The sequence below is a fragment of the Trichosurus vulpecula genome, chromosome 7, assembly GCF_011100635.1.
Source record: "Trichosurus vulpecula isolate mTriVul1 chromosome 7, mTriVul1.pri, whole genome shotgun sequence".
Taxonomy (NCBI): Eukaryota; Metazoa; Chordata; class Mammalia; order Diprotodontia; family Phalangeridae; genus Trichosurus; species Trichosurus vulpecula.
Window position 1 is genome coordinate 71,416,567 of NC_050579.1, and position 288,358 is coordinate 71,704,924.

The 288,358-nt window shown below is 38.6% G+C and overlaps 3 protein-coding genes across 6 annotated transcripts; 2 read left to right on the forward strand and 1 right to left on the reverse strand.

The window, feature by feature from the left end:
* Positions 1 to 12,129: 12,129 nt before the first annotated feature.
* DPH5 (diphthamide biosynthesis 5) lies at positions 12,130 to 51,631 on the forward strand. Of its 2 annotated transcripts, none has more exons than XM_036766946.1 (8): positions 12,130 to 12,343; positions 12,953 to 13,161; positions 20,792 to 20,916; positions 27,844 to 27,952; positions 38,365 to 38,485; positions 45,169 to 45,208; positions 45,887 to 45,990; positions 49,058 to 51,631. In XM_036766946.1, exons 2-8 carry the CDS (start codon positions 13,027 to 13,029, stop codon positions 49,282 to 49,284), a joined length of 861 nt encoding a protein of 286 aa, XP_036622841.1. In that variant the 5' UTR covers positions 12,130 to 12,343; positions 12,953 to 13,026; the 3' UTR covers positions 49,285 to 51,631. The 2 variants fall into 2 exon arrangements, with proteins under 2 accessions (XP_036622841.1, XP_036622842.1); XM_036766947.1 differs by lacking the exon at positions 12,130 to 12,343 and adding an exon at positions 12,390 to 12,843.
* Positions 51,632 to 62,047: 10,416 nt separating this feature from the next.
* Positions 62,048 to 151,940, reverse strand: SLC30A7 (solute carrier family 30 member 7). The gene is made up of 11 exons (XM_036766180.1): positions 151,715 to 151,940; positions 151,452 to 151,553; positions 132,238 to 132,351; positions 127,767 to 127,854; positions 126,470 to 126,596; positions 120,884 to 121,039; positions 118,590 to 118,640; positions 110,203 to 110,338; positions 78,106 to 78,196; positions 75,008 to 75,157; positions 62,048 to 63,742 (listed from the first exon to the last, which is right to left on the reverse strand). The coding sequence occupies exons 1-11, from the start codon at positions 151,792 to 151,794 to the stop codon at positions 63,695 to 63,697; spliced, it is 1,143 nt and encodes a 380-aa protein (XP_036622075.1). The 5' UTR covers positions 151,795 to 151,940; the 3' UTR covers positions 62,048 to 63,694.
* Positions 151,941 to 154,723: 2,783 nt separating this feature from the next.
* Positions 154,724 to 186,362, forward strand: EXTL2 (exostosin like glycosyltransferase 2). 3 transcript variants are annotated; one of them, XM_036766181.1, is made up of 5 exons: positions 154,724 to 154,993; positions 158,451 to 158,524; positions 173,877 to 174,304; positions 174,941 to 175,011; positions 180,500 to 182,743. In XM_036766181.1, the coding sequence occupies exons 2-5, from the start codon at positions 158,517 to 158,519 to the stop codon at positions 180,989 to 180,991; spliced, it is 999 nt and encodes a 332-aa protein (XP_036622076.1). In that variant the 5' UTR covers positions 154,724 to 154,993; positions 158,451 to 158,516; the 3' UTR covers positions 180,992 to 182,743. The 3 variants fall into 3 exon arrangements, with proteins under 3 accessions (XP_036622076.1, XP_036622077.1, XP_036622078.1); XM_036766182.1 differs by lacking the exon at positions 180,500 to 182,743 and adding an exon at positions 185,409 to 186,362 and having other exon boundaries at positions 154,789 to 154,993; XM_036766183.1 differs by having other exon boundaries at positions 154,789 to 154,993; positions 182,145 to 182,743.
* Positions 186,363 to 288,358: the final 101,996 nt, after the last annotated feature.

The window sequence follows — 288,358 nt, forward strand, 5'->3', positions numbered from 1 at the left end:
CACAGTGTTGCTGCCGCTGTGTATAATGTTCTCCTGGTTCTGTTCACTTCACTCAGGATAGTTCATGTAAGTTTTTCCAGGTTTTTCTGAAATCCACCTGCTCATCATTTCTTATAGCACAATAGTATTCCATCACTTTTGTATGCTACAACTTACTCAGTCATTCCTCAATTGATGGGCGTCTCCTCAATTTTCTGGATCATATTCTCATCAAATCTGATTTTTCTCGAGTCCTATCTGTCTATCATTACATAATCCATCAGACTGAAATCCAAGCAGGCTCAATGGGTCAGGTGAAGACTGGGCATCTAAACATGGAAGCAAAAGCAAGGCCCAATTACGATAAAGCACACAACTATCTAAATTTAGGCAGGTAAGAGTGAAGAGTTTCATGGTTTACAAAGCATTGTCTCATTTGATCCTCATACTAATCATGTCAAATAAGGAATACAGGTATTATTATATCCTTTTTACAGATCAGGAAACTGTAGCTATTAAGAGCATTTCCCACAGTCACATACTTATTAAGCATCAAAGATGGAGGGAAGGGAAGAGAATAAGCCTTTCTATGGCAGCCACCTTGTGCCGGGCACCATGCACTTTTACAAATATCATCTCATTTGGTCCTCACAACAACTCTACCCTACAGGACTATTTTTATTTCCATTTTCCAATTGAGGAAATTCGGGCAGACAGAGGTTAAATTGCTTACCCTGGGTCACCCAGCTATGAAGTATCTGAAAATGGATTTGAATTCCAGTCATCCTAACTCCAGCCCCAGCACCCTGGCCATTGAGCCACCTTCCTGCCCTCCAAAGACAGAATCTAAGCCCAAGGCTCTCTTTTCTCTGAGTCTAATTTTTTTTAACTATAATATATTATCTCCCAGAAACCAGAGAGATGAGTCACTGGAGGAGAAAGAATAAAGAGGTCTTGAGTCCTGTTTGCAAAAGACCCAAAATGATTCGAAAATCCATGATATCTATTCAAGCAGCTGGACAGACAGTTGGTAGAGTTACTATCATCATCATACATCAATGACCTTGACAGCAATGCATTTCAAGGACTCAGTTTTCAGGAAAAGGGGTGGGAGACCACCAAGGGCAATATAGACTTTTTAAAAAAATAGCATGGTAATTAGGCGCAAATAGCATACAGTTTGTGGAAATGCCTAAATTTCTCAAAGGCAATCCAGCTGTTTCTTTGAATCCTACTCAGTTCTGGGCCCAGCTTAGTAGTGTCTTTTCAAGATACAAGTACTGAAGGACAACTGGATGGGTTGTCCATCCAAATGTATAGCACAGTCCAAACCAATGGTCTGCAGGATAATCCACTGGATTAAGAAGAAAATACTAGAACTTCCATTTATATTCTTTTAAATTAAAAAGGACATTAAACTTTACTAATATTTAATATAACTCTGGCACCCTCACTGGGTCACATACATACATATGTATATATAGACATAGATATAGATACACACATACATATGTGCATGTGTATACACACATATACATATAGTATCAGGTTTATTGAGGGAAGAAGAGCAGGAGTTCCATAACACAGAACAGTTGACAATGGTGCCTTCTCCACCTTGTTCTCCTTCAGCATACTGCAATATATTTATATTTTCCCGTGTCCTGTTAAGTGGATTTAAAGACTAGGATAGAGAATTTAATAATCTGTTTTTGAAATTACCAAATAAAATGGCCAAATTACAGTAGATTTTGAACCGGTTGTTAAAAAATATAGAAAAAAGAGCAACATTTCCCAATTAGTTTGCAAGAAGAACTGATTAACATCAGGGAAGATGGAAATTTACTACCTTTATTTTCACCAAAAAAATTACATAATTGGGGGATGAGACTGAAAAAATGCAACTAGATGCACTTCTTATATTTGGATGATTTGTATTGGGTATGTTGAGCTTAGATGCCAATAGAACATATAATAGAAATGTCCAGAATATAGCTGAAGAGGTAGAAATGAAATTCAAGAGAGAATTTAAGGCTGGATATATAGATTTGGAAGTCATCTGCCCAGAGATAATTACTGAACCCATAGGAGCTGATGGGCTCACCAGGGGATAGTGAAAAAGCCAAAGACAGAACCTTGGATCACACCTTTCCTTAGAGAGTTGGATATAATCCAACAAAGGAAACTGAAGAAATGTCGGACAGGCAGGAGAAAACCCAGGAAAGACACAGAGGTCAAAGAGAGTATCCAAGAGGTGACAGTGAACAGATGGGATGACAGCCAGGATACAAAAAAAAAATCTTAACCTGCTAGCAGAGTGGGATGAATCTAATAAAATGAAATTCAGTAGGGATAAAGTCTGATACTTTGGCTAAAAATAAAATCAAGTGCACATGGGAAACTTTAGCACTGGCTGCTCTTTAGGCCTGAAATGCTCATCCTCCCCCCTAATCTCTGTCTCTGGGAATCCCTGGTTTCCTTCAAGATTCAGCTCAAATACCGTCTTCTGGATAAGGGCATTCCTGGTTCCCACTTCTCTCCAGTTTCTAGTGACCCTCTCCTCCCAAGGTTATCATGTATTTGCTTAGTATGGGCTTTCTATACATATATGTGTATGTTGTCACCCTTTTTAGAATGTAAACTCCTTGATAAATGAGGCTGTTTCATTTTAAGCTTTGGATCTCCAGAACCTAGCATAGTGCCTGGTCCATAGTAGGTGCTTAATAAATGTTTGCTGTTTGATTGTTAGACATTGGTTTGTCTGGAAAAAGTTACTAGAGTATTAGTGGATTGTAAGTTCCATATTAGTCGGCAGCATGGCAGCCAGTAGCATAGCTTCCAGTCATTAAGACACGGTAGGTTTAATTTGTCTTGTTCATAGATGGAATTGAATAGTTTCAGCAGGATGTCAGTAAGACAGAGGGTATACAGAGGGAGTCAACCAGGGTGGTGAAAGGCCTTGAGTTCATGTCATACATGGAATAATAGAAGAAAATGGAAAGTTTAGTTTGAAGAAGAAAAGACTCAGGGGTTATATGGTAGATTTGTTCAAGGGTTTGAAGGACTTTCATATGGAACAGGCATTATATTTGCTCTGTTTGATCTCAGAGGGCAAGTCAAGTCAAAGGGCATTTATTAAGCATCTGTATCTATGTGCCAGGCACTGTGCTAAGCACTGGGGATACAAGAAAAAAAGAAAGAGTCACTCCTAAAATTTCAAGGGCCTTACATTCTAATAAAGGAAAGCAACACATAAAAGGGAGCTGAAAAATAAAGGGGCAAAAGAGGAGGTCTCCACTTGGTGGTGAAGGCCAGAGAATGAAAGATGGCTGGTCTGAAAGAAACTCATCAATAGGAGAAAGGGGCTGCTGAGACAGAGGAAGAAGAGAACTGAGTAAAGGTGATAAAATCCAGAAAATGAGGACGGAAGTAACGGGTAAAAGTTGCAAAGCAATAAATTTAGGCTTGATGTCGGGAAAAATTTCTAACAATCAGAACTGTGTCACGGGATGCTTTAGGAAGTAGTAGTTTCCCCTCATTGGAGATCTTCAAGGAGAGACGGCATTACCACCTGTTGGGAATAGCATTGTGTATACCATAGTGCCATTTCATTTGGGTTCTGCAGAGGTGTGCCGGAGCCAACTCAAACTGCTTGTGAGAGCTGACTATGTGAGCACTTACACTTTAGAAACTGGCAAATGCTACAAATTAGGGCTTGATTTACTTTTTTATTGATTGTCTAAATTTAAGAAAATTGTGGAGAAAATGTTAATAATGCATATTAAACTTAAAAGTATATTGTGGATACATTTGTTTCCCTGCAGAACCATTTATTAAACATTTACCAGTACACCACTGAGAGTATGGGTTGGATTAGTTGTCCACTGATCTCCCTTCCCAAGTCTAAAATTCTGTGAGATCAACTGTGGAAAAATCTGTAGAAGTCAATAAAGAACTGAGAAAAGGCCATGAGGTCTATCAGTTAAGAAATGATTGGTAACCTTTGAGAAAGTTCTTTTTGAAGGTTGGCGGATTCATGATCCAGAGAGCAAGGGTTATAAGCAGTGAGTAAATAATGAAAAAAAATTAAGGAAACAAAACTCTTACTACTAGTTTGGCAGTAAATGAGAAGAAGGATGTATGTAGGATGGCTGTTGATGAGTTGGAAGTGTTAAGTGAAGGGTTTTTTTTTTTAAGGAAGGAAGGAAGACCATAACATGTTTGTACTCTGTAGATGGGGAGAAAATAATAATGAATAAGAGAGAGGGACTGATTAATTAGGTGAGCTTCCAAATCAAACAAGAAAGAATGGAATCAAGATTCCAAGAGAAGGTTTAGTCTTTGCAAGGAAAAGATGAGTGAAGATAGAAGTTTTGAGGTATAGAGAGCAGAGAATACGGGAGAGCACAAGAAAGATGTCCTCAATTTTCTCACTTAAGTGGAAAAAACCATTCGCTATGGGACAGATCATAATATATATTTTTAAATTACAGGTAACTAGATGGCACAGAGGATAAAAATGCTGGGCCTGGAAGTCCTCAGACACTTATCCAGCTGTATGACCCTGGACAAATCATTTCACCTTTGTCTACCTCAGTTTCCTCAACTGTAAAATAAGGATAATAACCACCTTTACCTCCCAGGATTATTGTAAGGATCAGATGAGTAACTACTGATTTTCAGCTATTCCTTCAAATGATACATGCTCTATTTTTTTCTAGCTAAAACTACCTGCTTCAAGATTTGTTTGTATTTGCAATTTCTGCAGTTACAAAGGGAGAAAGTTTTTCTTTTTTTTGCAGCAGCACATAGGTGTAGGAACAACAGTTATGAATTTTGAGAGTGATCCAAGGCTGAGACTTGGCAGGGCACAATTGGCATCTCTTGTATGTATGCGTAAATTTACTGGCACACCTCTATTCAGACTATCTGTTCTTAGTGAATATGTGTGTGCGTGTGCGTGTGTGTGTGTGTGTGTGTGTGTAGATATATGTATGTGTGTATACACACACATATAAATACAGGCAGATGGAACCTATAAAGTGAAGAGAAAAACTTGTCTTAAGGCTTAAATAATACTTAAGTGTAGCAGACAAAAAAAATATTTTTACTGAGTTCAAAAAGGAGCAACTTCACTTTTTAAAAAAATTAATGACATAGAAACTGATTCAAAATTCTTTCAACTGAATAAAAAGTGATATAACATTACCATAACTCTTCCTATGTTTAATAAGAATTTATCATTAAATTTTTAAGTCTCGAACATTTTCTCTATGGTCAATCTGGATTGCCAAACTATGGATAGGCAAAACTCATTTGCAAATAGGCCAGTTTTTGTATTTGGATCTTAACATCTGCCAGCCAGTCAACATTTCCTCATTGTCCACTATGTAAAGAATATTACACTATATAACACAGGAAGATATAAAGGAATTAGAAAACACAGTCCTTGTCTCTAAATTTAGCGAAAGGAATAATAATGTTCAGAACTTCATACCACTCTGTAATTCTGTGATCATGTTAATGTTAATGTAGTGATTGTGTTAATTAATCACGTTAATAATTTCATCCTTTAAGGTAGACAGATCTTTTATTCTTGATGGCAAATCACCATACTATTCCTTATTTTGTCTGTATGCATTTTGCATCTTTATATGATTAATATGTTGATGAGATGAGAACACTAGCTTTTAATGTAAATTAAGTTTTCTTTAACCAATGTATGGTATGACAATTTCAACATTCCTCTAAATTCTTGAAAAATGAGCGGTTTTTCCTAAAGCAATACCATACTTTAATTATGACTTCTTGATGAAATTGTGCTGAATATCAAAGTGAGAACTCTAACCTCTAAGAATATTAATCAAGATTTCTCGTAACAAAAGCATTCACAGTGAATATGAAGGTTAAGGGGCCAGCTGCATAGGAAAATGATATTCTCTATTCACATACAGGTCAGAGAGAGTTTAGACAATCACACTGAAATCTTCTTTTTAAAGGACCAACAATAATCTCAGATAGAGGTATTGAAGGATGACTTTCTCTAGAATGGAAGGTAATTACAACTGTCTGATAATTTAATAAAGCATCTCATCTGTGCTATTGCTTTTTATAATACATTATGACATTTTTGTGTGGCTGAAATGGAAGAAAAGCCATCAAACTCACTTCAATCAACATTAACATCTCACAATTATCTGCATATCTTCTTGCATATGATTATAAGGGCTCAGACCAAAGGAAGAAATTTTTAATAATGTAGATATAAAACATTAAAATGAGCTACTGACAAAATTTATAAAAATAGCTTCAAAAAGAGTTCTTTTAAAAAAGCATCAATACTTCCAAGTCTAGAGTGATTTGATATATCGATGCTTGTAGTCTCTCCCTTACAATGTAAGTAAGCTCTTTTCCAGTAGATTGTTTCATTCTTTGTGCTTTCCCAGCATGAAGCACAGTACCTGGCACACAACAGGTGCTTAATAAATGCTTTATTATTGACTGACCTGAAATCAAAAAGCACAGTAGATAACTCTTGAGGTTCATTCTTTTCGTCATTCTCTTGGTTAATGGCTTTTTCTGTTAAACTAAGCTAAGCCAGGTAACATATTTTATTGATGCCACCATTTCTATAGTTCTTCTTTGTACAACATTTCAATTTTTCCATATTGTAACCATTGTGGCAAATAAATTATATGATCATTATTATTGTATGTGTTTAAAATTCCCTTTTGAATCATCTAAAAACACAATTTTCAAAACCCAATCTAAATTAGATGATAATATCCTATACAGGGCTAGAAGGTATCTTAAAGTTCATCTAGCACAATCTCCTCATTTTATAGATTAGGAAATCGAGGTCCAGGGAGGCACTGTGGCATGGAGGATAAAATACTGGCCTTGGGGTCAAGAAGACCTGGGCTTGGATCCCACCTCAAAAACTTGCTAGCTGCATCTCAGTTGACAAGTTACCTATTCTCCCTCAGCTTTACCTATAAAATTGGGATGATACTGGCACCTACTTCACAGAGTGGCTGTGATAATCAGATTAAATAACCTATGCAGTTCTTTGAACACCTTAAAGCCCAAGTTAGCTTTGTGATTGCCCAAGGTCATGCAGCAGAGGAACCAATATTTGAACTTAAGTCCTATGGCTACAAGTTCATTCTCTTTTCGTTGTACCATGCTGCCTCCAACAATACATCAAGGCTCTGCAATATCATTATATAAGTGGGTATATAAGTGTGGGTCTAATGTGTTATCCCAAGAACTGGAAGGAATTAACCTCAGTGGTCATCTAACCCGCCTGCAGCTAAAAAGGGTTTCCTCCACAGCATGCCTGACAAGTGCTCCTCCAACCTTTGCTTGAAGACTTCCTGTGAAGAGGGACCCATGAGCTCTCATGGCATCCTATTCCATTTTGGTAAAAAAAACTTGTTGGGGAGGTTTTCTGATATAAATTCTAAAATATCCTCTTTGCACCTTCTACCCACTGTGCCTACTTCTATCTTCTGAGGCCAATCAGAGCAAACCCAATCTCTCTTCCATGTGGTAGACACTCAGACATTTGAAGCTGTCTATGCCCCTTCCCTAACAAATCTTTTGTTCCTAGGGTTTTTACATCCCCAGTTCCTAAAGCAAGTCTCCAAATCTTATGAAGTTAAGGGCCTCCATCATTCTTGTTGCTCTTCTTTGGACACCTTTTAGATTATGTGCTTCCTAATAACTGTAGTGACCAAAACTGAACACTTCAGTCTGCCTACGGCAGATTCTGGCAGGACTATCAGCTCTATATTCTTATATATTGCATTTCTTTTAATGTGACAACATTAGCTGAACTCATACTGAACTTCCTTTGGACATCCTTTCTAGTAATGACTACATATTTTCTCATACTCTCTTCTACCACCATGATTGCCCCTACCCCCACCTCCCAACTGGGCTTGGTAAGGGAATTGGAATACTTCCATTACCTATTGCCACTTCCAAGATCTTCCTCTTCCGCCTTGACTGAGGAAATGCTCCTCCTTTGAGGTTCACACTATACAAATTTATCACCTTTAAAAGTTCAAATCTGGCCTCGGACACTTACTAGCTGTGCTACCCTGGGCAAGTACTTAACCCTGTTTGCTTCAGTTTTCCTCATCTGTAAAATGAGCTGGAGAAGGAAATGGCAAATCACTCTAGTATCTTTGCCAAGAAAACCTCAAATGAAGAGTCAGATATGACTGAATAACAATGAACAAAAGTCTGTCTCCTGATCTATAACGTCTTTCATCATCAACTGCCTTTTGGACATCTCACCCTGGATGTACATAGACATCTCAAACTCAACAACTCCAAAAGAGAACTCATTATATTTTCCTCCAAATTCTCTCTTCTTAACTTCCCTATTACTGTAGCATGACTACGAAAAGGCAACAGCATCCTCCCCGTTCCTCAGGCTTGAAACATCACTGTACTTGATCAACTCCTCCCTGTCAGCCCACATATCCAATCTGTTGCCAAATCTTGTTCCCTTCACATCATCTCTCTTACATATTGCCTTCTCTACACCTCACTAGTTCAGGCCTTCTTCACTTCTTGTCTGGACTACTGTAATAGCCTTCTAATTGGTTTCATGTCTCAAATCTCTCCCCATTCCAATCCATTTTCCATTAAGCTGCAAGGTGATATTTCTAAAGTTTAAGTTTGACCACTTCACTGCCCAGGTCAATGAGCTGCAATGACTCCCTAAAACCTCTAGGATCATATATGAATGCCTTTGTTTGGCATTTCAAGCTCTTCATAATCTAGCTCCTTCCTACCTTTCCAGCCTTTTATTTTACTCTCCGCCATGCACACTACAATCCAGCTGTGTTGGCTGGCTCACTTGCTGCTCCTCAAACACGACACTTCATTTCTGGTCCGTGTTATGGGGACCTTCCCCCATGCCTTGAATGCTCTGCCTTCTCACCTCTGCCTTTCTGTTTCCCTGGCTTCCTTTAAGACTCAACTTAAATTTCACCTTCTGCAAGAAGCCTTTCCTAGTCTCCTGAGGCTGCTATTGCCTTCCTCTCTGAGACTGCCTTCCATATATTTTGTATGTATCTTGTATATACCTAGTTATTCACATGTTCTCCCTGCAAGTTCCCCAAAAGCAGGAGCTCTTTTTGCCTTTCTTTGTATCCCTAGTAATTACAGGGCCTGGAACACAGTAAATATTCAAATACCTGCTGAATGACTGAATAAATGACTCAAATTGTTTTCAGGCAAACTGGAAACAAATTTTTCTTATCAATCTACTGATTTGTCTTTTTGTCTGTCTTTCCACATCTCCCTAATGGGGTACATATGAAATTAATTTTTAACCCAAGTTTAAGACTTTGCATGCCAATAGTTTCACTTTATTCCATTTGCTCCAAAGTTCTGTCAACATCTTTTTGAATTATGTCAATCATTGTACGGTCTATCCTAGCTAGATGTCATCTATAAATCATATGAGGATGCCATTATAGCTTTATCCAAATTAAGATAAAAAAAATTAGCTCAGGTACAGATCCTATTATCGTCTAACCAATACTCTCTATCTTGTCTACAAGAGTAGCAAAAGATAGCATATTAAAGGCTTTGCTAACGCTACATAAGTTACAGCATTGCCTTGATCTACCAGTCTACTAACTTTGTATAAAAAGAAAAGAGGGTTAGATGGAACTTTGTTCTTAAAGACATCATCCTTGGTCTTTATGATTACTGTTTCATTTTCTAGCTGTTTAAAGAACGGTTTCCTTTTAATCGCATCTAGAATATTACCAGGAAAGATGTCAAGTTAACTGGTCTATATTTTGGAGATTCTTCTTTCTTTTTTGAGTCAGGATATTTGTCTTCCTCCAATACAGCAATATCCATCCCACTTCCAACAATTTTTCAAAGATCACTGACTGATCAGGCATCACATTTGAAGGGGTTTTTTCCTAGGTGATGAGATCACCAAGGGCAGCTAGGTTCTCTTATAATCACCTTACTTAAGTATTTTTAAAATTGTGTTTAGATTAAGTATTTATTAGATTGTAAGCTCCTTGAGGGCAGGAACAGTCTTTTGTCTCTAAATATTGATTAATTGATAGATTGAACTCCTTAGCAGCTATTTTTCTTCTGTTCTTTCCAGACTAATGACCATCTCCTTGGCAGAAAGACAGAAGAAAAATTTGAATTGGGCAGTTCTCCCTTCACTCTTTAGCATTCCACTTATGTAATCTTAGAGAACCCAGGATATAGTTACCTTCATGGAAGAAGCTTGTAAGACCTTAGTGTAGGCAAGTGATTATTTTATTTAATCATCTAGATATACATAAAGTTGCGAGGAGTGACATAACTACAAAACGCAATTGTCAAAGGATAATAGGATTAAAGATTTAGAACTGGAATGAAACTTAAAGGTCAATAGTCTAACAGCCTCATTTTATGGACAGGGAAACTGACATCCAGAGTTTGAAATAACTTTTAAAGTATTAAGCAAAAAAAATGTCCACAACCAATAGCATAGATCTGCAAATAAATACAGGAAAAAATATTTGCCAGTCTATTATTATAAGTTTTGTTAAAATTGGGGGCGGAAATCAAAGAAATCTATAGGCTCTCCCAGACCCTTTCTTTCATCTAACTTCTTTCCCCACTGCATCTGAAGGAAAATGAAGGAAGGTAGAAATCTTTTATTTTTAAATAGGATGTGAGTTGGAGGTTAAGTGGGAGCAGCTAGGTGTCAAAGTAGATAGAGTGGCTGGCCTGCAGTCAGAAAGACTCCTGAGTTCTGGTCTCAGACACTTACTATATGCGTGACCCTGAGCAAGTGCTTTAATGCTGTTTGCCTTAGTTTCCTCATCTGTTAAATGAACTAGAGAAGGAAATGCCAAACCACTCCAGTATCTTTGCCAAGAAAACCCCAAATGGGGTCACAAAGTCTGAAACAACTAAACTACAAATAAATTTGCATGACTCTCTCTAAATAAACAAAATTATAAAGGACATTGGGGGAAAGTACTCACTTTGAAAAGAGTGAAAAAACAATTTTCCTTCTCTAAACAAAGACAGAAAATGTGTATATTTAAAAATTAATTCCTTCGTCTATACAAAATAGCCTTTAAACCAGCTTCTGTACTTTCTCTGGAACAAAATACAGCATATCCATCTGTAGGGTGGTTGTGCATTACTTTTATTTTTTTAATAAATTTTTCTTACCCAGAGATTCTCCAGCAAGTTAGCCAAACCAGGAAAAAAGAAAAAGCAAAAAGCTGAAACCATCCATATAAAGTGAACAGTTAAGTTTGTGCGGCGGCATACCTCTTATCTACAATGCTATTTTATAAAATATGTTCTCTTGAAACAGAAGCTGCTTAATGAACGACCAGTTCCCCGATCCCTGTGTCTAATGGGGGACACCACAACCTATGACCTTATGAAATGCAGAAGAGTCAGAACTGCAAGAAAGGATATAAATACTCAATTGCCTAGTTGCCGGTGCGGGACAGTTTGAATAAAGGGTTTTTTTAAACTAAAAGCAAATCTTTTTGACATTAGAGAACATCTACTCACTTTAGAAAGGATTTTCCACCTAAGTGGGGAATCCCTGGGTGGGTGAGAGTGGAGGGAAAACGCTCGGAGAGGAAAAACAGGAGATGGTGGGCACGTCCTGAAATAGAGGGATGACTGGTGCGGGACTCCCCTTTCTGCCCCGGTGAACGAAACCCAGTCATTGAAGTCCTGGGGGATAAGAGGGGAGGGAGACGGTGAGTCACACCACCGCCTCCGGAATCCGAAAAGAGGGCTCTGACACCTCAAAGACCGAGAGAAAGGGGAGCCCCGGGGCAGACCCTCGTGCGCTGGGAAGAAGGCACAGAGAAGACTGCCCGCCCACGTGGGAGAGAGGCTTGCGGAGGTTCTGAGCCACGCCTCCATGAGCCACGCCCCCCGGGGGGCCACGCGGGCTTCCCCGGCTTCTGGCCCCGGCTCATGGCTCCAGCTCTCGGCTCGGTACGGCGTCGACTTCGTTCATCCAGGCCCAGGATGGGGACTTTTAAACCGTTAGCCAACGGGACTGATGGAGGACGTGGCTGGAGGAGTGGGGGAGCCCCTCAGAAATAACACACAGCACGACCCTCTGCCCTCCCCTTTCCCGCCCAGTTCCGCCTCCATCCATGATTCTCCCCCCCCCCCGCTCCCCGTCCTCTCCTCCCCGTCCGTTAGAGCCGTAAAAGCGCCGCAAAATGCCGGTCGCTTTGCGGCGCCGTAAATCAAAACCGGGTGGTGTTAGGGGTGGGGTTGTATCCGAAGCCTTTTGCTAGAACAAGTAGTCGCGGTTCCCGAGGCCTGGTCCTTGCGCATTCAACGGGTAACCCACTCCCCTCTCCGGGCGAAATGGGGAGGGAGAGAGGGCCAGAGAAGCTGGGGGCGGGGCGGGGCAGGAGAGAGATCCAGAGTCGGAAGCCCGGGGTTCGAGCCCCGGCTTCGCTCCTGCGCGCCCCACCCCCCGCTGGGCGCCTCGAAATTCTGCGTCTCTGTTTACTTCTCCGACACGTGAAGGGCGAGGGTCCAGAGGTCCAGCTCCTAAGATTGGGGGGAAGAGGGTTGGAGAATAAATAGGGATCAATTTAATTGATGACGCGCCCGTTTATTAAAATCCGGGCCGTGCGGCGGAGGCCGAGATCCGAGGGTTTGGGCCTGGGCGCCGCCTGAGCGCGTCTCGTTCAAGGATCGTAGCGTCAGAGAGAAAGAGATGCTCGGGCATTATCGAGTCCCGCTCCCGTCATTTTACAGACTAGGGGACCGAGCCTCCTGTTCGTTAATCGAGGCCCGAGGAGCTCGTGTAAGCCTTTGTTCACTGTCACACAGGTAACCAGCCGCGATGTCAGATTGCAAACCCCGGGCCTCTCACTCTGAATCCGGCGTTGGGAGCCGTTCATCTCGTTCACATTAGCAACTCTTGTGGTTTCGTTCACAGACACGTTGTGGAGATCGAGGAGAGACGCTCCATCATCGTCTTCATAGCCTCATCTTCCCCCTTTGCTGTTGAAAATGCTTTACCTGATTGGTCTGGGCCTGGGAGATGCTGAGGACATCACTGTGAAGGGACTGGAAATTGTCAAGAAATGTAGCCGAGTGTACCTGGAATCGTACACCTCAATCCTGTCTGTAGAGAAGGAAAGGCTGGTAGGTTCCTAAAATTTTCTCCTCCACCCCCCCCCCCCCCCCCAGTGGGAAGAAGGCTGTAATCCATCTGCTTTTCACTGTGTTAAATTGAACAGAATTTTAATCTTTGCCACATAGGCTCTGTAAACACATCCTGCATTCATATTAAAGACTTGGGTAGGATGAGAATAGAAGTCGTGTAGGGGTTTGGATTTCAGTCCCAAGTTACACAACACTGTGACCCACAAAATGAAAAGGTGCTTTGTCCTGCTATACAAACCCAATTCTGAGGGCCTTCAGTTTAAAAAAAAAAAAGGAAAGTTATTCTGTGTTCTGGGACTGTCTTTTGTTTTAAGATACTGGCTTAAGGATCTGAGCTGTGTGCTAATGAGGAGCTAACACAGGCTTAATCAGGGGGTTACATATTCAAATAGCAAACAATAAGGTTTACCCCTTTGAAGTAATCCTTGGGGTATACTAATCTCTTTTTCTGTCTGTATCATATCCAGACAGATCTTACCTATTTAAGCTCATATACTCCACTGGGGTTTAGACCCAAGCCACATTTGTGCAGTTAGTAGACACAGGAATAAATTTCCATAGATTATGTTGTAGTATACTTTGCAAGCTATTAAATCTTCAGCTACTTTGGAAATATGGTTGGTTCACTGTCAAAACTCTTAACTAGAGAAGGCCAGAAACAGTATTTGAGTAAGAGAGGTAATGGTCATGTTGGGGGCATCAGGCTGGACTTGGAGTCAAGAAGACCTGGGATTATATTCCACCTCAGACACTTAGTAGCTGTGAAACCACAGATGTGATCCTGAGTTTCCCATCTTGTCCATTCCTAGGCCAGCAGCCGTCCCATACTGGAGGTGGCCCTGCCTTGAGGCCCACTCTTTGGTATATTGAATCCTTAGCTCACAAGACTATTTCATGAGGACCTCGAATAATGTTCTCTTCATTCCTGTCTCCCCTCTCTAGATAGCTTCACATCCTTCCAGCAGCTTTGACCCTTATATCCTACCCCTTCACCCCTCCACCCCCAGCTCCCTTTTAGCTATTGTCTTTGAGTAGTAGAGACCATCTTGGGTGCCATTATTTGCATCCAGAACACTTAGTGTAAGAAGTGGCACGTAATATGTGCTTACTGTAAATGCTTTCTCTAAAATGGAAGTAATAACTGAGGTACCAGCCTTTCACAAGCTTATTATAAGATTCAAATGCAAACTTTAAAGCTATAAATAACAATTTGTATTAACAATCACTATAGTCATGGTGGGGGGGAGCTATCAAGAGAGTTGGTCTTCTACTTCATACCCACTTTGATATTGGTGTCTTTCAAATTCTGTGAGGTCTAGATGTGCGGAAAGTTGAGAAAACTCCAGAATTACTTCAGGACCAGAGTAGAAACTAAGGGCTACTCCTGGAATTGAGTCAGAGGATGTTTCATGCTTTTTCTTTTTTTTTGTTTTGTTTTTTTCAGATCAGAAATGGACTCTCTTGCTTTGCTTGTCATTTCTTTTATGCTTTTTCTTGCTTCACTAAGACCAAGTCTTAGAGAAAAATGGGTGATGACAAAATGTCAAAACAGTAGGGGAAAATACTGTAAGGAATATCTGTCACTTAATAGTGACCAAGGAGAGCTAGTAAACCACCAGTGATTGAAAAAGCTGGCTAAGAGAACTAAGCTAAAAATTAGTAAATCAACAGTTTCTTAGACTTATTGGTTGAATTGCTGATTATTCACAGACTGGTAAGTATAGAATAAAAAATTAAGAGAGGTATGTTTAAAGATAGTAAGAGATAGATAGCACTTAGGTCCAGATCTACACAAACTATACACCAGGATACTGAAATGGCATATGTGATTGCTGACATCTTTGTGGGGTGGGGCGGGTGGGCCAGGATCTTGAGGAGCTGGTGAAGGACTGAAGATAGGTCAGTGTTGTTTCATTTTTTTTTTCCAGAGGAAGGAGGACTTCTTGAACAAGAGATCTGCCAGAACAGCCTAATGTAGTGTAAAGAGAAATGTATATGGAGATAGAGTTAGGTTCAAGTACTGGTTCTGTTATTTAATACTTTTGTGGCTTGTCATTTCACTGCTAGCTTCTGGGGTTGGTGACGTGGATTTTCTTATGAAGCTTGACTTTGTGTAGTAACTCAGTCAATAATAAGGTACTTTAAGCTATAGATACAACCCCGGTATTTAGGGATATAAAAGATATATATACTACAGATATATACTGTGTATATACTGTGTATTATAGTGTATACGCATATATGTATATATACACTATATATTTACTAATTGACCTATATTGTTTTCTGTTATTTTTCATGTTTATATTACATGTATAAATGTATCATAATACATTTATACATGTAACATATATATAACATAATATATGATAGTTGCTAAATTAATAGTATCAATAAATGTTATAGGTCAGAAAAGGTGAGTGAAAATTATTGCTCAGGCCTATGTAAGCTTTTAAGATTTACAAAGTACTTTCTTCACAAACAGCCCTGTGAGAGAGAGATAATACTGTCACTGTTTTATGGACCCATAATATACTGCAGTTAAGTGTTAGAACCTGGGTTTTGATCTTAGGCCTCTTTCAAGTTCAACCTTCTTTTCTTATATCACAAGAGAAGCTGTCTTAGAGATGATCTCATCTAGTTCTGCCCTCTTTCCAGAGCAAGATACGGTTTGGGGGGAGAGGCAGTGTTCGCTCAAGCTTAAATAGGGACATAACCAGAACATCTAGATCTCAAGGCTCTTTATTCACAGAATATGTTCTTTCTTCCATACCATACTTCCTCAGCTTGGTCATGAGAGATTTTATGAAAAAGGTGAAAGAGATCTAGAAAGGACAGTCATGGCTTTGAATGAGGCAACTTAGCTTTATTTATGTTTTACGGCAAATGCCATTGACTTCCAAATATGTCTTGTCACCAGTGGAAAGCACTGAACAGATTTTTAAAAGTACTGCCACTATACTATACTGGGTGTGAGGATAGATGCAAAGAAAATTTATAATCCAGAAGAGATAAGCCATTTGCATAAATTTAATAAAAGCTTCTATTTAATAAAATGCAGTAAGTACATAAAGAAGTATGGCATAGTGGACAAATCACAAATCAAAGAGATCTCATTAAACTGAAAACATAAGGGAAGGCTTTATGAATTTATTTATATTGTGTCTTAAAAAATGGATAGGATGTTAGCTAATGGAGATGATCTGCTAGTTTATTTCACTAGCCAGTACCTTAGATTTCCTTGACTCCTTGATCTTTGCTTTTCTCAAATTGTGAATCCGATTTTCTTATAGATGTAGAAAGTCACAATATTGAGCTGATTTCATCTACTATAATTTAGTAGTATCCAGCTTCATCTGGGCCTTGCTGCTAAAACTTTGCATCTCTTGCTCCCAACTGCACCAATACCCTTCACTTGCAGACTAGTAGCTATGCCAGGAAAATTGATTTGAGTTCCCTTAATTCCCTCCTTTCCCATACTTTTCATTGTCTCCTTTTGCTCCCATCTAATTATAAAAGAAGTATCCTAATCTTCAATAAAGCCAATCCTTATACCTAGGCCTTGGATCTTATTAAACCTACCTCTATGATCTTGCTCTTAGCATTCATCCTCTTTCCTGTTCCTTATACCTCTTTACCAGTGGGTATTCTTTTTCTCCCTCAAACATCTCCCAGATCTTCCCAATCCTAAAAAAGGCTTACTCTTTACCATTTTATCTCATCCACCTAGCTTCACAGCTCTCCTCTTTCTGTGCTAAACTGTTTTCAAAAAGTTCTAGACCACATGCTTTTAGTTTTTTATTGCCACTTTTCCTATCACCACCATTTTATAAAATCTGGTCTTTGTGGTTACCAATACCATATAATTGCCAAATCCAATGGCTTTTATTTTCTCAGTGCTCATCCTTAATGTCCATAGCTTTTCATATTGATCACTCTCCCAGCTGGTTTCCTGTGGTTTTTTTTGGTGACTTATCTTATTCCATTCTTAGAATGTAAACTCCTTAAAGATGCAGACTGCTTTATTTGCTTGTATTTGTATTCCTAGTGCTTAGCATAATGTATGATATATAGTGAGTGCTTAATAAAATGGTCTCTTCTACTGGATACTATCTCTTTTTTTTAACGTTATGTATACTACATCCTCCTGGTTCTCATATATCCCTGTTTCTTTGGTTTTTGTTTTAATGGCTCCTTTGCTCAGGCCTATAATGGGAGTGTTCCCCAAGGATCTATTCTTAGTTTTCTTTTCACCTCTCTGTCTTTTCTTCCCTGGCAGTCAGTCATTCCCATGGCTTCAGGTGCTCACCTCTGTGAAGATGACTCTCAAATCTTTAGTTTTCACTGCTTTTCTTGAGTTCTAAATCCATATTTAGTATCTATAACAGGGGTGGGGAACCTACAGCCACATGTGGCCTCAAGGTCTCAGATTTCCCACCCCTGATATGTAATATCTCCCCACCTGGATTCCCTACCAGCAGCTCAGTCAAAAATCTGAACTTATCTTTCAGCTTAATATTTTTAATGTACCTACAATGTATTAAACATTGTCTATACAAGGCTTCCTTTAAGGCAATCTCTATCCTTTTGAAGCTTATGTTCCATTTAGAAAAGGGAGGTGGGAGGAAGGGATAGGACATATACTTATTTAAGTCAATATGAAGAATACAAAGATAGGAGCAAAGAGGAGATTTTAAAAAAATGTTCCAGGCAAAAAACTCTTGATTTCGCTGTTTCTTTCTGTGGTACCACCATCATGTGGCTTGCTGTATTTTTACCTTTAGAGTTATCTTTGACTCTTCCCATTTCTTTAGCTGTCATAGCCAATCATTTGCCAAGTACTGTTAATTCTACCTTTGTAACATCTTTCCCCTGTGTCAGTCAAGAAGCGTTTATTAAACAATTAGCTTGTTCTTAGTCTGGGGCTACAAGAAATGGTCTGCTCTAAAGGAACATATATAGTAATGGAAGGGACAATTTCTAATAGGTAGGTACATGATAGGTTACTGAGTACAAAAGAGGTAACTTTAGAGAGGATGGCTTGAGTGAATGGAGGGACCAGGCTTCTCTTCTTACTCACATTACCCTAGCCCAGGCTCTTACTTTCAACTGTCGGGACTATTGTGTATTCCTTTCAGATCTTCCCAGTTTCACTACAGTAGAAAGAACATTTTATTAAGCATCTACTACATACCAGACATTGTACTAAGCACTAGGAATACAAATGCAAAAGAAGAGACTGTCGCTATTCATCCTTTATACTACTGCCAGAATATTATATTCATAGATCTAATCACGTCATTCTACTCCTCAAAATCTTTAGGGCTCTCTGTTTTGTAACGTTTAGATTTAGAGGTAGAAGGGACTATCTAACCTCATTTTACAGATGTGAAAACTCAGGCTCAATAAGGTTAGACGACTTGTCCCAGGTAACGCAGGTAGTAGCAGGTACCAAAAGAAGGGGCCTTTGAAGTTGGTGTCTTTGACTCCAGGGTGCTAAATGCACTTCCCACCGTGCCACACAATCCAAACTTTTCTAGATAGCAATGATCTGACATCCCTCTTATCTTTTCAGCCTTATTTTACTTCCATTCACTTTATAGTCTAACCAGACTCTGCTCTCTGAACTCTCATGCCTCCATTCCTCTGACTGTACTAATTCTCATACCTGGAATATCCTCCTTCTCCCCTTTACTATCAAGTTAATAATTATAATTATCTGATAAAGTCCAATTCAAATGCTACCTCCTGGGATCATATATTTAGATCTGGAAGGTCAGCTAGTCTAAACTCTTCGTCTTACAGAAGAGACTGAAGTTCTAGACAGTTAGCTAGCAGAAGCCAGAGTCTTTGAATTTAAATCCATATTACCTCCCCCACTTAGTAATAATTTTTCCCTTTAGGCTTTAGCACTTTATTTTGTGACTATTTATTACACTTTTTATATAATAATTTTTTTTGTGTTATATACTAGACTATAATCCCCATGAGGACAGCAACCAACCTTATTTTCTCTAAACTCTGGATCTCCTCTAGTGCTTAACACAGAGCTTTGCACATAAGCCCTTAATATTTATTTGGTGAATGAAATAAAGAGATGAGGTGAAGATAGTGTTCTAGTTTCAGGGAATAGAGTGAGGAATGTTAGGTGGTAAGCACAGGATATGTTAGATGAATATTTCACTTTGGCTAGAACATAGAGTTAGGAGGGAAGTAGCTTAAGAAAAAACTGAAAAGAAAGGGAGACTGGAGTCAGATTGTAGAGTGCTCTTAATGCCAGGCTAATGAGTATGAATTTTTATTTGTTAGGCAGTACAGAATCAATAAAGGGGAATGATCATACTGGAGGATTAGAAGTATTAATCTGGGGATATCTAAGATGAATTGAAACCTCATACACACACAAACACACACACACATACACACACACACACACACACGTATATTCAGCTAATTGAGGGCAGTCTTTTTTCATTTTGTCTTTGTATCACCTAGGGCCTGGTATAGTGCATAGCACTTAATAGGTCCTCAATAAATTCTTGTTTATTGATTGATGGCAATTAGTTGAACTAGCTACGCCTCAATTTCATTATCTATAAAATCCAGAAATTGTGAAAGTAGAACTGGACCTAGAATGAGGAGACCTGGGTTTGTATCCAAGCTTAAACACTGTAGTCAGTGTCTCTTTGACTTGCAGCTTGAACAGTGGATGTTGTAAGGATAAACTGGGTAATGTAGTTAAAATCCCTTAAGCTCAGGAAAGATTTTGTTATTAGATTAGGATTACCAATTATCTCACATCGAAAGAACAGGAAGTAAACCATAAAATTCATGATCTCATAGAATAAGAACATGGATACTGTTGCGCTTTAGTGTGAATATCAAGAGCATATTAAGCTCCTCCATTTTGATACTTAGCTAGGCACTACTTGTATTAGTCCCTATATTTGAATTTCACCTTTTTTTTTCAATTCTGATGTATTATAGCTTTGTGGTCCTTAGAGACAAAACTACAGAACATTGTTTTAAATTACACTTTTCTGGAATGGCCGACAAATGTATACTACAAAGGCTTGGACAAGTATGGGTTTTATGTCGCTTGTTGATAACTTTGGTCTTTCTAAACTCCTAGAGATGATGTTGATGGATGGGGCAGATAAAACCAAAATGCTAAAAATATGTTTGTACCAACCCTTGAATAGTACTAATATTCTTCAGTAGCTTGTTACAAGATACAACTCACATGTTAAGATTATTTCTACTAGCCTTTTCTTGTTCTGCTTCATCTAGGTGGAGCACATTCAGAGGTAAATTTAAAATTCAAAGAAAGCGTCAGATGTTAAAAGGTCTGCTTCCCCTTGGGATATTAAGATAGGCCTAAAGACAGAGTTTAATTGCAACATAATATAGAGCACCAGCTCATTGTGTAGTTTTATTCACGGATCTATGTTGGATGATTGCCAAGATTTCCACCAGCAGAAGACAAAGATCAGTGTCTGTAGATGTGTTTATTTTTTGGTGGGGGAGGGATGATGGGAGGGGGGTGGTTTTCATTGTTTCAAATGGTAACTAACTCTGTCTCATGGTGGTGTTTTGCTTAAATTTCTAGGAGCAGTTTTATGGAAGACCATTGATTACTGCTGACAGACAGGTAGTGGAACAAGAAGCAGAACAAATTTTAAAGGATGCTAATGCCACTGATATTGCCTTCCTTGTCGTGGGCGATCCGTTTGGGTAAGATGAGGCAAATGTGTGTATTTCCATGTAAAAGAACTATGAACCTAGTTTGTTATACCTCCCTACTAATCAGAACTTTCATTTGCCAATACTAATACCTACTTTTTAATATTCGGTATCACTTTTAAAAAATCAGGATACGTTCAGAGTAGATCTTTAAAAAATTCTCTGTTTCATCAAGTTAAGTATATATAGAATTTGCTTTGCAGTTATGCTTTAAGTTTCACTTTACATTTCTCTTATCCGTACTTAAAAAAAATTATAGATGTGCAATAAAACACATACATCAGGACATATATTCATCCCATAGCTTTTAGGTATTAGGCTTTAAAATCTATATTCTTGATGATTGTGGTTTTCCTCTTAAAAGGTCAACTTCCTATCCTAAGGGGCATTAAATGAGTTATCTTTTTCATGAAGACATTAGAGATTATTACATAATCAAGAGTCATGCTATCATTTGCAAAGATTTTGGATTCATTACATCTTATTTTTCTAAAAAATAAGACATGTTTCTCTTTCCTTTTTCCAGACTGGTTGCATCATATACTGAATATTATTTAGTTGTTTTCTTCTATTTTTAATTGTGCACATTTGGAAGCTGCCATGGTTCTTCAATCATTTTGTTTAGTAAGCTGCTAATTTCAGTTTCTTATATCCATTGGGAGCTATGGCATTCCCTATTACCAGAGGGATGCACTTCTGCCTGTCCAGTCAAGCATCATCAATCTCCTATTTCAAAGCATACAGAAGCATTCTTTGTCTCCAGCTGGCGATCCACGATTTATGTCACAGCTTTAAGGAGCATAAGGACAATTAAATCACTGTGAGCCTACCACCAAGGATGTTTTTCAGAAGGAGAGGAGTTACATGATGTGTCTGTCAGAAAGAGAGTAATTTACATTAATACAAGTCACAAGGGAAGGTCTATCATTATACTTGAACTTGGTTGTAAATAATTATGGGCAGGCTTAGAGTTTTGATTGGCCTTTGACATTTATGGCCTGTAAAATTAAAGTTTTACCTAAATATACGGTATCTTCTCTTGAAGTTAGTCATAAACTAGATAGACAAGGGAAAAAGCAAAAGGAGTACATACATATAAAAAAAAACTTGAGTTAAAATATTAACAGCATTTATATAGAGCTTCAAGATTCACAAAGCACATTACAAATATTACCTCATTTGATTCTCTCAATAGCTCTGAGAGGAAAGTGTTCATTCCCATTTTACTGATAAGGAAACCAAAACAGAGCCCAAGTGACTTACCCAGGGTCCCATAGCTAGTAAGTTTCTGGGGTCACTTTTGAACTCAAAGTCTTTCTGACTCCAAGTCTAGATACAGATTATGGTCTTCTGATTTATAAATTGTCCTTTTCATTCAACTAACACTGAGCAATTCCTTTTTGAAAAATGCTATACTAGGCACCAACATAATGCCTTATGCTATAGATTATGACATCAACCCTGTTCTCAGAGCCTAGACATGTATTACAACTGTAGTATAGGAGCAGTGCATTGGGAGTTACAAAGTCCTATATTCACAAAAATGATAGATCTTTCCAGCTGGGAATCCAGGGAAGAATTTATTAAGGAGATGGTATTTGAGTGGGACCTTAAAGCTCTGTAGAAAGAAATTGGACAGCCAGAAGGCTGGAGAATATCTTTCCCCTCTTTGATCTTCAGAATCCTATCCCTTTTTCTCCTTGGACCCCATACTTCCCTCATATACCTGTTTGATTTTCATATTTAAATGTTTCCCTTAGTTCCATACCTCTCCATGACCAGAGGCAAACAGGCAAGATAACATGGGGCATGTTGAGGAAACAGTACATAGTTTGTAGTTTGTCTAGTGTTTAGAGTGGTGAGGTGCCATGCAAAGGAATAGTGATGAGGCTGTACAAGCAACTTAGAGAAAAATCATCAAGGGCCTTTAGATATTATGATCGTTCCTTGAAGTTTTGGTATTCTTTGAGACAGCTGAAAAAAGTTTATGATTTACCTCCTAGGTAATAAGGAGCCATTGAAGACTTTTGAGGTAAAGGGTATATGTTTAGATTAGTGTTCCAGGAAGGATCGTAGAAAGGATTAGAGTGGGAAAAACAAAAGGAAAGAGAGGGAAATGAATTAGTATTCTATCGAAGTAGTCCAGGTGAGCAATAATGAGGGACTCTGTTATTTATCTACTGATTAGATTGTGAGATAAGGGAATAGAGATACTCAGCCTGGGATTTAAGTGATGCAGGGGAACTCTCATGAGGAAACTGTCGATGCATATCAGCCTCTTCTCAGCAACTTTAAGTCAGAAAGAGTGTCCCAGATCAGTGATCTTAACTTACTCAGGATCACACAGCCAGGGTACACTGACAGCAATACTGGGAGCTCAGCTTTGCAGTCTTTAAGGCTCTTTCTACTCTGACATACTGCCTGCAAGACTTCCAAGTTTGAGTGACTGGAAGAATTTATTTGCCGTAGAATAAATGAGGCAAGAAGGAAGAAGAGGTTTGAGAGGAAAATAATAAAATATCTAATGCTATTACTGTGACAATTAAAAATGAGATAACCTGTATAGTGTTGGTAAATTACAACATTGTAAATGCTGCTACTTCTACCTCTAGTTTAATTATGGGAGTCAGGAAAGATAATGGGTAGTAACTGAAGCCTGAGCATAGTAAACATGGCTCATTGAAGAGACTTAATGGTTAAAGTACTAAGTCTTAACCAAAATTAAGAGAAGGAAGATCAAAGAAAAGAAATATTCAGAACGGCAAGGGGAGTAGGAAAGTATAATTCACAGAATCTAAAGATAATTTCAGTGCAGCTGAAAAGGAGATTAAGAATTAGGAAGAAACTGTTTCTTAGTCCAGGTAATATGATGTTAAAGGATAATTTCGCTGGAGACAGGGTGTGGGGAGAGAGATGAGGATCTGGATTTGCAGAAAGTCAGAAGTAATGATTCTTTGCTTCTGACTAGGTTATTATTAGCTCTAGGCTTGACAGAAATTTCTCCCTACCTATATATATGCTACATGTAGATTCATACCACTTGTGCTGGAAGAGATCTTGGGTATTGCCTTGCTCAGTTGCTTCAGTTTATAGGTGAGGAAATTAGAGCATAGAATGCTGAAGTGCATCAATCTGATTTTTTTTTTCCTGGTTGATAACTTTAAAGCTCAAAGCTGAAATTACAGAATTTGAGAGTTGGAAGGAAATTCAGTGCTCCATCAACCCATATCCAAAAGGAATCTCCCCACTTCCCTTATAACATACCCAACAAGTAATCATCCAGTCTTTGCTTGAAGACACCAAATTGGAGAAGCCACCACTGCCTAAAGCATCCCACTAAACTTTTGGGCAGCTCTAACTGTTGTATGAAACATTTTGTTATTGTCTTTTGTTAAATCACCATTTCCCAATCTGTTTCTCCCCCCTCCCCCCCTTCACTATCCAGCTTTACTCTAACAAAGAATTAAAAGTGAAGGAAAAAAAAACAGTTCAATACAGCTGATCACTCCATCAGCAGTCATCAGTGCAATGTTTCACACCCATGGTCCCCCATCTGTAAAGACAAGAGTGAAGTGCATTTCCTGTCTCTTCTCCAGGTCCATCCTTGGTCATTATAGTTAAGCATTGATTTTGGGTTTTGTGTGCCTGGTATTTTCTTTGTTGTGGTCATTGTGTGATGTTTTTCTGGTTCTGCTTACTTCATTCTGCATCATTTTCTATGTATCTCCATACTTCTTTATAGTCTTCTTATTCAGCATTTCTAATAACATAGTAAAATTGCATTGTGTTCATGTGCTGCAATTTTTTTAGATATAATTGCTGGGCATCTGTTTTATTTCCTTTTCTTTGCTACAACAAAAAGGGCTGTTTTGAATATTTTGGAGTACGTGAGAGCTTTCTATCTCTGGGATCTCTGGGTCAGAATATGGACATTTTAGTCGCTTGCTTTGCATATTTCTAAATTGATTTCCAGAATGGTTGTGGACCAGTTCACAACTTCTTTGGCAGTGTATCAGTATACCCAAATGTCCATAACCCCTTCATCATTAACTTTTTTCATCTTTGTAAATTTTGGTAGTTTTCTGGACCCAAAGTGAAATCTCAACTGTTTGGATTTGAATTTTTAACTTACTGATCTAGAGCAGTCTTTCATATGGTTGTTGACAGTTTCATAGCTTTAATTGTTAGTAGTTTTTCCTGGTATTATCAAATCAAAATTTGCCTTTTTGCAACTTCCATTGCTCATGGCTCTTCCCTTAGGGGCCAAACAGACCAAGTCTAATACATGCTCTTCCGCATGATATCCTTTTAAGTAATTGAAGATAGCTCTCAGCTTCCCCCTCATTCTGCTCTTCTCTAGACTTAAATATCCCTAGTTACTTCAGCTAGCCGCTTAGATTTCTTGGAGTCAAAGCCTTTCACCTTCCTAGTAGTTGTAGTATCCATTCTCTGGATACTTTGCAGCTCAATAATCTCCTGAGCTGTAGCACCTAGAAAACCATGCATGGTGCGCTGCAAGTGGTTTGATCAGAGCAAGGGACAGAGGAGCTGTTTCCTGCATATTCCTGGGAACTCCAGCTTTTGAAGCAGAACTTCAGAACCCCGGAATCTCAGTTGTAAAAGAACTCAGGATATGTAGTTGAATTCATCCACAACTGAACTAAAAATCCCAGAAAAGCAATCACCTAGACTCTTCTTGAAGACCTGACTCCCAGGCCAGCCCTTTCAACTTTTGGGTATCTCTAACTGTTAGTACATGTGTTCTTCCCTTAATTTGCCTTTCTGCAACTTCTACCTTCTGGACCAGTAAGTCTTATCCCTCTTCCACAAAGTCAGCCTACCAGGTAGCTAAGTAGAAGTTATAGAAGTGAAATAAGAGCTGAATGTCTCTACTTTTTTCTCTCTTAGTCATCCCGAGTAGTGGGCCTATTTCTTCTTTGTTTTTGCTCCTTTTAAAAAGTTTTTTTTTTAATTGTCCCTAGTGTTTTGTCCAAACTCACCATATCTTTAGGCTTTGGGGCAGTATTCTTAGCAGATCTGTAAGTACTCTTTTGTATCAACTTTATTATATATTATCTATTTGTATAATTTTATCATATATATGTATATATGCATGCGTGCATGTGTGTGTGTGTATATGTGTATGTGTGTGTGAACAAACTTCCATTTTTAGTATGGCCCTTTTAAATTTGAACTCCTAAGTGAACTCCCTTTGCTGGCACATCAGAATAATAATATCCCTACATAGCTATCAGTCTCTTTTGATACTTCCCCATTTTTTCCTTAATGGGATCATTTTAATTATGTTGTCAGAATGTCGTATTTGGTGACCATTTTTGACCCATCTTCCCATTCAGTATTACAACTTTGTAATTTCTCTGAACTTTTAAAAACATCTACTTTTCTGATGTCTTGGAGTACATCTGACTTTGCCATGGAGTCCCTTATTTCTCCATCACAGACAATAGGCAGATTCTGCATTCTCCTTACCTCCCGTACTGAAGCAGTCTCCTTAGTCCTATGAAGTAGTAGACAGCTAACAATCAAATGACTTACACCCATCTATTTACATCTTTTTTTTTTTCATAGAGCATCTTAACCTAATTATCCCTCAGCTTAAAAACTAATAAATTCAATGTCATTCTCAGTTTTCAATAGCAGGAAATTTTCAATTTTTCCCTCACATTTTTAATAGTTTTTTTAGATAATAACTTAATGTATTAGCAAGCCATTATTAAATCTTTGTTGTTTAGTGCCCAGCCACTTTTGCTGCATTTTTATTTTCTTTATCAGCTGGCTGCTTTAAAAATCTACATTATGAGCTATTCGTTCTGCTTCACACTATGAGATAATGAGGTTCTGCTGAAGTTCATGCTGAAATAATTCCTTACAAGTATCTTGTGTGTCATTTCAAAACTTAGCAAGTTGCTTTTTCAGATTAATTTTTGTTTTATGTATGTGATTAAACAGGCTTCCCTAGTGAGTATCTGTTCATCTGTCTCCACCTGCCTCATGGGGTGAAAGCCCTTGATCTTGCTAATTAGTATGCATTGACCAGTTGACAGATTCTGCTTATTTGTATGTGGTTGCTTATACATGCTAATGTTGCTTTCCTAGAGTTAGGTCCAAGAGTTCTCATCTGTTGAAAAATAAAAAAGCTTGCTCCATAAATGCAGTTTTAAATTGATGTTTTTCATTTCACAATTCCAGTAGTTGTAGCACATATATATCACTTTCATTTGTTTTCTTTGATTGTAAGTCTGGGTGTAGTTAAAAAAAGAAGTAGGAAGGAGAGGTGACAGGCAGGACATACAATGAGGAATATTATATATCACAGCATTTTTTGAAATGTTACAGTGAAGATGAGTTACAGTTAAACAATGACTAGAAGATTTTCAAATATCAGATTTAATTTTATAAATCTTAAATCTCGTGAAGACTACAATCTATAAGAATGTTCTCTGTATATTTCTTTCTTGTATTTTGGGAGATTGCCCCAGAAGTGAAGGAAGAATCCTCATCACTGAATTGAGAACATTGAAGTTATGCTGCTGTGTTTAGAAGCTAGTTTTTGCTATTTAACTGATGTCTTGAGGACTAATGGAACTTTCCTCTTTTAAATAGCCTCCAAATGTGCTTTAAGCAGCAGTAAACACACTGCTATTTTAGTTTCAACTTTGTTGTTGAATCAGTTGGGTTAGTGAAGTGCATGTGTCTGCTTGTATTTTCAGCCCTTGTAGAGCAACAATAAAACTCTTCTACTGTCTATTTAACAGATTGGAGAAGGTTGCTGCTGAGCTGACCTATTTGATAGCATTTCTCATGGTGTAGTGTAATTTTACTTTCTAAACATATCATAGTCTTTGCTGCTCTGTCTTGGCTATTGCTTCAGTCTAATCCATTCCTTTCTTCCCACAGGGCCACGACACACAGTGATCTTGTTCTAAGAGCAGTAAAGATGGGGATCCCATACCGAATTGTTCATAATGCTTCCATCTTGAGTGCTGTCGGCTGCTGTGGTTTGCAGGTAATGCTATAGAAGCTGTTTTAAACTAGTGATATTTCTTACCATTCTTATTTTCTGATGGCAGTTTAATTTTCTTCGAATAGGCCATGGATAGATAGAGTTCTGTGTGAATTTTTTTTTTCTCCCAAGTCATTTAACAAAATCTGAAATAAAACTTTAGGTTGGTTTGAGGTGTTTTGTTTTTGGTCCAGATGTAATTTCGTTGACTTAGGGATTTCCTAAGGAAACTAATTCAGTTAGTGATCATTAACAACTCTTCTCTAGTTCAGTCTTCATTGCCTAGGAGCACTGAGATCTTAAGTGAATTGCCCATGGTCATATTGCCTATCTATCAGCTGGGACTTAAACCCAGGTGTCCTTGACCCTAAGGCCAGCTATCTCTCCATTATATCACACTGCCAAGTACAAAGAAGTTTTAGATACATGATTATTTGTTGTGCATTTAATGAATTGTTTATTCTATGTGCAGTTTACCTCAGTTCAGATGTTGGCCATTTAACTATGCACAGAGAATATCTCTGAATGTAGGTTGAACCCCATCCAAGCCTACTATTCCATAAATATTTGATTTTATATTTACCCCTTACCCTACAAATAAATATGTACAAAACAGCCAGCACAGATCCTTGTAACACTAAAAAGCCCTTTCTCGTTCAGGAGCAAATTTTACACACATTTATCATGTTACTGATCAGTGTTCTGTGCCAAGTATTCTGTCTAAGTCCAGCACACTGTGTGCATGGTGGAGGTTTAATAAGTCTTGAATTGCTGAACTCAGGCTCCAGTCAGAGTATAGTTATGTGTTACTGTGTGTGAAGTTAGAGGAGTTGTGTGGTCAACTCAACAAAAAAAACATGAAGCATCCACCTGTTAGGCAGATGGGATACAAGAATAACCAAGACTCTGCCTTTCACTGCAATGTTCAATAACATTTCTCTGACAATAAACTATTGATGTTGCTGTACATTTCAGGGAGTACAAAACTGTTTCATTCTGTCTGTGGGGCTTTCCAGAATCTAAGCCATACTTAAGGGCTTGCTGTTTTAATATCTTTAGATCAAATGTCCGAATCATTGTATAGTCATTACCATGTGGCACAGTGAAAAGGGCTTGTGATTTGGCGTCTGAGGCCCTGGGTTTGAATGCCAGTCTGCCAGTTACTGCCTCTTGACTTTAGGAAGTCACTTACACTCTCTGGGCATTAGTTTCCTCTTCTATAAAACCGAGGCTGAACTGGATGCCCTTTTAAAGGGTCAGTGCAGCTGCAAATAAATAATCTCCCTGGATTATCAGCCTGAATTGGCTAGTCACTTTCTTCATTCTTTGAGCTAACATGTATGAGTTATAAATCCTTCAATTTCTTAAGTCTCAAGAAAAATGTGTTTATTCTATAGACTACTGAGGTTTTGTTTTAACATGATAAAAACACACATGCATTAGGTTTTAGTTGCCACGATTAGGTTTGCCTAATAGTCTGTTGAATAACATTTGCCTTGGTATGACCTCTTGTTCAATTTTTTTTAAAAAGGGAACTGGGCACTAGATAATTTTTTAAAAGTCATTCTTACCCCTGCCACCACCATGGGAAAGGTCTTTTAACATTACCACTGTTCCTGGAAGGTTGGTTTCTTTTAATGTCTCTTAAAATTAAGCAGTAATCAACTTCCTTCCCTTCAGCAATTATCTTCTGTCCACAAAGCACTTCAGGTGGCTCTTCCAGGAGAAGCCAAAAGTGGGTGTAAACTTAGTGACTTTTCAGGGTGAGCAAGTAACAGAATTCTGCTGTTAGAGAATTTACAATATGGAAATGAAAAGGTTTGTATTACTTTGGAAAGAGTACTACATCCAGAGTCAGAGGGCCTGGATTCAAATTCTAGCTCTGCCACTTAGTATCAGTGAAGTGAGTCCTTGGGCAAGTAACGTAACTTCTCTGGGCTTCCCAGTAGTTTCCTTATCTATAAAATGAGGGGTTTAGACTAAATTTCAGAGGTCCTTTCTGGCTCTAAATCTGTGACCCTTATGGGTGTCTGGTAGCAGTCTTTCTTGCTGGCTTTGAACAAGGACAACTCTTAGAGAGGCCTTCAATTCAGCAAAAATTTATTGAGCGTCTACTCTGTGTAGATGATCACTATTTTGGCCACATCAAGTCTATGGTATAATGAATTTTAAACATTTCTAGTTGTTGAAAAGTTTTTCCTTCAGTCAATCCTAAATCTGCCTGTTTGCAACTTCCAGAAATCGCTTCTAGTTCTTCCCTGTGGGACCAAGCGGAAAAGTCTACTTGTTCTAGACTTTCAGATACTTGAGGATCATGGTCTTCTTTCCCTAGTTGTCTCCAGACTAAATATCCTGTTTTAAAAATGAATTATATCTAGAATCTTCATTGTACTAGTTAACCTTATCAATGCCCTTGTAAAGTGTGATGTCTTTAATAGAATACAGTGTTCCCTGTCTGATCTGACCAAGGCACCGTCACCTTCTTAGTTGTGACCAGCTTTTAAAATTGTTTTGTCACATTGTTGATCCCCAGGTCTTCTTAAAATGAGCTATCATGCAACCATGCCTCCCCCGTCTTATTATTTCTGAAGCTGATTTTTTTAACCCAAGTTCATTATTATGTTTCTGTTAGCTTTCATCTTCCTCAGTTTGGCGCCGTATCTACCTGATCTAGATCTTTTTGGATCATGACTGTTGTTAAATACAGTGTACATGCCCTCCAGCTGTGTGTTACTTGCAAATTTGGCAAAGCTACCTTCCTTGCCTTTAATCGAGGCATATATAAATGCCCAACAGCAGAGCACATGGCTAGGTACAAAGAAAAATTATTCTGTGCAATTACACAGTGAGATAATTATATACAATTATGTTGCAGTATAGACAAACATAGGTGCCATAAAAGATGAGTTAAACAATATATAGAGAGGAGAAATTTCTGGCTGGGCAGATCAAAAGTCTTCTGAAGCAAGTGACATTGGAGATAGAGAATGGATAGGCTCTTCTCTAGTGGAAATGCAGGGACTGGTCATGCTTTTTCGTTCCTTCCTTTATTCGTTCCAGGAAGAGGGAATGAATGAGCAGAAGAAAGTTTTAGGAAATGATAATTAGACCAGTTTAAGTGTAGCATAAGGGAGTAAAGATGAAAATTTTGTAAGGGTAGGTTTAGCTAAATCGTGGCGAACGCTGGAAGCCATTTTGTGAATTTAAGACTTTATTCTATGGGCTGTGGAGATTTGTTAGAAGTTTTTGAGCAGGGGGAATAACATTCTGAAAGCTGTTTAGGAAGACATCGCTGCCATCTGTTTGTAGGATCAATTAGACCAATAACAAACAATTTGAAGAGTCACAAAAATTAGAGTCTTTCTAACAAAAGCAGTTTGTTAGGATGCACATAATATATTAGAAAGAGCACTTGAACTAGAGAATTCAGTAAACCTGACTAATCTAAACCTGTCTTCAGTAAAACTCATGTTCATAACCTTTGGAACCTCAAATCTTAACTTGCCCTCACTTTCTGCAAAATTAATTGCTAAATCTTTCTGAGTTTACTACCACAACTTTTTCTCACATCTGACCCCCTTTTCTCTACTCAGAACAACCATGACCCTGGTTCAGGCACTCTTCACCTTTCCCCTGGACTACTGCAATAAGCTTCTGATTGAGCTTCCTGCCTCCAAGCTTCCTTGCTTCCTTCAAGGCTATATCTTAGAAAATGCCTTCCCCGATTCTTTCCCCTCCTTCCCTCCAAATACTAGTGCTCTTCATTTAACTCCACTCTACTCACTTTGCACATATTTGCTTACCTGTTTGTGTTATTTTACCCTAGTAAATGCTCATCATTTCTCATAGCACAATAGTATTCCATTGCATTCATATACCACAACCTATTCTGCCATTCCCCAATTGATGGGCACCCCCTCAATTTCCACTTCTTTGCCACCACTAAAAGAGCTGCTATAAATATTTTTGTACATGTAGGTCCTTTCCCTTTTTTGTGTTCTCTTTGGGAGACCTGGTAGTGGTATTGCTGGATCAAAGGGTATGCATAGTTTGGTTGCCCTTGAGCATTGTCCCAAAATTCTCTCCAGAATGGTTGCATAACTCCACCAACAGAGTACATTGAGTTTAAATGAGTAACATACATACAGTCACCTGGCCAATTAACAGGCAGAGCCATGACTGGAATTTAGGCCTCCTAACTCCCAGTCTAGCACTGAAGAGGTTGAGCCTCTGAATTCTTCCAGGCTTAAAACTTCTACAATATTATGTAGCAGGACATTGTCATATAGAATCAAATTGCTTTTCATCGGTAGCAATATGATTTTGCTTCATCCGTCTGATTCTGGGTGTATAATGTGGAAGTAACACCGAAGAGTGTTTATAATAGTTTTGTACTTTCCCCTGTGTGGAGGAGGCTCTAAGATGTTTTTTAAACATCTGAAATGACTAAATCAACCAAACAGTTCATGAATTCAGGTAGCAGTTTGTTTTTGGCTAAACTGCATTATCACCATTGTGGCTAACTGTAGCAATATTTCAGGGAAAAGACTGCAATTTCTCAATATTGAGAAGTGCTTCCACTTTCCATTTTTGCTGCTGCTGTTGCATGACTGACTGAATATTGCCGTATGTTGCACTGTTTAATGTGTTTCCACGTTGAAGAAATGTATGCGTGTATATATGAGAAACATCTGGCACCCAATAATAATCAACATTACCGTTCCTGAATTCTTATATTAGTGTTTTTGTTCTAGGAAGCATCTAGCTTTTCCTTTGCTTGTATTGTTCTCAGGGCCCTTCATTACCTAGTACAGAAAAATAGAAAACCTGGTCCCATATATACAGAGAATGCCAGAGACCATGAGTAACCTTGAAGAAAGGTAACCTAATCTCTCTATACACACATAAATGAATAAATGAGCGAGCATTTATTAAGCACCTACTATTTGCAAAACACTAAGGATACAGATGGGAAGGTAAGACAGTCCCTGCTCTTAGAAGCAGCTAGGTGGCTCATTGAATAGAGTGCTAGACTTGGAATCAGGAAGACCTGAGTTCAGATCCAGCCTAGCTTCCTCTGTGACTCTGGGTAGATCACTTAACCTCTCTCTGCCTCTGTTTCCTCAATTGTAAAATGAGAATAATACCATCTGTCTTACTTGTTGTGAGGTCCGATTGAGTTAGTTGTAAAATCATTTAGTACAGTACCTGGCAGGTAGCAGGCATTGATCTTATTTCCTTCCTTCCTGCTCTTAATGATCTCACATTCTCATGGGAGGAAACAACACATAAAAGGTTGCAGCTGCTAGTCACATGGAAAAGGCCCGTGATCCTTAATGTTTAATAGTTATGCACATAGTAATATATCTTCTTTAGAGTGATTTCCATTGATAAAATAGTATCAGATGCTGATGTTAAACCATTTGACGGTACCGAAGACTTCTGGGCAGGAATATTATTTTCTAGGTCTTCACTGCACCACCACAGTACCAGGCTATATCCATGGGGGTTGCTTCCCAAGATGATGGCTGTGATGAATGGGAGGACAGATGGGCTGGAGCCTGTTGCTGCTCCCACAGTCCTTGGATTTACCTGCCCATCAGTAGCAGTTGGTCAACATTTGTTTCACAGATGAGTGCTTCCTTGAATGATGATATTAGGCCTAGGATCTAATCAGTACCAGTGGTCTGAGGGGCACTACTCTTTCCAAGACTTGGGTCCAAGGTCCTGGGAAGTCGTCCTTAGGGTCCAAGGGGAGGTGATCATTGAGGTGGTAGTGGCTGGAACCTCTTGTCTCTTGGAGAGCTTTGTCACTTCACATCTAGGAATTACTGTCACTTATCGCTACCAGTGCATCTGTCTCTCAGATATACTAAGTATTATATTTTATTTTGATCTCGAATAAAAAAATGAAATTTAAATATCTATTCATTGAACACCTTTTATGTGGAAAACACTGGGGATATTAAGAGGAATCAAGCATAGACCCTTCTTACAAGGGATTTGTAATGTAGGAGAGTTCAGATATGCGTATCAATAACTCATACAATGTAGGTTATGATATATGTCACAAGGGAGTATAGAATGTTTTATCTGTTAAGTTGGAAGGCAGCAGTTATTGATGGATGAAGGCATCAAAGAATTTGAAATAATTGGAGTTTCTAAAGGAAAAAACATTATTATCAAACATTTCAGAGTCTGTTCTGTTAGTAAAAGTTAATGCATTGTATTTTTCAGTTGATTAACTTATAGATTAACCCATTAACTTATGAGAAAACAGTCTTTTTGCTCCTTTATCTCTGTTCATAAGAACTTGAGTGATCAGTATAATTGTGTATTTTTAGCACATAGTTATATTCATAACTTGTTCAGCACAAATTAGTGCTACAGTAGGTAAAACACATGTTGCTGATTTTAAAACAACCCCAAGAATAGGCACAGAAATAGAAAATTAGTAATACTTGATTATGTGGTTTTGTGGTGACTTTCTTGGCAAGCTGCCTGTCTAGCATATGACATTTAACTAATCTGATCTAAGATTTATATTGGTATTGGACATGTGTGACTTAATGACTAAAGCCCATAATAGCAACTTAAATCTCACAGCTTCTATTCATATACAGATCTCTTTAGCATGGATACTTTCATAAAACTATGCTAAGTACTTTTCTTGGAATGCTAAGATACAAAAGCTTGGAAGCCTGTTTTTAAAATTTGATTGCTACCAAAATTCCCTTTCTTCTAAAAGCCTTCAAAATGGCAACTTTATTAACCATCATCTTTTCAGCATTCATACATGTCAAGTCAACAAATATCTATCATGTCTAATGCTGAGCTATTTACCCCTCATGGTGTAGCATACAGAGTTCCTGACCTCAAAGATAATAATTTTGTTGGTGATGGAAGATATATAACCAACAAGAGAACAAATGACTGTATATTCAAATGTTGGAGTGAGTGGTAATTACTTTTAGTGTTACAAGTATTTAGAAAAAGGAGACTGGTAATGGTAGGATTTAAGTTAGTACTTGAAGAAAGACATATGGGATTTAGATTGGAGAGAAAGGCAAGACATTCTAAATGAAAGGTGAGAGGATAAACCACATGAGGAAAATAAATATACACGTGTGCATGTGTGTGTGTGTGTGAGAGAGAGAGAGAGAGAGATCTTCCATACTAGGCTGTGTTCACTGAACCCCCAAAAAACCAAACCACATGGGACTTTGGAATCAAAGTCTGAGAAGACATTTATAGATTTACGATATGGATAGGAGCCTTAAAATATATTGTCACTATAATATGGAGGGTTTTTCTTTTACCTTATCGATATTTTCATGGCTAATGCTTCCATCTTTCAGGTCTTAGATTTCACAAAGGAATCTATCTCCTCAATGTACAATCTTATTTGGTTCATTTTAATTTGATTAAGTATACCTTTCTAGTCATAGTTCATATTCCATTCCATTTCAGTGATGCCTGTGAGGTCATATTTAATTCCCTTGCATTAACTTCCTTCCCTTTACAGAGTGCATTTATTTCTACATAGACATCTAAGGTCATGAATATTATTACTGCCTTTCTTCTTAAACAGTACTTCTATATAAAGTTTCAGTTGAATATCATAATATTAACTCAGAGTATACTTTTTTTAAAAGCAGTGTAGCTTTTTATGGAGAAATGGATTATCAACTTTGCTTTACTCTTAAAGGTGTGATGCCTATATAAAGTGCTTCATTTAAGGCATTTTGTTTAATAGAAATCTTGTATATTTGGGTGCTTCCACTAGCTTTGTCTGGAATAGTTCTTAACTTGGGGTCCATGAATTTGGGTTTTTTTTTATTTTGATAAACATTGCAATATACTTTATTTGCAATCCTTACTCAATTTTATACATTTAAAATTATTATTCTGAGAAGGGGTCTTCACTAGACTACCAAAGATCCCAAAGAAAGGGATCTGTGACGAAAAAAGGTTAAGAACCCTCTCTTCTAGAAAATGTAATATATTACACCTGATCACTACATAGCTATTTCCCTCACTAGAAGTTGTTTAGATAATGCCATATTAAATTTAGACAGAGAAAAATATTAACATTTTAAAATATGATTAGAGATGCAAAAAAAAAAACCCAGCTGTATTTCATATAGGAACATATCAGGCAGAGGAGCTTCAAATAATCCCATTTTGCAGTGGTTTTTGAGTTCATTCCTAGAGGAAAGCAGTTAGTTTATAGCTGTGACACATTATTAGTCCATCTGTGTCATAGAAGAAGTTCCAATATACTAGAAAAGATATATCTTGGTTGCTAAGAGAGAATTAGATTTTGACATTTTAAGTGGCCAAGTCTAAGAATAATGCCCAGCATTTCTCGTATTCTCAAAGGTCTTCCTGAACTGAAGTACTCTGAATTCTAAAGTCCCTGAAGAATACCTAAGCAAGCATTAGAGATAATTTCAAACAATCTGGGGATCCTTTAGAAGTTTTGGCCACCTTATTTTTGCACTATACCTTCGCATATATAACTCACTATTATTATGCAGTACTGTGGATAATTATCCCTTCTTGTTCATATTTACTTCCCTAAGATTTCCTCTAGATTCCTTCTCTTAAGATGCACCTTTTGTTTTACAATAAAACAAATGCTCTTATTAAAATGGACAGTAATATAGTGCTTCACTTGACATGATTGTTTTTTGTTATGTATGTCATTAGAGAGTGAGAATCTTTTTTAAATGGCCTGAAACATTGAAATATTAACCCAGTATCTTCTTTATTGAGCATGTTTCAGATATATAATGCAGTCATTAGAGAGAATAGGTTTTGTATTATCTAAAGATAGGTAAAGTCAAGTGACTTTGCCGGGCCTGTACAAATCTGCCAGTAAAACTAACGTTAGCATCTGTTGATTACCAGTTGAATACTCGTAGACTTCAGTATTCGTATTGTATCACGGTCTGTTAAGGTCATCTTGGCAACAGTAACCAGAATGTTACAGATAAGGCTGCAGTTTATAATTTCGCCTCCTCATTAAGAAAATAACAGGAAAATAAACTGCCCCAAATAAAACCGAGCAATTGCTAGTCCTTTTTAAGCTGTCATTTTATGCATGTGTTCAGTCTCATTCCCACTTGGGATAATGCAGGCCACTGAATTTATAACCTTCCAAAAGACTTGGGAAGACATGGATCAACAAGTAATAAATCAAAACATTTATTTTAAACATGAGACCAGGAAGAAGCAAGGATTTATTAGAAGTACTCTGGAATTGCCCAGGAATAAGAAGAGGTTCACACACAAAAAAAAATTATTAAAAAATTGAAAAAAAGAAGGAATTAACAGTCCTCTTCCTCCTACCCCCAGTCTCTAAGGTAACAGAGATTTCCTAACTGGAAGCGTTAATAAATAAAAGTTTCTTTAGTTGTTATCCATGAATAATCTAAAATCAAACAGTAAAAGTTTACTAAGCTCCTACTCTGTGCCAGGCATTTGCTAGGTGTTGGGAATGTAAAGGCAAAAGTGGAACAGCCCTGGCCCTCAAGAAACTTGTATTGTATGAAAGGTATGACAGACAGGAAATAGATATGAGGTGATGTGTGAATGCGTGCATGCGTCTATGTGCAGGCATGCATGTGTGTGTGCAGGGCACCAGCAGTTGGATGATACTTGATCTAAGCCTTAAAGGAAATAAGCAGTTTTAAGAATAGAGGTGAGTGCTTTCCAAATATAAATAGTTGCTACTAATGCATGGTGGTGGGAAGTGGAGGAAGGGTGACTCTGAGATATGTGAAACAACTTGAATTCTCTTTGCAAGGTGAGAGCCATTGTTCCGCCCTGGGCCTATAGATTTGCTGATGTTTAGGCATGAGAGAAGATTGGTAGGAGACTTGGGGGATAGGGGTGCTTTGCTAAAATGTTTGAAAATCCAGAAACAGCACATTTGAAGTAAAAACAGCTATAAACTTTTGACAAGGATGTCTACAGGCATTTTCTAGCTCACCTTTTTATTCCAAGAGTCAGTGTTCTTGGATTTCCTTTGCTTATTATGTAAGGAAACAAGTTTCCCTTATGTCTTCCTCTAACCTTCTCTCACACATAAACATTAGAAGACCTGTAGACTAGGAATGGAACAATGGCCTGGTGGGTCATCACTTGCACAGATGGTTCAGTATGGCTTATTCTTTATTCACTCATGTGTAGGCAGGCAATTTAGGACATTCTCTGAAAGGTTTTTTAAAAAAAAAAAAACAACAACACTTTTGTAACATTTATTGGAAAAGTTTCTTCCATCAAAAGTGAACTCCACCAGTTCCAACTTGGAATCTCATAGCTTGTTATACTTTCAAAGGGTTCTTTTCTGTCCTCATCAGCAAAGAGGGTATTGCATGCCATTCCATCTCTGCTTCTTTCTTTTGCAGTTGTATAATTTTGGAGAAGTAGCTTCCATTGTTTTCTGGACAAGGACTTGGAAACCAGAAAGCTTCTTTGACAGAGTGAAGACAAACAGACAAAATGGCTTGCACACACTGTGCTTGCTGGGTAAGAATTTTGATCTTTTCTTTTAAGTCAGGCTTTTGTCCGTACTTAATTAAGGGATAGGAGGAGCACAGTGAACCAGCCAGTTCAACAAAGCAGTGGTCAGATAGGAAGAATGAGAATTAAAAGATAGTATCCCAGAAGCCCATGGAGAAGAGTTTTCAGGAATTAGAGGGTGATCAGCAGTGTCAGATGTGGCAGAGAGATTGTGAATTTGGACTGAACGATTATTTAGCAATTGAACAGTCAAAAACCAAATTGCAAGGCTTTGGGATAGGAAGACAAAAGACAGTAACTTGAGGGAAGTGGCAAGGTGAAGGGTTTTTTTTTTTAATCTTGTTTTTAACAGATGTAGAGGAGACCTGAATTTTCTTTTGGTATTTAGATAATAATCAAAAGCTAGGATATCAAGTGGAATACAGATAGATGGAATCGTGAATAAGTAGGATGAGTTCCTGAAAATAACTCATATCCCCATGATGTCTTCTAAAGGCCAAACATTCTCATTTCTTTAATTGGTCCTCATATCCTCACAATTCTCAGTACTTGTCAATTTTTTCCTAAAATAGGATACCCAGACCTGAACACTACTCCTGTGTAGCCTGCCCAGAGCAGAACACTACAGTATTGTTACCTCCTTCATTCTAGACACTTCTGTTAATGCAGTCTAAGATAAAAGTTTTTTGGTAGAATTATCACATTGTTGACTTAGTAACTCTTTTTAGAAAAGCAAAACATATATACATAAAATCAAGAGGACAGTTAAGTCTGCAAGCACTGAAGATACAAAGAAAGGCAAAGGTCCCTGCTTTCAAGGAGCTCAAAACCTAATGGAGATAATGAGCAAACGAATAAATAGAAACAAGCTTTATATAGGAAAAATGGGAAATAATTAAGAAGGAAAATACTAGATTTAAGAGAAGTTGAGAAAGGCTTCTTGTAGAAGATGAGATTTTAATTGGGACTTGAAGGAAGCTAGGGAAGTTGGAAGGCATCTAGGCGTGAGGGACAGCTAGAGAAAATGCCCATAGCTGAGAGATGGAATGTCTTGTTTGTGGAACAGCCAGGAGGCCAGTGTCATTGGAAGGAAGCGTATGTGCCAGGGTTGGGGAGTATAGTGCAAGAAGACTGGAAATGTAGGAGGGGGCTAGGTTATAGAGGGAATGCCAAACAGAAATTTGTGTTTGCTCATGGAACTTTTAGGAAGCCACTGGAGTTTATTGATTAGAGGGAGGGTATGATCAGACCTGTGCTTTAAAAAAATCATTTTGGTGGCTGAATGGAAGGTGGTTTGGAATGGGGAGACACTTGAGGCAGGCAGACCCACCAGCAGGCTGTTACAGTAATCAAAGTATGAGGTGATGAGGCTGTACAGTAAAATGGTGGCAGTTTCAGAGGAGAGAAGGAAGAGTATTGAAGAGGTGTTTAAAAGGTGAAATCAACAAATCTGGACAACAGATTGGATATGAGAAGTGAAAGAGAGTAAGGTGTTGGGGATGATTTGTAGATTGAAAACTTGAGGGTCTGAGGGGATGGTGTTGCCCTCTACAGTAATTGAGAAGTTGGGAGGGCGGAGGGTTTAGGGCAGGAACCTTCAGCCACACGTGGCCTTCTAGGTCCTTGGGTGCAGCCTTTTGACTGAGTCCAAGTTTTGCAGAACAAATGATTTATTAAAGGGATTTGTTCTGTGAAGTTTGCATTCAGCCAAAAGGCAACACTAGAGGGGAAGCCACAAGTTCCCCACCCCTGGTTTAGGGGAAAGATGATGGCTTCTGTTTTGGACTTGTTGAATTTAAGATGTTTAGTGAGCATACAGTTTGAGATACCGGAAAAGGAGTGGAAGATTTAAGATTGGAGATCATCAGAGATTAGGACAGGATGGGTAGATTTGAGAATATAAGTGAAAAAGTAGGAATACCAGAGGTATAACATATAATTGTAGTGGGCCCAGTCAAAACAGTTGGGGGATTTTCTCCACCTTTTTTCAGAAGCATATATGAGCAACTGTGAGGATTGGTGGGAGTGGTCCAATGCTGAGGCTTGGCAGGGTGCATTTGGTAATAAGGCAGTAAAGTCAGGGACTTGAAAAGAAGAGAGTTTAATTCATGCTCCAAGGGGTCAAAAAAGGGAAAAGAGGAGAGTGGCTAGTGCAGGGGTCATGGCCTGGGAGAAAACTGAGAGGTTAAGATGTTGAAAGGTAAGAATGTGGACAAAAGGCTAAACGTAAAACTTTATGGTGAGGTAAGAAAGGCGAAGTGGAATAACCCTCATTTTTCCTGATTTGAGAATTCTTTTTGAAAGAGCTGCCTGTTTTCTCTTACTCTTTTAAGACGGAGAAAACAAAACGACTGAGACCCTGTTTAAACTGTTGGTCCTTTTTGTGATAAAAGCAAATACATGGGAAGCTGCTGGGTCATCTGTTTTTAAATTAATCATAAAATATGATTCTCCTTTAATTCTCTGGATATGTCAGTACTGTGGAGCTGAAGGAGCAAAAACTGTGTTCCATCATATTACAGATTAATTTGGGAGATGAGCTTAAGACATGAAACAATTAGAGAATGGTAAGTATGATTAGGAGTAATCCCCATTTTTATCAAGAATTCATTTTTTCAATCTAATTCTGAGGTTATTTTCCCATTACAGTGATATTCTTGGGACAGCTAGGTGGTGCAGTGAATAGAGCATCAGCCCTGGGGTCAGGAGGACCTGATTTCAAATTTGGCCTCAGATACTTGACACACATACTAGCTGTGTGACCTTGGGCAAGTCACTTAACCCCAATTGCCTGGCCCTCCTCCCGCCAAAAAAAAGTGATACTCTTCATGTCTAGCCAGTCTAGCCCCCCAAAATCTACATAACAGTACTTTACCTTAAGTACAGTGTCATGCTGATATTACTGTAGAATTTTAATCACCATGTGTGATAGATGTTCCAGTAGAAAAATGTGTTCAGAGAATTGGTGCCTCAGCAATACAACACATGCACTTTTCTCCCTGTAAACTCCTTCCCTTTACCTCCTACCCCTCCTTGTTGAGAGTCACTTATACTTTGAGAGAAAAGCATAGACAGTCATGGGAACTTGGAATATGGCTTGGGGCCCAAGAAGGGAGGATAAAGAGATAGGATAGAACCGGGAGTTATATCAACAAGACCAGTTACGGGGGCTAAGGAGGCTAGCTGCTGTAGCCCCCTTATTCGTAGCAGTCGTGCCACTGTAGAACCTGCCCTTCATTCTGGAGGCAGTAAGAATTGAGTATGGGATGGGGATGCATTCGCAGACAGTAGCAAAGGAAGGAGGAAAACTAACTCAGAAAGAAGGTAGCTTCTGTGACTACTGGCTCTGGTGGGTTGGTTTTTGTTTTTGTTTTTGTTTTTTGATGTTCCTGTGTAAGGAACAAAAATAAAATGGTATTACCTAAATTGAGGATTTGGTGTTAACTCATGTGATGTAAAAAAAGGAGAGTTCAGTGGAGAGGAGGTCATCATTGTTGCTATTTAGTTGTGTCAAACTCTCAGTGACCCTGTGGACCATAGCACATGAGGCCCTTCTGTCCTTCACTGTCTCTTGTACGTTGTTTCCAGGACATCATCTAGCCATCTCATTCTCTGCTGTTCCCTTTGCCTTCAATCTTTCCTAACTCAGGGGCTTTTCCAAGGAATCCCTTCTTCTCGTTATATGGCCAAAGTATTTTAAAGCTTCAGCATCAGTATTTGACCTTCCAGTGAACAGCCTGAATTCATTTCTTTAAATATCGGCTGATTTGACCTCCTCGCTGTCCAAGGGACCACAATTCAGAAGCATTGATTCTATGGCACTCAGCTTTCCTTACAGTCCAACTCTCCCATACATTGCTACTGGAAAAACCATAGCTTTGACTGTGTAGACCTTGGTCATCAAGGTAATATCTCTGCTTTTTTGTATGCTGTCCAGATTTGCCATAGCTTTACTTCCAGGGAGCAAGTGTCTTTTAATTTCATGGCTGCAGTGCTAATCTACCGTGATTTTTGAGCCCTGGAATATAAAATCTGATACTGCTTCCATTTCTTCTCCCTCTAATTGCCAGGAGGTGATCACTTGCCAAGATCTTAGTTTTTTTGATGTTAAGCTTCAAGCCAGCTTTTGCACTCCCCTCTTTAACCTTTATCAAGAGGCTTCTTAATTCCACTTCACTTTCAGAGTGGTATGGTCTACAGCTCTGAGTTTGTTGACATTTCTCTTGGCAACCTTAATTCCAGCTTTTGATTTGTCCAGGCTAGCACTTTGTGTGATGTACTGTGCATCTAAGTTAAATAAAGTGATAATACAGTCTTGTCATGCTCTTTTCCTAACCTGGATATAAGGAGGATTTTGTTATCCTTCTTAGAGTTCAGTTTCTCAGGATCCACGGCCATGGCAATGTCTAGTTTCCATGTGTTACATAATAACTCCCAGAATAGCCCCAAGGATCCTAGATAGTAATTCCCAGAATCATAATGACAGGCAGTCCTACTGTGGCTGTGCCGTGAGATATGGGGGTGACATAAATGATGTTTACTGTGCTTGTGCACAATGACAATATTGCTAAAGTTAACCTGTGAGCTTAATGTTGGCAAGATGCCTTCTTTATTGCCTTATAAAGCAAGTGAGCACCGGTGGGGAACCCATAGGGGAATATGTGTGTGCCTTAACTGGCCCCCATCAAGGCTTGAGGGGATTTAGGGGAGTGCACTACCTGTGCCTGTCCCAGTTGACCCCATCGAGATGTAGGTGTAGTTGTTCCCCCTGTGAGAATACTTGTTAGGGAATGCTGTAGGAGTTATGTTCCCATTATCAGCAACCCTTTCTGAGAAGACTGGACTAGAATAAAGTAAGATAACCCTTCCGAAGGTGTCTGCGGTCTGACCAGATCAAGAGTGAACCTATTAGAGGCTGGAGTCTGAAACCTCCAGTGCCTTCTGTGAGTTATCTGTGAAACATAACCTTAAACCAATCAGTTTAATGTTAGATTCTAACTCTTGCTTCCTCAAGAGACAACTAAAATGATCTGGTACTCCCCTCTCTTTGAGGACTTGCTACATTTTATCATGATCCTGTACATAGTCAAAGCCTTTTGTGTAGTCAGTGAAGCAGAAGTAAATTTTTTCTGGAACTCTCTTGCTTTCTCCATAATCCAGCAAATGTTGGCAATTTGGTTTCTAGTTCTTCTGCCTTTTTGGAAACAAGCCTGCTTTTCTGGTAATTCTTGGTTCACATGTTGCTGAAGCCTAGCTTGTAGAATCTCAAGTATAACCTTACTGGTGTGTGGAATGGGCACAGTTGTTTAGTAATTTGAACATTCATTGGCATTGCTGTTTTTTAGAATTGGGACATAAATTGATCATTTTCAATCCAGTTTTATGCCAAATTTGTTGGCCTATTGAGTGTAGCATTTTAACAGCATCATCTTTTAGGGGTTTAAATAGCTCAGCTGGAATTCCTTCACCTCCAAAAGCCTTATTGTTAGCAGTGCTTTCTAAGGCCCTCTTGACTTCATTCTCCAAATGTCTGACTCTAGATCAGTAACCACAAGTTAAGATCTTTCTTGTATAGTTCTTTTGTGTATTCTTGTCACCTCTTAATCTCTTCTGCACCATACAAGTGGAACTTCGAACTTTAGTACCTTTCATCCTGAGTTCTCTAAGCCCTTAGAAATTGTTACTTAAGATGAATTTTGTATGTGTCTGTGTATGCTAATTTGTTTTTATGGAGTGAGCTAATTTCTGATTAAGTAGATACAGAAAAATCCTCTCATATACTTTCATTTCATTTATTTTAGTGAAAACAAAGTTTCAGTGAAGTATATATAGGATCAGCTGCTGCTTCATTTGAAGTTGGGTTCTTAGGAGGGTAGAAAGTGAGTCTGCCTTTTTACCGTTTGACCAAATAGTTTAGCTGACCAGTCAGTGTATGAGGCTCAATGTTTGTATGGTTTTTTATGTTTTTGTATTGTAGCAGGTCACTGCTGAACATACTGCTGACCATTTGTAAGAAGCTAACAAGTTAGGACCATGAAAGGCTGCCTCCATGAGTTTATGATGTAATAGCTTCAATTCTGACCTTAATTGTCCTACCATTCATTAGACAGAACTAATTTATACTAAAGCAATATTGAGGCTTTTTATGTCTCATTTTGAATTCATTGATGCTGAAATTCTGGAGACTGGAGAAACCCTTGCACAATTCTTAACTGTGTTTTTCAGGCTATATATGGTGGGCATGTACCAAAACCTTTGTGAAAAGGTCATATTCAGGTCTATTCGGTTCACAGCCAGGTGAATACAGTAATTTAGATTAGCAAGCCAACATGGTAAATCTGGTTCACCTAACATCACAGAGGAAGGGAATTTCCTCTTTCAAAGCTTAGTCCCAGGCACGATTTCTTTTTGTTCTTAGTTTAGAATTGTTGTGCAGTGATGATTGGTGGCCTTTGAACAACCTCTCATTTGCATTTTTGCCTGCAAAGCATGGGACCTCCCTTTAGGTTGCAAATTTTGCAGTGTGTAAGGTCTCCTACAAGAGTTATGAGTATTCTTTATTATTTAACTTGTGTTTGGAAAGTTGGACTCTATAAAACCCCAAAAGTCAGGTGGCCATTAACTGAGACTTAACAATGTTTTGAATAAAGTACATATTTAAACCTATAGTTTTTTTTCTCTTTCTATAGACCTCCAAATAAGGGAACGGTCTTTGGAAAATCTAATAAAGTGAGTAATTACTTTGAAAATGTGAACGTGTCTTTTGAACGTCTTCATACCGTTACTCTATGTTATTTATGTAAAGGAACTTACATTATTGAAAGTGGTTAAGAAAAAATAGACTTGATTATCATCACAGTTACAAATTAAATATTTTAAAAACTTTTTTCTCATCTGTGGTCATACATAGTTCATCCTTACTACTCACTGAAATAAAATGACCCCATCCAAGTTTTTGTCTAGAAGTTTACTCTTAAGTTAACCCATTTAAGGAAGTAGTAAAATGAGGAAAATATGGCTTTTAAAATAATCATAAAAATAAATGATATCCTGATTAAGCTCCTCAGTATCCTTAGCCAAGCTGAGCCTAGCATACCTAGTTACTTACTATGAATAAATTTTGCTCATTACATCAACTTTTTGAAGGTAGTTTCTGATTTTATGCTGAATTTGAGGTCCAGTGATAATACTGTAAAAGGCATAAGAGATAATATTGGGGGAAAAAAATAAATAAATAACACAGAAGTTCTAACCAGTTCATTGTGTGCCCAGAGTGGATTTTGCACAAGGCTTCAAATAGCATGTGGGGCCAGGTAGTGCTTAGGCAGATGTGGGGGAGTAATTACATTAATGAAGTATTGTGTGGTTTAACGGTTAAGAGCGGTGAAATCTGGTTTGTACTTGTAGGGGAAGGAAGATCTATGAGCCTCCACGATTCATGACTGTGAACCAAGCGGCCCAGCAGCTTCTGGAGATTGTTGAAAACCAGAGAGCTCGTGGAGAGGAACCAGGTGCTTTCTTAGATCTCTTCAAGTCTGACAAGGGACTTTACAGGTTTTTAGCTAGTTTGCAGCTTGATCCCCCCTACAGCATCCCTGATAAATTGTCTTGAATTTGCAGGACTTCCCAGTCACTGACCCTATTAACTTCTGTCTTTCATTAGTTACTTTAGGTAGAATCATTGCTACTCCTGAATTTGCCTTTGGCTTTTAAGGTTGTTCACAGCATTCACAGAATCTCAGAATATAGTAGGAAAATGCTTTTAGAGATCATTTTGATCAACCCCCTCATTTTACAGAGGGAAAAACTGAGGCCCTGAAAAGTGAAGTAATTTCTTTAGTCACTTTTCATTTCTTTTTAATTTATTCTTAAAACACATAAGGTACCTATTGAACTGAAGGAGATATACGGAGGGTACTAGTAATATAAATTTTAGCTTACTTGAGGGTATCTTAAGAATGCAAATCTTATAAACTAATTCCACAAAAAACAATATGTTAGAGCATAAACAATGTGAGAGAATAGTCTCTGTAAATTACATTTACTTTACTTATTATTAGCACCTGATGCCAAGAGAAGCATGGTATTGAGCTTCCCCCACTGACCTCTGTTGCAAGATAGCTGACTGACTTTGACCACCATTTCCTGACACACCCTTACAAAAAGAGATTAATTTAGAAACTTTTCAGTAACTGGTGATACCAAGTGCATTCCCATTACTAGTTCCTCAGTGATGATGCAAACATTGTGCTGGGGTTTCCAGTATTCATAGTTTACATAATGTGTTCGCTCCATGAAGGTCAGTTTTCATGCAAATTGCTTAATTCACACTGATCCCTGTTCCTAGTTTGGGTTAGGGCTGAGGGTAGAGGAATCAGAGGACAGTTTTTCCACCTGACTAACAAATCCTAAAATCTCTCTCCTTCAGCTTAAAGACCATTGAGTCATGTTGAATTAAATACTGTTAGTGACTAAAATTAACTAGTCTCATGTTTGAAGTATGTGATTTTTCCACAGTGGCCTGAGCCACTGTTTATGTCATTTGCTGAAGTAAATCATTTACACAAGTATCATTCAGTCTAGAAAGACAGACTGAGAATAATTATGATTAAATCTGTACATGTTATGGTTTGTATAGACTAGCTGAAGAGAAAAGTCCTGGAATATTCAGTCTAGGAGGAAGCCCTTGAAGCTTGAAGAAGTAAATTTAGAACAAAAAACTAAATGAATGTATTGAAGTAGTAAAATTATGGTAAACCAAGGTTCAATTCATCTGAATAATAAATTCATCTAGACTTATGATTACTAAGGAAGAATTACGATGTTTGGAATACGTCTATATTTAAGGATGATGCTGAAGAAGCAATAGTTCCTTGATAGTAGGTACTAGACTACTGATCTTTGCTTTTCCATTTATATGGTAGGCACTTAATAAATGTTTATTGAATTGTATAGATCTAAGGGAGGTAGGAAGGGGGTGAACTGCCCTTCATATTAAACCTCTTTCTCTCTTGCTCTTTCCATTCCCTTTTAACTGCAGAAAATTGTCTCTCCCCATGTGGCCATTCCTTCTAATACTCATGACAGTTCCTTGCCTAATATTTGTTTTAATTTTTTATAAATAAATTTTATGTATATTATTTCTTATATCACCTTTATTTCCCACAGTACTCTTCCTTCTACTACCTCCCCCCTCCCACAGATCCATTCCTTATAATAAAACATTTTTTAAAAGGAATAGGAAAAACTTCCACAAAATACCCAACACATCAGAAGTCTGACATTATGTGCAGTATTCCACGTTCATGGACCCAACAAACACTTCTCTTGCCATCTTGACTCTTGCCATCTTAACAGACAAGCTGTATGTCATCACCTTATTTCTTTTCCTCACTTTTCACAACCAGACTTTTAGGAAAAAGTTATCTCCACTGCTGCCTCCATTCTCTTGCCTCCCATTCATTTCTCTGGCCCTTGTAATCTTTATTGTAAATCCTTTTCTCTGTCTTCTTCCTTCTTGTAGCATTTGACACTATCATCTACTCTCTTCTCCCTGGGTTTTCATGACAGTGCTATGCCGTGGTTCTCTTCCTGTTTGTCAGACTGACCCTTTGCAGAGTCATCATCCATATTCTGACCCCTTTAAAATACACACACACACACACACGTGCGCGCGCGCGCCCCAGGATTCTGTCCTGGGTTTTCTCTTCTCGCTCTACATCCTCTTTTGTTGATTATTTCCTCATTCTCCCACATGTCTCTAGCTAACATTTCTGTATAGATGAATCCCAGATGTGCATAGCTGGCAGCCCTCCACTATCTCCAGAGCTCCAGTGCCATGTATCCAGCTTCCTATTGGGAATCTCCACTGTGATATCCATAAGTATATTAAACTCAACAAATTCCAAACAGAATTTATCTTCCACGAAATTTACCCTGCTTTACTGCCCTATTTTTGTCAAGGAGGTTTCCACCCTTCCAGTCATCCAGGTTCTTAACCTACTGCTCAACTTTAATACACTGTTCTTCCTTTGCTTAATGGGACTAGCATTGGATCAAGAAATCAAGAAATCTCATTTTAATCCCAATACACATGCTGACTGTCTCATCATGGACGAGTCATTTATCCTTTCCAAGCCTCAGTTTCCTCATTAGTAAAATAGGAGTGATAATATTTAGTTATTGTAAGGAAAACACTTTAGAATCCCTAGTTCAGGTCAGTTCAGCAAGCATTTATAAGTAATCGGTCCCTGCCCTCAAGATGTTTACATTCTGCTAGAAGGAAGAGGGTGAATGTGCTAACAAACTGAAGGGATAAGGAAAGGGGTTGTGCTTCAACTTGGCCCTTACATGCTTATTAATGAAAGCCAGAGTTGCAGTGAGGCCAGAGAGGGATGTATAGGTGTGGGGGACCACTTGTTCATGTTGTCAAGGGAGAAGATAAAGTGTGTTCAGGGAACATTAAAGAACCACATAAATATGAGTAGTTGCACAAAATACCCTTTGGTACAACCATTAAAGGATGTTGGGGAGAACATGGTTCTGACTCAGTTTGAAATACTTATCCTTATTTTACAGCAATCACCGAGGAGACAATCTGTGTGGGCCTGGCCAGGGTGGGATCTGAGGAGCAGAAAATTGCTGCTGGCACCTTAAAGCAAATGTGTACTGTGGACCTGGGTGGCCCTTTGCATTCATTAATTATAACAGGAAACTTGCATCCTCTGGAGTTAGAAATGCTGAAACTCTTTCCTATGCCAGAAGATGACTCGGAAACCCCAAGTGTTGATAGCTCCTGCCCATAGCCACTGTTTATCCTCTCCTTTATTTCAGTGTCAGATGTATATACAAACATGTGCAATTTCAAAAGACAAAACAAAATGGACAAATATTTGGATTCATCTCATGAATAAAAAAAAGGAAGATAAATTTATTGAACAAAACCTACTTTGATTAGAAGCCGTATCATTCCTTCTGATGTTAGGATCAGTTGGTGTCACCTTGACTTCCCAAGATAATTTTGCTTGCAGGAGAGTAGCATAGACATGAGCAGGTTGGTTTTAAAACTTTTCCTTCACTTAAGAAATTGGGTTAAAAACTGCTTTGACTGCAATTATAGGGTAAAACTTAGAGGGACAGTTGGAATGTGAATCATTCTGACTTAAACCCAGCTCCCACTTTTGAAGGGAAAGAAATGACAGCTGTTAGAAGAAAGCTAAGTAAATGATTGGTAACACTCCACTCACCGTAATTTGCTTGTCACTTTGTGCAAGTATAGGATGAATTACTCTGCCTGGAGTTAATGGTAATGCTCAGAGAAAGATTTGGAGAGAACAAATCACCACCCAGATCCCACCCACCTAAAAGTACAACAGCACATACCCTGTCAAGTGACACCCATCTGAATTGGCTTATCTCGTTTAAACTGACATCCTAATTATGTGGCACAAGGCTGGCTACATTACATGGTTATGTATTGCATTGGAAATGCTGGATCAGCCACATAAAGTTGCCATTGGATTTCAAATGGATACCATACATCCATGCTGACAGAGGACTTTGACTATGGAGGAAGAAAGGACGTTTTAAAAAGCTTAAGACCGTAGTCTGTTAAAGATTGCTCATTCAGTGGAGCTCCTTAAATCTCATCATTCATGTACAAGCTTGTTGTGTTATAACAGTAATATTTATTATAAGCCTCGGCCTCAGTGCCCACTCCTGTGTAGCTTCAGGCATTAAACGTGATGTGTAGTAACTGTAAATGTAAATTCTACTAGACAGGCCTTTTCCTTCCAGGGGTCTGAGCAAGTCATCCTTTCTCTTTGTTGCTGGGCACATAGTTTCCTTAGTTACTTTTTGGAGATACTTACTGAAAATATATCCTTTATATGTTTATGATAACATGTATCAATTCATGTGATAGTTATCTGTCAATGTATTATGAACTGTGAGTTGGGGGAGGGATGGGGAAGTGGTCAGTACTAACCCTATACTATTATATCCTATATTTTGAGGTCTGAAACTTTTAACTGTAAAAGTGCTATAACTGTCAGCGAGGGAGGAAATAAGACTTGCAAATGCTATGACTATTGGCTGAACAATCAGTGGCTAGTTTTGTTTATGTAAAGACAGGTTTTTAATGTAAAAAAACTTAATTCTGAGGTTATTGAGGGTTGGTATTCAGCTGCCACGACCAAAGAGTGGTGGCTCTTGTCTACAAAAGGAGGTTTGGGACCAGGGCTGAACAATATGCACATGGGTTCTGGGCACGGCAAATGAATGGCCCAAAGGAGACACAGAATCACAGGATTTAATACTTGGAAGGAACCTCAGTAGCCACTTAGTCCAACTCATCATGAAAGGAATCCATTACAGTAGCCAACACCCTCTGTTTGAAGACATCTAGGGAAAGGAAAACTTCTTAAAGTAGCCCATTACACTTTTGGACAGTTCTGCCTTAAATTTGTTTATTTGCAACATCAGCAACATCAGCCAATGTTCTTGGTTCTGACTTATAAGGCCAAACAGAACAAGTCCAGTCCTTCCTTCATGTGACAGCTCTTTAAATATGAGAAGTTAGCATGACTCTCCTGAGTCTTCTCTGCCCCAAACTAAACATTTCCTTTTACTGATGATGAAACAGACTCAAGATCCTTCACTGTCCAGGTTGACCTCCTCTGAAAACTCTTCTACTTTTTAATATCCTTAAACAGAGGTTCCCAGAACTGAGCACAATACTTGTGATGAGGCCTGATCAGGGCAAAGAACAATAGGAATATGGCCTATGTTTATTGGACACATACTCAACACAGCCCAAGATCTCAATAGAGATGGTGGATTCTAAACCATTGGCTCCATAAATATGGACAATTATTAGGTCTGAGGTAAGTAATTTCAAAGGTGGGAGCTTGTTTGCAAGCTCATTGGAGATTAACCTGGTCTGTGTCTCATATTACAGCTCTTCAGCTCTTTCAGATGTGAAAAATTTGGGGGCTTAAAGTGTCCAGTGTAGGGTAGGGGAACATTTGATTTGGAGATAGCCAAACATTAAGTCCTTACTGTGTGCTAGATACTGTTAAGTGCTGGATACACATTTCAGATCTTGGCTTCGTGACTTGTGTGACTTGAATAAATCATTCAATATTTCCAGGCTTCAGTGTGTTCATCTGTAAAAGGAGACAACTAAGTGTTCACTAAAACCTCCTCCTTATTGTAAGTCCTACAACCCTGGGTTCTAATTGTTAGACTGAAAGGGTAAGTCAAGATGTGTTAACCTAGATTAGTACTGTCTTTTACTGGCCCTACCTTCTGATGTAGGTTTAAGCAGGTACCTTTTCTGAGGAGGAAAGGGTTGATTAGAGGGTGAGGACTTTTATCAATGTCATCAGGATCAGTATCATACGCAAAAAGGTGTGATTGATCAGTAGCCACTTCCTGCCTAGAATTTTGGTTTGAAGAAGTGGTTTTACAAGAATCACAATGACTGGGCATTTGCATTTTATCTGATTATTTCATATCCAAAAATCTTATCTGCGTGGAAGTGTTATGAAAAAGTCATGGGAAATTGTTCGCTGAGATAAAGTCTCACAGTTATCATATAGGAAAGCAAAGAGAATACGTAAATAGCACCTATTATGTGCTAAGCACTATGCCAGGAATTTTACCACTATCTTACTTGATCCTCAACCCTGTGAAGCAGGTGGTATTAACCTCATTTTACAACTGAGGCAGAAGTTAAATGACTAGCCCAGGGTCATATAACTAGAGGCCACATTTGAACTCAGGTCTTACTGACTCTAGGCCCAACAGTTACATGGCTGCCTGTGGAGAAGGGGCCAGTCATCCCCACCAACTGACAAACAACTATCTCCCTTAGGGCAAGCAAACTAGCCTAACCGAAGCAGCAGGGCACCCTGGGGGAGAGATGGGAGCCAGACAGGTCAGACTACCACCACTGTGACCACCGTCTTCCCTCAGCAAAATGGAGATGATCCAAGACCCTGAAGCCAATAACCTTGAGAAAGGCAATACTTATAGCTTATGCCCACGGCCATCATCTTGGTTAGCAACACGTGTGGAGATTCAGCCTGGCAGCCGCTCCTGCAGGTGCTAGAGCCACTTCTATTGAAGACCCAGAAAAGCAAGTTATTGTCTGTCACCAAAGTCTTTGGCACTGTCATTTGGTTCAGCATCAGAAATACGATTTTCAGTGGAAAATGGCATTAAAAAGAAGTTATTACCATCTTTGTTGCTGCACCCTAAGGACCACAAGTCCTTTCCATCTGACTTGCAGGTAAAACCTTTCAAATGTGTTCTCTTCCCCCATTAGAGCTCCTTGAGAGCAGGAACTATTTTATGTTTGTAAGCCCAGCATAGCACAGTGCTTTGCACATAGAAAGCACTTAACAAATGCTTCCTTTTATTCATTCAGAAATGTTATTACACTGATGGGAACGTACTCATTTTCAAGTTCAACAGAGATCAAAGCACTCCGTGTAAAATCTCTTCTTTTAAAAAAATGGAAATTGTATGACATGCATCTAAACATCTGTAACATTTCCAAATGGGCCTTGTAATGTAATTCAGAATTTGCCCTTGGAAATACGAACAACGATCATTTTATGGGCTGCTTTGAAAGACCAGGCAAAGTTAGTTGATAGTGACATTTTTAAAACTCCCAATTTAAACAACAAGAGTTCCAGTTACTGTGAACCTAATTAACACTCAACTACCCCTTTAAACGTCTTATAAATCCCCTTTGTGGTGCCTTTAAATCAGCTTTCTTTGTTGGTTCAGGAAATACCTCAATTAAAAAAAAATTAAGTCTTTATTCTGGCAACAGCAGCTATTGAGGAAACTACAGTTCCTTATAGTGACCAAGAATAAAATATTTTTCCAGAAGGCTGAATACTGTACCACAAATGCTAGAGAAGTGGGCAGGCAGGCAGGCATGGAAGGATAAATTGCTTGGCTTCATAAGAAATAGTCTTAAGTTGACTTTCTGATATGACATGATATTAAGCAATCTCCCCTGCTTTGGTACTTCCTTTAGCTATTTTTAAGGAAATTCTAGTTGGATTGAATAGTTGGAAGGGTCATTTACCAAACTAGAAATTGATCCAAGATTTTGAAATTGAAAGTCTTGAGCAGCTTGCATAAGCACACAGATTGTCTGAATATAAAGTAGAATCCTATTCGTGTTTTTCTTCAAGGCAGAAGAACATAGGATTTAGAGCTGGAAGGTGACAGCGGCCAGTTAGTACAACCCACTTATTTTGCAGATAAGGAAAGTGAGGCACAGAGGTTAGGTTAATTTGTCCCAAAGTTACACAGAGTAAATGGCAGTTCTGGGATTTGAACCCAGTTATTTCAAATCCAGGCAATTTCCCACTGTTTGATGCTGCACATAGATAGGACCATAGAACTTCAGAGTTAGGAATCCTAAATTAGGTCTAAATAGTACCTAGAATATGGATCCCATCATGATGTCCTGGTCCAATAGTTAGCTCCTATTTGAAGATTTCCAGTAATGAACATTCACTGCCTCTGGACACCCATTCCATGTTAGGGTATTGCTAAGCTGAGTCACAATCTGCCCATTGGTCCTAGTTCTGCCTTCTGAAGTTGTAAAGAACATGTCTAATTCATCCTCTACATGACAACCTTTTGAATATTTGAAGACTGGAAAAGAAATAATAAGCTACCTCCCAACACTTCTTTCCTAGGTTTTGTCTTTGCATCCCCAGGGCCTACCATGGTTCCTTACACATAGTAGACAATAAATGCTTTTTGATTGGGTGATGAAACAAATTTTGGCCCAACTACCTCTGGCTTTTATGTTAAAAACTAAGCAGGATCTGTCCCGATTAGACCAACATTATAAGCAAGCCCTAGGGAAAGAATGTTACCCTGGAAACCAAAAATGCCTGTATTGGGGAACAGTTGCTATCGTGTCTTATAAGATCTGGCATTAGGATTGAAGTTGGAAAGGCCATCTTATTTCACCAGATCCATGTATACAACCTGGCTGCAGGAGAATCATTCTTTACGTAAGGAGTTGGACTAAATGACTTCTTAAATCCCTCCAATTCTCTTTCCTGCCTCTTTTCTCTACAGTGTTAGGCAAATTTTCTAACCTTCCAGTATTGTCACTATGAGTCCCTTCCAAGGACAAGAAGTGATATAATAGGGGGAGAGGGAGATAAAAAGGCTTGCCAGCATTCAAACATACCAAGCGAGGTTGGTTTCAGCCTCCTCGCCTGTAGGGATGTCTGTTTTGTTTGATGAATCATGCCAAGTACTATGGGGGATACCCAATAAAGGAAAAAGCAGAGTCTCTAGTCTCAGGGAACAGATAGTCTTTTATTTTGTTATTTTTTTTTTTTACAGATAGTTTTAAATGATAATGAGATTAACAGAACATTTCTAGGATCTCTGTTTTGGGGCTGAAATCTGTCAGCTCTAATCCAGCCCCTTCATTTTACAGATGATGGGACTGAGGTCTGGAGATTAAACAAGGCACAGCTAGTTTCCAACTAGTGAGAATAATTTGCACTACACATTTCTATTGGGCTGGAAGCAATGAGCATATTTTACATAATTACAATTTTGAGTACGTGTGACCACTTCTGGTGGTTCATTATTTACATTAATCAGAACGCCGCCGGGTGATTAAATGGCAGAGACAGGATTTGAACCCAGGTTCTCAGGCACCAAAACTAAGCACTTTTTCCTCCCTCTTCACAATACTGTCTACAAATGCAACGGTAGGTCAGGTCAGTCATCAGTGTGGACTAGAGTAGTGCACAACAACAACGTGGTACTTTAAGTAATCGATAGGTGTAATCTAGACCAACAAAAAAGAAAGGTGCATTTAAGGTGGAGGAAACTACAAGGAATGAAGGCAGGACATAAGAAATGAATATGCAGAGATGGTGACTATAGCTACCAGAGAGAAAGGAGGGGGTGGTGCATGTTGGCCTGACTTTCAAGGTCTTCTGCGATCTGTTTATGTTTCCAATGCTTTTATCAGACTACTCTCTTCCGTGTATTCTATACTCTCATCAAAATGGACTTCTTGCCATCCCCTACAGTACCTGATGCCATCCAGCATCCAAACCTTTGCCCACACTCCCTCTGGTACCTCCCATTCTATAAAGCCCAACTCAAATATATCCCTTCCACATCGCAACTTTCCCCATTAGGGTTTCAATATATCACTGGACAGCATAAGAAATTAAATGGGAATTTGGGGGGAGTTTTGTGGAAGCTGCACACCGCATGCAAAGGCCAGCAGATGACACAGAGCCTATGACCAAATGCTTAACTCAAATTTTACAATAAGGTAAACACTCCATAAAAGAAAAAAATTCAGAGTTCGCTGGCACAAAGGGAAGGCCAAAAAATTTAACACAGATTTTCCAGATCACAGGATCACCACAGCCCTAAGCTCTCCCAATATGGGATAACTGTATACACATAACCAGTACCATATTTTTTAAATAAAATTCTTCTGTTCCCCGCCCCCCCCAAACCCAGAAGTATGAATTAATTCTTCATGGGAGGCATTTGCTTCTGTCTAGAGAAAAAATAAGTAAACAGTAATAAACCGGTTTTAACAAGTGAGCTTCTAATAGTTAAGTGGAAAGCAGGGTCTTCTGTTCCAGGCCTCTAAGGCAAGAGTGGTGGTGGTTGTTGTTTGTCCTTCGTCCTAAAAGAGGATCATGACGTCAGGGAGGTGATACCATGACATGCAAGTGAATTGGATTTAAGTGAAGGAGAACAGTGCAAAGGCACCAGCCTTACTCTCTCCTCTGGAGCCATCTGGGTCCAGTGCCCAGATACAGATCAGGAGGACTGGAGATGACCCTGAACTGAGTACCAGGAAGCCAGAGTATTCAAAAAATAAATTATCAATACTGACTAGTCCAGTGTTTAAAACTCCACCCAGGTGTGCATTTCCAAAGACTTAATTTGCCATATTGTTTCCTAAGAAAGGGAAGGGGAAGCAGTGATCCATCACTTGAAGTTACAAAGCAATTAATCTAAGCTGGAAAAAATAAATCAGTTTTCATTTGCCACTTATCCATCACTAAGAGTTCAAGTCACCTGTGTAACCATCTATAATCCTGCTACTTTTTTCTTTTTACATTAGTGCTGTCATGGCCATTTTGGAAAAAAAGGGAGTGGAGCTTCTTCCACTCTATCCAACAAAACAGATCTAATTTGATAATGTTTGTTGACTTAGGGATTTGTGTTTTCTGATGTCTGAGAAACAGGCAATGGTAACTTCAAGCTCTAACAATACTGCTCCCCTTTATCAGCCACAATAACTATTCCCTTCTTAGTAACTTTTCTATTTGGGGGAAATAAGAGTCATTTTGAAAATTTCTTCTCTCCATCTCCACTTCCATTTGTTGCTACAGTTCAGAGTCCAATTAAGTACCAATACTAACAAAGACAATTCAGATACAGATTTTTAAACCAAAGTTTTATTGAAAGAACATTTTCATACAGTATCTTTCATGGTCCTTTTTAAAAATACATTTGATGTTATGCTTTACATATTACTGTCTTCAAGTAGAAAGGGTGAAATATACCTTTATAAATTCATTCCATTGCACTTGAGCATATCATAATTTCTTACTTCAGCACTTAAAAACTGAATGACAAGATAGTCTTTAAAATCTGACATCTCCATATGCAACATGGGTTAGTACTGAAAGACTTGGTCAGATGCCTCACCAAATCCTCACCAATCCTCACCAAAAACTCAAACCCTAATAAGAGGAAGCAGAGAGGTTATGTAGCTCAGTTTAAATGTTCACTGCTTGGAATGGTTTTGGCAACTTTTTATTCACAGTACTTCAGATGCAAAATATCCTACTCTGTAACTGTTCATAAAATCCATACTAACTTGCGCACGTGCGCGTGCGCGCACACACACACACACACACACACACAGAGCAACCAAGTCACTGAGGTTTACTGCAGTTGGGGTAAATGTAGACGTGACTTATGAAAACATCAGACCCCACTACCTCTAATCTATCTAGAACAGAGTCATCAACCAGCGTGAAAAACACATGACATATAATTAGACAAAAAATTCCAGTAAGCACTAAAATCCATGGGAAAGTTTTCCTGTCATCAGAAAAGACTGGGAAGTTATACAGGGTGTTCCTAAAATCTGGACACATAGGCAAAAATGTGTATTTTCAAGAAATGAATAAAATTTTCAACAACATTTATTTAATTGTAATATTAACAAATAACATCTTCAACATGATTTCCATCATTTGTGGTGCAAAGGTTGATGTGCTTTGCAAGATTCATGCGAACTTGATGCAATGACTCCACATTTCCTATGTGTCCAGACTTTAGGAGCACCCTGTAGAAGTGGCAGTATGTTGGAGCAGAGAGCTTTAAGGCAGGGTGGCCACTGCAACCTAAGGTATTTGGAGGTAGAAGGAAGAGAATGAAAGTTAGATACATGATTTGTTATCTAAAAATTATTTTTAAGTGTAAAGCCTCCTTACCGCAAAGGAATTTGGTATCCTGATCAGTTTCCAACTTGATACACTACAATCAAAAAGCCCCATTTCTTTCAGCCATTATGCTAAATATATGTCATCAAAACTTACACAAATATGGGAATGCTCAACACAGAATGGAGGCAAGTTTGATTTTAGAATGTGCTGTGAAAAATACCTAACTCAAGACACCTTAGGTTTTGCAGCCCCAGTTCTACTAATTTCCTATGTGATGATATATAAGACAAATAATTGTCCTTCTGCTTCCATTTCATCTATTAAAAAAAAAAACTACCTTACCAGAATACTTTTTTTAAAGTCCAATTAAAATCAAAGTCCTTTAATTTGTGTGGAATATAACAGGAATGCTGAAAGAGTCATTTGGGCACCATGCTTATTACTTGTTCCTGACTTTAGGGCTGCCCTGCTATACATACACATAATACCCATTTTTTTTTTCAACATTGAACAGTTACCTTTATTAGGTACTTTTGGGTAAACACTGTGTTAGGTGTTGGCAGGGGACTCAGAAATGTAAGACCCAGTTCCTTTCCTTCAAGGAACTTATGGTACAATACTTCCAAACACTATCCTAATGAACAAATTTTAAAAACCAAACTTTCTGCATTTATAAGTAGTTTAAAGTTGGACATTATTTTTCTTATAGACTCAAATCACGTGAGTCTTTGTATATAGCTCATCACTTTACACAAAAGATTTAATCCTTAGAAGCTGAAGATAAAAACAAAACTTTATATAAAATCCTTTTTCAACATCTCTGTAAAACTGAATACCTGATCAAGAAAAGAAAAGGAATATTTTGAAGAATTTGGCAAGAAAGGGACTGTGATGGGGCTACATTTATCCTTTCTAAGAGTTCCCATTAGCTGTCTACCTTATGAGACTTTCCAGGAAGCTAAACTACCTCTTACAGCAAAAGACAGCATTTACTATTTAAAGTCATTTACTTCTAGCCAGCAGTGCAGTGGATCTTACTATAGACTAGACTAGACTAGATACTGAGGATGAGATGGCCTAATTTTTTAATGGCTTCATGAAAATATGGCCAAAGACATTCTGTCTAAAATTAGCACTGAATTTCATTTCATTCCATTTCCCCTGGTTATATTTTTAAATACAATCAAGGAACACATTTAGATCACATAGTCTGTGCAAAAAAATATTAGCCACCTAATAATCTGTGTTGTTTTGATAATAAAAATCTGAATCATTTAGTTTACCAGGTTGTCTTAAAATAAATCCTTTGTGAATTTAAAATACTTTTATTGAAATAAAGTCTCAAGGCAAAGCAGACAGACCATCAAAGGTCAAGGTCAGTTTGAAGTACAAATTCATTTTGCAAAACATGGAGAATGATGATTAGCAGATAATTATGAGTATTGCCTCATAAGGCAGGGGAAAACGGACTGGTCACATCATCCCAGGAGCACGTAAAACTGGGAGGATAACACGTGGATACGCAACACATTTGTTAATGTTTCTAGTCTCCTCCTCAATGACAGTAAAAAGACCATGCTGGGTACCTGATGTGTTGTTATAAACAGAAGTACAAATGGCACTTAAGGGTAAGTCAGGAAGAGCAACTAGAACTGACAAACACATGATTTTGAAGGCACTCGGATCAATTTTCAAAATCTTGAAGCCAGGAAGAAAAGAATTGGGAAAAGCTACTAAAAGTGCTTAGGGAGGCTATAGCCTTTTCTTGCCTAAATGTCTCTTCTTGCTAGAAAAAGTCATTGATGATCGATCCAGTGGTTCTACGATGTCATGAATGCTCAAGCCTGCATGACTGAGTACATACCTAAAGAGAAGTCTATCTCTTCAATGGAGAATAGAAGAATACCCTGGCTTTGTTACTTATTAGCTGAATGACTATGGGGGCAAGGCCCTTAATCTCTCCAAAGTTTCTTCACATATAGAAAAAAGTTGAATTAAATGCTATCTAAGGTCCCTTCCAATTGTAAATCTATGTCAGTAAAACTAAAATGAGGTCATCTTTGAGTTACCCTTTTGTTTTCTAAAGCTCCAAATTTTAAGAAACTAAAACAAATAAAAATCTCAATTTGGCTCTGAAAACAAACATATTTACCAAGGGAAATTATCTTACATAGAGATTACATCATCTTTTGTCTATGTTTCAAGCCCTGAGGTTAAAAAAAGGGGCTAAAAATTTCATGTTAGCATATCTAGCATTAATGTAGTAAAAGATTCTCTAGTAAAAAAAAATTGCAATCCAAAAATCAAAATGAACCTTTGTAACTTGATACAGAGTCAAATTTCATTAAAATGTTTTGCTATGCCACTGGTTAGATCATGCCTCGGGGCAAATGAGCTCTTCCATTTACAAAATGATATAGAATGTCTGGAAATAATGATATGCTGGGGAGGCAGCATGTAATGAAAAGACTATTGGATGGTCCATCATAAGACTATAGGTTTGCCACTAATAGCTGTATGACCTTGGGGAAGTAACTTTACCTCTCTGCCCTCTGTTCTCACATGTAAAATCTATTCTAGATATTTCTAAGATCTCTTTCAGTTCTGTAATTAGCAATGAAATATTTTGTGTTTAGCTTCCTCAACACTATTATCTTCCTATCCCATTTGCTTATACATACAGTGGTTTTCTATAATTCTGCAACAAAAACCTTCCTGGTATTTAGCTAAGCTTGTTTTATGAAGAATATGAAGAATTTTCAGGACACAAGGGAAAGCACAGTGCCAGATGAGACCATACCAGCTTAACATGATGATAATAATGCCAAATACTCTTCCATTACCCATTATATCTCCCAGAGTGCTGCAGTCTGTTCCACCCTACTTCTAGATAACAGACTAGACAAGAATCTGCATTTGAGGGTTAGAAAAAGCAGGAAGTTGTACATGTTAAATGTTTCATCTTCATTAATACATTTTGATAAAAAAAAGTATACACACATTTGTTTAGGGAAGTTCCATTGCAAGGTAAACATTCCCTTAGCAATACAAAGTTTTTTTCAGTGAATGTTTTGTTTTGTAAAGTGTTAGGCAAAGCCTCAGTTTTACAAAATTCTATTTTTGCCAAACTACAAAAGTTCTATAACCCAACAATAATTACTAACCTTTTCTCTAAAAGAGAAAATTAACAATCAGATTATTATTTCTTGGCAAACTCATCCGAAGTAACACACCTTTACCAAGAATGCTGTTAAATCAGTCACTCGAGGAAAGAATGTCTCCTACTATACTTATACTATATACATTCATTTTAACTAAATGCAGAAATTATTTATACCAGCCTTGTGATTCAGGCTCCTACTCTGAATGTAGAAGCAATGGTAAGAATTTTATTCATTAATCTGGTAGCTCTAAGCTGTCATCAAATGGAAAATTTATAATACCCATGCAGTTTCTTAGGGTGCACTGTGAATACAATTTCATAAAGAGAAGCAAGTTTTTCTTTGTTAAAAAGTAAACAGTGGCTCAGATTAGTGTCTGTAAAAATCCTTCTTTCTGCTGAATAGCAGATCGTATACATACATAAAGACCACAAGATTGAGCACCTGGCCCTTCTTCAAAACCCACATAACAATCATGCACGTACCTACTTAAAGAAAATTTCATTCTCTACATTGGAAATGTTTCACAAATTTTTCCATATTCAATTATCTTAAGTCTCAAATTCTAGAACCTCTCAGTCATACTAATTTTGTCATTTTTTCTATAATATGAACATTATTTATGTGATACACAAAAAGAACAAATCAGAGTTTCACAGGCTTAACAGTGGTTGGAAGATTAGAAAAGACTAATTATACTTATCAAGTAAAAGCAGCAGGATCATGGGAACATGCCTTTTCCTCACCCCTTTAAAAAACTCCGATGATTAGTTCAGTTAAACTGATTACAATTGCATTCTTAGGTTCAGCAAATCTCACAGCTCTGAAACTACTATTTAATTTACAACAAAAGAATATATATATACACACACATACACACACACATATATATATATATGTGTGTGTGTATATATATACACATGCACACTTCATACCAATCAGCAGCAATAAGTCCTTAGTTCATATGTATATATGCATAGACAAGGTAGGCAATTTTCCTAATGATGATCTATTACTTGTTTTCTTTTCCTTATGTAGAAACTTTTGACCTATTGATGCACCATAAATGCTCACTTCTTTAGATTGTAGGTCAGAGATATAGAAATCAGACAATCAAATTATACCACAGTAGAAAATGAACATTTTTTTATCACTTCCAATGGAAAATTAAGAACTTGGTATTCACTAATATTCTCAAACATTCATTTTCTTCCTTTAGGATTTCTTGGCTATTTCAATTTTTAACATGAAATGAGAATTAAATTTATAAGTAGAAAAAGAGTTCATTTTTTTCTCAAAAGTATCAATGCTCATCCTCTCAAATTAGACTCATAAGAGTGCCTTGTCCACCTCTGACTAAGATGCCTGTGTTAGGTTGAGTGTTACACTCACCTCCCATGATTTGTTTAGTCTCAGATCCCCTCACTTCCATTTAGGAAACTGCTAACAGTTCAACTAAATCCATTATATTCAAGCTTCAGAGGGTTCCTGAAAACAATTTTACCTATGCAAAGCTTTGCATAGGAAAACAAAGCTAAAAAAAAAATCAGCATTTAAAAACTGAAAAGAAAAACACAAATCATCTTTTTCCACACCCAGGAGCCAGTAAGTATCCTTTCCCTTAATTTATTTACAAACTCCATAAAAATGGCAGTGGGGAATTTAGGACTGCTTCCCATATAGAGAGAGCAGTTTTTACTAAAATCATTTGGAGACTAGCAGATGTTTAATTAAACCAAAACAGTCATTTGTACAACAGATGTATTTGCGAACCTTTGAAAACAATCCAAAAGAGTAATTTATGTGATAATGATTTTTTTTTTAAAAAAGTAATACCTTTTTATTTCGACAAGATAAAACAATAAAGGGGAATTTTTATACATTTAAAACTATGCTTGAAGTACACAAAAATAAATTTAGTATACATCAGTAGCAAGAGTCTTATTTTGTACAAGTTACAGTTAAGCCCATAAAAAAAATAAAACCCCCTGACATTACAGTTCTGTGCTGGCAATTATATTTTCTGAAGCAAAGGCACTTTGAAAACCCAATATGGTTTGGTTCATTAAGTTTGCAAAGTACAAACAATTTTACAAACATATGATTATATTGAAGAATGTCAACAATGTGACATTACATACAAAACAGATTTCCTTTTTTAAAGTTTTTTTCTTTTCTAATAACACTGGTTTGTGGGGAATGAGCTGTGGTTTCAGTAGCTTCAGAGAAGACATTACCAATGATCACAGGCCCACAATCTGAATTTCTACCGAAATAAAGATATGATAATAGAAAAGAAAGAAAAAGAAACCCTTAAAATAAAATGGTTTGGAAAGAGAGGGCACAAAAAAACAAGACCAAAAGTCCAGGATAGATCCTTTTAATTTTGGCTCCTTAGAAGAGAACTCCTCCACTAGACCAGAAAAGAGGTGTCTATTTGGTCTTCTCCATCTTGGGCTGTTGTAGTGGTGATGGCTCTATTTTATAAAAGACGAGGACACAATGTTTTAGATTGTACAGTACCAGAAAACTTTGGTCCAAAGAGCACAATTTCTGATGATTCATTACATGGCAGCAAAGTCAATCTGTACATAAAGTTGTCTTACTCCAGCCTGAAAGATTGTAAAAGAGAAAATCACTGGAAAATAGACCATGACAGTAATATACAATTCACAAAGTAATAAGTAAAATCTTACTTCTGCATAAGTTCTAAGGGACAGGTAAGAACTGTTAAATATATCGTAGAGGAGATTCCTGTCCACCCACAGGCTTGGACTAGATGACCTCTGAGGTCCCTTTCACCTTTAGGATCCCATAAATCATCTTATTCAATCAGCTCCCGTGTCTTTGCAGATGATTCTTAGATCTATTTATCTAGCCCTGACCTCTTTGCTTTACTTCTCTTCTAAGAGGAACATCAACCTGAAATATGTGCTACTGATAAAAATGAGCAAAAGACAAATATTGTGCATTCTTTGCACGTCACTGTAAAGTTCCCCCAGTCCGCCCAGTAACTGCTATAGGAAACACTCTTAGTTCTCTGTCATTCTTACAGGTAAACTGTGTATCTACTGCACACTGCTCCCTAACAATAATAATCGTGCCGGCAATAACTAGCACTTAACACGCCAGCACTGTGCACTTCACAAATAGCTCATCTGATCCTCACAACAACCCTGGGAAGTTGATGCCGCCATCCCCATTTTACAGTTGAGAAAACTGAGACAAACAGAGGGTTAAGTGCCCTGACCAAGGTTACGCAGCCTGTAATGCCTAAGGTCGGATCTGAATCTAAGTCTTCCTGATTTGAGGTCAAGCGCTCTCACCTATTTCACCACTAGCTGACATGACAAACTACCTGGACACCCTTTATAACCTGGCCCCATTGTATCTTTTCAGTATCCTTTTATTTCTGGTGCTTTTCTTGCTAACTATTTTCTGCTTGTTTGTACATATCTGTTTGCTTGTCTTCTCCCATATTAGACTGTGACCTCCTCAAGGGCAGAGACATCTTTTGCCCTTCTTTGTATCCTCAATAATTAGCACAATGGCTGGCATATAAATCCTTCTTGACTGACTAGGTAGATACTTTTTAATCATACTTAAAAAAAAAAGATCCTTCTATGCTTGCTATGCTCTATAGAGTTTTTTTTTCTTTTTGACATAAATAAGAACCACTGTCCATCACTTCTCCACCTCTCTCCACCTGACAACCCTGAAGAGAAGCAAGGACAGCTTCAATGGGCAGGCTGGGACTGAACCCACATGTAGGCCTGGCCAAGAAATAAATCAACTGCACAAAAATATGAAACACTTCAGACCTGTAAAGAGCTTGCATTCTAATAAGGGAGATAACAAGTATATATAAGTATAAATATATGTAAGTACATATATATTGTGTGTGTATGTGTGTGTATATATATATATACACACACACATATGCAATATAGATATAAATAAAGTGAATAATATATAGGAAGTGAATACACACAAAGTAGTTAATTCAATGCACGGCAGTTTGAGGAGGAAAAGTTTAACAAAGAAGATAGTGCCTAAACTACATTTAAAGGAAGAGAGGGTCTTGAACAGAGCAGAGCTAAGGAGGAAGTACAAGGGAATGGCCAAAGCCGAAGACAGGAAATGGGTGTCACATGGGAGATTTCTCAAACAGTACATCTGTCTAGGGAGAGCACTCCTCAACCCCCTACCACACCACTCTTCTCCACTAGCCGACCCTGGGGAATATCAAACCCAGGCCCCGCTGACCAGCTCCACTGGCAACAGCCCTTGAGGATGATGAACATCGTTATTCGTCTGCTGCCCACTATTATCTCTGTAGATTCTCCTCTTTCTTTCCCTAATCTATACCGAGCAATCAATATTCAACTAGGAGGAAGCTCTTTGCAAACCCCTCCTCTTATTCTTTCATCCTCATCCTCCTCAATCCTACCCTACGCCCAGGTTGGCCTGCACTTCAGCCCCCTCTGAGGATCCCAGCTGTCTTCTCCAGCACAGGCTATACTTTCTCTCATACATCCAGATATTGTGGCCTTGAAGGGGCAGTCAGAACACTCTTTATTCCACAATGTCACTTCCTGACTCTACATTTCCTTGTTCACTCAGCAATCTCTGGCACCCACTCAATCAAAACTATAAGAGCTATACTATTGGGCTGACCCCAATTGTCCCTCCTTTCTCAAGGAATTTAGCACTTGGCTCACCATCATTCTCTGCTTTCCAACTGGCCCTTAAACCAAGGGACTTTACTATCTATGTAGATGGATCCCTGACTACCTATTCCTCAGACCCCTTAAATGTCACAGCGTGGCCCTTTATTCTACCTCAGCTACACAGAGTGATAGTCACCTACTAAACTGCAGGTCAATACTGACCTCCTGTTCTATCACTATCTATCCTTTTCTGTTCCTTAGCCCCAGAAGACTCCCATCATCTGCCTCCCCCATTCCTGTTCAGATGCTTCTCAACAGAGGAGGGAGAAGCCACACAAGCTCTACATGTACATTCTTATTAAACATATTTTCACATTAGTCATGTTGCATAGATAAATTAGAACAAATGGGAGGAACCATGAGAAAGAAAAAATAAAATAACAAAAAGAGAGAGCAAATAGTATACTTCGATCTGCATTCAGACTCCCTATTTCTTTCTATGGATATGGATGGCACTTTCCATCATGAGTCTTTTGAAACTGTCCTTGCATTGCTGAGAAGAGCTAAGTCTATCAAAGCCAGTCATCGCACACCGTGGCTATTATTGTGTACAATGTTCTCCTGGTTCTGCTAACTTCACTCAGTATCAGTTCACATAAGTCTTTCTAGGTTTTTCTGAAGTCCACCTAATTATCATTTCTTGTAGCATAATAGTATTCCATTACATTCACATACCACAACTTGTTCAGTCTTTCCCCAATTGATGGGCATCCCCTCAATTGCCAGTTCTTTGCCACCACAAAAAGAGCAGCTACAAATATTTTTGTATGTGCGGGTTCTTTTTCCCATTTTTATGATCTCTTTGGGATACAGCCCTAAAAGCGGTATTGCTGGGTCAAAGGGCTGACCCTCTCTTTTCACCCCCAGTGTTTTGGTCTGCGACCCACATGCTGAAATCTGGCCCATTTGTTTGTTTTTTTTTCCTCTGTTCCACAAACATAACTAGCAGCTACTATCTTCCACAAACCTGGAATGCAATCCCTCCTTACTTCTGCCTTATAGAGTATATCTCTTCTTCTAAGAATTATCTTAAGCATAACCTTCTAAAAGAAGCTTTTCTTGATATTTGCAATTGCTAGCACCCTCCTTTCCAAACTACTTTGTATTACATTGCATTTATTTGCATTTGTTCATTCTACAGTTATGCTGAATACATATAATTGTTGGCTCCACTACTGGAATATAAAATCCTTGCAAATATACTGTTTCTTTTTTTGCATATTCCCAAAACTCAGAACAGTGTCTGGCCCATAGCACACACTTAATGAACATTTCTTGATAATTATATTATGTCAAAGACTTTTTTCTGCATCTGTTGATATAACAATATAATCTGAGATGCATTTATTTTTAACATAGTAAGTTGTAATGCTTTTCTAATATTGACCCATCCTTACATCTCTGGTATAAATTCTACTTCATCATAATGAATGATTTTCTAAATTTGCTAGAATTTTGTTTGAAAAATTTTAACCAATATTTGATGATCTAGGACTATAGTTCTCTGTATTTTAATGTTTTCCTTCTCAATTTCTGAAAATAACTTGGGTAGAATAGGTATTAAAATCTGATGGAATCTTCCTGTAATTTTTTTAATACAAAAAGTTATATTGGCAGATTTTTTTTCCTCAAAGGATGAGGAATGCAGTTGCATTCTCAAAGAATGTAAACAGAACCTTTGTTCTTTCTTTATGTGTAACTGAAAAAGTTCTACATATATGACTGTGATTTCCAGAATAAGTGTTTCTAATCACTTTTTTTTTTTTTGGCAAGGCAATCAGGGTTAAGTGACCTGGCCAGGGTCACACAGCTATTAAGTGTCAAGTGTCCAAGGCCATATTTGAACTCTGGTCCTCTTGACTCCAGGGCCAGTTCTCTATCTACTACACTACCTAGCCAAGGCCAGTGCTCTATCCACTCCATCTCCAATCACCATTACAAATGACTGTTTTATGGAATTGTTAAAGAATCAGAAACCTGCAGGTAGAACAGAACCTGGCAGCCATCTAGACCAAACAGCAGGTAAAAAAGAATCCCCTTCGCTACGGTGTTTCCTGGATGCTAAGGATCATCTTTTTTGGGAAACATAAAGAGGATGAATTAGGGAATTTTAAATATATCCAGGCTATGGAAGCTTCTTCTTATGTCTCCCAAAGAGCCACAAAAGGCTGACTTTGCCATAAGCAGGCCTGGCATTATGTTTTACATGATTATTAAGTCTTTGAGAAGAGAAGGACTATGAAGGGGGATTTCTGGGAAGACATTTTTCTGGGCACCAATGATAGAGGAGCAGGAATTCTGACATTGGGTCTGATTTTGCTTCTATTCTTGCCCTCTTCTAGTTTACTTAAGTCAAAGCTAGTTGCCCAACAAAGAATTCCTGTTAAAAACACTTGGGTAGAGGCAGCTAGGTGGCGCAGTGTGTAGAGCACTGGCCTTGGAGTCAGAACGACCTGAGTTCAAATCCAGCCTCAGACACTTGACACATTTACTAGCTGTGTGACCTTGGGCAAGTCACTTAACCCCAATTACCCTGCCCAAAAATGAAAAATAAAAAAAAACACTTGGGAGCATAGGTATAAGAAGATTTTTCCTTAAAAGAAGCACCTACATAAAACCATCAGCAAGCATTGTAATAGGGTTAAGCTAAAAATCTTCCCAATGAGATCTGGAATGAAACAAGGATGCTCATTATCACCAATATTATTCAATATTGTATTAGAAATACTAGCAATAGCAATAACAGAAGAAAAAAAATTGAAGGAATCTGAATGGGTAACGAGGTAATAAAACTATTTCTTTTTGCATATAATATGATGATATACGTGGAAAATCCTAGAGATTCAACTAAAAAGCTAGCTGAAACAATAATTTTACCAAAGTAGAAGGACATAAAATAAACCCACATAAATCCTCAGCATTTCTATGTAATACCAACAAAGCCCTGGAATGAGACATAGTAAGAGAGGCCCCATTTAAAATAACCATAGACAACATAAATATCTAGCAATGGGCTATGCTTCCAAAAATGATGACAGTCATTTTACAAGCAAGAACTTCACTAACTGTTACAGAATTTAGAGTATCTATCAGGACAGGGTTGTGGTAGCCATATAGTCTATTTGGCATCTGAGAATTCCTTCTATAGTCCCTTCTCTGGGGACAGAGAGGAAATTGAATATTTTCATGGTTCCAGCAGTACTACTGGGTCACAGTGTTTCACCTTTACGAATTTATATACTATGTTACTTGGTGTACATTTTTATTATTAATGTTGATTCATTGTCTTCTTTTCTTGAAGCATAATATAAATCTCTTTTTTAATGATATAGTGAATTTTTATTTTTGTCTTGTAGAATGATTGCAACTACTGCTTTTTTAATTCACCAGATGCTGAGTAATTTCTGCTTTGGTCTCTCATTTTGATTCGATGTGTGGATTTGCTTTTTTTGAGAGGTTCCTCATAAAAAATAGATTATGGAGTTACTGTTTATAGTCCATTCACATTTAAAGTTAAGAAAGTTAGGCTTCTGTCCTCTTCTACTTTGTTTCTCCAGTAATAAGTTTTATTGCTGTTGGTTTTTTAATCATTATACTTTTCCCCAGTAGGCCTCTCCTTCCCAGAGCCCTAATCCCTATAACAAATAGTATTTATAAAGACAAAAGAAAAAGGGGAAAAAAATCAGTGTAATATATTGATAAATTAAAAAGTTCAAAAAACACATGCAACATATAACATTTGTGAACCTCTCCACAGTTTGGTAGTGTCCTCTCATATTTCTTCATTTGAGTCATGACTAACCTTTATAATTTTATTACCTTCACTTTTGTATATGTGTGTAATTGCTCTTTCCATTTACATTAAGTATACTGTTTTCTTGGTTCTCCTTACTTCACTCTGCATCACTTCATGTAGATCATTCCAAATTTTCTCCATTCATCACATTCATCATTTCTTATAGCATTGTAATGTTCTATTACATTCACATGTCAGTTTTTTAAAGTCATTCCCCAGCTGATGATCATCTACATTGTTTCCAATTTTTTGTTATCTCAAAAAGTACTGCTATAAACATTTTGGTGTACACAAGGACTTGCTTCTTACATTGGGGTATAAGACCAGTAATGGAGTCTCTGGTTCAAAGATTACGGACATTTTCATCACTTAATTTGTCCAAGTTTAAACTGCTTTCCAAAACACGTGTACTAGGTCACAACTCCACCAACAATGTATTAGTGAGACTATCATTCCACACCCCCTCTGACACTATATGCTATTTTTGCCCTCTTTGCCAATTTGCAGAGAATGAGGTGAAACCTCAGGCTTGTTTTGACCTGCATTTCTCTTATTACTAGTGATTTAGAGCACTTTTCCATGCAGTTGTGAATACTAGTAATTTTTCTTTTGACAACTGTTTCTCCATATCCTTTGACCACTTATCTCCTGAGGAATGCTTTTTTCATATCCTTTGACTACTTATCTATTGGAGAATGCTTACTGGTTTTATATATGTAGATTTCCACCTTCACCCCTATCTCCTTGTGTACATTAGTATATTTAGTCTCTCTGTCACCACTATTGTCTTTGGCTACTGCACTAATCACTCCTACAATTTTGTTGTGGGGAGTGCTGAAGATATAAATAATCTCTTCTAAGAATATTTTGATCACCTCCTTATTATTGAACAACTCCCCCCCGCCCTTTTTTTCCTGTTTAAGCTTAAGTTCGGATATGCAGAGAAGGCTGCACTCTGACCTCCACTGCTCTTTAGAATACATCATTCCATCCCTTCTTCCATTTTCTGGTCTCAGGTTATTCAAATTCCCTTTTCCTTCTATGTGAAAATCTTTCTCCTGGCTACTTGCAGAATTTATTTTTTTCCCTCAATGGAACTGTTCAATTTTATCCTTATGTGTCTTGAGTTTGAAGTGCTGGGTTTTTTCCAAAGGTAATTCATGAATTATTTCAATTAGCATTTTCTGTATTCAGAAGTTCTGGGCAGTTGGTTGCTTGTATTATTTCTTGCACTATGTTATTGCCTTTTGCTTCTCTTCTTCCAGACTATCATTCTCTTCTGTATATTTGCAGCCCCAATCAGTTGTCTTTGCTTTTGTTTCTTTGGTGAGACTCTCCATAGCAGAGTCAAGCTTTTCTAGTCTGCTGATTGTTTCTGTTGAGCAAACCATAAATATTATTAACAATTCTCATTTTGCCTCCACATTTACTTCTCCGGGTTTCCTTTAAGTTCCTCTTATATCTTTATACTCATGTATTTTTTTCCCCTAATAATACTTTATTGATTGTTCCCTTTTTTTACTCTACAGGTTGATCTCTCTCCCTTCAAAAAAATAACTTCTAAAGGTAGAATAATAAACTTCATTGCTTATTCATTACTTGACAATTGTGCCAATTTACTTCCCTTCCGTTTCTAAGGCAAAAACACTACAAATGCTTCTCTGGTTAAAGATCTATCTTCTTGTTAACAATTAGTCTCTGGATTACAGAGCATAACATTCTGGGGTGAAGCTTGAGTACCTTTGCTTTCCAGGTCATATTATTCCATCACTCTTGTGAGTAGACACTCCTCAATGCAGAATAATACTGCATAATTTTAGTTTCCTTTCCTCTATATTTGAAAGTTTTTCTTCTGGACACACAGTCAATTTGTTGTTTATCATTGAAATTCTTATACTTAGCCACTGTAGAGTTTGAAAAGCTTTGTTTTATTTCCTGGAAGTGATCTGTGGATTCTCTTAATTAGTGCTTGTTTTTTCTATATTCAGAAGTTTTGGGCAAGAGTACAGAGTGTTTTGATTTGTCATATTATTCTGAGACTTATTATCTTTAATTTGCATTTGTGCACCTGTGTTCAAAGTTAATTGCTTTAGCTTGTATAAAGTTCTAATGTTCTTTTAATGTTGTTTCCTTGTTTCTCTAGTCCCAGCTTTTCCTTCACATTAGTATTTGTTTGTGTGTGTGTGTGTGTGTGTGTGTGTGTGTGTGTATTCTGAATCTGTAATCGCTCTCACTTCCTTACAGAGACTTTCCATTGTGAATTCAATTTTTTTTCCTATTTTGCTAATTGCTTTTTAAAAAATTCTGCAGTTAGAGCTCTATGCTGTGAACTATGTTGATTCCCAATTTCTTCTCTTTTTTGAACCATTCTTTTGTTTCCTTTTATTCCATGTTCTCTTCAGAGTCCACAGGATTCTTTATTTCTTCACAAACTGATTCACTTTTCCTTTATCTCATAATATTTGTTAAGAGAGTTTTATAATCTCTTTGAGGATTTAGTACTCATCGTCCTTCCTTCTGGTTTTTAGAATCCTTTGTATAGATGTATTTGCTGATGCTCTAGGCTTTTGCTGAAGGTTTTTCCTACTATAAGCTTTAGTGCATTATCCTTCATTTTTAATATTCTCTTGTTACTTGTTTTCTGAGTCTCTACCCTTTGTTGGTAGATATTACACTAGATGTTAAACTGCAAAGCTGCCACAGCCTCCTACAGTGTTGGGACATAAAGAGTTCACCAGCCTGGATCCCTGCATAAAGTGACTTCTGGGAAGACAGGCTGACCCCAACTGGGTTTCAGTCCCCTTTTCTTCAAGTCTAGTACAATCACATATGGTGATCCTTATTCTCAGTGGTTCATTTGGCTCTCCTTTCATTTTTCTGGCTGGACTGAATCAACGTCTGTACATTTTTCATGGTTGGGAGAGGGCAAAGAGTGTTTCAACAAGAGCTCTACAGCTTTGTAGCTAGAGCCAGGTCCTCAAATGAAAGACAGAATATTTTTAGCCTCACCCTTTCTTCTTCATACGGCTGGGCAGTCACTTTCTGCCAGTTATGGTGGGACTGCAGATAGGGAGAAGGTATAGTACACTAGCAGAGGCTCTGGTGTGTGGGTAGGTGAGCTCCAGGTATAATGCCACACATTTACTTTGTATCTCTGTCAGGGATGCATGGAACTGATAGAGAAAGGGCACTGAGTGAGTGCATGAATGAATAAAACTCTCCAATATCAATAAGGATTTTACCTTGGCAGGGTTCTTTCCTTTTTCCTGTAGATTAAACTCTGCGTATATGGGTGTGTTTGTGTGTATTTGGTGGGGAGGGGAAGGGAATGGTCCTCCTTTGAGCATGGGGTAAGAGGGTTCCAGGAGTCTAGAGAAAATGACTAATCAGCTATATTACTGAATGACCAGATATCTCAGAAACTTCAAATGCTTTTTTTTTAAAATGAACAAACAATAAGCACATTGGGATCTTACTGTCTCTTTATCTTTCTTTATTTGTGTGGTAAAGATTACATCTACTGTGGAAGGTTGCTTGTGAAAGTCTACATGTATCCTACTAATGCCCTCATCAAAGATGACTTTGATGCATGTGTTATGTTGACAATGCTCAAAAAATTTTTATATAAATAGGAAAATTACTATATAGGTTGATAGCAACTGAAGCTCTCTCACTCAACTTTATTCAGCATTATTAAGGTATAACATTTTTTCCCCATGCCTTTGGTATCTGCCCTTCCCTCAGATAACTAAATGCCTCCAAAATGTCATCCTTAGCACAGATCTCCTCTATGTACGCTTAGTCTAATCCAGCTGATTTTCCAGATTTTTTTCTCTTTTATTGCCATTTCTATCTCTTCCATAATCACAGAAAGTAACGCAGGAGTACCAAGTGTGACGCTCTATTATCCTGGATAGTGAAGATAATTTATTAGTTAACAATTAACGAGCATTTACTACATGCTTATTATGTGTCAGACATTGTGCTAAGTGGTGAGGAAACAAAGGGCAAAAATAATACCTGTTCTCAAGGAACTGGCTTTTGTTCTGGCAAGTTACACAGCTAGTAAGTGGCAAGTATCTGAAGCAGGATTTGAACTCAGGTTTTCCTGACTCCAGGCCCGGTGCTCTATCCACTGAGCTACCAAGATGCCCCTGGAGCTGACATTCTAATGGGGAGTCAAAACATAAAACAACTAATTTCAAAGGGAAGATACTAGTATTAAGAAAAACCAGGAAAAACCTTCCAGAAGTTGCGATTTTAGCTGATATTTAAAGAGAGCCAGCAAAGCCGAAAAGCAGCAGTGAAGAAAGAGAGAATTCTAGCATAGTATTCACAAGCAGAGAATTTCATAGTAAGTGAAAAGGCATGGAATGAGAAAATGGGGTGTTGTGCTGGAAGTACAGCAAGGAGGCCAGTATCATTGGATGATAGTCAAATAAGATAATGTATATAAAGTATGCAACACATAGTTGGCACTATATAAATGCTTATTTCTTCCCCTCCTCCATACTTTCTCCTCCCCCTATATAGTATTTGTAAGGGAGGAAAGTGTAAGAAGACTGCAAAGGTAGGAAGGGGCCAGGTTGTGAAGGATTTTAAGTCACACAGAGGATTTTATATTTGCTTTTGAAAGTAATACGGAGTTTTGTGAGTTGGAGGAAAGAAAGGGTGATATGGTCAGATTTGTGCTTTAGGAAGGTGGCTTTCGTAGGTAAGTGGAAGATGGACTGGAGTGGAGAGAAACTTGTGGGGAGACCAATCAGAAGGCTATTGCAATAGTCCACATATAAAGGGACTGTAGGCCTTAGGCCTGTATCAGGATGATAGAAATGTTGCAAAGGAAGAATCCACAGGACTTGGTAATAGATTGAATAAAGGCAGCTGAGAGAGGGTTAAAAAGTAAAAGATGACAAGTTTATGAGGCTACCACCATTTAAAATATTAATACACTGAGGACAGAGAACTTAAACATCTGGCCCAAAGCCATGAACCTACCAAGTGTCAGAAAGATGATCTAAACCCAATCCAAATTCAGCACTCTACTCAATATACTGTGCTGCCTCTCATTTGTCCATTTAAAAAGGGGCCCTTTTTCCTGTCAAAACATGTTTTGTAATGTATACCGTAACAAAATTAAACTTGCGCTTGGAGAACGTATTTTCATAATATAGTTTCCTTGAGTACTGCAAATTTAAGAATTAAACAAAACTTTCTACAAAGAATAAACTACAAAGAGTCCCCCATAATCAGCATCTGTGTCAGGAAAATATATCATGTTTAGCTGATCTATGTAATAAATAAAAATAATTTCAAGATTCTACCAATAATAAAGTGAAGAATAGCCATACCTGAGTAAAAATATTGTGAGTTTGGCTTAAAATCCACCTTGAATCAGCATCAGGTGCTACTACTAATTTCAAGGTCCCAACATAAACATCAGAACAAAGAGTCCAAAAATGCTGCTCTTGTAAATGGTAAACTCCTTGCAACTGCAGAACCTAGAATATAAAGTGTGGATACAATCATTATCAACTATGCAGAAATTTCTATACTTTATCAGAAAATTAGGCCCTGCTCTTAATGATATTTCTAAAATGAAATGGAAATGGAATGGGTATCACATATGTCACATGAAATATTTCCACAAGGGTACTATCACATGAATTTACTAAAATGTATTCATTCTTCATACCTATGTTTCTCTGGATAAAACATTCCTAAATGTTTTCTTTATGAGGACAGCAAGACAAAGTATGTTGCTGAAGTTACACTAAATAATAAATTATGACAACTCCTGAGTACCCAGGTTATCCACATGATCTACAGAAATTTTTTAATGTCACTGGTTTTCCCTTAAAACCATCTTGATTTGAGACTTTCTTCCTCCACACAATGATGATAATGCAAAATAATACATATTATCTTGACCAACTCAATATATTAAGAAGTAAGTCTTACTAAGCATATTCTGCAATTGAAAGCCACCAACCATTTTAGTAATCCTCAAGGGCAGGAAACCTTTAGATTCACAGCACCTAATACAATGCTTTGCTCATAATAAATAATAATTTCGAAGTGGTTTTAACTGATTTTATATATATTGTTCAATTTCTTGCAGTCAGTGTATGGCTAAACAACTCATTGTAACTTTAAATTTGGGTCAAGAAAATATAAAAATTTTACATCTAAGTTAAATAGTTGTTTCTCTTCCCATAAAGCATCTTCAAATATATTATTTAATTTAATCTTCACCACATTCCTTAGGTAAGCAGGACAAGTACTATAATTCTCATTTTACAGATGAGAAAACTAAAAGCCCAAGGAGATTAAATGAAAATATGATCTTAGACAAGAAATAAAAGTGTAGGCTAGAACCATGACTACTAGGTTAGTTGCCTTCTTTCTCTGAAAGCAGACAGCTACACACTCCACCGACCACCTTCATCATTTGAGATATAATGTATATATATATTTTCCGGAAAATACATAACAGTGCTATTATGGTAATTAAGGGGGAAAGGAAATGGATCCACAGAAATAAGGTTCAAGGTAGGGTGGAGCTGAACAGTTGTGGGTTTAGGCCCAAGAAGCATGGGCCTCAATAGTATTTATAAACAATAACTTCGCTAGCTTTAGCTTTATCATTTATAAATGTATAGCCTCATTATTTTGAACATATTTTCCCCAGGAACTATCAGTATAGACAAACCATCTGGATGGGAAATCCATCTCTACTACTTAGCAGCTATATGCGCATATTTTAAGAGACTTGACATATTTAGGCCTATTACTTCAACTGTAAACTGAGTATGTGGGATTAAAGAATTTCTTAAATCCCTCCTAGTTCTAAACAGTATGGTCCCATCAACGTAACCTAAAATCACAATCATTTTTTTAACAGTCACATCACACTGCTCACTAACATTGAGACTGCAATTTGCTGAAGCTCTTAGGTTTTTTCCACATAAACTGCTTTCTGTCAATGCATCCCCCGTTCTCTACTGATATAGCTAAATTTATGAAACCAAGTTTAAGACCTCACATATATCCCAATTAAATTTGATCTTATTAGCTTCAGCCCACAATTTCAACCCGTTGAGATTTTTGTGTATCTCAATTCTTTAGTAGTTTTTTCCAGTTTTGTATGATACACAAATTTTCTAAATTTTTTACGTTTAAGGAGTATGCAGTGGGGCACCTAGGTGGCACAGTGAATAGAGCACTGGCCCTGGAGTCAGAAGGACCTGAGTTCAAATCCAGCCTCAGACACTTGACACGCACTAGCTGTGTGACCTTGGGCAAGTCACTTAACCCCAATTGCCCTGCCCAAAAAAACCAAAAAAACAAAACAAACAAACAAAAAAAAAAAGGGAGTATGCAGTATTACATTTTCTTCTTCAAATGCTGCTTAAAAGATACTCACTTTATGATCATTCACTTTCCAGGTTCTGTAAGGCAGAATTAGCTCAGACCCTACACTGAGTCAAGTGCGTGGTACATTGGTAGATTTTAAGTCTTGGGATCTGAATTCAAAGCCCAACTCTGCCATTTACTAACTGTGTAAACCTGGACAAGTCACTTAGCCTCTCTGGGCCTCAGGTGCTTCTTATGTACGTTGAAGGGATTAAACTAGATGACAAAGTACAAACAAGATAATCTAAAGTGCAAGTACATTCTAAACTCTAAATCTATGATCCTGTGACACTACAATCATGAAAAGTGTTACAGGCAAAATAAAGTTTGACCCCGCCTCTGGGGAAAAGGGAATCCTAATGTTTTCCTGCTATTCATGAACTAAGAGGCAATTCCTTTTAGAATTGGTGTCAGCATTTTTCAGATTCCACATTTTGAGTGGACAGTTGTTCAGTCATTTTAGTCATGTCTAACTCTTTGGGACCCCATTTGGGGTTTCCTTGGCAAAGATACTGTAGTGGTTTGCCATTTCCTTCTCTAGCCCATTTTACAGATAAGGAAGTGAGATAAGTTATAAGATGACTTGCCCAGGGTCACACACCTAGTAAGTGTCTGAGGCCAGATTTGAACTCAGGAAGAAGTCTTCCTGACTCTAGGCCCAGCACTCTATGTACTGTGCCAATTAGCTGCCCAGGGTAGACAAGTAGCTAAAGAAAAAACTAAGATTTAACTTCAAGATTAACTTTAAGATTTTTTTTTAAATGTTCCATTATTCTAACAAAATAAGAAATAAGCTCAGAGTTCCAGCTAAAGTATATTTCACATTTTCTTTAGCAATTAAAAAAAATTTTTTTTAACTTGTTCTGAGTTAAGGGCCATCAGTTATGATTCAATCCCAGAATTAAAAAAAAACAACCCACTATATTCAAGCACATGCTGACCAAAAATTCAATACTTAAAAACCAAACACACCAAAAACCTCAGGAGTTTGGATCTTCACAAAATTCAGAGGTCAGGAAGTTTTACAACTTACCCTCTGATAGCACTGAGGCAGAGCACTTTCCAGTGATGGAGGTGTTCGCTGCATCAATATTCCAACTGATTCTCTTAACAGAGGAATAACACTAAAGGAAAAAAGGTTGATAAATTAGGTACAACAACACTGTCAAAACACATTACTGTTTCCTATAATGAAAAACAACTATACATATATACATTTTTTATAACAAGAAATAAATATCCAATGTTCCCTGTTTCAAACTTCTTCAAGTAACCAGTAAAGTATTTTCTAAGGTACATTCTAAACAACTAGAGAACAAATCCATATCAATGTTGCTTTAAGAATGTAAAATATGTTTAATTCTCAAATTTGTGAAGAATTAATAATGTATCAGAATCAAACAAATTTGTCTTTAGGACACTGATTTAATGCATCTTTAATGAAGCAGATTCTCAATTAAAAAATAAAAAATGAACAAAATGGTAGAGACATCATGGCAGCTGGTTATTAATATTTAATGAGTGCTCATGTATACAGCAATATATCAGAAACCTAAATAAATATAAATAAAATAAATAACTATCATAAATATTTATAATTAATAGTCATAAATATTATAATTATAATTAAATAAAAATATTTTTTAAAAGACTAGCATAGCAAACAAGTAATTTTTACATTAAACAGCTAAGTAACAATGTGACAAAGGGTCAAAATGGGTGAAAGGGCAGGAAGTGCCAAATTTTTTAACTCCCTTGAAGTAGAGTCCAGGGAGGGAAGGGGAAAATGCTACAGGACCTATCTGTCTATTGTCTTACTCCTACTGAGACCCCAGTGTCCAACTAATGAGGATAGACACCACTATCCCACGGCAAGGGCTGACCTAGAAAGAAACCATAAAAATTCAGGAAATAGTTATCTTAATGTGGCTTGGGTCAGTTAAAAAAAAAAAGGCCTTATTCTTGGGTTAAAACTGGGTCTTAAAGGATATGGATAGTGAGAAAGGAGAAAGAAATCCATGTCACTTCAGTTAAAATAGTTTGAGCAAAGGGCTGGAGTCAGGAATAAGCATGTCTTCCAGATATATGACGAAATGATGGTGATGATGATAAAATTAATAAAACAGATATCCCCATCAACCTGTCAGCTACTAGAGTTGTTCCAAAGATGCTTTCAAAGCCTATATGAGATGAGCTTACATTCAAGACTTATGTTCAAGTACAAAAAGCAGTCATTTTATCCATCTGTACAGTGTCCACAGAACATTAAAGGTAAAACAGTACTAGTGACCTTTCCAAGATTGCTTCCACATGATTTCCTCTGAACTCAGATGAGATGAATAAGATAATAACACCTTCCCAGGGAAACAGCAAAGACTGACAATAGGTATGCAACCTTATTCCTCAACTAAAACTACTCTGTCAAAACTTAAAAAAATGATCTTATTTGCCATATCTTTTCTCTTTTCTCAGTCTTCATCCTTCTCAATGTATCTGCTACATTTGGCAGTGTTGCCCATCCTCTCCTCTCTCTTGGTTCTGTCTAACTATCTGACAGCTACTTCTCATCCACCTTTGCTGGTTCATCATCCATCACACCCCCTAACTGTGGGTGTTCCCCAAGGTTCTGTCATAGACCCCTACTCTCTTCCTTCTCTGCAAACACCAGGTAAACTTTACAGCTCTAATGGGTTAAGCTATAAGCAACAGAGAGGAAGCAGTGAATGACATTGCCCTCCATGACAGCAGTTTTATTCCATTAGCAAACAGATCACAATTCTATCTTCCATAAATTTACCTACATCCTTCTTGTGAAATTATTTTCAATTTCAGCCTATGGAATTTCCTAGGATGGAGAAGTTCATGTTTGCTACTTTCAGTGAAAAGGGGAGGATGTAAATGGTAGGTTAGTAAATAGGTAGTGATGGATATATACCAACAGAAGACATCAGTAAAATATTTCCTTAAAATATGCAGGAAAAAAAGTACAAACAGGGAGCCAAACAAATATAATAGTTTTGTTACTTATCCTGTAAATGTCATACACATATATGTATGCATGTATTTACATAACATTTACCATAAATAAATTATACATAAGGGAAGTTCACAGTTTCTTACAGGAGACTTCTTTTTTGTGTTTACTGAAGAATTAAGTTCGAAATAAAATATTTTAAAATAAGAAATTATATCTCCTTTTACTTTGTTATAAAATTCCAACTTTCAATGAATACCCACTAGTTCTAGTAGTCTCAACATTGGTAAACAATTCACATGGTTTCTTTAGCTAAAGGAATTTTTTTAAGAGTTAGAAGTGATCATTCAGTCATATTGTCCAATGCAGAAATCATAACATATAACAATTAATAGTTCTATAAAATCAAAGCCCCAAACACGTTGGTAGCATAAATGCTTATTGAAAAAAAATGCATGATATCCTGTCTGAATAGATTTATAGAGTAAGAAAGTATGGTACTATCCAGCAAGAGGTGTTACTTATTTTGCTGAGGTATTTAAAGAATGATTTTTCTACACTATGAAATTTAAAATGGTTGCCTGCTCAGATATGTTACTATGAAATACTTACAATAGTAAGCCAATAGAAGCAACCACCTTGCTGAAGAACAAGGATGCATCATATTAAATTCTTTAGCAACAGCTTTGCAAATTTGTAAGAATTTCAACTGTGGAATATAGAATAGAATCTGCAACTAGGTCATAAGACTATAGGGGGAGGGGGGAATGTATTTGATAAATCATATAGTGAAATCCAGTTCAGAACCATATTCTACTCCTACAGGAATTGAAATGGCCATTTAAATTTTTTTAATATATAATAATTTTAGGGTTTTGCTTTTTAAAACTGGTTTGAAGACATAGTTTCCCAATGAAGATAATACAAGAATCATAAAACAGAATTTGCATGGGTTTCATCTAGCCATAATGAAAGGATCTATGAAAAATAGCAAGCTTTGCAAATTCCTGATATTTGCTAAGGTTTACAGTCTAATCCAAGCCTAAACAATAAACACTTGGAAACTATTAGAGGTTCTCTTCTCTGGCGAACTACCCTAGTTTTAAAAGTAAAAATAAAAGGTTTTTTTTTTTTTGCTGATAAGAAAGAGAAATTTCATAAGGTGAATAAATTCCTAGTAAAACAGAATGAATTTATTCTTCAAAAGCTAGTGACATCACTATCTCATCCCTGTAGAAAAATCTCTTATGGGGCAGCTAGGTGCCGCAGTGAGTAGAGCACAGGCCCTGGAGTCAGGAGGACCTGAATTCAAATCAAACCTCAGACACTTGACACACTTCCTAGCTGTGTGACCTTGGGCAAGTACCTTAACCCCAATTGCCCAGCCTTCCCCCCTCCAAAAAAAAAAAGTAAGAAAAAAAAAAGAAAAATCTCTTATTTAAACCACTTATTTATTGAGGAGTATCTTTTGGTCTTATCGATGTCAATATATTCTTTCAATATACCCATCAATCTATTAGCTATATGTATATTTATGCATTTAGGTACATAGAGATAGATAGATAAACTTGGATATAAAACTATTCAGTGTTTAATAATAACAACATTTGGCTTACAAAGAACTATACTGATCTATAGAGAGAAATATCTATATAAAATCTCTATTTATCTTACTTGATCCTCATAACCATGCAAAATAGGTGCTATTCCACAATTTTACAAATAAAGTTTTGAGAGGTTAAGTGACTTGCTCAGGGTCAAACAACTATTTTTTCTTCCAGTCAATAGTTTCTTTTATTATTCCAATGTAACTGATTTTGAAAATGCAAAACTTTTTATATCTTATCTAATGAGCTACTTATTTTGCTTTTTATGATATCCTATAAGCCACAGATTATAGATTTATTGTTAGAAACATCCTTAGAGACCATGTAATCCAACCCTGCCATTTTTCAGGTAAAGCTGAAGACCACAGAGATTAAGTGGCTTGTACAAGATCACATGGGCAGTAAGCAACAGATATGGGATCTGAACCCAGGTTCTTGAACTCCAGCAACAGATATGGGATCTGAACCCAGGTTCTTGAACTCCAGATCCACAACTCTTTCCACTGTATCATACTTTGACTTCATAGGAATTCTCCCCCTAGCTATGGTTGTGAAAGGAACTACTTTCCCTTCTTTTAATTTTATTAAGATGGGATTTGTATATTTTGGTCCCAGATTCATCAGAAGCTTGTTGTGTTACATGGTTTAAGATGCTGGCCTAAACCTAATTTCTGCTAAACTGCTTTCCAAATTTCTCAGCAGTTGTCAGACAAGGAGTGCTTTTGGAGCAATATACACTTGGAGATTTACCAAGCATGAGCAACTATGTTTTCTGGTTTCTTTATCAGGTCTCTTGCAGTGACTTACTTTTCTATTTTTTAACCAGCATAATCATAGAATGAATGCTGGAAAAGACATCAGAGTGACATAATCTAGTACGTACTCCTCATTTCATAGATAAAGATAGTGAAGTCCAGAAAAGTTAAATGACTTACCCAGGCTTTACCATTTGGTCAATGGCAAAATCAGAATTGGACCTGACTCAACATTAATACTCTTTCCGCTACGCCATACAGTACATACAGTATAGTCCTGCTGATTCCCGATTTGAAATATGCTTTGAAAACCAGAGTTTTCCTAGTCTGCCTTTTTAGAGGTAAGGGTAGGTTTTTTATTAGAAAGGTCACTGTGATTTGAAAGATGTGAATCCCTAATGGCCAGCTTTCATCAATTTACTAAGTAAAATTGAAGTAGGAAGAAATGCAGGCTGCTAGCAATTTATTCAAATTTATTTTCAGTCAACTGCAACTTATTTAGTGATTTTATTAAGTATGTCACTGGAAGATGATATCATTTCAAATACAGACAAGAATCCAGATATGGTATTTATTCTGGACCCAAAACTCACCTGACTAATAAATTAACAGATGGTCTAGTTCAACAATCCAAACCTTAATGGAAAGAAAGCCAGGTGATAAGCGTAGCCCACTGTCACAAGAACCTCTGAATAGTTCAAAGTTCCAGCTTCAACCAAACAAATTAAACGTCCAAAATTTAACTGCTATAAAGGTAAAGACCTAGTAACAAAAGTACACCCAAAAGATCTTATTCTTTCAAGCACTGACAACAGAGTTATATTTAGACAGTAACACACCCTGTCTTATGGTTTAATACTCTAGTAAACACAGTCAAATTTCTATCATTCGTGCTAACGAAGGACAACAAAACTACAAATCACCAGGAAAATTCAGAAAAACCTTAATCCAGTAGTCCCTTTCCAGTCAAGGAGGATAGAGAAGGAAAGGATTCAGGAACCAATGAAGTTTTGTTTCCTTTCCCACACCTTCTTGACCCCTGTCAAAATACAAATATTTGTAGTAAGAAATCACTGAGGCCTGGAAATGTGATTATATGATCTCCATATCTAGGTAAGCTGGGGCAGGGGCAAGAAATAAAAAAAGGAGGGGAGGCATGAAGAAGATGTTTTGAAAAAACAGATATGAAGATAGGGTACCTGTCTTAGACAAATTAAATAAAACAGCAGCATAAGTTCACTAAAGCTGCCATTAGAGAGAAGCAAAAAAAATATTTTCAAGAATAGTGAACATGAAGAGAGGATCTCAAAGTGTTGCAGGTGAAGAAAAGTGAAAAAGTCTAGAACCAGAAGAAGAGATATTTGATGAAGTGTTGAGAGCCAACAAACAAGGTATGGATAACACAAAGATTGTTCAAAGGGTGATGTGGTCAATCTTGGAGTCAATAAATGTGAACTGTACCAGACAAAACAGTATACCTGTAACTGACCTAACTGTGTACTCTGTGCCCTGAGATTTCCTCAAACTGCTAAAGTAGTTTTGCATTTTAAATGGTTGGCTGAGTTTGTTTTATGCTGAAGAAGAAAAAAAACCAGTAGAAAAAGGGTACTGGAAAGAAGAAAAAGAGAAGAATCTCAAAAATGTAACCTAAAGCAAATGAAACTTTGATAGCTTAGATTATATGACAAACTATGGAGGTGTTCCTGTTGGGAAAATCATAATATAGTGGACAAAAATTCTACTAGGCTTAAGAATACAAAGATTAGCTGTGTGTTCTTGGGGAAATTACTCAATTTTTCTGTGCCTCAGTTTATTTAAATGTAAAATAAGGATAAAAATACTTGTACTATCTGCCTCAGAGTTGCTGAGAAATGCTTTATAAACTTTAGAGATTTTAAAATACTATAGAAATATGGAGAGGCAGTCATACCATTCAGTAATTTTTCAGTCATATCCAACTCTTCATGACCCCATTTGGAGTTTTCTTGGCAAAAACACTGGGGTGGTTTGCCATTCCCTTCTCCAGCTCATTTTACAGATGAGGAAACTGAGGCAAGCAAGATTAAGTGACTTGCCCAGGGTCACGCAGCTAGTACCTGAGACTGGATTTTAACTCAGGAAGATGAATCTTCCCGACTGCTGGCCCAGCACTCTTATCTACTGTGCCCCGAGCTGCCCTCTACCACAGCACAATAGATTGAAAAGGTCAGGTTCAAGATCTGCTTCTGACACATTACTGATTGGCCATGAGAAAATCACTTATATGCTTAATGATCCAGGCAACTCTCTAATACTATAAGATGCAAAGTAGTTGTGGATTTGCTTGATAGAGAAAGTTTCCTCACAGGAATTTCTTTACACCAATGAAATCACAGGTCCAGATCAACTCCTCCCCTCCCCCCCCCAAAAAAAACCCCTAAAAATGTTAGCAGCACACTAAAAGGTACTTAATCAATGTTTCTCATGAATGAAGGAACAGCAATGGCAAGATTTGCTTCTCTAGACCTGAGAAATATGAGACTGGAGAAAGTATCCAGAATGGAACAGGGTTAAATACATAATTTTACTAATGCACATACACAAGAGACAGATTCTATTTAAGCAGATGATAATTTTCCCAACTGAGTCATTCAAATGTGACATGAAGGGGAGCTGAAAGTAGTCAATGAGCTTATCCAGCCAAGAATGACCAAGAATGCTGGCTTCAAGTTAAGCTAAAAAGTACTGTAAACTGGATCAAGAAAAGATATACTTTAGCCAAGAGGAATAAAGACAGAAAAACACTCAAATAACTTTGGAAAACAAAGCTAGTAAAATTAATCCCAAGACAAGGATGGAGAAGAAAGGTAAGGAATACTGACAAGATTTCATGCCACCTTACAGTTGCAGCAATGATAAACTTCTAAATTCATGCCTGTGTAATCAGGAGTGGAAGAGTTTGAGTGATTAAGTTCTAATAGCTAATTTCAATTACTGATGCACAAAAATCCACCTGAATAAAAGCAAATACCCTATGATTGATCCATGGAGCATTTTTTAAAATCCAAAATAAACTCCTTTAAATGTCTCTGCATAAACAGTTCTCCTTTAGTGACTCAATATAATCTCAACACTAACAGTTCATAACATGCTAACTGTGTTCACACAATTGGTTGCTAATGCAAGAATGAACTACTTTCTGGAAGCACAGTTAACCGAAAGTACACTGCAGTTACAAGAACATGTAGGTGGCTAGAAAGTTTTCCAACAAGCATGTGTGACTTAAGAGTTTTGCAGAAAATCTACAAAGAAAACTGATCATCTTTCTCTGTTTCAAGCTGGTAAATGAAAACTGAAAATGTTAATCATTTTAATACTAAGATTTCTCAGATGATATGGCTGTCAAATGAAGGAAAAATAAACCATCTTCCAAATATTTCTGAACAAAAAGCATGTAAAAATATTTATCAAATTCTTTACGAGAATGAACAGAAGAGAAACAAAAGGCTGAAGTAATTCACATGAAATCTAATAACATATCATTATGTTGTGCACAAACTAGGGAAAGCATCTCAAAATTTCAGCAAGATATTTGACAAAGTGTCTTGAGACATCCCTGTGGACAAAATTTTAAAATGAGGACTGGCTGATGATATTGCTGATGAATGGATTAGGGTCAACCATGATTCAGGGACCTGTCCTTGGTTCTGTTATAGTTTAAAAGTTTAATAATCTGGATAAAAATACAAAAGGTATGCATATCAAATGTAAATACAGTATAAAGCTGGGAGGGACAGACAACAACAATAATAATAACAAGCAATTAGGCAAGGTTTACAAAGTACTGTACACATGTTATCTCATCTCAACTTCACAAGTAGATGTTATTATCTTCATTTAAAAAAAGGGGAAATCGAGGCTGAAAAAGGTTAAGCTGCTGGCTAGGGATACACAATTGTAAGTGGGATTTCACTGGGGTCTTCCTGACTCTGCCTATTGTGCAACCTGGCTGCCATACTGCATTGCAGAATCGGTGTTCAAAAAAGTCTCACAAGGCCAAAATAATAGCTTAAATAGAATGAAATGAAATACAACAGGGATAAATATAAAGCTCTGCCTTTAGATTTAAAAACTCAACTACGCATGTGCAGAATCTGTGAGGCCTGGTTTAATGACAATCCATATGAAAAGGTCCTAGAAATTTTGCTTGACTGTCAACTCAAAAAAAGTTAAGATTGTGGCTGTTCCAAAAGCTAATGTAACTTAAGAATGAATTAAAAGAACTATACTATCCAAAATAATACTTCAAAGATGCATGATGTTTTGACTGTGAGCACTCTCTACAACAATGATCATAACCGTCATCTTAGCAAAAAGTTTTTCATGACTTCTTGTGGCTAGGAAAAAAATGATTCCTCAGGAGTTATCCCTCCAATGGCAGACTTCTCCAAAATCACCTAGGATGTTCCTTAGATGACAGTGTCATGTCAGAAGTGGGATTCAAACCCATGCCCCCAGACAGAGACCAGAAGAAGACTGTGCTTGAGTCTGGCACTTTAAACCGCAAGGCCATTTTGACAATCAGCACATGTACATTCTACCCTCTTGCTTGTACTCAAAGCTTTTCAACTTGATAGGACCTACCAAAAGATAAATTTCACTAGCAGACTTTTTGACCTCACCTCTATAATGAGGTGTCTCAGCAAGACATCAGTGGAAGTTCCAGAACCATGGAGCATGTTACATTGTGGTCAACCCTTGTCCTCTTTTCTGGATGTCATGTTAAGGGGTAGAGTGTCAAATTAGAAGATATCTAGAGAAAGGTGATCAGGATACTACTGAAGGGCCTTCAAGTCATGTCATATGAAGGAAATGGTGATATTAATTAGGAAAAAAGAAAGGTGTCTTCAAATCTGATATGCTGAAATGAAGATGTGTCAGACTTACTCTATGTAGTAACAGAGTGCCAAAACAGGCCTTACATGTGGAATTTACAGATGCAGATTTTTGTCTCAATATAGGGAAGAACATTCAGAAAACTAGAGTATGCCCGAAATGGAATGGATTCCCCTGCAAAGGAGGAAGTTTCCTTCTATATAAGCAGAGGCTGAATGGGTATTTGTCAGGGGTATCATATGGAAGATTCCTGGACAAGACAGAAGGTTGGACTAGATGACCAATAAATTTCCTTCTTGTTCATAAACTCTATAAAAAATGTCCTTCATCACTTAGCAATCCAGCTAAAGCATAGATTTATATACTGAACTAAAAAAACATCCTATGAAGTCAAGTGAGTCACCCAGGCAGAGGAAATTACATCAATAATAAAAAAAAATTGCTAGTTATATTTCAATTGCTAGAAACAAAATTATTAACTTCATAGAATTCCATAATATGAAGTGCTAACCATACATTAATAAGTCTACAAAGTATCCCTACTGGATGGATAATACTTCCTGCAAATAAGAAGTTAAATAAACTTCCAGGCTAACATCCACCTCAGCATTTTAAAAAATCTGATCTTTTTGTTTTGTTTTGTTTTGTTTTTCAACACCTTATAAATAACAATATATGTGTTATGAATTACAAATAGCTTTCTTCACAACTGCCTATAAGGTAAGTAGTACAAGTAATATCTCCCTTTCACAGATAAAGAAACTAAAGCTTAGAAAAACTTAAGTCATCTGTTCAAAGTTACACCTGTAGTACACAAAAGAGCCAAGAATCACAAATCTCTTTTGACTCCAAGTCCAAGGCTCTTTCTACTGTATAAGACAGCTTCTAATAAATAAATGCTTATTGGGCATATACCACTATTTTATACACTAAAGACCATGAGGAAAAGAAAAGCTCTCTTCAGTGGGGGAGTTTCACAATTTAAACGGTTCCCAGTTAACTATGTTCCTGCTGCCCACATCTGACCTAATTCTTCTTTGCCGAATGTTTTTCTGGTGTCAATTCAAAATGCACATTCCTTATCTTCTGAAGCAGAATGGACTCTGGCAGTTCCCATCTGCTATCATATCTCACTTTTTACATTCAAAAGAGATCAAATGTAAACATTAACTAGCACCTAAACAAGTGTTCTAAATGTATATGTGCATCCCAACAGCTGGTTAATAATAAGCAGAAAAATGGAAAAAGATGAAAATGCCGTAAACACTCTTAGTACTAATAAAGCTATTTTATTTCATGCCGTCGATGTGCCTTTTCCCTCAAATTTGAAACTAGAGTACTACCTTTTACAATAACTAAGTTTATAAAGCAAATATGGGTAATGAATTTTTCATTACCAAGGCAAACCACAACACAGGAAGCCAACTTAAAGCTGTCAACCAAATGAATAGTAATGAAGTGACAGTTACAATATGCTACTGGGAAAAAAATTATTCTGATAGTTTGGAAGGATGCTTCTGCCTTCCTTCAGTTTGGTTTGTGGTTTGTATTGTCAACAAAGTCAACTATAAAATATGCATTATTTTCTTCTAGCAACTATTATTTGAATATGTAGATGATGACAACAACAAAAACCCTGGAGGTTACTTGGGAATGCAAAAAAACAACCCATTTTCATAAATGGGTTTCATAATGCCATTTCTTCTTTGGCAATCCTTTCTACAAAAATAAAATAAAAATTAACTAAGTAATACCTAATAATTACTTTGACTTAAGGACTGATTTGATTTTCGGTGCCAAAGAAGTCTTCTGGGGTAATATTTCTGTTCCTTTTGCTGGAAATCCTACTGATGCTATGTACTGCTCTCCAACAGTATTCATTCTCATCTGACTGTCTGGTAGCGTTATGCTGGCTATAGCTTTTCATGATAATAAATGCTGTTTAATAAAAATGCTAGAGAAGATTCTTCTCACTTTTTTGCTGAATATCCTTTCTGAATGTAGTCTAGAACTTCTCTATATTAAAAATTAATATTTAAAATGGAAAACTGACCTAAAGTACTGAGAGAAAAAAATTTGCTTACAAAAATTACTATTCAGAGCTACAAATTAAACAAAAGACTTTGAACTACACCGAGAAAATGTAAGCTTTTTGAAGGCAGGAACTATTTTAATTTTTGTACCTGTACCCCCAAGTGTAGCACCTGATACATAGTAGATGTTTAATATATGCCTGATGGATTGATTGGTCTGTCTCGGTAACTTTGTCTATATCTCTCCCATTTTTTTTTTTAATTTGGAAAGAAACTAGAGAATTCTAACTCAATTTTTGAAGGGAGCCCATCCCTCACATTGCTGTCAAAGTAAGCCTAAGGCATAGAATGCAGACTATTTTGTTCTCAATATCCAAAATTTTAGCAGTTCCGTATCTTATTTATACTATAAAATGCAAACTCCTAAAATACAAAGTCTGGTATCAAAGTCTTCCACAACCTAGCTCTATGTCTCATCATATTCCATATTATTCCCTTTCATCCAAACTATGTTCAAGCTAAACTGGATTGTTCTTCAAACTCATTATTCACCCAGCCTAAAATGCACTCTCCCAGCTCTATTTTACAAAATCATTATCTTTCTTCAAGGTTCAGCTAGCTCCATGAAGCCTCCCGATTCCCCAAATGTCCTTGACAGCAGGGCCGGTGTTGTTTTTGTCTGTATCTCCAGGCGTAACAAAATGTACCTCACAATAGTAGGTACTTAATACTTGCTAAACTAAATTGTTTATATATACATCCCATTTTTACTCTGTTAAATATAGAACTTCAGAATGAAACATTGCAATAAATGACAGCCTTGAATTTCTTCATTAATAGGTTGTATTCCAAAAGTTCAAGTGTAAACTGTTTGGAAACTCAGGGTACACTTTCCCATTGAAACAGCATTATTGCTCTTAAGTTCCCAAGGCAGTCCAAACATCACACAATCTTCAATGTAAGACATTTTTTTTTAAATTTATTTTTAGTTTTCAACATTCATTTCCACAAGATTCTGAGTTACAAATTTTCTCCCCATCTGTACCCTACCCCCTCACCCCAAAATGTCATGTATTCTGATTGTCCCTTTCCCTAGTCTGCCCTCCCTTCTATCACCCCATTCCACCCCCCTTCTCCCTTTTCCACCATGTAAGACATTTCTTCTCACCAGACCTGATCAGTATGCTACGGAAGGGATTCTTGATCAGGTACATATTGGACTAAATGACCTTTGAGCTCTGTTCCAATTGAGAGTCCCTGAACTTAGTAATCATAGTGGTCCTATGCCTTCCTTAACTCCCAAACCCCAAATTCCAGACTAATGCAGGTCTGATTAACTGGTAGTTTCTGTGGCACTGAGATGATGTGGGAGTCTCGGGAGGTAAGTCTCTAATGGAGCTAAGCGACTGGGCAAAGATTCAAATGTTAACAGTTGTCCTGGTATTAGCCAGCCTCCTACTAAAGCTGAATGAGATTGGAAATAGCCATTATCTATGCTGTAAAGCAAATGCTGTGATAGATTGCCTATATGGTTTTAATAGAACAAAACTTTTGCATCATGGCATGTAGGATGTCATAAAAGTTATTTATCCACAATAGGCTGATGTTTACATAGCCTACATGTTTTATGGCATTATCTTGGCTTTAAGCCCTATCATTGCATAATTTTGTGATTTATTAGTTGACATTTGAACTTAGAGCATTTTAATTCCAAAAATATCTTTTGCAATTTAAATAATGTTTTAAGAAATTTTTTCCCCAAAACATGTTTTTTAATTATAGAACATTTTTCCTCATGTAATCATCAAAAAATATAGGTTAAAAAGGGGATTACAATAAAAACCTGAAACAGGCTTAGGGTATCCTGAGGCTTGTACTATCTGTCAATCAATAAACATTTATTAAGCACCTATGTGCCAAGCACTATGCTAAGCTCTAGACATACAAAAAGAGACAAAAGACAGTCCCTACCCACAAGAAGAGCACAATCTGATGGGGGAGACAATAAATAACCATATACAGAAAAGCAATACAAAGGATAAATAAGAAAAAATTAAAAGAAAGAAGGAAAAGGGATTAAGAGAGTTTGGGAAAGGCTTCCCATAGAAGATGAAATTTTAGTTGGGATTTAAAGGAAGCGAGGGAAGCCAGCAAATGGAGTTGAGGAGGAGAGAATTCTAGGCATGGGGGACAGCCAGAGAAAATGCCCAGAGCCGAGAGATAAGAATGTCTTATTCATGGAACAGCCAAGAGGCCAGTGTCTCTGGACTGAAGAGTATACAGTAGAGAGTAAGATATAAGAAGACTAGAAGGTAGGAGGGGGCTAGGCTATAAAGGGCTTTGAATGCCAGAGAATTTTGTATTTAATCCTAAAGGCAACAGGAAGCCAGTGAGATTCACAGAGCAGCAGGGGGAGGTTACATATTGCTATAGAAAGACTTGTACTTTAGGAAAATCACTCTAGAGGTTGAAGGGAGGATAGTTTGGAGTAGAAAGGGACAAAATAGCAGATCCACCATCAGGCTACTGCAGTTGTTTATGCACAAAGTGATAAAGGCCAGCACCTGAGTGGGGCCAGTGTCCAGAGGAGAGAAAGGGAAGTATTGGAAAGATGTTGCAAAGATGAAATCGACAGAAGTTGGCAACAGGTTAGAAAGTGAGTGAGGGATAGTGAGGAGTCAAAGATGACACCAAAGTTGAGCTTGGAGGTTTGGGAGAGTAGTATTGCCTTCTACAGGAATGGAGACGTCAGGAGAGTGGGGAGGCTTGAGGGGGAAAGATAATAACTTAGCTTTTGAACATGTTGAGCTTAAAATATCTACTGGATATCCAGTTTGAGATACGTGAAAGGAAGTTAGAGATCAGCAGGAGTTAGGGCTGGATAAACAGAATTCAGAATCATCACCATAGACATGTTCATTAAATCCACGGGGCTGGTGAGATCACCAAGTGAAGTGGTATAGAGGGAGAAGAGAAGAAGGTCCAAGACAGAGCCCTCTGTGACACCTATGGTTAGGGAGTATAATCTGGAAGAGGATTCAGCAAAGGTGAGAGAACAGTTTGACAGGTTGAAGGAGAACCAGGAGAGTGCTGTCCTGAAAACAGAGACAAGAAAGTATCAAGGAGAAAAGGGTGATCAATAGTGTCAAAGGCTACAGAGAGGTCAAGGAGAATAAGGACTGAGAAAAAGCCACTGAATTTGGCAACTAAGAGATCATTAGTAACTTTAGACAGCAGTTTCGGGGGAATGATGCATTCAGACACCAGATGTAAGGGGTTAAGGAGAGAATGAGAGGAAATGGAAATACCTACTATAGATGGCCTTTTCAGGGAGTTGAACCACAAAGAACAGAAGAGCACTTAGTTGATCTGCATCAGTTCAAGTCACCTGACCCAGATGAACTAAATTCCTCTGGTATTTTTTGAGGATGAGGAAAACATGAATATATTTGTAGGCAGTAGGAAAGCATCCAGTAGACAAGGAGAGACTGAATATAAGTGAGGGACTGAGAGTGGCTTACATACAAAAGGCACTTAGTAAATGTCTGTTGAATAGAAAGACAGCATGGACCTAGTCAGAAGGACTTGGGTTCAAATCTTCCCTCAAATACTATGTGTCCAACCCTGGGCAAATCATTTAACCTCTCTGCCTCAGTTTTCCCATCTGTAAAATAAGGGAGTTGGATTCAAAGGACTCTAAGGTCCCTTCCAGCTCTAAATCTGTGATCCTATTATTAATCAATAAGTAATGATAGAAGCCCATGTGCTAAGCCCTGAGAACAGAAAAGTAGCACAAGATATGGTCATCAGCCTCAAGGAATGTATAATCTTACTGATAAGACAAGAAAAACATCATTAATTAGAAAAACATATAAGAAAGTCTAGAATGTGGTGAAGAGCCTCTCTGGTTCTCTTTTTAATTTCCTGCAGGACACAATACAAAAAGCAAAATGCCATTCCTATATATGTAGGAAAAAATATCATGTGGATTTCAATTTATGCCAAGGGACCAAAAAATGGAGTTTATACTGGAATAGAAGTTTCTCTACACCTGTTTCTCTCTTCTCCTTTTAATTTTCACTTTAACCAGCCACAAAACAGAACTGAAATATACTTCTGTTTTATTTAGTGAATAGTTTTATCAGAATTTGAGAATCTCAAGAGTTGAAAGAGACCTCAAAGCTATCTAGTATAAACAATACTTGAAAATGAATCCCTTCTAAAATATACCTGACAAGTGGACATCCAGCTAATGCTCAAAGATTTTCAGGGAGAGGCAAGGGAAAGAGAAGGAACATTCATTATCCTACAAAGGAATCTATTCCATCTTTTAAAATCTAACTACCAGAATATCTTCTACAAGCCTAATACTCTGCCACTTGGGGTCAAAAAATAAATCTATTCTGTCTCCTACATGTCAGCCCTCCAAATACTGAAGATGATAATTACATCTCCCCCTGTATCTCCTCTTCACCAAGCTAAAAAACCCTAGTTCCTTCAACTAATTCTCCTGGCATAATCTCAAGGTCCTTCCACAACCCCAGTCATCCTACACCAGTCAATCTCTAGCTCATCAAGGTCTTTCTTAAAATAGGTCACCTAAAACTGAACATAGTGCCCTAGCAGCACTTGCCTAATCCTGGTCACTATGACTTTCAAAGAATTTTAGAGTTGGAAGGGACCTCAGTAGCCGGCTAATGCAACCCATGCTGGAAAAATAATATATATTGCAATACACCTAATAACTGGCCATCTAATCACTGCCTGAAGAAGTCCAGTGAGAGTGAGTCCACTACCCCACAATACTGTTCATTCTGCCTGAGATAGCTCCAATAGTTGGGAAGACTTTCCCTGACATCAAACCTCAATGTGCTTCCCTACAACTTCTAACCACTTAGTTCTGTCCTTTGGGGCCAAACAGAACAAATTTAATCTCTCTTTCCCATGGAAGCCTTTGAAATACTTAAAGATGGCTATCACACTCCCTGAGTCTGCATTAGGTTAATTATTCCTAGTTCCATCAATCAACCCTCTAATGACATGGACCAGAAGATACTTTACCATTCTGGTTACCAATCACTGAACCCCAGATTGTCACTGCACTTACTAAACTGTGATACTTAGAATTAAACACAGTGTTCTGGAAGTGATCTGACTAGGACTGAGAGTACACTGGGACTACCATCTCCTTGCTACTTAAAGTTATGCTTTTCTTAACGAAGCCTAAATTCAAATTAGCTTTTTTTGCTGCCATATCACTCTACTGATTCGTACTAAATTTGAAATCCACTAAATCCATGTTGTTGTTTTTTTCACATGAATTGCTCTCTAGATATGATTCTTCCATCTTTTTATAAAAACTGATTTCTTGAACCCAAGTATAAAATATTCCACTTATTCCTACTAAATTATTTCTGATTAAAGTCAACCCAATGCTATGGTTTGTCAAGATTTTTTTGAATCCTGCCTCTATCATCCAGTACATCAACCAACCATCCTAACTCAGTGTCTCCTACAAATTTAATAAGGTGCCATCTACCACTGATCTAAATGATTAATGCCAGTGAAAGCGATCTAATTTTATATATAACCATGAGATACTTCATCAAAGGTTTTGCTAAAATCTAGGCAAACTACAATAATAGCATTCCTCTGATCTACCAGGTTAGTTACCATATTTAAAAAAGAAAAAAAGGAAACAGTTAATTTTTCCTGATACATTCTTGATGAAGCCATGCTATTCTTTGTGATCCCTACTTCCTTTTCTAGACATTCACTAATCATCTTTTTAATAATGTGTTATAATATTTTATTAGAAATCAAAGTCATTGGCCTAAGATTTACAAATTCTATTTATATCTCTTTTGCCCTTCTTTACTCCTACAGTATTTTTCCTATTTTCCAAAATCTTTCAAATAGCACTGACTGTGATATTCATCAACCACATATGCCAATTTTGTCAATACCAGAGGAATTTAGTTCATCTGGGTCAGGTGACTTGAACTGATGCAGATCAACTAAGTGCTCTCTCCCTGTTTTCTTACTGATCTTGAATATAAACTCCCTATTAGTCATTTTTTGTTCTGTTTTTTCAAGGAAAAAGGTCATCTTCCTTGCTAAAGAAAACAAAAGAAAAATTAAAATTAAGCAACTCTGTCTCCTCTCTGATGTTAATTATCATCACCCAATCTACCCTGATCGGCAGCTGTATTTCTTCTTTGATATTCTTCTTTCTCTCATCATAGGAATAGAAATCCTAACATTTTTATTCTCCTTAGCTTTTCTTCTTCGTAGCCTTAGCTCATGCTGATTTTCAGCACGCTTATTCTTAGTGATGTTTTGCATTTATCCTTTTGACTGAGTTCATCTTTTGTACCTATTTTTTAAAAATCTAATTTGGCAAGGTAGTTCTCTGTGCACTGACAAATACCTCTTAGGAGAACTTGTTTTTTATCCTCATTAGAATCTTTCATATAGTCTCTCTAAGTCTGGCATAAAACTGCATTAGCTTTTTTGGGCAGTAATATCATACATTTGATTCATACTGAGATTATAAACAGTCTATTAAAAGCCCCAAATATTTTTTCAGATGAACTTCTGCTGAGACACACTTTGACTACCCTGCACTTGTGCAGTTAACTTTTTTGACACTAAATCTAAGACTTTTGTATTAGCTACCCTTCCCAGCTTTGTCTTATCTGCAAATTTTATCAGCTTGTCATCTATGCTCTTATCCAAGTTATTGGTAAAAACTACTGAACAATGTTTTAATTTATAGATGACCTATCACAAAGATAACACACTATAACCAGATTGTATCCGTGTGAATTTAATTATAATGTATTATGAAAACAGACAAACCTAAATAGTTGGAGAAATATTAACTGCTCGATGTAAACTGAATCAATACAAAAAAGACAATACTACCTAAATTTACTTATTTAATTTACCAATCAAACTACAAAAAGATTAATTCATAGAAATAGGAAAAAGTAATAAAATTCATCTGGAAAAACAAAAGCTCAAGAATTTCAGGGAAAATCATAAAAAATAGTGGGAAGGAAAGGGGCCTGAAGCAGATCTCAAACTATAATACAAAGCAGTCTTCACCAAAACAATTGAGTACCGGTTTTAAAAAACAGAGATGTCAATCAGTAGAACAGATTAAGTAAGTACACAATATACCAAAGCGAACAAACCTGGCATCTTGGTATCTGATAAACCCCAAAACTCTAGTTATTGAGGGAAGAATCTGCTATTTAATGAAGACTTTTGGGGAAACTGGAAGGCAGTCTGACAGAAATTAGATTTAGACCAACATTTCAAACTAAATGACGAGATAAGTTCTAAATAGATAAACTAGATATAAAAGGCCACATCAAAAACGAATTATGATAATCTGGTATGGTGCAAAATTCACCAAAGTAGATGAAAATGTTTTATAATACTTTCCAAAAAAAAAAATCCCTATCCTTAAGTTATGTAACACTTGATTACTTCTTCCCCTGTGGGTCAGTGACTCTTAAAAGAAAGGCTCTGCACACTAAAAAACCTCAATTCAGAGTTAATCCAAGGCTTACTAACCTTTAAATATTGTGCAGCAAGATTCTGACCTTGGCTCTATTGCTCTGCTAGAAGGAGAAAGTGAGGCTTATGACTGGAAACTGCCTCTTCTGAGCAACAAGGGGGAAGGGAAGAAAAGAAGTTATGTTGCGGATAGGGAGGGAACAAATTTGCTTTATATTCTACTACAAATTGACCTGCAAGAACTTTTTGGTAAGCATACTGTCAAATGCCAACCCTTACACTAAAATTCTTGGGAATAGATTGAAACAGTAATAGATCAGGAAAGAAAGAGATCATTATGGAGTGGAATAGTTGGGAAAGATTTTCTCTTAGACATCAAATTGGATGATTTTCCCATCACTGTCAAAGAAACCACCATCCTTCCAGTAACGCAGGCTCACAATGTTGATGTCATCGTTGACTCTTCAGGCTCTCCAACCTCTCCCCCAAATAAATCCAATCTGTTTTCAAGTCTTGTCATTTCTACTTTCACAACATCTCTAATATATGATGGCCTCTTCTCTCCACTCACGTAGCCAGCACCCTGGTATGTAACCTCAGCTCTTCATGCCAGGACTACTGCAACAGTCTTTTGGTTGGTCACACTGCTTCAAGTCATTTACTTTCTCAAATCCATCCTCCACTCAGCTGCCAAAGTGATTTTCCTTAAGTGTTAAGTCTGACTATGTCACCCATATGCTCCAACTTCAGTGGCTCCCTATTACCTCCAAGGAACAAATATAAAGATCTTCACAACCTGGCTCCTTCCTACCATTCTGATTGTCTTAATACCTTATACCCTGCAACATACGCTACAATCCAGCAACACTGTCCTACTTGCTGTTCCTTTCTCATGATACTCCATTTCCTGACCTTAAGATTTTCCACTGACTATCCCTTCCTCATCTTCATTTCTTGGGTTTCCAAGATTTAGTTAAAATCTCACTTTTAGCAAGAAGTCCTTCCTGGTTCCCACCCACTACTAGGTACTATCCCTTTGAGATTACCTTGCATTTACATTATGTATGTGTATATTTGTATGTATGTAGATATATCAATATCTATCTATCTATCCATCTATCCATCTTGTCTATTTGTAATTATGTGTATACTGAGACTTCCTTTAGAATGTGAGCTGCCCAAAGGCAGGGACTGTGGTTTTTTTTGCCTTACTTTGAATTCCTAGTACTTTTGCTCAGTGTCTGGCACACAGGGGGAACTTAAAAAATGGTTGCTGACTAACTTGTTGAGAAGATAAAAGTTTTGACTTGACCCTTGAAGAATGGATAGGATTCAGATAGGCATCTGGAGACTTGAGTCTGAGGTAGTGAGAGGCAGAAATTTTAAGTAAACAGCACAGTTCTCTCTAATGAACTAGTAACTAATAACTTTCTTATTTAGAATAATTTTGTTCAACTTATTTTATTCTCCTCCTAAATAAGTTTATTGAAAAACAGTAAATGGTAAATTAAATACTACAGTATATTTCTGAATATTAAGGCTAGATGAGAAGGAAAAGAAGCATAGGTCTCTGTGAGACCCCTTTTCATGTTCTATTCAATCACTGAAACCAAAAGGCAAGTTTCAAAGAAAAGAAAGTTCACTTTTAGAAGTTATTCCTTTTTTATGAGCAGGTCAAAGGAGTAACAATATTCAGAAAGCATTTTTAAAATCAAACATGCTATTTGGTTCCAGTAATGGCAGACATTTAAAAAACTATTTTAAAAAACAATTAAGACTTCTATCAAAGTTGAGGTGGAAGACTTTGTCTTTTAGGTGAAGGTTCCCCCACTACAAAAAGTCTGAAGACAACTGCATTCAACATTCAGGATTCTAGACATGCTTCAACTTCGTTTGATGTTTACTCTTTCCCTAACTAAAGAAGTAGCAGGAATACTCAGAAACCAATTTCCCTATATGTCAATTCTATATATAACATGTCTCAGACTGAGGAATAAGTCAATAAACATTTATTAAGTGCCTATTATGTGCCAAGCCCTGTGCTAAGAATAAAGGATTACAAAGAAAGGTAAAGAAGAAAAAAAGAGGACAAAGACAATTTTGGTCCCAAAATCCATTAACAGGCTGAATTACTGGGAAGGATCTTACTTTTGCTTCCCTGAAATGAATTAAGATGTCCACAGATTACAAATATATTTTAAATGTAAACCACAAAGGAAATTGTGTTAGGCAACACCCAAAACCATTCTGAAAAGTCACTATACTATACTTCCTAAGTTTTCAAAAGTTTAACAGTTTGGACATATGCTATTTGATAAAAAAAAAAAGTGTTTATATTACATTTAGACTGAAAACAAAAATAAGTTATTTAACTTTGGGTTAATCAATCTATTATTATCTAGCTCCAAATGCTCAATTCATTACATTCACTTTTATACATAACTGAAAAACTCAAGTTATTATAATATTTTGTATTATTCATATTCACTTTGCTTCATTCTCCTATTTAAAAGAGTCAATTACCAACTATATCTGGAATTAGCATCTTCATGTCTCTAAAGTTTGGGGCTTCTTCCCCAACAAAAATCCAGAAAGAAAAACGCCATTTGTTAACAAAATGTGTTATGGATATACTTCTTTCCTTAAAAAAAAAAAAAAAAAGGTAAAAAGATTTTCTATTAGTTATAAGACTTTTCTTTTAATATACTTGTAAAGATTTATGATAAAAACCTACATATGTTGCAAGCTGGCAATCTACTACAAACTGATTTTTTTGAAAATTCCCCCAAATGCTTCAGAAATACCACATCAGTAACAAGACTCATTTCCGCATACTGCGTCTATCTCTTATTTTCCATCACACATAGGAGTCCCTGTTATTAGCATGCATCAAAAACAATACATAAGTCTGCACTAAAGGTATGGGCTTTATGAGGAAAAGAGCTGTAAAACTACAATAGCCTTTAATAGCTTCCCCATCTGGCATAACAAATTTGGAATTAACACTTTTGACATATATATCACTACGAAAAAAAAGTATAAAACTAAACACCAAAACACTAAAATCTATCTTGACAGGAAAAACAGGTTTTCAGTATCTATGAAAATATTGACAAAAACAATTCAACATTTATTAAGTGCCCACTACATGCATGATATGTTTGGCATTAGTGATATAAAGATGAATTAAGCATTAACTCCCATCCCAAAGGACATAATTTATTATAAATTGCAACTTATTATAATATATAAAGCATATTCACAAATAGCTATAATCTGAATTATAAAATCTCAGAGTTGGAAAGGACATCAGAAGCCTTCTAGAACAACACACAATAATTTTCTCTATGACCTGCCCAACAAATACGGATCAGGTCTTTGCTTGTAGCAAAGGGAAGGAGTGTCCAAAACTCCAAAGTTAGCCCACAAATAAGCTTTTCCTTCCTAAATTAGCCTCTCAGTAACTTGTAAGTTTATTCTGGGGGGGAGGTCCAAACCAAGAGCCATAAGCAATACGGATTAAGAAAGATCCATCTTAGTTACTGGATCTGGAAAGGTTCACAGAGAGGTAGCTCTTGAGCTGGGTCTTGAAGGAAAGGTAAGATTTCAATAAGGCAGAGATAGCAAATGGGATAGGAGTTCAATCCATGTGCTGGAAGCAGTTTGAGCAAAAAAACCAGATGGGAGATAGGAGGATGAAGTTGCAGTACTGTGTACAATCTAGTGTGTCTGTAATGTGGAATGTGTGAAGGGAAATAGGGCACGGCAAAGCTAGAAATACAGGTTGGAGTAAAACCATGGAAGACCTTGAATTCTGGGCTACGGATAGGATGCTTTTTTTGAGGGATTACACAATGGGTAGCCACTTAAGTTTGTGGAACAGAGGAATGATGTATGACATGACATAACATAACATAATAATCATAACATGACATTATATATACATATACATACATACATACATACACACACACACCTATTCATAAGGAAAAATTTACACTATGGGTATGGAAAAGAAGCTTTGTGACAAGGTCTGAATTAGGGTGAGTAATGGTATTTGGATAGAAAAAAGACAGATCTGAGATATTATGTAGGAAACACCAAAAGGTCTTGGCATTATGGAAAGAGTTGACTACTGAAACAAGCCTGAGTGAAGAACGAAGTGAAGCCAGCTTATTCTTATAAGCTTAGGATGGTTTGGCGGAGTTAAGAAGGAGTTACAGACCCAGAAATCACAGCAACAAAGAGCATGTTTAGGAGAAGTGAGGGTATGGGGCAGGTGCAAAGCTGCAGATTACTGTCAAAGAGGGCAATTGCAGAATTCAGTATCTAGGAAGTTAAACAATTTCAAGCGGTGGTGAAGTCTAAGGTGTGATCATTTGGCAGTTGACTGACTGATACAGGTTTAACTGGAAGTCCTAAGAAACGAGAAGTTTAGAGAACTATTTAGTCAAAGCATTAGAAGGGTCACCAACAAGAATATTCAAGTCCTCCACAATTACTGAAGGAGATAGGAAAGAAAGAAGAGTAAGCTGCATCTTAATGAGAAGGTGGAAGTGTATCCTGTAGCAAGAAGGGTTGGCTGACAGTTATATAATCATATAGGGTAACTTATAAGGAATGCTGCTGAATGACAGTAGCAAAAGCTTTGAAGCAGAAGTATGGAGCAAGGAATAATAGAGATTGTTCTTCCTGACCTTATGAGTTTGAGGGAATAAAGAAAAAAGAGGTCATTACAAGTTTGGGTTACCAGAGATACCAAGTTCTGATTAATTAGAGGTTAAAGGCGTATAAAGAAAGAGATTAAGGATGAATTAAAATAAAACCAAGCATGTGTTCACTTATAAAGAAATAAAAGGGATGATTGTTAGCAATAAAGTTCCAAGGGGAACACTAGAAGGAACTAGTAAAGAGGCATCCAGGGGGATAATGCAGGCACCATCCTAGTTCTGGCCCTCATCATCTCTCACCTGGAAAATCACAACTACCTCCTAACTGGGTTTCCAGTCTCTGCTTTCTCCAATCCACTCTCCACAAAGCTGCCAAAATGACATTTCTAAAGCAGCTGCCTTCAAGGATCAGCACAATTGTGATCTCCTAGCCAGCCCTATCCCCTTTCTCTCAGGAGATACTTTGTATTTAATTTCTATGTACACATTATAGGGTTTTCCCCCAACAGAACTGAAGCTCTTGGAAGAATATTGGTTTCTGTCTTTTTATCTCCAATGCCTAGCACAGTGTCTGACACAGCAAGCACTTAATAAATGCTTTATATTAACTAAATAAAGATGTTAAATAAATTAAAATGTTTCCAATCACTCAATATTAATCTCCTTTGTGTATTCTATTGTAGCCAGAATGGCCTTTGTTTTCTTTGAATGACTCAGCTTACCTCATTGAGCCTCTGGACACTGTGGCTTGCTCTTCCGGGGCAGGAGGCCCAAGGAGCATTCCAGGGAAGCAGACAACTTCCTGTGTGAGGAGTCATGGGGCTGGCTGAGGGGAGGTGTTAACGGCTATGCTAGGGGGAGGGGCCAAGTCAAGAACCAATCGGCCCTGGTCGTTCAGGCGGTGCTTGATGATGTCAAAAAACTCTATAAGAGGGGAGAGGACAGCTTGAAGATCCTCTCTTTTCCTTTTCCGGTTGGAGCCAGAGGCAGTTACACAGGCAGTTACGACAGTTACGTCAGTTACAGCCACAGCCACAGACACAGCTGAAGCAGGAGCTGCCAGTAGCAGAGCTGACCTACGGGAGAAAGCTGAACAAAGACTTCAGGCCAGTGGGTAATCTTATTACCATAGAGGGGGAAACATGATTTTGCTTTACGCAATCATGCTTCTCTGTAGCCTCCTGGTTACTCTTTCAAGGCGTACTTATTGGGCCTGGAAGCTTTTGATCAATATATCAAAATGGGGTTGCTGGTTCATGGGTTGGTTACTGTGGAGCCTAAATAAATGTTTTGATTCTTCTGCCTTCTACTTTGAGAGTTTCTTATATCCGGCGGTTCCGAACGTTTCAGACATGTTTATGATCCTCTTTGAGATTATAAACTCTGCCCTCCTGATACATTTGGCGACCAGGATGGGATCGCTAGGTATAAGATCTCTATTTAGAAGCAGAACAATTCCAGAGGAAGAGATGAATATCCCAGGATGGGAGGATCCATTTTATTCCTCCCTAGCAAAAGAATTGGCTAAAAAAGCTGGACCCTGTGAAAACTGGGAACCAAGGCTACGGAGAGGAGATCCTAGGGATTTGGAAAAGTGTTTACGAGAAGTTGGGATTCAGTCAGGGGCATCACTATCTAGGCAAAGCTGGATAGTGTTATCAGCCTACCGGCTAGTATACGAAAGATTGAGATTAAGTGAAAGACATGGGGGCACTCCTACCCCACAGGAAGAAGGGGAATCTCAGATAGCAGGAGACCAAACTGACTCAAATGAGAACTTTTCTATTAATGTGGCTAAGAGCAACAGGAGACCAAAAAAGCCCAGAGTGCATTTCAACCCAGCCCAGAAAGAGCCTGACTGCCTGCTTCGTCCTAGCCATGGTGGCAGAGGAAGTGAGTGGGGAGAGAATGAGACAATGTTAGGGGCTGAGGCACAAAACACTACTGGGGTTCAGGATGTGCCTCACACAGAGCATAGGAGATGGTTAAATGATCAGACAAGGGCTCGACCCATACAAAGGAGGAAGACAGAAACCCGAGGTGAAGATTCAGTTACAAGGGAAATTCAGGAAGATTTCTCACCGCAAGAGGTCACAGATATTTTGAGTAGATTCAGCCAAAGAATAGGAGAACCATTGATATCTTGGATGGTAAGACTCAGTGATCAAGGGGCCAGTGGAATATCAGTAGATGGGACAGACTGCATGAGATTCATAGGTATCAGCCATGATCCTCTAGTTCAACAAGCTTTTAGGGAACATCATCAGCAAGGAGATGGTGATAGCAGGACTACTCTGTTGGCATTAGCCGCTGTGGGATGCAATAAGAGATATGCTACTGATTCTATGTGGCCCACTGAGCACAGACCCTGGTATTCACTTAGAGATTGTATCATGAGACTAAAGGAGGAGGTAATGAAGACTGCCATTATGATAGGAACTGCAGACAAATATTACAATGATCCAATGGGACTGCCTCATAGGAATTTAATAATTAGGACAGCTCCCCCTGCTTATAAACAACTAATTTTGAATTTATTACTTGGAGAAGTAGGGAGCCGTCTTACAACAGTGATAAATAAGATTTTACAGTTATATGACTTAGGTGACTGGGGAAGGGATAGATCTCCTCGAGAGAGAAGGGTGAATAACCAGCAAACTTGGCGCCAAAGGAGAGTAACAAGGAAAGAAATGTTTACTGCTTTATTGAGAGCAGGGGTAGGTTTTGAAATGATAGATGGAATTCCAACCAATGAATTATATAGAATGTACAGAGATAAAGGACTTGATAACAGGAGAAATAGGGAAATAAGAACTGCTCCTGCAAATACTACAGATGTTGAACCTTCAAACCCAAGTGAATCACATGAAAGGGAATACTAGGGAACAGGCCGAGCCCCAGTCCAAATTAAGGAAATACACAGGCTGGATTGCAGACCTCACATTAACTTGACCATATATTGGAAAAATGGGTCAAGTACGGTAACTGAGGCATTAATAGATACTGGGGCCGAGGCCACCCTTATTTATGGAAATCCAGACAAGTTCAGCCATGGAACTCCTATTACCATTACAGGACTAGGAGGGACTGAAATATCAGCCAGGCAAGTTAAATTAATGATGAAAATTGGACAGTTGCCCAAGAAAGAATATAGTGTGGTTATTGTGCCTATTCCCGAATACATCATTGGAATAGACATATTGAAGGGTATGACCTTAAATTTACCCGAAGGGAAATACCAATTTGCTGTGAGGAAAATGGGCATTAATGCAGTCTTAGTGGGGAAAATCAAGATGGATCCAATCACTTTGCCCGAACCTTCTAAATAATTACTTTGAGGCAATATCGTGTGCCAGGTGGGCAAGATGAAATTGCCAACACTATAAGAGAATGTGTTGAGGCAGGAGTGTTAGTCCCAACAACTACTCAATGGAACAACCCTGTCTGGCCAGTCCGAAAGTCAGATGGAACATGGAGGATGACAGTAGATTATAGACAGCTGAACAAAGTGACTCCTCCCTTGTATGCTGCTGTCCCAGACACGGTTACTTTAATAGAGAGAATACAAAAACATGAAGGGACTTGGTATGCAGTTATTGATTTGGCCAATGCCTTCTTTACAATCCCAATAGACCCCAAGCAATGGAATCAGTTTGCTTTTACTTGGCAAGGCCGACAGTATACATTTACACGCCTGCCGCAAGGATATATTCATAGCCCAACTATTTGCCACAGGATTGTAGCTGAACATTTGGATGAATTAAAGTTACCTGGTGTACAGCTTACACATTACATAGATGACATCATGATACAGGGAAAGAATATAAAGGAGGTGGAGGAGAGTTTAGCATTATTAATTGACCATATGAAAAGCAAAGGATGGGAAATCAACCCCGCAAAGGTTCAAGGGCCAGCTCAAACTGTAAAATTCTTGGGGATACAGTGGAATAGAGGACTGCGAGAAATTCTCCCACAAGCTCGACAAAAAATCCAGGATTTTCCCACCCCTACCAATAAGAAAGAGGCCCAAAAGTTCATAGGGCTGTTTGGTTATTGGAGACACCACATCCCACATTTGGGACAGATTTTAAAACCCTTGTATAAAGTCACCAGAAAGAAATATGAATTTGACTGGGGACTTGAACAAAGTAGAGCTTTTGAGGAAGCAAAGGCTGCTATTCAATTAGCTCTAGACTTATGGCCTATGCAAAATGGGCCAGTGGAGTTACAAGTGACTGTACAAGATGACTATGCAAATTGGAGTCTGTGGCAAAAACAACAAAGCCGAAGTGTACCTTTAGGCTTTTGGTCAAGGAAACTGCCCTCATCTGGAGTGCAATATACACCTTTTGAGAAGCAGCTGTTAGCTGCATATTGGGCTTTAGTAGAAACTGAGCAACTAACTCTGGGTCATGAAGTGGTATTAAGGCCTGGAATTCCAATTATGACTTGGGTAATGAGTACCCCAGCTTCTCACAGAATTGGACATGCACAAGAGGCAAGCATAATCAAATGGAAGTGGTATATTCAGAATAGGTCCAGAGCAGGCAAAAATGGAGTTTCTGCTCTACATGAATCTGTGGCAAACATTGATACTGAGAGCAATGAAAAGCCCCTTGAATCTAAGCAACAGATGGTACCATCCTTAGTGAAATGGAATAATGGATATGACGGACTAAATGAAGAACAGAAGAAACATGCTTGGTTTACTGATGGGACAGCAAAATATTTAGGACAGAAGAGACATTGGAAAGCAGTAGCCTATAACCCCTGTACAAGGAGAACTCTGGAAAGTTCTGGGATAGGTGGAAGTAGCCAATATGCTGAACTGATGGCAGTGCATCAGGCCATCAGAGCAGAGAAAGGAGGACAGTGTCATATATTTACTGACTCGTGGGCGGTAGCTAATGGATTAGCTACGTGGATGCCTATATGGAGGAATCAGAATTGGGAGATTCATGGCAAACAAGTTTGGGGTAAAGAGTTATGGGAAAATATATGGGACATGTCTTTGGTTACAGATCTGTCAGTTTTTCATGTTGATGCTCATGCAACCCTGACCACACCAGAACGTGAGTACAATGCACATGCGGATCGACTAGCAAAGATTGCTACTGAATGTATTGTCCCTACTCCGACTCCAACTGATGACCCAGCCTTAGCAAGATGGGTCCACCAGACTGCTGGCCATTTAGGGGTCCAGGCCACCCATCGATGGGCACAGGATCGAGGTATCAGTATTTCTCATGCGTTGTTAAAACAAATAACAGAGGAGTGTTGTATATGCCAATTAGAAAAAGAACGAACTCTTCCTAGGATAGTTACTGGAGAAATAGCAAGGGGAAAAGTTCCAGCCCAAATTTGGCAGATAGATTATATTGGCCCACTACCCCAGGATAAAGGATGTAAATATGTATGTACGTGTGTTGACACCTATTCAGGTGTACTAGTGGCTTGTCCTTATAAAGACGCAACTCAGAAAAACACCTGTAAAACTCTAGATATTGTAAGTTTATATTATGGAACCCCAATGCAGATTCAAAGTGACAATGGGTCACATTTCAAGGGCAAAGAAGTGAAAAGATATTGTGTGTTGAATAATATAGAATGGATATATCATATTCCATATTACCCACAAGCATCTGGGCTAATTGAAAGAATGAATGGATTGTTGAAAGAACAGCTGAGAAAATTAAGCTCAAATAATTCATATCGACATTGGAAGGATAATTTGTCTATTGCCTTACGTAATTTGAATAATAGGCCCTTAGGGGGAAGTACACCTCTAGCCAGAATGATGACCCCAAATCTGCAGATCAGAGAACAGCAAACATGTGAGATCCAAAACATTGAATTTTGGACTGTGAGGGAAGATGTCCCACTACCAAGTCCAGGAACACCTGGTTCAGCAAGATATGATTTACATTGTATAGAGAATTTTAGGTTAAATAGGAAAGAGATAAGAAAAACCCCTACTGGAGTATGTATGAGAATCCCCAAGAATCATCTTGGACGGATATTACCTAAACCAGGATTAGCGGCTCAAGGAATACATGTATTGGCTGGAGTGATAGATTCTAATTATCAAAAAGAAATTGTTGTGACACTCCAGAATATGGGCAAAAAACCTGTACAATTTTGTAGAAATGATAGGATGGTTCAAGTCATTATTATCCCCTGTGAAAAAATACCCTTTGTGAAAACTGACCCTCCTCCCAAAATAACTACTAGAGGGGCAAAAGGGTCTTGCTCCATTGATAGAATAAAGTCAGGAGCTAAGGTATGGGTAAAACGGAAGCCAGATGATATTCCAAAGGCTGCAGAAGTTATAGCCCATGGGAAGGACAACACTGTAACAGTTGTCTATTCAGGGGAAAATAATTACCAAATCGTACCCCTGAACCATATATTTTACCGTGAATAGGTTATAATAATAGATTCACAGACTCCACAGGTATGGCTGATGCTGGTAAATGCCATAAGCCACTCAGAGGAAAGGTAACTTTGTGTGATTAACGGATGAAAACTTGTACATCTGGGGAAAGGCTGAGAGGACAATCTTAGTCTATATCTAGGGTGGGATCCTCTTGGCTTCCTCATTATGTTCCTTTTGAAAAGAAACATTTCCCACCTGAGTTTGGCTCTGATGTTGGATCTTTGCATAACTGAAATCTCAACCAAACTTGAGATGATTTTATTTGAAGAATTATAGTCCATACTTGTCTATTCTTTTTGTCCTTTGTTTTGGCTAACCTTGTTGCTAGTTTTGTTTCCTTCAGGCTTAAGCACCCTGCACTTTCCGGTGACTGCCTAAGCATGTAGCATTCTTGCAATTCCTGCCAGCTCGTTAAAGAAATGACCTCTGGAATGGGACTTTTTGGGGGCAGGGCCATCTCTACATCCAATTTCAGCATGAAGAAGCTATGGAAAATGAGACCTTCACCCCTCACCCCAAGATTTTGAGCCCCAATCGTTCAAGGGGGGTGGAAATGATGATAGTGTTCTGTTTACTTATTTTGTGTTATCCTTGCTGTGTTGTTTTATTGTTATGATATTATTGATCCTATGTAATGGATACAAGGATTTAGGGGTGGACATTTGAATTATTAATAATTATTTTGGGGATGATTGATTGAAGAGATTATCTTGCTGGGACCTAGGGGTGGATCACATTTGAATCGTAAACCAATATTTAGGAATGTCACCAAATGATATGTTTTGCTTTATAATGAATGATATGTTTTAGTTTCCTTTGTAATTGGATCACAATGTATGTTCTAGGATACATGGCTGATTAGATTATGTATCCTATAACAAGGGGTGGAGTGTAGCCAGAATGGCCTTTGTTTTCTTTGAATGACTCAGCTTACCTCATTGAGCCTCTGGACACTGTGGCTTGCTCTTCCGGGGCAGGAGGCCCAAGGAGCATTCCAGGGAAGCAGACAACTTCCTGTGTGAGGAGTCATGGGGCTGGCTGAGGGGAGGTGTTAACGGCTATGCTAGGGGGAGGGGCCAAGTCAAGAACCAATCGGCCCTGGTCGTTCAGGCGGTGCTTGATGATGTCAAAAAACTCTATAAGAGGGGAGAGGACAGCTTGAAGATCCTCTCTTTTCCTTTTCCGGTTGGAGCCAGAGGCAGTTACACAGGCAGTTACGACAGTTACGTCAGTTACAGCCACAGCCACAGACACAGCTGAAGCAGGAGCTGCCAGTAGCAGAGCTGACCTACGGGAGAAAGCTGAACAAAGACTTCAGGCCAGTGGGTAATCTTATTACCATAGAGGGGGAAACATGATTTTGCTTTACGCAATCATGCTTCTCTGTAGCCTCCTGGTTACTCTTTCAAGGCGTACTTATTGGGCCTGGAAGCTTTTGATCAATATATCAAAATGGGGTTGCTGGTTCATGGGTTGGTTACTGTGGAGCCTAAATAAATGTTTTGATTCTTCTGCCTTCTACTTTGAGAGTTTCTTATATCCGGCGGTTCCGAACGTTTCAGACATGTTTATGATCCTCTTTGAGATTATAAACTCTGCCCTCCTGATACATCTATGTTCCAACCAAACTGGATTACAAGCTATATTCTCCAAACTTCTCCCACCTCTGGCGGTAATGTGGCAGTCTTGTGGGCTTTCTCTGTATGTTCAATTTTTCAGAATCGTTTTTTTTTCCCCAGGGCTCAATCCAAGTGCCACCAGGAAAGCTGTCCTTGATTCCTCAAATGAAAGGTTCTCTCCTTTCTCAAACACACCTGCAGTAATTTGGACTAGGTTCATCATCAGCCCTAAACACACTCTAACCCTAAATAGGTACAATTTTTGTTTTAAATTTGAGGATTGATATTTATGTACTTCAGACATTCTGTTTGTTTGCTAGTATCACACATGCCTCCCATTCGTAATGGTCTTATATATACATATCTTGCTGAATAAAAAAAAATGACTTGACCACAAATTTAAGTTAACAGAAGAAATTAGACAAAAGCTAAATAGTATTCCTCCCCCCAATAAGAAGTGGTAAAAACACACTGACACAAAGTAGACAAATAAAAGAATAAAAAGAATGTAGAAAATGGCTAAAAACTTAAAGAAAGTAAACTCAATAGCTCATATTTTAGAGCTAAGGTTAAAGTGTTCTGTTAGAAGCCTATTTTTCAGATTAACATTTGAGAACATAGAACGAACACTTACCTTACAACTATAAGTATGGCAATAAGGATTGAACAGATAGGATCTGCTATCATCAGACCAAAGTTTTGCATCATGATGGCAGATGCAATTACACCAACACTCCCCAGTGTGTCTGCTAGAATGTGTAAAAATACACCTACAATAAAGCATAATCAGAATCAAATTAATATTTTAAAAATAAAAAAGCATCAAAAATAATGGATTTTTTATTGAAATTAAATCTTCTAAAGAAAAGCTACAAAGTTCTCAAGTGGCTACATAATATCTATTTGTTTCCCTCAAGGTCTTTCAGAGTATTCTATAGGAGACTTTTGGTTGTTCTGGCTGAAAAATAAAGGCTAAACAAACATCACTTTAAAATATTTTAAAGAGGGGGGAGGAGCCAAGATGGCAGCTGGTAAGCTGGAACTAGTATGAGCTCCGTACTGAGTCCCTCCAAAAACCTATAAAAAATGGCTCTGAACCAATTCTAGAACGGCAGAACCCACAAAACAGTAGAGGGAAGCAGGGCTCCAGCCCAGGACAGCCTGGATGGTCTCTGGGTGAGGTCTATCCCACATGGAGCTGGGAGCTGGGAGCTAGGAACGGAGTGGAGCAGAGTCCAGCGCGGGCAGCGTGGACCATCCAGACCAGAAGCCGGGCGGAGGGGGCCCTAGCGCCCTGAATCAGTGAGCTGCGGCAGTTACCAGACTCCTTAACCCACAAACACCAAAGACTGCAGAGAAGGTTAGTGGAAAAAGCTTTAGGAGTAGAAAGAGTTCGCGGTTCAGCTTCCAGCCCCAGGGGCAGCCGAGGTGGGGCAGCTACAGCTGTTGTTACTTCCGGCTCCAGGCCCACATGGTGGGAGGAATTAAGTGGCGGATCAGAGCAGGAGTGCACGGCCTGCTGAAGATCTAAGTCCAGTCCGGGTTGGGGGTTGGGTAAGAAGCAGTGCTGGTGTGGCAGAGCTGGCACCTCCCCCCCAAACGTGGAACATAGAACTCTCTAGTCTACAAGCAGTCATACCCCGCTGAAAAACTCAAAGGTCAAGTTAGTTGGCTGGGAATATGGCCAGGCAGCGAAAACGCACCGAGATTCAGTCTCAGACTTTGCATTCTTTCTTTGCTGACAAAGAAGACCAAAACATACAGCCTAAAGAATCAATAAAGTGCAAGAGCCTACACCAACAGCCTCCAAGAAAAACATGAACTGGTCCCAGGCCATGGAAGAGCTCAAAAAGGATTTGGAAAAGCAAGTTAGAGAAGTAGAGGAAAAATTGGGAAGAGAAATGAGAAGGATGCGAGAAAACCATGAAAAACAAGTCAATGACTTGCTAAAGGAAACCCAAAAAATACCGAAAAATACACTGAAGAAAACAACACCTTAAAAAACAGACTAACTCAAATGGCAAAAGAGCTCCAAAAAGCCAATGAGGAGAACAATGCCTTGAAAGGCAGAATTAGACAAATGGAAAAGGAGGTCCAATAGACCACTGAAGAAAATACTACTTTAAAAATTAGATTGGAGCAAGTGGAAGCTAGTGACTTTATGAGAAATCAGGATATTATAAAACAGAACCAAAGGAATGAAAAAATGAAAGATAATGTGAAATATCTCATTGGAAAAACCACTGACCTGGAAAATAGATCCAGGAGAGATAATTTAAAAATTATTGGACTACCTGAAAGCCATGATCAAAAAAAGAGCCTAGATATCATCTTTCAAGAAATTATCAAGGAGCACTGCCCTGATATTCTAGAGCCACAGGGCAAAATAGAAATTGAAAGAATCCATCGATCGCCTCCTCAACTAGATCCCAAAAAGAAATCTCCCAGGAATATTGTTGCCAAATTCCAGAGCTCCGAGATCAAGGAGAAAATACCACAAGCAGCCAGAAAGAAACAATTTGAGTATTGTGGAAACCCAATCAGAATAACCCAAGATCTGGCAGCCTCTACATTAAGAGATTGAAGGGCTTGGAATACGATATTCCGGAGGTCAATGGAGCTAGGATTAAAACCCAGAATCACCTACCCAGCAAAAATGAGTATCATGCTCCAAGGCAAAATATGGACTTTCAATAAAATAGAGGACTTTCAAGCTTTCTCAGTGAAAAGACCAGAACTGAATAGAAAATCTGACTTTCAAATACAAGAATCAAGAGAAGCATGAAAAGGTAATCAAGAAAAAGAACAAGAAAAAGAAATTGCAAGGGACGTACTAAAGGTGAACTGTTTTGTTGACATTCCTACATGGAAAGATGATGTGTATGATTCATGAGACCTCAGTATTAGGGTAGCTGAAGGGAATATGCATACATATATGTTTATGTATATATATGGGTGAATGTGTATGTATGTATGTATATATCTATGTGTCTATGTGTGTGTGTATATATATATATATATATGGAGAGAGAGAGAGAGAGAGAGAGAGGGAGAGAGCAGACACAGGGTGAGTTGAAGATGAAGGGAAAATATCTAAAAGAAATAAAATCAAATTAAGGGATGAGAAAGGAACATACTGAGAGAGGGAGATAAGGAGAGATAGAATGGGATGGATTATCTCCCATAAAGGTGGCAAGAGGAAGCAGTTCTGTGGGAGGAGGGGAGAGGGCAGATGAGGGGGGAATGAGTGAACATTGCTCTAATCAGATTTGGCCTAAGGAGGGAATACCATATATACCCAATTGGGAATCTTACCCCACAGGAAAGAAGAGGGAAGAAGATAAAAAAAAATGGGGGGGATGATGGAGGGGAGGGCAGATGGGGGTGGAGGTAGTCAAAAACAAACACTTTCCAAAGGGGACAGGGTCAAGGGAGAAAATTCAATAAAGGGGGATGGGTTGGGAAGGAGCAAAATATAGTTAGTCTTTCACAACATGAGTATTGTGGAAGGGTTATACATAATGATACACATGTGGCCTATGTTGAATTGCTTGACTTCTTAGGGAGGGTGGGTGGGAAGGGAAGAGGGGAGAGAATTTGGAACTCAAAGTTTTAAAAAACAGATGTTCAAAAACAAACAAAAATGTTTTTGCACGCAACAAGAAAATAAGATACACAGGCAATGGGGCGTAAAAATTTATCTTGCCCTACAAGAAAGGAAGGGAAAAGGGGATGGGAGGGGAGTGGGGTAACAGAGGGGGGCGCTGACTGGGGAACAGGGCAACCAGAATATATGCCATCTTGGAGTGGGGGGGAGGGTAGAAATGGGGAGAAAATTTGTAATCCAAACTCTTGTGAAAATCAATGTTGAAAACTAAATATGTTAAATAAATTTAAAAAATAATATTTTAAAACTGCATATAAACTAATCATTACTAGAGAAATAAATTATTTAAAAAATGAAATAAGCCATTACTAAAGTTGTTTTTAATTGACCAAACCAGTAAAAAGTTGTCACCTATGAGTTAAAGTTATTCTGATAAGCCTGAATATTCTGACCTATTTCTTTTTTTTTTTACATTTTTAGTTCATTTTATTTTTTAAGGAGATATTTAATGCAGAAAATATGAAAAGTACATCAGATGTTAGTATTTTAAGTGAGAAAAGACAAAGCATGGCAAGGTTGGAAACTGATTTGGCAAGGTGCCACTGATGCTGATTTAAATTGGTACTTCATTGTGCGATTGTCCCAGGATAAGGCTAAACTTCCTTGGGAAGCTATAGATTTACAAACAGAAGTAAAAGGTAAAGACAAAACTAAACTCAAACTAAAAGTACCAATGGCATAAAATACATTTCTCCACTGTGGAAGAAGCAGTAAAAACCATTGATACTGAGCATAGGGAGCCAGTGGTTTTTGAGCCTAGGAGTGACAGAGCAGTATGTTAAAAAGAATAATCTAGTATACCAGAATAAAGTGCAAATGGATACATGATCTAGGTATAAAGGCTGATACTATAAACAAATTAGGGGAGCAAGGAATAGTTTATCTGTCAGATTTATGGGGAATGGAGGAATTTATTACCAAACCAGAGATAGAGAACATTATAAAATCCAAAATGGATAATTTTGACTACATTAAATTGAAAAGTTTTTGCACAAAGACAATGCAACCAAAATTAGGAGGGAAGCAGAAAACTGGGAAAGAATTTTTATAACTAGTGTCTCTGATAAAGGGCTCGTTTCTAAAATATATAAAGAATTGAGTCAAATTTATAAGAATATAAATCATTCCCCAATCGATAAATGGTCAAAGGATATGAACAGGCAGTTTTCAGAGGAAGAAATTAAAGCTATTTATAGTCATATGAAAAAAATGCTCTAAATCATTATTAATTAGAGAGGTGCAAATCAAAACAACTCTGAGGTACCACATTACACCTATCAGATTGGCTAACATGACAAAACAAGAAAAGGATAAATGTTGGAGAAGATGTAGGAAAGATGGAACACTAATTCATTGTTGGTGGAACTGTGAGCTGATCCAACCATTCTGGAGAACAATTTGGAACTACGCCCAAAGGGCTATAAAAATGTGCATATCCTTTGACCCAGCAATAGGGCTCCTAGGGCTGTATCTCAAAGAGATCATAAAAATGGGAAAAGGACCCACATGTACAAAAATATTTATAGCAGCTCTTTTTGTGGTGGCCAAGAACTGGAAATTGAAGGGATGCCCATCAATTGGGGAATGGCTGAACAAATTGTGGTATATGAATGTAATGGAATACTAGTATGCTATAATAAATGATAAACAGGCAGACTTCAGAAAAACCTAGAAAGACATATATGAACTGATGCTGAGTGAAGTGAGCAGAACTAGGAGAACATTGTACATAGTTATAGACTCAGTGTGCAATGACTGATTTCGATAGACTTAGCCCTTCTCAACAAGGAAAAGACCTAAAACAATTCCAAAGGACTCATGATGGAAAATCCCACCCACATCCAGAGAAAGAACTATGGAGTAGGAATGCAAAGCAAAGCAGACTATTTTCTTTTTTGTTTTGTTTTTCTTTCTCATGGTTTCTACCATTCGTTATAATTCTTCTATGCAACATGACTAATGTGAAAATGTGTTTAGTAGGAATGTATATATACAGCCCATATCAGATTGCATGCCATTTTGGGGAGTGAGGGTGGAGGGAGGGGGAGAAAATTTAAAACTTATGAAAGTGAATGTTGAAAACTAAAAATAAATTAATTAATAAAAAAAAAAAAGAAAGAGTGCCCAGAGACAACTCCCTACCCACCCACCCAATCCACTCAGTCATAACACATTATGTTTTCAAGTCCGACCTATTTCAATGAGTATTTCAATAAACTTACAAAAACATCTTCTCCAAATTCACTAATGGGTTTAAAATTTATGCAATACAATTCCTTTATTAAAAATTCAATATGCTTTAAGCCAAAAAAAAAGTCAAGTATATACTAATAGTGTAATACCAGGGAAAAAATAGGTACACAGAGCCCTCTGCTGGTGATTTTAACTTATAAATCTTGATGACAAATAAATACTTTTGCCATGTAATTTTCCTTTTCTTATAATGGGGGTCCAATATAAGTTATATTAGAGTTTCTTACAAACCATTAGGCTCAAACTACATAACATGGGTTTAAATTCTGTATTTACAAGATACAGCAAGATTCGAGTTATTTTAAGAAACTTAAAAATTTAAGCTTTCTATTTCCCATTGAATGAAATGACCACAAAACCTTTAGCAAATTCAAGAACTAAGTTTTAGATATAGTTCTACCATAGTTCCCTTATAATAATTTATTTTTAACTTAAATTTAAAATAATATAGCAATAAGATTTTCAAAAGGTTGAACATAAAATAGATTTTATTTCACTGTATAATATATGCATCAAAAGATAATCTAATATTTGTATGCAATATGTGTAAGCTCATCACATTTTGGTAAAAACATGGTAAATATTATGCTATCTACCACAAAACTAAATATAATGCCTACTAACACATACTTCATCTGGGCCCTATAGATGATTTATACAATTCAACAATTTTTCAAATCATCTCATCGGCTAACTTAGAAACCACTACAAAATAACAGTATCCATTTTACAAATACTTGTTCCTTTTTTTATTGTTCAACAGAAGAAACTTTAGAAGAATTACAACCAATTTTAATTACAGAAATAATGATTTAACTACCTGAGTAAAAAGACAGAAACATCACACAAACCTAAATATAGTGAATTCTATACAAATCTATACATTCTTCTGTTCAAGTAGAATTTATTCCAAACATATACATGATACAATCAGTAGGTCATCATTCAGGGCTTGGAAAACCTTGTTTTGGGTTTCCATAAAGATTTTTTTTATTAAAATTGGATTTCTATCTGACTTTTTCAAGTTATTTACTTACTCTAAAGAGAAAAACCTTACATAGTAAAGGCTATATGAAATCTCAGATTTATCCAAATAAAAATAGTTTAGAGTTTCTCTAACAAATCTACTTTAGATGGCAAAGAATTAAAGATGTCAAACAAATATGGCTAGAATCACTGTATCAGATTAAAATTATCTTTTGAATGACAGAAGAGAACCACAGAAAACATACCACAGTGGTTTAGGGACCCTGAACCACAAACTTTTAATTGATTTGTGTATTCTTAGACCATTATACATATTAATGGACATTTTTGAGAATTGAAACTAGTTGGTAGGCCCTGTTAGGAAAAAAAATAGAATCTTTAGATAGGGAAATTTCTGGATATACCATGTTAGTCACTGCCTTGAATGTTATTTTTGTTAACATGTCCGAATTATACAACCTTTGTAAATTTCTAAATTCCATTTAGGAAGGGGGAAAAACCAGGAAGAAAATCACATTCAATTTGTATACAAAATTTCAAACCTCACTTAATGAAATTTACCTTAAAAACTAGAAAGTCAACAAGTATATTGAAGATACTTTAAATATTTTTTAAATGCAATTAAGTTCTTATTACATATATATACACACATATATATATGTAAACTGTCACCCTTCTAGATTACCCAAATACCCTTGTAATCCAGAATACTGTTCTACACTTCTGGACCATCTCAGCCTACCCACCAATTAGTGTGTACCTAGAGAATACAAACCAATTGCCATGCTAGATTTAGAAAAACTATAATCTATTAGTTAAATTTGTTGAACCCCTGCCCCCCCAATCAAATAATGAATTATCAAGACAGAAATAAATTATTAGCAAATATAAAGTAATTTTGGTTGTATGTAACAAATATGCATTATTACAAAGTATTTCAGCAAAAGTTCTTCTACACTAATTCTATACACTTCTACAACAGCACACCAATGGATAAAAAACATGTTACAGTTCCTGAAGCCAAATCCAAGGGAATAGTTTAAGATGAGGGTCAAGTCAAGAATTTTAAGGATAGAGAGAACAGTGAGAGAATAAAGTACAATAAAGATGAGGTTTAGAGCTAGTGAAGGAGAAGGTTGATTTGGTGTCAGGAGAAGGAATTAGTAGAAAGATAAAGAGCTTGGAAGTAAGGGACCATGATTATGGATGAAGTCTGGTGGAGGAATAGATAATATATATTGGTACATGACCCCACAAGGGAAATTCTTTTAACCATAACTTTCTATGACTTATGAAACAGTTTTATAATGTGTTTTTGAAGGGGTCCGACCAAGGTGCACCTAACTTTTTACTCATTACTGAATGACAGGTAGTCTATGGACAAGACACAACTCTCAAGACTATAGTCTTTATTTTTATTTCATTTGTAAATTAGATACACACTATAATTGTCATTAAAAATTATTTCAACATTATTAGTGTATATATAGCACTTTGAAACTTGTGAAGTGCCTTATATATCTCATTTGATTGTCATAATAACTCTGGGAAGTAGGTGCTATTATTATTCCCATAATACAGCTAAGAAAACAGAGTGTGAGAAAGGCTAAGTGACTTGCCAGGGGTCACACAGCTAGGACAGGGGCAAAATTTGAATTCAGATCTTTCTGACTCAAAGTCCAATGCTCTATATAGTGACCTATCCAGCTGCCTCTAGATGTTACGTTATCCCTCAGCTAAGCTAGAATTTTCAGGACGTTATCATAAGTGTAGATATTAATCAAATCACTATGCTGTTTAGAATATCTGAAAAGAACAATGTTTTTTGAATATTGAACTGAAAAGACAGAGATGACTATTAAAAACATATTTGCTAAATTATCTACACAAAAAAGTAAATATCCCACCAACGTATAGAACCTTAAAACTAAAAGGGACCTCTGAGGTAGATGAGTCCAAACCTCTTCATTTTACAACTATTTCCAAGAAAGTTTAGAATTTTTTCAATACAAATAATTTTGTTAGTCTCCCATGAAATATTAACAACAGACTACTAATGACTACGTAAGAAATTTAAGAGAAAAACAAAAACTGCAAGTACAAATTTCTCCTACCTTGTAAGATCTGTCTGCTGGGTCCTGTTGTTCCTTTAATTGAGGGACCACCTGTAAAGAATTTTTGTCAAGTTAACATGGAATTTTTTTTTTCATTTAAACTGATCCCTAACTAGAACTAACTAGTTTTCATTCTAATGCACATGGAAAGCTATTCCAGAGGTTGCTTTTCCCCCTAAAACAACCTGACCTTTTTTAAAAAACCATAATCTATAAACTTTATGAGGAATATCAGTTTTTAATTCTATGGTATAAAAAAAAATCTAAGAAATTTGTTCTTTACTGAACAATTTTTTAATTTAATTTAAAAATCTAGATTAAAAAGGACAGTCATATAACACTTTCCTTTGAATTAGTAACAAACTTGAACCAGTGCTAAGAGCATTAACCTCTAAAATTCAATAGACAAGTTAATGACAACAGTACTAATGCTTTTCCTGCAGTCTCTGTCCAAATGTGAGTCTTTAGATCTTTTAACAATATTGGAGTTGCTTAGAATAATGCCTGATCAAAAAAACAATTACATGGGACTCCATACAATATTACCAAAAGACAAGGAAAAAAAAGCAAGAGTTACTGCAGACATAAGGGATTTGGGGGGGGGCAGGAAGCGAGGGGGAGGAGGGGGAGACTGTTTTTGAAAAACATGTATATGCAGCAGATATACAAAACTATTATAAAATTTCAAATATAGGGTACCTCAAAAGTCTTAGTGCAGTTTTAAGCTTAATTAGCTTAAATTCACTTTAATAGCTTAAAACTGCACTAAGACTTTTTGGAACACCTTGTGTAACAAAATCCAGGAGATTAAAATAACATCAGCTAAAAGTTCATTTTTAATATTAAGAGAAGAGGGGATTGCTAATTATAAAGTACACCACCAAAAAGCCACAACTGATTGGTAGACATAGAAACCACTCTCAAAGTAACTTTGTTCACTACAGTGGTTTAAAAAAAATCCCCTCACTTAACATTCTACTCCAGGAACTCATTGTGGCATGTAAGTGACCTTTAAATCTTAAAAGGCCATGTCAGCAGGCCACAAACTCATGCAACCAAGCTAGAGTGTTTTAAGGAAGTACAGTCTCAACAACAAAACTCTGTGACTTTTATCCAAAGACCAGCCTAGTTAAAATCAGAAAGGATCAATCACCAGATGGTTGGATACCACATCAATATTTTTGGCCAAAACTCATAAAATTACCTACTAAATCATGAAGGTGCTGCAAATTGCATTGTTGGAAAGAATAATGAACTGATTAAATTACTTATCCTTAGAAGTAATGAAATAATTTAAAAGATTTAAAATTCAAAACAAATTAAGTTGCCTTCCCATTATTACAATATACATTTTTACTGTATTAGTTTTTTAACCACCAGAAATGAAGATTTCTCTCCTCAAAAAAATCTGGAAACAGAAAAGTTTAAGTAGAAGCTACAAATCTGATAGTAACTCAAGCATTTTTCATGTACGTGTTTTTCAGCAGTAGCTAAATTATGATGGGGGAAGAGGTTGAAATCAGTTTGAAATGCATACATACAAGTTTCGAATCTCATTTATAACTCTCTCTTTAAAAAATGTTAAAGGATTTAGGATTCAAGCATCCCTCAGAACAAATGGAATCAGTAAACCTAGCTTGAAAATATATTTTATATAATGTACTAACAAAAAATGAAAATTTAATGGCAAACCAACAAATTTTTAATTAAATATTCTTAATACCATAAAGATATGTTTTCTAAAACACAATAAGTAAATTGTTTTCACCACACACACACACACACATGCACCCCTGTACCCCTACCTTGGAGGCCAATCCAAGCATATTATATCACCCAAATAACCTGCTTGCCAAACTAAATTGTTGCTTTAAGTTGTAGCTCATATAACTAAATGTACTGCAAAGTGTCTAAGTAAAGGTATATCAGCCAGTTAGGCCAAAGCCTAATAACACAAATAATATAAAAATGCTTCTAAGGATTTAAAATCACTGTTGCATTTTTAAAAGTCTGTGTCAAATATTGGCAATGGAAAAAAATACATCATATGATTTTGCTAAAAATATAACTACCATTAATTATCACACTTATTGAAATAGCACTATTTTACCACTACCTACAACTTGAAAAATCAGACCAAGTCCTGTGTTTTATGCTACATTTACTTCTTTATAGAGTCCAAATGAAAGAATCCTGAGGAACAAAACTGACAGCCCACATGGAAGGGACAAATGATCCTTGTCTTTTACATGTATTTAAGAGTCTCACTCTGAATGTCTTCATATGGTACTCACCATGACAGTCAAAGTGTCCATGTCCATGATCATGACTATGTGCATCACGTTTCAATTCATGACTATGGCCATGGTCTCCATGACCATGGCCGTGATCTCCATGTCCATGTCCATGATCAAGTGCACCATTAAAGAGAGAATGACTATGTCCATGCCCTACAAAAAATATATATATATAGTTTAGAGGAAAAAATGCATAAAAATGGATTAAAATATAAATTCCACATGTTAATACCTATGATGTATCCCAAAGACACATCCCTGCCAAAGATTTCATTGCCAGGAATAAAAATAATATAAGCGACATGTGGATGCATTTCAAATTATTAGATAATGGAGAGAGAATCATGATTTTTAAAATTAATAATAATATTCTAAAAAGATAAAGTAATAGCAAATGTTCCAGAAAAGATACAATTTACGTATATGGAAATCCTGGGGATCATAGATTTAGAGCTGTGAGGGATGTTAGAGGCTAACAGATCCACTTCCTCACTTTACAGATGAGGCAGAGAAAGAGAGTTGTTAAGTGACTTGGCCAGGGTCAGAGAGCTAGTGAGTGCCTGAGGCAATAAATGAATGAAGATCTTTCTGACTCCACGTCCAGCACTTTATTCACTATGGTCTAGGCAAAGGCTGGTTTAAAATTAGTATTTGTATAGCTGGCCTGTGTTAGGACAAGAAGGAATTTAATTCCTAGAAACCAGCAGTGATAAAGGACCCCAAGCTACTCAGCCACTAACAATCCTTGGAAAAAATGTTTTTAGCAACCTTTCCCCATGATAAAAATAAAGGTAGGTTTCTCAAACACCAAAATGCTCATGGTAGCAAATAAATGGAAACAAAAAGTAGGTGCCTCCAGACTGGGGAATGGCAAAACAAACTGTGGTACATATATGCAACGTAATATAATACACCATAAGAAATTATCAATATGAAGAATGAAGAGAAACATGGAAAGGTTCATATGAACTGAAACAAAGTGAAATAAGGAGTAACAATATACACAATGACTATAATAATGTAAATGGAAAGAACAATAAAACCAAAATGAACACTTCATAATTATAATGATCTAAAGCTCATTCTCAAAGAGTAGATGAGACAATGCATTTCCTTCCCTCATTTTCAAAAGCAGTAGACTATGGGTGTGGAATACTGCAGGTACCATCAGACTCATTTGATGAGATGCTTGACTTAGTTGAACCACCTTTCCCACCCCTCGTTTCTTATTCTTTGTTGTTAGGGTTGTTGTAGGAAAAGGGAGGATCTATTCAGAAATGAAAGTGATATAAAAACAAATCAGTAAAAATTTTAATGAAAACCATAATAAATGCTGGTTGAAGTAATAAATTGACTAAAATTCAACCACACTAAAACTAATCAGTTACATTCTGAATTCATACAGTAGGTTCATTTCCATAGCATATTAAAAATATATAAAGTTTATCCTTGGTAAAAACTTCATTTCAAGAGGTTTCATTAATTAAAACACTGCTTTATAAAATATATCTGGAAATATATACGAATTACAATAAGGTATAGAATATATTTGGTAATATTCATATTAGATTACAAAAAAAAAGCCTTAAACATAGAGCATATTAAAAACATATAAAGGTTACCCTGGGTAAAGGCTAAAGAAATTAAAATAAAACTAATTCAGCACCTCAAGACACAAGATTAAATATTATAATATCTTAACATATGTTATAATAATCTTAATATATAAGAGTAAATATTAGGCAGCACCTATGTATGTATGTATGTATGTATGTATGTACCTATGTGTATACATGTATATGTATATATTAATTCTCCCCACTGAAGTTGTTTATTCACAGGCGAGTCATTTTGCAAGGTACACTGCTTTACTACACCAAAGATCCTATTGCAACTCAGGAACACAACCTTGGGAACAGAAATAAAACATAGAAAAGCAAAGTCCAATTGTTCCTTAAAGACTACTACAAGGAAAACTGTTCAAACTCTAAAGAAAAAGAGCCATGATTCAGTTTCACTAAAGAGAGCTTAAAATAATCTAGGAAAAATATTTCCAATACATAGGATATCACTTGTTTCAATTTTGCTTCTGTTTATGCTATAGCAGTTACATCATATTCTTATTGGGTAACTTCTAGGCTTTTTCAAAAATAAAGTAAAATAAAAATTTTGGTCAAGAAGGTACCTTATAAATAAGCTGGTACAATCTCTTCATTTTACAGATAACAGAGTCAGATTACTTGCCCAAAATCACACAGTATGAAGTAATAAAGCTCAAATTGGAATCAAGTCTCCTTACTGTTTTTTCCATTTATATTTCTTACTGTTATCAGTCATAAATTTATGCTGAAAATGAAAAATATTGGGGGCGGGGGTCAAGGCTAAAATGATTTGTAAATTGGAAAGTACTTAATAGTACAAAATCTTCCTATATATAAGTAAACTGCAGTTTTAGTGTAAAGAAGGTTCATAAATGCAGTAATGACTTTTGGATAATATAGTGGATAATATATTTCTGAAAATGTTTAATTTACAACAAGTGAGTAACTAATTTACCATATTCTAATAATATGAGGATCTACAATCTTGTTAGTATAGGTACTCCCTCTGAATGCAGATCACCACTCCATTAAAAACTCATCATCTGAAATCCCATTATCATGAAGACTGAGTGGGCTTTGATGCTTATCATCCCCTTAGCCACTTCAGTGACTCTTCCCAACATCGCCCTTTATATAGGGCTCAGATTTTTCTAGCTAACTTCGGTTCTCATCAGTTGTTCTACTTGATTTCTACTCAAGATTATCATAAACCTATGTACCCAATGAGGTTTCCCCCCCACCCCTTCAGCTTCCTTCTGTATACTGTCTTCCCTCTTTAGAATGTAAGCTCCTTGATGTCAGGACTTGTCTTTTTTACTGCATGTATCCCCAGCGCTTAGCACGGTGCCTGGTACGTATTTACTATCTATTTATTGAATACTGAAAACTTAGACCTGTGATGAGTTTGACTGATTTCTAGCTAAAATCTAGAATAAATTACCGAAGGAATGGCAAGTGAACATTTAACTCTGGAAGCAGTTAGTACAAGGAGCAAGTACAACTTCTTAAGAACAGGGCATGCTGGACTAACTTTAGATCCTTCCTCGTCAGAGATACAAAATTGATAAATAAAGTAGACGCTATAGCTTACTTAGATGTCAGCAAAGCATTTGATAAAGGCTTTCAGGTTACTGGGGGGGAGTGGAAATATGTGGGTTATACACTAGTAAATTAAGTAAATTCAATACTAATTGAATAGCCAGACCAAAAGAGTAGGCAGCAGCGGCTTGACCTCGTCTTAGAAGGAAACCTCCAGCGGAGGGCCCGTGGGATTGGTGCTGTTAAAAGGTATAGATAATACACACTTCAAATGTGTAAGATGACACTAAACTTGGGAGCACAGAACCGCATGACAGAGTTAATATTCAAAAAGCTCTTGAAAGGCTAGAACACTGGACCAAACCTGAAATTCAATATGGATAATGTAAAATTTTATATTTGGTTTCAAAAAAGCCATTTCCAAAGTGGAAAATAGAAGAGATCTAGCTGAGGAGCAGTTTGCCTGAAAATGATCTAAGGGTTTTACTGAACTAAAAGGCTGATATGAGTCAAGAGTAGGATATATCCATTGAGAAATCAAATGTGACCTTAAGCTACCTAAGCTTTAAGTCAGAGAGACAGAGTATCCAGCAATCTGGAAGTTGACAGTCCAGCTTTACTATGCCTTGGTCAGGCTGCATAAAGAGTAAGGTAATCTGACTGACTAAACTGACGGCTCTCTTCAAGTACATGAAGAGAGGTCATGCCACTGGAGGCTTGTAAGCCAAGGCCAGATGATTACTTGTTAGGTATGTCATAGAGGGAATGGCCTCCTTTGTAGTTCTAGAGTTCGTATAAAACTCAAAATTCTTTACTCTAAGACTAGTCTGGCAATGAGCCTCTTTGAACCTAGCTAGACACCAGGCCTGGACTCAAAGCCTTTCTCCATTTCCACTGCGCCCAGAGTACCTCCACACTATGAGGCATCAGAGCCAACCTTTAGAGGAAGAAACTGAGTAAGACTGAATAGTGCTTTACTAAACTGAAGAGAAACCAGGTTTTTTTTCTCCTGACATATAAAGACCTCTTAGTTACCATAAACAGCTTACCATACTACTTTCTCTAGTTACAACTGAAGCAAAGAAGAAAAACCAAAACCAGCTTCCCCACCAGCGTGCATACATGAAGAAAAGAGCCTAGGCTGGAAGGCACTATTGCTGTTGCTACAAAATAAGGGAGGCAGAACATTCCTGTTTGCATACTATATACAACTGCCTTGGTCTCAATTCTCTAAGAGACAGTAAGCTCACTTGTCAAACCCACCCTTCCTTCCCATAAATCCCCAAAGAGTAAGGGGCTTAGTGTGAGAGGAAACATGGTGGATGAAGGGTTGGACTTGGAGTCAGTAAGACCTGAATTAAAATTCTGCCTCTGAAATTTAGTGACTATGTAGCCTTAGGCAAGTCAGTCTCTGAGCCTCAGTGTCTTCATCTGTAAAATGGGGATAATAATACCTTTATTATGTTGCTCATAGGAGTTTGGGGAGGCGGATCCCTCTCACTAACCATCCTAGTGATTAATAACTTCCAGTTACACAGTGCTTTAAAGTTTACAGGTATGTTATTTGAGCCTCACAGCAACCCCACGAGTGGATACTATGGGTATTATTACCCCAATTTTAGCAATGAGGAAACTGAGGCTCAAAGTTTAAGTGACTTGAATAAATAACCTAACTCTGGGAAAAACCTAAATTAATGGGATAGGAGCATAGGATTTAGAGCTGGGAACTTACAAATGAACTAATCTACCCTCCTCATTTTGTAGAAGGGGAAACTGAGGTAAAGGGTTTAGTATCAGGTTGTAAATTTGAGAAAATTTCTCAAAACTATCCAGCAATATTAACATTGGTTAATCTAATGTCCTTTTTTTAGTGCCAAATTGAAATAACTTTGTTAAAAATACCTTTCAGACAGATCTTAATCCTATTTCCTGGTTTTGTTTTAGTTATTCCACTGTACTATCACAGTTGGATCCTGAAATAATATTCCATTCAACCATAAATTTCAGCTAATCCTTTCTATAATAAAACTACTCAAAACTCTTCTAACAAAACAGTAAGATAAATGTAGCTTTCACTAAAATTAAAAAGCCACAAACCTAACTATGGCCATAAATATGCAACATCTTAGCTGAACAAATTAAACTACAATAGAAGTAAGGAAAACCTTCCTAACAAGTAATAATCCAACTTCGGAATAGGTTGTCTTCTAAGGCAGCTGAGTTCCCTATTATTGGAGGAAAAAATGAGGGAATGTGTAGCAAGGATTCTTATTAAGATATGGGTTGGACTAGCTGACCTCTGAGGTCCTATGATTCTATGTCCAATATTTGGTCTTTACATTTAGCTTTGTATAAAAACCATCACATAAATTGTCAAAATTATTCATTTTCACAAGCAGCCTAGAAATGAAGAAAAAAGAAAAAAAGGCTCTAACCATCATACCAGAGCCATGTGAATGTCCATGACCTCCATGTTGGAAAGCAAATATTCCTATTAGGTTTACAACAAACCCAAGCACAGAAACAAGTAGTAGTCTCTCGTGGTGAACATCTGGAGGTGCTAATGCTCTCTAGAAAACACATAACACATAAGAGACAACATTAAAATCAAAACCTGATTAGATAAAAAAAATTAAAAGACAAAGCAAAAAAATCATTAAGGTTAAAATAACAGCATTCAGTGGCTCTTATTTTCAAAAGAAAAAGCCAAATTCAAATAACATAACTGTCTCACACATAGCAGGCACTTAAATGTGCTTGGTGAATAGGATTAGGTTGTAAGCCATCACAGGACATAAGGTAGTAAATCAGAGAATCATACATTGAAAGTCAGATGGGACCTTGGAGGTGATCTAGTCCAACCTCTTCATTTTACAGATAAGGAAACTGAGGCCCTGAGTTTAAGTGACTTGCTCAAGGTAAGACACAGATAGTTAAGTGACACAGGAAGTAAAGTAGAGGCTGGATTTCAGCCTTACTCCTCTGATTCCAAATTCTGTGTTCTTTCCATTGCACCATGAAGTGTTAAGATCATAAACCATAAAATACAGTAATTATGCTACTTAAATAATACAAGGACCTGTGACTTTATTTGGGTAGCACTCTCCTAGACCCTTATATAAGCATGAGATGGTCTTCAAGAGTTTCTTGAAGAGGGTCTTTACCAGAGGCAATCTGGTGGTGAACTTCAACTAATAATGGTGATGATGGTGGTGATAATAATAATAATAACAATAATATATCTCCATAAGATGTCTATTTGCATGAATCCTACAACTGGCTTAACATTTGCCCTTTTTCTGGGATTCCTGATACATTATTTTTCTCCATGTCTATTATGTCATTTGCAAACTAAGTTAGGATTAATCTTTGTATAGTAAGTATTTCCTGATTAACCCCACACTAACTGGATCATTAACTCTGTATTTTCTCAACATTTTGTACATAGTTCATATTGTATTAGTATGCATTTTTTTGTTTGTTTTCAAGGTGTTTCAAATAATGGCCTATCTTGTTAGAAAAGGTAGATTACAAATTCCTCAAATGCAGAGGTAGTATCTTTCTTCTCCTGCTAACAGATCTTCTATTGTATTTAACATATCAGTATCAGTGAGAATCCTTCAATAAATGCTTGCCGCATTGCTGAAAGAATGAAAAATAGCTCTAATACAATATATCTAGAAATGAAAAGTCACACTTCAGAAAAAAAAAAAAGATTTACTGATTCTATTATACTGTACCTCAACACCTTCAGAGAAAATAAAAAAGGCAGTGAAGATCAAAAATAGGCCATTTACAAAACCAGCCAGAACTTCCGCTCTAACATACCTGGGGAATGACCAAACAATTGAATTATTAACTGCAAAGGCATATAATAAATTCACATTTTTTCAAAGGTTTAAATCTATACTGCATAGTTGCATACTTCCAAAAATGTTCCAGGAATCTATAAGTACAAGTGGTGCGAATGAAGGAATGGTAGGAAGCAGGGCATGGGAGTGATGTTAATTCTGATTAAAGAAGAGCTATAATTAACAGTTAAATACCATACCAAACATAGAGTACTAGGGAACAATTGGAAAGTACTTATTAGAGAAAATCAACTTGGAAAACCCTTAGACAGACATGCAAATCTAAAAGTGCCTCACAATCACTAAATTAGAGAGAGAAATTCAGAGCCAGACAATGGGTCAGATGGACAAAAGCAAGGGTGGGAAAAAAAGAACAGGGGTGAAAGCTTTCAGTAAATTATATCTTTTCATTTTTTTAAAGAAATGCTTACAATTTCTGCCATCCTATGCTTAAATTACAGAAACTGTAACTTTGAACTAAAGAAAAAGAATTGATTCAACTTCAAGGATTATTACAGAAGCAACCTGACATTTATATTTCCATTACTACTGCCAGCAAGCCTAGCAAAGATTTTTTTAAAATCTCCATTTTTTTAAGCCTTTCAATTGGAACTTTATTTGCTAAATACTAGTGATTTCTCCTTAGATTTCTGAAACTTTTAAATTCCTATCAGAGTAAAGTATTAGAGGGAGGGGAAAGCCTTTATTTATCTTTTTATGTTTATTTTGCTTGGCTAAAGTCATTAGACACAATTTTAATTTAACTTTTATACATTTTCAAAGGGTGCTGACACTTAAGTTAATCAGTCTAGTTATCAAACCATACAAGGAGACATAAAAATTGCCGGCTTATAGAACTTTTTGGTTACTAAAGTAAAAGGCAAAACGTTACAACTAGAGCATAATATTTTAATTTTAGATCACTTAGTTATACTTGGTCTTGTCCTAAAGTGAAGTGTGTTCCAACATGTCCTTTAGGTCTGCATTTAAAGGAGATAAAATGACAACACAAAACAAAGGAGCCTAAGAGAAAATTCATTCTGATTGCTCTGTTAAAGAACCCACTGGATTTCAAGGGAAGAAAGCCTAGTGACTACATGAATACACTTTTCTGTTCCCATAGCTAATTGCTAGTTGAATTAGATTTGTTTTGATTAGCCTTGCTGGCTAGTATATAAGGGTATATTTGCATACACCTGGCTCCCTGGTATGTATGAATCACAAAATTTATGAAAAATAAGATGTGTTTGTATTTACTAAAACTCTTACTTATACGACATCAAAAAGTACAATTCATGTATTTACTAATGGTTTTTCTTTCAGAAGATCTTTATTGGTTTTCAAGCTTTCCAATAACAATACAAAAAACACATTTATGCGTACAAGGGAAGGTATAGATACACCACAATTATACTCTGAATGACTGATCTCTTGGTTTGTAGATCATTCAATTCGGGAAGGGATAGCTAATGTGTTAGACAACAGATTCAAGATCCAAAAAGATCTTGATAAACTAATGCTGAGTCAATCTAAAAAGATTATATTTATTAGGAATAAATTTAAAGTCTTAAAACTTGGGTAAAAAAAAAAATCAACTTCCTAAGGATGCAATAGGGGAGTCTGAATGGCAAGACAGCAGTAAGAGTTGGGGACTTCAGTGGATTGAAAGTAAACAGGTGTTAATACTGTGAAATAGTTGCCCAAAACAAGCCACCATGCTCTTTGGTTCCATTAAGAAAGGCAGAAATAAGATGTGAGCATATATCCTGCCCTGGTCAACCCACCCTGGGAGTACTGGGTTCAGTTCTAAGTACCATCTTTTGGGAAAGGCATTGATCAGATACTCCAGAGAGTATAGAGAAAAAGATAATAGGGATGGTGAAGGGCCTCAAGTACATGCCTTATGAGACACGGTTGAAAGAACTGAGTGTGTTAAAAGCCCTATTAGGAGAGATATGGTAGCTCTCTTCAAGTACTTTGCTATCATGCAAAAGAAGGATTAGATTTGTCCTGTTTGTCCCCAGAGCATATAACCAAAAACAAAAAGTATTACGGAATCTGCAAAGAGGCAAATTTAAGCATGATATAAAGAAAAACTTAGAAGTGGTCAGTGCTGAAATGGGCTGCCTCCTTACCCCTCAGCAAAGGCCTTTAAGGAAAGGCTGCAAGACTACTTGCCAGGAATATTGTAGAGTAAATTCTTATTTAGGTTTAGGTGACTTCTGAGGTACCCTCCAACTCTTAAGAGTCTATGATTCTGCTGCTTATCACATACACATTTTATCCAGTCTTATAAGTTAAAAGATAATGGCGCAAAAAGGATGACTATTAAATAAGCAAATATTGAATTTGCTCACTGCTTCTCTCCTTCCTTTACTGTAGCTTTAGCCGGCTATTCTATCCAGTCTCCCTATCCCCAAGCATTTTGGGGTTTATCCAAAGGCTTATCAGGCTTCCAGCTCATTTGTCACAAGTGCCAAAATCTAAAAATGTTCCTGTGGCCAATAACAGCTACAATGGCTACTGTGATTAACACTTCAATGTTGTACCAGAAGTATCTCCCTCTTATTCCCTTTCCTGAGAGAGAAAGAAATAAAGATGGGGATGGCAAAAGAATCACCCTCTCCAGCGACAAACCATCAGGTGATGTTTACCTGTTTACCACTGATTCAACTCAACCCATTATCTGTCCCAGTTTTTATGGTCATTCTCTTTACACCAAATTTATTTCACCCCCCAAATACAACTGTAATCAGTACATTAAGACAACCCCCGCATAAGTGAACACAGTATATAAACCCACTGCAAATATAAAATGTCGGCTAACATCAACAATTATAACTTGCTCTACTGACTAATACTGCCCAAAACTACCAGTGAAAATATCATACAGAAAAAAGTTATTATATGTACCAAGACAAACACTTGATGAACTCACGATTTAATTTACAAATAAAAATGTTGAAAAACTTTATAGTTGTTTTCCAAAACGTTATAATTAAAACTATTGTAAACTCCTCATGCAGAACTGGAGAATCAAATCACCAAACCTGCAATACACAGATTGCTGATTATCAAATAAGAAAAATGTATAGCATTGAAACTATATTGAACAAAAGTCAATCATTATTGATAATTCAGAAGGCATTTTATGACCTTTCAGTATCTGAGGCTCAAAATTATTATAAATATCAATTATACTATGGTAGTACATAAAATATTCTGACTATTTAAATTTTATAGTTCTTCAGATTCTGAGCAAAGCAGGTTTTACCATATGAGCTAGTCCCAATAATATGAACAATTTGTTTTTATTTCCTGTTTTATGTTTGCAAAACTGAATATTAGGAGAGACCCAAACCATAGCAATGACATATGCCAAAACACTGATAAAAATGCACAGTAATGCTACCATCCACGATAATGTAAAAGAATACGTTTGTAGAATAAATGAATGAATTACAAAGAACAAATCATGGAAAAGTTAAATACTATTTTGTAAACTCTAATATATTACATAAATGTGAGTCACTGTTTGTCTCAAAGAATACAATTCGGATGGAGACCAGATTGCTTAGCATAGTGCCTTGGACAAAGCAAAACAATCAAGTTCATCTTTTAAAAAAATTTATAATAGTCTGCATATAATCATGGCCACAAAATGTATAAGAATATATAAATGAGGAATGTAAGTCTCCATCTGCTCTATAATACAATGACTCTAAATACAGTATCATCATGCTGTTGTTTTTGGTGAGCTGTTTCAGTTGTGACCCCTTTGGGGATTTTCTTGGCAGAGACACTGGATTGGTTTGCCATTTCCTTCTCCAGTTCATTCTACAGACGAGGAAACTGAGGCAATCAGGGTTAATTGACTTGCCGAGGGTCACACAGCTAGTAAGTGTCTAAGGCCACTTTTGAATTCAGGTCCTCCTAACTCTCAGGCTGGCACTCTATCCATTGTACCACCTAGCTGCCCCTCATCATGCTACAAACAAGAAAACAAAAACTCACTTTTCTTCATGTGATTTTAATTTTGCAAAATGGCTCTACTGACAATCCTCCTGTGAGGTAGGTTGTACAAGTATTTTGATCCACATTTTACTAAATATGATGGAGAAGCAGAGGCTTGAGAAAGTAAATGAGGTCACACAGCACATTAATGTCCGAGGTAAAGATTCAAATCCTGACTACAAGTCCAAGGCTCTATCTACTTCACCATTGTCATAAAAAACTTCTTTACATTAAAAAAAAGAAGTGTTTTTTTTAAAACCAGTATAAATGCAAGGTTAATGTTCTCCACATGTTTATATTTTCACCTAATACACTACTAAGATTTTGTGAAATGAATGCCTCTTACCCATAGGAAAAAGCATCATTATCTCTCCATTTTGAAATTACAGAAGCTGCCAGTCCAGCCAAGATAGCAGTGCTGTCGAAGAACATATGAAAAGAATCGGAAATCAAACCTAAACTGGGAGAAAAAAAACACATACATTAAGTCATAATTATAACCAAATATTAAGCAAGCACCCTAACTATACTGAAACATGTCAATCTAGTAACAATCCATGAGGAACGTCCATTCCTAAAAAGCCAACAAAGAAACATAAAGGACACAATTTCACATATAAAAAAGAGAATATTAAAGATAACTATATAATACTTTCAAGCATAGGTTATCAAGGCATATCTAAACTAATTAACAGTTTAATGTTACTTGGACATCAACCTCTTGCAATCTGGCATCAGACACTAAAACTCTCTCTTTCCAAGGTTACCAATGATCTCCTAAATGCTAAATCCAAAGATCTTTTCTCAGTCTTCATCTTTCTAAATCTCTCTATACCTTGTGATTTGATCGTTCCCTTTTCCTGGATACTATACATAAGTGGTATCAAACTCAAACAGAAACACCACACCATATGCAGGGATTCCTACGGCCACAAAATGACTTAGTTTTAAAATACAGTATCATTTATGTTTAAATTAATTTTTATTTTGTTAAATATCTTCAGACTATATTTTAATCTAGTTGGACCCACTTGCAAATATTGTGGGCCACATGCCATGTGTCTGACACCTCTGCTCTACACTCTCTGGATTTTGCTGACATTAAGTGTTCCTGGTTCTTCATCTAACTCATCTAACCTCATTCCTTTCGTTTCCTTTGCTGAGTTTGTCATCTCTTATGTGGGAATGTAACTCAGAGGTTTGTCTTGGGCCTTCTTTCTGTATTCCTTGATGATCTTAAATTTTCATGAGTTCAGTTCTACGTAGATGACTCTCATATCTCCAGATTAGATCATCTTTCTTCTGAGCTCCAGTTTTACCTCATGCTCCTACTAGGTATTTGAAGCTCTATGTGACTAAAACAGTACTCATGCCCCCCCACCTCCACCCCCACGGCTCCCTGTTTGTATCAAAGGCACTACTACCCTTCTAGACATCCAGATTCAAAACCTCTAAGTCATGCTCCACTCCTTCTTCTCTTCATACCTTTCATATGCAATCAGTTATGAAGTCCTGTAGATTGTACCTCCCCATCTTTCTACTAGTTCAATTTATGTAGCAACTACCCTATGCCAGGGCCCTCATCACCTCACCTGAACCACATATCTCTCTGCCTCTAGTTTCACATCCCTTCGATCCACCCTCCACTCATCTGCCAGATTATCTTTCATCATTACAAAAGCACACTGACTGCCACTCCCCTGCTCGAGATGCTTCCTGTTGTTAGCAGGATAAAATATAAACTCCTCTGCCTGGCATTTAAAGCAGTTCACAATCTGGCTCTAACCTCTTTCCAGACTGACCTGATAAACTCTGTTATTCCTCATAAACTGTTTCACTCAAACTGCCCTACTTGCTGTTCCTATACATGACATTCTATCTACCACCTTCATTCCTTTGTATAGGCTTTCCCTTATTCCTGGAATGCTCTCCCTCCTAACCTTTGCCTCAAAAAACCCCACAATTCTTTCAAAATACATTTCAGCTACCACTTCCAACAAGAAGCTTTTTGTGATTTCCTCAAGCGTTAGCGTTCTCTCTTCTCTAAAACAAATCCTTTTTATTGACTCTATGTATTTCGTATATACTTAACTATAAACATGTTTTCCCCCCAAGTTGAATGAATCCAACTACTTGGCTCCTCAAGTGTCAGAGCATATAACAGGTACATAATAAATACATGTTGAATCAAGGAGTTCAACATATGGCTCATATTGATGATCTCTCAAACTCTCTCACCTCTTGACTCCTCAGTCTCCTTAAACCCTATGACCTATTCCTGTACTCTACCTCAGCTACACACTGCATCTCAGTGTCATCTACAAGTGTTCAACTTCCTAACATTCCTCTACAGGGCCAAATAACTCCAGCTCTAATTGATTGGCCAACAACAGGTCCCAGGCCAAGCTCTATTTGGTCACTGTTTGGGCCCTGATGGACTCAAAGTGAAAGTATATAGCAATTATTTGTTTTGGTCAGAAATATGAGGGTCTTCCCCTGCCAGATTTATTTTTTTTAAAACAGGTAATAGAGGCCATTCTCTGCCTCATTTCTTACCTAGCCTTAATCACTGAATGGGCAGTGCCTCAGTCAAACTGAGACCTGTTAAAGAACTTAGCCTTAAAAAGGCCACGGTCTCCCTCTACATCCTGGGCCATCTCCACTTGTCCTGATCTATAGGTGGCCACTGGACCCAGATGCCTCTGGAGGAGAAAGTGAGGCTGGTGACTTTGTCCAGCCCTTCTTCACTCAAATCCAACTCACTTGCATGTCATGGCATCACCTCTCTGATGTCATGGTCCTCTTCAAGAATGAAGGACAGACAACAACCTCTTTCACAATGCTGCTAAAATGATTTCCCTAAGTATAGATATGACCATGTTAATTTCCTATTATCTCTACAATAGACTATAAATCTCTCTGTTTAGTAAAGCTCTTCATAACTTGGCCCCAACCTATATGTCCAACCTCATTGTGCATTACTTCCTTTCCCACACTGTGTGATCCCATCAAATTGGCCTTCTCTGTGTTCTTCACACTCAACATTCATCTTCCCTTCTCTGTCCTCAGTATTTGCACTGTACCCACTCCTCACATCCACCTCAAAAAGTCCCTCTCTTCCTACAAGACACAGTTCACATGCCACTTTCCAAATGAAGTCTTTCCTGATGCCCCCAACTGCTAGTGCCCTTTCTTCTAAAATACCCTGTAGTTAAAATACTACGTATTTCTTCCTATTTATTTTCTTTGTATCTATCCTGTGTATGTGTGTGTGTGTACACACACACACACACACACGGGTGTCCCATGAGCTTTACTATAATTTTAAGCTTTAAACTTAAATAACTAATAGCTTAAAATTATTAAACTAGTTGTTGCGTCTTCCATTGCAATGTAAGCTCCTTAAGAGGCAAGATCAGGTTTTTTCCCCCATTATATTTTTGTCCCTAGCACCTAGCCCTGGCATAGGACAGATGCTTAATAAATGCTTGCTGATTAAACTGAATTGAGATTATTTTCATTTTTATACAGCAATGTTTATATTACACTAAGGTTACCATCCTGATCACATATGTATTTTTTTTAGCAGAAATAAAAATAGCATAAAAACATGGAATAGGCAACTTTTGGGGTCCTCTGTTTCATAATCAGGGACCCACTCCTTTCCCAATCCACTGGTATTTCAACTCACTCATAAGTATGCCTGATCACTCAGTCTACAACCTTGACCTTTCTGCAGCATCTGATACTGCTGACTAGTCCCTCTCTTCCTAGAGATTTTCTCTTGGTTTTTCCTCAATCTGATTTGCTGCATCATCATGCCTATCACTGATATGGTGGGAGGGAAGGAAGAAATGAATATTTATATAGCACCTACTTTGTGCCAGGCATTGTGCTAAGTGCTGTTTACAAATATTATCTCATTTGATCCTTGCAATAACGCTATGTGGTAGGTGCTGTTATCCACATTTTACAGTTAAGGAAACTGAGGCAAACATGTTAAGTAACTTGTTCAGGGTCATACAGCTAGTAAATGTCTAAGGCTGCATTTGAACTCAAGTCTTCCTGACTCCAGGCCCAGCACTCTATCCCCTGCGCCACCTAGCTGTGCCATATCCTGATGACTTACTCACCAGATGCATTTCCAGATAGAGAAGAGAGTGGCTACACTCAGAGAAGTTAAGTGCCACTATGTCCTTGTTGAATATTATTGCTGGGTTAGGCAAAGTAAACCTCCTACATTAAATGTTCTGTGACTTGCGAATGCCTCATTTCATCCTAATACTGAACGTGAACTAAGAGGATGCTGTCATTAAAACCATTCTTACAACATTCATTTCTCCTAACTATAGGTGTATCCCAAAGCTCTGTAATGAGTTCTCCTCTCTAAATATTCTCTCTGGGTTACCTCCTTAGCTTCTATGGGCTTAATTACTATCTCTATGCATATGACTCATAGATCTCTCTATTCAGTCCCAGTTTCTCTGAAGCTCCAAACCCATACCATCAACTGCCTATAGTAGATATATTAAACTGGGTCTCCCAGAATCCATCTCAAACTCAGATATGTTTAATATAAAACTCATTTTCTCTTCCTCCCCCAATCCGTCCTTCTACCAAAATTTCCTAATTTCTTTCAAGAGACTACCATTCTTCTGGTCTACAAGGTTTATAACTGAGGCACTATCCTCAAGCTCTCACTCTTTCTTACCCCACATATCTAATCAGTTGTCAAGTGATGCCATTTCTACCTTTACAACATCTCTTTCATCTAACCCCTTCTTTCTACTCAAACAGCCACCACCTTAGATCAGACCCTCGGCACCTCTCCCCTAGACTTATTTTAACACTCTCTTAATTGGTCTCGCTGACTCAAGTCTCTCCCCACTCCAACAGGGAAAAGGGGGACTGGAATAAGCATTTATATAGCTCATGTTACATGCCAAGCACCATGCTTGAAACCTTAATGACTCATTCTCTCTCATTTCCAATATTCAGTCAGCGGTTAATCCTATCAGTTCTTATTTTGCAACATCTCTCCTATACACTTCTTTCTCTCTTCTGACACTACTACCACCCTGATATAGGCCATTATCACCTCATGTCTGGACTACTGCAAAAGTCTACTGGTTAGTCTCCTTGCCTCAAGTCTCTATCCACTCCAGACCATCCTCCATTCAGCTCATAATGAATTTCCTAAAGTTAAGGTCTGACCATGTCATATCTCCCCATACTCCCACCCCACCCCCATTCAATAAACTCCAATGGTTCATTATTTATTACTTCCAGAATCAAAAATAAAATCCTCCATTTGGCTTTTAAATTTCTTCATAATCTGCCCCCTTCCTAGTCTTCTTATACCTTATTCCCATCTCTTTTTTATCTCTTCCATACTCAGTTAACCCAGTGCCACTGGCCTCCTTGCTGATGATACTCCATCTCCTGACTGGGGGCATTTTCACTGGCTGTCCCCCATGCCTAGAACTCTCTTCTTCCTCATCTCTGCTTTCTGGCTTCCCTGGCCTTTTTCAAGTCTCAGCTAAAGAAGCCTCCCTCATCTTAGTGCCTTTCCTCTGAGACTGCCTCCAATTTACCCTGTATATCATGTTTGTACATAGTTGTTTGAATGTTGTCTCTCCCACTGAGATGGTGAGTTCTGTTAGAGCAAGGCTTGTTTTTTGCATTTCTTTGTATTCCCTGTACTCAGCACAGCGACTAGAACATTAAAGGTACTTAATAAATGCTTGTTGATTAACCTCAAGCCATAATAATCTCTCACTTCTCTAAATGCCTAGAACCACCTATTACGAATCTAAATTTATTAAGAACCAGCTAAATACAAGGTTACTAAATGCTAGGAGAAATGATGAATGACATAGTCCTTATTGTTAAGGAGCTTAAAAAAGTACTAGGAAGATGTAAGATGCAAATTAATAACTATAAGACTCATTTTAATGAAGTGCACAAGAGACGAACAAAGGTCATGAGTCCTCAGGAAGGAGCATTAACTTCTAGAGGCTTCATGGTTGAAGTGGCACCTGAGCTGGCCTTCCAAGTATAACAGAGACAGAGGATAAGTGAATTCCAAGTGTAAAGGATCACATGAGGAAATGTAAAGGCAGTAAGGACTAGCCAAAATTGAGGGAACATTAGTAATATAATCTCACTGAAATACAGAGCTTATGAAGAGAAGAAACACAAAGGTGGAAAGGTGGGTGAGAAATAAGACTTTAAACGTAGAAAACATAGTTTTCCACTACCAACTAAAATCTTAACACTTTAGCATGACATTGAAAACACTACATAACCATCCTCCAATACACCCTTTCCCACCTTATCTCATACTACTCTCCTTTAAATATTACATAACAACTAAACTGACAATTTGTTTCCTCAAACTTGCCTTGCCTACTTCCCTCTTTGGGCCTTTGCTACCACTATCTTATGTCTAAAATGTATTTTCCCTACTGAATAAACCTTTTGAAATTCTTCCCATCCTTTACATTTTACTTATAAAATTCCCTTACATATAAAAGAAAATTTCTTCACAATTAAGGATAAGCAAAAATGGAGTGGCTGCCTCAGAAAGTAATCAGCTGTCCCTCCAAGCAGGTCTTTAAGTACAGCCTAGATCTTGACTCACTGAAGATGTCACAGAAGGGAATCAGATATGGCTTAGCCTTCCAAATCTTAGATTAAGCAACTATCCTTAATAATAGCCATTTCTTGAGAGGCTATTTCCATATCCCAACTACAAAAACTTTTTGGCTTGGATAAAATTATATTCTTCAGGATAATTACTAGTAACTTCAAAATAATATGCAACAAAGGAGAGATGGGACGTGGGCAGGAGAGCTCTGAACTATTCTGATTTACATAAATCAATATATGGAACCCAGTAGATGGCACCTGAGCTGATTTTCATTAATACTCAAATCAGAAGTCACCAAAACACCACTTCATCAAATGCCAGCTGAGACAAGGGAATTCACTCTTTCCCCTCATACTTTACGCAACTTAAGAGTCTGTCATCAGTTTTACACAAGTCCTCCTCATCCTGACATCAGAAGGAAAGGGCTGTGGAGCTCTGGGTGAATCACTTTTAAAAGACTCTAAAAATCCTTGAAATAAAGTGACCAAACATCCTGGTGTGCCCAGGACAGGCCAAATTTTTGGTAACTTGTGCCTCAGGGATATGTATCTAGGAAATCCCAAAACCAAAAGTCTCCACGTTCCCTGTTGCAAAGAGCTAGCTAGGATCGCTACAACCTGGAAGGTACCTCTTCCTAAATCAGTTAAGAGACTGGAATGGTTTGTCATTTCCTTCTACAACTCATGTTACATACGAGGAAATTGAGATAAACAGGGTAAAGTGATTTGCCCAGGGTCCCAGAGCTAGTAAGTATCTGAGACCACTGAGATCTGAACTCACGAAGATGAGTCTTCCTGACTTCAGGCCCAGTACTCCATCCACTGCACCACCTAACCAGCCCTGGGCAATACATTACACATAGGATTTTGAAAAATGTCTCAAATATCATAAAGAATCTTTTCTACTACATCCACGTGCAGTTATACCAAAAAATAAGCACGACCGTATTTACCCTTTTATCCAGGGCAGCTTTAAGCATTCCTTTTGTACCACACTCCCTTTCACTTCAATTTGTTACAACTTATAAACATAGTATCCAAAAAATGTTTTGTGTAAAGATATAAAAACAATTAAAATAACTTCCCCTATGTTGTAGCAATATGAACATATTTAAACAAAGTCTGGATTCAACATGATACTGATGTTCTTTGAAGTGTGATTCTGCCTGAAACTCTAATCATTTATTATACTGTCAGATATCATCTCTGCCATCAAGCATATTTTACTTCATTGTTTCTCTTTGTCAGACTGGGATGTATAAATGTAAGAATTAGGGAAGGCGAGAGGGAAGGAAGAAGAGAAAGAAGAAAAGGAGAAGGGAAGGAAGGAAAAAAGAAGGAAGGAAAGCAGGGAAGACAGAAGGGAGGAAGAAAGGAAGGAAGCTCCAATCATTCAACCAAAACAAAACAGCATTGCATTCTTCCTACTTTGTGATACACGAGTTTCTCATATCAGTGTGTCATCCTGGTTTGGGGATTATTCAAACATGGCTGAGCAAACCTGAAAATCACCCTCTGCTGGTTTCCTACTTAAAACCACACGTAAAACCCCTTCTCTTAAAGAACATTGACTTGATGGCTTACCTGCTCTAAAGGTACATACCATTGATACTGTATCAACTATATATATGTAGTATAGTATACTATACCAACTATATGTAGTATAGTTATAGTGTGAATATTATATAACTTCCCTTCTGAAACAATGTTACATCCCTCATCACCATTACTATTCAATATTGTGCTAGAAATGCTAGCTATAGAAATAACACAAGAAAAAGAAATTGAAGGAATGAGTATAAGCTAAGAGCAAACAAAATGATCACTTTTTGCAGATAAAGTTCCTTACTTAGAAAATCCTATAGATCCAATTAAAAAACTAAATTAAACAATTAACTTCTGCAAAGTTGCAGGATTTAAAGTAAACTCACACAAATTAGCATTTCTGTATATCACTAACAAAATCCAGCATGAAGAGAAAAGAGAAATTCCATTTAAAATAACTATAGACAATATAAAATACTTGGGGTCTACCTGCCAAGATACACACAGGAACTATATGAACACAATTACAAAATACTCTTCACACAAAAAGGCATCTAAATAACAGGCAAAATGTGAATTGCTCATGGGCAGACTGAGCCAATATAAGAAATATGACAATAGTACCTAAATTAATTTACTTACTCAGTGCCATACCAATTAAACTACCAAAGGATTATTTTATAAAGCTAAAAAAAAATACCAAAATTCATTTGGAAGAACAAGAGGTGAACAATATCAAGGGAAATAATAACAAATAAAGTGGGAAGGGAGACTACCAACATCAAATATCAAACTATACTACAAAGCTGTAAACCACCACACAATTTGGTACTAGGTCAGGCATAGGGGGGATGATCATTGTTAACAGATTAGTTATACAAAACAGAATCAAATAAGCATAGTAGCTCAGTATTTGATAAACCTAAAGATGCCACTTATGAGGGCAAAAACTCTCTATTCAACAAAAACCGTTGAAAAAATTAGAAAGTAGTCTGGCAGAAACCAGATACAGAATATCTCATAATGTATATTAAGACAAGCTCCGGGGCAGCTAAGCGGCTCAGGGAGTAGAGCACCAGCCCTGGAGTCAGGAGGAACTGAGTTCAAATTTGACCTCAGACATTTGACACACTTACTGGCTGTATGACCTTGGGCAAGTCACTTAACCCCAATTTCCCTGTGTTGTCCCCCCCCCCAAATATTTAAGAACTAAAAAACAAACAAACAAAAAAGATAAGCTCCAGAGGGGCACATGATTTAGACATAGAGGGTAAAATAAGAAAAGCAGAGGAGCAAGGAAGAAATTATCTGCCAGATATATGGATAGGGGAAGAATTCATAACCAAACAAGAGACAGAGGCTCAAAGGAGATAAAATGGACAAATCTGATTACATAAAATTAAAATGTTTTTGCACAAAACAAATGTGGCTAAAATTAGAAGAGAAGCAGGGAATTCAGGGAAACCTTTGTAGCAAGTTTCTCTGATAATGGTTTCCATTCTAACATACATAGGGAACTGAGTCAAATTTATAAGAACCATTTCCCAATTGATGAATGGTCAAAGGATATGCATGGGCAGTTTCAGAGGAAGAAATCCAAGGATCAATAGCCATATAAATGCTCTAGATCACTATCAGAAAAATGCACATTAAAACATCACACCTATAAGACTGGCAAAGTTAACAAAAAAAGGAAAATGACAAATGATGGAAAGGATGTGGGAAAACAGAAACATTAATATATGGTTGGTGGAACTATGAACTGGTCCAGTCATTCTGGAAAGCAATTTGGAAATATGCCTCCCAAAAATGGTTAAATTGTACATATCTTTTGACCCAGAAATACTGCTACTAGATCTATATGCCAGAAAGTTCCAAGAAAGAGGAAAAGAACCGATGGGTTGGGTTTTTTTTTTCCTAAAACCTTATATCAATTATTTTTGTGGTGACAAAGAGCTGGAAACGGAAGGATTACCCATCAACTGGGGTACGGCTGAACAAGTCAGAGCATGTGAATTTGATAAAATATATTTTGCTATAAGAAATGATAAAGGGGGTGGTTTCAGAAAAATCTCAGATGATTTGTACGAACCGATACAAAATGAAGTAAGCAAAACAGCTTAGGATAAGTGACAATATGCCTAAGTAAATTTTCATTTGAAAATTTTTGGCTAACACTTATGAAACTTAAGAAAATGTAGAGCAGTTAAAGGATGTAACTCACACATTAATGTAAGTCAACCATTAGGTATCTGCCGCATGTCTGAAACACCAGAATGTGGTTTTAATTTATAAGTAAAGGATAAATGAAATGGAACTATTTGGGAAACACGAGAAAATCAATAATAGTCAAATGCTATTCTATGGTTAGTAAAACTGTGCTTTTTGAGGTACAAACTCTTGGGACTATAACTTACTGTTGTCTTCAGTTTTGATTACAGGAATGGTTGTCTGAATTGTTGTGAAGCCAAAAGTAGAAAAAGGCATGTATTGCAGTATGATTGCTGCTACAGGTGGATTTCGGTCCCTAGGAAAAGTTGAAGTGACTTCCTTGGCATGGCCTGAGGCCAGAGCCTCTTGACTCACTTTCCTCATTGTGCTGTTTCCTTTCTGAAGAGGAAATGTCCACACCTGGTTAATACTGATCCTGCCTTTGATAACCTGTGACTACATGACTGGCTATCAGATATGACTTGTGCCTGAAATCAAACAGAGCTAAGGGAATTTTTCCCCTATTATAATATATGTCAGGTCAACCTGTGCCCTTCAGGGGACAAGTCTTGACGCTGTTGTAACTGTGTCCCTTCTTTTCCTTTCAAAGCAAATTTCAATAATCAGGGCAGCTGAGCAGTAGAAGTTCTGTAGTACAATACTGGAACATCTCTGAGTTACTATAATAATATGCAAGTATGAAATAGAAGTTCTGTAGTACAATACTGGAACATCTCTGAGTTACTATAATAATATGCAAGTATGAAAAATTTTACAATTTTAATCTGTATTTGTGTTCAGATTGTAATATAGGGATGACAGCCTCCGAAAGGAGGAATTAGTCAAAGTAATAAGACAAAGATATAATGTAAAAGTTTTCTAATTAAACGGAATAGTAAAATTTGAGAAAGGAATAGCCTTAGACTATTAATGCTATATAAAAACTGAAATTCTCTGAAGTCTCAGGTGAATTATGGGTTCCCAATTTGATGTTCTTATAACTCTGCTGTTAATAGGATTAGCTCCATAAGGCTTGGGCTGGTTTTTACCATATGAACTGGTTATTGGAAAACCAAATTTAAGAAACTGCACTAAATTGCATTAAGCCATGTTAGTAGCAGATTTTAGCAGAATTACCTAGGAACCTCTAGAAGTGATTTAGAACCAGAGAAGCCAAGCCCCCTTCAGAGCTGCCCTAAGGATGAGGTCTATTTCAGCATGTCCAAGAGAAGATATTTCATGGGACATCTAAGACTCAAGACAAAAAGTGATGATTAGGACATTGGGAGTGAGTTACTAAGACACAAGGAGACTTAAAGTTATTTACTATTGATGATCATCATTGTATTCTTTTGGTCTTTTGTTTCATGGTGTTTATGTTTGCTGAGTTTTCTTGGCTCCTTTGGTAATATGTAAGCCCTCTATGTACTTTGATCTGTAACCTGACTTATACAATTCTGACTATGATTATATGAAAATCCTTATAAAGTTGGCTTATAGGTAAGTGATCCATGGGGGGAGTGGGCGGGTCCCTCTCTCATGAATCAAAAGGGAGAACTGAGGAAATTGTGGGAATTGGGTGAACCATACTGATGCTATCTTGTGATTCAGTTCTGGAGCTAGCTCAGTTGCCTTTCTATTCAATTACAGGCCTGGTCCAATTTCTGTCTTGTGAGAAAACTTTATTCAATTACGAGAATAGTGAGAAAACTTTATTGTATTGTTTGAACCTAGGCCTATACGGCTGGGAAGCTGGATCACCTTTACCTGCTGCTTAAAGATCCTTAACTAAGGACCTAGGTTATGCTGACCAGAAAACCAGTCAGATCCGAAGATTGATATAAGGAATTCTCTCATAATTACAAATCTTATCTGAAAACTGGCCCCCTACTGGTCCAATCAGTTATTCTTTGTGTCCACATTCTTTTGACTGAGTACACAGAGGCTTGTAAGATCTTACAATTCTTCTTTCTAATTCCAGGGAACTATACCTGTTTGCTCTCCTCCTGCCAACTTGGAAAGTCCCCAAACTTTCCTTCAATTAGAAATCAGATTACCTCATTTTGTACCTGTTCTCTTTTAATTAATTTGTCTTATTTGATTGATTTCAATACATAAAAATCTGTCTCACTTTATATTCAGGGTCTTTGGACTGAGCAGAGTCCGCTGACCCATTTATTATGCCTATTTTGCTAACAAACAGTATAGCTCAGATTGTTTCCTCAGTTACTATTAATTATCCTCCACATATACATATCTGTAACAGGTTTTGTTTTTCTTGACTTCTCAATGGGTGAGGAAGGGGAAAATGGGAGGGAGAAAATTAAGAACTGAAAACAAAATAAAACTGAATTTAAAATATTTTTTAAAAAGAAACAATGTTACAAATGGTAATGCAAAATAAGGAATAATGTTGTCTACTTTCCAATCCAAATCATATTTCAATAAATCATGACAATGAAATAGAACACTTATTTTAAACATTATAAACTAGAAATAGCTTTATTGTTTAATGATTTTGTCTTTTAAAACTGCACTTTTATAAAGTGCATTAAAATATCTGTAAAGGAAATATAATCCACAAACATTTAATTATGGAATACTCCAGGAAGGAAACCAGAAATTTGGACAGACAGGATTTTCAAAATTTGAACTCAGCATATAGAAAACTACATAAAAAGTCTACTGGGGTATTTAAAATGTATAGGTAGTTAATTGAATAGAATATTATTTGTTGTTAAGTTAATTACCCAAGGGTATAATCTAAGAGTCATCCTTAACTCCTCCCTCTCCCTCAGCTCCCTATATTTAGTCAGCTGCCAATTCTTGTCTAATATACTTCCATGACATCTCCCCTATTGGTTCCCTTCTCTCCATTCACATAAGCCATCATGCTAATTCAGGTTCTCATCACCTCTGACCCAGACTACTGTAATAACCTCCTAGCTGATCCTTCTACTTGTAATCATTTCCCCTGGCTAAACTATACTCCATAGAGCTACGAAATAATCTTCCTTGTATAGATGTGTCACCCCCTTATTCAAAAACCTTCAATTGTTCTGTCTTTGCAGCTTACACAGGAAAAAATTCAAACCTCTTGGCCTAGGATTTAAGGCCATACACAACTAGCTTCCACTTACCTCTGCAAATATTTATAAAGTCAAACAGTTAACCTTAAGGGAATTATATTAGGTCCACAATGTCCAAGGGAGTCATGCCCTTTGGTCAAACATTTAACATACATTTATTAAAGTGCTCACTATGTGCCAGGTACTGTGCTAAGTACTGGGGGTACAAAGAAAGATAAAAACAATCTTCTGCCACCAGAAATTAACTTTGTAGTAGGAGAGCCAAGATGAAAATAACTAGATATATACAAAACATATAGAGAATACTTGGGCAGGAATATCAGAGGAAAAGGTACTAGCAGCTAACGAGCCCAGGACAGTCTCCAGAAGAAGCTGGATTTTGAAATGAATCTTTAAGAAAGCCAGGTAAATGAGGTGGAGGTAAAGAAAAAGCACATTCTAAGCATGAGAGAAACCAGTGATAAGATATGGTGATGAGAGATGGAGTGTCTGTTTTAAGGAACAGTCATTAGACCAGTATAACTAACGAGTGAATGGAGGAGAGTTGTGTGTAATAAAATAAGAAAAGCAGGAAGAGCCAAGCTTTAAATGCCAAAGAAAGGACTTTATATTTGATCCTGGAAATAACAGAGCACCACTGGAATTTAGTGAGTGTGGAAGATGGCAATGGTCAAAACTACACTTTAGGGAAATCACCTGGACAGCTGAGTGGTAGATGCAGTAGAACAGGGAGAAATCTGAGGAAGAGAGACTAATTAAAGGCCATTACAATAGCCCAGTCAAGAAGTGATGAGGGCTTGAACTAGGATTACGGCTGAATCTTAAATGTACTTAAATTTAAATAAATTTCGCATCATTGAAAGTATTATTCATTATTTTCTACCAATGAATATGTAAATATTACATAGCAATGAAACTAAACCAATACCCAGATTTCCTTACTTAATTAGAAAGTCAAAAAAAAAAATCCTTTGAGCCTAAAATGGAAAAGGAGAAAGTGATCATATACATATTAACTTCACCCTTTCTCTACGTGTGTGTCTCTGTGTGTGTAGAAGTAGTTTAGAAGTTAGGTGTGCTTTTCTAACAGTAGCTGGAATGTTTGAGGGGAAGGAAGGTAAAAAGTTATCAGTGTTTGATCATACTACAAAAGACAAATTGTAAAAAGTTCAGCCACAGGTCTTCTCTTATCTCTTTTCTCCTTATCTATTCCAAAATATCACGCAATTAAGTTGTCTTTGCCCCCCTTACAGCCTGACTATGGACAAAAATCAAAGGAAGATGTTAACATATGTTGCCAACAGAGCAATCAGGCCCTGTTTCTATGGGCAATTCATTACGACAATAAAATATTAAGTTTATGTAGTTACAAAGCTTTGTAGCCATCTTCGCGCCACACCTTCTCCCCTCTGACCAGATTCTGGAGCTCCTCTCCTGAGTGAGGAGAGCTGTCGAGAACAAATCAGTCCAGAGCTACCATGCTGCTGCTCTCTGGACATCTTCATACCATGTCATTCCCAATCACCTCCGCATTTTCCACCATTAGCCCTAGGAATAGAAATCAAAGCAACACTGCCATTCCAGAAAAGGATGTATCATTCAAACGTTCTGTGGCTTCATCTACAACCATGCGAATTCCAAGGCTAAAACATCCCTCCCTGATCATCCTTATCTCATATGTTGTCTTCCCCATTAGAATATGAGCTCCTCAAGGGCTGAGGCTTTCTTTTTTCTATTTTCATCCCCAGTGCTTATCACAGCGTCTGGCAAATTTCAAGTATTTAATAAATGCTCTTCTTTTGTTTCATTCATTATTTCAATGAAATGCTCAAAACAACCTTATAAACTATATGGGGCAAGGATTAAAAATCCCACTTTATAGACAAGGAAAGTAAGGCTCAGGTTAAATGACTTGTCCAAAGTAATGTAATCAATGTCAGAACTGAAATTAAAATAACAGAATTTCAGAGTTGACTACAATAACATCGGCCTCCACACTCCTCCACAAACAAGACACTCCTCTCTCAGCTCCTGCCATTGTCTCTGGGTCTCCCCCATGCTTCCGATGCTCTCCTTCCTCATCTCTGCCTACTGACCTCACCGGCATCCTTAAGTCCCAATTAAAAATCCCATCTTCTAAAGGAAGCCTTTCCCAACCCTTCTCAGTTCTAGAGGCTTCCCTCTCTGAATCTTTTCCTATTTATCCAGTATGAGCTAATTTGCATTACTTGTTGGCTCTTCCTCATTAGATTGTGAGCTCCTTGAGGATAAGGTCTGTCATATGCCTCATTTTACATCCCCAGTGCTTAGTATAGTGGCTGGCTCATAACAGAAAGCCTGATCAATGTTTACCGATTGGTTCACTGCTTGTTTAACTCGTATCTTAAAAACACATTCCTTCAACACAGCCAATAAATTATCACCATGCCTCTGCTGGAAGACCTCAATGGGGGTGAGAGAGGGAAGAAGGGGGGACACATCACTTCCTGAGGCATCTCATTACGTGGCTGTAATTGTTACTAAATTGTTATTTGCATCAAACCTAAATTGGCCTCTTTGAACCTTCCACTCTTGATTCTGTTCTCTGAAGTCAAATTGAGCAAAATTGAATCCCTCTAATAGGTGACAGCTCCTCAAAAACTCTAAGCAGCAATCATTTTCCCCTTGACCATTCTATTCCCTAGGCTAAACATTTCCAGTTTCTTCAACAAATCCTTATAGCATGAACTTCTGGCCCTTTAATAGCCAAGTCCTGTTTTTGCTCAAAATCCAATATTCTTTCCATTACACAAAGATGTTGCAATGTCGAGTTTTGTATTTCTCTAACAGTACTAACAGTGTACATCTATACAGTACTCCAAAGTTTGAAAATTCTTTCCACACTACACCTCAGTGAGGTAGCTAGTCCAAGTAGCTTTTTGGATTTGTTTGTTCTACTGAGCTATAACTTTATTGGCATAAGCAGCTACCAGTAAGGAAAATGTCTTTGTTCTACCCTGAAGCAGATTGGCAGGTGCTGGGCAACTAGACTCTGGGAGAACTGCCTGGGGACAACGAGCCTTTAAAAGACTTGCCACAGCATCACACAGCCAAGCAAGAATCACAGGTGGAACTTAAAAGTCTTCTGGCCTCTGAAATCAGCTCTTATCCATACTACAACAGCTACAGCACAAATATTATTATCCCTAATTTTCAGATTAGGAAACTGAGGATCAGAAAGGTTAAGTGACTTGTCTGAGGTCACACAATAAGTATCAGTGGCAGGGATTCAAACCCAGGTCTCCAGATTCCAATTCCATTCTATCCACCATACTAGAATTTGATAAAGGCAAGAGTACAAAGCCAGAATGCATGCTGTAAGAAAACTGTGCCCTAACAATGAGGTCTTCAAGCTGCATTACCATAACTTATCGGACTTTCTGGGAAACCCTAACTATACTATAATAGAATTTAAAAGTGGAAGGGCCTGTAGAGATCTAGTGCAATCTCATTTACAATTGAAGGAACTGAGGCCCAGAGAAGCCAAGTGACTTGCCCAGGATCACTCAGGTAATAGTAGTGAAGGCATGATTCAAACTCAAGAACTTAGCAAATCCGGTGCTTTTTCCATTGTATCATACTGCAGCAGTAAATAATTAAGCAATACAGTATAACCAAGAAAAACATCATAGGTACTATAAGAATCTCCTGCAATTCAACAAGCCTATGTTGTAAGCCTACTATGTACAAGAGATACAAAGACAACAAAACGATCTCACCCTCAAAGAGCTTGGGGGGAGGGGGGAGAAGAGGGGACAGAAGGGAGAAGGCAAAGGATATGTAAGCATGTACAGAAAGTAAGTATAAGGTCTATACAAAATAATACTAAGTAATTTCAACAGAGTGAGAGAGTGCTAGAAACTGAGAAAATCAGAAAAGCCTTCAGTAGAACTGCCACTTGAGTTGTGCTTTGAAAGAACTAAAGATGTAGACAGAGTACATTCCAGCCAAGAGGAACCAAGCAAAGTGCTGGGATGGGAGATGGGCGGTCAGTCCAGGAACGTAAAGCAGACCAGTTTGACTGGAATAGTATGAACTGAGAGTGGAAAGATAGATGGGTGCCAGATTGCGGAGGACTTTAAATGTCAAGCTGAGGATTTTGTATTTTATCCTTATGACAATATGGAGCTATTGCAAATGTATGTTTTGGTAATGTTGATGTTTTAGTAATACTGATATGTATGTTTTAGTAATACTGATAAAGTTAAATGGGGGCTGGATTAGAGAAGGGAGAGACTAGAAGCAGGGAGCCCAATCAGGAGAGCACTGCAATAGTCCATGCGAATGGAGGATATGATTTAGCATAGAGATTGTGGGGGAGAAAAGAATGGATGTGAGAAGTGAGGAAGCAGGATCAACTAGACTTGCCAGCCAACTGGATATGGATGTTGAGAGATAAAGAAAAGTCAAGGATGACTCCCAGCTTTTGAACATGGGTGACCGGAAAACCACAGCAGTGTGGCCACCAGCAGAAACAGAAATTCTAAGCAGCTACATGGCAAAACGCTTAGAGTACTGTGCCTAGAGTCAGGAAGAATCACCTTCCTGAGTTCAAATCCAGCCTCAGCCACTTACTAGCGATGTGACCCTGGGCAAGTCACTTCACCCTGTTTGCCTCAGTACCTCATCTGTAAAATGAGCTAGAGAAGGAAATGGCAAGCCACTCCAGTATCTTTTGCCAAGAAAACCCAGAATGGGGTCATGAAGAGTAGGACACAACTGAACAAGTTCAAAACAGGTATTCCCTTAAGGAAGTCATTTCAATTCAAATCTATTCACTGATGTAATTATGAAAGTTACATTGAAAAGCTTCTGCAATACAGCCAACATGTATATACAAGATTGTGAAAATCGTCTGACACAGCGTATGTTGGTATGATTTTTAAAAAGAAAAAAACCTAATGCACTTGTATTGAATGATTACTACAGCATGATGATTTTTGATACAAGTCATGACAAATGTCAAGTACAAGCAGAAAGGTGTTTTTAGAAAATAAAGCATGTTAAAAATTTTGACCTTTCAAGATTTAAGAAATAAAAGTTAAAAAATTTCAATTACTGAAAGAGATCCATATCCCCGTCTAATTTTTTCCTGAAGTACTACTGTGCATTTCATAAAAGCTGGCACCAATAATTTCTCAATCTCGAGAGACTAATGACAGCTTCAATAACAGCCGTCAAGATGTATTTAATACAGGCGAAATGAAGCACAAAGATCAATTGCCAAAAGGATACCTAGCCTGCTTTGGCTCTTGACAACCCAACAGGACCTGATCATTCAACCTCTTTTCTGAAGGAGAAAGACCCTGTGTATTGGCATCCTCCTCCTCCATTGAAGACACAACTTCTTACAAGGGTGCAAAACTTCCCCCACAGAAGCACAACCTCAGCTGAGTTAGACTGCTAAAAATGCTAGCCAGATCCAGCAGAGTTTGAAGGAAAAAAGTCACAACTAATCCCTCATCACCTGGCAGAGAAAACAGGTCACAATAAACCGTTCCCGGCTAGGCTAAACAAAACACGGGCAAAAAGGAAGAGAAAGACCAGACACACACTTCTCACAGACCATCTTTAAGCGCCCTTCCCACATCCATTTCTAAAGGCGGACAGAGGAGGTAACCTCGATAGCATCCCTCGCTAAGCTCTGAACTCGGGGGGGTCAAGTCTAAGGACGAGTCATTCCTCTTCCTTCCCACCCACCCACGCACGGCCGCAGCCACCCTAGGGAAAGTGGCAAAGGCCCCCTCCAATCCCAGGAAGGAGCGTGGGCAGAGCTATGGGCGGAAAGGACGACACTGGGCACCGCCCGGGAGAGGAGGGGGTCGCCGCGGCTCGATGACGGGGGTCCCTCCCCACACTCGCAGCAGCCTGCACCGGGGGGGAGATGGCCGTGGGGATGGGGAGGCGGGCAGGGGCAGGAGCCGCGGCCGCAGCCGCCGGAATGAAGAGCGACGTGGCACAGTGGGCGCTCGCCCCGCCCCTCTCGCCAAGCCCGGCCCAGCCCAACCCCGCCGAGGCCGGTTACCAGTTGCTCCAGATGCCGTAGAGCAGCTCCACGAAGGCGAAGGAGAGGTTCAGGCACAGGAACAGGAACAGGTTCCGGGAGGTCTTGTCGGAGAGGATGGACCTGGAGGAGACAGAGACACACAGAGCCGAGACCGGCTCAGAGGAGCTGGCACCGGAGGCGGGGGCTCGAGGAGGGCCCCCGTGCAGCCCCGGGAGATCCCGGGGACCGTGGAGAGCCAGACCCCCTCCCTCCTCCCGCGGCGGTCCCCGCTCCCCCCTCACCTGAACCAGCCTGAGATCTTGCGGACCAGGTTGAACTTGGGGGGTTTGTATTCATCGTCCTTGATGGAGAGGGGCAGCATCTTCGCCCCGGACGGCGGGCCCGCTCCCCTCCTCCCCTGCTGAGGCGGCGGCGGAAGCTGCGGCAACCTCTCAGCCCAGACCAGCCAGGACCCCTCCGCGAACCCTCTCACACAGGCACACACACCGGGACACGGCGACTTCCGGCCCGGACAGTCGCGCGTCTGCGCCCTGGGACTCAAAGGAAAAGTGGGGTGGGGAGGGGAAAACCGGAGCTGCCCGGGCCCTGCGCTGTAGGGGGCGGGGCCTGTGCCGGGAGGAGGGGCGGGGCTTTCGGCTGGCGTAGGGGCGGGGCCTGGCTTGTCGAGCTAGACCCTGGCTACCTCTCAGTCGTGGGAGGGCTGAAGGTCTAGTTCAAAGCGGGGAGATTAGAGTAGGGATGTGTGAAGGGAAGGGTCGCAGCTCTGGTAATGAGAGACCCGGGTGGAGATACACTCTGATGCATTCTAAGCGGATCCGGGAAGAAGATGATAGCTAACATTCATGTAGCGCTTTTAGGTTTTACAAAGCGCTTTGCAAACATTATTATATCATTTTATCCTCCCCAAAACCTTGGGAGGTATATACTATCATTTTTCCATTTTTCAGACGAGGAAACAGAGGCTGGCAAAGGCTAAGTGATTTGCCCAGGGCTGCACAGCTAGTGTCAGAGGCTGTATTGGAACTCAGGACTTCCCGACTCTATGCCTAGCACGCTATCCCCTGTCACCTAGAGCCCCAATGTAGGTAATGCAGTTGCAGCCTGCCTTGGGGTAGAGGTGGTAGAGGGTGCGTTACTAGCTGGTTAAGATTGGCTTCGTGAAATGAAATGTGAGTTGCCTCTCCCCCCATATATAGAGTTCACTGGAGTGGCAGGATTTCGAATTGGAGATGATGATGCTGATAGCTAGCATTTAGATAGCACTCTAAGGTTTACAAAACTTCATACATATATAGTTTCGTTTGACCTTTGGGAGACCATCTAGTCCAACTCTTGCGTTTTGCAGATGAGGAAATAATAATAGCTAATATTTATCTAGTCGCTTTTAAAACACTTTACACGTCATTTTATTTGAAATGGAGATCCAGAGTGCATCACCCACAAGATTTGGAACTGGAAATCTAAGATTTAGAGGCAATCAACTCAAACATCAATCAACAAGCAAAAGGGAAATGATCCCAACCTTTAAGGTGCTTACATTCTAACGGAGGAAACGGGCTGCACATAGATTTTACAGTGGGGAAACTAGGGCCAAGAGAGGTTAAGTGACATGTCCAAAGATCCCACAGGTAACAATATTAATTGCATTTTATAGCGCTTCAAAGTTTACAAACTGTCAGGCATGGGTCTTGTTAACTCCAGTCCTTTGTATTCAAATGCAGAACTCTTCTTTAACTCCACTAGACCATGCTTACCCTCCTCCCTCCCTCCCTCCTAGGAATGTTTATTAAAGCCCTTATCCCTGGTCCCCTTCAAGTCATCTTCCATGGGTGATATCCCATGTGTCCTCGACAAATGACTTGCCCTTCACCCAATTGTTCATCATTGCCCTTTTGCCAGGCTGAGATTTGCTCCTCAGAGATAATAACAGCCATAGGAAGACCAGCTCTCTTACTGGGTGACCTTTATCATTAGACTGGTGAATTTCGGGATACTCGTACCTCTCATTTCCTTGCTCCATTCTCCTCTCTTTCTCCTTTATCTATTCAAATATTCCAGACTGTCTTGCACTGGCTCTCTCACGTTGCAAAATACTCACAAAATTAATGCTATTGGGCGACACGTATTTCTTTTTAAAAATCCTCATTTCACTGTCCACCACTCACCCACCAGGTAACTGCACTGAGGTAATTTAATACTCTTGGTTCAGTTCACTGAATGGATTATTTTAACGTTTAGAATTTGGTCAACAGCAAATTGCCCTTCCTTCTCTCCCGACCTCCCCCTCTTCCCCCCACCTCCATCTTCATCCCGGTAGAAATTAGGGGCCGATGTCTACTCTGAGAAGAGAAAGACTTCCGCGTTTCTTCATCTTCACGCATTCTATGCACTCTGTTCCACCAAACTCACCTACTTGTTTCCCAAACAGCACCCATACCTTTCTGTACAGGCTGTTCCTCTTTCCTGGAATGCATCCTTTCAAGGCTAAGATCAATTGCCGTCTTCAAAGGGAAAGCTTTCCTGATCCTCCATAATTACTAGTGCTCTCTCCTCAAATTTCTCATACTTAGTTGAACAAGAAATCAGTGTTCCCCCACAGAAAGTATGATCCTTTAGGGCGGGAGAACTTGAGGGTTTCTGTGTCTTTTTTCTGTTTTTGTCTTTGTGTCTCCTCAACACCTGCTAGGGTGCCTTGTAAACAGTGGACGCTTAATAAACGCTTGCTAAATGAATGAATCAAACGCATATCCATATATGTGCATACATACATGCTTCTAGATCATCTGTTTGTATTTGTCGATTGAAGCTCTTAAAGACGATAGCACCCTTGACAAATAACAATCAACATCTGCACAAATCTGCCATCAGCGCTGCATTAAGGAGAATTTTTTGTTTGAGGGAAGTATCTTACGGATTTATGCATTTGGGGGACATCATAATTGTCTGTAAAATCAGATGTGAATGTGGATTACAAAAGCAAAGTAAATCGCCCGGATATCATTACAGTAGCCCAAATCTGTATGCACCATTGTCGCCTTCAGTTAATTGAAACATTCTAGACGGTATTTAATGCTGGTTAGAAACAGTCATTGGGGCCTCATCACAGAAAAAAATGCATAGCTAGGTCATGGGGTAAACCCTGTGAATGCTTAAAAGTTGTCTCCTTGGGTGAGAATCAACTTGACACAAGCGTAATGGAAGGGTAAGCTTTCGGGGTGGGCTGAAAACTACAAAGCAGAGCTTCTTGGGTACGTCTGGCTCCCCCAACAGGAAGTGGTACTCCGAGGAAAGGGAAGCGATTGCCACTGTTTCCTTTAGGACCAGCTCACGTTGCGGGGCGGTGCTTCACCCCGATACTCCCCCCCCCATCGCCCCCGCTTCCTCGCTTCACATATCAATCCAGTCTAGAAGACATTATTTCTGCGCGCTGTTTAATCTTGCCAAAATGAACAGATTCGAGAAAGGCAGAAGCAGGAGCCTCATTCCCTTTTCTGATACCCGCGTTTCATCAAGAAAATAAAGCGGCAAGCCCTCACCGCAATCCTCTGCACTCTCTGTAGGTAAGAAGGCAACACAATACCCTCCCGTCGAAATATTCTGTAATGAGCATGAGCATGTATATTTATCTCTTGTTTATGGAATGCATGAGGGGAGGGGATGAAGAAGAGTAGCATGTTCTTGATTTAAAGGAACAAAATAATTGCTCGTAGTTGGTGTTAAGAAATTCAAATGCTTCTGTTAAAGGTAACTGCATTGAAGAGAAAATGAGGTTCCCGGAACGAAGTATTGAAAATAGTACTTTCCTCCACCTTCTTATACTTTCGTTTTTTTTTTTATTTAAAAGGGTAAAAAGTGTTTTAAAATCAGAATTCGGATTGTTGAGGAAGCCTAGTAAAATGACAGGAGACCGTATTCTATTCTGCTGCAGTGCTCCAGAAAATAGTCCTAGGTGGAAACTACACTGTACAAGTGATAGACGGATATTTTAAATAAGCTCGTCTTCTCTGAACCTGTTTCATGTCAATATGTCGTGAGCTCATGTTACAAAATGTGTAGAAATTAAAAAATTTAAGCAACTAATTTTTCTGTTTTGTTTTTTTTTTTTCATGATCTTACCAAGGTCAGGTGCATTTCATTTCCCTGTTTGTCCAATCAGACTTTAAGGATAAAATTCTCCGTATTTTAGCCATATTTCCCAGAACTAACTAAGGGTAGGCTTAAGGAGAAACCATTCCAAATTTGAAACAAACTAAAGGAAGTAAAGCTTAATTTCTGCCATATCCTTTTCATGAGTCTTCTTGGATCCCAAAGCAATGCTAAGTTTGCATCTTTCTGTTTGGGATCTTATGCAGAGAAAGACTTATGTGATGGGAAAATGCTTCTTTTTCCATCCTTACTTTCCAGTTTAAGTAACAGTTATTATATGTGTGCTTGCATATTTATTTAAAGGACAAAAAAGCAGTCTCTAGTCAAAATGATATTTTGTTTACAAGTCATATTTTCAGCCTAGCTACCAAAAGAAGTACCAACCAAATTTTTCTGGAGGCCCCCTGGGCCTATTTCCCCTTCAGTGAGCTTATCTTGGAGTATGTATGTGTATATACACACACACACACACACACACACACATATATATATATATGTGTGTGTGTGTGTGTGTGTGTGTATTTTACAGTCAAAAAGACTTATTAGCTTTATTGCTGTTGACATCACAGATCCAGAATCTGAGTCTTCAAGCATATGGATTCGAATTCTTGACTGCTTATGTAGGTCAGAATACTTAACTGCTTTTATACTCTCAACTTCTTAGGAAATATGTCTAATAAATTACAGAAAAAAATATTTATTTCTTTATTTTAACAAGTAACATTCAGGTTAACAAGCATTCAGATTATTGTTATTCATATCAACAAGCATTTATTTACCACCTACTATGTGCCATTCATTATGTTAAGAGCTAGATTTCTACATATAGATTTCTGTCAGGAAATTTTAAGGCATAAATTAACCGAGTCTGGTTAATTTTTTGATTAATTGCACTAGACTAAGCATGCAGAGTGGGACTGTGGAGGGGAAGGGAGGATGGGGAGAGAATGGCTTCACAGACACACTTGGGCAAGGCTAAGAGCCTTGTAGCTCTTAGGACTTTAGCGAGGCAGCTACAGTATCATCTCCTTGAAAATAAAATTCTGCTTGCCAGCAGGAAACATGAACATTGTTGCCTGCCATCAGACGCTACTCAGTGTTAACATTTGTCTGCAAGCCTGCTTAAGATGCGGCTGTTTTAACATCCTGCTGTTTTTATGTCTGCTTCATTTTGGTAGATTAATAATCCTTTGATGGATAACAAGATGCAGATTAAGCTGCTAGACATAGCTGTTAGGTAAAACAGTACACATGCACGCAACATTCATTAAGCTAACATTTATTGAATTGCTTGCTGTGTGTTACATGTACTATGCTAGGCTTCATCGAAGAATTAACCCAAAGCACAGTAATTTTCAGCTTAATTAAGGCATAGCTTTATTAATTGTGGCTATAAGGGAGAGAATTTTTCAGTACAGGAAAGAATACTGTGGGAACAGCTTCACACCCAACTATGTGGCCTTAACAATTCTATAAGCTTTGAAGGAAAAAAAAATCAAAGGTCTTAGTGGAAGTGTATAAAGTTCAGAGATTAATGGAGGTATGCACAGTAGATAAGCTAGGATACCTATACAAAGTGGAATCACCAGATCTTAACAGCTGCTGAGAGAAGGGTGGGGAACAGATTGCTGGGATGTTTTCAGAAAGAGCTAAAATGTTTACAGATGATTAATAATGGCAAGTAGTAGAAACATTTCTATTGTTCTGAATAAAACGTGGTTTTCCTTGGTAAAGAAATTTCTCCTACACATGACTTTGTTCAGGTTAACAATATCTGGTCTACCCACAGTCCTTTGCAATAATGTTAAGCTCTCTAGAAACACAACAACAAAACAGTAGGTGTGGGATCCTTTCCATCTACAGCCCTGATTCCTTAGGTCTAAGGGAGAAAAACAGATTAGACAAGTTCCCCTTGAAGTGTTAGATATTTAAATGCATATGTTGATAACAAAATGCTAAGTTCCAGAGGGTTTTCTGAATGGCTGGCATGCTTTGGCTTCATGTCACACCCAGAGAGCATGCAGTTTGAAAAGACCTTAGAGATAATCTAGTTAAATCCCCTCATTTTACCGATGACAAAACTGAGGCCCAGAGAAGTTAATTGACTGGCCCAAAGTCAGACATCTAGTAAGTGAAAGAGCTAAGATTTAAACCCCAGTTCTTCTGACTCCAAATCTAGCCTCATGTGTCAATATTTCAAAGGGTTATACTCATGAAATAAATTCTTTCCTCTTCCGTATTTCCCAAAAGGTTTTTTTTTTATCTTTTCAGCAAGAGTGGTGATAATAAAAATAGCCAACATTTATAAAGAACTTTAAAGTGTGAAAAGCCATTTATTTATGTTATTTCCTTTGATCCTCACAACCACCTTTGGGTGGTAGATGCTAGTAGTATTCCCATTTTATAATTGAGGAAATGGACTGAGAGAGGTGAAGTGACTTGCCCAAGGTAACAGTCTGCATATGTCAGAAGCAGGATTTGAATTCAGGTCTTCCTGATGCAGAGTCTACCTAGCTGAGGTTTCCTGTGAAAAACTTCTTATGAATGTTACTAGTTATTTGACTCTGGAGAAGTTAATACCTCTGAGCCTCTATCCACATCTATATCTGAAAACTAGGGATCATAGTATTGGTACTGCTTATCTTGTAGAGGCAAGCTCCTCTATAAATGTAAGTTATTACTTTTATCATTATGAGTTTGCTTCATTGCTGTGTAAATTTAAGCCTTGGAAACCAAACGGAAAATTCTAATGCACAACCAATTCCTAAAAATAAGTACTTAGCCTCTGGGGAAAGGTCTAAGCAACATTGTTTTTTCGTTTTTCTTGCTGACTGAACTAAAGATCAACAAAATATTTTCATTTCCTTTAAGAGTGCCAGGACAAACTGTTAACTCTCCATCATAGAAGACCAGAGGGAGAAGTCAAAAATACTTGTCATGATGAGGTAAGTCTCAGGACTTTTATTTGGAAAGTTACTTCTGTTGAGTTCTTCTAGACAAAAGTATTTTTTATTTCTTGAAAATAAAATGTCTATTCAGAGTCAAGGCGATGGACTGAATACTTCTTAAAGGCCCTTTCCAGGTCTGATTCCATGAAACATAATCATTCTTATAAAACAAGACAAGAGGTATATATAAAGTATAAAATCATTTCTCAAATAACCAATTTAAAACAAATCATTAAGGTTGTGAGAAAGCTACAGCCAATAGTAGTAGCCCAGACATAAGCTCAGGAGTCATGAATTGTAACTCTGACTTTTCACTGCTTGTGTGACTCTGGGGAAATCACTTATTCACACTGGGCCTCAGCTCCTCCATCTGTGAATCAGGATTAGGCTCTCATTACCTCTCTTGTGAACCAGAATCTCTTAATTAGTCCTTCAGCCTCAAATAGTCTGACTCCTCAACCTACCCCAAACTTTTCCAGTGAATTGTACACACTGCCGAAAGAGTAATCTTCCTAGAACACCTCTGAACCTTGTATCCCTGAACATCTAAAACATTGCCTTGCCTAATAAATATTGCAAACTGCTCAGGAAATATTCATTAAATAAATGAATGAATATCATTCCTCTGCCCAGATATCTTCAGCACCACTCTGCTGTCTCTCCCATTGTCTATACAAAAAGTCTCCTCTTAGACTGGCACGTAAAGACCTCGCATGCTCTGGCCCTAACCTTCCATTCCAGCTTTGTTTCACACTTTTCTCCTTCACACACCATACTATCCATGTAGGGCTGTAACTATCAATTTTGGTGCTCCCGTCAAACAGGACCAAATGTTTCCTCAGATTAATCAAGGGTAAGGAGCAGGTTGAGAGGTGGGAGAGAGACCATTACTAAATCTACAGAGGAGTGAACCAGAGACCCCATGATACTGACCCCCATGGAGTCAGATCCCAGTATACCATAGAGCCATTAATATAACTGGTATTTATACCAGTTTATTTGATCTAAGTATCCATTGGATCATAGATCTAGAGAAGCTGGGAGAAACCTCAGAAGTAATCTACTTCATCCCCTCTCCTTTTGCAGAGAGGAAACGGAAGGCCGGAGAAGTTAAGTGACTTGCTTTAGGGCTGATAGGCAGCATACCCATGTTGGAATTCACGCCGAGGTCCTTTGACTCTATATCCAGTGTTTATTCCATGAAGTCAGGTTTTTTTTTTTCATGCCCTAGAGCAGTGGTCACTAAAGTTTTTCTTTTTGTTATCCTATATTTCTTTCAATAAAAAGTTTCTTTGCATGTTCCTCAATATGAGTATGTTATTTGTAAATTTTTATAATGGACTGATATGTTAATTATTGTGTGCTTCATTAAACTTATAAAAAGAATAGACATTTAAAAAAGATGAATTAAGATGAAATAGTTTTTCAACCTAGAATCAGTAGTGAGCCATTAGGCTTTGTTGAGTAGGGGAATGCCATCATCAGACATGCAGTTTAGCAAAATCACTTGGACAGATTGTGTGATTGTTACTTCTGTTCCTAGGGATCTTGAACTCAGGGTCCAGAACTGTCTCCATTGGCATCTGAGGGAGGTGGTGGTGGTGGTTGTAGTGCTTTGGCCCATTGGAGAGAGATATTGCTCAGGGAATCAGGGACAGGTTCATGGAAGAATGAGTAAGTGACATGCACCAGACAGGTCAAAGCAGTGCTCTCCCTGCCTGCCTGTCTGTCTGTCACTCTGTCTCTCTACATATATATTTGCACCTCAGTAGAATGATTGGAAACACTATAGTTATGTTATACCCATTTTACTGAGGAAGAAACCGATTAGAGAAGTTTAGCAATTCCAATCATGCCCAATTCTTTTTGACCCCATTTGGGGTTTTCTTAGCAATGATCCTAGAGTGGTTTGCCATTTTCTTCTCCAGATCATTTTACAGATGAGGAAACTGAGGCAAACAGGGTTGCTTCACCGTTGCCTAAGGTCACACAGCTAGTGAGTATCCGAGGCCAGAGGTGAGCTTACAAAGATGACTCTTCGTAATTCCAGGCCCAGCACTCCATGCACTACACTACCTAGCTACATAAATGTAATTGTTACAGTTATTAGTGTTGCTTTCCCATGTGGGAAGCTCAAGACCGACCATTTCATTCCCCTACTAAATACTCTCCAGTGATTCCCTGTTTCCTTGAACCCAATGTAAACTCCCCTGTTTGGCATTTAAAGCCCCTCACAATCTTACTCCAATTCCCACACACTACAGGCTAAGCAAACTTGTCTTCCTTGGTTTCCTTATGAGCAGCACTCACTCTCCTGTCTTTGTGCCTTTGCGCTGATTGTCCCCCATCCCTGAAGTGTGCTCCCTCCTCAACTCTGACCCAGAATCCCTTGAAGTTTCCTTCAAGGCTCAGCTCAAGCCCTGCCCTCTGCCTGAAGCCTTTCCTGATCCCTCCATCTGTTAGAACCTTCCTCCCAAAATGGTCTTGTATTTATTTTGTGTATACCTGTATAAGCACATGTTATCTCCCCTGGGCTCTGTTGTAAGCTCAAGTACTTCTGTCTTTATATCACTAACACATGGCATATAGTAGAAATGGAATAAAAAGCTTGTTAATTGATTGATATAGGGTCAGAGCTGATTTTCATAACCACCCTGTGAAATAGATAAGTGTTGTCTCCACTTTACAGTGGATTATTTTTTAAATTATTTTTATTTATTTTATTAAATATTTCCCAATTACATATAAAAATATTTTAACAATCATTTTTTAAAATTTTGAGTTCCAAATTCTCTCCCTCCTGCCCATCTTTCCCCCTCCTTGAGAATGCAAGCGATTTGATATCTATATGTATGAAGTCATGCAAAACATTTCTATATTTGCCATGTTGCAAAAGAAAACAAACAAAATAAAACAATAAAAGAGAGCAAAAGAAAGTATGCTTCAATGCATTCAGAGTTCATCAATTCTCTCTCTGGAGGTGGATAAAATTTTTCGTCATGGGCCCTTTGGAATTGTCTTGGGTCACTGTCTTGATCAGAGTAGCTAAATCTTTCACAGTTGATCTAAATCATTTATCCATTTTGACATTATTGTGGTGTATGAGATGCTTATCAATGCTTAGTTTCCGCCAAACTGCTTTCCAATTTTCCTAGCCATTTTTGTCAAATGGTAAGTTCATATCCCAAAAGCTTGGATCTTTGGGTTTAACAAACACCAAATTACTATGGCCATTTTCTATTGTGTATTATGTACTTAATCTATTCCCCTGGTCCACCCTTCTGTTTCTTAGCCAGTACCAGGTTGTTTTGATGTTTGATGACTTGAAATATAGTTTAAAATCTAGAAATGCTAGGCCACCTTCCTTCACATTTTTTTTCATTGATTCCTTTGATATTCTTGACCTTCAGTTCTTGCAGATGAATTTCATTATTTTTTTCTAGCTCTATAAAATAATTCTTTGGTAGTTTGATTGATATGGCACTGAATAAGTAAATTAACTTGAGTAGAATTGTCATTTTTATTAATATTGGCTTGGCCTATGCACAAACAATTAATATTTCTCCAATTGTTTAGATGTCTTGGTGTAAAAAGTGTTTTGTAATCATATAATCCCTGGACTTGTCTTGGCAGGTAGACTACTCTTTTAAATTGTCTGTCTTTATTTAGGGGGAATTCCTCTTTCTATCTTGTCCTACTGTTTTGTTAGTTGTATGCAGAAATGTTGATGATTTATATGAGTTTATATTATATCCTGCAACTTTCCTCAAGTTATTGATTGTTTAAACTAGTTTTCTGGTTGATTCTTTATTTTTAAAGCCTTTTTTTCTTTAAGGCTTTGCTTGTAGCTGTTTTGACCTCATTGTCTTCTGAGTTTGTATCTTGATCTTGCCTGTCACCAGACTAGATTTTTACGGTCAGGTTCTTTTTTGTTGTTGTATTGCTCATTTTCTCTCCCTGTTTCTTGATTTGGAATTTTAAATTAATGTTGGGCTCTATTCTTGGTGTTAGGCTGGGGGGCAGGGGAAGGACACTTTCTCAAGATCCAGGCAATTCCATAAGCAAAAGTTATACTGAGCAAAAAATGAAGGCTTACATATTTAATTGGAAGGTACATTAAAGGCAATCTAGTTCAGTGCTCTCCTTTTTGAGATTAGGTCACATACAGGGGCTATATGACTTGCCCAAGGGGATGTAGGTTGTAAGTAATGGATGTGGGATTCCAGCCCTAGTTCTCTGACACCAAATCTATTCTTCTCACTGTACCATGCTGAGTTGCTCAGCCTCCCTGCATTTTTAGCAATTAGTTATTCTCTTCCCAGAAGCAGAGGTGAAAGAAGACTGTGTCATGCCCTTGGAACCAGCACAGCTTGGTAAAGGTGCCAGGAGTTCCCAAGCAGTCATTGTCACTGTCACAAAGGCTATACTTTCATAATTCCTAACTACTCTGTCTCAGGTAGACCAGTCACTTCAGCCATCTCAACAACTGAGCCACATCGGTGAAGGAACAATCGCAGACAGCTAAGGTCCTGAGGTCAGCTGTGCCATGGACAAATGGCTGAAAGCCCCCATCATCCTGGATTTTCTTGTTTGCTTGTTTTAGGTCTGCTATTTCCCTGTCTCTGCCTCTCCTGCTGTGTTATTTATTTATTATTAACAATATCTATAGAAAACATAAGAGCCAGCATGTCCTGGTGGCTAAAGGGCCAGTCTTGAAGTCAGAAATACTATGTTTGCATCCTGCCTCTGATGCATACTGGCTGTGTGTCTCTGGGCAAGTCAGTAAACCCCTGTGTACTCCAGGCAGATGCCATCTGCAGAGGTAGAGGGCATTTCTTTGCTGGTAATTCCCTATACCAATGAAATCACAGATTAGATTTTTTTAAAGGGACCTGGTTTTGAATAATTCAGATGCATGCTCATGACTCAGATTGTTAAAGAGAGGTAAGCGCCTACCACAAAAGTTTGGGGTAAATTATATTTTGATCGATGATTATGAGAAAGCAAGGAAACTAGATGAATTCTTGGCCTCTATGGGCAGGCTGTGGCTCTAGGTGGGATCCTGCTGTCTAGAGGACTACTCTCCAGGTATTTAATGATTCATTACATAGGGCAGCTAGCTGGTGCAGTTGATGGGGTGCTGAGCCTGGAGTCAAGGAGGCTCACCTTCCTGGGTTCAAAGCAGGCCTCAGATGCCAATTGTGCGATCCTAGGCAAATCACTGAAATCTCTTTGCCTCAGTTTCCTCATCTGTAAAACAAGCTGGAGGAGAAAATGTCAAACCAGTCCAATATTTTTGCCAAGAAAACCCCAAATGTGGGGTCACAAAGAGTTGAACATGATAGAAACAACTGAACAACATCTATAAAAAAAGTATAATTGTTTTTCCATTTGAGTTCATGTTCCCCCTGAAATCTTTCCTTGGGGAACCCCTTCTCTAATGGGACAATGAACTAACTTTTTTCTCTAGAGAAAACCCTTTGGGTGCTCTCTGGTCTCAAGTTGAGCATTGGTTTGCATTAAAGTTGGTTTTAAGTTTATTCTGGTCTTCTCTTGGCATCCTGGTTTTTGGAGGATTTGTTACATTCTGATCAAAGAATCCTTTATTCCAGAGCATCCTCTATTCCCATTGCAAAGGAAATATGATCACTACTTCTAGATGCAGAGTTTCAGCATCCACAGATGACTCCACTCACAACAAGCCTGGGATATAGGCAGTGCATGCTTTATTATTGTTCCCCGGCATTTCTCAGATGAGAAAACTGGGGTGCAGAGAAGTTAAATTAACTTGCCCAACACTGCTCTTAAGTGGCAGAATCAGAACTCAAACCCAGATAACCTTTCTGCAGATCCAGTGTTCTTGGAATTAAAAATGCATTTGCTTTTTGCAACTGTGGGCTATTTTACAAAGTTATGGAACGGACAGATTGCGTACTACAGATGTAGTAAAACCAGATTGCAGTGAAGCCAAATTTCTCATGCTGCTCTTACGGAAAAAGATAGAGAGATGTGGGTTAGATGATAATGAAATGAAATGACTTCAGAAATGGCCAGATCCAAAGAGGAGTCATATGGGTTCTGTTTGGGAGGAAAGTTACAGTGGAGCCTCCGGGGATCTGTACTGCTGAACTTTTTCATCTGTGATTTGGATAACAGCATTATCTGATGGCACACTTAGCAAGTCTGCAAATGACAGTGCTGAGGTGGGAGGGAAATAGCTAATGCTCTGAAATTCTGTTACGAGAAAATGTTCTCCAGTTACACCAGCGTTCTGGCTCTCCTCTAATTCTCCCTTTGCGGTGCTCATATTTCAGCCTCCTAGCAAGAAAGCTCAGATTCTAAAGCCAAATTTCTATATTCTACATTGGAATAAGTGGGCTTCATGCTAGTTGGACTCTTAAGAATCACGCCTTGCGACGGTGCCAGTTCTGTCCTGCCTACCCAAAAGGGTCATCCTGAGGACAGTGATTTAGCAAACCCAAAAGTGTTATCAGTGGATTTGTATGCATCCGTTGGAGAAGACAGAGGAGACAACCGTATCTGGACAATATGATACAGATCCTTCGGTGAAAAAGCAGAAGAGTGGTCATTCTGTCACCCTCTATAGTAATGTAGATATCAGCATTAAAATGATTGCTTTTCTTTATTTGACATTGAGTTCCCTTTTCCTTTTCTATCTCATCTGAACACACTGTGTTCTGGTTTATTTGCTATCTATTGAAACTCATTTCTGTCTTTCCTAGCCACATCTAAAATACTAGGCAGTTAGGTAGCTTTGGGGATGAAGTTCTGAACTTGGAGACAAAAAGGCCTGACTCACTTACTAGCTGTGTGACCCTGCGCCAATCCCTTAACTTCTGCCTCAGTTTCCTCATTTGTAAAATGGAGATGATGAGATCACCTGCTTTCTAGGGTTGTGATGATCAGATGAGATAATTTTGTAAAGTGCTTTCTAAACCTTAAAGCATTATGTCAGTGCTATCGTTATCATCATTATCATTAACAGCATTGTTATTCCTGTGGCATGTATTAGTCGTCTTGTAAAGCTTACGTTGGTAATGTAGTTAGACTGAATGTTAGCTCTTTGGAGATACAAAGTTGTATGTGTCCTATTAGAAAGCCTGTAAGTTGAGGGGATTTGCAAAAGTGGAAACGTACATGCTATTTCCAATCTTCCTTCCTCCTATCCCCATTTCAGGGAGTGCTAAATGATCCCTAATACCAGGCCTCCATACATTGCTTCAATCCACAGCTACTCACAAAACTCTGACATGCTCTTTTCACTGCTTAGGTACGTCAGTGTCATTGCCAGTTAATAGTTTTCTTTTTATCATACCTGCAAAACCTATCTAAGCCACACATTGAGGAATAGTGAATTATTAAAGAAGAGAATATGAAGTACAGTTTTGCAGTCATGGTTAATATTTTCATTGCTTTACTGCAGCTGTGTATTCCAGAAGTTACCCAAATACCATGAATCATCATAATTATCAAATAAGACTTATTAAGCATTAGAATGAACAAGGTACTGGGTAAGCAGTATACAAAAATAAACTCAAAAGGATACATGTGCTTCTTTCCCCTAGGATCATATATTCTAATGCAAGGACAACATAAATCAAAAATAAATCATGAAGCATTGTCTTTGTTTTTCAAGTGATGGGCCTCACAGAAATACAAAATTGAAAGTTGGAAGATGTCTCAGCAGCCACCTTATCCTGGGCTTCCTAAACTTGGACCACTCTGGAATTCTTGGGAAGCTTCTAGACTCTTTCTCACAATAATGTTTTTAAAGTGCAAAAAATAAAATATAGGGACAGCTGGGTGGCACAGTGAGTAAAGCACCAGCCCCGGAGTCAGGAAGACCTGAGTTCAAATCCGGCCTCAGACACTTGACACATGTTCTAGCTGTGTGACCTTCGGCAAGTCACTTAACCCCAATTGCCCTGCCAAAAAAAACAAAAAAAATATATCAGATTTCAAAGGAAAACAGTTATGTTGTAATACAGTTATCAAAATATATATGCACATACTTATATATAATACATATTTTAATTCACATTTATTTAATGTGAATTAAACAGGTTACTAACCCATGATCTAATCTAACATCTGGAAAGAAATTCCCACTGTGTCAACAAATATGTACATTCCCCTATTTCAAGGAGAGAGAGTACATTTTCCACCATGTGCTACTTATTTTACTGTTCTTTTTATCATTATGTTCAATATATTAAATGACTTGTGGGTGGGAGAAAATGACGGTAAGGAAAGGATAAATGAGAAGATAGACCGTGAGTGAAAATTAAGAAGATAGAGATTGATGGATGAGGAGGAAGGCACTGCCTAACAAGAAATTGCTGCATTTCTGGACCATGTTTTGGTTCTTTTTCAATCTGTACTGTCCAGATAAGAGGCCAGTCATATCAGGCATGTTCATTCTTACGCCTTCAGATCAAAGCTTAAAGCCACAGAGTGAGTGACAGGATTTTTCTTTCTCCAAAGATCAGAAGGCTAGCATGATACATTGGGAAATGTAGACAACTCTCAGGTTGTGCTTAATAGTCATAGAGTCACTTGTAAGCTGTGTTGTCCCTGTGTCTAATGGATGTACAGTTTCTCAACTGAAAATGCTTTCTTCAAGGTCACGTACAATCTCTCTGTTATCACATCTTTTTTTTTTTTTTGCTCTTTATGTCTGACTTCTCTACAGTATATAATGCTATTGACCATCCGCTCCTCCTGGATAGTCTTTCCTCTCTAGATATTTGTGTTGCTGCTCTCCTAGTTCTACCTGCTTCCTGTCTGACTGTTCTTTGTTAGTCTCTTTTGCTGGCTTAGCATCCTTGTCCCATGTCCTATGATTGGATATTCTCTGGGGGTCTGTCCTAGGCCGTCTTCTCTATTTACACGTTCCCAAATGGACTTCTCCAACCATACACCTGCTAGCCATCTCAGACCTGACACATTCAAAACAGACCTCATGATCTTTCTCCCATCGCCCTTTCCTCTTCCTAATTTCCCTATTTACGTTAAGAGAGCACTGCCAGCCTCCCAGTCACCCAGGTCCACAACTTGAGGCCTCATCAGTTCCTTTTTCTCTCATGCCCCTCATATCCAACCAGCTACCAGGTCCCATAGATTTTTCCTTTACTGTATATTTTGTATCCATCCTTTTTTTCTCTACTCACATAGCCATCCCCCTGTTTTAGACCCTCATCACATCTTGTCTGGATCGTGGCAATTGCTTCCTGAATGGTCTTCTATCTCTCCCCTCTCCAATCTAATCTATCCTCCCCATAGCTGCCAAATCAATATTCTTCAAGCACAGGTTTGGCTACTTTGCTCTCCTATTGAAGAAATTCCAGTGGTTCTCTCTTCCCTCTAGAATAAAATACAGTCTCCTCTGTTCGCCTTTGAAAGACTTTCATAATCTGGCTCCAGCCTACCTTTTCAGCGGTGTTATAGATGACTCACTTTCATGCACATTCCAGCCTCGCTGGCTTGCTTGCTTTCTTTGTAAGCAGTACTCCATCTCTCATTTCCATGACTTTGCACTGGCTGGAATGTACTTCTTCCTCACCCCGGGCCCATATAATCTCCATCTTCCTTCCCTTCTCAGCTTCCACCACCTATAGGAAACCTGCCCTGATCCTTTCCATTTGCTAGTGCCAATATTGTATAGCATTGTATTTTATGCATAGGCTTCACCAGACTGCCAAAGAGCTCCATGGCAAATAAAAAGTTAAGAATCTATGATTTAAAAGCAGCAAAGTGAGTTTGAGTCCTGCCCCAGACATGTACTAGCTGTGTGACCCTGGGCAAACTTCTTAATCTTTATCAGCCTCAGTTTCTTCATCTCTAAAGTGGAGATAGCAATAATACGTAACTCACAGGGTTGAGGTGCTGATGTGAAGAGCTCTGCAAATCTTAAAGGGCTATATCAGTTCTAGTGGTGTAGTAAAGAACTGACCATAGAGGCAGGGAGAGTTAGGTTCATATTCTGACTGACTCACATTAACTGTGTGACCTTGGACAAGCCATTTAACCCCATAATGCTCTGGACAACTCTCTAAAACTTTAAGTTGTACAGAAGGTTCCAGCCTGTATTGGTAGAGTATATTTCTTCATGTGGAAATTCTCTAAATCAATGAAGTCACAGGTCCAGTTCCTATTAGATATGGATAATTTATATTTAGAAAAACACAGAGTAAAAAAATGAATATGAGAAGTACAGTCATTTCTACTCATACAGATAGGGAAATTAAATGCAATGCCCAAATTATTATGCATCCCTTAGGATTATTTCATTTGTGTGTGTATATTTGTCTGTACAGACACACATATAAACATATGCACGTGTATCTCATAGGCACTGCAGATGGACGATCATTTGGATTATATAGGAGGAGAATATAAGGCTGAAATGCATTTTGGAAAGTATACCAAGTTTTCCATAATCCCAGACTGCTCACTCCTGCCAAAGCCCATTGAGTCTCCCAGTGATGCTGTATAGCCGTGAATCATGGGAAAGCACCATCTCAGAATCCAATGGAGATATGTGTAGTTCTTATAAATGGGCTACAAAATTTGACCAATGGGCCTAAAAGATATCAGAGATAAGAAAGAGAGGTAGACCAGTCCTGAAGCACTAGTGAGGGAGAAGAGCTGGATAGCCTGAGGGTTGAACTGGTATTCACAAAATAATAAAATTACCCTGAGGCTGTCTCTAGCACCATGAGTGGATTCTTTGCGGAAAAAAATGGATAATAATCCCATAGACTGAAGTATGGAGGGGATGTGAGCTACACTGATGGAAGGAATGCCCACCCTGCAGCGATTATGGTTCCACCGAAATATTCATTCAATAATATGATGTGAGCAAAAATTAGAAAACTTTTTAGTCTGCAGATCCAGCTGCTAATTATAGAAAAGCCATACAAAGCAAGGACTTTATTGAGCACAGTGCTACTGGGAAAACTTGGTGAGAAGCTGTGTTGTGAAATTCTATTCCATTCAACTTGCATTTGTTAAATGTTCATTATGTAACAGTTACTGTGCTGGACTAAGGTACAAAAACCGAAATAAGTCCTTGCCCTCAAGGAATTTACATTCTTTTGGGAGGAAACCACATGTACAGAGAAAATAAAATACAAAATAAATTAAGCAATTTCCATGGAGATGGCACTAGGAATATGCAACAGGATTATAAAGGAAATCAATTATATTTAAATAAAGTTATCAAAACATTTTTAAAAAGTTCAAGAATCCCAGGTGAAGAGCCCCTGTCTTAAATATACCCCTTTCTGATACATGTTGAATAGGGAATTTAAAGTTCTCCAGATCTGGGCATTTCTGTGAGGGGGTAGAAAAGCTTGTTCCTGAGAAGAGTGAAGCAGACACTGCTAGAAGGTATTAAGGTCCATGGGAGAGGTTTGGGGTTTTTTTTAATGTGTGTAATAGACATTGAAATATTAAAATAGCAATATCAAGTGGCTTTTATTGTTTTTCTTGACCAGAGTTGCCAATGGGTAATTTATCCATTTCTGCCTCAAAAAAGGATAGTTTCTCCATACAAGCTGTACAATACATTATTTCCTCCTTTGCTGCCAAGGACAGACATAAAGATCCTAATCAGGATGTTTTGTGGAGGAACTGTCAGAAATAATTCTCTGCTGGGAAAGCCTAGACCTAGACTTTTTTTTTTCAGAGCTAAAATATATGCTATAGGGGACTTGCTTTTGATTCTACATTACAAGGAATTTTTCAGGGCCCTCCATCCTGGCAGCAGTTTCTCTCTTGATTGAGAACATTAACAACATATATTGTTTTCATAAAAAACACAAGTTGAAGGGCTGAGGCAGAAGAAGGTGTGTAAAAGGTGAGTGTTTTATTCCAAAGCCTCAGCTGAGCTGCCCTTGAAAACTAATCATCATTCAGCTAAGGTTACTCCATGAAGCATTTAATTGGTATATTATTTGTGGCCCCAAATGAGAAGACTAGAATTGAAAAAAAAAAAGTCATTTGATTCAAGTGAAAAAAAGCTTAGAAGGTCAGAAAAGGTAACCTTTAACTAGGAAGATTAATTTGCAGGCATATCGCTTGTATAATACTTGACTTTGGAAAAAAGAAAGCAGCATCTCTACTGATGCTAATTCTTTCTATGGGAATTGTGACTGAGGGGAAAGCAGAAGTTTTTCTTTGCTTCACTTAACTAAATTGCACTCCTCTTTCCCCAACAATCTCTTTTTTTGCCATATAAGAATTGATTGAAGGAAATGGGGATATTGAAGTTAGAGAAGAGAAGACTGTGAGAAGCTGGGATAGAATAAACAGTGATAACTGCCTTCAGCTATTTGAAGGGGTGTCATGTGAAGGAGGAAATCAATTTGTTCTGTTTTTCTCTCACAGGGTAGACCTAGAAACAGTGGGGAGAAGTTGCAAGGAAGCCGATTTAAGTGTGGTGTAAGGAACAGCTTTTTAACAAGTAGAGCTGTCCAAGGATAGAATGGCCTGCCTGTGGGAAGGAGTGTTTCTTCAAGCATACATAGGCTGGATGGCCCATAGTTGGGTATATTCCTAGGATCATAGGGATATATATCAAGAAAAATGAGGGAGCTCACAGGCCACCTATCCCAACCCCTACCCCTCCATTTCACAGATGAGGAAACTGAGGCCCAGGGAGACAGTGAGGCTTGCCCAAGGTCTCACAGGAAGTAGATATCAGAGGTAGGATTTAAACCCTTTCAGTGCCAGCACTCTTCCTACTGTATCATGATTCTTTTTCAAGCATGGGTTTGACCAGCTGGTCAGTGACGTCCCTCCCTACTCTGAAATTTTGAGATTCTTTGGTTCACAAAGACCCCTCTTTTATCTTGAATTAAAATATTAGGACTAGAGGTTCTTAACCTTTTGTTTATGTAGGGATGAATTATATCTGGTGAAACCTATGGACCCCTTTTCAGAATTATGTTTATTAATGCATAAAATAAATACATGGGATTACAAAGGAAATCAATTATGTTGAAATACTGTTATCAAATTATTTTTAAGAGTTCACAGACCCCAAGTTGAGAGGCTGTGTTATACACAGAAGATTGTTGTTTCAGTCAATAATATGTGCCTAAACAGGCAGGGGGTGGTGGTTTTTCCATATGCCAAAAATAATATGAATTAAGTTTAGGGAGACTCAGTTGTAATCAGACCTGTAACTAGCAATTCTGGCATCTGGGTCAAACACCATGAAATGCGCCCAATGCAGTGAGCATAAACAATGTCTTCTAGTCAACTCTTAAAAACCAATTTGGGCATGAAGGGGCTTGTTGGGAAGAGAAGGAAATCTTAGATGATAGGACACTACCCTCCATATCCCTGGGATATAGACAGAGGACCTGGGAGACCACAAGAGGTGACCCTTGCTGGAGAATCTGCCACTGGGGAAAGGAGCAGGACAGATCAAGGGAGACGCTCACCTTGAGGTCTTAACCACAGTGGAGAGGAAGTACTTCTCTACATCGGGTCTAGAGCTGTATCACTCCCATACTCAGTGCACTCGAATGGCACCCTCTGGCCTCTACAAACTACTTGTCTGTTTGGTGTTTAAAGGCTTTTACATCCTAGCATCAACCTTCTTTTCTAACTTCATTATACTCCCTTCACGTGGACATACATTGTAAATAGACAGGGAATTGGACCTGTAGTTGAAGAGGAAAAATGGCAGGATGGATCACGTTTAAGAAATTATATAATGCTTTCAACAGTCAAGCTGCTCCATCATACAAAAACACAATTTTAACATCGTTATTTTTGTATTGATGCTGTTGGGCTGTGAAACATAGAGCATTACAAACCCCACAGAATAAAAATTGCAAGTGATTCCCAAAAAACAGTGGAGAGAGAGAGAGAGAAAAAGAGAAAGATGGGCACAGTGGAGTAGCATATTTCTACAGTGACTTGAGCACCAGAAGTTTTGTTAAAGATATTAGAGAAATGTAGGATTGGAAAAGGGAAGTCTTCTTGGAAAAGATGTATGATTGGAAAAGAGTTGGTAGACTAAAAAGGAGGAATAACAGATGGACAGCCTAAGCATTGCACCAGTATCTATATAATGTCCAGATACAAAGAAGAACAACTCTAGCACATTAGATGGACCAGTTATGGAGGGTCAATGGGAAGTTGTGGATTAAAATCACAGAGGATTAGAAAGCATTGTGATGATGTATACCAGGGCCTCCAGCCGAGTCCTGCAGTGCGATTTATGCTTATTCGGCTGCCTACAAGCACAAAATTTACATAAATGCTTTAGTAAATGAAGCTGAGCTACTGCAGAGCTCTCACTAAAATGGCAAATCAAAATATATTGTCTGTTGTTTCAATAAAAGCCTAAGGTTGGACAGCCTTGATCTGTACTATATAGTTTTTCCCTTAAAGTACTGAAATTGTGTCTATCAAGTATATCCCAATGTATACTTTTCTAATTGTAAGTGTTTTATAGTATTTCATTTGGTAATCAATTACACATAAGATGGAGGAGCGACTGGATAACTTGGAGCAGCTGGTAGAAATTGAATTTTAAAAATATTGACAAAGTGCCCACTATATAGCAAGGCCCTGTACCAAGACAAAAATGAAATAGTCTTTGCCTTCTAGGAACTAACATTCTAGGGGGCAGGGAAGATTCAACATGTACACAGACAAGTCAATACAAAGTAACAGAAGTAATATAAAGAAGCTGTGACAAAGATAATTACAAAACTGTGACATTAAAGAAACTCCAGTCTAGCACTATGGTATAAAATGGGACAGGGATAGAAAAGTTTTGATTTTAACAAAAATTTAGAGGAAATCATTATCTAGTAGGGAGTGAGCAGATAAAGAGACTTAAAAATAAAATGACTTCAACCGAAATGAGGTGAACAGAATCATCCATGGTAAATGAGATTGTATCACACGTATGGAGTGCTGAGAATTTTTAGCAACAAATTGAGGCAAACTAATAGTGACAACAGCAAAAGAATGCCTCATTTTTCCTTTCTGCTGTGCCCAAGATCATCTTCCTGCAATAAATTGCAAGTTTATCTTTCTTAGACTAATTCAATTCCAGCCCCAGTGAAGGGAAGAATTAATAACCGCTTGGAGTGTTTGAGCTGAGCAAGCAACCAATCTGAATGCTTCAAGAGGAAAAAAAAAATCCAATCACGAACTTTTTCTGCAATTTCAAGGAGTTGTTTTTGTTTTTAGCCAGAATCATCTGAATAGACCTCCCTCTTGGCTACAAAAAAATAAAATGAAGTCTAGCAATTACTAAGATGGATTCCTTTCCTTCTTTTCATTTCAATTTCCATTACAGGTGTTACCACATCTGCAAACTTCCTGGGAGGGTGATGGGAATCCGATTACTCCGGTTCTCTTCCATCATCATCCTTGTGTTACTCCTGGTGGCAGGTGCTTTGACTACCTTGCTTCCTAACATAAAAGATGATAAAATGCCCACTTCCCGCAGAGAAGCAAAACCCCAGAGCCAGTCAGCCCTGGATTCCTTTACTCTCATCATGCAGACATACAACAGAACGGATCTGTTGCTGAGGCTGTTAAATCATTACCAGGCGGTGCCTCATCTGCACAAAGTGATTGTCGTCTGGAACAACGTTGGGGAGAAGGTGCCAGAGGACTTGTGGAATGCCCTCGGGCCTCATCCTGTCCCTGTGATTTTCAAAATACAGACTCTGAACAGAATGAGAAATAGACTCCAGACCTTCCCGGAACTAGAAACCAAAGGTAAGGAGCATCTGTGCTCTCAGTGCTGCTAATAGAGCAATGCCTGGGTTTTCAGCCTTCTCACCTGTTTGAGTTGTCATTAAGGGGTGGTGAATTGACTCATTGGGGAGTGCTTTGTAAAGAATAAGGACTCATTTCCCTGATGGCTAGAAACTTTTCAGGGTTAGGGAAAGAACCACATAATACTATCATAGAGACTGATAGTATGGAGTTTTTACCGTACAAGTATATTATTATTTTCCACAAATACTTAAATCCTGTTTTGCTATGTTTGATGTTTTTTGCCGCTACTGTCAACCCCTCCAGATAGCACTTTGTGTTTTTAGGGACATTTTGTGAGATAAAAGTTCTCTTAAAATTATTTGTGTTACATGTCATTTCCTTAGCTTACTAAATGATCATTTTTGTTCTTGGGCTGTTACAAAAAATCAATTATGGCTCAATTAGCAACTTTTTTCCCTACTGGCAACTCTCCTGAGGAATACAGGTACTAATTGGGCCCCGCCACTGTCGCCAATCTTTTCAGTTAAATGATTGCTCTGGAAGAGAGCATCATGCCTCTTGCCTTTGCCTGCTTGCTAATTTTTGAGTTTCGTTTCCAAGCTGTTGGATTCATACGGTTTCATGTCTTTTCAGCGGTTCTGATGGTGGATGATGACATGCTGATTAGTGCTCATGACCTCGTTTTCGCCTTCTCCGTTTGGCAGGTAATGTTGGTTCTTCAGAAAGATATCTTATGAAGTCTCATTTAATAAAAAGTAGATTATGGTTGGATCACTCAAAACATGAAAAAAACTTGTTTGATAAATAGAACCACTCATCTGAAGTCAAATGGTATTGAACGCTAGTAGGAGCAAACCGGATCAAACTGGATCTCAGACCTATTTTGTTATAAAACGGTATTCATGTGTGCTGTGGAGGAAGAGCTGAAAAATACTGGAGAGGGTTGTGAAGAGGTGGTCGGGTCTAGTGACTTAAAGTCGTAGCATCATAGATTTAAAGTCAGGAAAGTCCTTTAAGGCCATCTAGCCCAGTCCTCTCATTTTACAAGTGAGGACACTGATGTTCAGAGAGGATAAGTGACGTGGCCAAGGTCACAGGAAGAAGATTTGAACCCAAGTCCTCTGACCCCAGATCCAGCACTCTAGTTACATACTATAACTAGCTGCCTTCTGGGGATAGGGTTTCGAAGGAAAGGAGAAGGAAAACATGTGAATAGAGAGCAGTAAAAGCTATTTCCCCCCTCCCTAGACTTTTTTTCTTTCCCTTTAGCAAAAAGGAAAAATCAAGGACTGAAGGAGGTTATTTTTTCTTTAATTTTTGACAACTTCTCTCACACTTGATTTCCTCATTTATTAAAATAATAATGATTGGATTGTCTCAGGTGGTCAATCAGTAAGGATATTATCGTGAGGAAATCACTTTGTAAACTTTTAAAATTCTATAGAAATAGAAAGGATTTTACAAATGCTGTCTCTGTTCTTCCTTTTTCTATACATTTTGGGCAGATCCCATTGCAATAAACGCAGAGACTGGCCAGAGCTTTTAGCCATCATGGAACCTTGTCATATCCAAAATAAATGGGTCCTAGTCTGGGACTATGGAATTTTATTGTTCTCATGCAGTGATTTTGGTAATAGTGCTGTTTGTTGTAGTGAGATTCGACCTCTGTCATAAAGTAAAGAGAATCTGTTGGCATTAAATCAATCAGCCTACAACATTTTTAGCACAGTGGGTGAGACCAAAGTATCAGACCAAGGGCCTACTTTTCCAGTAACTTAGCCTCTTGTTGAGGAGACAAAACTTACATTTTTGAAGTGAGGTAATGAGATGGTATATGCAAGGGGTCAGTAACCCCCAGCATACTTATTTATAGATGAGGAAATTAAGACCTACTATGTACTGAGAGGCTAGATGGTACAGTGGATAATAGAGCACCAACCCTGGAGTCAGGAAGCCCTGAGTTCAAATTTGTTCTCAGATACTAGCTGTATAACCCTGCGCAAATCACTTAACCCCAATTGGCTCCCCCCTCCCCCCAAAAAAGGTATGTAAGAGTCCAGGGGAAGACAGGTTAGGGAATCCCTCCATTTAAATCAGTGGCATCAAACACACTGTCAGGTATGCAACGTCGAATCAGAGCCAACGAGATGTCACAATGGATAAACTCTCAGCCTGGAGTCACAAAGACGGAAGTTCAAATCTAACCCCAAACACTAGTTTTGTTTTCTTCCTTCTTATATATCCGCATCTGTTCGATGAGGGTGGATATCGGAGGATTATGAAGAACTTTCCCAGAGGTAGTAATTGTCACCACTGCCAAAGAACTTTAGCTGAATTTTAAGGGGGATCTCCTAAAATCCCCTTTCCTAAATGGGAACCCCAACAAAAAGTTTTGCTCTATCTTTCACTTTTTATTTCCCTATTGAATAAAAAATAGTCAAATACTTACTGTGATGGAGTCGTACAAGAAAAAGGAGACAAGCAATATGGGCCCTGGCCCCGTGCAGCTTATGCTCCAGTAGAGAAGGGATTGGCAAGTCTGCTGTGCACACCAGGAAGTGTGGCTTAGTGGATAGACAAGTGTGCTAGGCTTGAAATCAGGAGGACCAGGGTCCGAGGCTCTCTTGTGTTTATTTACTGTCTGTGTGACTCCAGGTCAGTCACCTAAGTTTCTGAACCTCATTTTACTCATGTATAAAATGGGGCTAATCATAGTACCCGTAAGTACCTCCCTCACAGAGTTGCTTTGACACTCACATGAGATAATATCGCAAACTTCAAAGCATTATGTATGTCCCAGCTGTTATTACGATAATTGTTATATTTCACAGTATGGTGTTGGCTTCTTTTTTCCTAATTCCCATTTATAACAACTTGGATGTGTGTGTGTGTGTGTGTGTGTGTGTGTGTGTGTACGTACTTGTATGCATACACACACACACACGTTATGTAGAAGGATTGTTGTCCTATCCAATCTCTCATTGAATATGCATTCATAATAGCTGACTTCTACCACTTCCATTACTGTCTTTCTAGTATTTACCCATTCATCTGAAATCAAAACTGACACTGAACCCACAGGCCCTCAGAAGCAGCACAGGGTGTTTAAACACTGGGATTCCTAGTGAAGAGACACCACAGCTTTGACTATAGTAACTCTTCTCATTTTGCTGCTTAAAACATTTTCACCTCATCAAATATTCATTCGTGATAGGTGGCTGCAGTTCTCTGCAGCGATCAGCACTTTTTCACAGCTTCAATTTTTACATCACATCTAATGCAAGGGACTGAAAGCTTACCTCCGATCCACAGCTAGGTCTTGGTGCCGCATCAGCAGTATTTCAGGGCTTGTTTTTACAGAGCACACAAAAGCAAAAGTTCCAAGAAGAGACTGCTCTTTGAAACAGAGGGCACCGTTCCAGTGATCCTGGTGAGCGCCGGAGAGCACCACGTAATACAAGCACTGCGGTTCTAATAGCGCGTACACACTAGGGAATGTCAGGCAATCAAACAGTATCTTAATCTTTATTTATAAATCTACCGAGGCCAGGTTTTGAGTTCATTGGATGAGAGTTTCAGGTTGCCCCCAGATCCCCAGGAAAAGATGCCACCATCCTCATCCTTTCCCCTCAACTTTTCTCTTTCAGTTTCCACTGGGACTGTAGAATCTAGTCTTCAGTGGACTGCTGTAGCCCTGAAGCATTTGTTTTTTTCTTTTCTGACCTTCATACAGTTTCCTCTCTTCATTACTTCACATTTTATTTTTATAGTAGTAAATAGATCTATCACGGTAAGGTTCAAAAATACTTTCCTATAACAAACCTATGAAGTAGTGAATGCAAATATTGTTATCCCCATTTTCCAAATGAGAAAACTGAGACTCAAGGAGGTTATATTACTTACCCACAGCCTCTCAGTAACTGTCATCATTAGGATTCTAACCCATGCCTCTCCTCATGCTAAGTCCTGGAGTCTTTCTTGTTAACCACACTACTTCTTCATGGCAACCGTCATATTTATCTTCGTGTTCTAGAATGCTTTACCAACCTGTCTACTTTCCATAAAGGTTTTTATATTTCCCCATATCCAGAAAAAAGAAACACATAAACCAAGAGGAGTCCAAAAGGAAACATTTAAAAATGTTCCTTGTTTCTTTCATTCAATAAACATTTAACCATGTGCTATGTGCCAGGCAAAGAGCTAAGCACCAGGGATTCAAAAGGAGGCAAATAACGGTCCTTGGCTTCAAGGAGCTTACAGTCTAATGGGAGAGACAACATGCAACATATGTGTGTATGTGTATATATGTATATGTGTGTGTATGTATGTGTGTAGGTGTATGTGTGTATATACATATATATATATACACACACAAAGTAAGCTATTATACAGGATAAATATGAAATAATTAAGAGAGAGAAAGCACTGAAATTAAGAGGGATTAGGAAAAGCTTCTTATAGAAGTTAGGATTTTGGTTGGGACTGAAAGGAATCTGGGGAGGTCAGTAGTCAGAGAGGAGGAGGGAAAGCATTTCAGGAATGAAGGACAGCCAGAGAAAATGCCCAGAGCTAAGAGATAAGAGTCTTCATGGAGCATCCAGGAGGCCAGTGTCACTGAATCAGATTGTTTGTAGGGAGTGAGGTGTAAGAGACTGGAAAAGCAGGAAAGGGCTAGGTTATGAAGGGTTTAAAATGCCAGAGGGTTTTGTGTTTGTTCCTAGAGGCAATAGGGAGCCACTGGAGTTTATTGAGAAGCACAGTTGACATGATCAGACCTGCAGTTTAGGAAAATCACTTCGGTGGCTGAAAGGAGGATGGATTGGAGTGGGGAAAGACTTGAGGCAGGCAGAGCCTTGCTACTGCAGTAGTCCAGGTGGTGGGTGATGAGAAGCTGCACCAGAGCAGTCTCAAGGTCAGAGGAGAGAAGGGGGCAGCATGTTGAGAGATGTTACAAAAGTGAAATCAAGGCCTTGGCCTTCACAACCTGGTCCCCATCTCCATGTCCACCTTTTCTCTTCACACACTCTATAGTCCAGTCTTGTTACTGTTCTTCGTCCATGGCACTCCCTTTTCCATATCCTCCACCCTTTGCATTTGACCTCTCTCATGCCTGAAATACAGTCCCTCCTCACTTCTTAGAATACCTAGTATCTTCGAGTCTCAGTTCAAATGCTGCCTTCTACACAAGGCCTTTGTTTTGGGGCAGTTTGTTTGTTTTGAGGGGAGAAGGGAAGGCAGTTGGGGTTAAGTGACTTGCCCAAGGTCACACAGCTAGTAAGTGTGTCACATGTCTAAGTCCTGATTTGAACTTGGGTCCTCCTGACTCCAGGGCCTGTGCTCTACTCACTGTGCCACCTAGCTACCCCTCACTGCACCACCTAGCCGCCTCAACACGAGACCCTTGTTGATTATCCCCCACTCCAACTGCTACTGCCATACCCACAAAATCACTTTATATCTATTTAGTGCTCATTTCACATATACCTCTATATGTCCAAGTTGTCACCTCCAATAGAATATAGATACCCTGAGGGCAGGAATTATTTCATTTTTGTCTCCGTATCCCCCAGAGCCTAGCATAGTTTCTGGTACATAGTAGACCCTTAATAAATGCTTTTTGATTGATTGATTTCTAAATGTCAAGAATATAGATACCAAAACTGAGACAAAGTCATAAAACCATGCCAAAATTTTGATAATTTTATATTTCTTTCTTACAATCGCAAAGCATTTTTGAAGTTACCGCATCAAGCTTCATTATGTCCTTCCACTATATATCACGTCCATTATACCCATCCATTGTATCCTTCTTAGTAGATGGTAAGCCTCGTTTTATAGATACAGGGTCAGTTTCTTTTTTAGCAAACTCCAAGGGAATGTCTACAGTCTTCTATTGAACCAGACTTTTGTGGTATCACATGGATAATGCTTGCTTTAAGTGGGCCATCTGCAGAGGCTTCCTTATATACAAGAGATTGGTGTTGCAATAGAATCTGACCTGCAGAGTGATCCTAGCAGACAGAAATAAAGCTACTTGTCCAGAGTCAGACAAAAAGTGAGAACAAATGATGTCAGGAATAGAACTAAGGGGACGCGCCAGCTTAATTCCCTCTGGCAAATCACTCTGACTTCAGCATGTCTGTTCTAAATTGTTCCTGCACTAACTGTGTTACTTTCCCCTCCTCCTTCCAGCAATTTCCTGATCAGATTGTAGGATTTGTCCCTAGAAAGCATGTCCCCACTGCTTCAGGTGTTTATAGTTACGGTGGGTTTGAGCTACAGATACCAGGATTTGGAAATGGGGACCAGTACTCCATGGTGCTGATTGGAGCATCATTCTTCAACCGCAAATACCTCGAGCAGTTCCAGAAACAACCAGCGACTGTCCACGCTCTGATAGATGAGACCCAAAATTGTGATGACATCGCCATGAATTTTATGGTCGCCAAACACATCGGGAAGACTTCAGGGGTATTTGTCAAACCTGTGGAAATGGGCAATTTAGAAAAAGAGACGAGCAGTGGTTATTCTGGAATGTGGCACCGGGCAGATCACTTCCTGCAGAGATCTTATTGTATAAATAAGCTTGTGAAGATCTATGACAGCATGCCCTTAAAATATTCCAACATTATGATTTCCCAGTTTGGTTTTCCATACTATGCCAACCACAAAAGCAAAATGTAAAATAAATGAATAAATAATAATCCTCGAACTGCTTGGATATTTGGGTAGCTTCTCAGTATTAAGTTTTTATAGCAACACTATGGACTGTTATCCCCTCTGAAGTCCAAGGTGGGCACTACTCTGGTACAGGATGTGTGGTGCCACTAGTTTGGGAAATCCCTCCTTACTTCAGAAATAAAGATGTTGCTGGTGTTGTTGCCAGGGTAGGCCTCTTGTTAAGGGATTTTTATCCAGGTGCATAACTTCCTTGGTTTGTGACATAACTGTTTACATTTGAGACTGTTTTCCTTCTTTTCTGACTCCTGGCATTTGCCTTAAGGACTATAGCAAGCTGTCTCCAGTGTCTGAAACCCATGAGACATTTCTCTCAGCTTTCTCATTTAAGGCTGCTTGCCTTCATCTCAAGCCTCAAATGCCAGTCGGGTTTATGAAAAAGAAATCCTGTATTGTGGCTGGGAAAGCCACAGAGGAAAACATATTGACCTCAGATTTCATAAAAAGGGAGGAAATCTAAAGGCAGCTGCTGAGTCCTCTGCTGGCCAACCCAACCTCTCTGTCTAGACTTATTCTGCAGGCCAGGATGTGGCTGCAATTACCCCTGCTTTTGTTATCACTGCTGGGTCTCTCATGACCTGGTGGTTGTTTGTAGCTAAAGAATGTCTGGTTGCTAACTTCATTTTTCCAAACATCTACTGCATGGATCACAGAAAATGCAGCCCGTGTTAACTTATATGCAGCTGAAAGTTTCAAGATGTATCAAGATTCAGGTTGTGCATTTTGTCGCTAAATCAGACCTCAAGAATGTATATTCATTCGCTTGTATACTTTGCATCAGGTTTGCATCGTCATTAAAGAAATGCATACAAACCAGTTCTGTTTTAGAAGAATGTTAAAACAGGGATTTAATGAGACAATATATGTAAAGCGCTTTGTAAACTTGGAAGTGCTCTGTAAATGTGAAGTGTTATTATTATTAGGGCCTGGCAGAGGTGCCCTTGTAGAATTCTAATAAACAAGTTCAAACAAACCCTATCTCATTGCACATCAGTTATCTCACGGGTTCTCACCTTAATGCGTCTGTTGCCCTAAGTCCATTGGACTTGAATTCTGAGCGTGTTTAGTGTATCCCTAGTCTCTTGTCTTCTCTCTGTAGGGCAGCGAAAGTCTTCCTTCTGAAGAAAAGTCCAGTTAACATAGTCACAGAAGAAAGAGAACTGAATCATAAATCCAGAGGATATGTATACAGCAAGTTTGCAGCAACTCACTATTGTGTTGTCAAGATTGGTCCCTTTTGGTTCATTCGATGTATTATGGTATTTGTCTTCCACGCTGGTGTCTCGTACTTCACCCTTGTTCATTAGCAGTGGCAAAGGATATGTCAGTGCTGCGAAGCTAACCCTTGTCTGAGACTTTGTTTTAGCTTTGTTTTGCTGGAGTAACATAAATGGATTTTTCTGATTGCCTCCTTGTGAAAAATAATATTAAAATACTCATGGCTGTTGGCCCAACCACACGGATCTCTGCAGCGAAATGTGTGCTCGGTTTTCTTTTTATTGCTGCTCATTGGTGATTTCCAATAGGGCTCTGAACCTTATTTTTTAAGTGTGAAATTAGTTATTTAGTTTGCCAAAACAGACTGTGATTTAGCTTCTTTTTAAAAATATTTTTTTGGCAGGTGGTGGGGGCTAAGAATGAAGGTGGGAAGGATGGAATTCTATTGGCAGATAAATAAATAAAGCTTTTACCATCCCCGTGCAGTGTGCTGAAGTCATGATTTTTAAAATGATGCTTTAACACACTAAGCAAAACCTGAAAACTCAAAAATTGCATCTGTACTTTTTCCCTCTAGATCACCTAATTTATGCCTCAGGATCCTTTCCTTATACCTGGGTACTAGTAAAATATCTCCCCTTCTCTTCTCCCTTCTTTTCTTCTCTCTCTCTCTCTCTCTCTCTCTCTCTCTCTCTCTCTCTCTCTCTCTCTCTCTCTCCCCCCCCCCCTCCCTCTCCCTCTCCCTCTTTCCCCCTTCTCCCTCTCCCCCACCTCTCCCTACCTTCCTTCCTTTTTTCCTTTCTTTTCTTAAGGTTGGGCCTCCCTGTTTTGCTCAGGCTTATAGTAGCAGGGCTACTCACAGGCCCATTACCATTGGGATTAACAGAGCAGCCTTGATGTGCCCTCTTTTCTCACTTGGACCAATTTGCCTGTCCTTAGGCAACCTGGTGGCTCCCTGCTCCTGAGGGGTCACCGTGTTGATGCTCGATTTAGTTTGGACACCTAATCAGCTTTAGCCTTGAAGCCTCAGCCTCCCCAGAAGCAGGTGGTATGTGCTACCCCACCCAGCCTGCTGGTACATTTTCCAAAGACTGTATTTCCTCCCTTACTCAACATCCTTTCAAACACTGTTTTAGCTTCAAATAAGCAGTGACTTCGTATCATCCTTAAAGTGTTAAAATGCAAAATCTGTTTATAAGTTAATAAGTTTAGCCCAACTTGTGCAATTGGGCTAAAATCTCAGTGAAAGTGGTTTTCCTGGGTTCTTGCCATCTCCTTTAAAAACAACAATGAGGAAGGTAGACTGGCTTCAGACTTTATAATAGGTCCCAGTGTCTGATGGCGAAGCCACATCTTTTGCCAAAACTTCTCTCCCACCAGTATAACTTGTGCATGTCATGCGGATGTGAACCCTTCCCACAGTGTAATGCATCATGTGGGACATCCGCATACTTTTTTGGGGCTAGTTCACTCAAACCTGACCTACTATTGGCAGGTTGGTATACCCAAGAAAGAATCACCACTGCAATTACCACTCAGATTCTCTCAGGGTACTGGGGGTAAGCCTGTTCTGATAGGAATATGTTCTTCCTACTTACTACTGTGACTTCTAACTATAGAAAATCAGTCAGTAATAGTGATGACATCATTAACTCCTCAACATAAAACATTTATTTAGTGATAGGGAAAAAACAAAAATAATCATCACAGTTAACCCATAAAGCGAGGTCAATCTCTCCCACCAATGCTCATATCTGTGAGGACAGAGTGGGCACAGATTTACAGAAATCTATCACTGAGGCATATGAGAAAGGACTGTATGTGCTCTCATCCTCGCTTCTGTACTGAGAAAACATTACCCTCTTCTCTCAGATGGACAAAGCAGTGACAGGCTCTTTAACTCCCAATCACCCTTAAAAATGTGCTTAAGAAGTATTAGGCTGTAGTCACTATAAGCAATTCCCTTACCTCAGAGCCCTTCTGTTTGGCTCTTTAGCCAGTGTAGACAAGCTCAGGGAGGTCTTCATTCAACTGGATCCTGGTTTGTCCAACCTGTTTGTGCCAGTAAAGCAAATGGAAATCTTTTCTTCTACCTTCTGTTTCTCTAGCAAACAGAAGAGGACAGCAGAGAGCAACCAGCACTTCTGGAAGGTGATGCTGTGACTTGCAAATGAATTGGATTTAGATGAAGAAGGCTGTGCAAAATAGACTGCACTCGAGGGCTAGAAACAGAATTCAGTTCCTTTCCTGTGAGCTTCAGCCTTTCTCCTGCTAGATAGCGTCTCCTAATAGGACAGCTGAAGCTTTTCTGTCAGCTGACTCTCCTGCTATATCCCTAAGTCCCTCTTGCGGTATTTTTTTTTTTTTTTTGGAGAGGGAAGGCAAGGCAGTTGGGGTTAAGTGACTAGTCCAAGGTCACAGAGCTAGAAAGTGTCAAGTGTTTGCGGCCGGATTTGAACTCAGGTCCTCCTGACTCCAGGGCTGGTGCTGTATTCACTGTACCACCTAGCTGCCCCTTCTTTACTCGGTTTCCTCTAGCTGGTTCTTCCATTCTTCTCCCTCTGGCTTCTTCAACACTGTCAATGATTCCAATCAAAGCTTGCTGGAGCCCGGTGACTTATCTTTCCCTCGTGAGGCAAAACTCATAAAATCCACCTTCCTCTTATGAAATCAAGAGTCCTTATTTAGGCAAGTAGGTAATGTAAGTAGATAAGAGTGCTGGATTTTGAGTCAGGACTGAGTTCAAATCCTGCCTCGGACAGTCACTAGCTGTGTGACCCTGGGCAAGTCTCTCAACTTCTTAGTTGCAGTTTCTTCGTCTGTTAAAAGACTGTAAAATAACTTGAAAAGTTATTGTGAGGAACAAATGAAATGGCATGTAAAGTACTTCACAAATTCTAAGGCACTATATAATAACTTAGCATTTCTATATCACTTGCTTTACTTTATAAATATCTCATTTTATCTTCACAACAAGCCTGAGAGATAGGTGCTATTATTATTATTAAACATCCCATTGTCCCCAGTTATTTGATTTACCATATTGTGAATTTTAAATTCTCAGCCTCTAAATACAGTAACAGGCAAATGAGCTGAGCGACCACAATGCCCTGCAGCCTCAAGTCATTTCTCTACCCTTTTATAGGTCCTATCAGTTCTCTGGCCGTTTATCACAACTGTCTTCATGTCTCCTGCTGCCTTTGTTCCCCGAGAGAAGACGGCGTGGACCCGGTGCAGTGTTACCTCCATCATCCCCTGAACAGGAGCCCGCCTGATCTCTAGCCTCAGCTTTGGATGAGAAGAGGAGTGACTTTCCATCTGATCTGTTGCCTTCTATCTCCTCCTTTTCCTGTCCCCGAGGGGAGGAAAAGACAGGGAGCAGACTTGCATTTCCTGCTGCCTGTCTCCTGCCTAATCTATAGCCTTGGTGGGAGGAGGAGAAATGAAACAAGGCTTCCTATCCGACCATGTACCTTCTATCTTGGGCTGTGCACATCTCCAGCCTTCTCTGGAGAAAGGAGTAGTGCCTTCTACTCACCGATTAACGTACTCAGACCTGTTCATAACTTACACACACCAGTGATTCTGGACTCTTCCGTGTCATAATCCAAAACCCATTCCTCATCCCTCAGCACCCATTTCCTTATTTCCTAACCCCTCATCCCTCCCACTCCAGAGTCCCAACTAAACACTATTTATCCCTTCCACAGTGCTCTCTGGAATGCCTGTTCCATAGGAAACAAATTTGCCTTGATATGAAATCTTTTCCTCTCCCACTCCTTCCATCTCCAAAGACCTGGATTCCCCTGATGACACAGCCTGCCTGTCCACCGTTTCCAATGCTGGCTGCGTTCTCCTCAACTCATAGCCTGAGGTGGGGGAGTTGGAATACCCCTTGATTTCCATTGCCCCTTCCAGTTTCTCCCCCAACATCCATGATACGCTAAACTCTTCTTTAAAGTCCATACAATCCCCATCTTACATCCAATCAAAATCCTGGCAGCTGTTGTCTACACACCTCCAGATTACTCTCCTTCCTTCCTCAATAAGTTCAGTACCTGGTTCACAATTTTTCTCTGCTTCCCTACTCTTTTTTGGGGGGAGGGGTTAAATTTTTTTGTATTATACTTAAATACAAAATAAGAAAATAAAAAGGAACATTGCCATGTACACAGAAGACTGTAAGAGACCATTCAACATAAAACAATAAATTTCCATTTCAAGAAATCTATATAATAAATACTACACATTGTTTTCAAAGCTGCCCAGCTTTTCTTTGCTTCCTCGTTGATTTTCTTTTGTTCTCTGCTGGGCACTTATTTTTCCCCTCCCCCCACCCTAAAGAAGGCTACAATTAAGCATGGCTCTACACACACACACACATATACACATAGATATCTATAAACATAGACATATATATTCATACATGTATATGTAAGACCATAGTATCTTTATTTCCTCCTATCATCTCTTTCTCTGAAGGTGAATGGCATCTTCCTTCGTAAGTCCAAGTCTTTCTATGTTTTTGTAAGTCAAGCAGCTCATCATTTCCTATGCCACAATAACATTCCTTTCTAAATTCAAACAGCATCTTCCTTCTTTGGATCTTTGAGGTTAATTTGGGTTTTTGTAATTGTCAGAATGACTCGGTTGCTCAAAATTGTTCTTAAAACAATACTGCTGTTACTGGATGCAATGTTCTCTTGGTTTTGCTCGTTTTACTCTTCATTCTTTTGTATATTTTCATACATTCTCCTCCCCAACTCTTGCTTTCACGCTAGGGGACTTCAACATACGTATTGGCCCTCCCTCAACCACCCTAATTGTTCAATTCTTCAGCCTACTCACTTCCCATGAGCTACTCCTCCATGCTACATTAGCCACAAACAAAGATGGTCATACCCTGAATCTTGCCATTAACTGTAGATACATCCCTTCCATATTCAAGAATTTTGAAATCCTCTTATCTGACCATAATCTATTGGCTTCCCACCTCTCCCTCTGTCTTCCCCTAACAGACCTGATTTTTTGACCACACCATGACCTCCAATCCCTCAACTCTTCAGTTCTCCCCCAGGATATCTCCCATTATATAGCCACTCTTTCTTCTTTTCCCCTATTTTCCCCTTGGTGAATTAGTTCAACTTCACACTGTCCTCAGACTTGTATCACTTCCACCATCCTCTGCCTTTGCTTCTATGCACATACTGCTGAACGAAGGTGGAAAAAAATCAAGCAGCCATTTTGGTTGTGTCTGTTACAAATTATGTCATACAATTTCAACTGGGTCCTCACTGCTGCTAGGCAATCCTTCTATACCCTGTTACCAATTCACTCTCACATTTACCACAATGACTCTCCAAACTTTTTGTCCCTCCTTAACCTTCCATAACTTTGCCTGCCTTACCATCTCAGCTGAGAACTTTGCCTCAAATTTCCACTATCCTTGATGAAATATGTATATATAGCATGCACTTCATCAGAATTAAAGCTCTATTTCTAAAGTCATATCTTTATAAAAAAGTAAATTTATATCTTTTGTTTTTTACCAAATTTTTTCCCAATATTTCTCCTCTTTCCATCCTTCTCCCAGAGAATCATTCCATGTAACAAAGAGTATTTATGAAAATTAAAACAAAAGGAAGAAGAAGAGAAAGAATCAGCGAAATTGATCAATATATTAAAAAATCTTTGTTAGAATTTTTTTTGCTTCCTCTTCCAGTAAATACAGAACTTTGGCACTGCAGCTGTTTTTTATGAATCTACTTTAAGGCAATTCTATTGTCACAGGTTTTCTTCCCCTTATATTAAATCCCCCTTCTCCAGACCTTCCCACTTGTCACTTTTTTCTCTAGTTTTGGAGTTTTACTTAACTTTTTAATTCCCTTCCCTTCTTTTTTCTTTCATTTGTTGTTGTTGCTGTCCAGTCATTCAGTCATGGTCAGCTCTTCATGACCTTGTGGAGTATACGGTCCATGGCATTTTCTTGGCAAAGATACTGGAGTGGTTTGCCATTTCCTCCTCCAGTGGATTAAGGCGAACAGAGGTTAAGTGACTTGCTCAGAGTCACACAGCTAGTAAGTGTCTGCAGCTGGATTTGAACTCAGGTTCTCATGACTCCAGGCCCACTACTCTATTCACTAAGCCATCTAGCTGCCCATTTCTTTCATAGAAGCCCTTTATTAGCAGAAGTTCGTCTTTTGCAAATAATTTATTAAGCCATACAACTTACCCTTTGATCTGGCAATACCACTACGAGATCTGTATCCCAAAGAGATTAAAAAAGGGAAAAGGACCTATTTGTATAAAAATATTTATAGCAGCTTTTTTTGGTGGTGGCTAAGAATTGGAAATTGAGGGGATGCCTATCAAGTGGGGAATGGCTGAACAAGTTGTGGTATATGAATGTAATGGAAGACTATTGTGCTATAAGAAATGATGAGCAGGATGATTTCAGAAAAACCTAGAAAGACTTACAAGAACTGATACAGAGTGAAGTGAGCAGAACCAGGAGAACGTTGTACACAGTAACAGCAATATTATACAGTGAACAACTATGAATAACTTAGCTAGTCTCAGCAATACAATGATGATCCAAGATAATCCCAAAGGACTCATGATGAAAAATGCTATCTGACTCCAGAAAAAGAACTGATGGCATCTGACTACAGACCAAAGCAAACAATTTCTTTCCTTCCTTCCTTCCTTCCTTCCTTCCTTCCTTCCTTCCTTCCTTCCTTTCTTTCTTTTTTCTCTCTTCCTTCCTTCCTTTCTTTCTTCCTTTTATTTCTTTCTCCTTTCTTCTTTCTTTTTTTCTTTCTTTTTTAAGTTTTCTTCCACAAAATAACTAATATGGAAATATGTTTTTCATGATTGCACATGTATAACCTATAACAGATTGTTTACTATCTTAGAAAAGGAAGAGGAGGGGGATAGAATTTGGAACTCAAAACTAAAAAAAAACCCTCATGTTTTATGTGTAATTTGGGGGGAAATAAAATATTATTTTTAATAAACAAGCCACGCACCTGGACCCAGTATAGTTCCCAAAATGGCTAGGCTCTCCAAACATGCACTTACCATTCATTAAGTTGCCACCATCAAGACTCACAAGGTCCCAACAAAATGGAATAAGATGACTGATCTCTTCAGTGAAATAAACTGTGGGTCAACAGGTAGCTTCTGACTCTGTCTTCGATTAGAGCAGAGCCAGCCACATGTGATCTGGCTGAGATTGCTCCATTTATGTAGCACTGAAGGCTCAAAAATTGCTTCATACATTATTTCATTTCATCCCCACAACAACTCTGTAAGGTAGATGCTATCTCTATTTTATGATAATAGCTGCAAATTGTTGTTCTGTTGTCCATGTCCAACTCTTTGTGACCCCATTTGGGGTTTTCTTGGCAAAGATACTGGAGTGGTTTGCCATTTCCTTCTCCAGCTCATTTTACAGATGAGGAAACTGAAACAAACAGGGTGAAGTGACTTGCCCAGGGTCACACAGCTAGTAAGTGTCTGAGGCCGGATTTGAACTCAGGAAGACCTGACTCCAGGGCCAGTGCTCTATCCATTGTGCTACCAACTGCTATAGCTATGATAGCTAACATTTATATAGCGCTGTCAGCTATGTAAAATGCCTTACAAATAGTAACTTATTTTATCTTCTCAACAACTCCAGGAGGTCGGGGAAGGAAGGGGTAGGAATAAACCTTTATATAGTGCCAGGCAGAGTCCTTAATTATTTTTTAAAAATATTATTTCATGCGATCCTTACCAGAACTCTGTGAGGTAGATACTATTATTGTCTCCATTTTACAGATAAGGAAAATGAGGCAAACAGAATTTAAGTGACTTGTCCAGCATTATACAGTTATTAGGTGTTTGAGGTTGGGTGTGAACTCAAGTGTTCCTGGCTCAAGATCTATTAATCTATCCGTAGCGCCATCTACCGAAGAGGAAATAATTTTAGAGAATTTCTTTGACGTGCTCAGGGTCACAAGCTTGATGTCCAAAATAGGATTTTTTTTTTAAATTTAATTTATTTATTTACCATATTTAGTTTTCAGCATTGGTTTTCACAAGAGTTTGAATTACAAATTTTCTCCCCCCCACTCCAAGATGGCGTATATTCTGGTTGCCCTGTTCCCCAGTCAGCCCTCCCTTCTGTCACCCCACTCCCCTCCCATCCCCTTTTCCCTTCCTTTTTTGTAGGGCAAGATAAATTTCTACTCCCCATTGCTTGTGTATCTTATTTTCTAGTTGCATGCAAAAACTTTTTTTTGTTGTTTAGCCCAAGTCTTCTTGACTCTAAACTCCAGCAGCTTGGTTCATTATGGTCCCAATCCCTTAGAGTATAACTTCAAGTATATAATTACTACGTAAACAGAGAAGCAGAGAACGATAATTTAAAATATCACATACATATTCAACCCTATGAAAACCAAAGGGCAGGAACAATTCTTCAACTATCTATATACACACATAGATGTATAAACATATGTAAGGATGTACAAGAAATTTCTTGATCCAAAAGTCTTGTGGGAGGACACGATGAGGAAGTGACTGCTAAGCTTCTATAACAATGGAAGGAGTAAAAAAAAAAAGATAGCAATACTGCCAGAAGTCTTATTCTTTTTAATTACTTCCTTTATCTAGTTATCTTCTTTTTTCTCAGTTAAATAGTTAAGTGAAATATTCCTCCTTCTCCCTCCTCAATTTTTATTAGTTTAAAAAAATTGATGTGCCTTTTACTAAAAAGATTCCTTTTTCTTGTTCTTTTCCCTTTCTGTCTGTTCTAAATCTCTATTGATTCGACTGCATACTTATTTATTCCTCTTTAGTCCTTGTGATTCTCACAGAAGTGAAGTTTCTGAGGTACCTATTTTAAGTTCACTATTCTAAATAATTTCTATGTTATTGCCTTGTACATCTTGTTCCCTCTCCCCCTTTTTCCTAATGTGCCTCACTCTTAGAGGTGTCAGTTCCTGCAGTAGATTGATGTATTACCCCATGGTAAAAATTTTCCTGTGTCCCTGATTGTGTGGCCCAATTTTACTATGATCATTTTCTTTCCAATTTGCTATAAAATCTCCTGTCTGGCTCCATGTCCAACTCTGAGAGATACCAGTTACCCCTTGGAGCTTTGATTCCCTATACTTGTCCATGAAATCACAACACTCTCAGAAGTAGTGACCTCTATAAGTACCAAATCCCTGAAGATTATATACTCTTTGTAAGAATCCTGTCTCCCGCCACAGAATATTTGTCTCTTTCCATGGGAATGTTCTTCTGTAGGATCCCCTCCCATCACTAAATTGAAATTTCCCCTTTTCTTTCCTTCTGTTTCAGTCTCTCCCTTTACTATCTCACTCTTTCTTTGACAGCCCCTATTCTTTGAGAGACAAGAGTTATTTTCCCTTCCTTGTTTACCATTGACTTGATTAGGATACATCACGCATTCTCCTCTATCTTCTTCTTCCTCTTCCTCTCTCCTTTTTCATATGACCTCCCATTCTGAAGTTTAGTCTCACAAAAAGACATTAATTCACCTGTAGGCAGGATATCATGAGGTTTAGCTCATGGTATTTCAGACCTGTTCCTCCATCCCTTCTATTTAAATTCTGCTTTCATTCTTGTCTCCTTGTGTATTTTTAGAAAGAAATCTGTTAATGGACCCTCTGTTGTTGCTTTGTTGTTATTGTTGGGTTTTTTTAACCCTATAGGTGTCTTTCTCTTTGTAGCTTTTCTCCCTCTTTTCTGGGGTAATTTATTTAATTACTTGTATTTCACTTGGTAACTGTATTTATTTACCTTTCTATTTGTAAAACAATCTGCTCACATATTTTTTTTCTTTTTGTAGGAATGCTTCAAATGCCTTTATTTTATTGAACATTCACCTTTTTTCTTTGATGATTAGGCTCAGGTTTATAGGGAACTTCACTTTGAGTGGCACATTAAGCTTCTTTGCATTTTGGAATACATTATTCCATTTTCCTCCTGTGATTTCTGGTGGGTGCAAAATAGCCCTGTGTTAATTCTAATTTCCTTTCCTTTATTCTTGAGGATCTTTATCCTGGTCACCTTCAGAACTTGTTGTTTGTCATTGGAATTGTTAAATTTAACTACTGTATTTCTTGTAGTTTACAGCATAATTTTTTTAAAATTTTAATTTATTGTTTTTTTATCAAGGCAATCTTTGTATTCTTTCAATTGGCACTTTGTTTTCTGTATCCAGAAATTTTGAAGAGTTTTCTTGTATTATTTTTAAAATTATGGTGTTCAGATTTTTTTTAACTTGTCATGTTCTTCTGGGAAATCGACCTTTATGTTGTCTATGCATTTATTATCTTTGAAATCAGCCTGTTTTGCCTTTATAGGAATCATGTGGTCTTTTATTACCTTTTCTTCTTTTCCTCGAGATTGTCATTTATTTCTATATTTGTATTCCCAATCAATTATTCTTTCTTTAAGTTCTTTGGAGAAGTTAAAGCCACCATGGATTCACATTTTTCTATTCTGCTAATTATTTCTGCTGTGCAAGGCATAAATTCTGCTTTTATCCTTCTTATTTCTCTCTTGAACCATTCAGGAACATTTTGCTGTGATTCCATGCTGTTTTGGGAATACATAAAGTCCTCTGATTCATCAGGTATTGATTTAATTTCCTATCCCCTGCAGTAGTTATTCAGAGATGTTTGTATTCATTTACATTTTTGGTGGTCATCTTCCTTTACTTTTTGATGTTCTCTGTCGATTTATCTGCTTGTACTCAATTTTTTAAACTTAGTTTTCTTCCTCCTGAAGTCTTTTGGCAGTTTTAGTCTTTTCTCCTTATATTCCTCTATTTCCGTCTTTCTGATTCCTTCCCCTTTTATGGTTGTTATCCCCAAAAATCGGACTTAAGTGCCGCCTCAGCCTCCTCCCACACTTTTCACCAGCCTCATTCCCCGCCTCAAGTGACTTCTGGGGGATAGATGGGGTGTCAGAACTAGATTCAGCTGGATGCCAGTGCAGCTACCCACCAGCACCCCCTTCCATAAACACACACACACACACACACACACACACACACACGCTGACACCTTGCACCAGTTGCTTCTATTCTTTAGTTCTCTTGGCTGAGTGATGCTACAGCATCCCACTGCCATCCCAGACAGAGAAAGCTTCTACTTTCTTATCTCTCTGCCTCTTCTACAGTGGGTTGAGAGAGAGAGAGAGAGAGAGAGAGAGAGAGAGAGTTATTGTGTGTGTGTGTGTGTGTGTGTGTGTGTGTGTGTGTGTGTACAGAGTTGAGGTGGGGTGAGGGCAAGGGCAGGGTGCAACTGTCAGAGACTGCAGCAACCGCAAGGAAATTGCCGTCTGGATCCCAGAGCACAAACCCATGCGTTCAGTCGTGCTGCCCTACTAGAACATCGTGGTTCCTGGATGAGTTAGAGATGAACCTTCTTTGCTGTTAATTAATTTGGTTGATACCTCATTAGAGGTATCAACTTGTTGGTGTTTTGCTCTGTGGATATAGCAGCAATTACTTCATTTTTAATGTAAAATTCTTATGGGGAGGGGTGTTGAGAGTTTGAGAGAATTGAAGAAAAGTCCTCTAGCTTGTTAGTCATGTGACCTGAAAGTCAAGTTATATCCTCTTTTAATATCTAATATAATTGTGTTCAAACCCAAAGAAAAAGTATGTTATTATTATAGAAATGACACAGAGGCCAACATGTAGTGATCTAGATACTGACCAGGAAGACAGAAATTCCTGGAGGCCAGTGTTATTTCTGATATAGGTGATTTCTATGACCCTGGGCAAGTTACTTGAGCCTCACTCTCATGGGGCTCATTGTGGTTCAGTCATTTCAGTCACGTCCGACTCTTCATTGACCTCATTTGGGGTTTTCTTGGCAAAGATCCTGGAGTGGTTTGCCATTTCCTTCTCCACCTCATTTCACAGATGAGGAAACTGAGGCAAACAGTGTGACTTGACTACACATTGAGGCTGGATTTGAACTCAGAACTTCCTGACTCCAGGCCTAATACTCTATCTACTGGCCACATTATGGGGTTCACACATCTGTTAAAAAAGGGGGAGACATGCACTTTAGTTTCTGATAAATTTATCCCCTGATTTAAGCCTGAGGATCTAACACTTGTGCATTAAACTTTATGCCTTTTAAAATAACCAAACTAAAAAGTCAAGGGATGGTGGGATGGGAGAGAGGGGCATCCAAACAGTAGGTTTCTTTGATGTGTCAATAATGATAAAATTAACTGAATTTTTAACTTGACACTGAGAATGTCAACATGGATATATTTCACTGTTTTGTTGGTTGTGGGTGGGCATTGTATGTACATATATATATATATATATATATAATACCTAAAGGCCTAAAGGCCACATATGCTACATTTTACCCCTGCTCCAGAGTTCTCTGGTACCCTTAAAAGGGTTGAAGTGTTCAGGCTCTCTGCCAATGGTTCTAGCCCCAAGCTACGATATTCCTTCAATTGTCAGGGATGGTCCTCTGCACTCCAGTTCCATTTAGCCACTAACATTGAATTAACTTTTGCAAAGAAATATTCATTTCCAAAGGATTAATCACAAATATACAAACTTGCTGCCTAACATATGGACTTAATCTCTCCTCCCAATACCAACTCAGTCTCTGAGGAGAGAGGGAGGATTAGGTTAAGAAACAAACAGCTTGTTTCCTATACGGCACGGTCACACTCCAAAACCCTCCTTAGGCCGAGTCCTAGGCACCCTAGTTTCTCCAGGCTTCTCAGCTGGGCCAATTGGATGCATCATTCTACTTGTAATGCTAACTCCAGGGTTGTCATGAACTTTGGTGGGGTGCTGACACCTGAAACTGAGGACAAATGACACAGAAAAGAAACTGATACCCTACAGGCCCACTTCTCAGAGCCGAGGTAGAAGAGGAGAACAGGCATTGGAAGTACTTTCCCTCTTACTGGTTCAGTTCATGGTCTCCAAGCTCTGAGTGAACACAGCAAGAAAGAGCATGAGCAAGAAAGCCTTACTAGTTTTAAAGATGTAGCCTATTCCGGCTAAGCAGCCAATCTAAGGAGGCTACACCCACCTGCTGATAGGGGACACAGGGTGCTTTCATGTTAGAAGATGTGGGCATGTTTGTATATATATGTTAGTGCATTTGTGTAGAGAAAATACCTATGTACTTGTCTGTGCCCCTTCTGTTAGAAGTTTTTAAGAATTTAAATTTAGTTGATTTCAGTGAAATTCTCTTTAGCAATGTGTTTTGAAAAAATATTACATAATGCTGTTGCCTTGGGCTTAGTAAATATGTACACAAGCCCCTCCTAACCTGTCAGATATTTATATAACAAATTTAGATATGGAAGAGACCTCAAAAGATTTCTAGTCCAATGGTGTCCAATTCAAATAGAAATGAAAGGCAAAAACCCATACATAAGGCTCACTCAGGGCCACACGCTGACTTAGAAAACTACATATTAACGTTACCTATGTTCTATTGTATTCTTAAATATTTTGTTAAATATTTTCCATCTAGTTCAGGCTGTACTTGGGAGTGTTGTAGGCTTCCGTTTTTGACACCTCTGATCTAGTTTGATCCCCTCGTTTTACAGCTGAAGAAAATGAAGTCCAGCTAAGTTGAGCGAGCTGCCCAAAGTCACCGAAGTAGCAAATAACAGAGCCAATATTGCAAACCCAAGTCTTCTGATTCCAAACCCAGTGTTCTTCCCATAGCACCATATTACTTCCCGGGATATCAAGTACCAGTACCATGATTGTGGTTGGTAATTAGGGTACAATTAATAAAAAGTAACTCCTGAAAGAGAACTATCATGTAAAAGCTTACTTTTGCTTGTTTTTATTTCGGGAAATTGCCATCATCCTCTATGCTTTCCACTTGACATTTGCAAGAGCCAAAGAAAATCTGGAACAATTTTAAGTGCATGTTGTATACAAGGCACAGTGCTAGGCACTGGGGATTCAAAGATGAAAACAAAAAGTTCTGTGCTCAAGAAGCTAACGGTCTACTGGGAAGACAGAATGTGTATGTACACAGATAAAGGAAAGTACCACTAACTGTGGGATTAATAATGATAATAGCTAAAATTTATATAGTGATTTAAGATTTGCAAAGTGTTTTACAAATATTCTCTCATTTGATCTTTATATAACAATCCTGAGTGATAATATTATCTCCATTTTAACAGATAAGGAAATGGAGGCAAGCAAAGGTTATGACTTGTCTAGTGTCACACAGCTAGCAAATACTTGCGGCAGGATTTGAACTCAAGTCTTGCTGACTCCAAGTGTTCCACCCACTGCACGACCTAGCTCTCCTGTATTTAGAATAGCCTTCCTATAGGAGGGAGCCCCTGAGCAAAGCCTTTAAGGGAACCAGGAGCTTCTTGAGATGTAGGTGAGGAAGGAAAACATTCTAAGAATTGGGAAAAAGAAGTATGGAGGCATGGGATAGAATATCATTTACAGGGAAAACCAAGTCAAGTCAAGAGAACAAGCATTTAAATATTGTTTAGACTGTCCGATGTGAGAGGAAAGAGGGACTGGATCTGTGATTTCATTGGTATAAGAGAGCTTCCTGGTGAGGCAAATCCCTCTACCTTTGAAGTAAGCCTGGAAAAACAGCGTGGAGTCTGATTGCAAAGAGCTTTAAATGTCAAACCGAGGAATTTATGTTTTATCTTAGAGATGATGCAGCATCTAGAGCTGCATTGGATGGTGACACAGACCTGTGCTTTTGACATATTAATTTGGCAGCTATGTGGAGAGTGGATTGGAGAGAGGAGAGACTGGAAGCAGGGAGACCATTTAGGAGACTACTGTAATATAGTCCAGCTGAGGAGTGATTAGGGTCCGAACTATGTGAGGGGATGCATGGATGGATGGATGGATGGATGGGTGGGTGGGTGGATGGATGGATGGATGAATGGATGGATGGGTGGATGGATGGGTGGGTGGGTGGATGGATGGATGGATGGATGGAGGGGAGAGACATTGTGGACTAGAGTTGGCCTCTGAGTGGGTTGAATTGAAGTGAATAAAAAAATCAGACTGAATGGCACTGATTTGTTGGTCCCAGATCCTCAAGATGATTCTAACTTACTGTAATGAACCGATATTTGACTTGATAACAAAGACCATGTATATAAAGTGCTTTTCGAGTGGTCAGTTTCTTCATCTGTAAAATGAGGTGTTTGGCGATGGCTTCCAACGTCCCTTCCAGTTATAAATCTATGATCCTATAGAAATTACAGCTTTTTTTTTTCTTCCTTACTCGCCTTAAACTGAGTCAAAAGGCTGCTCTGACTTACCACCAGATGTCAGTGCAACCTAAGAAACTGACAACTCCCCTTTCTCCGCGCTAACCCCCACCCCCACTCCCACCCCTCCAGGTTTGAGCCTGCCAATCAGCTGCAAAGAGGGAAAACAGCCTTAAAATAGCAAAGCTAAAAGCCTCCTGCCAATGTCTTTGATTAAGGATAGCTTCTTAAGTGGTGCTATAGAAAAATTAGCTATCCTTCAAAAGTTACCGAGTTAAAATGGGATTTCGCCTATGTAAATCACATTACATAAGTTATAATACGTTGTTATTATCATAATTTATATGACAATAACATCTGACAGTGACATAAAAAAGACATGATTCTAATTAACTGCTAGCTCCTTGTGACGCGTTCCCACAGGAGTTTCATAGGGACAGGGTAGGAGCCACCAACCTTCATTATAGCTCTTGGGGGATGTTCTTAATTGCTAATGACATCCAAGGCATCAGTATATGTGTAGAGGGGAGTGGTATATTTTCTAGGTCAAGGTTAATGTAAGCTCCTCGGGGTCAGGGATTGTGTAATTTTTTTGTCTTTTTTTGGTCCCCAGCCCCTAGTAGAGTGCCAGGCATACAGAAAGCCTTTAAGGAAAGCTTGTTGATTGATTATTACAATGAACCATTGTATTTTAAGGTACTGAGTTCCTTTCTATACCAGTTTGTATCATTGTTCCAGAGAGAGATCTCCAGTTCTATATTCCCCATGTTCTAATTGACCGCCCTGCTTTGAAAACAAAAAAATTCCCCAATAATGACACGGGCCCTTGTAGAATGTCAGGATCTCAGAGTTGAAAGAAACCTTACCAGTCAGCTAGCGCAACGTGCGCTGAATGATAGTACCCTCTATGAGGTATCTAATAAAGATACCCCCAAAACACAAATCAGACTCAGATTTGTATGATTTCTGAGGTGTTGATGCTCACAGTGAAAATTTAACAAAGAGCTTGGCTCCCCCACATACCTGTATGCAATGCAAATAAAAGGAAATAGTTTAAAGTGCTTCAAAAAATTGTTTTTCCTAAAAAGCAATACACAGGACATTATTTTAGCACCCTTACTAATAAAGTTCTTCGAAATTAGATGTAACCTGGATCGTAAGCCTGTCATTTGCATGATTTTCTTAATTACTGGAGAGAATAATTACTTGCTGCTCCATGCCTACGTGAGCTGGAGAGAGCTTGAGAGAAAAGGATCCTAGCATTCTGGCTCACACTTTTTTTATGTGTAAAATAATTAATTTTAACCTCCTTACAAATACTATGTAGTATTTAATGGTATTTTATTTTTTCCAATTACATGTAAAGATGATTTTTAACATTTATTTAAATAAGATTGTTGAGTTCTAAATTTTTCTCCCTCCCTTTTTTCCCTCCCTCCTCCCTAGGACAGTAAGCAATTTGATTTTATATACGTGCAATCATGTAAAACATATTCCCTTGTTGGTCATGTTGTGAAAGAAGAAACAGAACCAAAGGAAAAAAAATACAAAAAAATCAAGAAAGTGAAAATAGTATGCTTCGATCTGCATTCAGACTCCATCAGTTCTTTCTTTCTCTGGATGTGGATAGTACTTTCCATCATGAGTCTTTTGGAACTGTCTGGGATCTTGGTATTACTGAGAAGAGCTAAGCCAATCACAGCTGATCATCGCACGATATTGCTGTTACTGTATACAGTGTTCCCCTGGTTCTGCTCACTTCACTCAGCATCATGTAAGTCTTTCCAGGTTTTCCTGAAATCCTCCTGCTCATCATTTCTTATATTGGCTTCCATTTTCAAGGGAGGACACACGTGGTTCCAGGATCTCTTCAGGGAGAGGTCCTTGGAGAGAGATAAAAACTCTGGAAAGAAGCAAATATGTTCAAGGTGTGGTTTCTCTACATGTCAACTTTCTCTTCCTCCAGGGACCTCTCTCTGAAGAGAACCTGGAAATTAAGTGTGTCCTCTCTCAAAGCCAGAAGTCCAAGTTCTGCACCTCACGCAAGGATGGAGCACTCATTCTCTCTACCAAGAAAGAGAGCCTTATGTAAATGTAATGCTTGAGTCCTAGGTTACATAGATAACCCAAGACAGTAGAGGACTTCATTCTCTGAGTCAGAGTACCTATTACCGACGGAGTATTATATCGACTCTGCCCCAAGCTTCTTTAAGATAGGAGGGAATTAAATACACACACAAACAACTACAACTACAACAATTCCTACTGGCTTTTTTTACCAAAGCGTCATACTCAGGCTTCTAAGCCAACTGAAGATATCATGGAGCTAATTCCAACCCATAGGACCATAGCAGTTTTTTCTTTTGCTGACCCAAAGATTTGAAAACAAAACACAAATAGTATAAGTATATACATACACCCACATATATTTTACAGACTTAAGCACATATCATATATGCAAGGGGAAAACCCACCTTAACAACTTGCTAGAATCCAGATCTAAATATAATTCATTAAATACAAAAATATACTATAAGGAGAATCAAAGCCAAGAAGAGGCATTGATAAGATTTGAAAATTAAACCATCTTTCTTAACTGGGAAACTACATATACATTAGAAGGCATTGATACACTAATTTAATTCATGATCTCTTTCGAGTCTTATAATTCTGCAAGGTGTGTACAACAGGTATGATTATCTCCATTTTACAGAGAAGCAAATTGAGACCCAGAAAGGTCAGGTGACCTATCTGCAGCTACAGAGTGGAATTCAAACTCAGGTCTCCCTAACTCCAGGTCCAGAGCTTTTATCTCTGTACTACACTGCTATTGGTGCCTAATAGAGACTTTAAGCCTTCCCTGTAACCCACAAAATAACATCTGAAAACAAATGAGATATTTATATGCCAAAGGGAACAAAACTTCTTGGCGTTAGAAATATGTGCATTTAATTAAAATAATATTTTAAAAGTATCCCTTGTTACATTGCCCTGTGAGTTGCATCCTAGGTAAAGCCTACTTACCTTTAGTAATATCTTTAGGAAAATAGACAAACTTTTCCCTCCAACTTTTGCTCCTTTGGCCTACCTCTTCGGCCATTTTGGTTGAGAATCAGTTTCCAATTTGACCAGTAGGTGTCATATGCTCATGTATGAAATATTGGCAAAAAAGTCTCCATGCCGCAATATTTTTCTTAAAGCATATGTCTAATATTTTCATATACAGCAATTACACAATTGACACAGAATATCTTTGAGTAAACACTCAAAGATAGGAAGCTCCTTTTCACATTTGTTCTAAATTACCTGTTCCTAAATTTTGTTTCACCACTAAGTAGCATAATTATACTCATGCATACAAGGCTTCTTGTATTTTTAATGCTTAAAACATTTTTTAGATGAAGGAATCCTGACATTTCATACTCAAAGAATTCAGAACGGAAGAGAGTTTGGTACCCATCCAACCTGTACCTCGAGAGGAAGCTGAAGACACCGTGGAAAGAAGGTGAGATCTACGGTCAGAGATGACCTGGGTTCATGTTACCTTTGACACCTATATCAGCCTGACTGCGGTCAATCACTTGCCTTCTCTGGGTACTCATCTGTAAAATGAGGAGGCTAGACTAGACAGACTTTAAGGTTCTTTCTAGCTAGTATTTCTAACTATCTTCTCTACCACCTGCCCAAAAAGAATCCATTCAGCCTTCACTTAAAGAGCCCAGTGAGGGGGAACTCACTACCACCTAAAGCAGCCCATTCAATTGATTAGCTAGCTTTCATTGTAAGGAAGTTCTTCCTTGCAAGGGAAGCTAGCTGGCTTGGTGGATAAAGTTCCAGGCCAGAAGTCAGGAAGACTCATCTTTCTGAGTTCAAATCTGGCCTCTGACACTTACTATCTGTGTCTCTGAGCAAGTCACTCATTCCTGTTTGCCTCAGTTTCCTTATCTGTAAAATGAGAAGGAAATTACAAACCACTCTATTATTTTTGCCAAGAAAACCCCAAAAGGGGTTTCTGGAGTTGGATGTTATCGAACAACTTAATCTTTCTTATATCAGTCTTTAATTTGCTTCTTAACTCAGCCAGGCTTTACAAACTCACTCCTTTAATATTTCTAACTATAATTGCAATACCTCCCTTTTCAATCATATTCGTCACTTTAAAAAAGGTTTTTTTTTTCTCTATGACCATGTGAACTAAAATGGAAACAAATATATGAACTCAGTTCTCTGAGGTTTACATACGGCTCAGAGATGTATGACCAGGACCCAGGACCTATTTCCCATTGAATGAAATTAAGGCGATTATTTCAGGCTGGTAAGAGATGTGGGGAGGGCATGGAAATTCACGCACTAATAATTCATCTTTATATAGTGCTTTATAGTTTATAGGATGGGGCAGTAAGGTGCCACTGGTAGAGCTGGAGTCAGGAAAACCTGAGTTCAAATCCAGCCTCAGACACTTACTAGTTGCATAAACCTGGGCAAGTCATTTTAACCCCGTTTGCCTCAGTTTCCTCATCTGTAAAATGAGCTGAAGAAGGAAATGGCAAACTGCTTGAGTATCTTTGCCAAGAAAACTCCAAATGGAGTCAGGAAGAGTCAGACACGACTATTTCACTAAACAACAACATTAATAATTGGGATCTTAGACTTATAGCTGGAAGACCTCTCGGAGGCATTCAAATCCAACCCCTTCCCCCCTTTTAACAGGTGAAGAAACTGAGCCCCAGAGAAGGTAAACGACATGCCCAATGTGATCTAGGTCAGGTGTCAGAGCTGGGATTCAAATTCAGCGCTTAGCTCAGATTAGCCATTGAGGCAGGGAATGAGATGGTTATGGCCATTTTACAGATCGGTAATCCAGCCTTGGAGAGATAAAGAAACTCGTCCAAAGTCACGCAGCCGTAAGGAGCAAAGTGGAGATTCGAACCCGGGTTTCCTGCCTCCAGCTCTATTGTTCATGGCACAATGCTGCTTTTCTTGAGGACATGGACTAGGCACAGGGCCCAGCACTGACTTAAATGATGTTAAGTGGATCAGGGAAAAAGAGGGTCACAAGTGATCAGGGACCAAGAAGACATATGAGATGATGAACTGAAGGAGACCTTAGAGGGGTGTGTGTTTGTGTGTGTGTGTGTGTGTGTGTGTGTGTGTGTGTGTGTGTGTGTAGCAGGGTGGCCTAGTGAAAAGTGAATTGGACCTGGATTTGGCTAGACCTGGGTTCAAATTTCAATTCCCATACTCCCCAGCCACGCGACCTTGCCCAAGTTGCTTCATCTTTCTGGGACTCAACATCCTCATGTGTGAAATGAACAGGTTGAGCCTGATGGCCTCTGAGGTTCCTCCCGGGTCTAAATCTGTGATCCTGTGACCTTGTCCAGCTCCCTCATTTTACGGAGGAACAAACTAAAGCCCGGAGAGGTTTTCCTCTTCCAGTGATGGGAAGCTCACTCCTACTCGCACAGTCCATTTTACTTTGGAACAGCTGTACTTGCTAAGTAACATTTCCTTTTATTGAGCCAAAAACAGCCTCGCTGTGGCTTGTATCCACTGGTCCTGGTAAGGTCACGTGGGATAAAATAAAACAAAGAGGGAGCAGGCACTTTTCCATGGATGTTCTGGCATACTTTTTGTATCACGGGGAGAGGGGCCACAGAAGTCTCCCTGGGTAATACTAGATGGAAGTCTGAGAAGGTCTATTTGGCTTTTGAGAGCAAACACAGTCAATGTAGCGCATAAAGTGCTGTGCCTGGAGTTAGAAAGGCCTGGGTTCAAATCTGCCTTAGAGCAGTTACTAGTTGTGTGACCCTGGGAAAGTGACACAACTTTCATATGCTTCGGGCTGCTCTCAAGGACTTATATCCTAAGTCATAGACAGGTTGAGCTCTCAAGCTGATGATATCACAGTGAACCTTCCCAGTATTTATCCTACTGCAAACTCTTTACAGACTTTTATTCCTTCCTTCCTTTCTTCCTTCCTTCCTTCCTTCCTTCCTTCCTTCCTTCCTTCTTTCCTTCCTCCCTCCCTTCCTTCCTTCCTTTCTCCATCCTTTCCTTCCTTCTTTCCTCCATCCTTTCCTTCCTCCCTCCTTCCTTCCTTCCTTTCTCCCTCCCTCCCTCCCTTCCTTCCTTCATTCCTTCCTTCCTTCCTCCATCCTTTCCCTCCTTCCTTCCTCTCTCCATCCTTCCCTTCCTTCCTTCCTCCCTCCCTCCCTCCTTCCTTCCTTTCTCCCTCCCTCCCTTCCTTCCTTCCTTCCTTCCTTTCTCCCTCCCTCCATCCTTTCCTTCCTTCATTCCTTCCTTCCTTCCTCCATCCTTTCCCTCCTTCCTTCCTCTCTCCATCCTTCCCTTCCTTCCTTCCCCTCCTTTTCTCTCATACACTTTTAAACATGTTTTATTAATGCTTTTTTAAATGAAATTTTCACTTTCCAATGACTTCCCACCCACACAGTTGAACTCTTGCCATATAGCAAATGTGTTAATTAAGCAAAAAGGAAACACTTGGCTGTAGCATAAGTGCACCTTCGTGACAGAAACAGGGCACCTAAATCCGAATGCAGGTTAGTGATATAGATTGAAAATAGGTCCTTCCCTAAACTATGATAGCCAAAGTAATTGTGCCATGGCCTTCTGGTTCTGCCCAACAAATATAATAGCAGAAAAAGAATGTGAGAGACCCACCAGACCCTAATCATTCTCACGTGCGTTTGCCAATGGTCTCATTCTTTTCTGTTTCTAATGGAAAACTCAGCTTTAAATGACATCTCCCAGATTGGTTCTTTATCTTTCAACTTGCCATTAATGAAATTAATCTTCCCCCCTTACTAAATTTGTTGTTATTGTTCAGTTGTTTCAGTCATGTCTAACTCTGTGGCCCCATTTAGGGTTTTCTTGGAAGAGATCCTGGAGTGGTTTGCCATTTCCTTCTTCAGCTCATTTTCTAGATGAGGAAACTGAGGGTTAAGTGATTTGCCCAAGGTCACACAACTAGTAAGTATCTGAGGTCAAATTTTAACTCAGGTCTTCCTGACCCCAGGGCCCAGTGCTCTATCCACTGCACCGCCTAGCTGCCGTTACATTTACATTGTTGGGGCACAAATCCCTAATGTGTGATTTAGGGTCCTTCATATCATTCAGGGCATTGCTTTGGTTAGTATGGAGGTTAACCATCTTTTCACTCTGCACTACTAGTTATCTACAGCATGCCTTTCTAGGGGAACTAGTTAAGCAAAATCTTCGAGAACCAGGCAAAGCTAAGTGGCTGATCAACCTTGTGACCCCAGCTTTCTCCAATTCAATAAACATTGATTAGGTGCCTACTATGTACAAGAAAAGAGGCAGTGTGGGATAGTGGACTGAGGATCATGGATCTAGAGCTGGAAGAAAGCTTAAGGATCATCTCTTCCAACTCATCTCATTTTACAAATGAGGAAACTAGGGTTCAGAAAAATTGTGACTTGCCCAAGGTCACTCAGTAAGTTACAAAACTAGGATGTAGAACTCAGGTCCAACATGTTTTCCACTGCGCATAGCTGCCTCCTTAGAGTCAAAGAATCCTGGGTTCAAGTCCTCACTCTGACTGCCTCCCTCCCCTCACCCCCCACACACATCCCCTTTCAATACCCAACCTCTCAGAGGCCCAGGCACTGATCTGCACTGCATTACTGTTATCCATTCTGTGTAGGGAATTTCCAAATGAGGAGTTCCTGAAACAGTTATGAAATTACTGGTCTGAGCTCTGTGCTAAGAGGTTTGGCTAGGAAGACAAAAATGAAAAAGAGCCTTTGCTGTCAAGAGAATTTGATTTAACTGGGGAATACAACATGTAAACATTGACTCCATATTCTAACCAGCAGAGCTAACTGGCCACAGAGGAATATCCCCTTACAAGTGCCAAAACTGAGGGCATTTTTAGGATAAATTGAAAACAACTGGACTTTGCCTTCTGCCTTTGAGTTGTTTGGTTTTGATTTCTTTGAGAGTCTGGTAAACTGGGTAATTGCTAAGGAGTAGCTGGAGAGAAGCGAGACCTGGAAGGTCTGACCTCAAAAACTTCCTACATTAAATGGAGTTTGGAAGGGTCTTGAATCAGGACAGGATAGGAAGTAGGGTGGTCAGGCAGGAGCCAAACTAAAGGCCATGCATTCCACTCATAAGCAAGCCAGCCCTTCAGGTTCTCACTCAGAGCTAATTACTCTTACTTTTATAATAGAGAAAAAAAGTATTAATCATCTACTATATGCAACGCATGGGCAAGTAGGTGGTGCTGTGGATAGAACACAGGGCGTATAGTCAAGAAAACTCCTCTTCCTGAGTTTAAGCTTACTAGCTGTGTGACCCTGGGCAAATCACTTAACCCTGTTTGCTTCATTTTCCTCATCTATAAAATGAGGTGAAGAAGGAAATGGCAAGCCACTCCAGTGTCTTGGCCAAGAAAATCCCTAATGGGGTCATGAAGAGAAGGACATGACTGAAATTATTAAAAAGCAACACATGCAAGGCATGGAGCTAGGCACTGAAGATACAAATAATTATAGCTAGCTTTTATATAATGCTTTAAGGTTTGAAAAGTGTTTTACATTTATTATTCCATTTGATCCACCCACCAAACCTGGTGCTATTATTATCTGCATTTTACAGAATAGGAAACTGAGGCTGACTTTTCCAGGGTCACAAATGTCTAAGGCAGGATTTAAGACCATTCATCCAATTGATACCACAACAAGATTCCTGACAAGCAGTCATGCCGCTTTCACTTCCAGTCACTCCCTGTCAGTGTCGAGAAACTCACTACCTCCGAAGGAAGCACGTTCCAGGTCAGGATGACCTTAATTGTTAGAATGTTTTTCCTTGCAATTAAGTCTCTACCGCTTTAACCCATTACTCCCAGCTCAGTTGTCTGGGACCACACAGAATGAGTATATTGTGTGTTCCATAAAAATAGCCCTTTAAATGCCAAAGGCCTCCTTTCTTTAGGCTAAGCATCCACGGTTTCTTTCACCAATCCTCATACCCTAGGATTTGTGGTCCTGTGATCATCATGGTCTCCTTCTGTGCTTATTCCAACATTCTCTCTAAAATACGGTAACTAGAACCATCCCCAAGGATACTGGCTAAATGAAATCTTACTGTCCTTTCCGTCCCCCACCCCCAACCCAACTAGATAACACTGTCACTATTATTATTAATAGTATTGTAGCATTTCCCTCCAAGTTTAAACTAAATTTGCAAGCAAACTTTTGAGAGACACTGTACTCACTGCCAGTTCAGCTATCAGCCTCCTCAGCATTCTTTTGTACTTCAGGATAGAACGTTATAATTAACAATGTGGTGTCATTCATCTAGCTTGACTGATTCTCAAAGAGAGTCACTCTTCCGATGTTATTCATGCTTCCATTGTCCTGTAGCTGTTTATATTTGTTTCATCAACGACGCTTTCCCAAGACCAATGCCATTTGTCAAAGGATAGTAATTAGCAAGAAGCTGAGATATGTTTCTCCTTTTGGAAAAATAATATAATTGCTTCTTGTCATCTGCTTTATCCCCACTCCTTTGTTATTCCCCCAAACTAATTTTAAATGGATTAGCAAATATATGAGTAAATTCCCTTAATAAATTAGTATTCACAGCAGATGAACAGAAAGCTCTAGATATAATCAGATAGCAGTGTGGATAAAGTGTAGAATTTGGAGTTTGCATCCCACTTCCGACACTTAGGAGTTATGTGATGTAGTCAATTAACTTCTGACTGCCTCATTGTCCTAATATGTTAAATGGGACCATAATAGCACCTACTTCAAAGGATTCTTCTGAGAAACAACTGAGATATTTGTTAAGCGTTTTACAAAACATAAAGCAGCTATTTGAATGCTGGCTAACTCTTTAAGCAAAATCTTCACTAGTTCCCAAGTGGCGGTTTTTACTTATTATTCATAGCTAGCACTTTTATAATGATCTGAGGCTTGCAAAGCTCTTTACATTTGGTCCTCAGAACAACTCTTTGGAGTGGGTGCTATTATTATCCCTATTTTACAGATAAGGAAATTGAGGAAGACTGGTTAAGTGACTTTCCCAAGGTCACATGCCCACTAAGTATCTAAGGCTGGATTCAAACTCAGGGCTTCTTGACTCCAGGTCCTGCGCTCTATCCATTTTACCACCTAGCTACCTTCCAAGCCTTTTAACCACTGATTGTACTTTTTGTGGATTTATCTCTGCGGCCTTTATTCAAGGGAAACAGAGTATCCAATGGGCGATGATCACTAATGTTTATCCCTGATCCTTCATGGAGCCTTCCATGACCTCTCTGACTTTTAAGTGAAATGCAGTCTATTTTATTATTCAAAGGTCTATGTTTTCATTCACAAGCCTTCTCTGTACTGTAAGATCAAAGATCCAGAGTCGAACGGGTCCTCAAAGGTATTGTATAGTTCATTTGTATACAACATTTGTATACAATAATAAATACAATAATTCATATTGTATAGTTCATTTTGCAGATGGGGAAAATGAGGCTTGGGTAAGTTCAGCGATTTGCTCAAGGTCAGGATTTGAACTTGAACTTGGGTCCTCTGACTCCAAAGTGCTCTTTTCCTCATATCGTGCCACCTCTACTGATACGGATCCCATTCCATCCATGTCTCTGTAGATTATCGAGCGAGTAGTTATGGCGGAAACATTCATTATGGCTTCCCAACCTCTAGTAATAAGCATCTCTGTAGTTAGTTACATTGGCGCTCAGACAATAGCCAGTCAGTACATCGCCAGGCCAGTATTCAAAGCCTCTCTAAGTTGGCGGAACCTGTTAGAAGTTGTGGCTAAATAGATGTGTTCAATTGTTTCTCTAATTAGATCCCATTCAGTCCTGTCCATTTGAATCCAGTTTCGTGCAACCTAATGACTATTTATTAAACTATCTACTATATGCGCGGCACTGTGCAAGGTGCTGAGGATACCAGGACAAGCCCTCAATGAACTTACATTCTACTGGGGAATACACACATACACAGAGAAGTATAGATCGGGGCTGCTAGCTGGTATAGTGCAGAGAGGGCTAGACTTGGAGTCAGGAAGACCAGAGTTTGAATCCTGCCCCAGAAACTTGTTAGCTATATGATGCTAATAAATCACTTAAGCTCTCTGTGCCTCAGTTCACTGATTCATAAAATGGGGATAATATCAGCACCTAGTTGGGGAGAAAAGGAAAATATTAACTTTGTTGTTCATTTGTTTCAGTTTTATCCCATTGCCTTCTCCAGCTCATTTTACAGATGTGGAAACTGAGGCAAACCAGGTTAAGTGACTTGTCCAGAGTCACACAGCTAGAAAGTGTTGAAGGTCAGATTTGAAGATGAGTCTTCCTGACTTCAGGCCTGGCACTTTATCCCCTGTGCTGCCCCTAAAACACTAAATAGAAGGATCCAAAAGGTTTCTTATAAGAGGTAGCACATGAGCTGAGCACCGAGGTAAATCAGGGATTCTAAGGGGAAGAGTTGATGAAGAAGAAGCACATTTCAGCTGTGAGAAATTAAAATCTCCTGGAGAACAGAGGCCATGTATTCTTCTGAAGCCCTTCCATCTCTCAGCTCCAGGGATTTTCACTGGCTATCCTTGATGCCTGGAATACTCTCCCTCAGATTGTTAACCTCTCTGGCTTCCTTTAAGTTCCAACAACATCCTGCCTTCTACAGGAAGCCCTCCTCAACCCCTCTTGATTCCAGTTCCTTCTTTCTGTTAATTATTTCCTATTTATCCTGCATATAGCTTGCTTTGTATATGTTTGTTTGCCTGTTGTCTCCACCATTAGATTGTAAGCTCCTTGAGGACAGGGACTGACTTTTGCCTCTTTTTGTATCCCCAGTGCTTAGCACAGTGCCTGGCATATAGTAGGCACTTAATACATGTTGATTGATTGATGGTTGCAGAATAACAAAAAAAAACAAGCAGTATTTAGCGCCAAGGATCTTTGATTCTGGAGAATGACCTCCCCTTTCCCCCCCACTCCCCATTCCTTGGCATTTTACATGAAAACAGAGTTATTCTAATTTCTGCCCATTGAAGTAACATTTTCCTATATATTCTTTCCTTGGTTTTAGTTTTGTTTTCCTCTCCAAGACATTCATCGTTCTTTGAAAGTTTCCCGGGGAATTTCCACTTGCCAAACAGAAAGTGGAAGAACATGCTGGTGACAGATAAGTTTCCTGGCTCCCACACAGCATCTCCAAAGATCCTTTCACTCAGTTTAGTTAATGGACCATTGTTCTCACAAAGTGCTACCACAGAACCCCTGATCAAATTCTCACAGCAAGTTAAAACTCTGTATTTTGTTCACATATCGTCAGGATTCACTTCCTCAGACAGAGATACCGTATGTCCTGGTAATGTTCTGAGGCAGAGCTTCTGGCAAAGTACATGAATGAATGAATGAATGAATGAATGAATGAATGGGTGAATGAATGGGTGAAGGAATGAATGAGCATTTATTAAGTGTTTTTGGTGCTTTTCAGTCATGTCTGACTCTTCATGACCTCATTTGTGGTTTTCTTGGCAAAGATACTGGAGTGGTTTGCCATTTCCTTCTCCAGCTCATTTTACAGACTAGGAAACTGAAGTAAACAGGATTAAGGGACTTACCCAGGATCACATAGCTATTAAGTGTCTGGGGCTGGATTTGAAATCACAAAGATGAGTCTTCATGACTCCAGACCCAGCACTCTAGCCACTGCATCACCTTATTAGATACTTACTCTATGCAAAGCATTGTACTAAGGACCAGTGACACAAATAGTAAAGCAAGACAGTCCCAGTACTTATGGCACTCACAGTCTAATGGGGGAGACAGTGCCTGGCTAAGAGCTAGATGTCATCTGCAGACTCCTTGTCAAAACTAGTGAAGAAAAATTGCAACTTTATGAAGATAAAAAAAGATAGAAAAAATATGCCAGAAATTGCAAAAAGCTTCTCTATAATGAAACGAGATATTGACTTACCTAGGATATCATTGGTATAGGGAACTCCCACATGACAAGATTCCTTCCACTGGTGCAAGGCAGTACCTTTTATTCAACTCATACTCTTAAAGACTTGTCAAAAGCACTCAGAGGTTAAGTGACTGGTCCACAGAAGGGTCACAAAGTCAGTATGTGTCAAGGCAGGATGTGAAGCTAGCTCTTACTGGCTGTGAGGCCAGACCTCTAACCACTAAAAAACCACATTATACTCAAGTCAGCATTTATTAAATGAGTCAGGCAACATATTAAGCCCTAGAGATACAAAGAAAGGCAAAAAGTAGTCCCTGCTCTAAAGGAGCTCACAATCTGATAGAGAAGTCAACATGAAAACTGTGTATTAAGAAACAAACAAAATCCCAACAACCCTCCCTAGCTGGTCAGCAGCATTCTGGAAATGAGTGCCTTAAAACTTAGTAAGTCTGGTCCTCCAAAGACAATTTGTCACTGGGCCCAACTCAAGTTTTTTAATATCAAAATGACCTTCCTTTTATGTTTATGTTATGTTGGCTTTGAGAACCTAGGGTCACCTTCATAGCACAATGAGATATTTAAGTAAGACTTTAGTGGAAAATAGCCAAATTCCATCAAAATGAGTTCTATTCAAACTTTATTAAGTCTATAATTCCAGTAAACAAATAAAAATATAGTTGTTGTGGTGCATAAAAAGATATATATATGATAAATTGGACACACTCTCAGAGTGAAAGCATTGAGATTAAGAAAATTGGACTTTTGCTGAGACTTGAAAGAAGCCAGGGAAGTGAGGAGGTAGGGATGAGAAAGGAGAGAGTTCCAGTTTGGGAGGAGAGTTGCAAGAAGGCAAGTATCAGAGGACTGAAGAGTATGTGAAGGTAGTAAGAAGTAAGAAGACTAGAAACATAGAAAAAGGCCAAATTCTGAAAGGTTTTAAAAGCCAAAGAGAGGATTTTATGTTGGAGGTTATAGGTAATAAATATGAAGCATTAATAAGGTAAAACATGATGATACCATGTAATGAACACTATTAAGAGCCTGTTATGTGCCAGGCACTATACCACTGAAGATACAAATAATAAGAAGAAAGGTAGTCTTTGTCCTCAAGGAAATTACAGTCTAATGAGAAAAGACAATGCACAAAAAGAAGCCACAAAGAATAGTGGAGTGCCACAGGGTACCTGGTACAGGGGTAGGATGAAGATAATGCTGGAGTCAAAATCAAGCAAAGCTGCTGGATGCAAATAAGGTAGAGAGGACATATGTGTATAAGCAATTTATCAACCCTTGCGTTGGGTAAACAAACTCCTTTTCCAATCTCTGATTGTTCATTTGTTACAGACTCTTCATGACCCTATTTGGGGTTGTCTTGACAAGGATACTGGAATGGCTTGCCATTTCCTTCTGCAGCACATTTTATAGATGAGGAAACTGAGGCAAACAGGGTAAAGTGACTTGCCGAGCATCACACAGCTAGTATCTGAGGCAGAATTTCAACTCAGGTCTTCTTCACTCCAGGCCGAGCACTCTATCCACTGCACTACCTAGCTGCCCCCTCTAAAAATCTACCTAGGTTGAGCCATGCCTGAAGCACCAAAATTGGGCACTTTTTAATTTAAGCCATAATTCATAAACGCTAGCCTTCCCCACATCTGTCAGCACCAGGAGATTATCTAAAATGCCTCAGTTAGTCCCAATAGCTTCCATTCTCTCCCGAAGCATCACATTTGTGATCTGCCCTCCGCCATTATCATCAATACTTTAACACCAGAGTGCCAATTTGATAGAGAGTGTGAGTTCTCAGGACAAGAAAAACAAACCAAAAAATGAAATGTAGTTAGGAATAATAATGTGGCACAAGCCCATATTGTGCCTAAGTATCAAAAGCTTCAGTACGAATTGTTGGAGCTAATGATGGGTTTTTTTGTTTGTTTTTTTAATGAAGCAACCTATTCTGGTAATACAGGAAGAAGTAACACCCATACTCTGGTGATTCGGGAGCATATTTTTCTTAGATTATTATCACTGAGTAAAAGCTACAGATATTTCTAATGCGTGAAGTTCATGGAATTTCACAAATTCACAAAATTTATGTAGATACATGCCCATAGATATAGATACACATTTCGTGGTTGTCGTTGTGGTTTAGTCCAGCTCTTTGTGACTTCTTTTGGGGTTTTCTTGGCAAAGATATTGGAGAGGTTTGCCATTTCCTTCTCTAGCTCATTTTACAGATGAGGAAACTGAGGTGAACAGGGTTAAGTGACTTGCCTGGGGTCACATACCTGGTCTGAGGCCAGATTTGATTTAAATTCAGGAAGATGAATCTTCCTAACTCTGGGCCCAAAACTGTATCTACTATGTAACTTAACCATCTGTCTGTATGCATAGATAGATAGAGATAGATTGATCTGTCTCTATCTATCTATCCACATATATATATATGTATATATGTGTATAAATATATATAATGTATATATTTTAAATTGTATATATCAATGGCCTTTTTAATGGTACCTTTATTTCCAAAAAATGTACCTTCCCAGTGAACCAGCTTTTGTAACAAAGTCTGAAAAAGGTAGAGGTAGCTGGTGGTGCAGTGTATAGAATTCTGAACTTTGAGTCATGAAGACTTGAGTTCAAATCCAACCTCAGACGTTTATTAGGTATGTGACCCTAGGGAGGTCACTTAAACTCTGCCTGCCTCAGTTTCCTTAACTCTATAATTATAAATTATTAGTACCTACCTTGCAGAGTTGTTTTGAGGGTCAAATGAAATAATATTTATGAAAAAGGCACTTAGCACAGTGCATGGCACCTAGTAGACGCAATACAATTGCTCATTGCCTTCTCTCTTAAAAAAAACAAAAGGAAAGAAAAAACCAAAAAGTAAAAAGCAGTTCAGCAAAACTAACCAACGGGGCAACTGAATCTGACAATGTATGCAATGTTCCATGCCCGTAGTCCTCCCCAATTCCTATCCTATAAAGAAGGAATCCTAGACCTGGAAGGGAACCAAGAGAAACCCTTGAGTTCAACCCCTCATTTTACAGATGAGGAAACAGAGGCCCAGGAAGTATAAAGTGATTTGACTAAGATTACATAGGTGGTTAAAGATCAGAAATGCTTGTTTTACTCCATAAATTAAAATTTTGAAAATAAAAAAAGAGGTGGAACCTGATTGCACAGTCTCTGACTCCAGTCAGTGTTCTAGGCATTGTATCATACAATGAATTTTCTTACTTTTTCTCCAGAAACTCCTCACTTTAGTAATACAATGCCTGAGGAAGAATCAGCCACCTCTACCTTCCCTCTTACCTTGGTCCTCCTCCATTCCAAAAAATTTTTAAAAGGTATATGAAAGAACCAAAATGGCCAATGATATGTTCTTGTAGCATCTGGGGTTAGCACTTTCAATAGAGTGGAAGGGGACCTGACCTGGGGCATAAAACAACCAATATTCTGCTCATGGTTCTCACCACCAGCTTAGTGAGGGCCCTAAGCAACTTACCTTCACCTTCCTAGGGTGAAGACTTTCCAACTTCAAAAATAAATTTAAAAATAACCCCCCAAAAAATCCAAGAAACTTAGACAATGGCTCCTAGGGTCTCTCCCCACTAACGTTCTATGAAAAGATTTTCTTTTCCTGGGAAATTCCTATGATTCATTGAACCAAATATTCTCAGGGCTCAGATCTAGTAGTTGAAAGTTCATAACCATCCCACTGGAGCAAGATCTTCAAAAGAGAAAGTTGTACCTTTTCCTGTTTAAAATCTGATTGGGTGTTGCCAAGAGGATACAGGAAGTTCTTAGACCCTCTTCTATGAAAGACTGCCTATCTAACCCACACAACTGATGGCAAGATAATACTTCTTTCCTGTGCAAACGGAGAAGGTAAACCTTTTGCTAAAAGGGATGCATCCTAGGTGAAAATAAGGAAATAGGGAACTTCTGGTTAAGATGATGTGATAGGTCCTAGAGGAACCAAATTTTCGCACAAGCACTCTAGCAAAGTCCTAAAAATTCACCAAAAGGAAAAATGACAAAGAAAACTTAGAGAAATGGCAGTAAGCTCCTCCATCCAGTCCAGAGTGATACAAAGAGATTGCCAGAAGTTTGTAGGTATTCTCAGGGGAGACAAAGCAGAGAAGAAGGAAGCCATGAAGGGGGGCTTAACATTCACAGGATTTCATTCTTAGTCTATCATAGAAGAAGGATCAGTCTGCCTCATAGCTCACTGTTGCTCTGTTACAGCCAACTGGGCGTAGAAGTTGGCTGGAGTCTTCTAAGAGGTCTGAAGCCAGAGCTCTGGCAGCACACATGGGAGTTCTACCAGGAAATAGGGGCGACAGAAAACAGGGCTGGCACAGCACTCACACAACCTGTGCGTTAGAGAGTACACTAGTCAGTCAATAAGTCTGTCAGTAGATATTTATTGATAGCCTACTATGCCTCAAGTACTGCACTGATCTCTGGTGATACAAAGATGACCAGCTCTCAGAGAGATTACATTCTAATAGGGGAAAACAACACCCAAAAGGAGGTTGAAAAAGTAAGGTAGCGGGGGGGGGGAAGGTGCCCAGCGTTGGGGGCATGAGGATGTCTGGACAAATGCAGCTGGATGGGGATGAAGAGATGGCTGGCCTGAGCACCCTCCTTCAGTGGAGTTCTGGGAGGAGTCAGAGGGAGGTCAGAGGGATCATAAGGACTCCAGGGACAGAGGGTACAGATGAAGCATGAGTTCCAATGCTAAAGTGGTCTTCTAGGATCTAGGATGAAGAAGTTCCTGAGGCATGATAGAGAAATCCAGAGAAGTGAAGGAGGGTGGGAAATAAAGCCCACCAAAAGGCCTGTTGCTAGTTTGAAATTGTGTTAGATGCTTGTTTTAGAGCCACAGCAGGAGATGGGACCAACATCAAGAAATTAGCTTAAAACCATTACTCCTATCAGAGCCTCTGCAAAAGGCAACCAAACAACCAGGGAGCCCCAGTACCTAGGGCCTTGAAGGTGACCTACTTCGTTGTTGTTCAGCCATTTCAATCATGTCCAGCTCTTCATGATTCCATTTGGAGTTTTCTTGGTAAAGATAATGGAGTGATTTGCCATTTCTTTCTCCAGCTCATTTTACAGATGGGGAAACTGAGGCAAACAGGGTTAAGTGACTAGTCCAGGGTCATATGACTAGTAGGTATCTGAGGCCAGATTTGATTTGAACTCAGGAACTCAGGAAGATGGTACTCTATCCACTGTACCATCTAGCAAAACTCTAATAGCCGTGGACCTTTCCGAACTAGACAAATCTAACAAAGTTTAAATAAACAAGAAGTAAGTTAAGGGACCTGAACAGAATTTTAGAAAAAAATGACTATCCTAGAACCTGATGATTACTGAATAGGAAGAGAAATATAGATATTTTTAGCTAAACGAGGGTAGAACATTTAAGCATCATAAACAAATTCACATAGTAGAACTATTACCCAGATCCTTTAAGAGATTAGATACAACTAGGAGAACATTATACACAACCCCAGATATATGGATTCTGTGATGACTAACCTTGATAGACTTAGCTCTTCTCAGCAATACAAGGTTCAAAGACAACTCCAAAGGACTCACGAGGGAGAGATCTACCTACTTCCAGAGAAAGATCTATGGAGACTGAATGCAGATTGAGGCAAAGCGTCTGCTCTCCATTTTTTTTATTTTGTTTTTTTTTCTCTCTTTTGTTTTTGGTTTTGTTTCTTCTTTCTCATGATTCATTCCATTGGTGATAATTCTTCTTGACAACTTGACTATTGTGTAAATAAATTCAATATGAAATTATATGTAGAAGATATATCAGATCCCATGCAGTCTTGGGGAGGGGACTGGGGAAGAAAAACTGGAACTCAGGATCATGCAGAACTGAATGTTATAAACTAAAAATAAAAAATCTTAATAAAAATTTAAAAAAAGAGATTAGATACATAACTTAATCCTAAAGAATAGATAGGTCACAGAACAGATCATAGAAATAATAATAATATCATCAAAATAGCAGCGAGGTAGTTGAGAGCACCAGACTTGGAGTTAAGATCTGAGTTCAGATCTGGCCTCAGACACTTACTAGCTGTGTAACCCTGGGCAAGTCACTTAACCCCTATTTGCCTCATGTCCTCATCTGTAAAATGTGGACACACTGGAGTAGGAAAGGGCAAACCACTTCAGGATCTTTGTCAAGAAAACTCCTTGGACTTTTGTCACAAAGACATCGAAATAAAATAACAATTACCAAAGATATCTTATTAAAACTTTTGAGATGCAGCCAAAGCAGTGGTTAGGGGGAATTTTATGTCTCTAAACACTTTCATTGACAAAATGGATAAAGAATAGATCAATTAATTTCACCTACAAAAGAACTAGAAAGATAACAAATAAAAATTAGCTTCTAGCATTGATGAATCACTCAGCGAGGTCCACAGGGACTAGGGCAATTGCCCCTCCTGTTCTATCTCCAGACCTGGAGTTTGAACTGAATTCAGTTCTGGGGAGCCTGCCCCTCGCAAGAGAGCGCTAGGCTCCCTATTCTCATACTCATTATCTTGTTAAGTTCCCCAGCACACCTGGGAATGATTTTACTTATGGCTTATCTTTAAGGGTTCTCCAAAGAAGGGGGAGTTAAAGCATTAGTCAATGTACAAGAAGAATCAGATATAGAACAGTCATTTATTCCTAAACCTATTTGCACACAGACAAGAAAGGCTAAACCAAGAACTCATAACAGAATCGATTTGAATTCAGTAACTTAACATCACTACTGGTACAATCAGTTAGAAGAATGATAGTAGGAATTCACTGGAACACAGATCAGTTGGTGGAACTGCTGTTAGGCAATTCACCTTGTCTCTGCACTACCACCCTACTCCAAACCCAAACCACTGAACTTCATGCTCAGTCCCTTGCACCGTTAATTGTTCCTTCTCCTGCTGCTACTGTAATCAACTGCTTTAACACACATCACTGTTGTTCCAGTGAGCAATGCTACCCTTGTAGACCTCTGAATTTTTTTAAATTTACTAGGTTGATTCCTGAACACATCCATTTTGAGGTAGCTACTTCAGAAAGGTGTGAAGGGAATTATGATTTTTACATTAATCGATATTTATTACACATATATTAACTGATATGATATGTGTAATGAATATCATACTTCCCTTCACAAAGGAAATACCATAAAAAAGGCAGCCCAAACACGACCTCAGGCTTGCCTAGGAAGAATATGTGCTTTAGCTACCATATGCTGGCAGCCAGATGGAGGACAGATTGGAGGAATGGCTTCAGCTGTCTCTTACCTTACTTGACTCCCAAGATGCATGTCAAAAATACTTTTGCACAATTTTCACCAAGAAATGAAAAGGGGATGGAGGAGAAGGTTAAGCTCTTTTGTTCATCCACTATGTCATTAGTAATTCTGTCTCGGCAGCCAATTAGGATGCTCTTTGTCATCTCCCACTGTTAGCCCCTGAGTGGTGAGTGATACATAGTCAGAATCTGGCTCCAAAGCTTCATGAGGTGAAATGGAAAAAGTAAGGATAACTCTACTCATGCTCTTTGGAATGCCTTTGTTTCACCCAACCAAATACAAAAGAAGGATGTACCGGGGTGTGTGGATATGGCACCGGGAACCTATAAACCTTGGGTTCTTGGAAAAGGGCGTTTTCCATTCAAACTGCTAATGACTTAATACCGGAAAGTTGGTTCAATTCAACAGCCATTTATTAAGCATCTACCATCGGCAAGGTTGTCTGCTAAGCAGTAGAAATATAAAGACAAAAATGAAGTAGTTCTTGCAGTCAGAAGGCTTATAATCTATAGGGGAATAATAGGACTTGCATAAATATTGATGGAGAAATATGATTAAAGTTAGGGAGTGAAGGTGACAAAGCAGAGACCAGACAATGAGGAAATATAGAACCCTAATGGCTGGAGGATAAACAAAGGCCTTAGAAAGGAACAGGCCTGTGACCTGAGGATGTAAGTCTAGAAGGGGAAAAAAAGATTCTGAAAGGCAAACTTCATCATTATCATCACCATCATCAAAAGAACAGCTAGCATTTGTTTAACACTTGAAGGTTTGCAAAGTGTTCTACCTGTGTTGTCTTATTTGATCCTGATAACAACCATGAGAGGTGCCACTTAGCTGCCTACAACATCCCAGAAAGGATTTGTCCAGCTTCTACTTGAAATCTGCTAGTAGGGCGGAACTCACTACCTGTCAAGGTAGCCCATTCAATTTTTGAAAGATTCTAATTTGGACGCTTTAGGCTCATATCGAACCTAAATTTATATTCTCTCATACCCTCCATCCATCACCACTACTTCTGTCCTTTAGGACCAAACAGAACAAGTTTTTTCCCTCATTTACATAGCAAGAAGGCACCTGTGTTTCCACTAAGTCTTCCCTTCTCCCAGCTAACCATCATGGCCCCTCATTCCAGTTACCCCTTGAAGCTCTCTGCCTCTTGGGCCTGACTCCTCCATCCTAAGTGCCCATTTCTAACAGGCCTTCTATTTGCCCCTGACAGCCAGGACTCTACTCTACCTCTTCTTGTCCCATTTTCCCCCTTGTTTATGACATCTTTTGACAATGACAAGTTTCTGTTGCTACACTGTAAATGCTGCAAATCAGAGATCACTAATTCATAATCTGTTACGAAGAAGAGACATTTGGCGGGACATTGGCCCAAGGCAAGGGACCAAGCCTAATGTTTTCTTTCTTTCCTGAATATTGCTTTGCCATTTGAATCTGTAACCAAAACATACAGTTTTTGAGCCTTAACTAATTGACTAGAAATAACTTTAGACTTCCTTTGAAAATTAGAAATTACTCCCTATTCATATTTTATGGCACCTAATATGAAAGACAGGTGCCTAATTTGAATCAAGAGATCTTTCTAAGTCCAAATTTATAAAGGAAAACTTCCATGCTTTGGGGACCTAAGTTTATACCTGCTGGTGTAAACTCAGAAGGAAAGTATAAGGGAGGTACTTGGAAAAAAAATACCGAAAGGAAGTAAATATTAAACAAAAGATAAAGACGGAGGAAAGCAAAAAATTAAAAAAAATGTGAGGGGGAAATGATAATCTTTAAGCAGTTACAGGAAAACATGTTTGAGTAGGAAATTATGAGGAAGTAGGCAGAATGAATCTGCAGAAGAGGAAAGTAATACTGAAGGGAATAATAAGTCACATTTCTATAGTATTTTTAATTTTGCAAAACACATTCCTCATACCAACCTCATGAGGTAAGCAGTGAAAATATTATCATTCCTATTTTTTACAGGTGAGTAAACTGAGACTTTGAGAGGTAAAGTTACTTGCCCAGGGTCACAAAGCTAGTAAGTATCAGAACCACAGATTCAATTAATTCAACAAATCTGTAGTAACCTGCTATGTGCAAGGGTCTTTGCTGGGGGCTAGGTAAAAAAAGGGCCTCTGCCCTCAGAGAGCTTAAAGTCTTTCCATTATGGCACAGCTGCACTCAAGACCATACAATTTAGGAGGGCACTGCAGGACCAAGGAATCATGGACTCACTGGCTCATTTACAAATAAGTTACAAATTTTTTAGTAAATCCTATGAAGCCCCCATAAATAGGGAGAATGGAGTCTCTAAATGGACTCGTTTCCACCCATGAGTCCTAGCATCTGTTTATCTGTTAGATCAGTTATAGCTAATACGACAAAAGTAAATAGCTAAGTGGTTCTCACACCCCATCCCACCCCAAGTTCATTATAAGAAATACAATAAAGAACCTTAAGCTGACTCAATTTAACAAACTTTTATCAAAGCTTTATTAAGAGCCAAGCTTTGTTATGTGTTAGGCCTTCCCTCAAGAAGCTTACATTCTACTGGGAGAAAACACAATTTATGCAGATAAGTAAATGCAAAGTATTTTTAGAGTTAGGGGAGCACAGATATCTTGGGGATCAAGAAAGGCCTCCCATCATTTTCCCCAGTGTTCTTCCTTCTCACCTCCATCTCTTAAAATCCCTGGCTTCCTTCAAGACATCTCAATTTCCCCCTCTCCCTCTCCCTCTTCCTATCCCTCTCATATCCAGCTGCTAGTGCCTTCCCTCCTAAAATTATATTCCATTTACTCAGTATTTACCTTGTATGATCTAATTATTTCTGTGTTGTCACTTCCCCTATTCTTGCCTCCCTTGGAGCTCCGTGGAAACAGCCATACCACATGCAGATGCAAACACATATTTAACACCTCCTCTTAGACTTCTGGGATTTTGAGTTTTAGCCCATCTTCAGAGGTAAGGATATGTTGTATGTATTGGGGGGTGTGGGTAGGACTTGGAGAGCCTATAAAAAGGGAGAATAAAAACTTAAAAGGGAAAGCCAGGAGATGGTTCCTTACCCCAGTGTCCCCAGCTTCAGTGGAATGGACAAAAAAGCAGTTGAAAGGTGTGGAAACAGCAGTGATGATGCAGCTGAGACATAGTTTCCCCCTCCCTAGACCATAGAGAGAAAGTCAGAAGGACAGGGGGACAAGATATAAGATTGCTTTTTTTTTTTTAATCGTGTGTACTCATTTGTGTGACTGGTGCACCAGCAAAAGCAAATGTGTTTTGGGGTATGTGAAGAAACTGATAATCCTTCCCCCACCCCTACCCCTTCTCCCTGCCCTCCTTTGGGTAGGCATAATGACATAGGTTCTGAGCTCACTCATTTGTTCTGCTAAAAGTTGTATTTTTACTGACCTAGTTTTACATCTCATCTGTAGTCAACGCAAACACGTGCATTTTCTTGTGTCCCCTTGTTTGAGGTCTGTGTGTGGTAGGAGGACAGCTCTGGTAATTTTAATGATACAGAAGGACACTAACAAGGACAGTTTTTTTTTCTTCCTGGCTTTGTGCTGGAAACCTCAGTCCCTGGTATATTGCTGAGAATTTTTAATCTGAGTGCATATATCATGAGACATTTTATCTGGTGTTTTCACTAATTATAAGCTCCCCAAACTAAGAATTTTAAAGGTAATTTGGGGCTATTCATTTCCAAGACATTAATAAGACAAACTTTCCATGCTTTGGGGACCTAAGTATCTGGCTCCCTGTCAGAGCCCTGAATGGCTCAGGGAAGGCAAAGTTTGAAAGAATAGCTCTCTTGTGCACTAGTTGGGAGGAGAAAGAGTAAGAGAAGGTGTTCCTAACTGTCTAGTTTTTATTCACTGGCCTGACCTTAGGACCTTGGCTACATATACTGTGATCTTTAAAAAAGTTTGAGAGATGCAATTTCTGGGTAATTTAATCATTTTATTAATAAGGCTAGCATTTTATTAATAAAAAGAGATCAATGGCTCTCTTGAATGCCAAAGACCCCTCATGGTGGTGGGCTCACAGTTACATGTCCTTGGAAGAGCAAATGTTCCTAAGAGTGGCAATCAACTCTGATTGGTTAACGATTAATGAGAGAATGAATATTAGAATGAAAGGTGGGCTATGTTACAATGAGGGTGTTGAGATACATGACTTAGATCATCCAAGTTTTAGTCAAACAGGCATCAATTTCCGTATCACTGGTCTGACACAACAGAGAATCCACATTTCCCCAGACTTGTCTAAGGAAACACAAGGAGCAGGAATTTCTTTTATTGTCTTTTGATTAGATCTTAACCCCGGTAAGTCTCTGAGCAAGATTTCCCACACTGGTTGATTTCTGGATACAGAAATAGAAAAGGGGAAAAACCTTGGTCCTGATTTCAAGAATGAGTTGTTAAATGCAAGAGAGAAATAATCATTCTTCTCAAAATCATATATACATATACATATATATATGTTTGCTCACAAATAAATACACGAAAACAGTGACACCTAATGTTACCTGTATGAATGTATATGTAACTATAGATTATAGATCATAGAGCTTCAGATAGAGAGAAAGAAAAAGAGGCAGCTTAGTGGTATACTGGATAGGGCACTGGAATTTGAGTCAGGAGGATCTGAATTCAAATCCTTCTTCAGATACTTAATAGCTATGTGATCCTGGACAAATCACTTAACTTTTCTCAGTTATAAAAGGAACAGAGCACCTACTTTGCCAGGTTGTTGTGAGGATCAAGTGAAATACCGTACACAGATAACATCCATAAAGCTCTTCTTTGTAACCCTTCAAGTACTCACAATTACTAGTTATTTTTTAATCCGTCATCATCATCATCATTATCATTACAAGACATAGACATAGTATAGTAGGAAGAGTTTTGGACTTCAGAAATTTGGGTTTGAATCTTAGCACTGATATTCGTTCTGTGGTTATGGTCCCTTGACCTCTCTGAGATTCAATGTCGTCGTCTATAAAACAAAGATGATAATAATTCTTGTACTACCTGTCTCACAGGGTTGGTAAATAAGATAATATTATTATATTTTAAGATAATATCAATGTATTATGATAATACAAAGCACTTTGTAACCACAAGGCATTATATAATTCTAAGATATTATTATTCCTTTAGGATAAGATATTCTCAGACCTCTCCCATTGCTAATTAAAACCTATATCTTTCTTTCCTTTATTTATGATTCTTACACCTTAAAAAATGATAATTTGGTTGAAGTCATACCTCGTCATTAACATTTTTCCCTGTTCAATGCAAGAGCCCCTTCCTTGTGGCTGGTCTGACGGTGTCTGGCATAGTTTCTGTCTTTGTTCATAGCACTTGCTTCCCTTTGAAATAGGGTAATTAGTACAAAGTTGAAAACCAATCCTGAAAACGAAAACACTAGACTTATTCTTGCCTGCTAATGTTCTCACAGTAAGAGCTAAAGGAACCTCTTTATTGTTTGTTTATCCCAAACTTACTATCACAGTTAAGGAAAAAAAATATCAGACAAGAGACCAAGTCCTCAGGGGACAATCCCTGGGCCTGATTTGATTTACTTTTCCTACAGAGCTTTGTAGTGAGCAGTCTAAATCATTACCTTTGTGGACTAGTTGGCAGAGTTGAGGGTCAGTATCCCTCCAAGTCTGTCTTGACTGTAAATTACCACTGACTCTCTTTTTACTGCATTCAATGGACTTCTAGAACGATTGGTTCCAGGGCCAAAAGGCATTGATCCCATCAACTAGGCCAACCCCTCTCATTTTATAAATGAGGAAACTGAGGCTCAGAGAGTTAAGGGAACTTGTTCAAGGTCACAGCTGGCTAGTAACAGGTGAGATTAGATCTTCTCCTTCTGCTCCTCTAAAATCCACATTTTGGCATGTTAGGATCTTAGTTTAGGTGAAGATAATTGGTTCCAGTAATTCACATTAAAGGACAGAGCCCTTCCAAGACCCTTGATGGCTTGTGACTGGATGGTGACTTCTTGAGGGAACAGTTCTGGGACAAAGGAGTGACTACTAGCTGGTCCTAAAAAAAAGACCTGAGGCTCACATGATATTTCATCATTGGGGGTTCTTCTACTACCAAAATAGGTCTTAGTTCCTCTTCCCTTCCCCATGGAGGCATAGCACAAAAACTAGAAGGGGTGTTATAAGTCATCGAGTCCAATTTCCTCATTTAAAATAAAAAATAGACGTAAGAGACTGAGGCCCAGAGAAGATAAGTGATGTCATCAAAGTCACACAGGTAGAACTGGAATTTGAACCCAGGTCCTCTGAGGTCAAATTTAGTATCCTTTCAATTATACCATGTTGCCTATCATCTTGGTAGATAATAATCTGGAGTTGCTGTGATGAAAACAAATGTATCACCTAGTGGCCAGGGAAGAGAAAAGCCTGGGTAAGAAATGGTGGTAGTGGAAAGGGAAGAAGAAGCATCAATCACAGGAGTCAAAGAACTGAGAGATGTCCACGGGTTTTCACACTAAAAAGCATTCCCTAGAATAGTGGCCTCCAAACATTTTTGATCAGGCACTCACTTGTAAAAAACATTTGAGCGCTTATACCTAGAATATGCATATTATTTATAAATTATGTCCTTCCTTCCTTTCTTCCTTCCTTCTTTCCTTCCTTCCTTCCTTCCTTCTTTCTTTCCCTCCCTCCTCTCTTTCTTCTCCCTCCTCTACCTCTGTCCACATAGGGAATCATAACCTTACCTGCAGGCACTCTGCCCAAAGGAATATAAGTTTTGATGGTTAAAACCTCATAAGATAACTTGGGGTTTACAGGCTAGATTTCTTTTTTAAGGCCCATGCCTAAACCCAAATCACTCTGGCTTTCTTTAATTGGCCAACAATAGGTCCCAGACCAAGCCTCACTTAGTTGTTATTTGGGTTCTGATGGCTCAGAGTGAGTATGAATAGCAATTGTTTCTGTTTGGGCCAGAAACTCTAAGGGTCTTCTCCCTCCCAGATTTTTTTTTGATTAGGTAAAAGAGGTCATTCTTTGCCTCATTTCTTATCTATCCTTAATCATTGAATGGGTGTTGCCCAAACTGAGACCTGGGAAAGACCTTAGTTTAAAAAAGCCTAGGTCTTTCACTGCATCTAGGCCATCTCCAGTCATACTGATCTTATCTTGCCATTGGACCCAGATAGTTCCAGAGGAATGAGTGAGGCTGGTGACTTTGCACAGCCCTCCCTTTTACTTAAATCCAATTCACTTGCAAGTCAAGACATCACCTTCCTGATGTCATTGGTCCTCTTTGAGAATGAAAGACAAATAGCAAACAAATTATATGTGCATACTACTACACCAATAATAATCATGTATGTTATATAATGTGCTGCCTTTCACTGATAGGAGTTTCCTTATCTGGGCGTTCTTTATGCCAAAGAAATTTATAGGTCCAGTCCTTATCATTTGGTCCTTTCATGGCCAAACCTTGAGAATGAGTGATATATTTTTCCATATTTTTTCTATATTTATTTATTTATCTATATTTATTCTATATATTTTTTTCTATATTTTTCTACTGGTCTTATTTCCTTACCAACAATGCCTTCATTATGCTCTGCAACCTAGCTTTTGACAGCTCTATCTCAGGAATCCCCCATGACTCCTAATTCCCAAATCTAAGGCCCTTTTGTCAGTCCTCTTTCTTCATCTTTTCTGTAGTCAAACTTTTCTTCCTTCAACATTTCTTTACATATAGTCTCCAACTTGCCAGCAACCCAACATAATTCTCTCTTACATGCATAAAGTCATCCGAGCTTAGGTGTCATCTTATCGATAACTGTTGGGGCTCCCTCATTCCTCCTGTTACTATTTCCAACAATGATTTCCTTTTTCTTTCCTCCTTACTTAGTTTTCTAACTATTTCACTGGCAGATGTTCGGTAGGATGTAATGCCCATGAGGTGAGGGACTGTTTCACTTTTGTCTTTGTAACCTCAGTGCTTGGCAGAGTGCCTGACACATAGTAGGCACTTTATAAATGCTTGTTAAATTGAACTGAATCAGAATCACAGAATTTGAGAGTTGCTAGGGATGTTGTGACTATTTTGTCTAACCCATACATGAAAGGCAGACCCACTGTAACATGCCTAGCAGGTAGTCGTCCAGCCTCCATGTGAAGACTTCTAAAGAGGAGGAAGGACTTCCTGTTAAAGCAGCCCATTCTACTTTTAGTCAGTTCTGAATGTTAGTAGGTTTTCCTGACATCAAGCTTCAATTTGCCTTTTTGCAATTCCCACCTAACTGTTCCTACTTCTGCCCTTTGATGGAGTATACAAAATAAGTCTAATCCTTTCTTGACATGACAGCCTTTTAAATACTCGAAGATACCTATCATTTCTCTCCTGTGGTCTTTTCCTCAAGCTAAATATGCCATTTCTTCCCTTATCCTGCATAGTCCTAATTTGCAGAGCCAATGGTTGCATGAGGTAGCAAATCATATCATTCGCATGAGAACCCAGCTTTTTTCCAACCTCTAGAAACAGGGCTGCTCCTCTCAAAACTGGCCACACATCACTTACTGGATTGGTATGCTTTGTTTCACCTGAGCAAGTAGAATGGCGGACTGAGGAATTCTCCCTGTATATAATGAAAGATGGCTGCATTTCTGTAGTAGAAGTCATATGGGGCAATGTTTGGATACCTTCCCTCTCACCTGCAGTGCCCATTTCCTCTTTGGGCAAGGTATACCCCATTCCTGCCTTCTTTTTGACCCTATTCTTAGATTCTCAGGTACAATTACATGACATCAGAAATTGGTCTGGTATAAACTTTCCCAGGAGTCAGAGCTCTAGGCCTATTTCACCAAAGCATCCAGCTTCAAGTAGCTTTCAGAATGCTGAAAACTCAATATTGTCCATCTGTCAGCTCTAGGGTTTTCAGTGTGGAAGTACTAGCCCAGGGGTAGGAAGCCTGCAGCTCAAGGCCACATGTGGCCCTCTAGGTCCTCAAGTGCAGCCCTTTGACCAAATCCAAACTTCATAGAACAAATTCCCTTAATAAAAGGATTTGTTCCATAAAACTTGGACTCAATCAAAAGGCCACACCCAAGGATCTAGAAGGCCACAGGTTCCCTACGCCTGTCCTAGCCAATGCCAGCAGAGGTTACTGTTGAGGTAGGTGGTCTAAATGTCTATTCCTAGCTAGAGACCTGCAGAGACTATGGGACCAAAAGATTCAGACGTAGAGTCAGAGGAAGAGAAACACTGAAGAAGACAGGAGAGAGAGCTTTGTGGACTGAAGATACTTTGTTCTCTTCCAGTAAGAGTGTATTCACTTACTTTGTGAGGCCTGCCCTGCCCCTCAAGAACCTGATTATGACTGATAAACATGAATGGGGATAGATATATGGCTTTATGAAGGGAAAAGTTCTATATGTTGAAGGGAAATTAGGTTTAATAAAGAACCAGGGCCTTCCACATCTGAAGCCCTGGAAAGTGCCCAAAAATCCCTTTCAGAATCTCCACAGGTGGCTCTATCATCTCTTCAACCTCTTTAATTAAAGCTCTTCCTCTCAAATGTCAGCCTTTAGGATAAATAAAAAATGAGCTCTTAGTTTCACTGCTTTTGTTCAATCACAAAACTTTTCTGTAAGAAGATCCAATTCTAGGTTCCAAAGAACTGACTTCAAAACTAGCTTTTGAAAGGTAACATATTGTTAAATTCAGGCCTACTCTGGGCCCAAAGATGGCATGATAGAGTAGAAAGAGGAAGTCAGGAAGACCAGAATTTGAATCTAATCTTAGATATTTCCTAGCTGTGTGACCCTGGCTAAGTCACTTAGCTTCTGAGTCAAAGCTTCTTCATCTTTAAAAATGGAGTAGTAATGGAATACTATTGTGCTATAAGAAGGGATGAACAGGCAGACGTCAGAAAAACCTGGAAAGACTTATATGAACTGATGCTGAGTGAAGCGAGCAGAACCGGGAGAACAGTATATACAGTAACAGCCACAGTGTGAGAGGACTGATTTTGATAGATTTAGCCTTTCTCAGCAATGCAAGGACCTAAAACATTTCCAAAGGACTCATGATGCAAAATGCCATCCACATCCAGAGCTTTCTCAACTATGGAGTTAGAATGCAGAATGAAGCGGACTATTTTCTCTCTTGTTATTTTTTGTTTTGCTTTTTCTTTCTCATGGTTTCTCCCATTCATTATAATTCTTCTATGCAACACGACTAATGTGAAAATGTGTTTAATAGGAATGTATGTGTGGAGCCCGTAGAGCCCATATCAGGTTGCATGTCATCTTGGGGAGGGAGGGAGAGAAAATTAAAAACTTATAGAAGTGAATGCTAAAAACTGAAAAGAAATAAATTAATAAATTTAGAAAAGAAAAAATGTAGTAGTCATAAGACCCCCATCACAGTGTTCAGTTCTAGGAATCAAATGACATGTTGTATTGTAGGTAAACTACCATTCAAAAATAAAATATATCCCAAAATCAGTTATGATTAATATGTTTTTTTTTTATTTTAAGTCATAGGGTCCTAGAAAATAGGGACCATTTCTCTAATTTGCTTTGTGAAGTACTACACATAGATTGACATTATCGTGGCTGGTGTTTCTCTTCCAATCTATTTCATGGTAACTGAATTTCTAGACTTGGAGTCAGAAAGAGTGGAGTTCAAAACCTACCCCTTGACACTTACAAGCTGTGTGACCATGGGCAAATCACTTAACTTCTCTGACCTAAATTTCCTCAACGGCAAAATGATGGGATTAGATTAGATTAGATTAGGGGTTCTTGGCTTGTTTTTTTTTCCATTTGTTTGTTTGAGGTTTTTTGCATCATACATCCCTTTGGCAGTCTGGCAAAACCTGTAGACCCCACCTTAGAATAATGCTTTTAAATGCATAACATGAGATACAGAAGATTGCAAAGGAGATCATTTATATTGAAAAATAATTACCAAAAAAAATTTTTTTTAATGTTCATGAATCTTAGGTTAAGAACTCTGGGGAAGATAGATCATTTTCTGGATTTCTCCCACCTCAGCTTGCTGCTGGATGAGGGTAAGGAAGAGTCTCAAAACTGACTTGAGACATGATTACTGGTTATTGTAGCATAGGATTGAGAGCTGAAAGGGATTTTAGAGATTAGCTTATCTTCTAGATGGGGATTTTCTAACTGATTTTCTAGATGGGAAAACTCAGGCCCAAAGAAGTTAAGCAATTTACCTCAGGTAACACAGGAAGCAAACAGCAGAAGTGAGATTCTAACCCAGGTCCTTTGACTCCAAGATTTGCCTCTCCCTGGAAGAAGGGTTAGATTGGTTCCATGTGATCCCAGAAGGCAGACATGCCTCAGTATGTGAGTTTGCTTTCATCTCAGACCCCCACCCCACTGGGCAGCTCAGCCAGCTCAGAACTAGACTACAATTTCCTTCCCTACAATAGCACGAGAAAAACTCTCCATAAAAATGTATGGAGGGTCTCTTAACAGATGGGGCCCAAACTCTATGCACAACTATGTTCAGTTCCCAATAGACCATGGAGACCAAAGGCCCCCAGGAGGGAATGCCACCTCCCAGGTGCTCAAAAGAGCCAGGATCCAGAGCCAGTGATGGCTGCCCTGGACCAAGTTTCAGAAAAATAAAACTTCACATCGCCAGGAGTTCAAGGCTGAGGTGCTAGCCACAGAACAGGATAGGACTCTTTAGTTTAGTTTAGGATTGGGCTCTAAGAAACTAAAACACTTGTCTGACCACATCACCCCCTGCTCAATAAGCACCTTGGTACCTCTAGGATAAAATATAAAATCCTCTGTTTGGCATTTAAAGCTCCATAACCCGGTCTTTTCCTATCCTTCCAGTCTTTTTACACTTTGATCTGCCCCTCCCACTCCCCCCTCCAACCTCGTCCCCCACTCCATGATTCGGTTACACTGGCTTGCACATAGTTTTTCTTACACAACACTTCATCTTCCAACTCCAAGTCTATGTACTGTCTGTCCCCTGTGCCTAAGACTGTCTGTCACTCATGGCTAAAATGCTCTTCCTTCTGGCTTTCCTGGACTTCTTCAAGAAATCCCATCTTCCATAGGAGGCTTTTTCTTTTTTTTTTTTTTATCATGTAGGAGGCTTTTCCTCAGTTCCATCCCTTCACTCCCCCTACTCTAGAACTGTCCTTCTGAGATTACCTTCTTTTCTTTCTTTCTTTTTTATTTTTTTTTTGCAGTATTTTAGTCATGTTCAACTCTTTGTGACCCCATTTGGAGTTTTCTTGGCAAAGACAGTGGAGTGGTTTGCCATTTTCTTCTCCATTTTACAGATGAGGAAACTGAGGCAAACAGGGTTAAGTGATTTGCCCAGGGTCACACAGCTAATAAATATCTAGGTCAGATTCGAACTCAGGAAGAGTCTTCCTGACTGCAGGACCTGCCCTTGATCCACTGCACCACCTAGCCGCCCCTTACGTAACTTGTATGTACAAAATTTGTGTGTTGTTTCCCCCATTAGGATGAGCCCTGTGAGGGCAGGGATCAAGATAGTGTTTTTTGCATTTCTTTGTCTTCTCAGTGCCAGTTCAATGTCTGGCACACAGTAAGTGCTTCATAGATGCTTATTGACTTGGGAAATTTCATTTTACAACAACCCGTTCTCAGTCAGGGCAGCTAGGTGGCACAATGGATAGAGCACAGGGCTTGGAATTCTGGAAGACTCATGGTCATGAGTTGAAATCCAGCCTCAGACTAGCTGTGTGACCCTGAGCAAGTCACTTAACCCTGTTTGCCTCATTTCCTCATCTGTAAAACGAGCTGGACAAGGATATGGCAAACCATTCCAGTGTATTTGCCAAGAAAATCCCAAATGGGGTCACAAAACTCAGACATGACTAACATGACTGAACAATAATATTCTCAGTCGCTAGATTCAGAGCTGTGAACCCTGAAATGAGAGTTTGATGCAGCTGATATATTCCCTGCCCCATGAGGATGTATTGAGAGGTGAGAGACTGTAACTACCACAAGAAAAGCAAGGCTCTCCTGCAATAGCACAGGGCAATGTCAGCTGTCAGGTAATTAGCCAAATAAAAGCACCAATACATGGGTACAATTGGGGGAGAAGAAGCTGCAAAAATTGCCCCGTTGAAAAGAGCCTTGATTAAGGGGTGACGCCTTCTGCTTCAAATAGCCCATAAAACACAATCCTATACGAGGCTTGAAACAGGATTGGACCCAGATGCTTATCTCAGCATTGAGGAGTCAGTTATTATTGTAGGGTGCAGTAGACTTCCCAGGAAGAACAAACTGTGGGTCATGCAAGCCAGGGACCTCTGTGCTTAGAGGATTGGGTAACTTCCTTGTTATTTGTGCTAGTGGTGTTTCTTTAGCAATTGTTTATTCAGATTCTGGCCCTGGGAATGATGTCTCAACTCTGTATTCTATAGGGGATTGGGGGTTAGTCCCCTTTGTACCTCCCTGTGAGTAGTCAGAGAGAACCAGAATGTTGGCAAAACCACAAATGCTGCTTGGTCATATCAGGAGTGGAATTGACCACAGATCAAGATTGGCCTCAGACTAATTTGGCACGATCATTGCTTGAGGCTACAGTTCTGAGGTTTCCCGTTTCAGCTTCAGAAAATCTTAACACTCACAAATTCTCAATGCAGTTCAAGTTAATTCAACAGTCATTTATTAAGTGCGAATAGTTTTCAGAGAACCAAGTTAAATACTGGGTAATCTATAGTCCAAGACTCATGGAATTAACAGTCCCCCTGGTTCTTAGAGCTGATGAATTATAAAAGGAGCCAGGAAAAAAAAAAAAAACCTTTATCCCTTAATGACTGTGATTTAGGGATAATCTCAAACTCTGACTCTTAGTTCTTACATCACTACTCAAGTGTGTTATAGTTTGGGGGTTCCTTGACAGCCCATTTGAAGATTGGTCAGGTTTTTATAAGTAAAATATGGTACATATCAGAATATGAAAATTAACTATTCTGTGGCTTAAATAGGCAGAGTCACTGTCCAGACTCAGTACTGCCCAACATGCTCGCAAGTATTAAAGACCAGAGAGCCGAACCATGTCAACAACTCAACTAGCTGTATGATCTGGGGTTTACTGTTGACTAGTTAATACCTTTGGTAATAATAGGGATAATGACTATGATCATAATCAATGTTTAAATATTTAGTTGTTTTCAGTTATGTCCGAATCTTCCTGACCCCATTTGGGGTTTTCTTGGCAAAGATGCTGGAGTAGTTTGCCATTTCCTTCTCCAGCTCATTTTACAGATGAGGAAACTGAGTCAAAAAGGGTTAAGTGACTTTTCCCAGGGTCACATAGCTAGTGAATATCTGAAGCTGAAGACCCAGGTCTTTGTAGTCAATACACATTTATTAAACACCGACTGTGTGCCTAGCACTGAGCAATTTAGAGCCAGAAGGGACTTTTTGGCCATCAAGTCCAGCTCCTTCATTTTATAGTTTAAGGAACTGAAGGACAGAGAGAGTTAAGTGACCTACCCAGGCCCACATAGCTAGTAAGTATCTGATCAGGATTTGAACCTAATACTTTCTGACTCCAAGTCCAATGACTGAGCACCATGGATGATGGTGATTATGGTTATAGCAAAGGAATTCACTGAAGGAAGTTGAAGAATCTCCATTAGCAATAGAATAGATTGGGATAGGATAGGATAGAATAGACTGGAAAGCTCCATCTCTATACCAGGGCTGTCCAACCTTAGGTTTTTATTGAAACAATAGACAATATATTTTGATTTGCCATTTTAGTGAGAGCTCTGCAGTAGCTCAGCTTCATTTACTAAAGCATTTATGTAAATTTCTATGCTTGTAGGTGGGTCGCATTTTGGACAGCCCTGCTCTATACCATTTATATTATATAATATGGTCCTTCCTAGGAGCAGAGAAGCACCAAGAAGCAGAGAGGGACCCAGAAAACCTGTTTCCTTCAATGACTGTGACTAATGGAAGATTGTATTCACTAACTCATGTTATTTTACATCATTACTTGAGGTGGTAGCATTATGATTTGGAGGTTCCTCCTTTGCTTGTTTGATAATTGGGCCTGGTTTTTATGAAAAAAATATTATGCATATCAGTTTATGCACATTTACTAACTTGTATTTTATATTAATGCTAAAAACATAATGTAGTGCTTTGTTCAACTCAGAATTTAATAAATTAATCATGAATTGAGGTGTGAGATTAATTTTTTGGCTGGTAAATGGTTCTAATCTGTGCTTCCTTCCCCTAAAAACATCTTTGCTGATATTGTAATGAAAAATTAATGGACAAAAATCAGCAGGTAGCTTTAAAATTTTTTAAGTACCGTAGGAGTCAAAGAAGACAAGAAAATAGAAATAATTTTGTGGCACACAATGGCTAGCTATTCAATGATGGGAAAAGTGAAAAAATGAAATAAAACAATAAATGTACAATTGATAATTCACTGCTATATTACTGAACTCCAAATGACTACTGACTTGTTCCTGCTCCCTACTGGAAAGGATTTCTGGGTGAAGAAGGTTAGAGAGAGTGTGGTAGACATTTTGTTAGAGGGATGGAGTCTATACCTATGATTATGCTGGTATAGAGAATTCCTGCAGGAGATAACTCCCTCTACCAATGCAGATCTGCATGTTCTGTGTACCTTATAGTTTTAGAGAGTAGGTTGGGGCAATGAGAGGTTGTGACTTACCCAGGATCACACAGGCAGTATGAATCAGAGGCAGGACTTTACAACTCTCAGGCCATCTCTTTATGGCCTCATAAAGAGGCTGCTTTCTTGTTCTATAATAATGTCAAGATGAGGTGAATACATGCTGGAATTTGTTGAGACATCAATCATCCCCGGTTTTAGCTTCAAGGTGAAAATGTACAAAGCGCCCATACATGAGGAGCTTTCGGCCAATTTGCCCCTGTGCACAGGGCTATGTTTCAGTCCTTCACCACTTAATGGATCTGTAATCTACTCAGTGTGGCTTCTTTCCAGTGGTACAGATCACACAACTCACCTGGACTGCCTCATCTTGACTCTTTCTGGTCTGTATCTTGCCACAAATCTTCCACAGAGGAACTCCCCACCTTTCTGGAGGCCTTCTTCTGGGGCTTTTTAGCATTCTTTAGGGGCTGAGGTAGCACTTGCACTGTCTATTATTGCTCACCTTCACTACCCAGACTGTGCCCTTTATCAATTCAATTCAATCAACATTTATTAAGCTTCTACTAGGTTCCAGGAACCATGCTAAGCACTAGGGATACAAATAAGAAAAAGAAAAGATTACATCTTTCCTAGATGATATTTTTATACTATTTCTTTCCTAAATTATCACTGGTGATATGCTGTTCCCTGCATTCCCTCTGTTGCCCTTTGGGATACCAGAGATTTTGTTTCTTTGATCGTGGTATTCTACAATGATCAATTCCATGGTTACATTATGTGTACTGGTCACATTTTACATTATTTATATTTTATATACATATTATATGTTACATTATGCATTATATATATATGGTTACATTATACATACATTATATGGACTAACTCAATGAGCTGTCTATTCAAGTACATTGCATAGTTGGTCAATATTCAATCTTCATCTCTCTCTCTCTCTCTCTCTCTCTCTCTCTAATGTTCATTTTTGGATTCATGTCTTTTGAGTGGTTGTAATGTCTAGGGAAAAAATCATTGGTCCTAAACATGCTAGATCAGATATTTTCACAATTCTTTTTTGGCAAAGATGAAAAGAAAACTTTAGAAGATTTTCTTCCTCTGGAAATCAACTTTGCCTAATGCCATCTTCTGTGAAATTTGTTTCCAAGAATGCTAATCCATCTCCAGATATTTGTAATGATGACCTCACTATTCCGTCTATTTCATAATTAGCAATGGTTTCTCATAATTCATTTGGACATTTTATCACATTTGAGAATTAATCTGGTTCACAAATTATCCTTCTTCCTGCATAAAAATAAAACAAGTGTCAAGAACTCAGCTGCAGCTCGTCTGGAAGACGGGGAAGAGAAGGGAGTATTTCCAAAGGACATTGACTATATGGTAGCTTGACTATGTCACACCCTTGCCTTCTGATGAGCCCTTGTTTCTAGTTCACATCATTCATTCTGCACTTGGACAGGACATTCCAGTTAAAGGATGAAAAAAGTATTCCATTTCCTTTTAATTCCCGTCAGAATGACCAGTGCTTGTGGGAGTAGGAGGTAGAGAAGCAATTTGGTATAGTCATGAGAGTCAAGAGACTTGAGTTCTAAGTTTTGCAAGCTTTGTGACTCCCGACAAGTTATTTAACCACCTTGGGCCTCAGTTTCCTTATTTGTAAAATGGGGATCATAGTACTTTACACTAAGAGATGCCTTTGAGTGTGAGGATCTAGATTAAAACCTCATCCCTCCCCTTATTATTTGTTTGACATGGGTCAAGTCTTGGCCTCAATTTCCTCATCCTCAAAATAAAGAGGAAGGAAACAAGAATTTAATAAACATCGACTATGTGCTGGGCGCTGCGCCAAGCACTCGATGAATACACCTCATTTGATCCTCACAGGAACCATGAGGAGTAGGTGCTATGATTATTCCCACTTTACAGATGAGGAAACTGAGACAGAGAGAGGTTAAGTGATTTCCCAGGGTCACATAGCTAGTAAATTTCTGAGGCCAGATCTAAACTCAAGTCTCCTTAAGTCTGAGCTCATCGTGCTCTCTATCCACTGTACCAACTAGCTGCCTCTAAGAGGTTGGATTAGACAGCTTCCAAGCTCCCTTCTGGCTCTCAATAGATTTTCCTATGCATAGGATTCCCATGCTCACATTGCTTCATATTCTGATCTTGCATCTGATCTCAGTTTGGCTATTAGCCTCAACACATCTAAATTCTCTTCACCCTCAAAACATCACCTGCAACCTGACCTCTGTCAGACTATCCCTCTTGGGACTTTCCCTGATTACCCTCCCTCTACTTCTGTTTCCTTTGCTCCGACAGCCTTATCTAAAACACTTTGTTTATCCTAATTACTGCCTTCTGCTAACCTCACCTCAACTCCTTCTTCCCCTTGGCCCAAAATAAGAACTAGCTTTATTACCAGCCAAATCCACAGGCCCTGCCCACCTGGGGGTGGAGATGGGGTGAGACTATCCCTCAGGCAAGATGAGATAATGACATTTTCAATTTTCACAGTTAACTGTTTCCTTTTAACTACCTTGGTTTTATTTATGTAAAAACTTTTTTTAAACTTCCTATAGTCAAAATTGTTTATTTTATCTTCAGAAGATAAATTTTGTTTTATCTTCCTTATCTCTAATCCTCTCCATTCCTTATTTGACTATGAATTCTTATCCATAGATCTGATAGGCAATTTCTTTCTTGATCCTCTAAATTGCTCCTTTTGTGACTTTTTGTATCTAAATCATACATCCATTTGGAGTTTATCTTGGTATATGGTGTGAGTTGGTCTAAACCTCAATTTCTGCCAGATTTCTTTACAGTTTTCCTAGCAGTTTTCGTCAAATAGTGAGCCCTGTTGCTTGAGTTTGCTAAATATTAGGCTTCAAGTTCATTTATAAAGTTATAATGTTTCTATCTAATACAGACTGGGGGAGACCATGGGGAAAGATGAGAAGCCCTTGACACTCTCTGCTTTCTCCATATCTCGTACTGGTTCAGCAACCACTCTGGGACTTCAAGAAGGTTCTTAGCTCTGCTTTCTATAGGCAGGGCTTGACTAAAAGCAGGTACTGGGTATCTGAACATTGATCAAATAAACACAGCTCTTTCTTACAAGTTATCCTGAGAGCCCAATCAGACATTGAACACACAGGTTTCTGGACCCCCACTTGATTTCCTGTCAAACATTTTCTCAACTATTCTTGCTCAGCACTTCTGGATCTCAGCTCTAAACAGCATTACCCTGGATTGACCTCCTTTGAAGAGACACTTTGGCTTTAAATCAGACCAAGCCCTTGGGAGTGGCCTGAGCTCTGGTCCTTGATATCTTCATGTTCTAGCAAATGCCTGTTAAAAAACTAGCAAAAGCATCTGCATCAAATTTCAAGTGTACCAGGAGACAAGAAGCATTTTTTACTTATCAGCCATTAATTTACTTTTGTGTGGCTTCTAAAAAGAAAGAAAAGAAGAAAGAAAGAAAAAGAAAGAAAGAAAGAAAGAAAAAGAAAGAAGGAAAGAAAGAAGGAAAGAGAAAAGAAGAGGGAAAGAGAAAGGAAGGAAGGAAAGAAGGAAGGAAGGAAGAAAGGAAGGAAGGAAGGAAGAATTCATTTTTTTGAAGTTGACTTATAGGAGAAATTCTTTTTTCTTTTAAAGGCAGGTAGGTGGCACCATGGATGGACCTGAGTTCATATCTAACTTCAGATACTTGCTAGCTCAATGACCCTGGGCAAGTCACTTAACCTCTCTTTGCCTCAGTTTCCTCAACTGTAAAATAGGGATAATATTGCATTTCACCACATAATCATCATAAACTGTTTTATTTTGGTTTTTTTTTAGTCCAGAAATAGGTTTATAACCTTCCATTGTGTAGTTGTTGCATAGTATGATTCTCTTTGCCACACCATTTAAAAGGTAAACAGAGCAGCAATGTATTAACCAGTGGCATATGGATACGCATTTATCTCTCATGCATTGCAAGATCTGAGACTAGAATTCTCAGCATTTTTGGCATTTGTCTATGAGACAACAGTTGGTAAAACAACTGGAAAAGGCAGAGATACTGTTTTGAGCCTATAGCTCATACTTAGTGAAAAGACACGAAGGACAAATTTTCTCACAAAAGCACTGAGGATTAGTTATTAAAATCAGTAGAATCTGGAGCCAGAAAACTTGTGGTCAGCACTTTGTCCATATTAAATTTCAACATATATTCATGAGTATTCTATGATTCCTAATCTCGAACTGTAACAACAATGTTGCTAGCTGCTGCTGTGGAGGTGAAGCACCAACAGCAAGAGCACACAGGAGGGCTGCTGGCACAAGTTCTTTGATCTGCTTTTCTAAGGAAAGCAACTTTAAGGGGTTAACAATCTTACATTAATTAAACATATATATATCCTTCACTTAGTTCAGGGGGAAAAGCCAGCACCCTGATCTTCAGAGAGTATACAAAGAGAAATTACAAGCATACATTATATAAACAGAGCAAATAAACAAACCAGTAAACAGGCTTCTAACCATCTAACTGTAGCTATATATACAGTTGCCAGAGGGAGAAGCATCAACATCTGGGTTTTCAAGGAGGGGAGGTGGGGGGAAGTTCCTTGGCAGCTACCCAAAGTCTCCACACCAACACTCTTCAAATGAGTGAGTCCCAAACAAAATGCTCACCTCGGAGTATATATGCACTTCTTCAGGGTCAGAGGGCTTCACACCTCTTGAGAGCTAATTAGCAAAAGGGTGTGGCCCTTCCTACAAACAAAGGCAAGACTCACTCAAAGACACTTAATTGCTTTAGTGCTGACAAGCACTCCAAAAGAAAAAACAGTAAAAAGTCCCACTTTGCTTGGCACCAAAGACAGTTTAGTAATAAGCGATTTTTAAGTAATATTGGCACAATTTTTCTTAAAAAAAGCTTCACATAATGGTCACACCCCACTTTTTTGCAAAAAAAAAACGTTGGCATAAAAGCTGCGATGATTATGTGATGAAATATGGTAATAACACCTACCTCCCAGGGTTACTATGAAAATCAAGTGAGATACTATTTGTAAAAAAACTGCTTAACACATAGTAGGTACTATATAAATGCTTATTCTTTTCCCACTTTCTCTTTTAAAAGCCTATAGATTATCAAAAATCCCTTCCATTTCCAGCCCCCCTTAAAAAGGTTAGATAAGAACAACGAATGTGACTTTGTGTTTTCATGACACATAAGCAGGAATGAATAGGGTTCAATTATTACCAATCTCACTTGAAATTCCACCAGGTTGCATGTAGTAGCTATATTGATGAAGTTTTCTGGCTCCAGATTCTACTGATTTTAATAACTAATCCTCAATGCTTTCTTGAAAAAATTTGCCCCTCAGGTCTTTTCGCTAAGTATGAGCTTTAGGCTCAAAACAGTATCTCTGCCTTTTTCAGTTGTTTTTACCAACTGTTGTCTCATAGACAAATGCCAAAGATAAAATACCACACAATGGTGACATCCAACTGTTGTATTGATGACAATGTTTGATGAAAAATCACGAACTAGTTTCCAACCGTCGGGTCCCAAAGTAACAATAAAATCATTTTGTCCCAAGTGAACCAATAAGAGAAAAGAAGGTGGGAATAAAATTCTTGGAACTGAAGGATGTTCAGACTAGAGAAAACTTAGAGGATGCCACTGGCTATCTTCTAAGTATTTGAAGGACCATCAGTCAACACACATTTATGTACCAGACATTGTGGTAAGTGCTGGATGGAAGAGGGATTCAGCTTGTCCTGCTTGCACCAGAAGACAAAATCTGGAGCAACGGATGGAAGATCTAGAGAGGTCAATTTTGTCTTGATGTTAGGATAAGCTTACTAACAATTAGAGCTAAACAAATGTGGAATGGGCTTCCTCCAAAAGTAGAGGATTCTCCTGTGAGTATGTTGTGGTGAACATTCCTTCTCAGGTACGGATCATACTAAATGCCCCCTGGAGTCCCTGCTATGATTCTGTGATTCTTGGTGAAGCAGGTAAGTTAAAATATAGCACACATATGCAATATGAGCTGAGACTGCAAAGTGACCAGGTTGGGTTTGTGTAAGAGATAAATGTGTGCCATATTCTTTATATTTTTATTGAATCCTGTCCTTGTTGGATCAACTGAAGTTGGCCCCAGAACTTTAACTATGGTAGGGTGACTGAAGCTTTACCCCAGGGCACCAAAATTTAGAGGGTACCAAGAGCATTTGTACTCCTTCATCAGGTAAGAAATAATAAACTTAGTACCTAGTTAGTAAGGAACAAGCCCTGGCAGCTGCCCTAAATGAGCTTTTCCGTAGCCCAGCCTGTTTCGTGTGACTCAGCCTCTCCAGCAACAGCTTCAGGGTCTCCCAAGGTCTCAGACTCAGCCAGTCAAACAGAAAGAATTTATTAATCCTCAATCTCATATATATATATATATATATATCTATGGCAGATAGATGGATAGAACACTGGGCCTGTAGTAAGGTTACAAGGTGGGATTTGTCTCTGCCTCCAGATCGGCTTCACTGAAACAGTTTCAGATAGACGGAGTTTAGATCTACTATCTATCAGATAGTGAGACCTCCACCTCTGGAGAATACTTCTTACAGATGCTCTTTCAGAAACCTATTCTTCTGAACTTACGCGCGCGCACACACACACACACACACACACACACACACAGAATTGTGATTTCAGTAGTATGGATGGAGAGTTACTGGGTTGTAAAAGAAATCTTTCACCAGTGAAAAATCAACAATTTCTCTGTAGTTCAAATCTGACCTCATCCTCTTACTAGCTATTCGATTACAAAATGTGCACTTGCCAAAAAGACTATTTTATGGAGAACTCACGCAGGGCAATGGTGGTCAGAAGAAGCAATACAAGGATACTCTCAACGTCCCTCTAAAGAACTTTGGAATCAATTGTGTGACACGGGAGACACTGGCACAGGACCAGTCAACATGGTGTGCCCGCATCAGAGAAGGTGCTGTGCTCTATGAGCAAAGCAGAATTGAAGCAGATCAAAAGAAATGCAAGATGCGCAAATTTAGAAAATCTACTCCAAATGTTCACATGGACTATTTGTGCCCAACCTGTGGTAGAACATTCTGTGCTTGTATTGGTCTGATCAGCCACAGTTGGGCACGCTGTAACGACTCCTAGCATAGCGATGTCATTTCGATCCTCTCTGAGAACAAAGGGCAACAATTAGCCTCGATTCCCTCATCTGTAAAATGAGTTGGAGAAGAAAATGGCAAATGACTCCAGTATCTTTGCCAAGAAAACCCTCAAAGGGGTCATAAAGATTTGGATTTGACTAAATAACAGTAATATACTTGGCACTGTGATAAATGTTGGTGATACAAAGAAAGTCAAAAAAACCAACCTCAAGGAGCAATAATATAGGGGAGATACACACATAACTAAATATATACAAAATGTATGCAGAATAGATGGAAGGCAATCTCATAAGGGAAGGCAGTAGCAGTGGGGGATGGGAGGTGCCTGGATAGGCCCTGTGCAGAAAATGAGAGTTGAGCTAAGTCCTGAAGGAAGCCAGGAAAAGTCAAAAGCAGAGGTGAAGAGGAAGAAACGAGGGAGATAAGGAGAGAGATCTTCCAGGTGTAAGGTGTAGCTGATGAAAAGACTTGGATATAGGGGATGGACTGGTATATGTGAACAATGCAGGGGAAAAATGATAAGGGCTTCTACTATAGTGGTGGCCTTGTGAGTAGAGAGAAAGGGACATATTTCAAAAATTTTGTGAAGGTAGAAAGAACTGTATTAGGTAATGGATTGGATATGTGGGTTAAATGAGAGAGGAGTTGAAGATGACAGTGAAGTTATAGGCCTGGATGGTGTTTATGGGGCCATGGATAGTTTGGAAGAGGTGAGCGTTTTGGTGTTCTGGTTTGGATATGGTGAGTTTGAGAAGGATATCTGTGTGAATTACAATTCGAGTTATCCAAAATTCCCTTTGTGATATGGGACCGTAGCTCAGGAGAGAGACCAGGGCTGGATCGGAGGTCTTATTCCCCATGAACCTTGTGACCTGAGATCTGACTTTTCTCCTTCCTTCCCAAATAACGGAATCTATCTTTGCCCCAGGCTCGAAAATTACTAGCCATGACTCTGCTTGTCCTATATGATACTTTAGGAATAGTTGCTGCAAAGTAGGATGGCAAGATGTATTTTTTTACTAAATTCCAAATTCCTTTATATTTTTCATTTTTTTAAATAAGGTTTTTATGAGGAATGACCTGGGACCAAATGATAACTTAGAACTGAGTTCCCCAAATCCTTCTTAAGAGCCCTTTGTTAGACATACAAAAAATGTTTCTGATATGATTCTTATGCACAAGGAGTTAGAAATATAGTGGAGGAGGCAGCAATAACAGGATCATAGTTTTAGAGCCAAGAAGAACCAAAGACTATCAAGTCCAACATGCCCCCCCGCCAGCAATTGGCAGATAAAACAAACTGTTGCCTAGAGAGGTTGTGTGACTTGCCCAGGGTCACACAGCTAGTAAGACAGAATTCAAACCCATGTTTTCCCAATTCCAAGTCCAATGCTCTATTTAGCAAACCACATTGGCTTTCAATAACAACAGCTAACATTTCTATAGCACTTTAAGTTTTTTGAAGCATTTTACATATATTATCGCATTTGACCTTCTCAACAACCTAAGTAGTTGCATTATTATCCTCATTTTGTGGGTGAGGAAATTGAGTCTGAGAGAGATTAAGTGATTTGTTTAGGGTCATATGGCTAATAAATGCCTGAGACAGGATTTGAACTTAGGTTTCCCAGTCACCAAGTCCAACTACTATACCACCTAGCTGACTCTTATACACATATAAAGCAGTTAGAATATGATGCAAACCAGCATGTGATCTGAATTACATTAAAAAAAGTGGATAACAAATATGTAACAAAGACATAAGAACTGTGGATGGTTAGGAAAGGAGAAATCAATGTTGCCCAGAGTTATCAGGCTAGGAAGGAAGGCTTCCAGGAAAAAAAAAATGACACTTGAAATAGACCTTATAGGATAGAAAGACTTGGATGGAAAGAGAGGAGGGGAAAGTAATTTCAGGTGAGGAACAAAGCATGAACCAATATATTGAAGTTAAGAATAAATAATGTGTTCATAGAACTGTGAGGGCAGCTAAGTGTAACAGTGGATAGGTCACTGTGGTTAGAGTGCTGGTCTGAAGTCAAGAAGACCTGAGTTTAAGTCCAGCCTTAGATATTTACTAGTTGTGTGACCCTGGGCAAATCACTTTATTTCTGCCTACCTCAGTTTCCCCAGCTGAGGCAATGGGGAAAATAAAATGGGGATAATAATAACACTTACCTCACAATGTTGTTGTGAGGATCAAATGAAATAATATTTGTAAAGCACTTAACACAGTGGCTATTGTACAGTGGGCACTTAATAAATGCTTATTCCCTTTCCTTAGAGCCCAGCAAGTCCAACTCCCTTGATTTAGAGATAAGGAGAATAAAGTCCCTTCCACCTCTGAGAGACTATGTTTCCATGTCCCCTGTCATCTTCAGTGTTGTGTGGGGCCTGTGACTGGATAATAACAGTGAGAGAGCATTCAGTGGCATAAGAGGCCAGAAGGCAATGCCTTCATGTCATGTCCAAGTCACCTTGGTGTTGACTGAAAGAATCAGGCAAAGTGGAGAACTCCTTAAGGATAAAGATGCTTCTGTTTAAGAAATGGTTTGATGGTGGTACAATTTTTGTTCCCAGACCTATGGGTAGTGGAATTCTCAGTGTGGAAATTCCCTTCACTAATGAAAATCAGCAACTCCTTTATTAATCTAAGTCTTAGAAATTTGACTTTTCCATGGTCACAAGGTGCTATATGTCAGAGGCAGGATTTGAACACAGATCCTCCCAGATCAAAGGTCAGTCCCATCTTCTAGCCAATGTGCCACTGTTGTTGGTGTTCAGTCATTCAGTTATGTCCAACTCTTTCTGACCCTACTGAGCTCTGTCCATGAGGTTTTCTTGGCAATGATACTGTAATGATTTGCCATTTCCTTCTCCACTGGCAAACAGAGGTTAAGTGACTTGCCAAGATCACACAGCTAGGAAGTTTCTGAGGCTGGATTTGCGCTCAGGGCTTTCTGACTCCAAGCCTTGCTGCACCACCTAACTGCCCCAGTGTGCCGTACTACCTCTACAATAGTTCACATTTATATAGTGCTTTAAGGTTACAAGGTGGGATTTGTCTCTGCCTCCAGATCGGCTTCACTGAAACAGTTTCAGATAGATGGAGTTTAGATCTCCTATCTATCAGATAGTGAGACCTCCACCTCTGGAGATACTTCTTACAGACGCTCTTTCAGGAACCTATTCTTCTGAACTCACACACACACACACACACACACACACACACACACACAGAATTGTGATTTCAATAGTATGGATGGAGAGTTACTGGGTTGGAAAAAAATCTTTCACCAGTGAAAAATCAACAATTTCTCTGTAACTTACAGTCTTAGAGAGTTATCTGGGCACTGAAAGATGCCCAGAATCTTGGGCTTGGGCTATATGACTTGGCCAAGGTCACATATGTCAGAGGCAAGATTGACCTTCAGTCTTTCTCCAAACCCCTCCCTCTATCTACAGCATCAGCTGCCACGTACTGAACTGTTACCCCGGGCTCATGTTAAGAAGCAATGATTTCAGTTTTGACAGTCAGGTAGTACAGTAGTTTACTTTAATCACCCACATGAGAAATTAAGTTTCAGTATGTCAGTAAATCAAAATTTAGTAGAGTTCTGTTCACTGGAGAAGAAACTGTGTCAAAACCCAGAAATGATTCCAACAGTAATTAATATCTTCCATAGAGTTAACTCAGTTTGGTTAGAATAAGCTGTTAATAAGCAGGAAACTATTATTTACTGTCTAAGGAAAGCACAGAGGATTTAGGGGGTACCTGTTTTAGCAAAAGCTACCGTCTATTTATATAGTGTTATTTAGTTCATCAAATGTACTTAACTTTAAGAGAAATGGAAAAGGAAACTAGATGGTCCAGATAGAGCACTGGCCCTGGAGCCAGGAGGATCTGAGTTCAAATTTGACCTCAGACTCCTGACACTTACAAGCTGTGTGACCCTGGGCAAGTCACTTAACCCCAATTGCCTCAAAAAAAAAAGAAGAGTGGAAACACAATGGAAAGGGCATTGGCATAGGAGTCAGGCAGTTCAAATCCCAGCTCTCTTACTTACTAACCTTGTGCCCTTGGGCAAATCACTTAATCCTTCAAGTCTCAGTTTCCTAATATGAAAAATATAGATAATAACAACTGCAGTACCCAGTTCAGAGCAAGGTGTGTTGTGGGGCCCAGATGAGGCCATGGATGTAAAATATGTTACAAACTTTAAAGCGCACTATAAATGTCAGATATTAATATTTAGTGTGACCTCTTTGAGGTGGCACTGTATTATAATCCTAGAAACCTCTTCAGTTTGGAAATTTTCTTCAGTCCTGGAACTCACACCATGGAAGTCTCCTCCACAAGTACCCTCTGGTCCCTCCCTCTGATTGGATGGCTCCTCTCAGAACCTCAGTTTACAGAGAGTGCCCAGGCCAACAGGTTATCTCTTCATTTCTCAACAGGCTACAATCCAGACTTTTCCATCATGCTCCTACACTGGGTACCTTTTATATCTTGTCTTCTCCCATTAAAATGTAAGCTCCTTGAGGGGCAGAGACTTTTTTCTTTTTGCTTGGCTTTCTATTCCCAGTGCTCAGCACATAGTAAGTGCTTAGTAAATGCTTCTTGACTGACTGATAGACCCCCTTTTTAAATGAATTCAAAGTCTGAGACTCAAGTCCAATCATGTCAACAATTGCCCACTATGTGCCAAGCAGGTGCAAAGCCTGGAAATACAAATACAAGCAAAAAGACAGTCCCCACCCTCAAGGAGCTTATAATCTAATTGGGAAGACAATAAATAAAATGAAACTGAAGCTGAAAAGTAAAGAGGAGAAGGGGGAAGACATGAAGGTACCCTGAGTGGGGGCATAGTAGAGAAAGTTTGATTAGTTAGGAATACAGAAAAGGAATGAAGACATGACCAGTCTGGGCATCCTCTTCAAAACAGAGGCTCAGGGGGAGAACCAGCTAATCAGATAGTGAGACCTCAGAGTTGGAGAATACTTTCAATGTGAGGGTGGAATGAACTCCCAGGGTGAACAGATTTCTACAGCAAAGTAGGCACAGTCCCATGGAGATAATTCAGTAGTCCAACCTACAGAGGTTATAAGTGACTTACCCAAGTGACTATAAGTTACTAACCCAAGGTTATGTAAGTGGTAAGTGATGACACCTTCTACATCTAGTCTAAAGCTCTTTCTACTCTCCCGCATGCCTTGTGAAGTAACAGTGTCTTCAATGTCCTCTTTTTCTTGCCTATACAATGTTTCTATGTTGCTCTATGGCTTTTTAGAACCCCCATGTTTAAATTGTAACATGGCAATGACTTCCTACTCTTAAGACTGCACCTGATTATCAGTCAATTGAATTCAACAAACTTTTATTAAACACCTACTATGCGCAAGACACAGAGCTAACTTCTGGATGCTTGACTTTATAACATTCGCCTTACTGATTATTTGACAAGAGAGCCAGCATGCCCACATGACAGCTGGTGGTCTCCTCTTACACCCAGAGCCTTTTCACTACTTACTAAGTTATTCTTTCCCCATTTGCAAGTCATAATTGACACCTGAGCAATGAAGGGAAGAATATTTTAATTGTTTTTCATCAGGAAGTAGAATTCAAAAGCCAATTCTTTTCATCACAATCTTAACGATTTTAAAAGATGTTTCCAACTGTGTTTTTGATCAAGCTTTGGAAGACCTGTGCTTTCTGCTGTCATGCCCTGTGCAGCAGTGATGTGTCAGAATAATGGACTGATAGGAAGACATTTCAGTTGTATGTTTTATCGAAGGAATGATGTCTCCGACAGGTCTCTGATGAGCACAGATTTCCTAGGGAGGTATGTGGCGCTAGGGAATAAAAAGGGTTTAATATGACTGTCAGAACGGATGGGAAGTGCATAGGTACATGCTAATTCTATTTTTAGACTCTGCCAAATCAACCCTTTGCTTAGAATGCTCACTCAACCTTGCCTGGGAAAGGAAAAAAGAGGATTTCTGGCTAGATTCCATATTATTCATAAAAGGACTGTAGCAGATTCTAAAGCACCTGAAAAGCCCCCAAGATTAAATATGAAATCCTTCTGCCTTTTCGGTATTCTTACACCTTATGCTCTCCCCCTCCCCCACCTAACCCTACCCTTCACATACTCTGAAATCTAGTGGCACTGGCCCCCAGCTGTTCCTCAAGCATGACACTTCATCTTTCATTTCAGGGCATCATCACCGGCTGACCCGCATGCCAGGAATGCTCTCTTCATCTCTGCCTCCTGGCTTCTTTCAAGTCTCAGCTTATGTCTCTGCTACACCAAACCTCTTCCATTCAGCTAGAATCTTAATGCCTTCCCTCTGGTATTATATCTAATTTATACCTTCTGTATCTTATTTGTACATAGTTGTTTATGTTTTCTCTCCCCCATTAGACTGTGAGCTCCATGAGAAGAGAGACTCTTTTGACTTTTTTTGTAACCCCAGTGCTTAGCACAGTGCCTGACGTGTAGTAGGCACTTAACAATGCTTGTTAACTTGACAAAGCTCCCTTATATCCAAATAATAAATGTCTAGGTGCCTTGTATCTGACATTTCATATCAGACGCACTATTGATTAATACATTTTCAACTCAAACTATCAATTCAATCTATTTTTTCTTCCTTTTTCTAAAATTTCATATAAGTGGTATATTGCAAATGGTGAAGGGAATATATAGAAGACCCACTTCAAGTTCTCGTACTCTAAAGATTTAATGCAATGTTTTGTAAGTGGATAATTGCTTTTTCACCCTCATCTACTTGTTAATGGTGTCTGAATTCTACCCACCTCTTGTTCACTTAAGTTAAAAAACAAAATAAAACATAGCCATGGGTCTTATAAAATACCCTTATTCTGAGATTTTAATTAAATTTAATTAAATTCAACTAATATTTGTATAGCACCTATTATGTGCAAAGCACTGTATTAGATGCTGTGCACGCAAAGACGAATGGGAATTGGAGTTGTTAAAGTGGGGGGAGGGGTTCCTATACAGCATCTAGATGGTCCCATAGTACATATGGTGCCAGGCCTGGAGTTAGGAGGACTCGTCTTCCTGAGTTCAAATCTGAACTCAGATACTAGCTGTGTGACACTGGGCAAGTCACTTATACCTATTTGCCTTAGTTTCCTCACCTGTAAAATGAGCTGGAAAAGGAAATGCAAACCACTCCAGTATCTTTGCCAAGAAAACCCAGAATGGGGTCACAAACAGTCAGATATGACTCAACAACAACAAATACAGGAGAGATGTCAAACACACGGCCCATGGGTCCCATGTGGCCCAAATGTAACCTGAACCAGATTAAAATGTCATTGGAAAACATTCAACAAAATAAATAAAATACAATAGAACACAGATAATATTACATTTTACAACTTAATAAACTTTCTGCTTGGATCCCTATGTATAGATTAGTGGACCTCATTTCTATTTGTATTTGATCCCATTGCTGTACAGGCCTGGGGAACAGCTGATAAAATTATTCAATCAACAAGCATTTATTAAGCACTTTCTGTGTACCTGTCATGGAGATGAGAGATGGAATGCTAACCTCAGGAAACAGCAAGGACCAGCTTAACTGGAAAATAGAAAAAAAAAACAAAACTGAAATGTCTGGAAAGGTAGGCTGAATTCAGATTATAGATAGCTTTAATTGACAATTTCAAGAGTTTGTTTTTAATAATGTTATCCTGTTATCCAAGAACTGAATATTTTTGAGTAGCATCATTTGGTTAAACTTGTGCTTTAAGAAGGTTATTTTGGTAGCCATCTGGTGGGTAGATTGGAGAGGGGAGGAATCAGAAGCAGGAAGGCCATTCTGGTGGCTCATATAGCAGTCCAGATGAGAGATGAAAAGAACTCGAATGAGGATAGTGGCTTGTGGGTAGAGAGAAAGGGATAGACAGGAGAGATGTTGAGATGTAGAAGTGACGGGACTTGTCAGTTGGTTGTATGTTTGGTTTAAGTGAGAGGGAATGTTTAAGAGAGACTGAAATTGTAATCATGGGTGACAGTAAGGTTGGTGGGATCTTTATTTGAAGCAGAGGAGTTTTACCTTTTATTTCTCATAGAAATGACTGCCTTTAAGATCTTGCATTGGATGTATTGCTTTCAGCCCCTCAGAGAAAATTCTATATTCCTAAACAACAAGATCCTACTGGGAAATAGCCAGAAAATTTCAAGGAGGGAAGGATTTATCAAGTGCTATGTGTTAGGGGATAGACTGCCAAGCCCAAAGTCAGGAAGGCTCCTCTTTACTAGTTCAAATCCAATCTCAGACACTTACTAGCTGTGTGACCCTGGGCAAGTCGCTTATCCCTGTTTGCCTCAGTTCTTCATCTGTGAAATGATCTGGAGAAGGAAATGGCAAACCACTCCAGTATCTTTGCCAAGAGAACTACAAATAGGGTCATGAAGAGTCGATCTCAACTGAAAAACAAAAATGTGTCAGGCGCTGTGCTAAGTTCTAAGGATACAAATACACGCAAAAAAGAAAGGCAGGCCCTAGCCTGAAGGAGCTTACACTCCAATGAATGAAGACAATACACAGAAGGAGGTGAAAAGTGGGGGAAGGGAATAAAGGTACCTAGAACAGTGGCATGATTTTAAAGTCTACAAGGTCAAGAACAGGATTGGGAAGGGAATGAAGGCAGGCTGGTCTGAGCCCTTTCAAAAAATGGAGACTCCAGGAGAAATTCATTAATGGCAGAAGGAGTATTGGAGGGGAGGGGTGCCAAGTGTTGCAGAGAGATATTCCAGGGTGAACAGGCCAAAGGAGTGGTAAATTGTTCCACCATGAGGAGGGAGGCCCCTGGCACTGAGGGAAGTTCTAGGATGAGACAGCACTACAGGCATGGTGTTGATATCCAGAAAGTCAAAAACAGAATCATAGGATGTAAAAAGTAGAAGTAACCTTAGGGATCATAGAGCCTAATCCCTTTAATCTACCCATTAAGAAGCTAAAAGTTGACAACTTGTTCAAGGTTTACGAGTTAATTAGGTCAAGGCAACATAGCTATGTGGAATTCCACGAAGGCAGAAGACATGTCCTTTCTACATTTTGTATAATAGCTTGCATTCACGTCACTTTAAGGTTATCATGACACTTTCTTCACAATGACCCTATAGGTAGGTTGTGCTTGTTTTATCGTTACTATTTTGTTGTTGTTGTAGTTGTTCAGTTGTTTCAGTCTTGTCTGACTCTTCGTGACCCCATATGGGGTTTTCTTCACAAACATTCTAGAGTGGTTCACCATTTTCTTCTCCAGTTCATTTTATAGATGAGGTAACTGAGGCAAACAAAGTTAAGTGACTTACCCAGGGTCACACAGCTAGCAAGTGTCTGAGGCTGGATTGGAACTCAAGTCTTCCTGAATCTAGGCCGCAGCACTCTATCCACTGTACCACCTAACTGCCCAATACTATTTTGCAGATCAGGAAAATGAGATTTAAGGGATAGTCCAGGATAGTAAAGGTTGGATCCAGATCTTCTGACTCCAAGAACAGAAGTAATTTCTCTATAACTCAGCTATTTCCCCTAGTGCTGAATGCAGCACTGTACACGTAGGAGGCATTTAAAGTTTGTTGAATGCAACTGAATTAGTGACAGAATTAACATAGTAATATAGATTTCCTAATTTCTGACCCTTTGTTCTTTTCCCTATACCTTAAAGCCTATTCTCAGAATTGTATATTGCTTTCCCTTTCCTATGAAACTTATGTCCCATGAAAGTTATGTCCACAAATTATGTTCTGTTCCTAATGAAAGATCTCTATTTCCAAAGACCCACTGTTTGGGGGTAGAAGGCCCTTGTTTTCCCCAGAGGCAGCAAGGCAGTACCACAGATGGAGTGATAAGTGTGGAGGCAGGAAGACTTGAGTTCAAATCCAGCCTTCAACACTTCCTGTGTGATGCTGGATAAGTCACTTAGCCCCTGTCTGCCTCAGTTTCCTCATCTACAAAATGGAGATAATAAAAACACTTACCTCTCAGCATTATCATGAGGATCAAATGAGATGATATTTGTAAAACATTCAGCACAGTATCTGGAACATAGTAGGCACTCAATAAATGTTTGTTTCCTTCATTCCTAAGAGTCAACCTACACTCCAATCCTAGTCAATGGAGGAGTAAAACAGGAAACACTGAAAAGAGTGGTATCATTGATGAAGAATATTATGGTTATAATAATAAGGATAAAAGAAATTATGCAAAATTACCTAAACTAATGGGAAAGAGGGACATAAAGGGATCAGCAGGACAAAGGAAGACAATCATTAGACAAGATTTATTGAACACCTACTATGGTGCTGGGTACTGTATTAGGTGCTGAGGATACAAAATCCCTGCCCTCAAGGAGGTTACACTCTATTGGGTGAGATAATGGGTATATGTATGTATAAATAATATTCACAATCAATGTGAAGTCCTTTTTGGTGGTGGTAGTGGAAATACCAGCAGCTGTTGGAATTAGAAGTAGGACCAAAAGAGCAACTGAGGAGAGGTTAAGGATCAAGATATAAGAATGAAGATGGATAGAAGGATAAAGCATCTATTAAGTACTTACCATGTGCCTCCCACTGTGGCAAATGCTGGGGATATAAATACCAGGAAACAAGACAAGGATGTGGCTAAAGTGAAGAGACCCATGGGGACAAAGAATGAAAGATCAGACTATGAAAATGTCTGTATCTTTAGCTTAGTCAAAAGAACTTCACAATGGAATTTCATTAATAAAGTCCGTGGAGGTGTGATAGTGTAGATTTAATTTTTTTCCTTTGTTGATTACAAAATACACAGCGATCCTTGTAGAATTTTATAGTAATAACGAATAACATGTTATATGTTATTTCTTATGTGTTGTATATACTATTTATTATTTCTATAACACTTAAAAATTTGCAAGGGTATCTGAATATAGATTGAAGCATACTTGAAGCATACTTTTTAAATTTTATTTTTCTTGAGCTTTTTGTCTATGTTTTTTTTCACAACATAACTAATATGGAAATATGTTTTGCATGGCAACACATGTCTAATATATATCTAATTGTTTGCCTTCTCAATAAAGGGGGTGAGGAGGGAGGAAGGGAGAGAACTTGGAACTCAAAATTTTAAAAAATGAATGTTAAAAATTGTTTTTACATGTAATTGGAGAAAAATAAAATACTTTAAAAAGTTTGCAAAGCATTTCTATATACATTATTTTATTTGAACCTTATAACTACACTGAATAGTTCCACAAGAATGATTGCCCTCATCTTACAGATGAGGAAAATCAAAACTCAGAAGGATTCTGACCTACTCATGAGCACACAGAGGAATGTGGCCTTTGTAACTCCAACTCTAGCAATATACCTACTATGCAGGTTATATTTTTAGTGAAAGCAATGGTGAATATGATTATTATTCTGGTTAAGTTAGCTCACTTAGTTAGATCACAGTGCTTCTAAGACTGAAATCAAGGATACCAGTTAGTTTTCTTTGGGTCTATGGATCCCTGTAGAGCAATGGTGTCAAACTGAAATAGAATCGGATCCCTGCTGGCCTCCTATTGACTTGGAAAACCACAAATTAAACATTTCCCAATTACATTTTCATCTGGTTTGGCTTTACTTGGGAGTTTTGCAGGTTGCTTGAGGCCTATGGGGTGAATTTGACACCTCAGCTTTAGGACTGTTAGAGACTGATTTATGAGATTCACAACACTCCTGAGTGCAGCCAAATTAAAATGTAATTAGAAATATTTAACAAAATAAATAAAAACACAATAAAGCAGGTATTATTACATTTTAAAACCAAGTCAATATGCAGTCCTCAGGGATCTTTATGGATGGTTTAGTGAATCCCATTTCTAGTTGAGTTTGACACCACTGGTCTGGCATCCCAACAAATCACTTTGGAAATGCAAGGCTTTGATTACCTGAGCACGAATAGAAGAAAGTGAATGGATTAGTGTCAATATATTACCACTCCTAGAGGGAGAAAATGTATCCAATATATTAGAGGGTCAGTAGTTCCATCTTTGTTTATAAAGAAAGGAGATAGCAGTTACAATTATTTGTTATTAATAACCTTTCTGGGTACAAACTACGAGATTCTATATAGAGGCTCCAAATAGACTCGGTTTCTATATAGAAGATCCAAATAGATTCAGAATCATAGAATTTCAGAGTTGGAAGTCACCTTAGAAGGTAATTAGTCTAATCCATGGGGCAACTAGGTTGTGCAGTGGATAGAGTGCCAGGCCTAGAGTCAGGAAGACTCATCTTCTGAGTTCAAATCTGGCCTTAGACACTTAATAGCTGTGTGATTCTAGACAAGTCACTTAACCAATTGTCTCAATTTTCTCATTTGTAAAATGAGCTGGAGAAGAAAATGGCAAACCACTCCTGTATCTTTACCAAGAAAACCCCCAAAAGGGAGTCACAAAGAGTCGGACATGACTGAAAAATTACTAAACAACAACAAAGTCTTATCCATAGATGGACAAGAATCCTTTCTATAGTATATGTAACAAATGGTCATCTTGCCTTACTTGAATACTCCCAAAGGGTGTGTGGTATGTGTGTGTGTGTGTGCATGCGTGCGTGTGTGTGTGTGTGTGTGTGTGTGTGTGTTCTCCTTCTTTGTAACTTTTACCTCCTGTTTTTAGTTCTACCCCCTGGGGCTAAATGGAAGACTAATCTCACTTTGATGTGACAGTCCTTTAAATATTTGAAGTCAGCTAACATGTACTCCCTAGGCCTTCTCCAGGTAAAACAATCCCTCTTCCTTTAACGGATTCTTACATCATTTTGATGTCTTCTACCATCCTGGTACATATCTTTTGGATGCTCACCAGCTTATCAATGCCCTTTTTAATATGGCATGTCCGGCACTGAACACAGTATTCTAGTGTTCTACCGTCTGAGCACAAGTACTCTGATGAGGGCAGAGCACAAATGGATTATGACCTCCTTCATCCTGGACCCTATACATCTCAATGCAGCATTAACCTCACATTAACATTTTTGGCTGCCATATTATGCTGTCAGCTAGATGTCTTTGAAAACACAGTCTCTGATGAATGGTCCTAAATTCAACAGACCAGCCTCCAAGGGAGAGATGGAACTATGCTCAGATGGAGGGAATTGACATGGCCTGCAGTGTAGACAGGCAAAGAGGGAAGAACTTTGTCTTTTTATGACCCCAGTAGAATCTAAGTTCATTGCATGTAGAGAGTGTGTTTCATTCTTTGGACTTGTATCACCAAGACCTAGGTACTGTACCTAGCACAGGAGGTGCTTAATGAAGATATGCTGATTCAGATGGTTTGGAAGGTGTGTCATATATAACTTGTCATTGTCCTGGGCTTCCTCTAATAATGAATATAGTATAAAGTGCACACTGAGGTTATCTCACAGGTAAAGGTGAAATAAGTAATACACGTGAAAGCATTTTGATGTCTCCAGATATGACGTGTTATTCCAATCTAAGTACTATTATTATGGTGTATCTCTTTACCCAGGAGGGCTCGATTTTTCTGTCTAACTCTCAGAATTGTGTATTATGAAAAACTAATAAGATGAATACTGATATCAAAATATGAAACACATTATTCACACAAAGCCCTAATATTTCTATGCAAAGCAAATATTTGTTGTTAATGAGATGACTAAAGATACCAATATTGAAATTTTATTTTAGGAAGCACAGTGTAATTGGAAGAACTCTGGCCTCGCAGCCAAATAACATCATGCTCTACTCATCAATAGTTGTGTCACCTTGGGAAAATCACTGAAGAGCTCTGTGCCTCAGTTTCTTTATCTGCAAAGTGAGGATTAAAATATTTACACTGAACACCTAATATCTAACAATTGGAAGTAATCCTAGTGGAGGTTCAGGGCTGCCACTACTGATACCAGTCATAACAGCAAGCAAACGAGCCAGTCAAAAGAAAGTGGTCAGGCACCCCAAGGACATATGGAAGGCAGCTTGAGCATGGTAGGCTAAGCCACCACTGCCCACTGTAGCCACAAAAACAACCACCACCTCTACCTCCTCTTAGATCTGGTTGTAGTGACTTAGAACAACATTGCCCAGGAACTCTTCTTACACTGCCCCCACCCCAGACTTCTCCCCTTCAGCCAAAGAAGTAACCCTTGTGAAGACTCTGCCTATGGACTTTCCCACGTCCTCATTGGTCACAGCCACTCAAGATCTGGCAAAGAAACTTTTTGGCACCAAATTCCATTGTCCAACACAACCCAATAAATATTTATTATTTCTATTATGTGCCAGGTGCTGTGCTAAGCAATGGGGATACAATTAAATTTTTTAAAAAAGACAGTCCCTGACCTCGAGGACCTTACAATCTAGTGGGCTGGTGGTAGAGATAATACACAAAAGGAGGTAAGAAAGTTAGGGTGCTAGGGGAACTAATGGGTACCCGGAAAGGGGGTTTCTTGTTCCATGGAGTGAGCTGAAAAGTCCAGTTTCTGCCTTCTATAAAGGAAGGCATCGGGGGAAGTTTGGTCCTCTTTGCCCTGTCAGAGGGAAGAGGAAACTGAGGCCCTGTGTTAGGAGCATGGTGATGAGGTTAGAGGTGATGTGCTGAACCTCAAAGGGGCATTATTTTCCAGGCAGAGCTGCAGAAGCAGAGTGGAGTTCAATGGTTTTGTCAGTAACACTAGAGAAGACAGGTTTCTACATTAGTCCTATTTCCTCTCTACACTCCAATCAAACAATTGCATCCGGGTTTGTCTCCCAGATCATTCCATTTCGCACCCTCCTCTATGTGTTTTCTTTTACCATTAGTGAACTACTTGAGAACAGGGATTGTCTGGCCATTTGTATTTATATCCTTAATGATTTGCATACAAGAAGGGCTTAATAAATGATTTTTTATGCATTCACCAACTTATTTACCAATTAGTAGTAAGAACCAAATGAGATAATTCAGAGAGTACTTTGTAACCATAAAGCACTATATAGATGTTTCAATTATCCAGCAAGCATTTTTTGAAATGTGTATTATGCATGAGTCTCTGTGCTAGGTACTGGATCTTCAAATGCAGAAATGAAAAACAGCTCTGCCCTCTGGGACCTTACATCCTATCTACTATATATGCACCTATCAATAAGGAAGATAATTTGAGGAGAAAAAGCTACTACAGCTAAGGAGATCAGGAAAAGCTTCTGTAGGGAATTGAAGTAAATTAGGGATTCTAAGAAGTGAAGATAAGGAGGGAGTGTATTATATAGGCATGGGCAATGTTCTGTATAAACTATAAGAGCTAATATATAAGGTTTATAAATCACTTTACATGTGTAGTTGATTCCATCCTGCCCAGCACATAGTAGGTGCTTAATAAATGTTTATTGGATTGAATCAGAACATTTGGGAGCTCTGGGAGAATGAGTTTCTGGTCTCGTATGATTCATTGGTTTTCTCCTAATTGGTTGCTGAACTGGAAGAGATGATATTAGGTGTTAAGCCTAAATGAAGATGTGGTTTCTGGATGTTGGGTCTCTTAGATGCAGTCTTCTAGGTGACAAGATATGATAGTAATAAGGGATAGACAAGGATGGCCCATCTCTTCCCCAACATAATGATGGTACATGATCAGATTATTCACAAGAGCTGAGCATATGCCAGGAGCTCCTGGTTGCTTTGTCTCTTCTTTTGTGTTTCATCTCCTTTAGTAATTGATTTTGTAAGCATCAGTAGGCACTAGAATGCTGGAGGATACTCGCGACAAGAGCAGCATCTACCAGAGTGACTGCAAGGGCATCCGTAGTAGCAGGATAAAGCTTTGGGAAAGAAATGTGTCAACTTCGAAGAGAGAGAACGCTAGAAAGAGCAAGCTTGGCTTTTTGATTGGGCAATACTTACAAAATGATAAATTAACCTACTGAACTCTATTCTAATCAGCATGTAATGTGTGCTTTGATGCTCCATTTTTTTGAGTAGGAATAAATTACTTATGCTGTCTCCAATTCATGTTTGTACACAGAGTACTCCTCTTTCTGGAAAACCTCTTAGACTATTAAGTCCATGACTATTTCTTTTATTGGCACTCTTCCTTAGGATGCTGAGGTAGTGGCTATAAGCCAAGAGATATGAAAATGAACCCCCAAAAGTTGAACATAGGCAAACCTCAGTGGCTGGATAAAAGCCAAGGACTTTTACAAGTCTCCAGCTCTCCCACTTCAGTGAAGTTCTTGCCTCTAGCCTCAAAGCTAAACATATCTTAAGACATCTTCACAGCAACCCTGTGAGGTACTGTAGGTATTGTCCTCATCTTACAGATAAAGAAACTGAGGCCCAGGAAGGTTAAAATATTTTATGTGGTCACACACCTAATAAATGAGAGAGGCAGGCTTCAAACCCAGATTTTCTTGATTCCAAGTCAAATACTTTCTCTATATTCCCACACTTCCTCTCCCCAACTCTTGGAGGCATCAGCTTTGGAGATCTCACAATCCCTCTCCCCATATCTGACCTTGTGTTCTAAACTTCTTTTAGCTTTGTTATTATAAAATGTAGATTTCAAATGTTTGGCTTGTTGGTTTGCATTTAAATGAATTTGCCCTTATAGCTTATTTTTATTGGCTTATTCAAATGGCCATAAATGCATTCCAATGAAAATAGAATCACCCCAAATCTATAATATATAGTTTTTACATCTGTGAAAACCATATTTTATATATATATATATAATATACATATACATATACACACAGATATATACATATATACACACATATGCATATTTACTTTATTAATTTCCTCATAGAATTATGCAATATTCATCTAGCCTAACCACCTCATTTTATAGATGAGGAAATTAGGATCCAGAGAGGTTAATGTATCTGCCCAAGATGACACTGCTAGTTGATATATCCTTGACACATCTACTGTTACAGGCTTCAGAATAATTTTCTTTATAAGCGTTATTTCAACATGATTTAACACTTACATTTACTGTGTCTGTTTTCTTTATTACTCTTCCATTAGTTCTATGAAAGTGACTCCTGGTTTGGATAAATGACAAAAATAAAACCAAAAGGATAATTGCTTCCTCTGGCACCACTTCCTTCCTTCTGTTTCTTTTCTTTCCACTTTATCTTCCCTTGCTGTCTCTTTATATTTGTGTTCTTGTTTCCATTTAAACCTCCCAAGCCTTGAACTTTGTCATATTTACCCCTTAAAAATGCACACACAACATACAGATGACACTAGCTGGTCAACATTTCACGTGCTGGAATCTTTGTATACAATGGAAGGGCTATGAGGCAGAGGTTATTTTAAGCAGAGATCATTTCACTGGCACTAGCAAAACAGTTGTGCACAAATAACTCTTAGTCCCTCAAGATTGCCAGGAACTAGATAGTGTGGGAAGCAAATAAACTCATAAAATAAATTGCATTTCTAAATAATATCTCTATGTAAAGTCAATGAGTCAGTAAACATTTATTAAGTACTCACTATGTGTCAGCCACTGTGCTGAGTGCCTGTGGAAACAAAGAGAGGTAGAGTCAGTGATCGGACTCATGATTTCATTGATACAGAGAAATGCCAGATGAGGAAACTCCCTCTATCTTTGCATTTAGGTGACTTGGCATCTTAGAAAGCTGTCTAAAGAACTGGGAAGTTAAATGACTTGCTTAGGGTCCCACAGCCAGTTTACAGAAGAGGTGAGACCAGGTTTTCTAGCACCAAGGCCAGTGGTAGAGACCCACTATGTATGCCTTATTACTTTTTATGTCCATAAATACACACAAAATAAATATAAGGTAATTTTCAGGGACAGACCATGGGATAAGGATCAGAAGTAGTACAAGAGTACCCTCTCCACTGAGGAGCAGCAAGATGTAGTGGAGATAGAACTGGATGCCTCCATCCATGGATGGCCTTGGAGTTAGGAAGATCAGAGTTTAGCTCTCATCTCAGGCACATTAGTTGTGTGAACCTGGCAAAGTCATTTAATCTCTTAGCACCCCAGGCATCTGTTCAACAAAGACTTGTTGCAGAGCAATTGCCCATCTACATGGGGGAAGAAAGTTTCCTTGCCTGGAGTTCCCTACAGCAATGAAATCACAAGTCCCAATACCCACCTCCCAAATAAAAACAAACAAAAACCCCAAACTACTAACATACCCTTCACTGTAGTCCTATTTATTCCTTGGGGTTGACCCTGGAGTGTAGGAAACTGTTTCAGACCACAAATTTTTGCAAGTCATTCTGAGCTGTATGTATACCCCCTGGAGCAGACAGGGGGTCTGTCATCAGATGACCAGTCTCAATGAATTTGGAGTTTCATCACCAGAAGATTTATTATTTGGTGATGATTTCTCTTCATTCCTGGCAGTTCACAAAGATCCCCTACCACAGACTGGTGGGATTATAATTTATATTGTTGGATAGGGTGCTTGCATCAGTGAAATAATGGAGTATGAACTATCTAGTTATATGTAAACAATATTTAGCTTTTACAAGTAGGAGGTTGATCAAAGGAGTTCCTTGATCAACCTGATGAGTTTATAGAGAGATGAGAGTTTTTGTATGTTCCTGTACAGAGCGCGGTCATGTCCATGGCCAGCTCTTCCTACAGGATGGGCTTCTCTGATGGGTGAGGGGAGAATGAATTGGTTGGTTCAGACTGTTTGGTTATTTTTGTACTATGGGTCTTCCTCTTCCTCCTCCTCCTCCTCTTCTTCCTCCTTTCTCCTCTTCCTTTTCTTGTTCTTGTTCTCTTTCTCCTTCTCCCTCTCTTTCTCCTCCTTCTCTTCCTCCTTTTCTTGTTTGTGAGATCTGAGGAGTATTGTAGAAGTAGGATCAGACTTGAGTCTTTGGGATAGGTGGTCTCTCCCAGCCTCCTAGGAGTTGTTAATAGCTTCCTTGGCCCAAGACACATTTGTTACCTTTAATGACCATGTGGGACCTGAGGACCCAGTTACCCATGTAGGCTAGGTCTGTGAAGACCTAGACAGGAGCTATATCAGAGTTATATTCAGAGATTTGCAGAAGGAATTTTGGGTAGGGACCAAACAAGGCAAAGAGTCATTCTCAAGACCACACCCTTTTGGCATGGTGCACTTTCATATAAACCCAGAGCAAAATGATGCTGAGCCTCAGATTATGCCCTGAACCAAAATTGTGTACTGCAAGAAGTCCTAAACAATATTACCTCATAACGGTGCCAACAAAATGATAAAAATCCACTTATTTATAGCCACTTGTCTACGGAGCTCAACAGTTGCTCAGCACCTTAAAATGTCAAAGATTCTGCATCTCCTCATCACACAAGTCCACCTCCAGCCCAGTCTTTTCTAAGTAACATGAGTCTGCCCTCCTTCTCAGAACACCTTCCTTCCACCATCACTTTCTTGTCCCTTCTCCAACTAGATACAGACATTTCCCAAGATCTGAGATTCTTGGCTGAGACACATTGTACCTCAAAATCAGAAGCATCTCATACTGGTCTGATGATTGGTGCCTTGGCCAGACCTGTGTGTCTTCCTGGGTTTGGACCTTTTGCTTGCCTTAATGTCTAATATATGCTCACCTCTTAACTTCGGACTTATTTGTCTGGATTCCTGACCTTCTTCCTGCCTGACCTCTGTTTTTCCCACTTGGAAATCTAATATTATCACTGTTCTGATAACCGCTTGCCGCTGACATTGTTTCTAGGCTCTCTTATTTCTAGCATCTGCTTACTTCTGCTTGTTCTATTTTGCTGATGCACGTGGACCCAGAGTGATACTTCCTCTCAAATAGGAAATAGTCTGGGGCATTTTTTTCTTAGAAAAGTGAAGAGCAGATAGAGCAGGTAGTCCATTGAAACTTTCACCACAGTAAAAGGTCAACAGAATGGAAATGTCTGAAAAAATGCCACTGAAGTTTAATGCCTATGCAATGCCACATTCTCAAATTTTGAATGCAACATCTACAGGTCAGTAGCAAAAGCATTTTCAAGGTCAAGAAGATGTTTTATGAGTGAACCTATCTATACGCCTGATGACAAGAAAAGCAACAGAGAATGTTACAGAAGACAGAGTCCTTAAGATGCCTAGTTAGTGGCAGATCCAATGTGAGGACCCAAGTTCTCCTGACAACTAGGCAAGTTCTCTCTCTCTTCAATATCTAGCACTCACTGTGCAGCAAATACAGTGCAGTCAGAAGAAGTTAGCGGTCAAGGCTCCTTGGGCCCCTAAATGTCAGACATCGTGCTAAGTGGTGAGAATACAGAGAAAAGCAAATCACTATTAATACTTATCTGTTCTGAACCATCCATTTCCTTGATTAACAATAGCTGACATATTAGACATTAAGATTTGCAAAACCCTCAACAAATATCCCATTTGATCTTCCAGACAATCCTCTGAAGTGGTTGTTATAGGTATTATTATCCCCCCTTTACAGATAGAGATGGGAAAACTTAGAAAGACGAATAGTTTTGCCTTATTTACCAAGTGTCAGAAGCAGGATTCAAATCCAGGTCCAATGCCAAGACAGAAGGGTGGGGTGGAGGAGGAAGAGGAGGAGAAGAAGGGGGAGAAAGAGAAGGAAGAGGAGGAGAAAGAGAAGGAAGAGGAGAATGAGGAGGAGAAGAAGGAGGGAGAGAAGAAAGAGGAGAAGGAGTAAGAGGATGAAGAGGAAAAAGAAGAAGAGGAGAAGGGAGAAAGAAAGAAAGAAAGAAAGAAAGAAAGAAAGAAAGAAAGAAAGAAAGAAAGAAAGAAAGAAAGAAAGAAAGAAAGAAAGGAAGGAGGAAGAAAGGAAGGAAGAAAAAGAAAGAAAGGAGAGAGGGAGGGAGGAAGGAAGGAAAAGAAGGAAAGAAGAGGAAGAAGAAGGAGAGGAGAAGAGATAAGAAGAGAGAGAGGAGAGAGACAGACAGAGAATAACAATATAACAATAGGGGAGGGGGAGGGAATAAGGAAAAGTCTTAGGCACGAGATGGGACCTTCCCTGTGCTCTGAAAAGAGTTTGTCCTGATAATAGCCTGGTGTAGTAAGTGGCAAAATTGGGGGTTAGAGTCACAAGACGTCAGTTCAAGTTGTAGCTTTATTATCTCCTACCTCTGATTTTGGACAAATCTCACTTTTCTAGCTCTCAGTTTCTTTATTTATACAATGAAGGGATACAATTAGATAAAGTCAAAGTTCTCTTACAGCTGTAAAATCTATGGTGATTTTGTTTTGATGGAAGTACCTAGACCACCCTCTACCAGTTCTAAGGAGTTGTGGGAAGGCTGTCATATAGACACAACATTAGTCAGTCTCCCTACACTGAGTTCCTCTTAGTACTTGACACATTTGCTTGTATTGCTGAGACTGTCTGTCGTGCTTTCTGTTTATTTTATTGCTCTTGGTTGGGAGTTTTGTGGGGTTCTATTTAGAAGAAGCTTATTATTCACATATTTAATACTTAGAAATATGAAATGCTATGGAAACTCCTGACAAGTGGGTGTTGGTGGCAATCGAAATATTTAGAATAAGCAGAGAGATTTGTCTTTATGAATCACACTTCTAGAAAGCACAGCAGACGGTATTTCATTTCCATGCTTGTCTCTGTCAAAATTGTTTCCCAAAGAAAAACTGTCAATCCTCTGCAATGCACCATTGTTCCTGGAGCATTGGGGTAGTTTTACTAACCAAGTATTGTTCTGTTCATCTCGAATATGTCTCATTTCTCTCTTCCTGCATTCAAAGTCTTTCAAAAGTCAGTTTACATAACAAATACGAAGAGGGTGAAAAAACATGTGAACTCCTTAGAGAATCAGAATAGCACATGTGGCCAAAGTTACCAATATTCCAAGGAATTATTCTTCTACTTGATTTTTGTTTCTATATGTTTGGGGAAGTAAAACTTTCAAATGTTCACTTCACATGGACAAAAGGAAGGAAATCAATCCTGAAGTGTTGTAATCTTACACTTTACTTTCAGTTTCAAAACTCTTAGCTCAAATTTATTGGAAACATAGAAGGATAACTACAATCATCAGTATTGTAGCTATCTCAGACTTGTTTGTGTAGGAGCCACTCAAGTTAAATAAATTTGTGCTACATTTAATGTATTGTTAGCCTTGGTGCTTTCAGGGGAGCTGAGGCCTTTTTAGGAATAACAAAACAAGCCTAATTCTGATGTTCCCCGGGTGGGGCCATGAACCAAAGAGAGTTCGTGAGATCCTCAAGTTATACATAGGTCTCTTAGGGGTTGGGGACTATTAGATTCAAATTTATATTGAAAACATGAAATGAAATGGATATTTTCCTGGGTAAATTACCACCAAAATCAATAACTGCAACAGGAAACCAAGGTCTTTAAATTCAATGTGCAGTATAACTTTTGTCTCACCCTGCAGATGAACATCTCACATCTTAGCAATGAGTCTAGGGTAGAAGCTAGTAATACTTAAAGATTTAAGTCTATATTATTTAGAGCTACAGATTCAAACATTTCTGTCAAAAATGTTTTGTGTATTCATCTACACAGCTGCAGGAATACATGTTTTCAAGGGCAACCCAATTTTTTTTTTAAATGAGTATAGGACGCATCTATAGCTAATAATGTTAGTTCGTCGTTGGTGCCAGTGGTCTTCACTCTTGGGTTCAAAGTGATATGCAGAGCTTAACATAAAATCATAGATCTAGAAGTGGAAAGGTTATCTAATAGAAGCCCCACCGAAATCATGAAGACTTCAACGAAATTCCAGACAAGCATTTGTCTAGCCTTATCTTGACACTCTGACAATCTTTTATAATCTCTCCACTCCCTGCCTCCACCTCCCAACAAAAAGACTCATCTGCTTTTGGACAGCTCTAAATCCTGAGGAGTTTTTCCTTATGTTGGGTGGAAATGTGGTCTGGCAATTTCCACACACTGGTCCTAGTTTTGTCCTCTGGCACCAATGAAAACAAGTCAGCTCTCTTAAGCTGCTTCTATTTAGCCTTTATCCCCACCAGAAACTTGAACTTCACCTCTGGAAGCTCCCCAGCCTCTGACAGGTAAACTTCACCTCATCTGGCCTGTATCCTACTATCTCCAGGACATCCTGGATATGTTCCTCCTCCACTCCACTTTCCAGTACCCTGTTATGGTTTGTCTTCTCCCTTTAGAGTGTAAACTCCTTGAGGGCAAGGACTGTCTTGTTTGCCTGTATTTGCATTCACAGTGCTTAGCATAATACTGGAACTTTAAGTGTGTTTAATAAATGTCTATTACAACTGCCCCCTCCCACCACATTTCTACACTCTCAGGTCTTTTCTAATCAAAGCATTCCTAATTTCATCAAACAACCTTGATAGGAGATGGTTTTGAGTACATTCACCATCCTGGTTACTTTCCTTTCAACAGGCTTCAGTTTATCAATACCTCTTCTGAAATTTATCAGTCAAGAATGGACACAGTTTTTCACATGTGGTCTCTCCATGGTACCTGTGGTCCTACTAAGGCATCACTTCTTTCACTGTGAATATTCCACTTCTGTGACTGTAGTCTGAGACCTTATTTGCAATAGTCACATCATGTTGCTAACTCATATTTAGTTTACAATTCATTATAACTCCTGGATATTTTCATATGAATTACTTTCTATTATGCAATTCTACTCTGTCATGTACTTGATACAGTTGCACCCAAAGGTAAGACTTCATATTTCTCCATGTTAAATTTCAACTTGCTTACTAGCTTCAGTCCAATAGAATGCCTGCTTCTTGAGAGCAGAGACTATCTCACTTATGCCTTTGTATAACCGGAGCCTAGCATAGTGCTTGGCACCTAGTAGGTCAGTTGATTGATTGATTCTATTGTTTGAGCCAATTGAGCTGTCTTTGAATCTCAGTTCAATACAGTTAAGGTGGTCAACACATTTATATTGCTGTTGTCTAGTCGTTTTTAGTCATGCCCAACTCTTCATGATCCTATTTGGGGTTTTCTTGGCAAAGATACTGGAATGGTTTGCCATTTCCTTTTCCTTTTCCTCATTTTATAGATCAAGAAACTGAGGCAAATAGGGTTAAGTGATCTGCCCAGGGTCACACAGCTAGTAAGTATCTGAGGCCAGATTTGAACTCAGGTCCTCCTGACTCTAGGCCTGGTACTCTATCCACTGCACCACGTAGCTAGGTCTGGCTTATTTCTTTATGTGTAATGTATTCCACTAGACTGTTAGGTCTTTGACAACAGTAAGCATGCTTGCCCAAATTTTATTTCCCCTAGTATCTAGCATAATAGTCTTCACACTGCTGGTGCTTTGTAAATGTTTGTTAAATGGGATTTAATTCCTCAAATGAAGACTTGTCCTGCAGCAGAAATGACTGTTATCATCATTATTAGCAATAATAATTACTATTATTATCAGCATCTTTATCATCATCATCATCTGGCATCCTGGAGACTTAGATGCTCAAACCAAAAGGACAACTTCATTCTAAGGGATAGACATAGTGGGATGCACCCACAATCCTCAGTGCCTCTGCTTAGTACCTCTAGTAAGTAAATATACCCTTTGAAACAAAGTACATTGCTTGCAATGCTGGCAGCAATCCAGCCTGACTTTGTCACAAATAGCAAGGTAAGCACCATGGCTATTCTAAGCTTTCTGTCATCTCCTCCTTGTCTCCAGCACAATTGGAGAAGGAGTATCTCTCTGGCTGAGGGCTTAGGAATTTCAGCTCTGCGAGCTGCCTCTGTTCTTTGTCTTCTTGTCACCCCGAGTCTGATGAGGATGTTCCTCAGTTGCTGGAGGCACTCTAATTCGGCTCTCAGGAAAGTAAGGCAAAGGTGTGGCCAAGTGTCTGAGTTTTGGTTTCCTCATTTAGTAAATGGGCTTCATACTACCTGCAAAAAGACCGCAAAGTCTTATTAATAATAATAATAGCCATTATTATCACTAATAATGATAATAATGATTACTGCTATTATTATAAGAGATTGTGTGGCATAATGTATAGAGAGCTGGTCTTAGAACCAGGAAGATTTGGGTTCAAATCTTAACTCCCTTAGAATGAGCTTCTTGAAGGTAAGGCTGGTTTTTACCTTTTTTTGTACGCCTAGCAATTGGCACATTTTAAGCTTTTAATAAATGCTTATTTACTTGACTTGGTGTTTTGGCAATCAAAATGGGCTCTTAGCACTCAGTTCAACCAAGTGCCCTTGAAGAGTTTGGCATTTGTTTCCTTGATTAGATTGGGAGTCCTTGGTGACCTCCTTGCCTCAGGGGAGGGCCTAGTTTACATGGGTTTGAGTGGCATGTTTAGGACATCAGAGGCTTTTAGACTACATGGGTTTAAGTTGCCTCTTTGTGATGATTTCAGGTTGCATGGGTGAGTCACATGTGTGACTTACTCTTGAAAAATATATAAATATATATAAAAAATATAAAACCAGGGGTTGGCTTTCTCTTTTTCAGAGCTCTTACCCACAGCCGGGGTTGGCGTGCGTGACTCTGGGCCAGCCCTTGCTATGAGCTCCCGGGCTGAACTTAGATGTTGGTAACTATGAATTGTATTTGGTCTGTCTGTTGGTGTTTGTAATTTGTTTGTATTTTGCTCTGAAGTTCAGGGTACTGGCTTTTTCCCCTGAACTAAGTGAATGGTATTTGTATGCTGGATTAAAGTAAGCTTGTTAACCCCTTAACGTTGCTTTCCTTAGTAAAGCAGATCAAAAGGGCTTTTGCAGCATGCTGGTAGCATGCTTGTTGTTGGGCTTGTGTTGGTCTTTCAACCCCTCAACAGCTGCTAGCCGTATTGTTGAAACACTAGGCTCTGACACATATTAACAAAGTGATCCTGGGTAAATCACTCACTCTCTCAGGGCTCTATGCAACTAAGATAAAATTGCAGAGAAAGTGCTGACCTGCATTGGTAGTTTCCTCATCTAGGAATTCTCTATCCCAATAAAATCACAAGGCTGTTATCTATTCCTAGCCTTTATTGCTTAATACAATTAATTAATGTAATTAATAATTAAAGTCAGTTGATAGAAAAGATTCATAGTAGAAAGATAGCAAAACTACTCCCCTTCCCCACTTAGAAGAAAAACATATACTTCTCTAATTGATTAACCAATCAATTAAATAAGCACTTATTAGGCACTTACTGTGTGCCACCCACTGTGCTAAGTGCTGAGGATACAAAGAATTTTTGTTTTTTACCTTCCTGCCCTCAGGGAGCTCATATTCTTATGGTGAAGACAACATACTCATAAATTGATAGGCAGGTATTAGCAGCTGATGGGGATGAAAGATCTCTTGGAAGAGATCATGGTTGAAGTGAGTTCTCCCACTCCACTAATCTTCAAGTTTAGGCTATGACTGGAAAAATCTAATGTTAAAATAGTCTTGTTTACATTTTCAAGATGGCATCAGAGTCATTCCCCAGCTGTTGCCAAAACAGGGGTAAGGCCCTATCACTAATATGAATGAGGTGGCAGCAACAGCATATAGCTTTGGAGTGATAGCTTTGGAGCCAGAACGACTTGGGTTCAAATCCATCTCCAAAGCCTACCAGCTGTGTGACTCCAGGCAAATGATTTAATGTTGGGGTGCATCATTTTCCTCTTATGTAAAACGAAATCATAATAGTGTTTACCTCATAAGGTTGCCATAAGGAACAGATGAGAGAGTATAGAACACTTTAATTTGTTCTATAACCTGTTATTTATCAATTATAACCCTCTCTTTCTTTGCCTTTCTAAGGACAGGAAGTCCACAATAGTTGCAGAGGCTAGGAGAGAAGTTTGAGAAATATTTTTTTAAGAGAAAATTGAAAGGAAGTCTGATTGTAAACTATATAGTCCAGTGACATCTAGCATATGGGTCCACTCATTCTGCTGCAGCCCTCTCAGCCAACAGTTTGCCTTGACTAAGCTAATTAAACTTATAAATTAGATAACTGGATTACATTCTCTGCATACATGGCCAGAATATTTGGAAACACAGTATTATCGTAATCCAAACAGTAATTATAGTTTATTTTACATTTACTACCCTTTATCCCTAAGCTCATTTCCTTGGTTAGACAAATGTAATTAGGGGTTCTGGTCAGTTCCTGGCCCCACATTTTAGGAAGGACATTGACAAAAAGGAAAGCCTCCATAGGAAGGTGACCAGGATGGTGAGAGGATTGGAAACTATGCCATATAAGGATTGTTCGAGGTAACAGGAGACGTTAACCCTGGAGAAGAAAAGACTTCAGAGATAAGACAGCTGTTTTCGGGCACTGAAAAGAGCTGTCAGTTAGAAGAGCCCTAGTTCTACATGGGCTATAAGACAGACTAGAAGCAATAGCTGGAAATTGAAGGGTGTGTGGGGGACAATATAAGAAAAAATGTTGAAGCTGTCCAAAAAGTGGAGTGGGGTCTTTAGGATGGAGTGAAAACTCCCTATCACTGGAGGTATTCAGACACTGGTTGACTATTGGTGGATCATTTTAAAAGAATTTCTAGTTCTGTTAAGATTGGCCTAGATGACCTCAAAGGTTCCTTCCAACTCTGAGCTTCTGTAAATAAGGATTTATTAAGTACCTACTATGTGCCAGGCAGCTAGATGGTGTAGTGGATAGAGCGCTATGCCTAGAGTTAGGAAGACTCATCTTTGTGAGTTCAAATCCAGCTCAGACACTTATTAGCTGCGTGACATTGGGCAAGTCACTTAACCTTGTTTGCCTCAGTTTCTCATCTATCAAATGAGCTAGAGAAGGAAATGGCAAACCATTCCAGTATCCAGTATTTCTGCCAAGAAAACTCTGAATGGGGTCATGAAGAGTCACACATGACTGAAAAACAACTTAAACAACAAATGTGTCAGGTACAATGCTATTTACTGGGGATAGAAAGACCAAAAAATAACAGTCTCTGGCCTCAAGGACTTTACATTCTATGATTTGTTAGGTGATTTATTCAGTTCAACAGGTGAGATGAATGTCCCACTCTTTTAGACTGAGATCAGCTTTTTGAAGTTTGACATCTCATACCCCTCTACATCCCCACCCCTCTATTAAACGAAAGAAAATTAAAAAGGCAAAATGGAATGGACCTTGGATTTTAAGTCAAGACATTGGCGCAATTCATACCCTTGTTTTGAATCTGTGCAGTACTACTTACTACGTATGTGACTTTGGCCAAGTCTTTAAACATCTCTGGGACTCAGTTTCCTCGTGTGTAAAATGAGGGGTTTGAACTAGGTGGCTTCTAAGGTCCCTCCTAGCTCTAAGTCTATGGTTCAAAGAGATGAGATTTTTTTTTGCTTTTTTTTTTGCTTTTTACATAGAGAGGGGGTGGATTTCTTTCTACTTTCTAATGAAAGTTTGAATGAGCTTTTACTGTGCTATTTGGATTATCAGACTGAGCTTTGTTGAAACCTTTTTTTCACATTTAGTGTGAAGTAATGGAAAGATTTTATGGTAGTTAAGAGATCCTGGCTCTAATCCCTTTTCTACCACTAAGTACCTTGAGACTTTGGACAAGTTACCTTCCTGAGTATCACTTTCTAACTCTATAAAACTAAAGAGCTGGACTAAATGATATCCTGAGTCCCTTTTTTTTTTTTCCAAGAGGCTCTGATTTTTCAATCCCAAGATTTGCTGAGCTCTAAAGAAAACAGATGGCTCCGGTGTAAAGTGTTTCAGCATATAAACATATGTTCTTTCCTTGTTTCTCCTCTAAGCACTACTTTGATATGGGACAGGGAATGACAGCCCAATATGGCTGATTTCATACTTTTTTCTCTCTCTCTACCTCTCCACAATTCTAAATATAAGGAAAATAAGTGCGAAAAATGACTTCTGCCAGCAAAATGTCTTTAAGGACTGGTACAAGGTGCAGCAATGTTTGAATGTCCTATGTTTGCAATAACACAGGACAAGGGAGATAGATCCATTCGAAGCATTCTAAGAGATAGTATTCAGAGTAATGGAAGAAGGGGAAACAGGACATGTGTGAAGATTCAGCTGTGTCTAGAGGCACAAACTTGTTTGTATTTAAGAGCATAACCCCATTTAGCAGTTTTAAAGATGAGATTAGTTAAATCTGTCAAACAATGAAGTCCTCCCCAAAAATACTCTGACTTTTTTTAAAATTGGATGACACACTTGAGTGACTTAACCACTGCATTCAAACAAAAAGTTCTAATTGATTTGTTCATGTAAACACAATGTCTTTTCATTAAATATTCATTAAATTTCCCAAGCAACAAAACCAGGGGTATCGTTCCAATAATCAGATTGGAATGGCCAGTCTTCTTGGATTTCCAGACTCATTTTTCAACACATGAGGTTTTCACGTGGCTGTATAAATTTCATATCCTTGAAATGGTGAAATAAAGGAAAGTTCAGTTCTGTTTGTGGGGGCGTAGGATTGGATGTCTAAGCCAACAGCTGAGTTTTTGTTTGGTGCCAAAGAAAACTGCTCTGATTTCCCAACTTACCAACATAACCAAGGCAGTTTATGCTCTACAGTAGTTCATAAAATTCAAAACCGAAAATTAGACATTTGAAAATGAGAGAAGAGAGAATGTAACCAGGAAAAGAGACAACCCAAGCAGCACATAGTAGCTTTCTTCAGGTATTCAAAGGACTTTAATGTGGAAGAGCATTAGATTTGTTTTGTTTGGCCCTAAAGGACATAACTGAGAGCAATGCATAGATATTGCAAGGTGAGAAATTTAGACTTGACATAAAGGGGGATTTCCTAATAATTATAGCTATCAAAAAATCTGATGTGCTTCCTCATCAGGAAACAAATTCCACCCAGCTCTCCCCTCCCCCCTGGGACTTAAAGGAGCCACTCTATCATATTGTAATAGAGATTCTTTCTCCAATATGAGTTGGACTAGATGGCTTCTGGGACACTATAATTTTATATTTCTGCTAATTCAAAGAATAAGGTAAAGAAGTAAGAGGGAATAGTAGAAGCTGAATGGAAAGAAAAATGAAAAATGAAGAAATCTAGCTAGAAATTAAGGTGGGGGTGGGGAGGGAAGAGGATAAAAAAAGAAAGAAAAATGGAGAAGAGATCATGGGAAAGGAAGATAAAGGGTGAACAAAGCTAGATAGTCAGGGTGACAGAAGAAGCAGGAAAAAATTTAACCCCAGACTTGTGAAGTCTCATAAATTTTGCAATAGGACATATGGTTGGTGAGACCCAAGGTCACACAGCAGTATGCAAGTTTCTGCATGGTTGTTTTTCTCATGCTCTTATGCTGACTTGTCTGAGTTCAACTGCTTCCCTCCGTCTTTGATATCTGCTTCAGCAGATAAACAACCTAGAAGACAGACAAGGGGCCCAGGAACAGCTCTAAGGATCTGAGACCTTAGAGATACAATTCTTTAAGTACAGTATCGAGAGGCAATAGAACTTTTCCAAGGAAGATCCTGATTTATATGACTCAATGCAACACTCTTTGATTTGGAATATGTTGGTCCAATTTCCAAAAATCAGTTACCTTCTTTCTTTTTGTTTTTCACTTTTGTCTGTGTCTCATTACTACCTTCTTGGACAATTGTAAAAGCCTCCTTACAGGTCTTTCCATCTGAACTCTCACCCTGGCTTCATCACATTGCTGCCAGAATAATCTTTCATATACATAAAGCAAGTAGTAGTAGTAGTAGTAGTAGTAGTAGTAGTAGTAGTAGTTGTAATAGTAGTACTAGTAGGTAGCATTAGTAATAAGAATTGCATTTATATAGCACTTATTATGTGCCAGGCACTGTAATGAGTGCTTTACAAACATTGTCTTATTTGATGTTCATAACCACCCTGGAAAGTAGGTGCAATTTTTATCCTCATTTTACAGTTGAGGAAACTGAGGCAAACAGAGGTTAAGTGACTGGTCCAGGGTCACACAGCTAGCAAGTCTGAGGTTGGATTTGAACTCAGGTCTTCTTGACTCCTAGCCTGGCTGTGCCACCCAAGTGTCACTCCTCTGATAAAAAAATCTTCATTGGTTCTCTACAACCTGGAGAGAAGTATATGAGAGGACTTGCAGTATTTTGGTCAAGAGCTCCTGAGAGCCTGGGGAGCCTCCTTACCAACTGCCTTTAACTTCCTTGCTATTGGCTTTTACCCTCCTAGGCTACTTTTAACCACCTGAGGAATATCTTTCACTTGGAAGCTTAAGAATATGTTTTTATGAAATGGATTAATTATCTGAACACCCAGGCTTGAGTAATTCATTTCACCAGAGGTGGAAGTGTGGACAAATAACATTGGTGGCATCATGGAATTTTGAGCCGGATGGAACCTCAGAGACTATTTGGCTCAAACTTCTCCTGATGCTCAAATACTCGAACAGATCTTTGGTATCATCAGTTTGGGAGTTCCCTGCAAAGATGCCAATTACAATCCGTCCATGCTGGCCCATCCCATGCTACTCTCTTGTTCATGTCTTCCCAACAGTTTACCACTGGGCGTCCACTCTTGGAACACTCTGGCTGTTCATCAGTCATCACTTGCTGTCGCCACATTACCAGGCCCTCTTTTCTTCCTGTATATAAAATTCTTTGATGACATGCTTTACTCTTGTTCTTCTTTGGAGATCCTCATTGGTTCTCTGTTGCAGTGGATGCCTGTCATTTGCCCTCTGCGTAATGCACATCTTTAACCTCCTGAGTGAGGCCTTTGTTGGCCAGGTTAGTTAGTGTTACTTGTGACTTCTTTTTACAGGGATTCCTTGTATCTGTTTTATATTCCTTTTATATGTACATACACACATATGACAACGTGTACTAATATTTTATGTATTATGTATATTATTTTCCAAAGTAACCACAGTAGGAAGTTACTTATGTATTTATGCATGTTCTATGGACTTGGAGTCAAGAAGTACTGGACATGGAAGACTTGAATTGAATCCTTCCTCAGATTCTTATTAGCTGTGTGACCCTGGGCAAGTCACGTAACTTCTTTCTGCTTCAGTTTCCTCCTCTGCAGATTGGGGATAATAACAACACCTCTCTCCCAGGGTTGCTGTGAGGATCAGCTGAGTTAGCAAGTATAAGGCACTTTCTACACTTTTTATTTCCTAGTCAGATAAACATGTCGGGCTTATGTCTGTATCAAGTATGAAGTGCTGGTCCAAATTGAATTTCTTCCATACCGTTTTCTAATATTCCCAGAAGTTTTTGTCTAAGACTGAGTCTTTATCCCAGTAAGTAGCTCTGGTCTTTATGCTTAAGAGTATTAGATGGTTCCATACCTCACGTACCTACCCTGTTCCACTATTTTCTCTGTTTTTTAACTAGTACCAAATTGTTTTCATAATGACTCTTTTGCAGTATAGTTTGAGATCCCACACTGCTGGACTGCCTTTATTCCTATTTTTTTCATTATTTTTCTTGAGATTCTAGACCTTTTTTCCCTCCATATGAATTTTGTTCTTTCTCTAGTTCTATAAAATAATTTTTGGTAATTTGATTGAATAAGCAAGTTAATTTAGGTACTATTGTGATTTTTACTATGGATTGTCCTACCCATGAGCAATTATTATTTTTCTAATGACTTAGATCTACCATTATTTCTATAAAAAGTTGTAAAACACAATATAAATGCAGGCTATTATTAGTTATCTTTCCTAGTGACGTTATTTCCTGTGTAAGCACCTCAGGGACTGTGATGTTAGGGTCAAATGTGATAGTTCCACTATCTTTGATGAAAAACATTGTTGTGATAATTTTTGCAAATCTTTTTCATTTTTTTCTCTTTCTAGTCCTCTTTCTATTTTCATTCCTGAATGTCCAAGGGATGACTTTGCTTAGTTGAATATCTCCTCAAGGTTTCTTTAAATTGTTTTTACCTTCTTCTGCTTTTCTCTGCTTTAAAAGATAATACTGCTTACAATTGTCTATTTTCTTTTCTCAGTGATTTTACGGGTGAGTTTTTATTCTAACATACTGTTAATCTTGGCAACTGTCCTCTCCACTTAGTAAGCAAGACAAATTTTGCTTACTAAATGCTTTCTAGGCTCTTTTTGGTATTCTTGCAGTAATTAATTTGTGTTGTTTTAACTTTTAGACAAAATTATTATAGTCCATGTTAATGTAATTTCTGTTGTCCACGTCCAATTTTATTTTAATATCTTGTTTAAATAATTTAGAATGCACAACATATTTTTTCACATTATTATTCTTTCTTCTTGTTTATTAAAAATTCTAATCTTAACCCAGGAACTATATGAACACAGTTACAAAAAATTTTTTCACACAAATAAAGTCAGATCTAAAAAAGTGAGAAAATATTAATTGCTCATGGGTAGGCTGAGCTGATATAATAAAAATGACAATTCTACCTAAATTAATTTGCTTATTCAGTGCCATACCAAACTACCAAAAATTATTTTATAGAGATAGAAAAAAATAATGACAAAATTCATCTGGAGGAACAAAAGGTCAAGAATATCAAGGGAATTAATGAAAATAAAGCAAAGGAAGGCGGCCTAGCAGTACTAGATCTAAAACTATATTATAAAGCAGCAATCATCAAAATTATTTGGTACTGGCTAAGAAATAGAGTGATGGATCAGTGGAATAGATTAGGTACACAAGACACAGTAGTAAATGATTATAGTAGTCTACTGTTTGATTAACTCAGAGACTCCAGCTTCTGGGATAAACATTCACTATTTGACAAAAACTTCTGGGAAAAATGGAGAATAGTATCATAGAAACTGGGCATAGGCCAACGTCTCACACAGTATACCAAGATAAGGTCAAAATGAGTGCATGTTTTAGACAGTAAGGGTGACACCGTAAGCAAATTAGGAGAGCAAGGAATAGTTTACCTGGAGAAGGGAAGAATTTATGATCAAAGAAGAGATAGAGAACATTACAAAATACAAAATGGATAATTTTGATTACATCAAAATAAAAAGTTTTTGCACAAACAAACCCAATGCAACCAAGAATAGAAGGAAAACAGGAAAATGGGAAGCATTTTATGGAATTTCTAATAAAGGCATCATTTCTCAACAATATAGAGAACTGAGTCAATTTTATAAGAATACATATCATTCCTCAATTCATAAATGGTCAAAGTATATAAACAGGCAGTTTTCAGAGGAACAAATTAAAGCTATCTGTAGTCATATGAAAACAATCACATACCACAACTTGTTCAGTCATTCCCCAATTGACGGGCATCCCCTCAATTTTCAATTCTTTGCCCTCACAAAAAGGGCTGCTATAAACCCAACCATTGATGCCAAAGAGGCCAAAGGTGATCAGTTCTATGAAGACCTACAACATCTTCTAGAAGTAACACCAAAAAAGTCACAATCATCATAGGGGATTGGAATGCTGAAGTAGGAAGTCAAAAGATAATTGGAGTAACAGGGAAGTTTGATCTTGTAATACAAAATGTGGCAAGGCAGAGACTAATAGACTTTTGTCAAGATAACTTGTTAGTCATAACAACTCAAAAGGCAACTCTGCACATGTGCATTATCAGATGGTCTGTAGAGAAATCAGACTGATTATATATTTTCAGCCAAAAGTAGAGAAGTTCTATACAGTCAGTAAAAACAGGACCTGGAGCTGACTGTGGCTCAGACCATGAGCTTCTTATCACAAAATTCAGACTTAAATTGAAGAAAGTAGTGAAAACCATCAGACCGTATAGGTATGACCCAAATGACATCACTTACGTATATGAAATGGAGGTGATGAATAGATTTAAAGGGATCAGATCTAATAGATAGAGTGCCTGAAGAACTATGGGCAGAGGTTCATAATATGGTGCAAGAGGCAGCAACAAAAACATTCCAAAGAAAAAAAAGAGCAAATGGCTGTCTGATGAGACTTTGCAAATAGCTGAAGAAAGAAGGAAAGGGAAAGGAGAAGGGGAAAGATATACCCACTTGAATGAAGAATTCCAGGGAATAGCAAGGAGAGATAATAAAGTTTTCTAAGAGCAATGCAAAGAAATAGAAGAAAACAACAGAAAGGGAAAGACAAGAGATCTCTTCAAGAAAATTAATGGTATCAAGGCAATGTTTCATGTAAAAATGGGCATGATAAAAAACAAAAATGGTAGGGATTTAACAAAAGTAGAAGAGATTAAGACAAGGTGACAAGAATACACAAAAGAACATATACGAGAAAGATCTTACTGTATTTGATAAGCATGATGTTGTGGTTACTGATCTAGAATCATAAATCCTGGAGAATGAAATCAAATGGGACTCAGGAAGCACTGCTAACAATGGGGCTAGTAGAAGTGAGTTATTTAAAACCCTAAAAGGTGATGCTGTTAAAGTGCTGCACTCAATATGCCAGCAAATTTGGTAAACTCAACAGTGGTTACTGGATTGCAAAAGATCAGTGTATGTCCCAATCCTAAAGAAGGGCAATGCCAAGAAATGTTCAAATTACCGAACAATTTCATTGGAGGGAGGTTGAGTAGAGAGGTGACCAAACACAGACAAGCAACCAATTCTCTAGAGACCTGCGCAGATATGTGACCCTTCCAAGAACCTTCTCCCTTCCTCCCCTGTTTTACCTAAGGAATATGGGGTATAACTAAAGGAAGATCATTTGACTGTCTAACATCTCTAGATTTTTCCCCTTGCATATGTGCCCCTCAGGACAAATTTAATGAACCTGGTAAGTTCTTGAGGAAGGTAGAGACCCACCAGAGAGGGAAGCTAAGGCTTCATCTTTCTTATATTCAGTTTCTTATTAGCCTGAGTGCTTGCACAGGAACTGACAGCCTGTTCTTTTGGGGGGATTGAGGGGTGGAAGACCTAGACATGAGCAAGATTCTGGTGTTCCCACAGCTAACCCTATCTTAGAGTGTGATTAATGGGAAGCTCTCAATATCAGACCCGGTCCATGTGAACCATGTGAACCCGGGCCTGTGGTTCTGAGCCACAGGTTATGTGTATACTGACAGAGACTATACATCGTGATGTTTCTTAGGTTCAGAAAGTTTTAAAAGAAAAATTTCAATAAAAATTATAGAGGAAAAACAGATTTGAATCCTTTATGGAGGGCCATCTGATGATTCAGATGAGGTTGGCCAACACCTTGCCAAACATTTTCACTCTGTGCAAAGCAAGATGAGAATAATTTTAATGGAATTAATAAATCTGGTGGTAAATTCTCCTGATTCTGCAGTTTGCCTAATAATGCTTATTGTACAGTCTTCTTGATGAATTCAGCATTTCTAAAAACAAGAAGTACAGTATTAACTGAGCAAGCCCAAAATTCCCTGTATTCTTTTATCTGGAGGGCAAACTGCCAAGTGAGAAAGTTCATACAAGTTGATATTTGACATAAGCATTCTGTAGGATAAATATGGTTCCTGTGCCCTTAGATTATTCTTTGGGTTAAATGAGTTGCTTCCAGATTCCATTTTCCATCCTTGTTTCAAAAGAGGAGGATGGGGCAGGAGGAAGAACGAGAAAAGGGTGCTTGGGTGGTAATATTCATTGTACATACATTTTCTCATTTGAGGCTCACTACGATCCTGTGAAATAAATACTAAAGCCATTATTGTCTTAATTTTACAGATGAAGAAGCTAAAGCTAAGAGAAGCTAGATGACTTGTGTAGGGTCATGCTGCCAATAAGGCAGCCAGTTAGGGTGGGTCTGAGCCCACATTTTCCTAGCTCTAGTTCCAGCACTCATATTCCTATTCCACACTGCCTCTGGTTAACTCTATTTTCTTCACCCACTGTGAAGAGTATGATGGTGAGTCAACAAGAGCCAGTCAAAGCATTAAAAGAATTTTTTGTTGCAACAGTGATGGCCTACCTTAAGCTTTCCATCCCCCACAAACTATGAATAACGATGAATTCTCATTCAGAATGTGACATTATCCTATAGAGGACTTAGTTAAGCAACAGGCTCAAGGTGCTTAGCCAACAGTCAATGACTGAAAAGGCAACAAAACACAGAGATTCTACATAAATACTGAGTCTCTTCTGTAACCTCATTGTAAAAGAATTTTTGAATCAAAGCCATTTCCACAAGAAGTGGCTTCATCCTGGAAGCTGTCATTTTGGAAAAGTAGGCCACATATCTCTACTAAATGACAATAATAGGAAAGTATGTGAACAATGAATGGCCCTGGATGTTTAACACTAGTAAGGCAGGCACGACCTTGTAGGATTATGTCCTACAGGCCTTATCTGGAAAATGTAATTCCTTACAAACTGAAGACCTGAGGCGGGGTTTCTTTTTTTAGGGCCACTCATCACTTGTTCTTCAAAGACAGCTATACTGGAAAATTAAGCAGGCTGTGGAAAACTATACCATGCATTTGGATATAGGAATTATTTGGGTTTGTGATAACATGCCTCAGGTAGATAATACTCAGTGCTCTGGACTTTTTTTCCCTGACTCAAGACAATCTGAGGAGTTATTAGTCATGAGATTTCAGAGCAATGTCCATTTTCATAATTATGAGCATAATTTTCTTCAAAGGTAGAGAAAGACTTAACTCAAACATGTAGTAAAATCTAAGTTCCGTGAGGGCAGGGACTTTTAAATTTTGTTTTTGTATCCTTAGGACTAGGTCAATATCTGGCACGTTGTACTTGCTTAATAAATGCTTATGGAATTGAATTGAACAAAACCACCTAAAAGGATGATTATGACTGATACTGTGTCATTTTCTACTTTGTTGCTTTTTGTTAATGGAGAGGAAGGATTTTTTTTTTAATTTTCTTAATTTGGTACCAGCATTATCCATTGTAACTGGCCAGAGTCTTGTGCCTTTGTTTGCATTTTTGTAGGGATTAGCATGGAACTTATTGCTTTTAATTTTATTTTTTAATAAAAAAGAACATTTGTGATCATCAGAAAATGAAAAATAAGATTCTATATGAAATCACGAGTCTTTATTTCTTACTACTTGCTTTTAAAAATATACATATTAAATTTCACATATTACTTTGAAAATTGCCCTGCTTGACACTGCTTTGTTCTGAACTTCCTTCTGTTCTCTTTTGTGTATTTGAAAATATTTTAGTGATGTTCATCTTTTTAATCATTATCACTAATGTACCCCTTTTCCCCCTCAATCCTCCCCTACCCCTGCATTAAAATCAGAGCTAAAAAAACCCTTGTAACAAATAAACAGTCAAGCAAAATAAATCCACAGAGTGCCCATGTCCAAAAGTACAGTCAATTCTCCACTTTTGCACTGAACCTATGAGAGATAAGGCATTTTGTTCTATATATATGTATGCATATATAGATATAGATATATATAGATATGTGTGTGTATACTGTACCTAAAGTCCATTACCTCTCCGAAATAGACAGCTTGCTATGTATATGCATATATATATATATATATATGTATGTATGTATGTATGTATCATCTTTTTTGTGTGGAAAACTGGAAAAAAGGGAATTAAATTAATTAAAGAATGGTTGAATAAGTTGTGGAATATGAATATGATGAAGTCCTATTGTATTATGGGAAACAAGGGTCATTTTTTAGTTTCAAACTTGGCTTCTCAATCTCTCCCCTTTGGTTCGTCATCTTTACTATTAGGGGATTGCTGCCAGCTCTCTATTCCCGCCTCTTCATCCTCAGCCCCCATGATGGCTCTGAATGATACTGTGCAGGCTCTTCGCCTGACGTGCCTTCCATTCGAAGCCTTATCTAGAAATTCAGAGAGGCAACTTAGCCAGTAGTGAAGGGTTGCTCAAGTATGCTCTCTACAACTCATTCTCCTTAGGACAAATACTCCAGCCTCTAAGATCCCTGAGTATTTATAGCCCTATTGATTGCTAACCTTCCAGTTCATTTGGGATGTATTTTTCTTTGGCTTGTTGTATGAATATTTACTTGCCATGATTGATGGGTTTTTAACTAATTAAACCTTGTTCTTTTTGCATATAACACAAATCTTGGTGCTGTATATAAGAAAGTAAAACTCATGGCCCAAAAAGAGCTGTTGAGTCTATGGTCCTTCCAGATAAGTTTATTAAATGCCCATAGATTTTTAAGCTTTGTAATTTCTTTTTGCTTTATTTCTCCATTTCATGTATGGAAAGATCTCAGCCAGACTACTAAATCACCATGTACCATAGCAGATAATAATAATAGCTAATATTTATATAATGCTTACTATGTGCCAGGCATTGTGCTAAACATTTTACAAATATTATCTCATTTAATCCTCATAATGACCTTGGGAAGAAGGTGTTATTATTATCCCCATTTTACAGATGAGGAAACTGTGGCAAACAGAAATTAAGTAACTTGCCTAGGGTCACACAGCTAGTAAGTGTCTAAGGCTGGATTTGCACTCAGTTCTTCCTGACTCCAGGTCCAGCACTCTATTCACTGTACTTCCTAGATGCCCAAATAGAGCACCCAAATGGACTGTTGGACTTGGAGTCAAGAAGTCCTCAATTCAGATCCTACCTCAGATACTAGGTGTGAAGCTTGGAGGAAATAATTCAAACTCTCTTGGTCTCAGTTTCCTCACTTGTAAAATAAGGATAATAGATCGGCAGTACCTACTTTCATGGCTAAGAGGATCAAATGAAATAATATACCTAAGTTTGCAACACTTTTTTCAAAGTGCTATAGAAATGTTAGTTTTTAGTATTATTTAAAGGAAGTCTTGATGAGGCTATTCCAAAATGTAAAACAATGTATGTACCTAGAATTTCTGTCACTGTCTCAGTAGGAGAGGGCATTCTAGAGACAAAACATGAAGCACCTTGCTTCCAATCTCTCCTCTCTGCAAGCCATATCCTCCTAATCACCAAAAGAATGAGAAACTTCTATTTCCTTCTATTGCTTCCAGGATAAAATACAAAATCCTCACCTTAGCATTTACTTCTCACTCTGGTTCCAGCCTTTCTTTCCAGATTTATTTTGCAGTGCATGCTGATTTCCTAATAAACTAGCCTATTTGCTATTCCTTAAACTAGTCTATGCCCTCTTCGCAGCCTTTGACACTGTTGATTACCCTCTTCTCCTGGATACTCTCTCCTCTCTAGGTTTTCATTTCACTTTGCTCTCCCAGTTTGCCTCCCACCTATGTCACTGCTGCTCAGTCTCCATTGCTACATCATCATCTGGGTCCCACAGGACTCTGTCCTGGGCCCTCTGCTCTTCTCCCTCTACACTAACTAAACATGGTAAACTCCAGCTCCCATGGAGCCACTTATCTCTATGCTGATGACTCTCAAGTCTGCTTAAGTAGCTCTGTCTTCTCAGCTGACCTCCAGTCTGACATCTCCAATTGCCTGTTAGTCATTTTGAACAACATGTCTTGAAGACATCTTAAATTCAGTATATCCAAAAGAGAACTTAATATCTTTCCTCAAAAAACTCTTCCCCTCTTCTGAATCTCCCTATTATTACTGAGGCACTACCACCTTTACTGTCACCCAGGCTCACAAACTAGGTATCATCTTCAACTCCTCAATCTTTCTCACCTGCCATATTTGACCTATTGATTTTACCATTAGAACATTGCTCTCACATGCCCCTTCTTTCCTCTGACACTGCCACCACCCTAGTGTAGACCCTTATTACCTCACTTTTGGATTATTGTAATAGCCTGGTGGGTCAGCCTGCCACAAGTCTCTGCCCACTCCAGTCCATCCTCCACTCAGCTGTCAATATAATACTCCCTAAAGTGCAGGTCTGACCATGTCACCCCCTATCCCGTTCAAAAAACTCCAGTGGCTCCCTATGACGTCGAGAATCAATTAAAAATCCTGTTTGGCTTTCAGAGTGCCCCCCAGCTTGCTAATCTTCTTACACCTTACAATACCGCCCACCTATCCTCTGTGATCCAGTGACCTTGGCCCTCTCGCTGTTCCTCACACAAAACTGTAAGCGTTTTCATTGACTGTAACACTGACTGTCCCATCTTAATTCCCACCTTCTAGAAGAAATGTCTTCTGATCCCACTTAACTAGTCTCTTCCCCCTATCAATTATTTCCAATTTACCCCATATATAGCTTGTATGCGCATAGTTATTTACATATGATCTCCCTCCTTAGATTGTGAGCTCCTCCAAAGCAAGGACTGACTTTTACCTTTCTTTATATTTCCAGTGCTTAGTACAGTTCTTTGCACATAGTAGATGCTTAATAAATATTTCTTGAATGATTGACATTACTTTGTGCAAACTGTATCGTTTATCTGAAATGCATTCTTTCCTCACCTCCACCTTTCACAATCCCTAGTATCCTTCGAAGCTTAACTCTCAAGTACCATCTACTCTGGGAATACCTTCTTGATCACTCTACTTTTAATACTTTCTTTCACTCTTCCCATTATATTTGACTTGCTTCTACGTGTAAATGTATTTCCCTGAAATAGAATGTAAGCACCTTGAGGGTGAAGATTATCTTCTTTATCCTCAGTGTCTTCTGGCAGAAAGCCAGTAGGTAATTTTTAAATTTAACTGACTGGGTAAAGACAGGAATATGAAACAATGGTCTTTAGGAAGGATCTGGGAATAAGAAAAGAAATGGACAATACTTTGGGAAATGATGTGTTATCTACTTGTAATGAGTAAATTTTTGGCCAAGTCTTGTCTCCCAGTTATAGTTTTTGTTTGTGTGTTTGTTTTATTGTCTTCCAGATCAAATGTTTACGAATGCTAGTTGTTGTAGTGAAAGAAGAGCACAAAGGCAATCAAAGCAGTGTCTAGTTACCTGCCTGAATGAATCTCACACCCCAGAATAGACACACTGATGCACACAATCTCTAGGCCTTTTCCCTGGCCTCCTCCCTGCCTGGATTCTTTCCTTCCTCACCTCCAGCTCCTGACTTCCCTGCCTTCCTTAAGTCCTAGCTAAAATCCCATCTTCTACAGGAAGCCCTTTCTTGATCTCTCTTAGAATTCAGGTGACCTCACTCTATTGATTAATTCCAATTTTCCCCGAGTTTGTTTATACATAGTTCTTTGCATTCGATTGTGAGCTCCTCAATGGCAGGGACTAACTTGCTTTCTTCATATCCCCATTGCTTAGCACAGTGTCTAGTCCACAGTAGGCACTTAATAAATGCTTATTGACAGAATGATGCTCAAAATGGTAGCTGTGAAATGAAAATCAGACACATGTACATATGTCACTAAGTACAAAGAAACAGAATTGTCCCTGGGCAAACTCATAAAGTAGGTAATGTTTCCTCACTTTTCTCTTCTTATATCTCTACTCAGTGGTTCCTAAAATTCTTCTGGGGTGCTTTATCCAATTCAGTTCAATTCAAGAAATAGTGAAGGCTCTGTGCTATGCACTAAGTAGTGATATAAAGGGGGAAAATTATGTAAGTCCCTGGCTACATCATGTGCACAGATAAGTAAATACAAAGTCATGGGGGGTGAGAGAGAGCTTTAATTATTGTGGCAATTAATAAAGGTCTCATGTAGGAGGTGACATGAGCTGGGCATTCAAAAGGCAGAGGGAACAAAGGTCCTGGTGAAAAGACCCGGAAAATAAAATGTCACGTGTAGGGAACATTAAGGAGGTCTTTTTGGCTGGAACATGGATTTTATGATGGAAAGTAGTATAAAAATAATTCTCGAAAGATAGGTTGGAATCAGGCTGTTAAGAGCTTTAAATGCCAAACAGAAATTTTTCTATTTTATCCAAGAGGCCATAAAAAGAAGGAAACTTTTTGAGCAAGAGAATGACAATGGTCAGATTCGTGCTCTAGAAGTATCTATTTGGCAGTCTTGTGGATGATGGATAGGAAAGAAGATAGACGGACTGGAGCCAAGGAGACCAAGTAGGAAGCAATTTACAAGGCAAGTATGATGAGTTCCTGAACTGAGTGGTGACCATGTGAGTGGGGAGAATGGTATAGATGCAAGAGATTTTGTGGAGGTAGGGTCCATGATACTTGGCAACTGATTTGAGATCGATGAGAAGAGATTGGAAGAGAGGAGTTAAGGGTAACTCTGAAGTTGTAAAAATCTGAGCAAACGGCAAGAATGGTAGTGTCCTTGACAGAAATAGACAGGTTAGAAATACAAGCGGGTTTAAGGAGAGAGAGCTTGATTTCTGTTTAGAGTAAGTTGAGTTTGAGAAATCTGTGAGATGTCCCAGTGGAGATGTCCAACAGAAAGTTGGGGGAATAGGACTGAAGGACAGGAGAGAATTAGGCATGGGTCTCTTTCTTAGGTGGTACTTGACTCTCTAGATATCTCCCCTGCCCTCATCAGAACTTACTTGTCTTATGCCCCTGCTCATGAGGTGATAACTGGTAAACTGATCTATGCTTTTAAATGAGGGACCTCTGGAAGATAAAGTTTCTGGTAGAATTTAAGCTTCAAAAGATTAGGGGCAATTTCCCACTCCTACTCTTTGTTTTTCTTTAGAACCCTCTTGTGCCTAGCACAGTACCTTGAATATTTTTTGGGAGGGACAAGTCCTGCAATTTCATTGGAGTATAGACAATTTTTTAGAAAGAACCTCTCTCTACCAATGCAGATTTGTGGCCATTTTATAATTTATTGTTGTAAAGTGTTGTTTGGAGCCACTGAAATATGCACTGAGTAATATAGAGTGTATGTCAGAGGTGGGATTTCCTATGAAATACTTCCTCTCTTTCTTTTACATAGTAGGTTTTTTTAATTCATACTCATTGAATTATGTTGATTTAAGTCAAAGAAGTGACTTAATGGTAAATATGGAAATGACTTGGAGTAGGCCAGTGGAGAGATATTTTGGGGCAAAGGAGTCTTTCAGCTGCCTATTTCATATAATTCAGGCTTTACCAAAGAGAGAAACCACCTAATATTGAGACCCACAAATGAAAGGATGGCAAACACACAAAATAATTTTAATGGCATCTACATCCTGTGTTATCTGAGTGAAAGCAGGTGCCTGACCATCACTGTGGCATTTGTTACACCAAGGTCTCTTTAACGACCATTATGGGTTGGACTTCCCTTAGAAGGCACCTTAGGTCAAACTCTTAATCATACAGACAGTGGATGGTAACAAGATAACACAAGAAGACAATAGGATTATTACCTTGAGTGTGAGGAGCCAAGGACTTTGTCACTTACATTTAGAACATGCGAATTAATTAACCAGAATTTCTATTTTTTAAAATTACAAAATACTCTTTTGGGACTATTTCAGAAAAGTGACCCCATGCATTTTATTCAGCAGGAAAACATTTCTCTCCTCCTTGATTTTTATGTTACTTTTCTTTTGCATCCTGCTTTCTTGTGAAATTGGAATTGGAACAAGCTTTGTACAAACTACAAATCACCAGCTGAAATCCATAATCATTTGAGACAAACTAAGTTGTAATAATTGTAAGGCTGGATAATTTGGTTATTAAATTTAAGGATGTTCTACCTTTTACCTTGGATAAAAAAATCGAAACTTAACTTCAGAATAAATTTATATTATGTAAGAATCCAAAATGAACCTTAATATAATCCTATCTGCTTAGCCAAGAACAGATCAAATTCACTAAGAATTTCATATAGGAAATAAAGTGACTCATTTTATCATTCTCTGAGAAAGCTATAGATCTCAATGCAGGGGAAGCTCCTGAGATATGTAAATAGGCACATGCTGTAGCTACTACCACCACTCCCTTGAACCTGTGGTATTATGGTCAGCTCCATTAAGACTCCTTCTTCTCTTCCTGGGATGGAAATATAGACCAATAGTGACCCGAGTAAATACTTCTGCATTCCTCAAGTACAAAAACAAAGAACAATCTGCCATAAAGTCCAGAACCAGCAGAAGATCTCTGAAACACACACACAATTCATTTGAGGAGAGAAATGAGAAAGAGATTGGGAGAAAATCTTTACAACTAGTATATTGGGAGAAAATCTTTACAACTAGTGTCGCTGATAAGGGCCTCATTTCTAAAATATACAGGGAACTGAGCCAAATATATAGGAATACAAGTCATTCCCCAATTGAGAAATGGTCAAAGGATATGAACAGGCAGTTTTCAGAGGAAGAAATTAAAGATATCTATAGGCATATGAAAAATGCTCTAAATCACTACTGATTAGAGAAATGCAAATCAAAACAACTCTTAGATACCACATCTCTCCTGTCAGATTGGCTAAAATAACAAAACAGGAAAATGATAAATGCTGGAGAGGATGTGGGAAAATTGGAACATTGTTACATTGCTGGTGGAGTTGTGAACTGATCCAGCCATTTTGGAGAGCAATTTGGAACTATGCCCAAAGGGCTATAAAAATGTTAATACCCTTTGACCCAGCAATACCACTTCTAGGGTTGTATCCCAAAGAGATTACACAAGTGGTAAAAGGACCCATATGTACAAAAATATTTATAGCAGCTCTTTTTGTGGTAGTTAAGAATTGGAAATCAAAGGGATGCCCATCAATTGGGGAATGGCTGAACAAACTGTGGTATATGAAGGTAATGGAATACTATTGTGCTATAAAAAATGGGGATGATACGGACTTCATAACAACCTGGAAAAATCTACACGACATAATGCTGAGTGAACGGAGCAGAGCCAGGAGAACATTATACACAACCACAGATACATGGATTCTGTGAGGACCAACCCTGACAGACCTTGCTCGTCTCAGCAACACAAGGTACAAAGACAACTCCAAAGGACTCATGAGGAGAATGCTATCTACAGCCAGAGAAAGAACTATGAAGTATGAAAGCAGATTGAGGCACACTTCATGCTAGCCTTCTCCCCCCGCCCCCCCCTTTTATTTTTCTTTTTCTCTCTTTTGTTTTTGTTTTTGGGTTGTTTTTTTTTTTTTGGCCCTGTTTCTTCTTTCTCATGATTCATTTCATTGGTCATAATTCTTCTCCATAATTTGACTAGTATGTAAATTAATTCAATGCAAAGTTATATGTGGAAGTTATATGGAATTCCATGCCATCTTGGGGAGGGAGGTGGGGAGGGAGGGAAGAAAATCTGGAACTCAAAATTATGTAGAACCGAGTGTTGTAAACTAAAAACTAAAAAGAAAAATTAAAAAAAAAAGAAATGAGAAAGAGACTTCCCAAAGACTATGGTTAATAGAGACTTTCCCAGGTCAAAGCTCTCAGTGTCACACATTCCTGCCCAATTGGTAGCAATCACACTACAAAGATTTCTCCATGACCAGCCAGAAGGGAGGCTTAGATTGACCAGCAGCATAAGAATCCCTTCTTTTTTTGAGCCATTATATTCTAACTGATAGCCATGTGCCCAGGAGAGAAACAATGAATGAAAGTGAAAACAGTTATGGTTTACAAAGTTACCAAATCACAAGGAATCACTGCATTTACCAAGTAATTTCTGTCTAGTTCCTCCTGCTATCTATAGTTACAATGTGGACATGGCTGCATGCATTCCCTTCCCTCTTTTCAGACTATCTGCTCTGAAAAATGTGAACTGTGGTTCATAAGACCATCTTTATTATTTTCATTTGTTAAATGGAGAAGTAGAGGCTCAAGAAAAATAAATAAATCCAGGCCTAATTAGTAAATCCATTGTCTTTCTCTCTGATGCAGTCGGGATGGAGTTTACCTGTACTCCTTTGACAAGTGTCCAAGTTTCCAAAGAGACTAATTAAATACTTCTGATTGTGATTAACCCAGAATCCTTGACGACCGACAGGAAATAGAAAAACCTATATCTAAGTCTCAGCACTTATTTCTCTGTCTACTCCACTCATGACAACTATGTCTGACTGCCCTGATTTCCCTCACTCTGGAAACTATCTAGGCTGACCACATTTACATATCTTTCTGCTCCGGTTGATTCTTTTGGGACACTGTCTCTTCCCGAACTTCCTAGATAGATAGATTGAAAGATATGTGCATATATATGTATATATGCATACACATACACACTGTTTTAACAATCCAGCTAGCAGCTTCTGTGGGGGCGTAAGATGCACCCAGGAGGCTGCTGGCACGCCGGGAAAGCACAGGTTCTTTTTATCTGCTTAAACAAGGAAAGCACGGTGAAGGGGTTGACCAGCTTACTTTAATCCAGCATTCAGTTAGTTCAGGGGAGCATACGGGCAACATTCATTTAGTTCGGGGGGAAAACCAGCACCCTGAACTTCAGAACAAAATACAAACAAATTACAAGCATCAACAGACAGACCAAATACAGATTCATTCACTTACTTCAAGGGAAAAAGACAACACCCCAAAGTTCAGAACATTCATGTAGTTCGGGGGAAAACAAAACCAGCACCCCGAACTTCAGAATAAAATACAAACAAATTACAAATATCAACAGACAGACCCAATACAATTCATAGTTACCAACATCTAGGTTCAGCCCTAGAGTTCGAGCTGGCCCAGAGTCACGCTCGCCACTGCTCCCGAGCCAACCCTAAAAGGAAAGAGAAATCTTCGAGCCATTTTCTCCCCTTTTATAGAGTTTTTGACATCATCAAGCGCCGCCTGAATGACCAGGGCAGATTGGTTCTTGAGTTGGCCCCTTCCCCTAGGTTAACACCCAATAGGGCATGGCTCTGGAGTCAACACCTCCCCTCAGCCAGCCCCATGACTCATCACACAGGAAGTTCTCTGCTCACAGGCATGGGTCTCTGGGCTTCCTGCCCCAGAAGAGGAGCAGCAGGCCCGGCACCCAGCAAGGACCAGTGAGATAAACTGAGCCACCCAAAG

What these genes read in the sequence shown, in the direction of transcription:
- DPH5 (XM_036766946.1), top strand. Translation starts at nt 13,027, where the DNA reads ATGCTTTACCTGATTGGTCTGGGCCTGGGAGATGCTGAGGACATCACT. An exon ending in GTCGTGGGCGATCCGTTTGG is followed by an intron (nt 20,917 to 27,843) that starts GTAAGATGAGGC and finishes TTCTTCCCACAG; the next exon opens with GGCCACGACACACAGTGATC. An exon ending in TCGGCTGCTGTGGTTTGCAG is followed by an intron (nt 27,953 to 38,364) that starts GTAATGCTATAG and finishes TTTCTTTTGCAG; the next exon opens with TTGTATAATTTTGGAGAAGT.
- SLC30A7 (XM_036766180.1), bottom strand. Translation starts at nt 151,794, where the DNA reads ATGCTGCCCCTCTCCATCAAGGACGATGAATACAAACCCCCCAAGTTC. An exon ending in TGGACATTCACATGGCTCTG is followed by an intron (nt 121,040 to 126,469) that starts GTATGATGGTTA and finishes TATTTTTTGTAG; the next exon opens with GGCATGGACATAGTCATTCT. An exon ending in CAGCAGACAGATCTTACAAG is followed by an intron (nt 110,339 to 118,589) that starts GTAGGAGAAATT and finishes GCTTTATTGTAG; the next exon opens with GTGTATTTTTACACATTCTA.
- EXTL2 (XM_036766181.1), top strand. An exon ending in CCCGGAACTAGAAACCAAAG is followed by an intron (nt 174,305 to 174,940) that starts GTAAGGAGCATC and finishes ATGTCTTTTCAG; the next exon opens with CGGTTCTGATGGTGGATGAT. An exon ending in TCGCCTTCTCCGTTTGGCAG is followed by an intron (nt 175,012 to 180,499) that starts GTAATGTTGGTT and finishes TCCTCCTTCCAG; the next exon opens with CAATTTCCTGATCAGATTGT.